At 42.7% G+C, this 288,358-nt stretch overlaps 5 protein-coding genes and 1 non-coding gene across 18 annotated transcripts; 2 read left to right on the forward strand and 4 right to left on the reverse strand.

The window, feature by feature from the left end:
* The first annotated feature begins 2,238 nt into the window (after positions 1-2,238).
* Ank1 (ankyrin 1) lies at positions 2,239-125,422 on the forward strand. 4 transcript variants are annotated; one of them, XM_071610181.1, is made up of 42 exons: positions 2,239-2,414; positions 34,759-34,860; positions 55,243-55,341; positions 59,366-59,464; positions 60,090-60,188; positions 61,621-61,806; positions 62,890-62,988; positions 63,494-63,592; positions 63,887-63,985; positions 65,392-65,589; positions 67,190-67,288; positions 67,705-67,803; positions 68,326-68,424; positions 69,715-69,912; positions 70,681-70,779; positions 71,590-71,688; positions 75,581-75,778; positions 77,902-78,000; positions 79,925-80,023; positions 80,272-80,370; positions 81,442-81,534; positions 81,982-82,054; positions 83,741-83,837; positions 84,905-84,983; positions 87,075-87,172; positions 87,262-87,486; positions 88,690-88,844; positions 89,204-89,415; positions 89,892-90,096; positions 90,489-90,585; positions 90,786-91,014; positions 91,544-91,669; positions 91,794-91,913; positions 93,176-93,254; positions 93,712-93,786; positions 95,536-95,667; positions 96,648-96,794; positions 109,016-109,574; positions 112,835-113,108; positions 117,751-117,834; positions 118,785-118,925; positions 119,153-119,255. In XM_071610181.1, the coding sequence occupies exons 1-42, from the start codon at positions 2,397-2,399 to the stop codon at positions 119,249-119,251; spliced, it is 5,685 nt and encodes a 1,894-aa protein (XP_071466282.1). In that variant the 5' UTR covers positions 2,239-2,396; the 3' UTR covers positions 119,252-119,255. The 4 variants fall into 4 exon arrangements, with proteins under 4 accessions (XP_071466282.1, XP_027795034.1, XP_027795035.1 ...); XM_027939233.1 differs by lacking the exons at positions 2,239-2,414; positions 34,759-34,860; positions 55,243-55,341; ... (35 more) ...; positions 112,835-113,108; positions 119,153-119,255 and adding exons at positions 116,846-117,064; positions 125,039-125,422; XM_027939234.2 differs by lacking the exons at positions 2,239-2,414; positions 34,759-34,860; positions 55,243-55,341; ... (34 more) ...; positions 109,016-109,574; positions 112,835-113,108 and adding an exon at positions 116,846-117,064 and having other exon boundaries at positions 118,785-118,850.
* Positions 119,511-119,581, reverse strand: Trnag-acc (transfer RNA glycine (anticodon ACC)). Its single transcript has one exon. It is a non-coding gene; the product is annotated as a tRNA-Gly (tRNA).
* A 5,400-nt stretch (positions 125,423-130,822) lies between the features above and the next one.
* Positions 130,823-135,140, forward strand: Nkx6-3 (NK6 homeobox 3). Its single transcript, XM_027939227.2, has 3 exons — positions 130,823-131,204; positions 133,252-133,421; positions 134,901-135,140. The coding sequence occupies exons 1-3, from the start codon at positions 130,823-130,825 to the stop codon at positions 135,138-135,140; spliced, it is 792 nt and encodes a 263-aa protein (XP_027795028.1).
* Positions 135,141-151,331: 16,191 nt separating this feature from the next.
* Positions 151,332-189,499, reverse strand: Gpat4 (glycerol-3-phosphate acyltransferase 4). 3 transcript variants are annotated; one of them, XM_027939261.2, is made up of 13 exons: positions 189,395-189,499; positions 173,052-174,059; positions 162,617-162,686; positions 161,472-161,772; positions 160,634-160,708; positions 159,792-159,881; positions 159,503-159,596; positions 158,596-158,711; positions 156,656-156,711; positions 156,014-156,099; positions 154,871-154,999; positions 154,702-154,781; positions 151,332-153,323 (listed from the first exon to the last, which is right to left on the reverse strand). In XM_027939261.2, the coding sequence occupies exons 2-13, from the start codon at positions 173,214-173,216 to the stop codon at positions 153,215-153,217; spliced, it is 1,371 nt and encodes a 456-aa protein (XP_027795062.1). In that variant the 5' UTR covers positions 173,217-174,059; positions 189,395-189,499; the 3' UTR covers positions 151,332-153,214. The 3 variants fall into 3 exon arrangements, with proteins under 3 accessions (XP_027795062.1, XP_027795063.1, XP_071466283.1); XM_027939262.2 differs by having other exon boundaries at positions 189,385-189,454; XM_071610182.1 differs by lacking the exons at positions 173,052-174,059; positions 189,395-189,499 and adding an exon at positions 171,640-171,667.
* Positions 189,500-224,762: 35,263 nt separating this feature from the next.
* Gins4 (GINS complex subunit 4) lies at positions 224,763-239,873 on the reverse strand. Of its 6 annotated transcripts, none has more exons than XM_027939288.2 (8): positions 239,791-239,873; positions 238,850-238,964; positions 233,402-233,488; positions 232,498-232,611; positions 228,509-228,606; positions 228,248-228,336; positions 225,216-225,306; positions 224,763-225,122 (listed from the first exon to the last, which is right to left on the reverse strand). In XM_027939288.2, exons 2-8 carry the CDS (start codon positions 238,943-238,945, stop codon positions 225,026-225,028), a joined length of 672 nt encoding a protein of 223 aa, XP_027795089.1. In that variant the 5' UTR covers positions 238,946-238,964; positions 239,791-239,873; the 3' UTR covers positions 224,763-225,025. The 6 variants fall into 6 exon arrangements, with proteins under 6 accessions (XP_027795089.1, XP_027795087.1, XP_027795086.1 ...); XM_027939286.2 differs by having other exon boundaries at positions 238,850-238,950; positions 239,671-239,851; XM_027939285.2 differs by having other exon boundaries at positions 239,671-239,851.
* A 13,844-nt stretch (positions 239,874-253,717) lies between these two features.
* Golga7 (golgin A7) lies at positions 253,718-270,135 on the reverse strand. Of its 3 annotated transcripts, none has more exons than XM_027939327.2 (6): positions 270,079-270,134; positions 269,622-269,754; positions 264,460-264,612; positions 258,066-258,167; positions 257,040-257,102; positions 253,718-254,363 (listed from the first exon to the last, which is right to left on the reverse strand). In XM_027939327.2, exons 2-5 carry the CDS (start codon positions 269,730-269,732, stop codon positions 257,055-257,057), a joined length of 414 nt encoding a protein of 137 aa, XP_027795128.1. In that variant the 5' UTR covers positions 269,733-269,754; positions 270,079-270,134; the 3' UTR covers positions 253,718-254,363; positions 257,040-257,054. The 3 variants fall into 3 exon arrangements, with proteins under 3 accessions (XP_027795128.1, XP_027795132.1, XP_027795130.1); XM_027939331.2 differs by lacking the exon at positions 270,079-270,134 and adding an exon at positions 269,979-270,024; XM_027939329.2 differs by lacking the exons at positions 257,040-257,102; positions 258,066-258,167 and having other exon boundaries at positions 270,079-270,135.
* Between the last annotated feature and the right edge of the window lie 18,223 nt (positions 270,136-288,358).

Raw genomic sequence — 288,358 nt, forward strand, 5'->3', positions numbered from 1 at the left:
GCCAGGCAAGTGCTCACAACTGAAATCTATCCCAGTCCATTGAGAAGATTTTTTTTTTCTCTCTCTATGCCTCAGCTTCCTTGTCTGTAAACTGGGCCTAATTATACTGAACACCTCCCATAGTAATTATAAGCATTACCTGAGTAAAGTCTCACCCAGTGCTTAGAAGAGTACCTAGCATCTAGCAAGCACTAGATGTACATTTCCATAAATGAAACAAAAAGAAGAGGGTCTTGTAAAGGGAGGATGGGAGGGTGTTGCTTCCAGGGGGTGAATTGGGGCACACCAGGAGTCTGGTTTCTGGGAACCAAGCTGTGTGTGATATCAGCACAGCTCTTTTTTTTTTTTTTTTATCCTGCTTGGCTCTTTTGCCCCTAAGGGCATCTGGTCTTTTTTTTTTTTTTTTTTTGGCCTTGGACACATCCATGGGAGAAGAGTCTTCTCTTTCTTGGTCCAAGTGAGGTGGTATGGGTTCTGGAGTTAAATTCTGAGGTGACCCAGCTCCCGGAGATATTAAACAGCCAGGGTCCCAGGCCTCTGGGACCTGTGAGGGACCGTGCTGCCACCAAAAGCATCTTGCAGGATCAAGCCTGGGATTTGGAATCACTGTGTCTGCTCACAGGACGATATTTCTACATCACAGTGACATTCCCTGTGTGTTGGCTGGGTGTTCTGTCCTCAGTGCTTGGGAACTCCTATGAGAAAATATTGTTCTCTCTCTTCCCTGGATGATGATATGGCTTGTTGCTCTTATCATTCTAATTGATAACAATTATGGATTAACCCTAGATATTTGCCTTGATCACCCAGGAGGTACTAAGTCCACTGCTATTCCAAACCCATTCCTACAACTGAGTGGGGCTCAGGCCAGCACTTTCCCATCATGAGCAAGCTGGCCCCATGCTGTTGCCAAAGACCAAGTGTAGTGGGATAGAGTTATTTGAAATCCTGCCTAATAGGACCTACTTCTTTTGCTTGTTTTAGCTTTCTGGTTCTGAAAAAAAGAAAGAGGAGGAAGCCATTGTTTTGAGTTCAGTGCTTCAAAGTACGCCTGCTTGAGGACATATGCCTTAATGACTGTGGTGGTTATTTTTAGTCCAAATGTGGCCTCCAGCTTGTTGTGCCCTTCCCTTGCCATGTCAGGTGCTAGTCGGCTTGGAGATGACCCTAGTCTCCAGTGGGGTGCTCTCCAGCTGCTGCAGAAAACAGAGGGGTCACAGCGTGGTTCTCAGTGGCATTTTTTCCGGGGCAGCTGTGCCCTCACAGCAGGGCCTGCTTGGTTCTGCAGGGAAGCTCTGAAGCCAGATGGCTGCCTCGTCAGGGGACCTGGACCAGCGTCAGCCTAGCAGGAGGGAGGCAGAGCATGATATGAGGAAATCAGGAGAGACCCTTCTTGGAAGGACTGGACGCAACAGCCCACACCATGTCAATGCACCTCTAGAAAGGAAATTGTGATCCATCTTTCACAAGTGGCAGCCTCTTTAAGAGGAGGTCACCCCCAGGATCTAGGGACACTGCCATTCTCCAGGCCTCATGGTTCAGTTCCTTTGGGTCATTTATTCCCTCTGCCAGACACCCAACTGCTACTGCAGGGCATGATGCTCTCACAGGATAAAGCCACTCTGGGCAGATGCCACTTCATCCCATTGTTGGATTGGATGGATGTTGGGAGGAGAAAAACAAAACAAAACAAAACACCAAAACCACCCTTCCCACGCCAGGCCTGCAGAAGTTTGGCCTTGAATGGACCCAGCTACGCTGGTCAGGCATCCCGCATTCCCTGGCGGCCCCTTCTCCCTCCTGGTCACTGTCTACTGGTGACTCACCTCTGGTTCCCAGGAATGTTGTTATTTTAGCCCCAGTTTTATTAAGACTGTGCCCAGATTCCCTACAAATTGACAATTAAGCAACACAGTGGCCCCCAGAGAAAGCATGAAAAATAAAAAATAGAGGGCCAGAGGCGGATGTTCTGCTATTCTGCAGACCCCGGGCTCCTTCCGCAGCAGAGCTGCCTGGGAGAAGAGACTGGAGCATGGAACCAACTTGGTGCTCCCTTGGAGGCTTGGCCCCAGCCTCCTCCAGGCAGCCTGCCCATGGGGAGGTGCGCCCTTGGCCTCCCGCCCCGAGGGGCCCTAGGGGGCTGGGCTGGCTGGAGCGAGGCTGTGCTGGAGTGGGGGTGCCCCTGATATCTGTAAACCCCAGTCGGGCGCCGCCCTCCGCCCGCGCTCAGAGTCCAAAGCATGTCTCTGGGGCGGGTGATAAGGCCCCTCTGAGCGCGCGGCCCGCAGGGTGCAGCCACCCTGCCCCCGCAGAGGCTGCGGTCTTCCCGCGGCTGGCCGCAGCTGTTCCTCCACGCGACCGACTGACCGTCGGCGGGATCCTGTTTTGGGATCAGCATGATGGGCTTCTGCAAAGTGAGTACTGAGCGGCTGCTCAAAGCGGGCAGGGAGTGATGCTAGGAAAGGTGGGGGCCTGAGAAGCCCTGGGTAGGACGAGGGGGTGTGCAGCTTTGCCGCCTGCAAGGGGAGGGAGAGGGTGCCTGCGTCTACCCACCCAGAAAACCACCTCCTGAGCTCATCTTTGGAATAACTTCAGCTCTCATGCGCTCTGGCTCTGTCTCTGAATGTAGTGGCAGGTGGCCTCTGCCGGACTCAATTAATTCAGTTCATATTTTTTACAGCCAGAGATTTGCTGTCAAATTGAGTTCCACCTACCTGGGTCTCTTGAATTGTTCTCTCTGCATTAAGGGTTGGGCAGGATGAGTTAGGGATCATAATCCAAATCCATGAAATTCTAGAAGCTTTCCTTTGACTCCCCTGAGCAGTGTATTTTGTAGATGTGTCATGGGACCTGTACCCCGGGGGAGTATAAAGAGGCACCTGTGAGAGTGGGCTGTCCTGCCAGGGTGCCCTGTCACCCTTTTGATGGGGGGCTTGCTTGTCTCCCTAAGACTCACAAAGAGCAGTCACATAGTGGTCATATTTTCTTCCTTCTTGAAATGATAAACTTTGGGTTTATGTTGTTAATTAAAGGGAGAGAAGTCTAAGAAGGAAGAAGGGGAGAAATGCCAGTATAGATTTTGGAGATAGGGTGTGATGAACATTTTTAAGGATAACAGAGCATTACAGGGGGTTACCCTTGCCATCCCCAGTTCTCCCTGAGAATATAGGATGTACCCTTGCCCAGCAGCTCTGCTGTGTAGTGTTTTCCAGTGGGCTGTTGATGGACTTGGAGTTCAGAGCTGGATATCAGGCCATATGCTCAGAGCATGAATGAAAGGGATTCTGGTGGCCAAGGAGGAGATCCACTCTTTTATGTGTCTAACCGTTGCCAGGTGCAGGGAAACAATATTAATTTCTTTTCCTAAGTATGGAAGCTTCTGTGGAGAAATCTAGGGACTCCCACTGTGGTCCCACTAGTAGCACATACCAGGTTAAGTTTATCCAGGTCTTTCCCTTTTGCTGCACCATGCTAGAACCTACGTTCTAGAGATCCTCATAGGGCCTGCTCTTAACAGACCACAGGAAGAAGAGAGGTTAAGAAGAGCAAGTCAACTGTCCCCAGGCCCAAATACAAGTCTTGTGTTTTGCAGGAATAAGGAATCTCCCTTGAACAGAATGTGTAAAATGAGTGGTATGCTTTCACTGACCTAATACCCTGAGAGAGCCGCTTTTCTCTGTGTCTCAGTTTCTTTGCCTGGGAATAGGGTATGCTATGAATCTGAAGTGTGGCAGGTTATAAGTGCATTTGGAAAGGAAAGAAAAGACTTCAGAGTTGGTCATTGTAACCAGAGTCAATAAATTCAGCTGGTCCCTGACTTTAGGAATCAGATATAATTAGCTTTTCAGCCCAGGTTGCCACCCCTCAGCTAGTTCAAAATGGTTTGGCCAGAGTCTGAACAACCAGCTGACTTCTTTTGAAATTAATCTAAGTGAGACATATTTAGAAAGGCAGGGTTTTTTGTAATTCTTGCCAAAAAAATATGAGAAAAAGATAAGAGGGCTCTCCAAAGGTAAAGTAACTGAAAGCCTTTGTCCTCAAGGCTTTCATAAATGTTTGTTGAACACCTTTCAACAAACATTTATCAAGTGACATGCGAAGTCCTGTGTGGCATTGTGACAAAAGAGTGAGCCACACAGACTAAGATCCAGCCCTCATGGAGCTTATGTTCCCATAGGTGAAGGAAAAAGTGAAAAATGAAGTAAATGAGTAAATTACACATCTACCAAAAGACTGGGGGTGTAGCTTAGTGGTAGAACACTTGCCTAGCATGAAAGAGAGAATTGGGTTCAGTCCTAGCACCACACACACACACACACACCAGGTAATAAGTACTGTGGGGAGTGAGTAGCAGGCAAGAGGAATAAGAAGGTTGGAGAGGTCTACAAGTTAATAGTGTGTTCAGAAGAAGCTTTAGTGAGGGGCTATTGAGCAAAGACTTAAAGAAGGTAAGGGCTAGAGCTATGCCGCAATCAGGAGGAAGACGCAGAGGAAGCAATACATGCAAAGGTCCTGGGGGAGGCATGTATTGTGGAAATAACCAAGAAACTAGTGTTGCTGGAACAGAATGAGGAAGGAGGAGCTGGAGAAGGTGAGGTCACAGAAGTAGCAGGGAGAAGACACTGGAGCAGAGGCATGGGTACAGAAAATAAAGGATTTTATACATCATTGTGAGGATTTTATTTTTACCTTGAGACAGGAGGCTTTAGGCGGTTTTAGTATGAGACAAATAAAAACCAGTATGATTTGAATTCTACCTGTGCCTGCCACTTCCTGACACCTTTGAAACCAAATCAATCCACACTGCTCTCACTGAATTCTAGTGCAATTGTTCTCAACTTTTTTTTTTCTCCCTCTGGAATAGCAGGGCTGGTTGTTAATGTAGTTATGCATGGTATTTCCATGGTTATAATCTGGTGGTGTATTGATACACCTCTTCTCCTTTACACTCTCAAAATGTAATGAGAAAATAAGTGGGGCCACAGGTGCTCCTTATGTAAAAAAAAAAATCACCATCAATAAAATTAAAAAGGAGACAGAAGTCACCATCAAAACACAATTAGTATGCAGTATGGTAATTTGTAATCACACAGCTGCTAATGATCCCTGGTCTTCTTTGAACCCTGGTGTGGGTGAAGCAGATGAGTGTTGAGGAATGCTAGCTGTCAAGAACGCTCATTGGGCATAAGCACGTGAGAGTGGAGCTGCTAGAGGGGAACCTCAAATTTGCTCTGATGTAAAAAGGAGCAAGGTCTTCCTTCCCTTTGACACTTTTTCTTTTCTTTTCTTTTGTAGAGCTAGGGATTGGACCCAGGGCTGCAACCAAAGCACTATTTGAGAAAGGGCAATCTCACCCTGTCATCCTCTGTTTTAAATCTTCTTCACGGTGTTGTGAGGACAGGGTCCAGTCTCCTTCATCTGGCAGTTTTAGTCCTGGTTCTGTCATCTTTCCAGCCTTGCTTCATACTCAGTCTTTCCAGGATCATAGCTTCAGGCACACTGTTAGCTCCCTTGGCGGGGTGCCTGTAGACATTTTTATATTATATTTGTAGGCTTCACATGGGTGAGATTTGTGCTGTTATCCATTATTACATCCTTGACATTTACTGTAGTGTCCAGCATGTAGTAGGTGCTCATTAAATATTGGTGACACTAACAAATGAACAATAAAATTGCTTGCAAAACACCTCATGACTGATTACTCTTTGCCAGTCTGGTTGCAAACCTGCAATTGAAAGCGATCGCTCTAACAGTTTGTATAGAAGATTTCTTACTTTGCTCTTGGGATTTAAAAAAAAATAATCCTAAGATAATTTTTTCTGAACTCTCATTGCACCTTACGGGAACCTCCCTGAGGGCCCTTCTCATTTTCCATACCTTTACATTTATTTACTTCTATGTCAGCTCTCCTACGGGCTTGGGATGGGAGGAGGGCAGCACCCACACCTGACTCATCTTTGAGTCACTTCCTCTTATTTCCCCCCAGCATCCCCTGAAGTCTTGAATGTGGGATGGAAAAAATATATTTGTTAGATGAATTGATTTAAAACCATGAATGAGTGTGAGCTCTTGTTTTCCTTTCACTTGCCCAAATTGTGAGCATCGACTGCTAGGAATATGTTGGTTGGGCTATTAATTTGGAAAGCAATTCTCTAGGCAGGCCCTGTGCAGAAGCAGGTGGTCACAGCCTAATGGCCCAAGGTCCCAGCTAGCTTGATATTCCAGTTTCTAAGGCACCCCTGATCTGGACTCCAGCCCTGGTGAACCTGCTCTGGGCAAGTGCAAAGCTTGTCATCATTCTCAGGCAGGCACTGACAACCAATTAGAAGTCGAGTGAGAAGTGGAATTGCCTTCGCCCCTCACCTCCCGCTCACCCTTGACCACCATCCTCCCTTTGTGGCTCACTATCAGAGTAGAGGCTGATTTATCTCCTGAATTTAGTGTCCCAGCACAGGAAGGAAAACACATTAAGGGAGGAAGCGGTCCCATTGCTAATGGGCCTGACCAACCAGCTGCTAAAACCTATTAGCGAGCAGTGGTAGGAGGTACAGGAATGGAAACAGCGTGTGTTGCCTGAAGACAAAACTTGTTTATGGACAAAGTAGTAAAAACAGAACAAGCAAGCAGCCCTTGCCCCCAGCTCCTCTGGACCCAGTTGTCTTTGGAAGGTAGTGGGAAAATTCTCTAACCCTCCCGGGGGAGGGGGGGAAGGGGTGATATTAGTCAGAAAACTGTCCTGCTCTCTCCAAAAGTGGGACAAGAGGCAATATTTTGGAAGAAAGAGCACCTGGTTTCAATTTCCTTTGGAAAGCCTATCAAAGCTGGAAATAAGCTGGCTTTGGTCTAGCTGTTCTCCTTAGTTCCCTGGTGGCCGAGCTGTTGATCATGGGTGATGAAGGTTTTCGAACAATGCAACAGATTCCAGCTCCTCAGAAAACCCATTAGCAGCTGAGCAGGCTGCCTCCGGGAGCTGGGATGAGCTGGGGTGGGTCTTGGTGTGTGTTTGTGGTTCCTTTTTGCTCCAGAAGGAGGAAATGACTGGGGACCATTTATCCAACATCTGTGGAACATGTCGATCTGTCCTGAGTCCCAACGTTTCTGTCTCCATGATGTAATTTGAAAGTGCCAGCCGAATGTCCAAGTCCTGAAACACCTTAGCCACCTATCTGCCATGAAGCCCACAGGTCCATCACTGGAGATTCTTCCTTAAAGGGGGCTTATCTCTAAAAATTTTCCATTAATTGCATACATTGACATCTTTCTAAGAGGATCTTGAGTTATACAGATGCAAGGGACTAATTCTTACTGGGATTTTTAGAGGATTAAGTTAACAGTGAGGAGTGGAGTTCAGGGCAGGTTCATGAACAGATAGGGAAGAGGAGGTGCTAGGACCAGGGTCAAGAGCAGGAACAGCTCGCTTCCCTACATGGGACAGCCACACTGGAATTCATATTTCTTCCTAAACATTCATTTATCCTGAGTCATTCGGTCCCTAGTGGTCTGGTCAGCCATGATATAGAACACACAATTTGATGGGGGATGGGTGAACTTAAAATGGAAATAGGGGTCAGTGGCAGGAGTTCTGTGGATGATGAATGCTCTTCACATGTGCATGGCATCCAGGTGACCATGGGGTCAACCCAGGAATCAGCTAGACTTCTTGGCCTGAATTCCCTGGGGCTTTACTCCTTTCCCCCACCACTAGCCTTTCAAATGCTGTGCATGCAATGCTATTGTTTTACAATATAACAAGAACTGCACTTTCTTTACAGCCTTCATCTTAATGTGGTATTGAAACTACCTCGTGAGATCTGTGTTATTATCCTTACTTTCCATTTGAGGAGAGGAAGATGAGCCCAAGTCTGGCAGCTGGGTCCAGCCTGTGTCTGTTTCCTTACACTCTCCAGACTGATACTCACTGGACATATTTTCTTCACTTCTCCTGAGCATGCTGAAACTATTGTTTTATATGCCTGTCTCTTCTGCCCCCCAGCCTCCAGTGTCTGGGGTGTATGGTGGTGTAGGTGGCCTTGCCCAAGCAGGATCTAAAGGCTGGTGTTTGAGTGTGGTAGTCCAGCAGCGCAGCAGATGGTCCAGCCTGTGGGCTCTGCAGCCAGAACACTTAGTCACTTTCTAGAAGTTACCCTGGGGCCAGATGTATACTCCTCCATGCCTCCATCTGTCAGCTGGAGGCTATAGTGATTGCCTTAGTTTTGTTGGTAGGAATACATCAGATCGGTGCCTTCCATTTCAGGAATGTTAGTTATTATAACTTTTTGGGAGGGATCACAAGTTCTTCTCTGGATTAATAGTTTTACATACCTTTGATACAGGTCAACAGAATTTATTGAGTAGGAAACATCAATAAACAACATCAATAAATAACTCCCTGACCCACAGCAGTGGGAAATGCTCTATTAGTGGATTGAAACAAGTAGGGTGGAAGCCTAAAAGGAAGGAAAACTAATTATTCTGACCAAGAAACAGGGGAGTTCACGAGGAAAACTTCTTAGAGGAAGAGAACTCTGATTGGGTCTTGAGAATCAGCAGAATTTCACAAAACAGAGAAAGTACAATGGAAAGGGAAGACGCGTCTGGCATGTTTTGTAAAGGTGCATGATCCAGGTCACTAGGGACAGAGGTGATGGAGAGCTTCAGGAGAAGAGGCTCAAGAGCTAGGCAGGGCTAGATTGTGAGTTTCTGAACATTAGCCTATAAGTTTTCAGGGAGCTGGCAAGGGTTTTTGAGTAGTAAAGTGTCAAGATCCAATTTGTACTTCAGAAGACGCCTTACTCTGGCTGGGACCACTGGAGGGAAAACCAGTTAGGAGAATATTGCCAGTCTACAAGTGAGAATTGATGTGGTCCAGAGTCAAGAGTAACGGGAGATGGTTAACTTTACTGGGAAGCTGCTAATGTCCCAGCCACGATGCTCTGTGATTAATTATCTCAACTCATTTAATATTTAAAACAATCACATATAGAGTCACTACCCACATTACAAATGAGGAAACTGAGTCTTATTGCAATTAGCAAGGTTGATAAGATAAGGTTAGTGTCTGAGGACATTAAGCAGCTGCTCATACTAGTGACCAATGGTCTCGAATCTAGCCCCAGTCACTTGAGTTTTTGAAAATATTTTTCATTGTGACTCCCTCGGTCCTTTGGTCTTCTTTTGTGTTCTTGTTCATCAGTGTTCTCTGGTCAGTGAATTCTGTTCCATTAAGAAAATCTAAATGTCCAATCAGTTAGAGCCAGGGTCCTGGTAAGTGTGCAATCAGAGAAACAGGAGGGGAAATAATCTTGAAGAATATGTCATCAAGACTGGGAAAGGCCTGATGAATCATTCATGCTCATAGCCGGGAGCATCACATTTGTTACAAATTGCTGATTCAACAACATCAGAATAGAAAATGAGTCTCATTGCCTGATGTCAATGCTAGCCTATTTGATAGCAGCTGCTGGGATGTTGTTTTGATAAAGATTCTGAAGCCACTTTTAGGCTTATTGGGCCAGAGCATTGTGGCAACTGAGCCACCTCCACTGGGGGTACCAGATGGGGTGGCATTGGTGTCTTGGCAGACTTGTCATTTCTGGGCCATTATTATTTTTCCTTTTCTTCTTTGAGTTCTCCTTAATCAAATAAGCCATGTTCTGACTGCTGTTTATTTGGGAGATATCCTGCCTTTCCAGGATGTCTGATGCTAACTCACATCATGCTTTCTGTGTTGATTTGGTGGTTTACCACCTAAAAGATAATGTTATATCAAAGAGTCCCATTTCCTCACCTGTCCCAGCTACCACCATCAGGTTGAGGATGAGGATTAACTAGAGCTCAGAGGACCAGGGCCTCTATTCTGTCTGAGGCCTGTGCAGGTACAAAGTCCAGCTCATTCTCTCATACTGAAGCCATCACTTCTTGTTGTCAAATGCGTGGGAATTGCCATTCAGGATCATCAGCTGGCATGGAACTTTCCAATCCAACTTCTTCAGGCTTCTGATAGAATCACCAGCGGACCATACCCCTCCCCTCCAGCCTGGGCCTGACTCTTCCTCCCTGTTTCTCTGCCCCAATTTGAATGCTGCCCCCACTTTGGACCAGAGCAGGCACCACCCCCAGCTTTCCCGGCCTTTCACCTCTCCTCAGCCTCTGGTCCCCTTCAGGGCAGTGGCCTCCATCAGCAGCTGGCTAACCCATCACTGCTTTGAGATGTCTTGTGCAATAAATAAATACATGTAGAGTTTTTAAAAAATGAATGACCAATAAACTGAACTTGACTTTGTGTGAAATGTGTGGAAATGTGTCGGGGTTGTTGCCCTGAATGGTTCATTAAGTAGGACTTGTCCCCCCGCCCCCCACCTTTCTTCTTCCCTTTATGGAATCCCCCATGGAAAGAGCCTTTTATTAGAACAGCAATCTTTCTCAGATTTGGTTTCAAAAAAACATCTGCAGATGGAATGATGAACTAAGTTGGGAGGTTTCAATTTTTAGTCTCCATCTAGACTGTCTTCCAGTGGAATTTTGAAATATCACTTCATTTTCAATGTCCTTGTTTCTCTATGTGAAAAACAGTGATCCTAGTCCCTGACATTGATTCTCACAAAGGGGTCCAGTGTTCAGCACTGAGCAGTGTTCACAGATTGTTCTGGATTTACCTGGTGCAAAGTGGTATCTAGATGATCTAGAACTGGGATAGCTGTATGGAGCCCCTTCTCCCTGCTCCACTCATTTGCATCATGGCCATTGGGCACTTCATCTCTAGCTTTTTTGAATAAATGGGATGTAAATTTAGAGCAAGTGGTGACCAGGGCAGCCTCAACTTGTTGCTTAGGGTCTTGATTTTGTTTGTTGGCAACTAAGTTTGTTTGTTTAGTGGTAAGGGTGCATCCTGCTCAGGGACATTACTGATAACTGTGAAGTAGGTGGGGCCTGTCTTAATGGTCCCCAGTTCAGTGAGTCTCCTCTCCAGACAGTTCTTTCGGGGCTCAGGGACAACATTCAGGGCTGTCTGAGATGCCCCTCTTGTCCTGCCTATCACTCGCTGGGGGAGTCCCTGTTCCTGATGCCCTGTCCTGACTTGTTTCCCTTACTGTTCCTTTAGCGTCTTGCTCTGTGGCATTTTTAGAGCTGATAAGCAATCACTGAAAACCCCAGATGGGTAAGGCTTCGGGAAGACGCAGATAGAAAGTATCCTGGTGGCTCTTAAAGTGCTTAGAACCTGCAAGGGGTGATGAGGCAGGGACCGAAACAACAATAGTCCAGAATGAAGAAGGGATCTGCCACAAGGGACAACATGCTTTAGAGAGTCAGAGGAGGGTGAGACTGTTGCCAGTTGAGGCAATCAAGGGAAGTCCCAGGTAGAGAGCAGCATCAAGTTAGTTCTGAGAGACAGGTCTGGTGCAGACTTGTGAGAGTAGAGGGGAATCCGAGGAGACAACAGCAGGAGAACCCAGAGCAGGCCAGGCATTTCAGAGCAGTTCAAGGCTTGGGAAGAGAAGAGGCTGTGATGGGGCAGGAATTTGGCTGGAAAGTGGAAGTGCAAGGGCCAAGGTGTTTGAAGAACCTGAGAGCAGCGAGGAGCAGTGGAGGGCTCTGGGCCTAAGGATCCTGGCTATGGGTCAGATGTTGAATCTGGCCCAGTATGAGCTGAACGGAGGGGAGCCCAGGGGAAGAGAAGTCAGGCAGGAGGGAGATGCCAAATGGTCCAGGGGAGAGTCATGGATAATTGAGTCTTAGGTATTAGCAGTTAAAACAGAAAGCAGTTGTTCAAGTGAGCAAGAAAAGTGAGGAGACCTGAGCCAGGCCCCGTTCTAAGCTCTACACGGGTGTGAACTTCTGGGATTACAGGCATGCACAACCGCGCTTGGCCAGAGCCAGGCTGGAAGATGCCAGCATTGCTCTTCTGGGGTCATACAGGGCATTTCACCTGGAAGTCCTGGAAGCCTACATGCCAAATGCTGACTCCAAGGGTGAGAGAGTTTGGTCCTGCAGAAGGGTGTGGCATGACAGGGCCTGCTTTGGGGCTTTTCATATCACCTACTCTGCCCATTCCTTCCACGAACCCTTATGGGATCCACAGGGCTGTCCTCTTTATTCCAAAAACCAAAACCAAAACCACCTCAATACCTATGTAAGTTAAAACAAACAGAAAACAGCTATATGATGGTGCACACCTGTAATCCCAGTGACTCAGGAGGCTGAGGCAGGAGGATCAAAAGTTCAAGACCAGACTCAGCAGCTTAGCAAGTCCCTAAGCAACTTAGTGAAACTCTGCATCAAAATGAAAAAAATAAAAAGGGCTGGAGATGCGGCTCAGCACCCCAGGGTTCAATCCCCAGTACTAAAACAGAAAAAAAAAAGCTGCATTACAGCATGTTTATTTACTTTGCAAAAGTTTCACCATGGGGTTTCTTTAAGGAGTTAGCTCCCAAGTGCATGTGAAAAAATATCGTACATAAAAATTTTTGTGGGAGGCACAAAAATGCCTCAACAGAATAGATCCAGATACACTCCATGCTAAAAGGTCTGAAAATGTTTCCAGTTCTCAGCCTGCTTCTCATGTGTGTCAGTGGATTTAATGACAGACATCCATCATCCAAAAAATATCCTTGTGGTAGGTGGCAGTTTTGGATTGCATTACGGGTCCTACTGAAGAGATGCAATTTTATTATGCTTAAGTTCACATGCACAAATTAGAAAAATTAAGGCCTTTATTAATTATATCCCAAAAGGATGCTTTGCTTTAAGAAGGAATCTATAAAATACAAGTTAGCTATTATGTAAGTTCTTTATTTTTATGTTGTTAATTCCTGGGCGCCAGAAAAGCTGGGGGCTGCAGGTGTGGATGGGGGTAGGGTGAAAAAGGGAGGTAGAGGAATATACTGAAGGGTTATAAGACTTCACCAGTTGGAGGACAGTCAGAGTGAAGGTGACCAGCCTCCCCCAAAGCAGGAGGCAAATAAAGATTTATTATTAATTACTTTTGAGAAACATTAGCTTAAATGCTATTAATCAGGGCTGGGCTTGTAGCTCAGCGGTAAAGCACTTGCCCAGCATGCATGAGGCCCTGGGTTCGATCCCCAGCACCACATAAAAAAACTAAATAAACAAAATAAAGGTACTCTGTCCATCTACAACTAAAAATATTTTTAAAAAAATAAAATAAATGCTATTAATCAGATTTCTCCACAATCACTCCGAGCTTTAAAAAGCTTTTTCATTTTGAGACTCTAAAGACAGGGTTCACATTTTCCACATACACTGTCCTGCACATCTTTTGTGCTGGAGTAGGTGACATTGCCCAGGACTAGTATTCCTGGGAACACACTTTGGGAAACATAATGTCAGGTTCTTTTGCAAAGACTATGTTCAGCTTTTGATTTTAGAGAGACTTTGATCATTGGAACATCATGTAGGCAGGGGGTAGTCAGCAAGGGAAAAGGTCTGGAACCATGGCTGGGAGAAATTTGAAGGAACAGAAGAGAAATAAGATTCAAGAGGCTGAAGAAAAGTCCCCAATTGTACCAGGTTGTCACCAGCAAAAGCAGAGACTTACCCTGGTGTGTTCCAAGACAAGGGCCAGAGAAAGGGGTCGGTAGAAGTCACAGGAAAGCAGATTTTGACTGTAGGTAAGAAAGAACTTTCCAGCAAATTGGATTCTTCAATGAGGAGAGTCCTGTCAAGCATTTGAAAAGAGGAACAGGTACATGGACCAGGAATAGGATTCTTCAAAATGATCCCCTTTAATGACTTGATTATCAGATAGAAAAGTTCAAGAGGAAATAGGGTTTGATTAACAAAAACTTCATGTGCTACATTCAATCAGGTACACTTTTGTTTGCTAAGGACTGACTTATCCAAATGTTGTCAATTTTTTTTTTCCTCCTGTGCTTGTGGGGTTTTGATAGTTTGCATGGTTGGTTTAACAGCTCTCAGTGGAAATGAGAAAAATCATTCAATCAGGTGAAATGGATTTGGAATGATCAAAGAAGCTTTTTTCAGTGTGGATATTTTAGAAATGCGTATTTGATTTGGATACAGTAGTTAGAAATCTTGGGACTTTCTGATCAGCTGGTGCCTAATGATCAAGTCAATGAAATGCTTGAAATTTTATAAGCTAAGTCAGATAGAATCTTTCTTCTCATTTGGGATCCAAATTTGTACGTTGTTTGCTTAGATTTGTGTAGGTGATTAGAGCGGTTCTATCTCCAAATGTGTAAGATGAAATAAAAATCAATTTATGCAATTTAGTTGATTTTGATTCAGATAAAATGCTTAGAGCTTGATTCACCAGGAATCTGAGATCACCTGAGATGGTTCTCAACAGGCCATCCCTGTCCCTCCTGAGTTTTAGGGAAATACCTGCCAGCAGGGAGAGCCTTACAGATGCTCAGGGGACAGGCCTGCTGGATGCAGGACCGAGTGACATAATGTTTTCACTGGGAAATAAAATCTCATTTTGCAGAGGTGGAAACTGGGATAAGAAGGGTTCAGAGACTTGCTGGTTAGTGGGGCCTGTGATGGAGTGACCGTGAGGGCCCTGAAAGATACCAGCTTTGCTCTCCCAGTTTGAAATACCTACCCAAGAAATGTCAGCCACATCCTCACCTGATAGAGGTGGGCTTCTCTACACTATGGCCCTGCATTTTGGCCTTGAGTGTTTGCAGGTTTGGTCAAGTAGTTCTCTATGGAAATGCACAGTTCTTTCTTTCATTGGAAAATCCAGTAGTGAGGGTGGACTTTCCCAAAATAAGTTGGGTGCAGGAGAGAGGGGTTAATGTCTGAGCTTAGAGGGCACATGGGGAAGGGCAGGGCTCCTTCCTGAAAGGTTCCTGAGGCCCTGAGGCTGGTGCTGGTGAGTGCTGAGGGCTCGTGGAGTAGTTACTGAGCTCCTAAGTATTTAAAATCCAAAGTATTTAAATCCTTGGGTTTACATAGCTCCATTCCCAATTTGACAGAGTAGTTTCTTACCACTCTGACCCTGGTGCTAACATGGACCTTAGCTCTGTCATCAGCCATGTCCCCACAGCCCCCACCTTATTTGTTCTTACCCCCAGCACTTGTTCTCACCTCCCAGTCCTGGATTCTGGAAAGGACCCTGACACTGACATCTGTTCCTACCCCGTTTGGCCTTCAGGACCCTCTGCCTTCCCTTCTCAGGCCTGAGGGGCTCCAAACTGGAGCAGGATTTGTGTCCTCACCTTGTTCCTTTGGTTCTTAGTCTCTGTGTCCTCAGTTCAGTTTCCACCCATTCAGGTCAGGGACAGGGGCCATCTGTGCAGACTCTAGGAGTGTCATGGACTGTGCTGGACCAGGAGACAGAAGCCTTGGTCTCTGGTGCCACCTTTTCCATGAACTCGACATTTGTTTGAGTGGGCAATGACTGTGTTTTTTCCTCGGCAGAGGCCAGGTGCAGAGGGTGGGGGTGGGCATAGACAGGAAAGTGGGGAGGTAGGGAAAGCTGAGATCTGCACTGCACTTTGGGCTCAGAAGCTGGACAGGGGGTCCTCAAAGTGCTTCCATGTCTGGGATCCTTGGGATGTGGTGCCCAAACAACCAGTGCCTTGCACAACTCTGCTGGGTCAGGGGAATGGCTTCATATGGCACCCTGCCTAAGAGAGTCACTTGGAATTGCCTGACATGGTGGCCTTTCCAATTAGGGAAGGGCTGCTAGGCAGGGAGTCCTGGCAGGTAGGTGCATGGTCCAGAGCTTGCCGACATTCTAGGAAACTGCAGAGGGCAGGGGAAGATTGAGGCTGCTGAAGAGACTTTGGGGGTGCACAGACCTCAGGTGAACTCCCCTCCCATCATTTTGATTGCCTCTCTGCTACCTTCCAAATGGAGTCCCCAATTAAGACAGAAAATGGCAATATTTTTTTCCAGAGAGGGAGGCTTTCCAGAAATGTAGAACAGAGCATGAACATTTCTCTTTTGCACTTCTGGTTAGGGATTTCACCTGCTTTCTAGTGAGATGAGATTAGAAGCTCAATGCCAAAACCACACACTCTTTTTCTTTTCTTTTTTTTTTTTTTCCGGTAGTGTTTCTCTCCCCACTGCCATCTGCCTATATCCCCTTTAAGTAATTTGTCTAGTAAACTATAAATACATTTGCCCATGGAAAGGACAGTGAGTCTAACAGCTGTCTATCCTCCTCACCAACCTTCCCCACCCCCAGCCTCAGCCTCCAGAGCCTAACCCTCTAACCTACTCTTGGTTTCACTGATCACACACACACACACACACACACACACACACGTATGTAGACACACATTCCTTTCAAGTGGGTGGGTCTGGAAAACTACTGGAGCTATTCAGGCCTCAGACTGGGGAAAACCATCACCCTGTGGGTCCAAGAAGCATCAGCCCATTTTGGTGGGGAGGGGCGGGGGACAAATCTACTAAGAGGAGAGTCTGCTCCCCTCCCTTCCCTGGGCGGGATGTAGGAGGATGTCTCATTCCCTGGAGGAGAGGAAAATGAGCTGGATGCTGTAATAATGAGTCACTGGGGTTAACTCAACAAACTCCTACAGGCCTTTGAAAAATGATAATGCTATTTATGAATTCAATGGGAGTCTAAGAGGAAATAATTGAAAGTTATTGGTTAAAAATTCAGAGGAGGTAAACTTGGGTCTCCTATCTGCTAGGATCAGCTGGACACACTCAGGTGAGTCCCCAGGGAGAACGGGACAATGGGGGGCCTGGGAGGGTACAGCTTCAGCTGTTTTGACCTCAGTGTCCCCAGATTGGCCCCAGTGCAGGGTAGGTGCTGGGTGATGCTGAATATCAATCTGAATAAGTGGCCTGGACAGAGTACTGCTGAGCAACCTGGCAGGCTGCTGGCAGAGAACAGAGACTTCCCAAGGCCATCTCTCATCTCCACTGCAGCCAGATGCCGCGTCTCTTACCATTACTTCCTCAGAGTTCCTGAGTTTTCTGTTCTTCTGTGGTCTTGCAGTCCACATCTTTAAGGCACTAGAGCTGAATGCTTACAACTGCAGACTTGGCTCCAATTGCTGAATTCGAATCCTAGCCCAGCCACTTCTGTGCTGTGTGACAGTGAGCAAGATTTTTTAACTTCTCTGTGCCTCTGCTTTCTACTTGTAAAAGAAGGATAGTTAGAGCACCTAATTTATAAAGTCACTGTGTATTAACTGGTTAGCTGAGTTACCACTTTTAAAGTGCATAGAAAAGTGCCTCGCACCCCCAATATGTTACCTATTACTATCTTTTCTTTCTTTGGGTTCCTCCACCAGCATCTCTAGCTTCTTGTCTTAGGGCATCAAAAGTTGCATAGAGTCTACAGGTACAGAAGAGAGCCTCCCAGATTAAGGACCATATCTTGGTGATGGTTGGAGTGAGCACTAGAATGTTCTACAACTATCATTACCTCTCATAAGTTTGCCTGTCCAGGTACAAAATGTCCATTCCCTGCCTGTGTTCAGCCCACCCCACCGCACCCCACCCCCAGGCCTCCCATATCTAATGCTATCTAACACCACGGATGGCTCTCCATCCCTTTTCCTGTTTGATTTCCCTTTTGGCACATACTACTTCCTGATAGAATGTAGGTCTCACTGCTCATCCATCTACCTCCCCTTCCTCATGTTAGAATGTATGTGTCTGAGAGCAGGATTTTGTCTGTTCATTGTTGGATCCTCCACAGTGCCCAGCACCTGGCAGGCACACACATATTTTTAAATGAATGAATGAATCTGAAAATTATTTCATTTTTCTCTTCACGTAAAGTTTTTGTATGGGATGGAAATGCCCTTTAATCTCAGGACAGGAGACATGAAATTTTGAAAGCTATGCTGTTGTTAGGCATGAATTATCCTTTTGCATAATATTCACACTATTCCCAAGGGTAGGTCCATTAATTTTGTTACATAGCATATGAGTTTTAATTTGTAAGTATTTGTTTCTGGATCCACTTGTTCTATCTGGGAGATCAGGAAGCATGCATTCTTTTGGATTCTCTTCTGGAACCAAACACCTAGACCCCACCTAGACTCCAAATAAGCATGGGTGGTGTTGAAATTGATCCACACATTTTCCTGAAACCTGGCAGTCCTTTAAGATTCTGTTCAAATCTCAGTGCTGCATACAAGATCCCTCTAAGTACCAGGACTCCCCCTGATATCAGTCCTTCCTTTGAACTCCCAGGACTCCTTGTTGGAACCTCTCATTTGGTATTTAATTGCAACACTATCAAGGGCATCTCCTGAACTATTGTCTTACTGGGTATTTGACCCTTTTCCTATTTATTTTCCATATAGTTACAGCTTTAACCTTTGCCAGTTTGTGATCTTCCCAAGAGCAGGGACCATAGAAAATCCATATCTCTGTTTGCCACCAGGCTCTCAGATTGCACATGGCAGTTTAATAGCTCACATGTGAATCAAAGAATATATGAACAGGGACAAGCATGTCTATTGAATATCCCCAGGTTCTTGTATTGGTAATTTATCTCTGTTACCCTCATCCTAAAATCACTAAAGACTGTTTCCTTTGAAATCATTAATGGGCATCTTAACATCTTATTTCAGAAATCCTGGAACTATTTCATTGTGGAGCCTAAGAACCAGCCCAGTCATTCCAAAAATGATAATTGTTTGGGAGTTTTGTTTTGTTTTAGTGATACTTGATTCACTGCCCATTTCTCCTATTCTTTCTCTAATATGTGACATTACTTAGAAGTTCAAGGTCAAGGGTGCTGATCAAGGCCATTTTAAAAAGCAGCTTATGGAAGTGAATTTCAAGATTGATTTTGGAGTAGAAATAAGGTTTTCACTTCATAAAGTCATAGAACTTTAGAGATGGAAAGAACATCAATACAGCTTCAACATTTTATTTCTTTTAAAAGATGAGAAGCCAAAGTCTAAAAAACAGACGATGTAGACTCTCTTCATTATTGTGCAGGTTAGAAATGTCCAACTTAACAACATCCCTTAGGATTCGCCCAGTGTAGGAGGGGTTTTCTGCAGATAAGTGTGAATTGGGAGAGAAGTGAAGATGTAGCTGATGATGTATGGCTTATTTGCTCACCTCTTTTATTTAAGTAATTATAAAGGGGGTGATATAAATACTGTATGAAAAGATAGCCAAGAGAGGAGCCAGCCAGAATTCACAAGAGGATTAAATAGAAAGATAATGGTCTCGATTCAATTATTAAGAATAATATGATGCGTCCCATGTGACATATTTACATGTGGCACCTGTTCTTGTTGCCTTGGTAGTAAAGAGAAAATAGGACTAGGATGTAGAAAGCAGATGCCAAGCTCTTTTCTAGGGGTAGCTGTTAAGCACCCTGTTGAAAGGAGATTATGAGATTCTTGGAAGAAAGAACTTGTCTGGCTGGTAAGTTGTGAAAAATGGCAAAATCTAGAGCCAGTCAGTGGGCTGGTTAGTGTTTTAATTTTATTCAATTGCTTCACAATGTTTTGACTCTGGAAGGAGAGACGAAACCTTTGCAGTCAGCATTTGGCCAACAGATCAACCCCTGATCACCAGGGTCTGAAGGAAGGGGAAGAGGTGGGTTCCTTTGCAGAGGGTCCTGTGGTTCCTTCTACTTCATCTGCACTTCTTGGGTTGAAGATCCAAGGCTGCCTGGGAAGACTTAGTATCTGCTTTCTGGAGCTTCTTTCCCCTTGTTCAGAAGGTGTGTGGCTGAGAAGACAGGATTGGTGTTACTGTTCTATTCCAGAGAACTCAGAGTGCACAGATTAAAATCAACCATATTGTCCCAAGAGCCTCTGTTTCCCTATTGCTCTCAGGAAGGACAAACTCTGGTCAATCACCTCTTATCAAGTCCTGGAGGGTCAAGCTTCATGTCAACAGTGGCCTGACATTTCTGAACTCAATATGCATCTGACCAGTAGCTGGGGTCTTTTTGGTATAAAAAGGTCAAACTAATAAAGATGCCTAGATTATTCCCAAATTTCCAAGACTGAGAAATTCCTAATGGAGAATGTTAAAATTCACTTTCTCACTTGCCCCAAGAAAACTTTCTTAGGCCCATAGAAAAGGGCAAAATGTAGAGCAGCTCTCTACTTCAGCACCAGAGCACAGAGCAACATCTTACCTTTGGGTGACTTTGAGAAAAGGACTTAATGTGCCTAAGCTGCTGCTTCTGTAAAATGGGGACAATAATAGTAGCCACCGCACTGGAGGATTGTGATAATTAAAAGTGTTAAGATGTCAAAAGGGATTAGAAGAATACCTGTCTTATAAATTTCAGCTATTATTCTTTGAAAAGCCCTTTCCCCTTCCTGCTCCTCCATCTATCTCATTGTCACTACAGTGAATTTTCATAGGCCAGAAGCCATGGAAGGGATCCCAAAGTATAATGCTCCCAGGCCAATTTCCTAGTGGATGACTCCAGGCTGCCTCCCCAAAATGGAAGAGCTATGCTCCAGAGGCTGGTCAAACTGCACATCTTGGGCTGAAGATCCAGAACTACCTTAGAAGGCTTAGCATCTGCTTTCTGGAGCTTCTTTGGCCTTGTTCAGAAACAGGTCCTAGTGGAATCTTTAGGCAGGTCTTCCTGTGGCTGGCAATGGGTCACCCATTCTGACTCTTTCCCTTCAAGTTGATATAGGGGAGACATGAGTGGATCATCCTGAGTAGATCACTGGGCAGCCTTTCCAGACATGGATGATCGTTCCTATAAGACAGGGCTGCATTTCTAAGGGTAGGACCCTGGCTTGCACCAGGTGAGCATGCCATACAGGATTGTCTGAGCAGACCTGGGGCATCCTTCAGAAACTCTGGAACCATGGGGCTCACTGACAATACTCAAGCCCATTTACAAAAAAAAAAAAAAAAAAGTTTCCATGTAGCACCATCAAAGTGAGTTTAATTTTGCAATTTCTCTAATGTGTACTCTTCCTCTTCCCATACAGCAGGCTGCAGAGGAAGGCTTCCATGATGTTGGAAACTCCAGAGGTACTTTTAGTAAATGAGACCATTATGGCAATGCAGTTCATACATGTTTTCCAGAATGTGTCATTTCCCCTGTAGTCTGGGTTCCCCAATCAGCAATATGTTCTGAAGTGTCAGTTCTAAATGCAACCCGTTCCTCAAACTGTGGAGAGAATGAAGCATAGCTAGGCGGCATGGGCTAGTATACTGGATGATGGCAGTTTCTCTTAGAATTCTGATGGTGCACCCTGATGACATCCCACTTTTTACCCCCTCGCAGGGAGGTAAGAGTGATTGAAGAACTCTGTGCCTCTTTGCTTGAGAGGGAAGAAGCAGAATGGATCTGATGGACTGGGAATGGAGATTATAGGAAAAAAGAACAGAGAGGTGTGGATTGAGGGGCAGGGCCCTTTCTCTGTGGCATGGCCCAGGGCTTGATGGAAAGCCACTGTAACTTCCCCACCTAGGAAAGGACAGTGGTTCCCAGACTGTTTCCACAGGAGCCATAACAGCTTGTGGGAAAATGAACAGATTAGTCAACCAGCCTGGACATCTGATTGTTTTTGTTTTTCATTGATGTGGCTCATTTTAAAATTGAAAGCAATTGGATTCAGTGAGATTCCAATTCAGTTAATATTTATAGTCTCTGGTGTGCGGCCAGTACCGTGCTAAGATTCACGTCTGTTGTTTTGACCAAGCTGATCAGAAACTCTTATTTTGTGGGTTCCTGTTGCTCTTGCACCAACTTGGAATTCCTCAACTCAACCTGTTTAACTCCAGAAATCAGTGTAGAGCAATTCTGTGTCATGGGGACTCCAGATGAATGGATCATCTGAAAAGATACCTTGCCTTTATTCACCTCCCTGGAAGTCCCAGCACCTCTCTGCAGAAGCATTCGCTTGTTTTCAAAGCATTTCATTCTTTAGAAAATCCAGTTCTCTCTCTCATCCTGAGAAATGGATAGTGAAGCTGAGATTTGTTATTGAACATAAAACATTCTGTTCTCTTCATCTGGCTATTTGATGAGACCGTGGTGTTGGATGCCTGTTTATTTCTCACTGTTTTGAAAATAGTCCTGTTTCCTACAGACTTGTCATTTGGGTCCACTCCCCACCCTTCTTTTTAGCACAAGGGACCAGGTTTCAGGGTACGAGCTGGGAGCTCAGACTTGGCTTGGATGCTCCTATTGGCAAACTCCAGGCTGTGAGCTCTGCCTTGCTGAATAGGGTGGTCATTCCAGAATATATGATTTAACAGGTATATAAAATTCATATTGATTTTTCATACTAGGACCAGCAGTGTCAAAAACAACCACACTAAACACACATAACACTCGTCCCCCCCACACGCACACACACAAAAAAACACCCCAGAAAACAAAAAACTTCAATAATGAGAAATAGACCATAGAAAAAAGTTTTTCAACCATTGCTCACTAGGAATCAAATCCCATGTGACAGTTCCCAAAAGTGGGCATGTGACTCAAGTTGATCCCTTTGGAAAGACGGTCAATATCTGATCCCAGGAATGAGGGGAACCCTGTATGTAAGTGAAGAGAAAAATCCTAGATTCAGCTGTACTCTCTCCCCCTCCCTCCGTCCCTCCTGCAGTAATCCAGGTTTAATTTGGTCTTCTCTGGAATCCATGTAGCACCTTTCTCATGGGTCTAAAAATAGACTCAAGGGCTGCCAACCCTCTTAAAAGGAACACTATGGAGAAGAGTGCCAACACAGTGGGACCTGATACCCGGCTCTGGTCACCTCCCTAAATATACCCCCATACTTGCCATCTCTTCGTCCAGAAAGGCAGATGCCCAGGGTTACCTAATTGGCCACTGGAAATGTACTACACAATGTTAAATAGAAAAACAACGAAGGCTCTCTGTTCTCTCCCCACTCTCCTATAAATGTTAAAAAGAAATAACAAAGTTTTAAAGGAGTTGGACTCAATTTCTTATTGGATTTGAATGTTATTTATTTATCTATTTATGGTACTGGGGATTGAATCCAGAACCTCGCACATGATTAAGCAGAGGCTCCCACTGAGCTACACCCCCAAGACCCTCAAAGGAACTTTTCATGGAACATTCCATAAAGATGCTTTCTAATTAATTGGGGAGTAGGGTAGTGAGGGAAACTGCAATGTGTACGTGAGAAATAAATTTCCCAACAGTGATGTTCTTGATGGTTTTCAAACTCCCCAGGGTGGTTCTCAAGTGTTGATAAACTGGCCTTTCTCAGTAAAGGGTGGAGCTCCTGGTACCCACCCTTATCAGTGGTACCCAGAGCCTCTAAGGACTGGGGTGACTCCCTGTGTGGGTGAGGGACAGAATAGATAGAGTAGGCAGGCCACAGTGTGGCAGGAATACTGTGAGAGGAGCTGGCAGAAAGGGATTGGGAGCACAGCTTCAGTTGGATACGCAACTGGAGAATCATTGTCTTCCATGCAGAGAATGTGGAAATTGAAGACAGTGTGTAGGAAGCCCCAGAGATCTAGTTGCTACGGCAACTAGGGGTCCTCTTCTTGGCCATGGGTATTAGACCCTGGTTAAATAATAATAAGGCCCTAATTTTACAGGGTAGAAGCAAGATCAGTAACACTCTATAACTCTGGGGAAGAAGTTTAGCAAAAGCTTTAGTTGAGAAGAAGGAAAGCGGGGGTGGAAAGGTCAGCTGTCATTTATTGAGCACCTACTGTGTGTCAGAAGTAGTGCTAGGTATTTTCACATTAGATTCTCACAATACTTGGAGAGGTAGGTGAAGCTGCTTTCATATTCCTGATGTGGACACTAAAGCTGAGAAAAATAATTTCTCTTATCAAAACATATACACAGCTCAATTGCAGATCGATTAACATCAAGTATTTTTAGAAGCTGAGAAGCAACTTGTGTTGTTGCACTTAGTTCCAGGTTTGAGTTGATCCCATAGGTGGGTTATAACAGGATGGCCATTGCCATAGGGCTGAGGAACCAGGATGCCCTGCTTTGGAACTCTGAGTCTGCCCCAAATCTCAGCTCTGCTGTCCCTTTGGAGAAGAGTTACCTTACATGCCTGGCTGGCTACTGCTTAAATCAGCCTGCTCCTTCCAACCTCCCCCCCACAAAATATCCTGGGGGGCAGAATCATCTGAGAACCCTACTTGCTTAGGATTCTTTGTTCTAGGCTTGGAAACACACACACACACACACACACACACACACACACACACACACAAATAAAGCCCAACGGTTTTTATGGAAAAGCAGAGTGATTCAGCCATATAGGGATTCACTGCACGTACCCATCAACCATCCCAGGTTCCCGCCATCCTGGTGACAACCCGCCTCATCAAACCAGAAGGAAGCCAGAAGTTTTAAGTGTTGCCCAGTGAGTTTCTTCCCTTTTTCTTCCCTACACGGCCCCCTCCTGACAAAGCTTAATGCAGGTTAGAGGACAGAGCGCCACAGCTGAAGCCTCCAGCACATCATTACGCTTGCGTGCTGAGGGAGCTGCAGAGAGGCAGTTGGTACGGTATTTAGCAAGCTTGGAAAAATCCTGCAGAGTCCATGAAGCTGTAGGATAGAACAAGGGGCCTGGTGTGTCTTTGTTGTGAACCTCTAGCTTTTTCTTTAGCTCATCAATTCTGTTCTGTTGTTCTGATGTGATTTTGGTGACTCTCATTGGTAGATCCACTGAGCACACTTAATACCTGCATTGAAAAGTGCAGCCTTAAAGTATGGGGTGGGGGGAGGAGATGGAGAAGAAGTAGGATGATTATTGGTGTCTGAAGGTATGGTAGTGATGGGTTGAGGGGGCAGTCCGTTATGGGGAAAATATAATGGTTTATCTTTCTGAATCCCCAGGGTCCAAACAGAAACTTCAAATTCATTTAATTTATCTAGTGCTCCTATTTGCCATATCAATTGGTGAGTTATCTTCCTCTGCTATTCTGAAGTCTCTCTAGCAAAGAATCACTCCTTTCTGAATAATGATTTCTGTTAAGTCCTATATTCCTTATAGCTGGAAAATTCTTTCCATTCAGTCTAAATCTTTTCTATTTCAATTCAATTCTTAGACATAGTTTCCTTATGACTAGCATAAATGGCTGGTGTGCCATCTTTCAAACATCAGCTAGCAAGTGTTGGGACTGGTGCTGCCCCACACTGTGCTGGTCACTTAGGGGAGTGGTTGGGAAAGGCCAGGAGGAAGGAACTGGAATAAAGAGCCTAATAGCCAAGCTGCTTCTGCTGGTGTGTAGCTGATAAAAGTCCTGGTGCCAGCGACTTTACCTGGGAGAGGGCACCATGTAATTAAGTCTACTCTGAGGGTCCCAGCTCCAGTGCTGGGGAAGTGTTCCTCTTAAGGGCTATATTCTTTAGCCTTCTATTCTTTCATGTTGATCATCTCATTCCTTTAATCTCAGGCCTTCCTGAGCAACAAGTCTACAGTTGTCTCATTTCTTCTCCTCTTGGGCCTTTCTTGACATATCTAAGTTTCAGAGCCTCAGCCTGAATAAGGCTAATGCCATGGCTAATGTCAAGGATTCTTGGCAGTCCTATGTACTAATGTCTTTTGATAATACATCTTTCCCATTACATTCGTAGTGCTATGGGTTGTCTTCAGCTTCTGGTCCATTGTGACTACCTCATCTTTTTCTTTGTGATTGTATATAAGCTATACCATTGTACAATATTTTAAAAATTGGGTTTGGGAGTTAGAATAACTGGGTACCAAAACTGGATAGGGCATTTTTTGCTATTGAAATTTAAAATTTTGCTTTTAGGATTTCAGTTTGTCTGACCTTTAAGACAGATACTCTGTATATAAGGAACTCTCAAAACTCAATAATATGAAAGCAAACAGTCCAATTAAAAAATGGGCCAAAGAATACACAGATACATCACTGAAGAAAATATATGGACGGCAAATGAGCATCTGAAAAGATGTTACTAATGGTTAGGGAAATGTGGATTGGAAGGAACCACAGTGAGATACTACTACGTATCTGTTAGGATGTCTAAATTAAGATTGACCATACCAAGTGTTGACAAGGATATAAACCAGCTAGTAGGAAACAGGGATGCATTACCAAGAGGCATGAAGAAACTGGAGGTGATTGATGTGTTTATATCAATTGTGGTGATGGTTTCATGGAAGTATATGTATATCAAAATAGCAAATTGTGAATCTTAAATATGCAACTCATAAAGTCAGTTATACCTCAAATAGTTGAAAAAATTTCAGTTCATTGTTTAAGTCCATTGCATTTGTATTTTTGAGAGTATTATACGTATTATTCATTTTCCATTTGAGTAGGGCACTTTCTCTCACACTAAATATTAATGTTGGAACAGTGCTTTAGAATCCCTTGAGATATTCTCCCGGGCTGGAATCAGGGCTGTTCCAGTAACCATAATTTATTAATGGAAACTCTCTGTATAGAGAATTTTAGCAAATTTGGGAGGCAGTTTTAAGAGGCATGGGGCGAGTGTTTAGGCAATGTGTTCAAGGGGGGAGAATGAGCTCCAGTGACTGCCCCCTCTAGACCAACATCTGCTGTTTGGTATAAAAAATGGGCATTTTCCATCTCCTTCCAGAGCTTGCCTGTCCTCAAGTTCAATCTCCAACAGTTTCAAGGGCTGAAGACCCAGAGAATTCTGATGTTGCTGTCTTCAAATCATTTTTTTTCACATAGCAAGGAGTTAATTGTATCAGTACACTTCAGATTGATCTTTTTGGCCATATCCTAACTTTTCTTGATCTTTACTTATCTCACTTCTTTGGGACACCCCTCCCCTGCCCCCATTGCAGCATGGCTCTATGAACACCTTATTTTGTAACATAGGCTCAGAGTTTTTTCTAATTTTCAGGGGCACCTGCCGTACCATCTATCTCTTCCTAGCACTGAGTGAACTTTTGTTAGGAAGTGGAAGAATTTGGGATTTGGGCTCAATTAGACTGTGAGCCAGTAGGAGCCACCCTTTACCAGTGGTCCCCTTGGTCCTGACTCTAGGCTGTTTCTTCATCCATGCAACCATAATAGTATTGTCTATCTTTCTGGTGCCTGTGAGGGTTAAATGAGGTAATGTCCAGCAGCTAATAGTGCTAATGCCTTTATTCCTCACAGACACACAGCTATACTGTACCATAAGTCAGGCAGCAGAGTGGGGGAAAGAGTATTGGTATTGCATCTCCACTGTTATTTGAGGCCAGGCCCATGATACAGAACATCTATGTCTTGAACAAGCAATAAATACTGTGAGGGGCCCTCTCACCTGACATGGCTTTTGCTGATCATTTCTCCCTGTTCAGAGTTGAGCCTGCTTTCAACAATCCCTGATATCACCCCTAAGACTTTGCCAGCCCCTGACATGCTTTTCACATCCACCCCTGAAATGACCTCAGAAATGGTGGGATGGTCCCAGAGCAGAAAACTGGGAGCATGCTCCACGGATCACAGCCCTGGGTGGTATTTCGGTAACACCCTCACACCGGAGGAGTGAGGCGGTAGTAACAGATCTGCCTCTTGCTCCTCAGCTTCATTTCGCGTGGCGGCTCTCCCGCAGAATCTGGAATAGGGTGATTAACCGGTATCTCAGGACACGATGTAAGAGCTCAAAACATGCAAATTGGTTGTGGGGCATAAATAGACTTTGCTGAGCTCACCCTGGCCGTCTCTGCAGGCTCCGGGGCCCATTCACTAGGGCAGCCGGGGTAGCAGGAGGCAGGGCGGGAGCGCCATGCAGCTTGGAGCTCCTCACCTCCATTGGACGTGTGTGCCTCCCTTCTGCAGCAGCAGGACGCTCGCTCTGCGCCCGCCGGGGCCGGCCGGCACCTGCAGCTCGAGCCGCACCCCCACCCGCACCCTTCACGCACTCCCTCCGCTGGGCTTGGCAGCAGGTGCCTTCTCTTGGGAGATCGCTTCGCATTAACTTTCCCATCTGACATAATAATAATGGAGAGAAAATGAAGAGATCCCATTAGCGGCTGGCTGGCAGGCGGGCGGCCGGGAAAGCTAGGAGCGAGCGCAGGGTCCCCGCGCCGGAGCGGAGCGGAGGGAGCCTGTATTTTTAGCCAGATGCCGCGTAACTTGCTGGCGCTCCCCGCGCCGCCCAGCAGATAACGGGGGAGGGGGAGCTCGGATTTCAGCGCGGGCGCCGGACGATGGCAGCGAGACAGGGCAGGTCCGGGCCAGACCCTGCGGTGAGTGGACGAGCTGCTGGCGGCCGCTCCGGCCGGGCGCGGGGTGGCGCGGGGCCGCCGTTGTGCGGGGTGCGGGCCTCAGCGCCCCTACTTCGGGCTGCGGCTGCCAGCCGGCGCCCGGCGCCAACTTTCCCGGGCGGGTGCGGGGACGCGCGCTGGGCTGCCCTTCTGCTGCCTCATGCCGGGCGCCGAGGCTTCTAGCAGGATCCAGAGGAAAATTCCTTTGGCCTGGAGGCCGCGGCCGCCAAGGGGCTGGTGCCGGGAGGCGGCGCGACCTGTGGCCGGCGGGGGCGAGGTGCCACGCGCGGGAGCTCAGAATCGCCGCGGGGATTCCCCGAGGGGTGCGTCGAACGCTCGCAGAGACCGTGTCCCCTCACCCTGGGGAGGAGAGTCCAGCCCAGTGGGTACAGCTATGGGGGATGCCACAACCTCGGGTCCTGGCTGGAGCAGCTGCTCCTAGCCGGCGGCCTGACCAGAAACCTTAGAAACGCCAGTTGTCCCGCGGTCCCTAGGAAGCGGGAAAAGAATGGGGGCGAGAGGGAAGCAGACCTGTTGTGCGCCAGAGCCCAGCTGTGGATTATCCTCATTTTAGATCTGGGGAAATTGAGGTTGGCCGACTTGGACGAGGCACACAGCATCAAGGGACGAGCAGGAATTCACAGGCAGGTGCTCCACGCCAGGGCTCACCCTGGCTTTTCACAGACCACCCCAAGTAAGACAGCCGGTAAGGCACCATGCTGATGGCACAGAGAGTGGATAGGGATCTTCGCAAGGCCCCGCATTTGTTTTGGGGATGGAAAGGGAACCCAGGACTCTGGTTTGTACGTCTTGTTGCTTTAGTGACACCTCTCATTTGTTCATTTCATCTTTGCCGATAGTAGTCAGATTAAGGTGCTGGAGACAGTTTGTGAAGCAGGAATAGCCCAACTTTCTGGAAAGAAATCTAATGAAAAGATGCACGGTGACCCAGAGTTCACTTCTGTTTCTGCATAGTCAAAGGCAAGGGCCACGCAGATACTCAGGCTGGAGCTGTCTTTTCTGTGAGGACTTACCTGGACCCGGAAGAACAAACCTAGGGCCCTCACCACCACCACCACCACCACCAGTATCACCACCACCCCCACACACGGAGTGTCACATAGGGAATGCAGCCTGTCTCAGTCACCTGACTGAGCTGCAGTTCCCCCAGGAAACCATCAAGACCGTCTTTCCCCTAGTTTTGACAATGGCTGTGTCCAAGCGCATTCTGCCCAAACAAGATGCTTAGGGAAAGAGAGATTGCCATGTTGCTTTCTGTTTACAGACACTTGTTATTGAATTAGTTTTCCATTCATCATTTTGGAAGGAAACTGTGTCCTCAAAACCTTGAGACAGAGTTGCAATCTGTGCTAGGGAAAACTTGGGCCCCCTCAAGCCCCCAAAGAAGGTATAAAGAGACCTGAGATCCTCTTACTCTGTCTGAAATTAAACTTTGCCTGGCCTCTGGTGGTTTGGAAGGCGGTACTGCTCATGTGTTAGAAACATGCTGACATTCAGCAACATGCTTCCGGCTCCTCCCTCCCAGGATACTGGAGGCCCCTCCGCTACCCATTTATCACTATAATAGTATCACTCTACTCAGGAAGTACAAGTTTAATAATAGTCTGGATGTCTCAGGTAACCAGGGTTCACCCCCTTTCAGAGCAGCCCTGATGAGAGCTTGAGTTCCAGGAGGAATTCCAATCTCTTCCTTTCTCTTCCATTTCCTTCCTCCTGAAGGCAGGCGGAAGGCTTCTTCTAGCCAAAGCTGAACTTGAGAGGAACTTTATGAGCCTTCAAAAGTGACAGCACAGTGGTTAAAAGAAAGACCTTAGAGATACACTACCTAGATCCAAACCTGGCCAATTAACTGTGGGACTGTGAGCAAATTGCTTAATTTTTCTATAACCTCATCTGTGAAAAAGGAGATAATAAAAATACCTGCCTCATGGGATTCTTGGGGGGGGGGGGCAAACAAATGATCTTATTTAGAATGCTTAAAACATAGTAAGAACTTTATAAAAGTAAACTTACTTTGTTTTGAAAGAAAGTTCAGGGTTATCACATGGACTGACCTGCAGGGATATGGCCTAGGGGTGAAACAAAATGTACGTTGTGGAACTCCTCCATTCCTCCAAAACACACATGCGCACACACATGTAATTAAATTAAAATGGAGCTCAAGATAAAGAAGGGACAGAGACACAAGAGAGCAGCCTTGGTGGGGTGCACAGGGATGTGAGCACCTTGAAGGCATCCATCCAGGGCTTATGGGAGCTGTGGGCCTACTGATTGTACACAACAGCAGGCCCTTTTGGGTTCCCTAGTTTCTTTCCACGTAATAGCTTTCTTGAGGCTGCCTAGAAGGGGATGGATAGGACTCAGAGAGGGCCAGCAACTTTTCTCCAACTTACCATAGCCTAGAGAATGTCTGGTTAGTATTTTGTTGTTGTTTTCCTGGTTAGTATTTACTCAGATAAATATTTTTAATGGAACTTATTGGATTCTTCTGAATCTTCCCACCCTGTTAGATGACATAGCATCTTCCTGGGTGCACAGAACACTAAAGCATAGGCAATTAAATTGGAGTAGTTGAACTAAATGGGTAGTAGGGGCTCAGAAGCACAAGATGGTAAACACCAGTCTCATAGACCAACTAGGACCATTTGCTCTGTAGTTTGTAAATTACCTGGCATCTTGAAGGTACTCAGTGAATACTTGTGAAATGAATCCATAGATGCCTGTGAGCATGAATGACCCCTTTATAACTCAGCCGCTTTACTTTTCAAATCATGAAGGTGAGGACTTACATTCTGATTTTTTATTCTCTCTCTTTACCTTAGCAGGATATTGGACTTGAAATAGGGTCTCAATAAATACATTATAGAATTAAACTGAGCGATGCCAGTGGGAGTGACATCATTATTTGAAATTCACCTCTAAGAGACCCTGATGATCTTGCTTATGTCCTGCCTACTCACTGCCCATAGAAACCCACCTCCCCCCCCCCCCAAACAAACAAACAAACAAAAAACCTGACAAAGCCTTAATGAGTGAACTTCATTTCTAGGCAACCTTAGTCACGTCACTTCTCTGGGTCTCGATTTTATCATCAGGAAACAGATTTGTAGAACTAGATGACTCCTTTCTAGAGAACTCTGTTGGCCTTAACACAGTGCTTAGTGACAGAGGTGGGACCTTCTGGACCTGTCCAGAAACTTCACTTTTCCATGGATAAACTCTAGTCCTCGCCTAGCTCCTACACCTGTCAGGGCTGTCTGAATGGACACTCTCAGGCTTCTATGGCTGAGAATGGCCCATGGTGTCATGGACTTTGGTCAGGCACACTTGGGTTGAGTCCTTGAACATTAACTAGCTGCAGAACTTGGGCAAATGATTAGCTTCTGCAAACCTCAATTTCACCAGCTCTAAAATGGGGATAATAATTATACTCACCTCACCAGTTGTGATAAGGATTAAAAGATATACTGTTAGGGGCTGGGGGTGTAACTCAGTGGTGGAACATTTGCCTTGCATGCACAAGGCTCTGGGTTCAATCCACAGCAACATAGAAAAGAAAAAAAAGGTATAACTCACTTAGCCCATTGACTGCTATTATAATTTTATGTTTATATTATAAAAATTACAGACACCATTTAGCCTTCTCATTCTAGTCTAGATTGGCTTCCCTTGGCCTCTATTTATCTCCTTGTCTGTCATTAATATTCTGCTTTGCTTCCTAGAGTCCGTGCTTTGAATAGTCAAATAGAGTTGCTCATTGATATTGCATCTGTTTTTATCCATCTATTCTCAGGTTTTTATCCTGAATCCTATTATTGTGCTGGAAAATATACTCAATTGGTGGGAGAAATGTCTCCATAATACCTTTATTCTTTTTTTAAAAAAACATGATGTCATTTTAAACATCTTTGTTTATTTATTTTTATCTGGTGCTGGGATTGAACCCAGTGCCTCATGCGTACTAGACAAGTACTGTACCACTGAGCCCCAACCCCAACCCAACACCTTTATTCTTGGGGAATAATGTTGTGTTTTTCCTTCTAGTTGAACACAGATAGGCTTTCTCAATCAGCAGGCCTAGTCATTTAGCTGGGAGATATACCTTGAGTCTGATTTCTCTGGGACTCCAGCTCATGCATGGAGAACCAATAGACTGATTCTTGTTTCTGAAATATTTCCTTCATCACAGATGGCTTGCTGAGGAACCTGGGGACGTGGGAACCATGTGCTTCAGGTCAAATGAGGCCTTGACCTTGCAGACATTAATTCTTTGAAGGACTTAAAAGAGATACAAGATTTGGTCCCTGCCTCAGGAAGCAAACAATTTAGCTGGGGAGATAAGATTTACATAAATTAAATAACTAGAGAAAGTTGTATTTAAAATGCTTGATTTAAAATCAAGCTCCTATCCTATGACTTCAACTTTTTGAAGATGGTAAATATTGAGTATTGAAGGGCAGAATCACGCAAGGAGTAGGAGCCCAGGGAGACCTTGAAGGAAGGAGAGATTGGAATGGACAGATGAGAGCTTCAGGGCTCAGGGAGTGGTGAGGGGACAGGCCAGGAGGGGGCAAAAAATGGGAATACCACAGGGAGACAAAAAAGAGAGGAGGGGGTCTTCCTGCTGATGGGGCAGCATGTGCCATGGGAGGACAGCCACAGAGCTTGTATTGGAACCTATATCAAAGGGGCTCAAATGGGACCTGGAGGAGGCAGGAATGGCCCAAAATCAGCCTTTGGGGAGAATCCTGATACTAAGGATGCTTGTTTCATCACAGGGTCACTGTTAAATGGCAAAGTGTGTATCCCTGCTTTGGGGAAGGGGTGATCAGAATTTCATTGTAGAATATTGTTTTGGGATTGTGGGGCTGTACATTTTGTGTCTTCCTTGTTTAGGGATGTTGGCATTAGCATATATATATTAGTTTCCTGTGGCTGCTAAGACGAACTACCACAAACTGGGTGGCTTAAAAACAACAGAAATGTATTCTCTCCCAGTCCGGAGGCCTGAGGTCTGAAATGAAGTAGTGAGCAGGGCCGCACTCCCTCCAAAGGCTCTGGCGAAGGAACTGCTCTTGGTCCCTTCCACCTCTGTGCTTGCCTGCTACCTTGTCTTGGGGCTACCATCACTCCAATGTCTGCCTCCTTCTTTACATAGCTTTCTCCCCTGTGCGTGTGTCTCCTCTTCTGTCTTTTCTGAGGACACACAGCAGTGGATATAGGGCCAACCTAAGGAGTCTAAAATGATCTCATCTCAGGAGCCACAACTTAATTACATCGGCAAGGTCTCTGTTTACAAATGAGGGCACACTGGTAGTCTGCAGAGATCAGAGTGTGGAAGAATCTTTGGGGGCCATCATCCAGCATGTTCTCTGAAGATGCAGCGTAGAGGAAGGAGACAGACCTAGCCCTCAGTGGAGAGGGCACCACCAGGCAGGTGTTCTGGATGAGTGGCATCACACACTTTCACCTGTGACTTGTCCACACAGCCACTCTTACCTGTTAAACTCAGCCTGTATATGCCTGGTGTGCCAACCATTGTGCTCACATAATTATTTTCTCAAAGCACCACAAGGGAGTGAGGAAGAGTTTCTTCTCCACAGCTTTCAGATAGGGTGGCTGAGTATCTACAGTACTCAGCCTGGACTCAGGGGACCTGCTCTGAGCCTCTTCAGTCCTTTTATTCCATTTGTCTGCATTAGCAGACTTTCTTTTGTTGTCCCCAGCATTCACTCTCTGGCCATCATTCATCTTTAATGCAAACCAGTACTCCCAGCAGCACAGTCTTCCTGTGCGTGGGGTAAGCGTCTGAGCAACAGCCCAGGAACAGAAGGTTTTAATGTCATTCAAGAAATCGGACAGGGATTTTGGGGCACCTGAGTGTCTAAGGCCAGATGAAACCAGTAGCAGAGCTAGGAGTGAAGCTCATGAATTTCAGAGCCACCACCTGCCTTAATCCTGGTTGTGCCTCTTACTTCCTGTGGGACTCTGAACAAGTCACTTCAGCTCTCTGTGCCTCAGTGACCTTATCTGTAAAATGGGGACCATGGTGGTATTTCCTTCTTGGATTTTTTAAAATGGAGGTCAGGTGCATATCTCCGTGTGTGTCCATGTGTGGCGATATATATGTAAAATGCCAATAATGATTCTTAGCACCTAGTAAGTAGTACTATGTGCTGTTTGCTTACAAAAACAAAAACAAACAGCCCCACAGAGCATATGGCTCTTCCTTCTATGCCTGTACTCATGAATCACTGGAGCTGGAGACCTATGTGATATTACAGGTTCCTCAGCAAGAATGTGGAGCCCTTGAAAAATCAAAGGAGTGAACCCCAGGCCATGCTAAGCATCCACTGTTGGAATAGGATCCCGCTCAAAGCCTGCTACCCAGCCAAGATATTTGCTTACGAAAATACCCAAAAGGTGGGAGGCATGGTGTCTAAGGCAGCCTTACATTCTGGTTCTAAGAACAGTGCAGCCAGGAGCCCAAAGGTACCTTCACCGCACCTGAGGACCTGACATGAGGGTGAGGTGCTGCCACTGTGACATGGGCTCAGCTGGGATTGTTACAGCAAGACACAGGGCACGCTCCACTCACAGCCTGCTGTTTTCCCTACAGGCTGATGCTGCTACCAGCTTTCTGAGGGCAGCACGATCAGGTAACTTGGACAAAGCTTTGGATCATCTGCGGAATGGGGTGGATATTAACACCTGTAACCAGGTAAGTGAGATGGAGGCAGGCATGTTGCCTCTGAAGGGTCACTCTTCCCTGGTGTTGTTTCTTGAAAGCTTTTGAGATCTTAAAAACCCCCAAGGGCTCTGCATGCTGTAGCCCCTAACCTTGTGGAGACATCTCTGGCTACTGAGGCTGAGCCCCAGTGAGAAGGGCTGCTTCCTGACAGGTGGGAGTGAGACCCACCCTGGACCCCCTGGGGCCTCTTTCCTTAGAAGCTGATTCCTGCTGTTGTCTTAAAATATGTGGCCTTTGAAAGTGGGCAGGAGGAAGGGCCTTTGAAGGAGGTTGTATTAGTGGGAAGGTTAAATCGCTTTCGTTCACCAGCCACCTTTATGGGTTTTCAGCTGGGCGGAGAAGAAAGGTGAGGGAGGACTCTGTTTGTCAGGTGTTGAGGAAGGCAAGTCTGAGGAGGGCTCCAACACCTTGCTCTTCATGGCTCCTGAGCTTGTGACAGGAGCTTGGTCTCAGGAAGGGGCTGGGAAGGAAACAATGTGTTCAGGATGGACTGCAGGGCAAAGGAGTCAGGTGCTGGGCCAAAGATCTAGGAGCTAGCTGAACAGAGAAGAAAGAAGCTTCTGGAAAGAGGACAGGTGAGGGATTTGGGCTCATGGATTGGTGACTTGTTTTGGTTTTGGTTTGTTGGTGCTTGTCAGCCAACTGAGTGACTCAGGTGTGCATGCAAATTCAGTTTTTCATTCAGAACACATTGGCCAACTGTGACTCCTCTTATTTTTACCATAGTCATTCTTTTAAAACTTGCTTTTAATGGTAGTTAAATGTAACATAGAGTTTACCCTCTTAGTACAGTTGGGTCATGTTGAGTGCGTTCACAGTGTTCTGGGCCACCAGTAGCATTCCTTCATAGAACCCTTCGCATCTTGCCAAATTGAAACTGTGTCCCCGTTAAGCAGCTCCCCATTTCTTGACTCCCCAGCCCCTTCTACTCTCAGACCCTATGAATTTGAGAAATCTAGGGACCTTGGAGGAACAGAATACTACAGCATTGTTCTTTTGTGACCTGCTGCTTTACCTTGCACAGTGTCCTCTGGTGCGTCTGTGTTGTAGAGGCTGCTTGACTTCTACAAGACAGCGAGGACAAATTTTCTGCCCAAGGCAGGTTTAGTTTTCCATGGGCTACATTCCTCTGTCCCCTGCCCTCCTCATCCTTACTTCCCTGCCACTCCAAGCTCTGCTGCAAATGCAAAATACTGCTTGCGCTCTCTCCCAGGGCCAAGACCCCATTTGGAGTTGCTTGATGGCACAATTTCATAGCTAAAAGATCAGAGAGGAGCTGGGCATAGTGGCGCATACCTATAATCCCAGTGGCTCAGGAGGCCAAGACAGGAGGATCTCAAATTAAAGATAGCCTCAGCAACTTAAGGAGACCTTAAGCAACTCAGTGAGACCCTGTTTCTAAATAAAATATTAAAAAGGGCTGGGGATGTGGCTCAGTGGTATAGTGCCCCTGGGTTCAATCCCTGGTACCCCTCCCCTCAAAAAAATTAGAGAGAACAGAGTGGGTGAGGTACGTGACAGAAAACCAGGAAACAGGGAAATGCAAACCTGTGGCAGTGAACTTCAGAGGGGAGCAGAAGAGGATGCAAACTGGATGAGGAGAAGGCAGCCCTCCTCCTCTCCTTTCATCCCTCCACCCAGAACACCTATACCTACACATCCCAGACCGACGGATGTTGGTGATTATAACCAAACATCAGACCCTGAGTTGAAGGTTGGCCCTTGGGTGGCAGAAGGGAACTCTGAACTCATTGCTTTGATGGAAAGAGGTGGAAGAAGGAAAGTAACAGGACAAGCTGAGAGTCCTGGAGGAGAGTGGCTCAGGAGGGGGGCTTAGACACCTCTTAACACCACGCTCCCAGAAACAGGTGCACAAGCCCATTCATGTTGTTCCCAGCGCCCCCCATCCCCAGCCCAGGTGAGGGCTGCTCTCCTGTGGCCTGCGTTGCTGGGCCGGGCTGTGTGGGTTCTGAGGTTTTCCATGCTGTGGCTAGAGAGATGCAGCTGGATGTTTCTCTGCAGTGCAGTTCCTGGTGGAAGCGACTCAGTCCTTCGGAGGCCTTCCAAGGGTTAAGATTCCAGCTCTCAAAGGAATCCATTTAGCCGAAATGGGGACAACTGAACGTTCATAAAACTTGAGCCAGGGCTCATTTTCTGTGTGAAATTGGAAGATTTTGATGACATCCGGGGAATGGCTTTGTCCTGATTGGTCTCCTGTTGGGTGTAACTGCCTCATCCCTCTGTCTTCTCTCCTTAGAGGACCTCCTTGGTTCATTTCGGGCTCAGAGAGCAGCAGGCACCTAGGCATTATTTGCACTTTATTGACACAATTTCTGATGGGCTCAGCGCCAGTGACAAGTTGCAATTCTCCCTGCTAGACACTGATAGGGGCGGGGGAGGACTTCAGCCTCGAGACCGCAGTCTTGGCTATGACAAGCCTCTTTCTTTCAAAGAAGATGCTGCTGCAAGAAAGGAAATGGATGGCAGAGAGGAGTCAAAGGAAAACCCACCCCAGGCTAAGCCCCTGGCTGTGGTCTTGCTCCTGAGGCTGTTTCGTCCCCTGCTCCCCACATTTGAGCCCTAGTGGCTTGTGTCTTAGGTCCATGACTGTGCAGTGACAGGCAGCTGCAGATGGGCTGCACCTGGAAAGGAGCTGGTCATGTTGCCTGAGCTCGCCCTGGTTGTGTAGAGGATGATTTGGTTTGTGCTTTAGAAGGGAGAGGACAGGCAGTGGGGGAAGGGCTGTTTCCAAATTTGTGCCCTCATTGGGCACATTAGGGCCCCCATGGGGACCATACCACTTCTTTATAATGTTCACAGGGCTGGCCTCCTAATGGTACTAGAGTTTTCTCCTCTGTAAAACATGCATTCATTGTTTTGAGAAGATAAAAACAGGCTCTTGTCCTGGGGTCACGGCTTGGGAATTTGCTTTCTGCTGGAGTCTTTTGAGCTGATGGGCCGCGGAGCAGGGGCACAACCTGCACTCCTTCTTATGTAAGCAACGCGCTTCCAGATAGTTCGCGGTGGGGGAAGAATGAGTGCTGCTTGCCGTCAGAGGAAGTAATTACTCTAAGGAGGGTAAGAGAGGAGCTCTGGGCTTATATAAGAGGCATTGGAATATTCAGGGCAGCTTCCTCATTGCAGGGATCATATCTGTTAATTTTTACCATTATCATCACTATTCTGTTTATGGAACAGAACAAATTCAGACCTAAGAACACACACACATGTACACACACATACACCAGAGCATTTATGTAGATGCCTGGCTTTTTGTTTGTTTGAATGTATTTAAGCATCATTCAAGCTTCAGGCCCCTGCATCCAATGTCTTCCTGTTCATCTCCAGGTGTACAAGGAGTGCTTGGCTGTAGGTATTTAAGAGCAAAATAAGTCATAGGCCTCAGCCTCTCTGAACTCTAGGCTAGTGGCAGTAAGAGCTGTTCATCAAATAAATAGAAATAGATGTGTGACCCCAAAACTATTGTCATGAAAGAAAACCCTAGAATATTCTGAGAATAGATAAGAGGTCTGGCCTGGAGATCAGGGAAACACTACCATGAGCAAGACACAGTGGAACTGAAGGATGAGCAGGGCTTAATGAGGTGAAGGAAGGGAAGAACATTCCAGTCATGGAGAAGAGCCTGAGCAAAGTCCTGGAGGCAGAAAAAAAGAGTGGAGTGTTTAAGGAAGGCCAGGATAGGGCAAGTGCAGAGAGCAGGAGGTCCCAGGTGAGGTAAAGCTGGGATGGAACTGGAACTTAACAGGCCAGGATTAGAGTGCAACATTCAGCAACTGGGACAGCATGCCCTAGGCCTGAATGATGTGTGCACACACGTATATACGCATTGTGTGGTGTGTGTGTGTGTGTTTACATATTACTCCAGATAAACCCTGGAGTTGCTCATGGAGGGGAAGGGATTTGAAGAAGGGGTCAGAGTGGCCAGAGCAGCAGATGGGAGAGGTACCTAAGAGCTTGAGGCAGTGGCTGCAGGCTAAGCGGAAGGGAGGCATTTCAGCCTTGAACAATCTGTGCAACCCTGTTAGTGTGTCCTGTTTAACTATCTCCCCAGCTTTCAGAAGCCATGTTAAGGATTCTGGTCTTTATCCTGGGAGCAGTGGAAAGTGAATGGTGGATTCCAGCAGGGGAGTGCCAGGCTGAGAAGTGTGCTTTAAAGAATCGCACAGGCTACGGTGTAGAAGACAGATGGAGAGTGCAAGGTGACCGTAGGGAGGCCAGTCATGAGACTATTGCAGTAGCCCAGGAGGAAAATGTCGGTAGCTTGGCTACGAGCTGTGGCTGTAGAGATGGAGCAAAGCCAGCAGGTCTGGGCAATGAACTGGCTGGGGGAGAACAGGGATGGAAATCCCAGAATGATCCTCAGGGTCTGGTTTGTACAGTGGGTGGATAGTGTCACCAGCTACTGAGAAAAGGAATGCTGGATGCAGACAGAAACATGGAAACAGAGTGAAGGGTCAGGAAATGAACAGCGTGGAGATCCTGGTGAGTAGATCTGTGGAATCTCAATGGAGACATATAGTAAGTAATTGGACATTTGAGCCGGGAACTCAGATAAGAGGTCCAGCCCAAAGACAGTATTTGGAAGTCACTCAGCATTCGAGGAAGTCAAATGCTGGCATTGGCTGGTACAAACAGGGATGAGAGGCATGTAAAATATAATCCCACTAGTGTCTTTGTGGGGTAATTTCACATATATTTATTAAACACCTACTGTATGCCAGATTCTATTCTAGACATTGAACAAGCTAGACAGAATAGACAGTCTGTGCTCTTGACATTTGTCTGTGGGTGTAGAAGACAGACAGTCACTAAGAAAATGGACAAATAGGTAATGTCAGCTGATGAGAAATTACCATGGAGGAGAAAGAAGTAAGGAAGAGGACTGTGTGGTTTCTGGGGAACAGCATTCCTGGAAGAGGGGGAAACATATGCAAAGGCCCTGGGGCTGAATAAGCTTGGTTTGTTTGGAGAGCAGCAACAAGAGCCGTGGGATGGAGTGAATGACCCAAGGGAAAAGTGGTAGGCAAGGAGATGGGGGAAACGAGACAGGGCCAGATCAGGAAGGGCTTGCAGGCAGCGGTGAGGACGTGGACTTTGTTCCAAGGGTAATGATGGGGAGGCACTGGAAGGTCATCTCTGTGCCCTAAGAGGTGCTCTATCTGACTTAGGTTTTTAAACAATCACCCTGGCTGCTGTGTGATCTGCAGAGTGGACCTGGGACCCAGGTACAGAGCAGGGAGGCTGGTTAGGAGGCAGGTGCGGTGTACCAGGTAGAACCCCACAGTGGCTTGGAATGAGGAGGAGACCGTGACAGTGAGAAACCTGAAGATTTGCCTCCTGGGCTTGAGGTGTTGCTGCCTCTGCTGTGGTGGTCTCAAGCATACAGGATGCAAGTCCCTTATACAGCAGGACTGTGTCATTCTTATCACCACACAGCAGTGGGCTGGTTGACTTCAATCTCAGCCCAAAAGCCACTGTGAAGACATCCTTGACTGCCCCCAGCATGAAGTAACCTTCACCTTTATATCTATCAGACCCTCTTTTACAGCTCAATGGAGTCCCACCATGTAGCATGGTGACATTAAGCACATCTGTGGCTCCTGGCCGACTCTAAGCCACACAAAGGCAAAGTCCACACAGTCTCCCCACAGCACCCAGCATTGGATATGACACCTAATAGAGGTTCTGATATTTATGTGAATGAATGGTTACTTAATTATGCTTGTGCCAATCTTAGGTTCACGTGTTTAATTTACAGGGTTATTGCTAAATCATTTCTATCAAATTGTAATATTTTTTTATGGAGACTGGAGCAATTAAAAACTACTTCCTAGGATAAGGTAATTGGTTTTATGCTCTTATCAGTTAGCCAGATAAAAAGAGAGCTAGAACCATTTTTCTGTTCACTTCCTAGATTAGTTGGGTCAATACAGCTGCTCCCCAGGAACCATGAGCTCTAACTTTTTGCCCTCCAGAGCAAAAAGCCTTGCTAGTTTAATTTTCTGTTTTATTCTTATAATGCTAACAAATATGGCCTTGCTTGGCCTTCCTGATAGGAAAGAAAGTATTGAAGATCCCAGCAGAACATTTCCCACCAGAAAGAGTGACCTTGTCAACTACAGCTCTGGTGTGAGACAGAAGAGAGGGCTTCTGGGATATCCTGACATTGCTCTCGGCTACCTTTGTCTAATTTTTCTCCATATACTTGTTACTGCCTGGTTTATGCATTTGTATGTCTACTTATTTTTCTTTCTCGACTTTAATAAAATATAGACGCCTCAAGGGGGAAAGAGCTTTGTCTTATTCAGTGCTGTGTATCAGGATCCTGCTTGGTGCTAGTAGGTGCTTATAAAATCATTAGTGGATTGAATGAAAAGCTGCAGGGATGTGCTGCGAAGATTTTGGGGACCACTAATGATCTTAAAGCTTCTCCTCAGTCCACATCAGTACTAGACTAAGCCTACTACTTTGTAAGAGCCTTGTTCAGTGATGAGCTCTTGGGATGATGACTCTGCTGGGTTAACCACGGCTCACATGCTGGCATCGGCCCCACTGGTCGAGTATGTGGCAATATTTGCTGCTGTCTCCAGGAGCTCGACCATCTGAACAATCCCAAAAGCATAACAGATTTCTGCGCTAACACAGCCAATGAAAACATGCAAAACCACACCAGTTCCACTGACACTGCTTAGATATCCATGTGTGCCTTAGGCAGCCCTGTGGTGGCTGGGTACTTGTTGAGCTGGAAGGTGAAGAGTTGTAGGCATTTTAGAAACATGGGGCATACATAACAATAATTTCTGCTACAGAATAGACTTTTCTTCAGCAGCCAAATGCCAAGTCTTTGACCAGGAGTTGTTGGACTCTGGTGATTGTGGTAATTATGACCTTTTCAAGTGGTAGAATCTTAGCCCTTGGAAGAGATCATGGTGTTTATAATGCTGGAAACCTAGGTCTAGAGGTTACCTCTGAATATCTCACAAACTTTGTGACTTTGGATGTGGTGAGATGGATATAGGAAGGTGCGCATGATGTTTCTGAGCTCATTCATTTATTCCACAGACATTTATTGAGCAGTGCCAATGCTGGAGACCAGGATTAACAAAGATAAATAAACACATTCCCTGCTCTCAAAGAACCAAGAGGCAAAGAGAAAACTCTGGTTTATTTAAAGGTAGAAGGTTGCAAATTCAATGTTTTAAGTGACATGCAGAGAAAGCCCAGAGGAAGTTTTCATGCTTGACACACATGTTCATTGAGCTGCTGTAATATGCCAAGTGCTGGTCAGCTGCTGGTGAGTGAGTCCCAGGGCCCGCTGTCCTGTTGTTTCGGATCTGAGGGTGGTGGCTAACATGCCATGAGTCAGAGAAACAGCCCAAAGGAAGACTGGAAGCCTCTGGTCTCTGTTCCAGGACAGAATCAGGAAGTGGGAGTTGCAGTGAGAAGGAGTAAGCTCTAGACATAGGCAGGAGTGGGGAAAGGCAAGGGGTAGTGGGAACTTGGTGAGGTTGGGGTACATGAAATCACAGAGTGGTGATCGACCAAGCTGGGGAGGTTCCATCTAGATCAGTTTAAATATAGAGCCTGTAACTTCTCTCTGTCATTTTTTTTCTTAGGAACTATTGACAGTCATAGAAATGGTATTAAACCACATGGTTCCTAAATTCTACCTGCACCCCACAGGCACACAGAAAAACCTTCTTAATATGATAATGGGGTCACATTAAGCCTTCATAAAACTCACTGCCTTGGTACAGCCCTGGAATAGTGATGAGGTAGAGAGAAAAATAAATCCCTGCAGTCCCCACCTGGGACAGTGATATTTATTCTGTGGTGTGTAGTTAAATAAGACAAGCAGCTTGATGCCCGTGAGCTGGTGCTCTGGATCCTTCTGAAGTTCTGATTTCCACTAGGAAAGGAATTAGCAATAAAGATAGAACTTGGAAACCTCTACCCCTGAATTATTTTAAATAAGGACATTTCTTTTGTATCTGGGCAGGAACTGAGCTATTTGATGTTCCTCTTGCTAATTCTGAGACCAAATGGCAATTGTAAAGTAAATGATTCCTTATCACAAGTCAGAATGACCCACCATGTTTCACCATCCCGGATTGCAATTTTGCCAAGTTTTGCTATCCAAAGCCCTTCCTCAGCCATGACCTTTGAATATTCACTTTACCTTCATGAGGTGGGCAGAGCAGGTGGTGGACAAGGAAGGCTCAGAGAGGTGAAGAATCTTCCTGAAGCAGATCCCTGCACCCACCAGCCCAAGTCCCTGCTCTGTACTGCACTGCACAGATGGATTGGAAACTGAGCAGCAGAGATTGTCATTCCTCTGGGCCATCTGCCCCTGGACTGGGTTCATTTTTATTCTTCCTTTGCAGTGCAGAAAGAGTTAACTGACCAGTTCAGTTACATAAAGATGTCCATTTGTAGCAACAACAGGGACATCTCTGGGATCCTAGGAACTAAGAAAAAGGTGACTAGCATTGTCAGGAACAATCTGGAACATATTGCAAGGAAAGTATGTCCTCCAAACTCCACTTTATGGTTTGATAGCTGTGAATTTACAGTATGAAGACCAGATGTGATCCTCTTACTCATGAGAGACTAAGAAAAAAGAGCTCCATGTATGTGGCAGGTTGCACGAATGTGCGTTCAATTCTGCAGACTCTTGTGGAAAACACTCTATGCTCCAGACTCCACGCTAGGGCCTGATTACAATAGAAAACACAGGATCTCAAAAAATCGAGGCCTTTGGTGCAGATGGACACGAGCAGATAAATGCAATATTATGTGATTAGGACCTTGAGAGATATCAACTGAGTCCCATGGAAACATGCTCAAGAGGGAAATTCAATTTTGGGAGGCTAGAAATAGGGTATAATGTGGCAAAGAGGAGCAGACAGAGTGACCAAGAAAAGTGAGCCTTGATCTGATCCTGAGGGAGTCTAGCCTGTCTGACAGAGGAAATGCTGAATGCCATCTCATTCCTGACAGGAATAGATTGAATGTGAATTGGCTTAAAATGTTGGTTCTATTGACCATAAATTCTTTGTTATAAACTTTTTCTCTTTTTTAAAAAATTTTTACTTATTTATTTCTATGTGGTGCTGAAGATTGAACCCAGTGCCTTACATGTGCTAGGCAAGCACTCTGCCACTGCTAAAGTCCCAGCCCTATTTTATATTTTATTTAGAGACAAGGTCTTACTGAGTTTGCTTAACATCTTACTTTTGCTGAGGATGGCTTTGAACTCGCAATGCTCCTGCCTCAGCCTCCTGAGCCATCATTTTTTAAGTAAACAAAATTAATACATTTTTTGCTTAAAAATCCAAACTATGCAGAAATATATAAAGTCTGATTGTTCTCTGCAACTCTCTCCCACTCCACAAATCATTAACAAAATCACTGTTAATGATTCAGTGAAATCTTGTCATACTTTTTTTTTTCCTACATGCAGAACACAACATATCTTAACTGTTTTCTGAAGTCTGCTGCATTGTTTTCTCTTCTCCCCCCAACCCACCCACCCCTGGGGTGTGGAATTAGAAGGAAACCAAGAGATCAGAGCAGGTTGGTCATTGTGCAGATGTATAGATTGAGACCCTGGGAGGTGGCTGATAGGATGATAGCTTAGAGGCCTCAACTCTCACCCAATATTCTTTCTCTAAACCCCATTGCTCTTCTTCAGAAGGTCTGGTTCTTTTTATTTTTTAAAGGAGTTTCAAGATCTCGGATAGAGAATCTTTCTAGTCCATAGGAGATATTCTTAGCTGCTGAGCTTAATTTCAGAGCCCCATTCTCTCATTAACTTGAACTCACACTTCCTCCTGCTCTACTCCCAAGGGCCCTACAACCTCTGCAGTGGCTTTGCTGCTGAGCCACAGGATTTCAGAGAGCGGGGGCAGCTGCAAGCTTTGTACAGTCAGAGAGTAGAGGGAAGGTGATCTGAGGTTGATTTGTCTCCTGGCGGAGTTCTGAAATCGTGGGTTTCTTCTTTTTCTTTTTAGATAATGAAAAGAATGAGAGTGTTTTTCCTCCTCGTGAGTGTCTAGTAAACTATGAATCTTAAAAGCTATCTGGGTAGAGAACTAAATTTAGATTGTAATAAAGCAAAGGGAAAATGCCGAAAGCTGGTTTGTTCCTTTCTGAGTTTGTGCATTCCTCTCGGATCCTTCTCTTGTGCTATTTTCCCTGTTCCTACAGGAAAGACAGTCTTGAAAAGGAGGCTTCCACCTTAGGGTGTTTTCCCACCAGGGTTAGGACAGTTGCTTTGGCTCTGTTGGGCTTCTGATTCATTAGACTCCAAGATCATATATTTTTAGCAGACCTTTCCCACCAAGCTGGTCTCTGGGGACCTGTCAACTATCAGGAGTAGAAAGAGATGAAGGTGGGCTGGCCTTGCAGCACATGTGGCATGTCCTGTGGAAGAGGTATCCCCTGTCAGAAGTGTCCACAGGATTCTGAGGGCTGCTCTCTTAGGGTGGATGGTTTATATCCTTCCTGGAATAATGTGAGAACTCAGGTCAAGATGGCACCTCACTGGTTCCTTGGAAATGGGATGAATGGATGCGGTCAGATCTCCACCGGCTCAGAGTCCCTGGAACCATAGAAACCCACCCAGCCCACCCATCCTTCCCCATCATTACCAGAGCCCAGAGTCACCCCACAGCTCTGCCTCCTCTTCTTCAACAGCCTCTTTCACTCCTTGCCACTGTTACTCCCTGTCTCCTATTTTCTTTTTTTCAATTTTTTGGTAGTTTCCAACCATGGCAAGAGCATTACAAATTATCCCCCACCACCGTGACCACTTTATGGTGTTTATGTGCACTCTTTCTGTCTATCTATCCACCTGTCTATCCATCCATCCATCTATAACATATAACATGTATGACATAATTCTCTGTCACTCTTAGACATTTCACTGCACACCACCCACAATAAAGGATGGTTTCCCACACAACCACTCTGCATGCCTCCCAATCACCAAATCTGCATCAATACAGCACCATCATCCAGCCCACAGACTTCATGACACTTTTGCCAATAATTTCTTCCTCTCCTTCTCTGTTCCTCCCCCTTTCCCCTCTGTCTTATTCTCTCTCTCTTTCCTTCTCCTTCCCCTTCGGTCTCTTCCTGCCCTGACCTACCCTCTTCACTCTCTCCCTTTCTCTGTTACAGGATTCTCTCCAAGTACATTCTTAGGTGACCTGTGTCATCAGTTTCCTTCAATCTGGAATAGTTCCTCAGTCTTTGCCTGCCTCTCGTGCTTTTGACTATATTCCATTCTGAGATTTGAACCTCAGCTGTGTCTTGCTGATGTTCTCTTGTGGCAGGACTAAGGTATTGTGTTCTTGACAGGAATACTGTGGAAATTGTGCTTCCTACCCACCCCTGGAGATTTTAACCTTGATTACTAGGTAAAGTTGGTGTTTAACCTTGATTACTAGGTAAAGTTTTCTATTGTAAAATCATCAATGTTTCCCTGGTAGTTCATCTGTATTTTCGTGGGGGAGGGAAATATTCTGATATGATAATGTCAGTATCTTTTCCCTATTAGACTTTCAGCCATCAGCCATGGCCATTCCTGAATGACTTTGGCCTGTATCAGCTACCACTCTGATGGTTCCAAAGAGTGACTCTCTGTTTTCATCATCATTTCCTCTTTTATTTATATCTCTTTGGATTCATGGATTCTGATCCCATTCAATGGATTTTAACCTGATCCTCTCATTATTTAATGTTCAACTCTAAATTAGGGCAGTAAGAGCTCTTTTAATACATTGGGAGTTTTGTTCTTTGATATGTCCTCATCATTCTTCAAGTATTTCCTTACTTTCTGGCATGGTTGTCCCAGGCTTATTTTGTATTTTCCCTGTGCCTATTCTGCCTGGATCAACTATTTCTCCAAGGAACTCTGGATCCTGTTGGTGAAGGATGGTAATTAGACACCAAAGTCTGCTCACTTTATTTATTTATTTTTAGTTTTCAGCAGACACAACATCTTTGTATGTGGCGCTGAGGATGGAACCCGGGCCGCACGCATGCCAGGCGAGCGCGCTACCGCTTGAGCCACATCCCCAGCCCCAAAGTCTGCTCACTTGAAGTGCTCATTACTCCTGGTTCTCATGGAGAATCCAGATTGAATAGGAAAACAGGATATTAAATTCAGAAACCTCGGTATAGAGCCCTCTGTGTCATGGGAAAGATCTTCTGACTGCTTCTGACCACTTGGGTAAAAGGGAGTGTCACCCCAAGATCAATTTATCTAGAAGTTTCTCTTCCACCACTCTGATATCCTTAGTCTCTTTGGCTTCTCTTCTATGGCTATGAAGCTGTTCTTCTCAGGGTGCCAGATCTTTCCTTCCCATTGAGAACTTTCTTGACCAGAGTCCCCTTGCCTGTGTGTCTGGCTAAATGGCAAGCAACTAATCTCATGAGCTGGACCAATAACATGATAGTAAATGTTGGTGAATGAGAAGATTATGCTTCCTAGATACTATATTAGCTTGTTGGCCCAAACCCACTGCTTACCTCAAAGAAAAGGAGTGAGGGGGTTGAAAAACTTAGTTTTAGGAGAAGTGAGGTGGGAGGACTGGGTGGACCTTGAGGTTCTTGGTCACAGGACATAGCTTGAGGCTGCCTGCTCCTCAGAGGCAGGGGAAAAAACAACCATGAGAAAAGAAACTGTGGGCTGTGTGTTCTCATGAGAATGCAGGCAGCTGCTTTTGAGATGTTCTTGAATCTTCAGTGAGATGTGGGACCTCAGGACAACAAGGTCCTGAGGTTTGAAACCCTTCCTCTGCCCTTGACAGGACAAGAGTTAAGTTCCTATGACATGACTACTGTATTCATACATTTAGAAATCAGTTAGTGTAATTGGGGCAATCAGAAGAGCTAAACAGAGGAATAATTTACTGAGAACAAATGTCTGGAATTTTATATTTTGCCAATGGAATTTCTCACAGTTGGTGCAAAAAAAAAAAAACAAAAACCTTCGAATTAAATCATTCAGGCTGAATGTGACTTTTTCTTCTTCTTAAAAAATGTTAAAAGAAACACAGCCTGGCTGAGATCTCCTTCCCCTCCCATCAGACAGATTGCTTCTCAGAAGAATCCTCTAAATTGACATTTTACCTGAAAAAGAGCAAAAGCAGATGAAAGACTCAGGGTGTGAGTGCTTGCCTTGAATATTTTTACCCCACCCCCCATAAAAAGGAGCCCAAAAAGGGTTGTCTGCTAATTTAGGACCAGGTGGCACAAGATCATGTGGAGATAAGTGGCTTCAGAGGCTTAACTGTATAGGGAGCACATAGGATGTGGAATATCATTGCTCCCACCTTACAAACTAGAAAAAAAAAGATCTGCATAATATACAGATTATGATTTTTCCTGAGCCCATCTGAGGACTAAGGTAGCAAGGTAACCAAGTAAACTGCATTCCAAAGAATTGGGAATTAATTCCAAAAATTATTTTGACTTTGGCAGAGCACAGGAGCAAGAGAGCACCATAAAAAACCTTGAAAACTCTGAAAGACCACATGTAGACCAATGTGTCTGGAACAGGCTTTTGACCCCAGGCCTTCACTGGCTGCTCATGAGAAGTATCAGAGACCAGAGAGAGACTCAGGCATGCAGGGGGTGATGGGTGGCTGTGGAGGCCAGGTGGAGGGAGGAACAGACACAAAGCTTTGCACACTTTCCAAGACTCATCTGTCCTGTGCAGCAAAAACAGACCCTCCTGCTTTCAGAACAGGCCCCAAAGTCCAATCTCTTAAGGGAGGAATAAAAACTGACTACCCTGGCTTTTGGGGAGAGATAGGAAAATTCCTGCCAAAGGTCCATTGCTGCTACAAGAACCATAGAACAAAGGCCCTGTACTCCTGAGGGAGGGCCAGGAACTATATTATAGGCCCAGGATCCCTCATCAGTAACGAGCAGAGGTTTGTTTCTGCTCAAGGCTGCACAAGAAATTCCCACCTAAGACCAATGTAGACAAGGTAGGTTTTGTTGCTTCAGAGAAGAGAGGAAGGGATGCTCCCCCTTTTTTTGTTTTTGTTTTTTAAGCCATACCTTTGAGGTCCAGTGCATAGAGCCTACCAAGATTGAAGCTGAACTAGGACAAAAGAAAACTAACCTGCAGCCACCAGATTAGGAAAGAGCATACCTCATACTAAGAAGAACTGTTCGGAGAGGGGTAAGGGCATGGGAAAAATCCTATTTGAGGCACAGGCATATGGGAAAGCTAAGAGCTGAAGGAAATCAGATACACAGGAAACCCCTCTGGCAAAGCGCAGGGTGTAACAGCAGCCTATTTCTAAAAGAATGTGAAGGTTGTGATATGCCAAAGGTAATAATGATATTCGCCCTTCCCACCCTGTTCTAACAATGTCACAGATGAAGAAATCTGTCCATCTTCAGCTGTAAATCCTATTTACTTTCATCTCTCATACTCCTCTACATATGCTATCTGGCATTCAGTTAAAAATTATAAAACACAAGTAAGGGGGGGGGGATAAAGAAAACAACAAGCCATTGTCAAGAGACAAAGCAATGAACAGAACTAGACTCAGAGATGACCAAGATGCTAGAACTATCAGATGGACTTTCAAGTAACTATGATTAAGATGTTCCAGAATCTAGTAGGGAAAGAGGATCACATTCATGAGGTGATAGAGAATTGTAGCAGAGAGATGGAAATGCTAAGAAAGTCAAAAGGAATCCTAGAAAGTAAAGAAACAAAACAAAACCTCTTTCTCAGTGATGAAGAATTTCTTCAATAGGTTCATCTGGACTGGACATAGCTGAGGAGAGAAATCAAAGAACTTGAAGTTAAGGCAAGAGAAATTGTTCAGATTGAAACCAAAAAAAAAAAAAAAAAGGAGAAAGAATGAGGAAAGAAAAACAGAAAAGAGCAGCTGAGAGCTACAAGACAAAGTCCAGGGTCTAACACATGTGCAATTGGAGTCCCAGAAGGAGGAGCCTGGGAAGAAGAATCTAGCAAGCTAATGATTTCTCCCAGGGAAGCCTGTGTGGGTGAAAAACAGCCACAGTGGATATTGCCTCCCCCTAGCTTCTAATTTAGCCCAAGCACATACTCTCATATTTCTCCACTTCATTTTTGCTTATCTTCTATGCCCTGTTATTTGAGAAACGTGTGATTTATCCTTCTTGTAATCCCCTTCAACAGCCTGCCTGCCATTTGGCATCAGAAATGGCTATGAGGGTTGGATGGAGTAGCTGAAAAGATGCAAGGCAAGATTCCGCAGTCTGCCTTTTCCTTTTGGCAATCAACTTACACTTGACTTAACTCAAATAAAACATATGGTTCCTGGTTTTGAAGGGGTGGTAAATTACAGTTCATCTCTGTCCATAGTCATAGCTAAGAACAAATGCTTCACATAATTTGCACTCTTCCCTTTCTCATTTCAGCAATTTAAAAAATCTGTTTAAGAAAAAGAAAGCATTAAATGTACTATTTATCAGTGAACATTCTTTTGAATATAGGAAGTGGTCTCTGGGTGGGGTAGTTATGCATTGAATAAGACAGTGATACAGGAAAATCGGTTTTTAGGCATTCAGCAACTCCAGCTTCTGGACGTTGATAACTTATGTCTATTGACCAGTCATCTACCTAAGGAGGCCTGTTGCTGCTGAAAACTTGCCACTATGAGTCTGATATTTGTGCATCTGTTAAATTCAGATGCACTGGATGAGAACCACTGAGAATAGATTATAAAATATTAGCTCATGGGTTTAGATTTTAAAATCAGACATGGCTTCTCATCTTGCTGTTGTTCATAAACTTGCAACCCTACTGTTTCCAGGCCGGCTCCTGGGCCTTGAAACAGCCTTGGTGAAGCTCTGGCCTCCTTGACAGAGGAGCTCCTTACTCCTTTGTGTTACTGCTAATCTTACACATGCCATTTGGGGAGCTTTTTTTTTTTATGATTCTGCATTTATTTTGTATGCATCTGTTTGTCACGCAAAGCCATATTCTTCAAGAGAAAATGATTGTATTTTATTCATCTATAGCACACTGTCAGGCACAATAGGCTCTCGATAAGTGTTTTTTGAACTGGATTGAGTAAATGTCTCAATGTTAGGTGGAGCAGTGGCCATAAATGAGGTTGAGACAAATGATCCTTATGGTCCTATTGCAGAAGTAGTTTTATTATGCATGAAATTCCTGGGCCTTCTTAGATACCCTCGTTAACTGTTCCAGGTAGTCCATTAATGGACTCATGCCCAACCACCTTCCTGGCTCAGATAAGGACGGTGATTCAGATCACCACATGGAAGAGACATGGAAGTAACTTAGGGAGACTATGTGGAACACAAAAAAGTTAAAAATAAAGTAAGAAAGATAAAGAAAGAGTCATAAAGGAGAAAGACATCATTGAACCAGGATCTGGGATGGAGGGTATGTAAAACTAGGAGAGATGCAGACCCAATCAGATGGGTCCTTTTGGGTGGAAGATGGCCGCTGTCTGCCAAGAGAAGGCTTATGACCCAGGGAGGAAAGAAAAGGGGCTTTCCGTGGACCTGGGCAATGAACAAAATCCTAGAGATGGATTGCAGAGATCTCAGTCAGGTCCATGGGGATGATTGCTATGACTGAATGTTTGCTCTAAGCTTCTTGATAGCTCAGAAAGGGAAGGTAAGCTGTCATCATCTGATAGAAGGGAGCACACTAGCTCCTGGGGGAGAAAAAAACAAACCCTTTCTCTCTGGAAAACCCAGACTAGTTCTGTATATGGCTGTGCCTAGAAAGACTATGTGACTTCAGCTAATCATTTGACTGTCCTGTGCCTCAATTTCTTTAGCTGCATGAAAGGGTAGAATTCATGGATCTCTGATATCCCTTGGGATTCTAATAGTCTCTGCTCAGACAGAATCTAGAATCCCTCTGGATTGAGATTTAGACACTGGCTCCAAAGAGTGGGGAAACATGAGGTATTTTCTCCCTGGCTTGCCAACTCTCCAGTTTTAAGGCATTCAGGACCAACAAATGCCCATCACTGTGTCTGTGCTGCCCAAGTAGGCACTGAAACTCCAGCCGTCAGCACCAAGGCTACGCTGGCTGCTTCCCCAGCTAGAGTTGTCTCTTGCAGTATGCAGACTGCAGCAGCTGCTCCAGCATCCACACACCCCACCGCCAATTCCCATGTAATCCCAGGGTGCCTGCTTTCAGTGCTGGAACCTTCTAGGCTTGAGGCTACCGCACAGAGGGAGCTGTGCTCTAATAAGGAGCAACTCCTCTCATGAGCCCTACCCCAGGAAACAGTTGCAAGTGGCAGAGTTGCAGGGAGTGGCTAAATGAGGGGGTTTGGCCTCAGGAGAACCCCTCACTTGACACATTGCTCTTCTGTGAACTGTATCTTGCAAATTGAGTTGAGAGGATGGGTTAGCATCTGTCCAGTGTTCTTTCATTTCCCCCAGCTTCCTGTTCTAACAAACTGCTGCCTGCCTTCCAGCACTCTCTCCCTTTGTTAGGAAAACTAGCTCTGACCTATCTTTGATCTGATAAACTCATTCACACTGGGGTGTGAGGAATTCACACAGCTTTGGACCCTACCTTGAATAGTGTAGAGAATCTGCGGGAGAAGGAAATCTAGTGGCAACTGAAGGGCATTTCTACGAGGCAGTGTGTAATGAAGGGTCCCTCCCATCAGCCCCACACATCTACCTACCTACCTGTGCACATACACACAGAGACACATCCTGGGAAAACCAGTTGTATTGCTGGGCGAAGATGTGGCCATCCTCACTCACTGGTTGCTCGAGGTGCGGTCAGACCTGATCTAAACAGGACATAGGTAAAGTTCCCTTTGCAGCCTCCTCTCTTGTCTGACACTCAAGGCACCTGTTTTGTTGTCATTGCTTTTGGTTTTGTTTGTTTTTGCAGTACTGGGAATTGAACCCAGGGTGCTTTACCACTGAGCTACATACCCCCAGCCATTTTTTAATTTTTATTTTTAAGTCAAGGCAGGGTCTTACTAAGTTGTCCAGCCCAGACTCAAACTTGCAATCCTCCTATATTGGCCTCATGAATAGCTGGGATTACAGGCATGTGCCACCACACCCAGCTAGGCACCTGTTGAATTTGCCCCCAGTCGAAGGCTCTTGCGTGAAGTCAATTTAGTTCTCCTTCCCTTTTCCCATCAGGGCTTTATTCCCAACAGCGTTTCCTAGGCTGATAAACAAAGCAATATGGCTAGTCCATTAATGGACTGAGGCCCAACCACCTCCAAGTAGCAAATTTCTGCTTTAACAGGAATCTCTGGAAATGATGCCCTGTCCCAAGTGGAGTGGGACTTAAGAAATTCAGGTGACACTACAGAAATGTCCAGAGACAGTGAGTCAGAGATCCCTCACATCACACTCTTAGGAACCAAGCCCCCATTGTGTTGGTGGACGTGTTTTTATTAACTGAAAGTTTGCAGTGACTCAGGGGTATCCCCGGGAAAGGAAGGTGCTAGAACAAAATTGATCAAAACGGAAGCCGGGAAGGAGTGGGAGGGGAGAGGAGAATTATTGGCAGGGAAGGAGGAGGCGAGGAGCAAAACAAAATAAAAGCAGGGGATGGAGATTGCTCACTGACTAAAATCATTTTCTGTACCCAGCCATGATCTACTCATCCACTGGAATTGAAATTTTATTCCAATGTGTTGTGGGAATTATCTGTGGCTCTCAGTAGCACTCTTTGATGTCAGCTGTTGCCAGAAAGTTTCAAGACCTTTAAGTGAAAGAAGGATCAGAAGATCAGGAAGCAGGAGAGTGAGGAATACATCCTGAGCCAGGCTGCTTTCCCTGGAGCACAGAGGTAGCTCCACAAGACAGGATAGAACTTTCACTGGTTAGCAAGAGGTCTGCTTTTGTGAGCTGACGATTGGGCATGAAAAATGTATTTTGTTTTGTTTTTCCTACAACTAAACTAGCAAGCAGGCTTTTTTTGGTCATATTTGAAATGGCAGATTGTGAAAAGGGCTATTTTAATACCAATTTTTCTATCAAGGAAGTCGTATAACTAGGTGGGTGGCAATACATGTTTTCATATGAGACCTTATTTCAAAGTTGATCACTTAGTAATGCAAGCATGTCTCTGCAAATGTGGAGGACACACCGTATTATGGTTTGGGTATGAGGTGCCCCCCAAAAAGCTCTGGTGTTGATGGAGGAATATTCAGAGGGAAAATGATTAGATTATGAGAGCTCTAATCAGTCCATCCTACTTGGAATGGACGAACTGGGTGATTAACTGTAGGCATGCGGGACTTGACTGGAGGAGATGGGGTCATGGAGGTGTGCCCTGGCAGGGTTCATCTTCCCTGCTGCTTCATCTCTTTCCCTCACCCCACTCTCTCTGCTCCCCAGCTGTCATGAGCTGAGCAGCTATCCTCCGCCATGGGATTCTACCTCATCTTGGACCCAAGGAATAGAATTACTTGATGATAGACTGAGATCTCTGAATCTGTGAGCCCAAAATATACTTTTCCTCATGTAAGTTGTTCTTGTCAGGTTTTTCAGTTACCGTGATGCAAAGCTGACTGATGCATAGTGGTATTACCTCTTTGTTTTTTCTGGTTGCTGCTATGAAAATTCACCAGGGAACTGACGCTCTATCAACCATTTCCATTAAGCCGGTTGCTTGTGTTTGTCAGCCTTCTGTCGCGGTGCAAAATGCCTGAAAAAAACCAACTTAATAAAAGAAAAGGTTTATTTTAGCTCATGGTTTCAGAGGTTTCAGTCCATGTCACTTGGCCCTATTGCTTTGGGCCTGTGGCAGCACAATACATCATGGTGTGAGCATATGGCAGAGGAGGATTGCTCATCTCTGGGCAGCTGGAAAGTGAAAGAGAAAGAGGAAGAGACCTGTATCCCAATATCCCCTTCAAGGACACGCCTCCAGTGACCTAACCTTTTTCCACTAGCCCCACCTCTTATTAAAGTTTCTACCACCTCCCAATAGCACCACAGGCTGTCAGAGAAGCCTTTGACACATAGGTATTCGGGGAGCACTTCTAAAACATACCAATGCCTAAAGACTGCCAGTAATCTTATTTTGAAGCTTCTGCCATTGATTTGGGGAGAACTTTACAAAACTCAGTTTCTGTCTGGGGAGTGGTGGTCATTCATTCTTTGCTCTCCTGCTCCTGATACTCCTACACAAGAGGTACTAAGGGAGTCTGGGCATTTCTGCTCTGTGTTCCTCCAGTTCTGTCCTGCTACTCCTTCATATACCTCATGACTGGAGTGGGGCCTTTTTCCAGGGTAGAGAATATACATTCCCACTAACCACCTCTCCTACCTCTCTGCTCTTTTCAGAATGGGTTGAATGGCTTGCATCTGGCCTCTAAAGAAGGTCATGTGAAAATGGTGGTTGAACTTCTGCACAAAGAAATCATTCTAGAAACGACAACCAAGGTATGTCTCATGGGGAGTGGGGGCACTTGTCATAAAAAATTCAAGTCTCTTGGTCTCTTAATATAGTCCCAAACTGTCTTAGAAACTAGCCCTTCATGAAACAATCCTAAATGCACTTCTGAATTTGTCTTATCCTGATCACTTTCCAGTTCTCTGAGTTCACCTGAAAACACAGGACCCTGTTTCCAGAAAGATTCAGTGGGCCTTTACTTTTTTTATGATGCTGGGAATCAGATTGAATCTAGATGCATGCTAAGCATGTGCTCTACCACTGAGCTACACCCTCAGCCCCCCAGATAAGTTTTGTTTCTTATATACAGGCATCTTGTTTATTAAGCAGGATATAGACAGTATTTGAAAAACCAAAACTAAACTAAAAAAAAAAAAAAATCTCCTTTTACTGGCTCAAGTACCATCTGCTCAATTCCCCTTTCTCTTCTCTCCCTACTTTCTCATGTTTTATGCTTGAGTTTTCTCCCCAGCTCATTTCCCATTTGTTATTTATTAGATGGGCTCTCATACACAGCCTCAGTTTCTGCTCTGTGCAGCACACATTTTGCTGCCTCTCAAGCAGAGAACACAGAAGAACAATATGTAGAGAACAGATATAATTTATGGGTATGACGTGAACTACCAAAATATTATGAAAGTAGAATCAGATCTCAAGGTAAAATTCTGTAATTTTCATGTCATCTTCCCAATGTGAAAGGATCTCTCTGATAAAATAAACTGAGTTGCTCTTTCTGACTATATATGGGTATTTTTTTGGTAACCTCAGGACAAGTGGCAATTGTCTCCACCCTGCTCTTAAAAGTATGAAGGGATGTAATTATTATTATTTTTATTTATTTGTTTGTTTGTTTGATGCTCTCACATACCTGGCTGCAAGCAGTGTACCATCTGACCAGCTCTGTGTGGGCCGGGGCAGCCGCTCTTCCCTGGCATTTCCCCAAGAGCTGTGAAAACATTATGCTTCAGCACTTTTGCTCTTTCCAAATTCCCCCCTTTGATTGTTATTTTGCAATGAACACTTGGTATGTCTCTTTTATTTATAGAAATTTTATGAGCCAGCATGGTTTTGGAATGCCATGCAGAGGGAGGAGGAAAAAAAATGGTAAAACTCAAACCGTGGGCTAAGGAAGACTCGTAACAGATTGAGGAATTGTAATGGATCTCCCAAGCCTGAGAAAGATTTAAAAAAAAAATAAGCAAGAAGCCAAAACCAATCTAGACTCCTAAGCTATGCTTAGAAATTCAAAAGCATAAAGCAAATGCACTGCTTCCCCACCCTCCCATCTCCACCTCTTAGAGGCCAGAGCTCAGCACCTTAGCTATTAATGAACCGAGAAAGCTTTCATCTCCACGGACAAAAGCCTTCTCCCTCACTGTGTTTCTGTCTCTCCGTCCACTTGAATTCACTCAGCACTGTTTCAACCATCCTCCCCTCTATGAGCTCTATGCGTCCCTGAAAATGGAGAAATTAGATATTTGTGGATCAAAATAGAACTAAATAATTTTTCCTGCGCCTTCACGGTCATATTCTTTCATGCTGAGGGAGAATGTAGAGGATGGCAACCTCCTTCCTCCTGCCTCCCACAGCCCAGGGCCAGAGGCCTTCTTGAGTGTGTGTGTGTGTGTGTGTGTGTGTGTGCGTGTGTGCAGATGGGATGGAAGGGGTCCCATTTCCCAGGAACTTCCCTTTGGTGTTATTCCTTATCAACGCTGCCCTCCGCCCACACGGCATGAACCAAGACCCACAGCCAGGTTCCACAGCTGATTAGCTTCTCTTCCTCGTGGGTAGAAAGAAAGTTCTGCTACCCTCAGATTTCAGGCAGGAAAGAGCAGATGGAAAGAAACATTTGAGGTCTGCCTCTTCAGGACAGAGAACCTGAGTCTCAGTAACCTCTGTGTTTCTACCCTGCCTGGCCCAGAGCCTGACACATGGGTTCTCAGTAATGAAGGGATACAACATACGTCCTTCTTCACGGGAGGCAGGGATGCTCCACTTGGAGCTCTGAGTCCTGGTTTCTAGAAAAGTTCCTGGTGCCAGCAGCCCTGTTTCATTTAGTACAGCAAATGAAAAGGACCCAAGTGCCAAAACCTTTAACATAACCTCCTTGGACTTCTATGAAAAATTATTAATTAGCATCTATACATTCGCTTCTGGCATTTATTCCCTGCTGGATCCTGGAGAAAGAATCCTTCTGCTTATCAAATGGGACTTTGGGAGGCAACAAACAAACAAAAAATCTCCTGCCTGATGCAAACTTTGATCTTAAATAAAGCACAAGAAATGGAGATCTGAACTTCCAGCTCCCAGGTCCCCACAGGGGACCTACCTGGGGACACTTGGACAACAGTGGTTATGTGTCTGTGGAGCTGGGTCCTGAGCTGCTCAAGCCCACCTCAGTGAGGAAGCTTTGCCTGCAGGTGACAGGTGGCTGCAGTGCAAGGACTGGGTTTGAAGTCCTGGTTCTCATCAGTTCTTATTTTCAGAAGTGGATTAGTACATGATTATGGAGTTTAGTTTAAAAACTTTATGCAGTCGTCCCTCAGTATCCAGATTCCAGGACTCCCACAGACACCAAAAAATCTATGGAGGCTCAAGTCTCTGACATGGAATGGTATAGTATTTGCCCATAACCTAAGCACATCCTCGCACAGACTTCACATCTCCTCTGTAATACCTAATACAATGTAAATGCTAGGTAAGGAGTTGTTATACTGTATTGTATAGGGAATAATGACAAGAAAAGTCTGCACATATTCGGTACAAATGCATTTTTTCCCTAATATTTTCAATGTAAGGTTGGTGGAATCTGTGGCTACAGAACCGGGGATACAAAGGGCCAGATGAACTGTAAAAAAATAGGTTGTTTATCATTTCTGCTACTTAAGTATCACAGAGACAGATAGGTCTGGCTGTAGTCCTGCTTTCTCCACTTGACTTGACAGACATGCTGACTGGAGCCTGTCCCCCAGAATGTCCCTGAACAGGGGTGCCAGTGCATGACATGCAGAGGATCCCTTGGGGAGACATTGGTAGCTTTTGGGCCCAAGACTCCTGGGAGTCAGGAGGAACCTGGCAGAAGGGTTGGCCGGCCAGGGAACCTCAGCATGCTAGACACAGATGGACACAGCTGGTCCTGCACTTCCTCTGTGAACCGTGGTTCAGTATCCAGGATAGCCACAGACCAGAAAACCTGAACGTTAAACTCACATCCTGGCAACCTGCCTCGTTTCCTTCTGCTACTGGTTCTTATCTTTTAAGAGGTTTAAGACACTTGTATGCCTTATTTTATCTTAGGGTTTTTTCTTTTTGGCTTTCCCTCCTCTCTTGTTTGGTGAGAACTTTGTCATTAAGTTTTACTTAATAATATCTTAAATATTCTCTTTGCATTTTCCTTTGCCAGATTTTATTCTACGAAGGCACCCCCCCATTTATTTTCATATTTTTCTTTTCTTCCCTACATACACTATAGAGTGCATTTTACCCTTTCCTTTTTTTTTTTTTAATATTTTCTTATGTTCTTATCCTCTCATCACCTTTGTCCCCTTCAGACCAGCTTTTGGTTTGTGGGTGTCCCTTTAACAGCATTGAGGGTATCAAGCCAGGGAATCTGCTGCCTCCCTTTCTCCAGAGCTCCCAGACGTAGTGGAAGCACACCACACAGGCCAGTTTGCTTGCGGATCTCATGGTGTGTGTGCCAAGGGGCACTGTCAGCCAGTGACAAGGCGCTGTGCCTGTGTGCAGCAAGATTAGCTGTTGAGAAGTTACATTGTGTGTGTGTGTGTACTGTCAGCATAATTTTTTATTAAAAAAATGCAAGAAGAATTTTTCTCCTGGTGTCTACAATACTATTTTAAGATATATGTCAGGCCAAGCACACACATGTGCATTTTCTACCTCTTTTGACCCAAGAGAAGGCCACTAGACCTCAGCACTCGTGTTTAGCTACCTATGATAGTCATTTATGCAAGTCCAGTGCAAACCCTACTCTGTCCCTCCCTCCGTGCATTTCAGAAAGGAAACACAGCTCTGCACATCGCTGCCCTCGCAGGTCAGGATGAGGTGGTCCGGGAGCTGGTCAACTATGGCGCCAATGTCAATGCTCAGTCACAGGTAATGGCTTTCTCTAGTCCCAGATCACTCCTCTTTTCTATTACACAGTGGACACATAAGCTATTGCATCAAGAGAATACATACATACACACACACACACACACACACACACACACACATTGTAGCCGAGCCTAGATTTATTAGCAACTTGTATCCAAGCAGGGATGCGTGCATTCTTTATTATTTTTTTCATGATTAGACTACATATTCTAAGCATTGCAGGCCCATCACTATCCAGTAAACCAACTGATTAATAATATTTAGTCATGGTTCATTTAGGGAGAGAAACTGTGTGTGGAGGGGGAAGGGGATGAGGCTTGGGGGTTAACAAGGAAAGGAGTAGAAATGGAAGGGGTACATGTGATCCAGTGGGGCAGACTGACAGTGGTGAGGGGCAAGACCCAAACTTCCTGGAGAGTCATCCCCACCTTGCGGCCTTTGGTAATAACTCATTATGCTGTTTCAAAGAGACAGTGAGTCTTCACAGACGGGGGGTATCTCCCTGGGGGATGTGTGAAAATGAGATGAAGAGAGAGCTGTCCTCTCTTTTCGAGGGTTTTCTGCCTGCGTCTGCCTCTCTCCTCATTGCAGGTGAGTTCTAATGGCCTCTTCTTTTGGCTTGCAGAAAGGCTTTACTCCCCTGTACATGGCAGCACAAGAAAATCATTTGGAAGTGGTAAAGTTTTTACTGGAAAATGGAGCTAATCAGAATGTAGCCACAGAAGTAAGTACTTTGGGAAAACGCCCTCATCACCAGAGTGCCCTGGGCATATGATATGGGATCTTCCTGGGATGGGTCCTGACTGTATCTGAGATCTCAACTGACATAGAGTGTCACTGAGTGTTCCTGACCTTCATGTCACTTCATGTCACACCTGAGTGTCCCGAGGTTCTTCAAGGGAGTAAGAGACAAAGTCATGGGTCTTGAGCAATGCCCAGACGTAGATGAAAGAAATGACATCAGACTTGAAGATGTCATCCTGCTGATATCCAACGCTGAGGGCTAGTGGGTGGGGCTGGTGTGTGAATGTCTGATTGACGAGTCTGCCTACCCGAGAAAGGCTCTTGTCATGAACCCATGGTACACCCTTGAACAAGTCACTTTAGCTCTGATCCTGAGGTTAGTAGTTGGATTAACTGGAGCCGAGGCTGTTCTTGACTCTTGACTCAATGACTTTGCCGTATCCTGCCTCAGCACTTCACGGGATCCTGTTCCCCTCAGTATGCAGCCAAAGGAATCAATATTAGTAATTCACATTAAATGCTCAGGGCCTGCCTTGGTTTCTAGCATATGGTAGGTATTCAGTAATATTCTGCCATGTTCAAGGCATGATTCTGGCACGGATGGATGGGCTGAGAGGGAGGGTAGGTAAAGAATCAAAAGCAGTAAAATGTCTCATAGCACACAGTGAGGCTAGAAACAAATGATAAAGGAAAATTAAGTAAATGCTTAAAAATGATTACCACAGGCCCTGTGAGGCTGCAGAGCAAGGAAGTGGTACAAGAAAATCTTTAGGGAGGAGATAGGTGGCATTTAAAAGCTAAGCTTGGAGGATAAAGAGAGCTTTGAAAAGCAGCACATCAGAGGAAGGTCATTTCAGGCTGGGACCCATCAGGAACAAAAGCCCTGAGGCAAGAGTATGTGTCCCATCTTGAGGACAGCAAGTGTCCAATAGTCAGTGTTTTACTCAGCTTTTTTGTTGCTGTAACTAAAAGACCTGACAAGAACAATTAGAGGAGAAGAAGTTTGTTTGGGGCTCACACTTTCAGAGAGATCTCAGTCCACACATAGCCAGTTCCATTGCTGAGGGCCCAGATGAGGCAGAACACGATGGCAGAAAAGTGTGGAGGAAGAAAGCAGCTCAGGACGTGGCAATCTGGAAGCAGAGAGAGCTGTGTTCACGAGGGACAAAATATAAACCCCAAAGACACACTCCCAGTGACCCACCTCCTCCAGCCACACTCTACCTGCCTATAGTTGCCACCCAGCTAATCCATACCAGTGAATTAAACCATTGATTGTGTTTCACCTCTCATAACCTAATTGTTTCACCTCTGAATGTTTTTGCATCGTCTCACATGTAAGCTTTCGAAGGACATCACGTATCCAAACCATAACAGTCGGAGTAAATCCATCTTTCCTCTCCTCTGGCCAGGATGGCTTCACTCCTCTAGCCGTGGCTCTGCAGCAGGGCCATGAGAATGTGGTGGCACACCTCATCAACTATGGGACGAAAGGGAAAGTGCGCCTCCCGGCCCTGCACATCGCAGCCCGCAACGATGACACACGGACAGCTGCGGTGCTTCTGCAGAATGACCCCAACCCAGATGTCCTTTCCAAGGTGAGGGTGGCCAGGAGGAGCACCCGGGGGACACCAGGCCACAACCATGGAGGCCTATGTGATAGAGTCACCACAAACACCCAACCATTTCCCAAGAATGAGCCAGGCCCTAGACGGACCACCTGTCACACTGGGCACCAGCTCCACAGTGCCATCAGGTTCCCAGTAACAACACAGACAGGAGCCAGTAGACAGCTCCGCTTTAGGTGCCCCCCTACCCCATGAATACAGAGAAAAATGTTCTTAGCAGGGAGCAGGGAACGTTCAGGTGGGGTGGGATGAGTCTCCATCCAGAGTGAAGCGGGGTCCAGGAGTGGCATTCTGGGCTTTTCTTCCCCCCCTTTTTTTTTACCCCAGCTGCCCCCTGCTAGAGGGAGGAGGTGTCCCAGTCTTGGGGGGCTGGAGTGTGGAAAGAGGGGTTTCCCCAGGGGCCTCATTTGTTAATCAGTCATCTACACTGTTGGATCCACTGTCTGAACATTTAGACTCTGTTTTCTTTCAGTGGGAGTGGATTTGGGCTGAATTGTTCACATGGCCCCCTCACCCCACTCCACTCTAACCCATGGCCACTGGGTTTTGTCTCCAAAACAGCTGACAAGGGATAGATGTGTCTGAGGTTATAAGACAGGGTGGCAACAATGGACCCACCAAGGGGCCAGAGGTCTGCCTTTGGTCAAGCAAATGAGTCATCAGACTATTTTAGGAAGCTGAAACTATCCCTAGAATTAAGATCAAGGACCCCCATAACACTTGCCATCCATGAATTAAAATCTCCTCCTAAGTAATCTTTCCGATGAGTGGCCCTACAGAGTTTGAGGCAATCCTAGTCTATGGCTTGTCCATGGGCACAAAGCAGAGACTGGTCACTCAGGTGCCTGTTTTTTTAATACAACAAGCTACAGGATGTCCCTTGACCCATTCTGCGATGCGACCATCCATCAAAATCTGCTTCATGTATTAGGTCCTCTGGATCTACCAACTTTTCCCGGATCCCCAGACTGATTCTTGGTTAGAGATGCCAGGTTTTCTCTCCTCTCTTGGGAAGACACATGACAGGTTTTCTACCCCTCTGTTGTACCCCAGACGGGATTTACCCCCCTCCACATCGCAGCTCACTACGAGAACCTCAATGTGGCCCAGTTACTCCTCAACAGGGGAGCCAGTGTCAACTTCACGCCACAGGTAACCTATCTTCTGCATGGCTGTCTGGGAGTCTGGGGGTTTCTAGAATCTGGGTGTCCCTGCCTCTTGCCCTGACACCATGGAATTCATCCATGCTGCAGAAATGCCTAGGGGTGAAACAGCAGTGTCTATCAAGACCCCTTGCTTGCTGACAGGTTCCTAAACAGCCATCCCTCATTTTCTGCCTGTTTTGTCTTGAGAAACTCTAAACCACATTTGGTCATTCTTAACATGGGAAACATAGAGGCAGGGGCCAGTTTTCAAATAGTCAGCTTGCTTTCTGTCTGTTAGGGTGACTCTGGGGGACATGGCTTGGCCAACAACAGTGTAAATAGGTCCTCTCAGGTTTTAAAACCTTTCTTCAGTGAGAAATGCCCTAACAGTAGGTTTAAAATGGCTACAGTGCTGTAGCAGTTGCAGGGCTGGGGCGCTGGGGAGCGGGGTGCACCCAGCCACATTCAAGAGGATGCCTATTCCTGACTGTACCCTGCTTCTTCCCCTCCAGAACGGTATCACACCACTGCACATCGCCTCCCGCAGGGGGAACGTGATCATGGTGCGACTCCTGCTAGACCGGGGAGCCCAGATAGAAACAAGGACCAAGGTGGGTGCCAGCAACCTTCATGGCCAGGTCAGGGGAGGGGGGTCTGCCCTCGAGAGCCTCACCTGGAGAGGTAAGCTCCTGGTGACCCCGTTAGTGACACACCACTCGCCTCCCAGGGCATCTTGCCATGTCTGCCTGGTGCAGCGGGAGAAGATCATAAGCTGGAGTCAAACTAGCCCCAAAGGAAACATCAGCACTTCTGCAGCTGAGAACAATGCTGCAGGCAGTCTTCTCTCCAAATGGCCTCTGATGGGTGCCTTTTGGGCTTTCTGTTTTTCACTCTGTCTTTTAAAGGATGAATTGACACCTCTCCACTGTGCAGCTCGAAATGGGCACGTGCGAATCTCAGAGATCCTGTTGGACCACGGGGCACCCATCCAAGCCAAAACCAAGGTGTGTACCTCCTTCCTGTTGGGGGAATCTTCCAGGCAGGGATCCAGATCAGACAGACCTGGGATCAAATCCCATTTCTGTAAAAGAGAGATGTCAATACAACTGAATGCAATAGTGTGTGTGACATTTATTGCAACACCTGTCACATAGGAAGTTCTAATTATTCTGGATCAAGGATTGAAAACATTTTATCTAAAGGACCAGGTAGTAAATATTTAGGCTTTACAGGCTTCAGTCTCTGTTGCAATGATTAAACTGCCAATGGAATGAAAAAGTAAACATGGGCAAACTAGTGGCCATGTTCCAACAAAACTTTGTTTACAAAGCTAGGTAAATCTGCAGGCCAGATCTGGCCCACAGACTCTAAATCAATCCCTATCTCTTTGATCCTAGCTCCAGAAGCAATAGAAACTAAGACTTTTAGAAGTCTTCAGAGCCTAGGGCAAATGGGAGTGAAGTTTTAAAAAGAAAATGAAACTGTCCTTCTCAAGCTCCATTAGAGGCCAGAGCAAAGGTCCATCTCTAGTTTCTAATGTGAGGACTTGAGTCTTCCAGGAGGGAAGTTCTGCCTCTACCTCCTCCAGGCCTTCTGCCCTGTTCCTTGGGGTGAATTTAGAAGATGTGTCAAAGTAGAAAACCAGGCCCCTACTCAACCACTGAAGTGCATTTGTCAGGAGCCAGGAACAGAAGGATCCAGATCCAGTTCTACTTTGTCACTTTATTCACTGAAAACCACATTAATTAAGGACCACTAAGTATGATACACACATTTATTTGGCACTGTGAGGCATTTAAGAAACATTAGAGCTGGGTGCCATGGTGCAGCCTGTCGTTGTTTGAGGCAGGAGGACTGCAAGTTTAAGGCCAACCTGAGCAACTTGTTGAGACCCTCTCAAAATAAAATTTAGAATAAGACTGGGATATAGCTCAGTGGTAGAATGCTTGCCTAGCAGGTGCAAGGCCCTGAATTCCAACCCAGTGTATGTAAAGAAAGGAAGGAGGGAGGAAGAGAAAGAAGCATTAGATAGAGCCACTGATCTTAAGATGCTTGTAAGGAGAAGTAATACACACATCTGAAAAGTTAACCATGATTTGACAAATATGAGAATAAGGTCTAAGTGAATGGCACAGATCAGGAAAGCCCACAGGGGTCCAGGGTGGTCAGGGAAGGGTTTGTGGAAAAGGTGGGCCTAACTGGTAATGGCTTGGAGTATTTGGGTGGAAAGGAGAATGTAGCTGGAGGCCAGCAGGAGCAGGGAGGCCTGATTGAACCAAGCTCACTCAGGACTCACTTCAAAGCATCACATAGGCCAGAAAAGGGAAGTGATGTTGGTATCATTGTCCTGAATTTCCGTGTTCCATTCCCAGAAAGCCTTGCAATTGTTTGTGTTGTTTTCTTTACCCAGAATGGCTTGTCCCCAATTCACATGGCGGCTCAGGGAGACCACCTCGACTGTGTCCGACTTCTATTGCAATACAATGCAGAGATAGACGACATCACCCTGGACCACCTGACCCCACTCCATGTCGCAGCCCACTGTGGCCATCACAGGGTGGCCAAGGTCCTTTTGGATAAAGGAGCCAAACCAAACTCCAGAGCCCTGGTGAGTGGGCAGCTATTAAAGAAGGTGCTGGAGGGGACAAGGACAGAGGGAGGTAGAACCAGAGCCTGACCTGGGCAGGACCAGAGCAGGTGCCTTGAGAGGATCCTAAGATTCAGGGCCTGTGCAGTGTGGGTGGCTGCTAAAGCCTGGGAGACAAGTGCACTTGGTGTGTGCTCATCCTTCACTCCTGCACTCAGTTAGCACAGCCCCTGTAGCGGGCTGTGGTCCAGGGTGGGTTTGTGCCCAGGAGTCCTGACTCCAGAAGCAGCATTCATGGTGTACACATGGGTTGAGGAACCACTTCAGCTCCAACCAAGCCCAGGCTGAAGAACAATGAAGTCTCAGAGACTGCCGGGCTTTCCCAGCAATGGCAGCAGTGGCCTGAGCTGAGTAATCTTCTTCTGCAGAGGAGCTTAACATGACACTGCTACAGGCATGAGTTTAGGCCTAAAGCAGATTCCTCCTGTGGCCATGGTTTTTCTCTCTCCTCCCTAGGTCAAGGGTTCCCAGGTTGGTCCAGGAAACTAGTGGGGCTATAACCCATTATCTCCTTCTGCCTCCTGTCCATTCCCAGAGGAGGAGAACTGAGTGGGGCAAGGCATCTTTCAAGGGCAGCAGAGGATGGCTCATTCATTCATTTGAAAATGCTTTCATTAAGCATTGACCTCAGCCATGCACTGGGGTACTGGAGGCTTCTCAATCTTGGACTATTGACATTTGGAGTTGATGTTTGTGGTTCTGAGCATTGTAGGATGATCAGCATCATCCCTGGCCTCAACCCATTAGGTAGCAACAGCTCTCCTCCCCTAGTTATGAAAATCAAAAGTGTCCCCAGAGCCGGGCGTGGTTGGCGCACTGTAATCTCAGTGGCTCAGGAGGCTGAGGCAGGAGGATCGGGAGTTCAAAGCCAGCCTCAGCAAAAGCAAGGCACTAAGCAACTCAGTGAGACCCTGTCTCTAAATAAAATACAAAAATAGGGCTGAGGATGTTGCTCAGTGGTTGAGTGCCCCTGAGTTCAATCCCCAGTACCAAAAAAAAAAAAAAAAAAGTGTCTCTGGACATGGCCACATGTAGAGAAAGAGTGAAAACCCCTCTCCTCTTCCCACCCCTTCCCCTAGTTTGAGAACCACTGCCCTAAGGGGATAAAGCACTAAAAGGACAGGCAGACAAAAATGAAAGTCCCTGCCCTGTGGAACTTGCTTTCCAGTGTATCAATCACACTTAAAAACAAAAATCCATTGCTCTCATACTGATCCATGGTTTCAGGGCAGAAGGAACATGATTTGCTTCCCCCAAAGTACTCTTTATCATCAGTTTACCCTTAAGGGGACGTTACACAAGGCTCTTTTAGTGCATCCAGAAATACAATGGAATTTTTTAAAAGATTTCTAAACAACACGTTTAGGAGCATGTTTGATGTATAAACTGAGGGCCTTGTTATCTCTTTCACGATTCACACTAAGATTAATCAATTCATGTGCTTTTATTCATTGTTCTGTGGGCACCCACTGGTGGGCTGGGGTGGGTGTGCAGTCCTGCATGCACTCCTTGGCTAGTGTGTAAGCTCCTGATGTCTGTCTCCCTTTGTGTGGGGCTGCAGAATGGCTTTACCCCCTTACACATCGCCTGCAAGAAGAACCACATCCGTGTTATGGAGCTGCTGCTCAAGACAGGAGCCTCCATTGATGCGGTCACCGAGGTAGGAGAGACTCTGCAGATGGGCCCTGGTTCTGCCCTGATCTTCCTCCACTAGCCCTCTCTGGGAGTTGATTGTTCTTTGTGGCTGTGGCTGCAGGATTGTGTGTGTGTGTGTGCAAGACCTGTTCAAAGGAATGAACCAGGGGTGACTGAGATGAGCGGGCTTGTGCCAAGTCTCAGGGAGCTTTCCAAGATCTGAAGCAATATTTCAAGCTATAAAAGTGGGCAGAACTTTCCCTCCAGTGATTTTGTTCCTCTGGCCATTGTCCTGAAAGTAAACCCACCTCATTTAACTCCCTCTTCTTGGAAAACCGTTCATGGAGGACCTAGCTGTAAGAACACATTAGATGCCATCTGGTTCTCTCTTCTTTGCGGGGAAGACAACCACTCAGCTCTCTCCACTCTTGTCTGTCCTAGTCTGGCCTGACACCTCTCCACGTGGCTTCCTTCATGGGGCACCTTCCCATAGTGAAGAACCTCCTGCAGCGAGGGGCATCACCCAATGTCTCCAACGTGGTAAGACCTTGGCCACAGCAAGACTTGTTGCTCTGGGTGGAGGGCTCTGAGGGGAACTTTGTGTGCACTACTGAAGTCTCTGCTCTGGGCCTGGAGGTGAAATTCTCAGGGTAGCGAAGGCTTCAGATATGGGAGAACCTTCCTGTCTCTTGATGCTCTCTCAATTAAATTTGCCCCACATCTGTAAATCTACAGGATTTTATTTTGGATAATATTTTGGAACTTCTGTGTAGTCTGGAAATCATTTATATTTTTAAATATTCATTAGCTCTGGGGTTTATTTTTAAGAATACCTAGAGTGCACGTGCACCCACATGCACATGCGCGCGCGCGCATACACACACACACACACACACACACACACACACACATACACCAACAGGCCAAAGAGTCTTTTGCTGGGGCAACTCCTCTTGGATAACACCCCATCAAGCTACACCAGACTGGCACTTGGGAGCTCTGTGTGTGTCCTTTTGCAAACCCAGCATGTATTAACAGTTCTATAATTTTGTTATTTTACAGAAAGTAGAAACTCCATTGCACATGGCAGCCAGAGCAGGGCACACAGAAGTGGCCAAATACCTGCTCCAGAATAAAGCCAAAGTCAATGCTAAGGCCAAGGTGAGTTCCAGAGGCGGGAAGGGAAGGATCCTGGGGTGGAGGCAGCTCAAGCACAATAAGGGGAATCCATCCTCATTAGAGGCCAGGCAGCAGTGTTTTTGGCTCAGTGATCACTTGTCATTCCCATTTAGGTCACACGAAAAGCTCTGATTCTGCTTTGCAGGGCTTTTGAGAAGGCCAGAGATATTTTTTGTGTTAAAGCTGTTACTCTAGAATAATGAAAGTCTGAGGAATGTGGCTGGCCAGCAGTGTTTATTGGGCTAGTGGTTTAAAGAGGAAAGCAGCTTTTTAAACATAGTGCCATCAGTGAAAATCAGCCAAGAATCACTAGATGTAAAAGTGGAGGATTTCCAGAGCACATGGATGCACACCTGTAATCCCAACAGCTCTGGAGGCTGAGGCAGGAGGATCTCAAGTTCAAGGTCAGCCTGGGCAACTTAGTGAGGCCCTGTCTCAAAATAAAAACTAAAAAGGACTGGGGATGTAGCTCAGTGATAGAGCACCCCTGGATTCAATCCCCAGTACCACAAAAATACGTATATCAAATTAACTAATTAAAAACAAAAATGGAGAATTTCCCCTTGTTGTATGCACATTTTTGAAATGTTGGGTGAGTGACCAATAAGGATAGCTGCTGATTCTGCAAGTCGATGGGCAAAGATCCTGCTTTCCTACCCATAGATGGTTGAAGATGCCCCTTAGCGTTAGGACCTGAGATTTGTGTCTGGGCCATAACTTGGGATGAGCCCAGTGACAGAAAGACCTTGTCTGTGGAGCCCTACACCATAGCCATAAACAGGAAGTTGGGCAGGGGTGGGACAAGACTACGTCCTTCCCTTTTAGCAATTTAACTCTCCCATGACCCCTGGTGTAGAGAAACTGAAAGTAAAGTTCAAACAGAAAGATGAGCATATCCGCTTGGAAAGGTCTGGGGAGATGGTAATAACAAGTTTATTGAGTGTTTATTATATACCCAACACTACATGAGGCCCTTTCTGTACATTATCTGTCAATATTATCATTCTCATTTTACAGATGGGAGGGCTGAGCCTTTCGACAATTAAGTGGAAATAACAACTTACTTGAAGAGTTATAAAGTTAAATAAGATAGAACATATCATTTTCTATGACTCAAAGGCTTGACTCAAATTCCAGCTCTTTATCCGCTTCGCTGTGTCCCTGAGAAAATCATTTAACCTTTCGGGGCCTTACCTTTCTTGTTTGTAAAATGAAATGTTGGGTTTGATAATGTTAACATTTCCCAATCTTTGTTTTCCCTTTGGGGTTCAGGATGACCAGACCCCACTTCACTGTGCAGCTCGCATCGGCCACACAAACATGGTGAAGCTCCTCTTAGAAAATAATGCCAACCCCAACCTGGCCACCACTGCCGGGCACACGCCCCTGCACACTGCGGCCCGAGAGGGCCATGTGGATACAGCCCTGGCCCTTCTGGAAAAGGAGGCATCCCAGGCCTGCATGACCAAGGTACAGCCCTTCTTCTCTTGTTCTTAAAAAGTGACAGGCACCTGTAGTCCCAAATCCTAGGAAAGCTAGGGCAGGAGGACCACTTGTGCCCAGTTCACGTTCAAGGCCAGCCTGGGCAAGAACTTGTCACAAAAGGAAAAAAAGAAAAAGAAAAGAAAAGCCATAAATAACAGACTGGGGCTCCAAGGGGATTCCTGCCTGATGGTCTTTGAAGTTTTAATGACAATGTAGGCAGCTGGAAGGGTGGACACCCATAGGACTGGCCACCATCTGTGAGCCTGGTGTGTTGTTGTACTTTCCCAGAAAGGGCAGTGAGCCATTCTCTTTTTCATTCACTATTCATCCATTTATCACAGACCAATTATTTCTCAGGCACCTGCTCTAACCCATGACAGGGAGATTTTGGAGATTCAAGAAGGAATAAGGGGCTTGGGATATAGCTCAGTTGGTAGAGTGCTGGCTTACCTAGCACTCACAAGGCCCTGGGTTCAATACCCAGCACCACCAAAAAAAAAAAAAAAAAAAAGAAGAAGAAGAAGAAGAAGGAATAAGTCCCTTTCTTCTCCCAGGGAGTGAGCATATAATGACAATATCAGGCATGGGAGGAATGCAGAGGTGCCTGGTGGAGGAAGCTTGGGTTCCTGAGGTCTTGGCATCTCAAAGGGATCAAAACTTGGGGTGCTGGGAAGCCTCCATTGCTGTGGGCCCTTTCTCCCAGGAGAATGGCTCTGGCTTCCTGTGGTCCTGACAGCCTGTGTTTCTCCTCAGAAAGGATTTACCCCTCTCCACGTGGCGGCTAAGTACGGGAAGGTGAGGGTGGCAGAGCTGCTGCTGGAAAGAGACGCACACCCCAACGCTGCCGGGAAGGTGAGTTTGTCCGTCTCCTTCTGGGGTCAAAGGAAACAAAACACGACAAACTTCACTACTTGTGGATTCCATCTCTTACCTGTTTTGCCCACGCTTTGGGCAGCCATCTAGGGAGAATGGCCTTTGAAAAGAGTGATCTTTCTGTGAAAGGCCTAGTAATGTTAGAAGGTCAGAAGGCCTTCTCTGAGCAAGGGTGATTTCACTGCTCTGCATCCCCTGCTGCCTCCACAGGGATAGTACTTGGCCCTGGGTCCTGCTGGGTATGTCCCCTAGTGACTCCTAGTCAAGATTGACTGGGAACACGTTTATTTATTTATTTTTAACAGTAACTTTATTTTCTTAATTAATTAATTTTGTGGTGGGGTACTAGGGATAGAACTCAGAGGCACTCACCACTGAGCCACATCCCCAGCCCTATTTTGTATTTTACTTAGAGACAGGGTCTCACTGAGTTGCTTAGCACCTCACCATTGCTGAGGCTGGCTTGGAACTTTCGATCCTCCTGCCTCAGCCTCCTGAGCCACTGGGATTATAGGTGTGTGCCACTGCACCCAGCTATTTTTAAAATTTATTTTGCAGTGCTGGGGATCAAACCCAGGGCCTCATGCATGCTGGACAGATCCTCCACCACCGAGCTACACCCACAGCCCATCCTTCAATAAAATTTTAACCAGATTATTACAGATTTTATAAATTTTTAAGCAGATTTTACCTGTTTAAAATAAGTGCTGTGAATCTCATAAAGGGCTCCCAAGTGGAAAACCCACTGGAGTGAAGCTGTTCTCATTTCTCTGTTTTGTCCCTTTGCAGAATGGCTTGACTCCCCTACATGTGGCCGTTCATCACAATAACCTGGAGATCGTCAAGCTACTGCTGCCCCGGGGTGGCTCCCCACACAGTCCTGCCTGGGTAAGATGCCTCCCTGGGCAGACCAGGAGTGCCCAGCCGTGGGCGCCGAGTCTACAGCCCACAGAGGGTTGTTGTGAACGCCACCCAAGGGGTCTGGTGTTTTGCTTTTATTTTTTACCTCAGACACCTCACCCCACTTTCACATATGTTACCTGCAATATAATTGCCACTATTTGGAGACCAGGAATGAGGTGGGAAGCAGCGACACTCCTCCGCAACAGGCTCCCTGGCAGAGATGGAATTGGCTTTACACACCAAATGTATGCCCCAAGCAGCCGCCTGCCAGCTGAATTTTGTAAACTGGCTATCAAAGATCAGCTTGGATAAGGATCTCTGGGGAGCCATAAGCCTTGTTCTCAGAGATCCCTACTCAGTGGGACTGTGGGATGGCCCAGGAGTCCAATTTCCCACCTGCTCTCCACGTGCTCTGATGCTGGGGCAAGATGCTGACACTTGGAGAAACATCCAAGGCTGCTGGGGGCACTTTCTGGAACCTTGAAGGAAGAAGCCTTTTCTGAGTGAATGATCACCCCAAAATTTATTTCTCTCATGAGTTCAGACATTTAGATTGTGGCATTCTTTTAAGTATAATATATATGATGTGGAATATATATAATGTGGAATATATATAATGTGGACCCTCAGGGAAGCAGAGTCAAAGGAACTTTGTAGGGCCAGCATGGGGGAGGAGGTAACACAAGGACATAGCCACAGCAAGGAAGGAGCATTTTGCGGGGATGCCCCCACCCTGTGGAAAGGTGAGGGCTATGTGGGGTTTGTGTCTATGAGGGCCAGGACTCTGAGGGCTGGTGGCAGGGAAAGGAGAGGGACAGGACTAGGCATACAAGAGACACATGCAGTCTCTGTGCCCAGAAGTTCGTAATCTGACAGGGCAGCCCAAAGCATGAGAAACACCATCAGATGACAATTTATGGCAGAGCTGTCATGTGGAGGGAGTGTCAGAGCTGCCTGGGAGGGAGCCACAGGATGGTCCCTGTGTGATTCCAGCTGACACCTGCAGACTTTGGAGCCTCAGTGGCCCAGGCAGGAGAAAAATCAGTGCAAGGCTTCAGTTGTTTTCCCCTGCTCAGCACGGATGCTTATCTTAACCTTACAGCATCCCTTTCCTGCAGACACAGCATCTCCCAGATGCCCTGTCTCCTCAGGCTTCTGTCCCTGCTATTGTCATAGTGAACCTCACGTTACTGTGCAGAGGGAGCTCGCGGCCCCTGCTGAGATGTCGACTTACTCCTGCTTCTAAAAATAAAAAGCTGGACTCCCCTCCTCCTCCTCCTCCTCACTCTCCTACTTATATAAAAGGAACTGGAGCCAGGTTCATGATATTTAAAGAGAGCTAAATGCAAGTGCAAACGCTGTACAGATGGGTTTTGTTTCCATGGCAAAAAATAGTTTCCAAAGTAGTCTGGCAATTTTGTAGAATTTCACATGCAAATCCCTCTGCACCCAAACCAAACTCTCCCCTTCCTAATTTGATGCTAATGTTGCAACATTCAGGCAGAGCCCTCTCACGCATTCAGTCCTCCAGATGAGCTCATTTCCTTAGGAAAGAAGAGTCTTTGCCTGGCACACATCCCTCCCTAACTGCTCCCCGACTCGCTAGCCTAATTGCCTCTTGTCCTTGTCACCTGTAGAAGGTCATCATTACCTGGTTTGTCATCATTAGTCCTGGTTTTGAGGAAGTTCCATTGGAATAGCCCATGTTCAGAAATCGTCAGTGGCTCTTGTATCATCTCTATGATACAAGGTGACCTAGCAGCCCTAGACATCTCCAGAGCAAGCTCTCCTTTGGCCAGGAGAGGGCGCTGTTGCCAACACGGACACCCACAGTTGCCTAAGTGGTCTGGAACTCCTGGTGATGTGTCCATGAACGTACTTCAAATTCTGTCAGTGACTTTCCTTTGTACTTTAAGAGAAATCCTAATAATCCTTACTTTCTTATAGCAAATGCCTTCTCTGGGCCAGCACTAGCAGAGGGTGCATCTCATCTGATGGTGTCTGCCCTGCTGGGGAGGAAACATTCTACAGTGGTCTCAGAGAAGATGATCTGTAATTGGAGATGGCTCCATGTCTCAGGATTGACCACTGAGCCACATCTCTTTTTTGCTCTCTTTTGATACAGAACAAAAAAAAAAAATCATTCTGCTTAATTAATTTTATTACAATCAAAATGCTGATCTTGTTTTATGAACACAACCCCCAAAGAACAATGTCATGTTTTCTCATAATGGAATCCAATTAAAAAGGAGAAATACTAGAAAGAATTATCTTACATAATTTTGCCAAGAGAATGATTTTTAATTCAATTTAATTTGGGAAGTAAATTACAAATTTTTAATTTCCCCAATGAAAGCCACTTTACAGACCAACCTAGCTATCCTTTTCCATGTCCCCATTACTATATAACTGGGATTTTACTCTGTTGGTCAGCTCCTTCTATTCCCTTCCCTTTTCCTCACCAGTGATCCTGAAAGAGTGAAAAATGTTGGTTGCCACAAGAAAACGGTGGCTGGCAGAGGGGAATGCAGTCCTCAAGAACAGCTAGGGGAGGCCGGCCAAGGTGGGAGGAAGCTCCTTGAAAAAATAGCAGGTACCCACCTGCCCTGGGAAAAGAAGTCCTTGGGCCTGGCATCCCTCTTTGCCATGAGTGCTTGAGGGTCTTGCTACTCAAGTGTGATCCCTGGAAAGGCAACATCGACATCATCTGAGAGCATTATTACCTTCCTACACCTTCTTAATTACAATCTACATTTGAACAAGGTCTCAAGTGATTCGCATGCATATCTGAGTTCAATTCTGTCATTTTATTATTTGGCGTTAGATAAAGCACTCACCCCTCAGGGGATTGGCTTCTTTATCTGCAATATAGGATAGCAATAAAAATACCTGCATTTAGTACCTTGCATGGTGTGGGTGAAGCTCAAAAGAGATAATGGAGGGAAAAGTGGTTTCTAAAAAAACGATGCCCAGGAGCCAATCTATAGGCTGTCAACGATCCGCAGTTGGATAAGAGGTTTGCTCCAGATGTAAACCCATGCACTGCTTCCTTCATGGAGAAAGTTTCATTAAAAAAAAAAAAAATAGCAGAATGAATAGAAGACAATGGCATAATTGACTTACTCACCCAAACTCCTTTGTCTCGCCTTGTACTTACAATGCCTTATGAATCAATGCATCACAAACCCACATTAGTTTTATTTCCTTTTGTATCTTTATTTTGGAAAGATTCTTTCTGTACCTTATCATATTTGATCTACCCAACAACTTTGAGAAATGAAAAAGGTAGTTGCTCTAACACTCTTTTAATGGCTTAAAAGAAATACAAAAGGAAGTCCAGGAGGTAGAATACTTGCCCGGGTCACAAACGAAGACTGGCGCCCGTTGCCTGGTGCGTGTCCACTTCCATCACCTGTCTGATGCCAGCAGGCCCAAAAGGCAGCACTTGCCCCAACTGTACAGGGACAGGAGAAAGGCTGCTGTTTCTTTCTTTTATGAAATGTTGGGGTTTGGGGTTATTCTTGTTTTCTTGCCCACCTAGTCTTCTAGTTGTTCTGTAGCCCACCTAATTGAATCCCAGCTTTGTTCCTTGACAGAGCATTTCCTGCACAGCAGTTTATCTATCTAAGCAGAATAACACAAAATAGATGGTGAAAAAAAAGGGACAGACATTTCCTGGCTATGGGAGCCTGGAGAGCCATCTCCAAATCAAATGGCTTTTGTTTGTTTGTTTACTTAAATTGCTCTCCTGGGTGACACCAGCCCTGCTCAGTAGTTGTTCAGCAGCCCTAGAGCCACGCCCAGCCTTCCCTCAGGCACTCATATTGCCAACTGGGCATTCCTGTCACCAAACTCTGGGTGGCTTCCTCTCTTTCAGAATGGCTACACCCCTTTGCACATTGCTGCCAAGCAGAACCAGATGGAGGTGGCCCGCAGTCTGCTGCAGTATGGGGGGTCTGCGAATGCAGAGTCCGTGCAAGGTGTGACTCCCCTTCACCTGGCTGCCCAAGAAGGTCACGCAGAGATGGTTGCTCTGCTCTTCTCGAAACAAGCCAATGGCAACCTGGGGAACAAGGTAGGTGTGGCCCCCTTGGATTTGCCCTGTAGTCCTGGTAGTATGTGTTGGTGTCAGCTCATCAGATATAAATCTACACGTGGAGCACCTAGCGCGGGCTCAGCTTCTGAGTCAGGTGGTGTGTGTGTGTGTGTGTGAGGTCCCTACAACAAACAGCCCTGTGTAAATTTTGTCTCGGTTTGTGAATGAATCAATAGAGTCAGAAAGATTGCTTGTTCTCAAGGTTACAGGTCACTGAACAAAAGCTTTGCCTTTTCTCCTACCATGCTGTCTTTCTCAACAGATTCACGATGTGCAAGAAGTTCTAAGTGAAAATCCAGAGTATACTTTCCTGAATATAGGCCAGTGTGTAACTTCAGGAGTATTTTCAGTAATTTGGTACTAAATATCCACTTTCTGTGGAGGAAGATTTTTTTTTTTAAATACTGATCTATACGTTAGACTAGCCATTCTTAATTTAGGAGTATAGGTATATGAGCATGATATCTACTAAAATTGTATACAACACTTTGGGTTTATGGGCACATGAGTGCCTTTCTGGCTGAGGTGTTCCTAGATTCCCTCAGCTTCTCAAAGGAATTCATGACCCAAAAGAGACTAAAGAATCGGTTCTTTTTTAAATAACTGATTTATTGAAATATAATTCATATAAAATTTATCCTGTCACCTGTACAATTCAGTGGATTTTAGTACATTTAAAGAATTGGAAAACTATCATTACCTAACGTAGGACATTTTCATCACCCGAAAAGGAAATTCCATCTCTGTTAGCAACCACCTTCTGATTCCCCACAAAACCCCCGTCGCTGACCACCACCTACCTGTCTCTGAATTTTCCTATTCTGGAAATTGCATTTAAATGGAATCAAACAATATGAAGAGCTAGTTCTTTAGATGATAAATTAATATAACAGTTTCAGAAAGGCAAGCATTTTAAGGATGATTTCAGATTTCCTAAACCTCTGATCCGATGGTTCTTTTCATTATAGGTTTGGATAGGTGACCTCCAACAAGGGAACCATTGTAGTCATGGCATTCTGGGTGTCTTCCTTGTCCCATGTAAAGTGAGCTACATAAGAAGACAATAATGGTGGCAGTGTGTTTTTGTTCAGGAAACACTCTCACCCCTGCCACCCTCCCAAGGCAGATTCCTGGTGTTACCCCGAGAACTGAGCCAGTCACCTGCCTGAGGGGCTAGCAGTTGACACAGTGACATTGGCACAGGCACCTGCAGCCAAGGAGGGCCACTGTTCATTGGCTTCTGGTCAGCCTTGGGGAATGCAGAAGGCAGAGGAGGGCAGGTGGAGTCACTAATGGGGCCACTGCCTGTGACTTCAGAGGAATCAGCTGTTGGTCCCACTGTTAGCAGAGTGTATTGAGGTAAGGTGCAAGGAGGAGAAGACTTCTGACATTTTTGTACAACAAGAGCTCTGATTCATTACTACCCTCCGGAAAAAGCTGTGATGAAAAGTCCATGAACGTGGTCTTTTCACTCCCAGCTCTTTACAGATCCTCCCTGCTCTTTACAGTGCTGCACTGGCTGTGATCCCATAATAGTACGCTATATTTAAAGAGTACATTGTGCTTTTCAAAGTGATTTTACATGAACTGTGCTTTCTCAAATGCTCCTTACGTTCCCTCTAGATAGGTCAGTGATAGAATCCCTATTTTCTAAATTAGGAAACCAAGGCTCTGAAAATTTACCATGGAAATAGAAAGTGTTGTCATTGGAAGGTACTCTAAAGTTCATTTATGACCTGTGAGCCAAATCCAGCCCACCACTTGTTGTAAATAAAGCTTTATTGGAACACAGCCATGACCATTCACTTCTAGAGCCGCTTTGTTACCTTAAGGGACAAAGTTGGGTACTTGCAACAAAGACACAGATTTAAAATATTGACAGTCTTACCCTGAACAGAAAAAATTGACACTTCCCGATTTCATTTAACTATCTCATTTTTTTAGGTAGGGATATTGAGGCTCAGAACAGGAAGAGTTTTGCTAAACAGGTGGTCAGATAGCAGGCTGTGGCTGCAAACCAGGCTTCCAGACCTCAGTGCTCTGTCACAGTAGCCTGGAATTGTTTCCTGCCTCAAAGCTGATGAACATCTTTCTTTTTCCAGAGTGGACTCACTCCTCTCCATCTGGTAGCACAAGAAGGCCACGTTCCAGTGGCAGATGTGCTCATCAAACACGGTGTCACAGTGGATGCCACTACCCGGGTAAGGCAGGCAGCCCTGAGCTAGCTTCTGTCCTCATGGCTCCCCCTGCTGAGCCTGTGTTCTCTGACCCAGGCCCAGGGTGCCTCCCTCATGCCTCAGAATCATCTCTTCCCCTGGGGGACAGAATCCTAAGGATCTGGTGGAACTTTCTTCCCTGCCACTTTCTGGCAGGGAAGTAGAATTCAAGGCAGTAGAATTCAAGGACACCATCCTAATGATCTCACATTCCCCTTGGGAATTTTAAAAAGTTTGTTGGAGCTTTGAGCTTCTGCAGCAGAAATTTGGAGGAATGTTGAATTGTGATCTGCCTTGTATGAGTTGCAGAGGAAGGTCAAAGGGGGGGGGGGCTTCCTTGGAGTCACTCAAAAATGCAGCCCCTTCTATTCCAGCTGTTAGTTGAATTCAGCTCAACTCGCTTTGAACCTCTTTTGTGTGTAAGGAGCTCAGTGAGATGGTGTGAGCGAGGCACATGCAGTTTGGAAGCTGGGCTACAGGCATTTGTGGTTTAGTGTGGAGATGATTGCAAGAGACAGGAAGGAACTGGAAATATGATATTGGTGGGAGAGAACACCCGGGAGCCCCGAGAGGGCCAGGGTGCTTCCAGCTGGTGGGAAGGAGGAGGCTTCCTGGAAGAAGTGCATTTTGCTCCTTTCATCACAAGGTAGTTGTATTAAAAGGAAGGGACAGAGTGACGCCACCACCAGCCCCACCCCTTCCAGAGATCTCCTGGAGCACTAGGCAACATGAGGTCATCCTGAGAAAAAACTGGAACCGCCTCTTTGTCCTCACCTGCCTGCATCAACAAGAATCTGTTTTTAAAAAGCCAAGAATGTTCTGGATCTTTGGGGCTTCTCTTGTGTGCCTAGTTTAGTCTTTTAGGTTCCTTCCCTGAGACCCCCTATTCTTTGGGTTAGAACTGCCTCAGGGATCCTAAGCCAGCCCGCTACATGAGGGTCTTGCCCACAGCATCTGTATTAAGATGATCTCTGCAGTCCGGCTCTGGCTCCCTGGGTACGTTTGGGAACAAAGAGTTCAGAGGGCCTTGGCTCAGAGGCGGCACCAAAATATTCGATGGGGGCTGGGGCTGGAGCTCTATGGTAGAGCATGTGCTTGGCAGGCATGAGAACCTAGGTATCAATTCCCAGCACTAAAAACAAACAAAAAAATATTCATCAGGACAGATTCCTTGAAAATAAGCTCCTTCTTAGACCAAACTCCCACTATTTCAAGAAATGAGCATTTCCTATAAATTCCATTACACTAAACTCAGTGACCCCAAGCAGCCTTTGGGGATCTTACAATGGGAGTTCACCTTTCTAATGAAATAAGTCTGCAATCACTGGGGTCAGCCAGGACTCCATGTGTCCATTTGTCCTGCTCTTCACACTCTTCTCAGCAGAGGGCCCCATTGCTGTTCCTGTCTTCTTAAAATGACTCCTCTTAGTCTCTGGAGCACAGCTCTCTCCATTGTCCCTCCAGCCTCCCTTCCGACTTTCCCTCTGAATGTTGGTGCAGTCCTTAGGCCCCTCTCTGTTCTCCCTCCACTTCATCTTCGATACACTCATTTATCTCCAAAGCTATCAGCTCTCCCATAGGCTGAGGATGACTCCTAGCCCAGCCTTCATGGCAGGGTTCAGTGTCCACCCTCCTGTCACCTACTTGACTTCTCTGCCTGGCTCACCTCCAAACATCTCAGACTTCACTTGTCTGACAATGAACCCTGCTCCTTCCCAGGCCAGTGGTATCTGGCTGGCAATAGCAGGACACCACGTAGCAGCTGTTAACCTTCCAAAGGGTTCCCCATCCATTCTCTCTTTAAATTACCTGCTTTTTAAAAGAATTTGATTAAATGCACAGTTCATGGTGGCTTAAGGTCTGCCCAGAAGCCCTGAAGGTCACCTATGCTCAACTTCTTGCATTTCAGATGGGTTACACTCCACTGCACGTGGCCAGTCATTATGGAAATATCAAGCTGGTGAAGTTTCTGCTACAACACCAGGCAGATGTCAATGCCAAGACCAAGGTACAGGGTGCCTTAGACCCCACTCCTAAAAGGGCACTTCTTAAGTGCCCAATTAGAATGGAGCCAGACCTACTCTGAGCACACTTGGGGTTCTGCCAGTTTTGGATTTGGATCCTGAAGGAGGAAATGGGGAAAAATCCTTTTTCTTTTTTTGTCACAAGTAGAAGGTGAATGGATTCCATGATATGTGGGTGGTTCTTTCTCTACCTGCTAGCTGATCCTGCCAAAATGTCTACCTCACTTTATAGCTAGGATACAGCCCCTTGCACCAGGCGGCCCAACAAGGACATACTGACATTGTGACTTTGCTACTGAAAAATGGCGCTTCCCCAAACGAGGTCAGCTCGGTGAGTACCCGCCCCGGCCTGATTTCAGAAAACTGTTCTTCCCTGGGCAGCAGCCCTGGGAGACATCCCAGAGCCATAGAGGTTGGTGTACACATCTGGGACCCAGACAGAGCTGCAGCACTTTGGGTATTCCGGGGGATAGGGTATTGAGATCAGTTTCTCTTCTGGTGACTGAACTTCATCCTTGTAAATAGCAGTTACTTCCCCCTTTTATATTTGATTAAACATTTTTGTGGATGCCTCTTCTGAAGTATGTGAGGCTACATTCGGTGTGGTACAAGTGAATCAAATTAAAGGTCTTGTGGAGTGTCTGATCTTTCGGGGTCTTGGGTTATCCTTAGCAACTTTAGTGATCAGGGCTCAGTATGAACTTATCATCTGACAATGTGAGGTTTCATTAGATTCCCTCCATGGCTTCTCCCAATTCTGAAAGCATGTGGACCTTTGACTACAGATGTGGGTCCTGAAATTGTAACTAGAGATGGGGCCAAATCTGGATGGATCCTGGGCCATGTCCTGAAACTAGAAAACATAGAAGAAAAATAGTCTTCATTGATTTTCACTTAGCTCTTTCTCTTAAAGTCAAAGTAGAAAATATGGTCCCTATCCTATTTCTGGTGACCTGTAATTTCTGATTGGCCTGCCTAGTTCACTGAAGTACAGGGATTGTTTTAATTGTTGCGATGCTGTTATTGACACCCAGAGAACAGACTTTGGAGCAGTGAATGTTACTCTGTACCCTCCTGTTTCAGAATCACACATGGTGACTTCTGACACCCTTCCTGCCAGAGGGTTCCCTCTTGGCAGTCTTGCCTTGCTGTCATTTCAAGCCCCCACACAATGCTACAACATGAGGTGTCAGCGCTCTCCTCTCTCCCTGCCCTAGTCTGAGTGGGCATCTCTGCTCTCCCACTGATGCAGCCATCTTGCTTTGGGCTCCAAGGCAAAATCTGTCCACTCAAGCCCTTCTGAATAGTCAGAGGTGAACTTAGACTCTGTACAGGTGGCAGAGTGTCCTTCCTCTCTTGCTCCCTTGTCTGATCTCACCCTCTTGCTGCCATTTTTTTCTAGAATGGAACCACACCTCTGGCAATAGCCAAGCGTTTGGGCTACATTTCCGTAACAGATGTGCTCAAAGTTGTCACCGACGAAACCAGTGTGGCGGTATGTGTGCTCCTCCGGGCACTGCCCGTCCCCACTCCACCCCACCCCCCACCACAGCCTGACAGGCAGGGCGCCCTGTGGGTGACTCTCCAAAGCCTTGGGTAGGAAGCATCCTGCCAAAAGGGTAGCCGCCAAGTAGGCTCCATCCTCAGTTGAGCAGGGTTATACTGCCACCTAGTGGCCTGAGGAATTAGAGCTGTGGCCAGACCTAAGGGAGTCACTGTGAGGTGAACCGGGCTTGGGAAGGGATGAGGCGGCAAGGTCCCCTGTTATCCTCTCTGGGATGCCACCAGGCCTCAGCTTCCTAGGTCTGGTTTTCTTTTGGGGGGACAAACTTCCTTTATCACCTCCTCTTCTGTCCCCTCATGGTGACCAGATCACTGCTGGGCTGGTGAAAGGGTGGTGGTGCTCTGTTTGGGTTGAATTCTCGCCGCCTTCTCCTTTCAGTTAGTCAGTGACAAGCACCGCATGAGTTACCCTGAGACAGTGGATGAGATCCTGGATGTCTCTGAAGATGAAGGTAAAGTCAGGGAGGGGTTGGTGAGCTCTGACCAATGGGAGCAGAGGGGCGCTGAGCACCCTGAGTGGCTTCCTGCCCCGGCCAGGAGGCAAGGGTCCCCTGCAGCCACCCAGGGTTCTGCAGATGTGCATTGACACTGAGGAGGCCCACTTTTTACAAATGTTGTCTATTATGAAAACAACTGCTTTCCTATAGTCTTAGGTGGAGGAAAATTGACATCTCAGAGATTAACATTTAAAATTTTGTGAAGCTTCACAAGTATGTGTGTGTTTGCGTATATGATGAATGTGTATCAAATCGAGTGTGATTCTACTCAGCTCAACTCTAGGGCTGTGAGGAGCTTTCCTGGTGCTTTGAACAAATAACAAGTGAGTTGTTTAAAATCCATGAGCATGCATTTTAATAAGCTGCTCTTCTCATCACATAGTGGGTCAGGAGGGGTTCAGGTTCTGTTCATTACTGTGGAAGTTACTACATTTCAACTTTATGAACTACCCAGTGCTTTTACTATTATTCCTTCCCCAAATAAGTCTTGTATCCTTGCTTGAGTGTGAGAGAACCCTCATGAAGCAGAATAGTGGGGTTGGACTGGGTTCACTCTGTAGACCCTCCCATCTATAATTCAGTGGTTGTACAAACCTAGTCAATTAGACAGCTGAATCTTTCCCTGTGTGCCCCTTAATAGCATGCCTCTTGCTTTACCTGACTTCAGTGTTGTCCTTCCTTCACCTTGGCTCTTCTTTGCTTTTCAGGAACCGCTCACATATCTATAATGGGTATGAAACACTTTCTGTTCCCTGTGGTCTTTTCTCACCAGAGTGCATTTCACCCTCAGCAACCCAAGTTCCCACTAATCCATTCCTGCTTTCCATCCTCTGATGGCTCACAGTCCGAGCCCAGAGCTTGACTAAAACAGGACATTTACGCCCAGGAGTTCCATCCTCAAGGGGGCAACTCCTGCCTGTCCATCTCTGTGTCTGTGCCCATGCCACCATGTTTGTGGTCATCACTGCATGAGCGGTTGTGATTCCATCCTGTCAGTTTCAGATCACAAGGCCAGGGCACTCACTGCTAATGATAGTCAATGACATGCAAGGACAAGGACCCTGGCTCCAAGTCTACTTAAAGCAAGAGAAGAAAACAAAAAGGCAGTGTGGGGTGTGGGCAGCTAATTCACCAGTAGCTTGAACTTATTTGTAATGAAGCTTTAGAAATAATGAAATTTTAGGGACCATGTTATAAACACACACACACACACACACACACACACACACCAACACCAACCTATAGCCCTTCAAAATAAATGGTCTGGTCTGCAGTGGGAAATGACAAGCTAAGGAAGTTCTTTCTGGCACACACACACACACACACACACACACACACACACACAAACAACCTACAGCCCTTCAAAATAAATGGTCTGATCTGCAGTGGGAAATGAAGTTCTTTCTGGCTGTGTTGTCTTTCCTACAAAGTCTGGCATAGACTGAGTTAGGAACTGACCACTGCACACTATACATCAGGGCTGGAAGGAATAAGACTGAGCAAAATCAGAGCCAATGGTCCCTTTGAAGCATCAGAGACTTCTCTGTGCTTCTCAGGAGCAAGCATTAAGAGGTGGACAAGGAGAAGCACTTTTTCAGGAGGTCTCCACCCTGTCACTCACTTGAGCTTGTGTTCTTTCAGGGGAAGAACTTGTTGGCTCCAAGGCTGAGAAGCCGGATTCCAGGGACTTGGATGAAGAGAAAGAGCTGTTGGATTTTGTGCCAAAGTTCGACCAAGTGTAAGAAAGGGCTCACTGGAAGGGTCACACCATGCATGGTCAAGGTACAGCCCTGCAGCTCAGAGTAGGATTGCAAATCGAGGAGAAGTCACAAGGACAGGCCCTGGGTGTGCTGCCAGTATAGATGGACGGCTGGCGGGCCAGGCTGCGGCACCAGCACCTTGACCACCAAGCGCGTACTCAGAGGCCTCCCTCACAGTGCGCTGTCAGTTGGGTCTCTTCACTTCCAGCATCCCCGCCATGCACCTTTCTTCCCCCCTCCCCCCCCCCATACTCACAGCTTCATGATCACACCCCTTCTCCTTTTCATGCACACTCAGCTTCTCCTCAGAATAATCTTGGAGAAAGGTTCACGTTAGAAATTTGCCAAGCTAATATCAAATACTGACCACATCCCTCCGTTGGTGAGGTACCTTAGAGAAAGCCCACGGAGGTTCTGTATCTACCCGGAACCCATTTCTCAGCCCTCCCTGTCTGCTGTGACTTAGGCCACCACAGATCCATTTTTCCACAGAGATGTTTTGCAAATAAATCTACAATCAACCAGTTTTTAGAAACACTGGGATGTTTCCCATGGCTTATACAAAACCAGACAGCAGGACAGTAGGAAGGGAAAGTGTTAAGAAGTTTAATCTGTTGGTGTTTACTAAATATCTGTTAGAAAAAAAATACAGAACTTGGACCCTTATGTAGATTCATTTGGTGGGATCAAAACCCACACCAAGTGCAATTTAGATTGATGAATGAATGAGGTCAGAGTAAGGGTTCTGTTAGCAGGCAAGAGAGAGCTGCAGAAAGAGCAGATGAGTCGGGGCTGGAGGGTCCTTCTGAGAGATATGAAGGGCAGCTAGGCTCTGCAGAGTCACAAGGGAGGAGACAGCTTCAAGTCTATTCAACCTGTGGAATCATCTTATTGCACATGCAAGGGGGTACTGAGGCTGAGGTGAGGGGATGGGTTGCTAAGTCATTACAAAGGTACTGAGGTCTTTCACTTAAGTCTCTTGGGAGAGATAGGGGGTGACTTCAAAAGTTCCGCCCTTTGATTTCCCAATGTTCCTGGTACACAGGGTGGAATCTCCAGCCATCCCGAGGATTCCTTGTGTCACACCTGAGACAGTGGTGATCAGATCTGAAGAGCCAGAACAGGTAAGAAGCACCATTTCTCTTGTATTCCCATTTGCAGAGTGAGGATATGACCCCAGGACAATGCTTATTTTGAGATGACCTGGAGGGCAAAAAGAGCTAGCATGGAAAAACTTGTTGTGCTTCCAAAGATCTGTGATTTTGTGTGCTCTGTGTAGCCCATGTTCTTGGCATTCTCATTATCCCAGATGTGAACACCGTGGGGCTCAGGGAGCTCTAGGGTGTAGGAAACACCATCAGAATAGTCTAATGATGAGTGAGGGTGAGAACTGACACCAGCAGTTCTGGCTCCCAAGACCATGTTCATGGCCAAACCTCTGTGCACATATTCTCTGCATCTTGGGGCAGCAGGCATAGAAGGGAACCTGTGGCAGGTGGAGTGCAGCCTGCACATCTCACAAAGCTCTGGGAGAGTCGCAGAACTCTGTGCTCCTCTCACATTCGTAAGAGAGGACAGCTTCCATCTCCTCTTCCTCCAAAGAATTCTGGGAGCCAGAGACACCAATACAGACAGAAAAGACATGCCAGAGAGCTGCTTTGGGTGTAGGGTCTTGTTCATTATGGTATCCTGTTTTATGACTTCTGAGATTGCCACCTGAATTTATCCAAAAAAGCAGGGATGGGAGGCAGTTTAATTTTATGCCATTGGCACTTTTTTTTTTTAAGGACAGGGGGACTTCCTGGGGAGAAATGAAAATAGTGCACTGTTTAAGGTTGGATGTCACTGTCCCAAGGCCTGATAGCTAAGTCAGTCATGGCTGTTAGAATCTAGCTAAAGTTGATTTCTTTCTCTGTTCCCTAAGTGGTGTCTGTCTCACAGCAGCAGCCATAGCCCTGGACCAAAAGTGGCGCATAGGGATAAGCCAGCCACGTGGCTGTTGAGCAGCAGGTTATATGTCACAGTGATGCAACATGAGTATAGCTGGGTGGCATTTGAGAGAAATGGTCAAATATGGCCCCCAGAACTGCAGTGGCATATTCCCTGGATGCTGCTAAAGACAGCAGTGAGAACCAACTGAGTAGACCTGGGTTCTGTTGTTTCCTGACCACTTCATTCCCTTAAAATCTCTGGGGGGAGGGAGTACTAAGGTTCAAACCCAGGGCCTACCACTGAGCCACACCCCCAGCATTTCTCTTCAACTCTGCTTGAGTCATAACTCATCAGGGGCAGTTTCCTGGATTCCCACTAAGTGCCCTGTCCAGGGCTCTATATATCCTGTAGAGGAGGACCATGAGCATCTGCCTCCTAGGAGTCGCTGTCCAGCTGGGAAGAGAGGACTTATACACGTGGGAGCAGGTAGCACAGAGTGCAGGAAGGGTAAACAGTGAAGTGCTTAATGGCGTGCTGTGAGTGAGCCCTTCCAGAGTGCAGAGAAGGCAGGCTGGGGTCAACAGGACAGCTCTATAGAGGAGAAAAGGCAGAAAAATAGGTGATTGGAGCAGGGAAGGTCGGGGGTGAGGATGTTCTGGACCAGGGGGAGGATGAATAAAAGCAGAGTTGAGAATCCATCTAGAGGCCACTGAGGCCAGATGCAGACCCTGCTGTTCTCCAGAGTCATTGTGGTATTCAAGGACCTGTTACAAAGCAGCCAAATGGCCCCTTTGGTTGTAAGGAATGTCCCCCTTCTACAGAGGAAAACAATAGGAAGCCCCAAAGACTTGGTGTGTTCACTTCCCATACCTCAGATGCCTACTAGCCAAGTAGGTAGGAGGGGATGGTGCAGGGTCCAGGGCCAACTCTAGAGGAAAAGCCAGTCTGCCTGGACAGAGCTTCTCCACGGGGGCACTGTGGGAGGGAACTGTGGGCAGGTGGGCAATGTATGCAGCTGGCAGGGGACCTAGAACCAGACTGAAGAGCGAGGACTCATTCCATCTGTTCCCGCACTCTGCTCCGGGGTCTGGAGCCAAGCTAAGGCCAACAAGAGGGGAGGAAGCCAATGCTTCCCTTTAGACCCCAGGAATGCCTTGTCCCCAAAGAGTGAGTAGGTGAGCCTGTGAAAGCAGGTTCTCCATGGCACCACTCCAAAGCTGTTGTGGCCTGGAGCAGTGTTCAGGTGGCTCAGGGGAGACAGGGGGCCCTTTTCTCCTCTTTAGGCATTTAAAGAATATGATGAAGACTCACTCATCCCCAGCAGCCCCGCCACAGAGACCTCAGACAACATCAGCCCTGTGGCCAGCCCCGTCCACACAGGGTGAGTGACACAGGACTCTGGGACCCACTCTGGCCGTGGGGTGGGGGTGGGGGCAAAGGTGCCCAACATGGATCTGCCTGTGCCTCCAGGTTTCTGGTGAGCTTCATGGTCGATGCCCGGGGAGGCTCCATGAGAGGAAGTCGCCACAACGGCCTGAGGGTGGTGATCCCTCCGCGGACCTGTGCCGCACCCACACGTATTACCTGTCGCCTGGTCAAGCCCCAGAAGTTGAGCACGCCACCCCCGCTGGGTGAGGAGGAGGGCCTGGCCAGCAGGATCATCGCGCTGGGGCCCACAGGGGCCCAGTTCCTGAGGTGAGACGCTGCTTTGCAGGACATGTGGGCAACACGTGTCCCTAATCCATTCCCGTCCTGCTCACCCCACTGCCACCACCTCAGCAGCAACCACCTAGAACAACCCTGCCACAGGGCAGAGCTGCCGGAACTCATGACAGAAGCAGAAGCGGGAGCCTCGCCCCCTTGCTTTGATTTTTCTCAGGTACTCTAAGGAGTCCATAGCCCTGGTGGAGCTTCCTACTCTCAAATCCTACTGGGACACTAGAGAAGGGAATGGAGATGGGGCTACTTGGGGGACCTCCAGGATTTAATTATGTATGCACTGAAATGGTGGCACTAGAAGGCAGCCCCTGCAGCCTCGTCCCTCAGGACCATAGGATGAATGGACTTCAGGTGCCTATTCCTCACCTTCTCTGAAGCAGACTAGGGTCTGCTTGGAGCTTTCTTGTCCTTCATGCAACAATATCCAGGGTTGTAATGTTGGGACAGGTGTGGCCTTCCCATCTCCATCCACCCTCCTGTCAATCGTCATTTGCAAAGCTTTCTTATTGATTTTCTCTTTAAATATAAGCCTAAAATCCTACCTCTAAAGGAAATATCATTATGGCCATTTAATAGATGAGAATGCAAGGGCTCAGAGACCTATCTAGGGATGTCCCATGTTTTTTGTTTGTTTGTTTTGGGGATTTTGTTTGGTTGGTTTTGTTTTGTTTTATTTTGTTGGTACCAGGGATCAAACTCAGGGGCACTAGACCACTGAGCCACATCCCCAGCCCTTTTTATATTTTATTTAGAGACAAGGTCTCTCTGAGTTGCTTAGGGACTCACTGAGACTGGCTTTGAACTCACAATCTCCTTAGCTGCTGGGATTACTGGTGTGTGCCATAATGCCTGGCGTTCACATGGGTTTTCTTAATCAGGTCTGAGGATGAGATCATTTGGCTGAGCCTCAGCCAAGCACACAGGCCAGGAGAGTTGCTGTCTCTGCATCTGTGCCTGCCCTACCTGTCACTCCAGACTCATGGGGAGCCTCAGGAGCCTGAGGCAGGTCTAGTCCACTCCAGAGAACTTCCAAGAGGGGACCTCCACTGTGGCTGTGGAACCCCTTTCTCCTGGGCAGGAGTGAACTGCCCCTTCCCTCCCCCTCCGCCCCCCCCCCCCCGGGCCACCTGCACATGCAGGGAAACAACTTGCCTACCCTCTGCTCTGTCCCTGTCTCAGCCCTGTGATTGTGGAGATCCCCCACTTTGCCTCCCATGGTCGTGGGGACCGCGAGCTTGTGGTTCTGAGGAGTGAAAATGGCGCTCTGTGGAAGGAACACAAGAGCCGCTTTGGAGAAAGCTACCTGCAACAGATCCTCAATGGGATGGATGAAGGTAACAGAGCCCCAGGGATACCAGATCTCTCACTTTTGGGAGATAGAATTTGAGGCTGCACGTTTGGGGTGGGCTATCAGGGCTGCCTGGAATTTGGGCAGCAACACGAGGCTAGGAATTGGCCCCACGTAGTCAAGCTCTGGGTCCCCAGGTCATGTGAGTGGGTGCCCTGCTTGCAGCCACACCTCTTCTGCTGGGCCTCTGGGCCTGGGCACTTCTCCCTCCAGGACACCTCTCTGCCTGTCACAGGGAGGGTGTGCGCCCTGTGTCCTGGAGATAAGGAAGCTCAGGCCACGGGGTTAGTGGCTGATCTTGAGCTTAGTGTGACAAGATGGTTGCCCCGGGCTGTGTCATTCCAGAGTTGGGGAGCCTAGAAGAGCTGGAGAAGAAGAGGGTCTGCCGCATCATCACCACGGACTTCCCCTTGTACTTTGTGATCATGACTCGGCTCTGCCAGGACTATGACACCATTGGCCCTGAAGGGGGCTCTCTGAAGAGCAAGCTGGTGCCCCTAGTGCAGGCAACGTTCCCAGCAAATGCTGTCACCAAGAAAGTGAAGCTGGCTCTGCAGGTAACACAGGCCCTCCTGGCCAGGTCCTGGAGGGTGGAAAGAGTGCAAGGCCCTGGGAAAACGGGGCATCCCACGCTTTCCACCAATACCATTAGAATTAGGTTTTTGACTTAAAAGCTTAGAAAGTTGGGTGGGAGGGATGAGGCAGACGCAGCCTGACAAGTTGCAGAAAGTCCCACATCACACATTAAACTGCAAGGCCGCCTATGCTCAGCAGGAGAAAGTTCCTGCAAAGATGTGCCATCCCTGGGAAGGAGAGGCAGAAGGAAAAAGGGTTCAGAAAGGAGAGCTAATCAGTGACATCAGAGCTGGGACAGGCCCTGTGCTCAGAAAAATGAAGATGGTGGTCCAGCAGCGGGGGGCAACCTCTCTCACCAGGAGTCTCTGCCCTGTGCATAGAGGGCACCATGCCGTCTCCCGTCATGCCTGCCCCTCTCCTGCCTGGGGCTGAGTATCTTGCCTTTGGCACTTCACAGGCCCAGCCTGTCCCAGATGAGCTAGTCACCAAGCTCCTGGGCAACCAGGCCACGTTCAGCCCCATTGTCACGGTGGAGCCAAGACGCCGCAAGTTCCATCGTCCCATTGGGCTTCGGATCCCACTCCCTCCTTCTTGGACTGACAACCCAAGGGACAGTGGGGAGGGAGACACCACCAGCCTGCGCCTGCTTTGCAGCGTCATTGGTGAGAGGTTCCCCTTTGTCCCTGTCTAGCAGCACTAGCTCCTTCTGTAACACATAGGAGGGCAGAGGGAGATGGGAGAATGCCAAGCCAGCAAACGCGGCAGTGGGTTTTGTTTATTTCCCCTGGGGATGGTGTGCTCTTCCAAGACGTAGGGGGATGAGGAATCTGAATTAAAGTCCATTGCCTGGTGGAAGAGCCCTCTGAGCCCTAGGAGAAGCGGGTACTGCAGGTCACAAGGAAAAGGGGCAGAGTATGAGAAAATAGGTGTGCTCAGTGCTGCAGACCAAGCAAGTGTCACCCAGAAGTCCACCTCTGCCCTCGCACACTAGGACCTTAGCACCATGTTCACATCCAAAAGAGTGTCCCCAGCCCCACTTCTGCTGGTGTTGCAGGCGGAACTGAACAAGCCCAGTGGGAAGACATAACGGGAACAACCAAGCTCGTGTATGCCAACGAGTGTGCCAACTTTACCACCAATGTCTCTGCCAGGTGAGACGAGGCCCAGCCCAGCGTCTCAGGCTTGATCTTGAGGCTCTTTCATTACCCCTCCACACAGAAGCGCCCTCAACCGCCAGACGTGGCAGAGTCACCACTGTGTGGCTTGCAGGTTGTGCCTGACCAGATGGAGATGGAGCTTTGTTTTCCTCCGGAATTGAGGAAGGTAGTCATGACTTGCCCTCTCTTTTAAGGTTTTGGCTGTCGGACTGTCCTCGGACTGCTGAGGCCGTGAACTTTGCCACTCTGTTATACAAAGAGCTTACCGCAGTGCCCTACATGGCCAAGTTTGTTATCTTTGCCAAAATGAATGACCCCCGGGAAGGGCGGCTGCGTTGCTACTGCATGACAGACGACAAAGTGGACAAGACCTTGGAGCAGCATGAGAACTTTGTGGAGGTGGCCCGGAGCAGGGACATAGAGGTATGCCTGGGTCCTTGAAGGCCTCTAAAACACTTCTCATAAGAAGATAAAGCTCTGGAGCCAGGGCAACTCTCAAATGGGTTCAAATGAGAATGGCAGATGAGAGTATTATGTACACAGAAAGGATTATTATCATAGGTGAAATTAAAATATAGCAAGGTTTTACTGGCCCTTCTCATGAGCTCAACACCTTTGGACAGGTAGAAAAACAGACCCAGGATTTTTTCAGAAACTGTATTGTGATGTCCTAGTTCTGGAATGTTCTAGATCAACTGCCTAGGGGCATAAGAAAATTCCTACAGAGTGTAAAATCTTTTGGGGCAAGGAAGCATGACTCATTCATCATAACCTTATAAATAAAGCCTTTTCCAAAACAAACAGTGGTGTTTCTCAGAACACACTCCTGTGTGGCCTGCTGTCCCCCTGTGTATCCACCTGACTTGGGTGGGGTGGGAAAGACCAGAGCGTCAAGGCAGGACATCTGAGCATTTCTACCTGACAAGCTGTATTTGATTTTTCTTTCCTACAGGTTTTGGAAGGAATGCCCCTTTTCGCAGAACTTTCTGGGAACCTGGTACCTGTAAAGAAAGCTGCCCAACAGCGGAGCTTCCACTTCCAGTCATTTCGGGAGAACCGTTTGGCCATACCTGTAAAGGTGCTGGCCTCCTCTTGCTGGCCTCTCCTCTGGATCTAGAAAGCTGGGAGGTGAAAAATCTCTAAACTAGCCACCTGGTGGCCACCAAAGGGCCTGCTGAATCTTCTTTTATGTTTGAACTTAGGTGAGGGACAGCAGTCGAGAACCAGGAGGGTTCTTGTCATTTCTGCGCAAGGCGATGAAATATGAGGACACCCAGCACATCCTCTGCCACTTGAACATCACCATGCCCCCCTGCACCAAGGTGAGCCACTACCTGGGGAGGATCTTTAGCCAAAGATGGGTTACCCTAAGGAAGTTCCCGAACAGACCCCAGGACAAACACCTCCTTAGGGCTTCTTCCTATTGAAACGCAGCCTTTGAATTCCCTGAGGTACACATGGGCTCTTTACTCTCCTCTGGACATTTGTTCTATGACCTGGCAGGGGAAGCATGCCCTGGCTCTCTCTGCAAAGCTCAGTCCAGCTCTGGTCATGTGACATGAGGAACAAATGTGTCAGATGGTGATAGGTTTATTCACTCTGTGAGCCCTGAGCCCTCTGGGATATGAAGGTCAAGTGTCCTCCTCAACTTCCCTTTCTGAGGCTTCTGAGGTTTTGAAATGCATTTTGAATTAGATGTTCAAGGTTACCCAGCCACTGGACAGCTGTTCTCCAGCCTTTTTTTCATTTACTCACTTATCTTCCCCAGGGTGCTAGGCCCTCAAAGAAGGGGATCCTGGTGTCCTCAGCCACTGCAAACACCCAGGGTTTTGAGCTCAACAAAGTAGTCTTCAGCAAGTATGTTCATTTATCCATATCTGTCAGAGCACCACGGTCACCACCTATGCTAGGGACTTCGGAGTGATCATGTCCTCAGAATGTCTTGTTCCTTGTTGGTGTTGTTTGGCTGTTGTTGTTGTTGTTTTAATCATTAGCCTTCCATGCTAAACTAGAAAGAAGCAAGGACCCATTCATATGTCCATGAATCTGTTTCTCTTTTCTTTCTGGGGATGAGGGTTAACCAATACCTCTCTCCAGAGAGAATTCCTACATCTTTGAGCAAACAAGTTCTTATTGTTAAGCCTGAAGCCAGTGTCAGAAGCTGATCTGTTGAACCTAAAGGAATCCAAAAAGAAAAACTGAGTTTTAAGGTCAAACTTCGGTTCCATGGCCCATACACTGGGTGCCTTGGGAAAACTGCTTAACCTCTCTATGCCTCAGTTTTCTCATCGATGAAATGGGGTTAGTAATAATACCTATCTCATAGGTGTTTGTGGTTGGTGTGAGCATTAAATACAGCCTTGTGCATGACAAGGGCTACATAAGTTTGCCATTATTCCTAATAAAGTATTCAAGTTTCATCAACTTCTTTTACTCCCACCTCTTCCGTCTACTCTGTTGAGCCTCTAACGGAATGGAGCTACTTACTCCTGCCAGGACCACAGCCTCAAGGCTCAAGTAACCTCCTCTGAGAAGGGGGTATACCCAAAATCCAAAGCATCCTTTCTTTGACTTTCTTCTGCAGGGGAGCGGAGCAGAAGATAGGCGAAGGACCTTGACACCCCTGTCCCTGAGATACAGCATTCTCAGTGAATCAACACCAGGTATCAACCTCTTTGTGATGATGTATTTTTGCTCCCCCTAACTATTTTTTTTTAGTACTGGCAATTGAGTGGTACTCTACCACTGAGTAACATCCCAGCCCCAAATTTTTTTACTTTTTTAAATTTTGAGACAAGGTCTCATCAAGATCCTCCTGCCTTGGCCTCCCAAGTAGCCAGGATTACAGGCACACACCATTGTGTCTGGTTGCTTGCTCCCTTTGAAAGGTTATAAGTGAGCTTGTGATGCCTCTACCCTCCATGCTGCTTCCTCAGCCTGTTCTGCCAACAGCACGCAGAGCCTTTGACTTGGGTCTCCACCTGACCTCTTATAGATTCAGCACGGGTGTATACGGAGGTTCACAGTGGGACCTGGGCATCCATCAGAGACTGTATAAACATGCCTGTCAGTTCTGTGTCCTTCTCAGGCTGCTAAATAAAATCTAATGCATCTCTTTAGGTTTTCTCAGTGGGACAGACCAAGCAGATATGAAGATGGCTATTATATCAGAACACCTCGGCCTCAGCTGGGCAGGTGAGTTGGGGAATTGGGGGCAGAAGAGGACTTTGTCTCACCCCTACATCCCCTTCTCTTTACTGAGCAATGGATAAAGCATTTTCAACCCTTGTCTCCATTACCCATTGTGCATCTGATTTGCATATCTGGGTAGATCCCTTTGCCAAGCCATACCACTGAGTTCCAGTGAAAAGCAGGGTGTTCTCTTCCTCCTCCCTTTCTGTCTGGTTTTCCTTTGAAAAAAAGAAGCAACTCTTGACTTTACAAAAGATCTCACTATGGGGCTGGGATTATAGCTAAATGGTAGAGCACTTGCCTAGCATGTGTGAGGCACTGGATTGGATCCTCAGCATCACATAAAGATAAATAAATAAAAATAAAGGTATTGTGTCCATCTACAACTAAAAAGAAAAATTTTTTTTAAATCTCACAATGTATCTAGTTCACCTTACTTTATAGATGGGAAAACTGGGATCCAGTTCAATAGAGTTGTGTAATTAGCTAGTGACAGAACCCAGAAAAATCAAATAAACAAAAGAAATGCACAAACAAAACATCTCCCAAAGGCCTGTGCATGGCCTCCTCCACATGATGCATGGCCTTTCCTTTGAGGCCAGCTCAGCTGAGGGAGGTTGGGGGAGGCCAGTCTTAGCAGGTCTCATTGACAATTGGCCATAGCTGCAGCCTGCCAACAGCAGTGACAGATCTGATTTGAAGGGAGGCAGGCAGACAAAAGAAAATCTACCCTCAAACTGTGTTTTATACAGCCATAGGCCTACAATCTGATTCTCCCTCCCACCCCACTTTTTTAAAACTTTTATGTGAATGGATTCCTAGACTCCCTCCCTCACCTTACATGCCTACACAGTGCTTTAGACAAACCCAGAGCCTCAGCAATAACTTGGTGAAAGGCAGTGTCATGGGAACTCAGAAGTTCAGGGACTGCTCATTCTTTAAGTTACCCTCTTGCTGCTTTGAGCATGTGTGTATGTATGTGTGTCCATGTGTTCCCATACATTTGCACATATGTGTGTGTGACATGTGCTTGTGTGCAAGCATACGTATATTGCATTGTGCCCATGTGTGTATAAGTGTGTGCATTAATGAGTGCACCTGTATGCATACGTGTGTGAGTGTGTTGTGTACATGTGTTCTGATTCACATTATTTATTACTCTTCCTCTGGTCTTTCTCATCTTTGAAATCAGACTCTGAGGCACTTCTCCCTCATAAATATCTGTGAGTGATAACAATAAAAATAATCAGAGGGTAGGGGAGCTACAATTCTGCATCACTGCTATGCATTTAGATGAAAACTTCTATTTTCATTTTAAACATAAGTAATACCTTTTCCCAAAGACGTGTAATTCCAGAGTTGCCTTTCTGCCACCATTGGACCCAGGAGGAAAGTAGGCGGCCTCCCAGTTTGGCAGGCAGTACTGCGGTAGGGCCAGCAGCCTCAGCTACCTCTTGGTTCCAGGACTAACTTGTCATATGTGCCCGGAGAAGCTGCTAACCTTGCTAAGAGGCTCATTCTCATCATCTCGTATCTGAAGTCCTGAAAGGCAGGGCATTGTTCATTTACTTGCTTGATCATTCTTTCAACACCTATTTCCGGAACACCCCTCCCCTGCCCTGTTTTTCTGGGCATACAAAGCTGTAGGTTCCTGCGTATCAACCAGGTCCCTGGTGAGGAGGAAACAACGAATCTAAAGGGAAAGTGCTCTGACTTCCTGTGCTCACATCTGCTCTTGGTGTTTGCTTGCAGAGTTGGCCAGAGAGCTACAGTTCAGTGTGGAAGACATCAACAGGATCCGTGTAGAAAACCCTAACTCCTTGTTGGAGCAGAGCACAGCCTTGTTGAACCTCTGGATCGTCCGTGAAGGCGAAAACGCAAAAAGTCAGTATCCCAAGCTGAGGAGGCCTCGTTCCACAGACTTGCTAGGACCTACTTCTTGCCCAAGTAGCTCTTCCTTCCAATTCCACCCCTAATGCTGGTCCTTGTGATCTCTGTCTTTCTGTCTCTCTGTCTCTCTGTCTCTCTGTCTCTCTCTCTCTCTCTCTCTCACACACACACACACACACACACACGTACACACACACTCACGCACCACTCACAGCCAAAAGGACTTCCAGGCAATCCTGCTAGAACACATTGCCAGTGAATCTTGGCCTCAGTCTTTCTCCCACCCCCTGATGACAGCATATATGTCGACTCATCTTCAGTCTTCCTGTTGGACTTCTCATCCAAATGAGTGTTGGCTTAGAGCAGAGTGTGGGTGGGCCAAATCCCAGAAGGAACAGTTCTGTCCCCAGGCACATCTTTGTCCAACATGGAGGAAAGATTTGACTCACCCTCTTTTCAAAGTATCCTCAACCAAATTCCTGTCCTCAACAACACTAAGAGAAATTTGAATGTTTTCATTTGCATCTCAAATCAACAGGCAAGGACTCAGAATTTCAAAAGGACAAAATCCAATCATTCTTACCCTCATTTTCTTGTTGTACTCCTCTTAGATTAAAAAACATCAGTCTTTGGATGCTTTGCTGAGGAGTTGGAGGTGTAGTTCAGTGGCAGAACACCTGCCTAGCATTCATGAGGTTGTCACTAGCCCTGCAAAAAAAAAAAAAAAGTGTGATGGACACTGCTAGTTTTTGGAAAAGATCTGTTGTAGCAAAAAAAAAAAAAAAGAAAAAAGAAATATTTTGGGTCGATTCTGACAAAAGTAGGGTCCCTCACCTTCTGAAAAAAAAAATGATCATCTCCCTTCTCCCATCATCCTCCTGGCCCAGTTTTCAGGCCTGCAAAACAATCCCTGGCTGCTCTAGAATCATGAGAATTTGCTCCTCAGGTGCCTCTTCTCTTCTTTCTTCTGACAGTGGAGAATCTGTACACAGCTTTGCGGAACATTGACCGCAGTGAGATAGTGAACATGTTGGAGGGCTCAGGCAGACAGAGCCGCAATCTGAAGCCAGACCGCCGGCACGCGGACCGGGACTACTCGTTGTCACCCTCCCAGATGAATGGTGAGTTTCCTCTGGTTGGAGGCAGCTGCTGGCCTGGACCTTCCAGGCACCAGCTCTCAAGGCCCCTTCCCAGGACACTTTTCCCTCCAAACCATTTTTCCCCCAGGGAGAACAGAGACAAGCAAGAGAGACAGGTGGCATACACCTGTGCAGGTGGGCACACTCCCCCATGCCACCTGCCTCTGTAACCACATGTGGAGTGTCTCCCAGGCCTCACCACTAGCACAGAGGTCCCAGCAAGGCTGGATGTGGTGGGAAAGAGCTTGAGTCTGGGAAGCACCTGGTTAGACCCTTGCTCCACAGTCCATGAACTTTCTGTGTCACTCATCACAAGGCATAGGCTCTCTCTGGGATATTGGTGTCCCTATTTTAGAACGTTCTGTGGTTGGAAAGCAAAGGTTCTGGTTCGAGGTCCAGTGTGCATTAGCTGGATGTTGTTTAAGAAATCCCACTGTGGCCACGTGGGGAGGCTAAGTGGTTTCCTTTAGTTTGAGTCCTGTCTCTTTCCTTAACTCTTTCTTTTCTGTTTTCCTCATTCCATCTGTCTCCCTTCACTCTCTTTGGTGTGGTTCAACATGGCAGGGAGCCCCAGTGAGATCTAGCCCAAGGAGAGGCAGCCCTGGAGGCCCAGCCTTTGCCCCAGGACCCCACAGCTGCTTCTTTTTGAAGCAGCAGTGAAAATAGCCACCAGCACAGCTGGAAGGCACAGAGCCTGGGGGCTCCCATGCCTTCCTTTCACCTGCCCTCTGTAGCCAGTGGGCAACGAGTAGAAGAGCCACTTCAACCTCAGCCCTCTGTGGTGTTTCAGGAGGCCTGGGTTCTGTCCCATCCTTCCTGCCAACTCCCTGTGTGGCCAAGCTGTCTCCTCGACTTTAAAACCAGCTGCGTTAGATCCCTAAGATTCTTTACAGAACTTGAAAACATTTTTAGCTCTATGAAATATGTTCTTCCAGTATCAGATATGTCACCCTGTGCAGCTGTATGGCAATGTTAATGCTCCCTAAGACCCTAGTTTTAAGGGCAAAAAAAAAAATGATCATGTTGGCAGTGATGGCCAGAGAGTCTGGGCTGAGCCGGACCCAGGGCCTTCTTCTGCCAGGCAGAGCCTGTGCATGCCAAGCCCTTCCCCATTCTCTCTCCATGTTCTGTGTCTGTGAAACATGCCATCTAGGGCCACCAGGTGTAGAGCTCATCTTCTATTGATCATGTCCTGACACCTTTCTCTTCTACCTCTGACCTCATCCTAACCTCTGGTTCACTCATTCTCTCACACTTCCTGTCTCCACTGTCTCCACCTGGGCCAGGTGTATGAGAGCCGTCAACCTCCAGAGATGCATGTCACGAAGGACTCCCAGTGCCCACCCCCACGCGTCTCATGGCTGTCTCTCTGGACATACTGTGTGTGCGTGTGTGCATGGCGTGTTGTCTGTGATGCATCATAGTGGCTGCCAACTGTGTGTGCTCCACTCACTCTTCAGATGCTCCAAGACAATGGTCCACACCTACAGGGATTGCGGCTGGTCCCCACAGCAGTAGACTCAGCCAGAATATTGCAGGGCCTCCCAAGTAGGTCAGCTCTCTTCCACAAAGGGATAAATAGAGAGTAATTGAGAAATCTTGCAAATTTCAGAAAATCCAAGTGACAAGGTACTGGTCCCTGAGTGGGCTTCTTAATATCCCTTGTGCTATTTTACTTTAGTCGAGTCAAATCTGCAAGAGTTTGGTTTTTCTGTGCCCTAGTTAATTACTTAAAGGATTAATGGAACATTAGAATTCCATGAGTCTGAATAAGGAAAGTCTCCATTGGCCACAAGACTCAGGCCTAGAGACCTCAGTGCCCAAGCAGCATTGTGTGGCCTGGGTCTCTGCACGTCCTGTGTCTGGTGGAAGGAGCTCTATTGCAGTTATTCAGCCCATTTGGCTAATATTTTTCAAGCATCAACTACATGCCAGGCCTTGTTCCAGGCAGGGGAGATAAATCAATTCTTGAATAGACAAGTAAAAAAAACCTCTACCTTCATGAAATCCACAGTCTTCCGTCGGGAGAACCAAATGATGTCATAACGTGAGGGAATTATGTCATGTGCTATTAAGTCACCAGAATGATATGGGAGAAAATAGACCAGAATAAGGAATTGGGGGTGAGGGGGGGGTGAGGGTGATTGCATTTGAACAAAGGCATGAAGGAGATGAGGGAGTGAGCCTTGTAAATAATATCAGGAAAAGAGCATTCCAGAAGGGCATCATGCCTGGTATGTTCACAGAATTGAGGGGTCTATGGAACTAGGGACAGAAGTATCAGGAGAGAAAGAGAAAGACAGAGGACAGGCATGAGGCTGAGGGGCAACAGGGGAGCAGCCCTGGAGACTACCATCAGGACACTGGATTTTGTCCAGCGGGTTTGAAGCAAAAGAGTAACATGATCTAACAACATTTTTAAAGGATTGCTTTTCCTGCTTTGTTGATTTTAAATGGTCACAAGTCAAAAGCTTCTGTGCTTCTGGGCTCCCCTGAGTGCCTCACAGCCCCTCTGTCCCCACTGCTCCAGCAGGTGTCCTGACAGGCCTGGGCTCTCTGCCCTGCCTGGGCCCTCCCCTCAGCCCAAGCTCATAAACAGATGCCTGACGTGGTCCATTCCACCTTCTAGGCACAAGAATTGGCTTCTATGTGTTTTTTCCTACCCTTGTCCCAGGAAGGCTCTTCCCACCTGGGTGCCCTTCTGGTCTGGAAAAAATAAAGCAAGAGGGATCAAAGGTACAGGGTACAGAAGCAGCACCCTTCTGCATGGTCTCTGGCTCTCTCCCAGGCAGGACCATGTGACAGCTTGTTCTGGTACCAGCCCAGCTCTGTGTACTAATGGTCACTACCATCATCTTGGCACCTTATTTCTCTACTTGTCTGAGCCTCCTTCTGAAGCCATAGGAACTCAGGGCAGCAATGGGTTGCATGTATTCCTGTGAGTCTGAGAACATCAGGTGATTCAGGAAAGCAGAAAACCCACTGAGGAGAAATCCCCCTGGCCTAGTGACTCTGCCAGCCATACACACCTGCATTGGCTGGAGCAAAGGGGAGGGGTGAAAAGGCCAGTTAATTTCTTCTACAGAGGAGGGAATTACCCCAGGCCCATGGACTAGACATGGGTAAAAATTACCTATTAAAAAAATAAATAACATGCTCCTGAAAATCAGATTTATATGAAAGGGGAAAAATGGGGCAATTCACACCCATGTCAACTCCATTTGATTTGATGAATTGGACAACTATTAATGTCTACTTGAAAATAAAATTCTTTTTATAAATATCATCTCTTAACATGACTAGTGAAGTGTGGCTCCTGTCTGAGGCCAGGTTGCCTGTCCACCCCTTTTGTTTGCTATTAACACTAAATTAACAAGATAATTATTACATCTAAGTTAGAGAGACCAGGGTAATGATCTGAGAGAAGTCACCTGACCATACTCTGCCCCAAGCAATATGTATGGTGGCCTTTTACCTGGGTTCACCAACATTTAACCCCAAATGAGAAGCCTCTAGACTGAGAGATGGACTGGTGACCCAAGTGAGTTAGGGCTACAAGAGAATCCTAGGGAGACAGACATTTCTAAAACTCAGGACACTCAGATGGTAGTCAGATCCACCCTGACCTTTGAGGTGTTCCTCACAGGATGCACGGGGCCATACTGAACATCACTCCAACCTGATAGTCATGCCCACGAGCCTCAAATCTAAGTCTGTGTAGGTGGGTGGGGCCCTGTGGAAACAGAGGGAGAGCCAGGCATATACCTAAAGACTGGTCATGGGTGAGAGAAGATCTGGGGTGCTGGCAAGTAGGAATTCCTGGCAGAGGCTGCATGTGCTCTCCTCACTCACATATTTTCATTTGGTGAAATTCCATTTAAGTGAATGTTATAAAAGTTTCAAGGTGGAAAATTCACAAAAGGTACCCAAGAAGAGCCTCAGGTGTTCTGTGGCCAGCAAAGCTACATTCTCCTCCTTCTTCTTGAGTTTTTCTGACATTCCTGGGAGTGACAACATGGCCATCTGGCAGTATCTGAGGTGCTGTTTACACTTCTTGCCAAGATGGAATAACAGGAACTGGGCATACCCTCCTTCTTAAAGCCACAAAAACAAATGTAGGAAACCATCATTTTCAAGGCATTGGATACCAGGCAGCCAAGGACAGAGACTCATGAGGCATGGGAAGTAAACAAGGTGAGTCCTCCAATTGCCTTGAAAGGTTTCTAGGGAAACCCGGGAGACTCCCTGAGCTGAGACGCCCCTAAGATCAGGGAGACCACGGCAACAAGAACTCCCAAGACAGAGGCCTAGAGTGGTATACTAGCTACACAGGTAGAAAACTCTGGAGATCTGCAGAAAGTCCCCCAAAAGTTTCATTTGAGTATTAACCAGCTGTTCTGTGCAGTCAAACTGATAATTCACAGACATTGGTAGGGAGCAAAGAAACACTGCCTCAGAAATGGGGAATAATTAACCATAGTTGAAAAAATTTCCACCTAATAAATTCTTTGGTGCTAGAGATAGAACCCAGGGCCTCAAGAGTGCTAGGCAAGTGCTCTACCTCTGAGCTGCATCCCTAGCCCCCATCTAATAAATCTTGAAAGAAAACACAAAAGGTTCAAACTGCTTCCAATTAACTGCATAACAGAACAAAACTCAAGAATATTTATATGATTAGAAAAATATCCATCTCCCAAAAAGGTAAAATTCATAATGTCTGGCATCCAATTAAAGATTATCAGAAATATAAAGAGGCAGGAAAACAATCCATAATGAGGAGAAAAGCAATCAATTGAAACTGACCCAGAACAGGCAAGGATGTTAAAATGAGCAGAGAAAGATGGTAAATATTTATTATAATGGGGTTTCACAAAAAGCCCAGAAGAGACACAGAAGATATTTTTAAAAGACACAAACTATCCTTCTGGAGATAAAACTAGAATGTATGAAAGCTATGCTGGATAGGATTAGGCCCTAGACCTTGCAGAAGAAAAGATCAGTGAACTTCACGACATAGTAACAGAAACTCTCCAATGTGAAATACATAAAGAAAAGGAATTTTTTAAAAATGCATCAGGCAATTTCAAGAGACCCAAGATATTAGAGTTCCCAACAGTGAAGAGAAGAGGAAGAGTATTCATGGCTGAAATTTTTCCAAATTTGATGAAAATGATACATAGATTCAAGCAGTATAATGAAACCCATGCACAAGAAACATGCAGGCAACTATACTGAGGCACACTGTAAATAAACTAGTCAAAGCCAACGATTCTCTTAAAAACAGAGAATGAAAGGTGTTTTGGTACAGGAAGCAAAAATAAGGATGACAGCAGATGTCTTACTGGAAACAATACAAACAAAAAGATGGTGGATTCAAAATAGACCACATATTTAAAGAAGAAAAGAGTAGTTCTGGAGGTGGTAGGTAGCAGAGTATTTGCCTAGTATGTACAAAACCCTGGTTTTGATCCCCAGCAACACACACACACACACACACACACACACACACACAAACGGAGAAGGAAATAGCCTTGACTTCTATACCCAGCAAAAGTAACTTTCAAATTGAAGGTAAAGACTTTTCTAGACATAAAAAAAAAAACAACAACGAAATAATTGATCACAAGGAGATCTATGCTATCGACAATGTTTTTTTTTTTAAAAAGTCCTTCAGGCCAAAGGAAAATGATATCAGACAGAAATATTGATCTACATGAAGGAATGAACAGGTCCCAAAAATGTTAACTGCAAAGATAAATACATAAGATTTATTTTCCCATTATTTAAATCTCTAAAAATAACCCACTGAACAAAAAAATAACAAAAGCACAACACTGGGTTTATAACACATGTAAAAGCCAAATGTCAAAAACAGTAACACAAAAGTCAGGACAGAAAAACTGAAGGGTACTATGATAAAGTTCTTATGTTGTATGCCAACTGTTTTAATATCACTCCAGGTAGACTGTGATGTGTTTAAGTAATATTACAAAGAGTTATAGCTAATAAGTACATCAAAATAGATAAAATATATCTCAGTGCATCTAAAAGAATTCAAGTCAAACACAGTGTTTTTGATCACCATGTAATTAAATTAGAAATCAACAATAGAATTCTACTTGGAAAATCACAAACATTTAGAAACTAAATAATATGCTTTATTAAAATTTTTATTAGTGCATTATATATAATATTGAGTTTCATTTTGACATATTCATGTATGCACATGACAATTTGCTCCATTTCATTCCCCGGTACTTCCCGTTTTTCTCTCTTCCTCCCTCCCCATGGTCCCCTTCCTCTATTCTACTATTATCCCTTCTATTTTTGTGAGATCCTCTTTTTTAAACTCCTTATTTCTATGTTCCACATATGAGAGAAAACATTCGACCCTTAACTTCTTGAGTCTGGCTCATTTCATTTATCGTGATGTTCTCCAGTTCTACCCATTTACCAGCAAATGACATAATTTCATTCTTCTTAATGGCTGAGGAGAACTTCATTCTGTATACATACCACATTTTCTTTATCTGTTCATCTGCTGGCGGCTATCTAGGCTAGTTCTGTAACTTGGCTATTGAGAATTGAACTGCTATAAATATTGGAACGGAGGTATCACTATAATAAACTGACTTCAGTTCTTTTAGATAAATATCAAGGAATGTAATTGCTGGGTCATGTGATGGTTCCATTCTTAGTCTTTTGAGGAATTGGTACAATCTTTTGATTGTACTAAGTTGCAGTCCCAACAATAATGTGTAATCGTTCCTTTTTCCCCATGTCCTTGCCAGCATTTAATTTGTATTCTTGATGACTGCCATTCGACTGGGGAGAGATGAAGTTTCAGGGTAGTTTGATTTACATGTTTCTGATTGTTAAGAATACTGAACATTTTTTTGTACATTTTTTGGCCATTTGCATTATTGCTTTTGAGAACTGTTTAGTTCATTTGCCCATTTATTGATCAGGGTATTTGTTGGTTTGTTGGAATTAAGTTTTTTTTATTTTTGTTGTTGTTGTGTGTTTGTTTGTTTTGGTACTGGGGATCGAACCCAGGGGCACTTAAACACTAAGCCACATCCTCAGCCCTTTTTTGTATTTTATTTAGAGACAGGGGTCTTACCAAATTGGTTACAGCCTTGCTAAATTGCTGGGGCTGGCCTTGAAGTTTCCATCCTCCTCCCTCAGCTTCCTGAGCCTCTGAGATTACAGGCGTGCACCTCTGTGCCCAACTTAGTATTAAGTTTTTTGAGTTCTTTATGTATTCTGGATATTAATTCATTGTCAGAAGAGTGGCTGGCAAAGATTTGTACTCATTCTGTGGGCTCTTTTTTTATGCTTTTAATTGTAGAAGCTAAATAATATACATCTAAATAATCGATAAATCAAAGAATAAAGCAAAAGGGAAATTAGAAAATATTTTGAATCAAATGAAAATAAAAACACAAGATATCAAAATATATGGGATGTCACAAAAATAGTGCTTAGGGGGAAATTTATGTAACTAAATGTCCACATTAGGAAAGAGAAAAGTTCTCTAATTAATGACCTCACTTTCCACCTTAAGAAATGAGAAAAGAAGAAGCAAATTAAACCCAAAGTAAGGAGAAGGCAGGGAATAATTAAGATGTGTAAATCAGTGAAATCCAAAGGAAAACTCCAGAGAAAATCTATGACACCAAAACCTGGTGCTCTGAAAAGATCAGTAAAATTGATAAATTTTCAGCCAAATTGATCAGAAAAAAAGAGAAGACAAAATTTTCCAATGCCTAGAATAAGAGAAGTGATGTTATTACAGATTCTACAGGTAGCAAAAGGATTAGTAAAGGGCTTATGACAGTTTTGTGTCATAAATTTGAAAGCCCAGATGAAATTGATAAATTCCTTCAAAGATACAGATTATCAAAACTTCCCTGGGAAGAAATGAATCATCTCAGTAGCCTTATATAAATGAAAGAAATTAAATTTATGGTTTAAAACATTTCAATGAAGAAAATTCCAAGCCCCTGTGGCTTCTCTGGTAAATTTTACCAAACATTTTAGGAAGAAATAACTTAGAAAATTGAAAAGGAGATAGTACTTTGTAGCTAATTCCGTGAGGCAAACATTCCCCTGATGTTGAAAAAGACAAAAGACATTCCAAGAAAACAGAAATTACAGGCCAATAACTTTTATGAACATTTATGCAAAAATTTAAACTAAGATGAATTTAGGTTTATACCTTACAAATTAACTCAAAATGGATCATAGATTAAATGTAAAACTAAAACTATAAAACTTACTAAAGAAAGCATAAGAAAAAAACTAGGAATCATGGGTAAGTGAAAGAATTCTTAAATAAAGACACCAGAAGTATAATCCATAGAAGAAAAAATCGGTAAATTGTATTTCATCAAGATTAAAATGTGGTTCTCTTCAAACTACACTAGTAAAAAAATGAAAAGACAAGGTACAGACTAGGAAAAAATATTGGCAAGTAATTAAATAGCATGTATCCAGAACACATAAAGAATTCTCAAAACTCAATAATAAACCAGGCCTGCTAGGACATACCTGTAATCCCAGCTCCTCAGCAGGCTAAAGCAGGAAGACCTTCAGTTTGAGACCAGCCTTAGCAACTTAGCAAGACCATCAGCAGCTTATCAAGACCCTGTCTTAAAAATAAAAAGGGCTGGAGATGTAGTTCAGTAGTATGCTCCTGTGTTCAATCTCTATGCCCACCCTCCCCCCCAAAAAATCACATTAATAAGAAAACAACTAAAGTTTTAGAATGGACAAAAGATTTGAAGACTTAACCCAGAATGTATACAGATGGCAAAGAAGCACATGAGAAGATGCTAAAATATAATTAATCATTGGGGAAAACAAAACTAGAAGGAGGATCAGGGAGGTAGCTCAGTGGTAGAATGCTTTCCTAGCTGCCCCAGCACTACAAATTCTCCAGCACCACCAAGAAATGTCCCAGCACCCCAAAAAGAAAGAAAGAAGAGGGGGAGGGGAGGAGAGAGGAAGGAAGGAGGAGAATGGAGGGAAGGAGAGAGGGGAGAGATGAAGGAAAGAAGAAAGAAAATTAACTACAATGAAATGCCATTATACGCCTATAAGAATGATTAAAATAAAAAGGCTGACCATGCCAAGTGTTAATGACAACATGGAGAAACCAGAATTTTCTTATACTGCTGTTGGGAATATAAAATGACACAACTACTTTGAAAAACACATTGGTTCTTTCTTTAAAACTTTAAACATATACATACCTTATAATCCAGCCATTCTACTCTGAGGTATTTGTCCAAAAGAAAAGAAAGTCATATATTTATACAGACTATCAGCTTTATTTGTAATATCCTAAACTGGAAGCAACCCAAGTGTCCATTAGCAGGATATACAAATTCTGGTATATCCGTCCAATGGGCGATGGCTCAGCAACAAATATGGATGAATTATTGATACAACTGCATGGATGAAACCCAAATGATTAGACTGAATGAAAGAAATCAGACCAAAAAAAAAGAGTATGAACAGTTCTTATTCCATTTATATAAAATCCTAGGAGAAGCAAACTAACAAATGGTGATGGAAAACAGATTGGCGATTGCCAGGGAATGAATGGGTGGAGCCAGGGAGGGTGAGATTAGAGAGATGCATGGGAAGACTTCTGGGATGGTACATCCTCTTTGTTCACTGTGGTGATGGCTTCATGGACACATTCACGTGTTAGAATGTATCTACTTCAAACATAGGCATTTATTACATTCAACTATAACCTCAGTAAAGCTATGTTGAAAAGAGATTAATGGCAAAATCTACTAGAAGCATTGCACTTACTAGCTGTGTAATCTTAAGCAAGTTGCAAAACCTCTGGTTTCCTCATCTATAAAGCAGAAACACTATTACTTCCCTTGTAGAGTTGTAATAATTAGAAATAATGTTATATATGTTTGTACTAAAGAAATGCACAATAGATGATAGGATTAGAATAATAATTCTAGTGAGAAAGAAAAGAAAAATAGCAATCACACAACTCTAGAATTTTCTGCTCATGTTTGCGAAGTGTCAGAAAGCTGTTGCTCCTGGTTTCCCAATTCCTCAGGTCACAGTTTCACAAATGGTGACCTGGAGTTAATAACAGGGTAAGGTTTGACCTACCTGTTTCACCTACTCTACTGCCAAGTTTTTGTTCCTCCCAGTTTGGCCAGAGCCACCGTGCAACTGACCCCCAGCCACCCCTTGTGGTCTCTCCCCTTTCCCTTAGTTTTGGGACTTGAAGCCACCTAGATTCATAGAAATAAGTCAGGAAGAAAACTCTCCTGGGAATTTTAAGAGCATTAAAGCATGTCAAGCACATGGCCTGGCTCATGTCACACTGGACACACAGGTAAATGTTAGCAGTGGTGGTTCACTCAACAGCAGTGAGGTCTTTCTGTTCTGGCTGCAGGGTTCCCTCACAAATCCAGAGAACTCTGCAATTATCATGGGACCAGTGGCTTCGCAACCCTGTTCTGGGCAAGTGGGAGGAAAGGATAGACATCATCCCTGTCTTCATAGGTTAACAGTTCCTTTGGCCAACTCAGTGAGGGGCCACAGGATAGGTTCAAAGATGGGAGAACCAAGATGAACTATAGATTTTGGGAAAATATGTTAAAGAAAACCTGTCAATGTGTGTGAGTTTGTGTTTGTAATCCTCAAGCCTCTAGCTTAGCACCTCGCATGTAATTGGACATCGGTGAATGGTTGGGTTGAGCAGGCAGATGAATAAAGGTAGTACTGTCAGAGTAGAGGCAAGGGGAGGGCAGGCACTGTGACCCAGAGCAGAGGCAGAACAAACAAGAGGAGCCCGCTTGGTTAGGATAGATAGAACAGAGGTCTAAACTGGAAGATTGTTGGTTGTGGGTTTGGGAGGAGTGGCTGGCAGATTGAAGATTTGGAAGCTTGGCTGGAGTGTCACTTTGAACAACAAGGAAGGTCCCTAGACACTCTGCAAGGCTTATCTCTCCCCACTGCAGGGACCTCCTTCAGTTCTGCTGCATCTTGAGTGGTTCTGGGCACACGCCTGCTCCCTGGCTTTCTGGATGAGCTGAGACAAATGGAGTCTTGTCTCTTCTCCGACTCCCAGATTGACAGGCAGCTGCTCTGAAGGGAAATCAAGGTCCTTTTGACCCCTGGATAGAGGAGCACTCTAGACCCCCCAAAAGAGCACTGACATCCCACACACACACACAAATTCCCTGCACATGTAGATGTGCTGCTTACTGTGTTTTGTAGTCACTTCTGAACATCAGGAGCCATTATCAAAGCCAGCCAGAATGCTGTCAAAGACTCATGTCCAGGCCAGGCCGTGAGAAACAGGTGTGGGAAGTAGCTGTAGTGACTAGAGCCATGCACTTGGGGGCTGAGCTAGCTGGTTCTAGTCCCACCAGGTCACTGCTGACCCAGAACTAGATGCGCAGCTCAGGGCCTGCGGAGGAGGAGCTTAGGGGCAGATGCACCTGGTGCCTCATGGTGCCCTCTGACCTTGCCCCCATTTTTGAACCCTTAGAACCCTCACCTGTGCCACTGTAGATCAGAGTTTCTGGAACCAATATGCATCTTGAGGAAAAGTCACTTCATGCCAAACCAGAAGCCTGTTTCCCATTTCACCACCGCACTGAGGTCTGTGGATGTTCAGTGTACCCTATTAGACCCCTCCAAGGCAGCCTGGTTCCTGGCCCTGGTCCTGGGTGGGCTGTACCCTCCCTTTAAGGTACATTTCTAACAGGACCCTAAGGACTGTGCTAACGTGAAGTTTTGAGCAAAGAACAACATTAAATCCTGCCCAGCCAAGGAGAAGTGGCCTTTTCATCTGATCAGAAACAGATGGGAGCACAAGTCCTTTGGATAAAGCCTTCTTTATCTAGTGCTCTGAATTAGATGTGAAAGAATTCCAATATCTTTTCTTTGCCATCCAGCAAAGGAGCCTGCCACGCCTTCTGTCCTCAATCCCTGGCTGCCCCCTACCCAGCTCAGAGCCTTGTTTCTCTTGCCAGTGTCCCAAGCATCAGCCACAAGGCCTGAGCATTGGACTTGGAGCTTGGAAAGCCCCCCCGCCCCGCGCATGCATCTCCGTGGCCGTGCCTGTGTGTGCGCGTGTGTGTGGATTTGCACGTAAGCGAGTGTGACAAAAATCGCTTCTGGAGCATGTCGCCCTCTGTCTGCCCATCCAGGTTACTCCTCGCTGCAGGACGAGCTGCTGTCCCCTGCCTCCCTGCACTACGCGCTCCCCTCTCCGCTGCGTGCAGACCAGTACTGGAACGAGGTGGCCGTCATAGACGCCATCCCCTTGGCGGCCACGGAGCATGACACCATGTTGGAGATGTCTGACATGCAGGTGTGGTCCGCAGGCCTCACACCCTCCCTGGTCACTGCTGAGGACTCCTCTCTGGAGTGCAGCAAGGCCGAGGACTCTGATGCCACCGGCCACGAGTGGAAGTTGGAGGGGGCGCTCTCAGAGGAACCGCGGGGCCCGGAGCTGGGCTCTCTGGACCTTGTGGAGGACGACACAGTGGATTCAGATGCCACAAATGGCCTTATCGATATTCTTGACCAGGAGGAAGGTCAGAGGTCAGAAGAGAAGCTGCCAGGTTATAAGAGGCAGGAGGACTCGACAGGTGCAGGGCAGGATTCAGAGAATGAAGTGTCTCTTGTTTCAGGCCAGCAGAGGGTGCAAGCCCGAATCACAGACTCGCCCCATGTGAGTCAGGTGCTGGAGAGGAGCCAGGACAGGTAAGGGCTGCTGCGGTGGCGGAGGTCCCTTTCATCTTCCTGGGCTTCTGGGTAAGGTTGTGCATGGCGGTAAGCCCAGAGGGAATGCTTAAATGCTGCTACTATCCTGGACCCTATGTTCAAATGCCCTGGAGCATTTAGCAGGGCACCAGCTTGCTTCCCAAAGCCACTGTCCATGAGAATCGAGCTGTGATCTGCAAAGGCCACTTCCTTGCCAAGACACTCCCTGGGTGTGGCCAGAAGGAGAGACCCTGAAAGGTGTCAGGACAAGGGAGAGTGGGAGGTGGATCCTAAGACTTGGGAAGACCCATGACTGCAGGGCGCTGCTGGAGCTCAGTGCTCTGGATGCCTCTCACCACTGCGGGTTTGCTGTTGAAGGCCATATTTAGACACCTCGAAGCCCTGGGGCCCAGGGAAGTTATTTGTGTGCAGTCACACAGCCTGCATGTGATTCCACTGATAATGGTGGCCTTTTTACTTATCCCCTCTGAAAGAAAGAGACTGATGGGTTTATCTAGACAGGACAGAGCTTTCAACGGCTCTGAAATGGTGGTTCTCCTTGCCAAGCATCCTGTGCTGGGAAGGCAGGACACCGTGCCAGGGGCAAGGAAGCAGCTCCAGTAGGTTCAGGCAAGAGAACTCGTGCCCTCCGGACACTGGGAGCCGGTGTACCTTTGAACTCTCGCTGTTCTAGCAGTGGAACCCCCCCACTTTGCCGAGTACAGAAAAGGGCTCAGAGGTGAGAGAGTTCCTTGCGGTGGCAGAGAGAGAAGAGGCAGGCATGATCTGGGTATCGCTTTGGCCTCCCTGGACTGGAACAGGAAGAGAAGGATGAAGGTCCTTTCCTCCATGTTGCTTTGCTCCATAAGTTTTCCCTAAAGCAAGGAGATGGTTCCTGTGCTTCCAGAAGAAGGCTGTGGCCACCCCGTGAGCTCAGGAATAGCCAGACCACGGGGAAACTGTTCTCACTTCCTTTTCCCACCACCTTGTTCCGTGGCCCCTCAGAGACTCAGGTAGGCTTGACCACATCCCAAGTGGGAGGGAAAAGAAAGCCATTTAAAAGATGAGACAGCAAATAATTCATTTTGTCTCCTAAACTGATCCTTCCATGAGAGTGGAGAATTGGATAGACTGAGCCCGAGTGTTCAGAGTAAAATGCTGGCATTTTGGGTGGCCATTCTTTCCACACACATTTATGGAACGCTTCCTGTGTGCTGGCCACTTCCTGTTGTAACAGCAGGAGTACTGAACAGGGAGTCAGAAGACCTGGATTCTAGGCCTTGTTATATCACTGCCAGGTTCTGTGACCTTGGTCATCCATCCACTTCAACACGTGAATTTCATTCACTCAAACTAACAATGTTTATAGAGCACCTACTGTGTACCAGGCACCTGTAAAAAAGTGGCTAAGTTCTGATGAGATGGCATTGAACAAATCAGACAAAAGTCTGTGCAAGAAGCTTATGTTCTAGTGGGGAAATTGACAAGAAACAAGATAAAAGGAAATAAAATTAGAAGTACCACTGGCCTTCATATTCATGGGTTCCAAGTCCATAGTTTTAATCAATCATGGATCAAATACATTAGGGAAAAATGCATTTGTACTGAACATGTGCAGACTTTTTTCTTATAATCATTCCCTAAACAATATAGCATAGCAACTATTTACATAACATCTACATTGTATTAGGTAGTATACGCATTCTTGAGATGATTTAAAATGTGCAAAGGGATATGTGTAAGTTCTATTTGAATACTATGCCATTTTATCTAACATTGAACATTCATGGATTTCTTGGATATCAAGGTGACTTTAATGAAAATAGAAATGTTGGATACTGAAAGTGCTAAAGGAAAAATAAGAGAAGGGAATTAGGAGATAGGTATCTGTATGGAGAGGCAGAGGGTTGAAATTATAGATAGGGTGGCCAGGAAACCCCTTGGGAGGGACATTTAGTTAAGACTTAGAGGAAATAAGGGAGTGTGTCTTAGGCCCATAAGAAGGCCTAGCTAGTGCTCATGCTGTGACCTGGAGCATGCCTGGTAAGATGCAGGGGACACTGAGAAGGTCATAGAGCCTCGGGGCCGAGTGAACAGGGTGATGAGGCCAAACATGTGGGGCCTTGAGGTCCTAAGAAAAATGGCCTTTCCAGGGTAGGATGGGGAGCCCCTGAAGGGCGTTGAGCAGAAGAAGTAGCATGCCCTGGCTATTGCCTTGAAGAGCTTGATGAGACCAGGGTGAGGGTAGGGAGGAGAGTTAGGAGGCAGGAGTTGATGGTGACGTGGACCAAGAGGCATCAGGGTGTGGTGAGAAATGGTTGAGTTTAGGTTATATTTTGAGAGTTGAACTCCAAAGACTCACTGATTAATATGATGTGGAGTGTGGGAGAAAGGAGACAAGGAGGGCAGATTCCCTCCAACTGGCAACTGCAAGGATGAAGGTGACTTCGTCCTTCATAACCTCAGGACTATAGTGAGGACAACTGGGTGGAACGGGCGTGGAGCTGGATCCTCATTGCGGATCCCATCCTGCTGTCCTTGAGGTCCTGTTGGAGAGCCAGAGTAGAGATGTGGGGAAGGAACGTCTAAATACACATCTGAAGTTCAAGAAAGGGTTCCAAGCTGAGCATGATGAGCATCTGGACAGGGTTTCCCACCATGAGCAGGAGAAGCTCCCTTAAAGAGAGAGCTAGCCGTGAGATCTGCAAATGGAACCCCATGCTCTCCAGTACTCAGAAGTCCTGGAAGTTAGGGGGACCCAGCAAAGGCCAGTAAGAAGGAGTGGCACTAGAGGGAGGGGGAGACCAGGCAAATGTGATATTCTGGAAGCCATAAGATATGTTTGAAGGGGAGAGAGTGATCACCCTTCAGATAAGGACTATCCAGTGACTTAGAGGGTGGGGTGGGAGACAGTCTGGGGATGCAAGATGATGGCTGTGGAGACCCCAGGAACTGAACCATCATCGAGCAAGGTGCCTCAGGAGCCCAGAGAAGAGAGCACTTAACTTAAAAGGAGGGACCACTGTTCTGGTGTCCGTTGCCCTCTGTACCTGATGGCAGGAATAGGCCACATGTGCCTCCTCCCCAGAGTGGTCAGCTCAGTGACTTGCTCATGCTCTCCATAGAGGTAGAAGACAGTATAGGCTGTGCCCTGGATGAGCCTTAGATGGGGATGGGGATCATCTGGGAGAGCACAGACCGAAAGATGACCGTTGTCCTTTCTTTCTCCCTGAACATCAATCATCTGGCCTGGACCCCAGACCACACGACTGGGAAAAAGAAGGCTCCATAGTCACATACCTGCAAGATGCTGCCCAAAGCTCCTGGCAAGAGGAAGTCACGCAAGGCCCACACTCATTCCAGAGAACCATCACCACTGTCGGAGGGCTGGAGCCCAGCGGGTCTCAGGAGTATGAACACATGCGGATGGAACAGCCAGAGGAGGGGAGCTCCCAGGCAGACAGGGAACAGAGCCAACAGGGCCACACGGAGTGGTCGCAGGCGGCCGGGAGCATCTTCTCCCAGGTGATGCAGGTGAGGCCCACAGGGAGCCTTCTCCCCTTGCTCTTTTCCAGCATCAGAAAAGAAGCCCTGAGGCAACCCCGACTTGGCTGTGGCTCTCAACAGCAAGCTGTGTCCTTTCTTTAAAAATTGCAGTGGAGACCTTGCGTTCTCTAAGAGTAAGGACTCAAGGTCGCAGTCCACCTCTCTGCCTCCTTGACCTCTACTGGAGGAAGGGTGGCCTCACAGAGTAGTTGTCATCCATCTCAACAACATGGCAGCCTGGTGCTCATTCCCCTTTGGCCAATGATGATCAGAATGTTTGGGCAGCTTGCCCAAGGCCTCACTTGCCCAGGAGGGCTTGAGCTAAGCCTTTAGTGACCCCAATACCTTGGGTTTTGTTAGTTTTCTTTGTTGGTCATGCTAAGTTGTTTTAATTGGTATATAATGATACATAACAGGGGAATTGGTTGTTATGAACTTGCACGTGCACGTAACAGAATTTGGTCTATTTTTTCCCTCAGTGTCTCCTCTTTCTTTCCCTTCCTCCTTCCCCTTGGCCCCCTTCCTATACTCTACTCTGCTTTTGTTGCCCATTGTGTTTTAGAAAGGGCTTAGAGCCAAACAGGAGAACTGGGCATTAGGCTGACTGGTCTGTATGACCATGCACAAGCCATTCTCTTCTCAGCACCTCCATGTCCTCTTGGGTAAATGAGGACTTGATTGGAATATCACAGAGCTCATCCAGCTCTGGAATCCTGTGTCTTTTTGGGGTGGCTTATGGGTTGGGAGGTGGTCAGGTAGAGATGGTTCACTTCTCTGCTCCTCCTGCTTTCTTGGGTGTCTCCCTCCCTCCTTCCTTCCCTCCTTCCTTCCCTTCCTTTCTTGTGCTTCTCATCCTCTCTTTGGATTTTCCCTGCATTTTTCTCCCTTTCTTTTCTCCAATCCTCCCTCCCTCTTCCCACCTTCCATGGTTACTCACTCATGGCCAGTCTTATTTTACCTGAACCGCAATCCTCTCCCCCCACACATTATTTTGAAGCAAATCTGAGACATCTTACTAATATGTGTCTTTTTTATTTATATATCCTTATAAAACTGCATTGCCATTCTGTATGTATGCATTTTTAATATGGATATAGCTGCTATGTGCTGAGCATCTTGGTCACTTTCTCTTTTCACCCAGCACCACTTCCTAATCCAGGAACTGTTTTCTCAGCCTGTCCTTCCTATTTCTATCTTTCTCTCCCCCTTTTTACTCCCTGAACCTTAGCCTTGGCAGAAAACCTTTGAGGACTCCAGGACTAGGTTGACTCTACAATGATTGTGAGCGGCTGGCTATAAAGAACTGCTAGGAATTAAATAGGGTTTTATTTAGAAAGCTTGTCTGCCAAGTATGTGCACTTGGGCAGGACAGACAGCTGTGTTCATTTTTAACCTCAATCCACCCCAGTGCATTCTTTTCCATCAGGCTGTTCCTTGGCATCTACCCCTGCTCCTCCCAGAGCACAGGTGATCCTGATTGGGTCTGTTCTGGATCCCCAGGAAAAGAGAAAGGTGTCGGGGTGTTCTTTTCCACTGCCCCTCTGCAGTTATCCCTTAGTGAGAGGAAAATTGGGGAGCAGAGGAGAAAGCAGGACAGCCCCAAGGAATCACAGAGAGAATGCTTCTAGGTTGTCCACCCAAGTCCCTGGATTACAGAGAAAGAAATTAAAGACCTTGGAGGCCCAGGGCTTTGTCCAGGGTCACCCAGTGAACCAACATCAGGGACAAGAGACTCCCAATCACTTGGTTCCTAGTTTCACATTCTTATGACCAGAAGGAGTGATCAGGGCCACCATGCCCAACCTGAAAATGGAGAACCCTATCATCTCCCTAGCCTCAGAGTGACTGGATGTGTGGACCAGTCAGTAATCAGGTGTCAATAATCAGCTGACAAGACCCCAAGAGAGGATAATGAGGCCCATTGAAGACAATGATTTTTAAAGCTCCCCCCATTTACTAGTATTACCACTGAATTTCTAGAAACAGAGAGAGAGAGGGAGAGAGAGAGATATGCCATGTCACATAGGGCTTGGGAGTTGGGCCTGCAATGAATATAACCTGGCTGATTCTTCTGGGATCTGAGTGGAAATATCTGAAATTGGACTCTTTTTTGGCATGTGGTGTTAGGGATGGAACCCAGAGTCTCCCACGTCCCAGGCAAGGTCTCTACCACATTCCCCGACCCCCCCCCCAAAAAAAAAACCCAGCTCCTGGATTTGTCTTAGCCTTGTTAAAACTACATGTTGTGCCATGACCAACTCCTTTGCATGTGCTAAGTAAGGGCTTTTGTTTTTTCCCGACATTATCTTGTTGAAATGAGGTGTCATATTGGGGGTGATAGGAGTTTAAAATCTGACTCCGTCATTTACTTACTTTTTCACTTAGGCAAGTTACTTAAATTCTCTTTGCCTGTTTCTTTTATAAAAACGGGGAAATTATAGCACATACCTATAGGCCATTGGTAAGGTTTAACTGAGTTAATGTGTGAAACACACAGAACAATGCCTGCAAAGTAGTGCACAGTGGGGTACATCTATGCCACTATTATCCAGAGTGACAGTCTTCATAAACTCTGTGGTCCTCACAGCAATTTTAAGAAGGAGTAAGAAAAGCACATTAATTTCCAGCTTATGAATAAGGAAAATTAGGCACTGAGAAGATTTCCCAAGACCCCACAGTAAGTGAGTGCAGGGTGTCCCGGGTCTTTATTTTTTCTGCCAACAGGCTGCTACTTAAAAGGGGAACAACCTGACCCAGAAAGTGAAATTCCTTCCAGCCCCAGCTGCTGCGGCTTCATTTGTGAATCAGCTCTGTGCACGCAAGTGTAATACGCGTGGTTCCTGCTCAGTGGGCGTCAGTGTCCTAGCACGGGAAGAGCCTTTAAGGACAGGCCTTAAATAGACACACCAGTTCCATGCTGGAGTTCAGGGTTGTCATGCCCTGTAAAGGAGGGGACTGAGGGCTTGTGGGGCTCATAGGAATTACAGATCGGCTTCCAGGTGGCCCTACCACCTGTACTGGACTTCTGCCCTGCTCATTTGGCTGGGCCTGAGTAAATCACTCCCCCTTGAGGCTATTTTTAAAATAAACTCCTTCCTCACTATCCAGGGTATTAGCTGGTCTCGGCCTCCAGCACAGGCAGACATTCTGATGACTGCAGTAGCAGTCCAGGGAGAAACAGGAGCAACCACATTCTTGGAACATTTTATTTTATAGAATCCTTGAATGAGAAATTTTCCTAGGGCAGAACTCCCTCTGGTTTCCATAGGGACAGGCAGGCTGGAAAGGCTAGTGGGCAGGCCCCCCTTCCAGGTCTTCAGTGACTTTGACATGTGCTTTCTGTGTCCAGGACACAGCACCTGCCGGATTCCTTCTAGCCCAGTTGGACAGCTCCAGCAGCTGGTTTGGGAAGCTAAAATTATAGAAGCCTGACGTCACCGTGGAGTTAGGGCAGATCCCGGGGCTACTCACAGGAGGGGCACTCAGGCCGGCTGGTGTATCGGGAGAAGGCCCATTCTGTCTCCTGCTTGGAGAGATAGAAAGAGACAAAGAGAAAACAAGAGAGAGAGAGAGAGAGAGAGAGAGAGAGAGAGAGAGAGAGAGGATGGAAGGGGTCTCTGGGGGACTCGTGAGTCCAAGAGGAGAATGAGAGACTGGATCCTTGCAGCAGCCGGGCCCCGGTTTCCCTGGTCCCTGGAGGGCCAGGCTGGTGAGAGGAGGTGAGGATGTGGACTTTCATCACCCAACTCCTGGTCACCCTAGTGCTCCTGGGCTTTTTCCTGGTCAGCTGTCAGAATGTGATGCACATTGTCAAGGGCTCCCTGTGCTTTGTGCTGAAGCACATCCACCAGGAGCTGGACAAGGAGCTGGGGGAGAGCGAGGGCCTGAGTGACGACGAGGAGACCATCTCTACCAGGGTGGTCCGGCGGCGGGTCCTCCTGCAGGTAATGGCCAGGCAGGTGGCAGGATGGGAGCTTGAGGGGAGCACCAGAGGCCAGGGCTGAGGGGACACTGTTGTGCTGTGCATGGTGTGGAGCTGGGGGAAAGCACCAGGAAATGTGTTGGAAGAGAAGGACCAGGAAGGCCTCCGGGGATCGGATTCTACACTGGGAGCCAGAGTTGTGTGTGGCTTCTCCCCAGCACCCAGCATGGGGTGACAGCCCAGAAAGCTCTGGGATTCGGGCCTTCTCTCTCTCATCCAGTTCTTGTTGCCAACCAGCTTTGGAATTGCGGGCAAGTCACTCTCAGGGTAGCTAGCGATCTGTGGCAGGGCTTCTGGACTGTGGAGTGCTGGAAAAATTATAAAACAGTGCATTACCCACTTCTTCCCTCAGGGTTTCCTCCATCCAACTTGCGTAATCATCCCTATTTTGGTGGCTTCCTGGGCTGTTGTAAAGATCAAGCACACCAACCTCTTGCAAGCTCTGGGCCCATCCTGTTTTCAGTCCTTGTGGCCCCACGGGGGCGCCCCCCCTGTGCTGGGAGTCCTCGGTTTGGCTGCGGCTACTTGCTGAGCTGGAGTTTCCTGCCAGGGTGGGGATTTATTGGATGTGTTGTTGCTGCCACGGCTCTTTTATGTCCTCAACCTCCATTTATCAATCTTATATATTTTCCCTTTCTCTTATTCCAGGGAAATGAGCTTCAGAATATTCCAGGGGAGCAGGTGACAGAGGAACAATTCACAGATGAGCAGGGCAACATTGTCACCAAGAAGGTGGGTGCAGAGAATACTCTGAGTTGGGGAGAGGCTGGTTGGGGCTAGAAGCTAAATGGCAGAAGAGCATAACTCGGGCCACACCAACAGGGTAGGCATGGCTATGGGCCACCCCAGCGCTCAGGAGGAGCGGTTTAGGTGTGTGTTCTTGGTCTCCAGCAGTTTGGATGTGGCTTTTATCACAGCCTCTGTGTCCAAACCTAGTCCCTGATGTTTAACCTCTAAAATAGAGCAGTGTGCTGTCCCCAGACTACCAGGCATCCCCTCTAATAAGAAGGACCTGGAGATTCACTGAGTAGGTAGCATATATTAACTCACTAGATGTGGTTTTGCCTGTTGGGTGTCAGGCCCCATGCTAGCTAGGGGAAACCGGGGAGAGAAAACAGGGAGGATTTTGCATGTGCGTCTCAGGATCGCTGCTTGCACTATGGTGGAGCAAGACCTCTTGCCCCGTCTTTCCTCCTTCCTTTGGGCGGGGTCCATGTTCTTTTATGTTTTCATCTCCTGCTCTGATCACATAGTAGATGCAGAGTAAATGGTATTTGAATGTTTGGATGGATGAACAAATAGGGACTGGGTGGGTGGAATGGAATTATTGTAGATAAAAAGAAAATGTTCTCCGCCCTTGGGCACTGACAGGAGGATGGGCAGCTTTTGGCTTCTACAGATGCCAAAAGGCAGAATGAAGCACAGTAGGCTTGAGACAGACTTTACATGTGGAAAGACTTTGATCATAAAACAAAACCTGCCAAGAGCCCTCCATAAATTCTAGCTTTTCTGACATTGTCCAGGGTGGGTTTTTCCATAAAGTAATGGCAGCAAGAGGCCGCTCCCTTTTCTTGTCCCCTCTGGGTAGGGCCCCTTATTCCTCAGATCTCTCTCCTGAGTCTTTCCTCACACTTTGTCTTCATGGTTTGACCAGCCCTTTCCCCCTTCCCTCTTTTTTCCAGATCGTTCGCAAAGTTGTCCGGCAGATAGACTCGTCTGGTGCTGATGACACCCAGGAGCACCAGGAGGTGATTGTTGAGGGGCCCCTGGAGGACCCTAGTGAGCTGGAAGCCGATATTGAGTACTTTATAAAACATGCCAAGGTACTGAGGGGGCTTTGGGGGCTCCCTCACTCTTCGGAGGGAATTCCTCTGATGCCTGCCTCTCGGCCACAGCCTAGTCTGCACCGTCTGTTCCTCCAGTCACCTTCTTCCTGATGAATGGTGTTCCACCAGCTCCATACTGTCCCTTTTCCTTCCTTAGCTTTTGTTTTCCTTTCTCATCTGTCTGTGTGATCTGTCTTGCTTTCTGTCTCTGCTGCTGTCTCCAGGTGGAGCTGAGAGGGAGTGGCCTGCACCCGGACCTTATAGAGGGCAGAAAGGGGGCTCAGATAGTGAAGCGGGCCAGCCTGAAAAGGGGCAAACAGTGATCTCCAGTCTCTCCTCGGAGTAGCCTCTTGGGAGGTAACAGAAGCCTTCTCGTCCTTTCTGCATGGCCTGGCCCTCAGTGGAGTTGCTGCTCATTTTTTGCCTGCATCCCTTTCTCCTAGGGTGCTCACTCTACCCAGCCTCTCTTGAGGCCCAACCTAGTGACTATGTCTCTGAGTCTCAGTTTCCTCTTCAAGGAAACAGAGGCACCTATCTCTCAGGAAGTGTACAAATGCGGTTTTTAGAATTTGGTTTTGGTTTTGGTGGTGCTGGAAATCAAACCCAGGCCCTCCTGCATGGTAGGCAAGCGCTCTACCACTGAGCTACACCCCTAACCCCTATACAGTTTCAAAAGGACTCTTTTATGAGTGAAAAGCACTCTGTCCATCTAAGGTAGTCACACTATCTTAGAAACCAAGCAATGGGTTCCAGGGGTTGGTGGCAAGGACAGTGGAGAGTGCAGGAAAAACACTCTGGGCGGTGATATTTCAACACACTTTCCCCAAAAGAGCTCTCTAGAACCTGGAACCTAACTGAAGTTCTGTCAGGACCCAGGCTTCAGTTCTCCTTGATGTTTCGTGAACCAGGCTGCTCCCTTGCTTTCTAGGAAGGGGCTGAAGTTAACAGACCCAAGGGGTGGATGGTGTTCTCCCTGGAAAGTCAGGAGGGTCATGGGGTTGGGAGCTGGGTGCCGGTGCATGGTGAAGGTGAGCATGGGGCAATGGCGCTAAGGAGGGGTGTGTGCTGTGCTGTGCAGGGAGGGTCTCCAGCGGGCCTGTGCAGTGCCGGGGGCTTCAGCGGCCAGCTCTGATGATCTGCCCTCCCTGAGGGATCCTGTACTGAGCTGCCCCGAGGCCCTTCATTGTGCCCAGCTCGGGGCAGCTCAGTACAGGATGCATCGGGGTGGGAGTCGGCCAGGAGCGAGGAAGCATTGAGGCCCCAGCACAGCACTAACTGGGTTGTTGCCATCCAAATCCCCAAGGCCTGGCTCTGGGGCCAAGTAGCAAGCAGGTGCTGGCTTTCTGCATTCTGCAAAAAGCGGGGCCCGCTGTGTCCTGAGCCACCAGAAATGCTGACTTGGGGCTTCCTGACATATCTCAGCACTTGGGCAAAAAAGAGGACTGGCGGATCCAGTGAGAGGATAAAATTAGACCTGACTCCTCAGCAGCTTAAGGAGGTCACAGCATTAACCCCAGCATTGCCGGGGGTCCCACCCACTCCTGGCTTCGAAGGCTGAGGTTAGCTGAGATTCAGACCTGGAACTAATCAAAGGTGCACAAATTTTTTAAAAGGAGAGTGAAGGGGAAAAGTACACTCTTCTGCCTTATTTTTCTTATAGTAGCTGCAGTAATGACTTTAAATTTGAGCTTCCTTTTGGCTCAGATTTTACCAATGTTCCTAAACAGGAGACAAGCAACCCAGAAAGAGGGCTAGGGGGATGGAGGGAATCTAGTATTATTTTTTATTGTTTAATTTGCCACAGATGATCTGCAAAGAGGTTGAACCCACTACCCACCAACACCCAACACCATCACAGGTGATTAAGGATCAGACTACATGAGCATGGGTGTCAGGAACATGGTAGGGCCTGGCTCCAGGACAATGCTGGGACTTCTTCCAATAAAAGGCTAAGGGGATACCTGGGATTAGGGGTGACAGTGGTAAGGGAGGGAGCTTGGAGGCAGGCTCCTGGCTGTGTCCCAAAGGGCCTAAGGGGCAACATAAAATCCTGAACCCTTCTAATGAGAGCAAAGGCTGCAGAGAAGATAGTGAAAGGGCTGCAGGCGCTCTAATTCTTAACATTTACTACCACCCACTCACAAGGATGTACAGGAGATCCTCCTTGTTCATTTTCAAATTCCCCTACTTGCTAAAATTCACTTGTAACCCAAAGCCAGTTCTCACTGTTCTTCTGTGGTCATTCACAGGAAGGCACAGAAGGGAGAAAAGTTTGAAACGCCTGACAATGCATATTCCCAGATGAGGCTGAGCAAGGAGAATTCTGCCTTATTTCAGCTCTCACAGTTCAAACAAGCATCCTTTTATTGGTCTATTTGGTGCCATGTTTGATGCATTTCTGTGGGTTTTTTGGTGACTTTCCTGTTTAAAATATTCTTCCAGGGCAATGCTAAAAGGCTTTCTAGTGTTTGTAAATGCAAAGAGGCTGTGATGTGCCTTCCAGAGATAATACATTTTAGAGAAGCTTCAGGAGCCGGTGCAGTGGCACATACCTATAATCCCAGTGACCTGGGAAGCTGAGGCAGGAAGATCACAAGGTGAAGGCCTGCCTGGGCAACTTAGCAAGACCCTATCTCAAAATAAAAAAATAAAAAGGGATGAGGATATAACTCAGTGGTAGAGCAATCCTGGGTTGAATCTCCTGTACCAGAAGGAGAGTAAGAAACTTCGTGAAGAAACCAGTTATAGTGCTATTGATGGTGAGGTCAGTGTGAATGAATCAGCCATATATATTAAATAAGGTGTCTTTGAACAGATCCCACATAAAATAGGGTTATATGTTTATTGGTCAATGAAAATGTGACCAGAGGCTTGTATTTCCTTTAAGAACGATGGTTCAGCATTCACTAATTCAGTGATTACAAACATGTGGATAGTGAATAGTGAATCAGCTCTGTTTGTTTCAGAGAGTGAAAACTGGAGTTTGGGAGTCTAGATTCAAGGCCTGGCTCCTCCTGTTTACCTTAAACAGGTCATTTAACTACCTGGAGTTTCAGACTCCTCAAAAGAAGATGAAAATAGTCCCTTCTGAAAATGAGTTAGAAGAAGAAGAAGAGGAAATTTCCAAGGATGGACATGCAGTTGAGTGGTAGAATATGCTTATCATGTACAAGGTCCTAGGTTTGATCCCCAGACACACCCTGCAAAAAAAAAAAAAAACAATAAAATGAAACAACAATAACATACAAAGGTTTACAAATAAGGGGGAAAGCTATGTAAAGAGTAAATAAGAACATACTCTGGCACTCAATCAATGGCGGATTTTATTTGTAATATGCCTCAGGGCAAGTCAATTGACCTTCCTAAGCCTCAGGTTCTTTATCTATAAAGAAGCAATAATGCCAATATTTTTCCTCCCAGGATGTCTATGGTGATGGATGAGTTCATGTTTATGAAAGGGCTTTATAAATTGGCAAGTTCTACTATGCTCTTTCTCAAAGTGCCATCCACTTCCCTGTATTACAGTCATCCAAGAATCTTGTTAAAACATATGTTTTGGGGTTGGGGGTGTAGCTCAGTGGTAGAACACTTGCCTCACATGTATGAGGCCCTGGGTACTAAGCCCAGCAGCAGCAAAAAAAAAAAAAAAAAAAAAAAAAAAAAAGATATCTGTGAGTCCTGCCCCACCCAGTATTGGTGAATTATAATTCTAGAACTCAGGATTCTGTCCCTCAAGTTGCTCAAGTGATTTTTTATTTATATTGAATATTAAATTATTATGACTCTTTTTTTAATTCTCTTTGCCAAACTTCCTAGAAGTGAAGTAGACTGTTGTAACTTCGTGTCTAAAATGTGACCTGAGACAAATTATGGTTATAGTTCAATTAAAAATGTGGAACCCCCTCCCTCAAAGGGTAGAACTTAATGGACTAAGCCACTCATTCTGATTCCCCCACATCACTCCCAACCTTGGGAAGGCTTTTGCGTTGGAGGCCTGGCAGGGTGAGGGAGTTTCCTGGCAGTGTGTAGAAGCTGAAAAATTGCTGTTTAGTCAAGGCATGATTGTTTGGGGCAGATAGTAGCAGGTGTTGGGTTTTTCTTTGTATTTAGGTCCAAGTATTAGGGTTTTCAGTGCTGCTGTAGGGACTGTGTGGAGCCAGACAGCTGGAAGGAGTGGAGTAGAAGCAACTCTATAGCCTCTGCATTAACAGGAACGTGAGCAGGGTTCTGGTGGTTCTTGGCACCCCTCTGTACAGGCCTGACTCTCCCTTGTAGAGCTCTCTGCAAAGCTGAAGGAGGAAAGAGACTACTGCCTTTGGATGTTTTTCTTTTTAGGGGATACTTGTACATTCAGACAATGTGGCTGCAAGACTTGCATTAACGCTGACAGTAGAATAGTTTAATAAGTTTAAAATTAGTCAGTAGTCTGGATAGGAGGAGTGGGGGAGGTAAAGTGGAGGTATGCAGGAGGTATGAGTCTACCCTCATAGCCAGCCACTGCAGGGACATTAGAGTTAGGGTATAAGGGAGAGAAAAAAGAGCCACAAGCACTGGGTAGGGGTGGGGACAGGTGCTACAGTGCAGAGAGAAAATAAGAGAAGGAACAAGGCTGGCACAACCACACAGAATGAAGGGAGCTGTTTTCTAAGTTTTGAAAGGGTGATTCCTTCCCAGGGGAACAGCTGCAGAGATGAAGCTCATGTGCTCTCCCACCCTGTGCTGCTGCTTGCTCCAGTTGGCCCTATCTCTGCTCCCCTTGAGTCTCACTTTACCCAAAAATGAAATGGGTAGTTATACCACAGTGATCTCCAAGGCTTTAACTTTCTCCTCTGCCGAGGGCCTGAGCCAGAAATGGGTCTTTCCTGAGCTCCAGATTTCACTTTGTCTCTTGTTCAAAGAATGCTTACTATAGGAAACTCTAGGTAGAGGCTCCTGCCCCTGAAGTGTTTATAATCCAGCCAGGGAAATAACACAGATGTTTAAAAGAAAAGTCAACAGCAGGGCATGGTGGCCTGTAATCCCAATGGCTCAAGAGGCTGAGACAGGAGGATCACAAGTTTGAGGTCAGCCTCAACAACTTAGTGAGGCTCTATGAAATTTAGTGAGAACTAATCTCAAAATAAAAATTAAAAAGGGCTAGGTAAAGCGCTTGCCTAGCATGCGAGAGGCACTGGGTTCAATTCTCAGCACCACATATAAATAAGTAAAATAAAGGTCCAACAACAACTAAAAAAATATTTTAAAAGGTTGGGGGAGGCTGGGGATGTGGCTCAGTGGTTCAGAGCCCCTGGGTTCAATTTCTGGTACCACCCCCCCCCCCAAAAAAAAAAGAAAAACAAAAACAAAGAACAACAATAACAGTAGCATTTCCAGAGAACCCAATAACAAGTTTACATGCATGCAATGCTCAGTCCTAAGGAATTTATTTATTTATTTATTAGTTCTTTTAAACATCACAATGATCTAATAAGGTAGGTCCTATTACTGTCCTCATTTTACAGCTGAAGAAATTGAGTCACAGAGCAGGTAAGTAACTTAACCAAGGTCAGGCACCAAGTAACTGGGCAATCTGGCTGAGGAGTTCCTACTCCTAATCACTATACTTTGTAGACTCTTAAATGAAAAGTAGCTATGAGCAGGGAAGAGCTTCCAGAGCCGGGAGCAGCTGCAGTTCTCAGGAAGGCTTTGTGCAGGACAGGTCTAGGGGAGGGGGGCAGAACTTCAGCAGAGGAGAGTCGATCTACTGAGTGATTTCTCCCCAGGTGGCTGCACAGGTATGGGAGCCTTAAGGCACCCCTTCGGGAGCACGCAGCACAGCACCCTCCCTGCCCCATGCAGATTTCCCAGGAAACTCACCCACTGTGCAAGAAACCAGTGGAAACTTGGGTGGTGCGGAGAGACTGCCTTCCCCGGGGAAGGGTGGACAGTATTCCGGGAAGTTCAAAGTCCCTAAGCACAACAGCTCACTGCTCATTGCCTTGCTTGGGGAGTCTACTTTCCCTGAATCAGACCCTATCTGAGTAGCCGGCAAAAAACTCTGTGTTTGGAGTTGTTGCTGGGAGTTGCACCTTTAAATTCTAAGTGACTCCTTCTTTCTTTGTGTCTCTCAGGATCACACCTCAACACCCAACCCCTGAACTCCACACACTCTGCCATGCACACAGGAGGAGAGCTGGACCGGAGGGCTACAGAAGCGCTGCACATGTTCCTCTAGGCTCACAGCACGATCTCTGTAAGGGACTTCCTTTAGTCTCCTATTCGCATGAACGACTGACTGACTGTAGACGCATGACCTACAGTCTTCAATCCTGCCTCCGTCGACTACGGATCTCTGTTGGGAATCAGGGCAAAAGCAGCAAGAGGGGAGAGGAGAGAGAGAGGGGACAGAAAACAAGTACAAGAGAGAGCATATGGATGCAAACGTGAAAAAGGGCTCTTTTGTGGCTGGGGATGGTTTTTGTTTTTGTTTTTTAAAAAAATTGTTTTGATTTTGACTTCGTACAGGGTATTTTTTCCCCCAACCTCATCTGTGAGAAATCCATGTGGGCTTTTTGGAAAGGAAAAAAAAGAGGGGGGGGGGGAAGAAAAAAGAAAACTAGGCATGAAATCAGTTTAGTATCTTCAGCCCATGGCCTCATCTGCTAACCATCCCCACCTGCACACACCACCTCCATTCCATTCATGACAACCCCTCTACTCCCCAGTGGATTGCTCCTTCCAGAATGCTCTCCATGACATTCAGGGGACACACACACACACACACACACACACACACACACACCTCCTCTTCACTCTGTCTACACACTGATTTTACTGTGACCTCTGAAGCTGTATAGAATCTCCTATGGATAAACTGGATTTTTTTTTTATGTTCTCTCTCTCTCTCTCTCTCTCTCTCTCTCTCTCTCTCTCTCTCTCTGCCAGTTTCAATATTAATCATCTTCCAATGGAAAATCATCACCTTGAGAGTGCATTCAGGGTTCCTTGTGTTAGGGACTTAAGAATTGGAGGCGAGGACCCCAGGCTTAGCTATAGGGCTCAAAGGGAGCCAGTGACCCATCCTAAAGGTCTCAGCTGGGGAAGGGCCAGTGGCTGCCCCAGGGTCGCACCAGCATGTCCAATAGAGAAGAGGTTTTCTATATCTTCAAGCACTTCTATCATAGTCTGTGTTCAAAGTGTAAACTGTACAGTAATCAGCCTTGTGTATATGAAAAACAATAAATACTATGCAAACCAATAGAAACACTTTAGCAGTATGTACCAAGCACTAACAGCTCAGCTCCTGAGGACTTCTCCAGGCTGCGGGAGAAGGAGCTACAGGCTGTCTTTCAGTGAAAGAGGAAGGAAGGAAGTAGGGCTAGTGAATGTATCTGCCAGTTCTAGATGTCAGGACCACCCTAAGGTCTCCCAGAGCCAACTTGGTGCTCGAAGTCCAGGCAGCCCGCAGGCTGGGGGTACAGGCTCTAGGTTCCAGGCTGGCCAGCCCCAATGCCTCCCCTTTGCAAGGCTCCTGACCACGTGCCCAGTGGGAGGAGAGCCGAAGGAGGAGGGAGCTGCTGACCACCAAGAGACCCCGGGCTGGCCAAGAGACCCTTCAAAGCCAGGCTCTGGGTCAGGGCAGGAAGGAAATCGACAGCTGGCTGTTCCTCGCCTCGGTGCCATCAGGGAAGAGCCTTAAAGTTATACTAGAGCCTCCGGCAGAGGGAGGCCCGAATCAGCACAATCCGGCCCCGTCCTTGCCCGGGCGGGCGCCCTCTAGGGCCAGGAGAGAGACTCTGATAGGCTCTTCTCCTCTCAAAGAGCCACTGTGGCGGATGTCCAGTCACCTTCCTCCCCTGCCTCTCTTCGAAAGTGTCCTCTGGACACATTTAAACCTTCCAAGTAGCACAGAAGCGCCCTCAATGTCAGAGACCCCAAGGCTCTGGAGACAGACGGCAAAGGTCTCGGGCGGAACGGGGACAACCGGGCCTCCGCCGTCTGGCCCGGTGGTGCCCTACCCGGGCCAAGTGCGGTCGACTCGAGGGCCGCGTCCCGGACGGGCCGAGGCACTCGGGTCCGTCCGGGGCGGGGTTTGCTTTTGCTCTCCCAGTGGGGCGGGCAGGGGAGAGGAAGTGCCACCTCCCGGCCCCAGTTCTCGCCGAGGGCTGCGTCTGAGCAGCTGCAGGCTCGCAGCCCCCTCTTGCATGGTGCGAGACCCAACGCTGCTCGGACGCGGACACGGGGCGCAGCGGTGGCCGCCAACGCCCCGCCCCGCCGCAGCGCCGCGCCGCGCCGCGCCGCGAAGCAGAGGCGCCCCGGCTCCCGGCCTGCGGCAGGAGAGGCCAGGCAGCGCGGCCAGGGACCGATTCCGTGAAGGCTCAAGGAAGACAGGCGCAGGGCTCGCCTCCTCCGCCTCGATCCTGTCCCTTCCTCTCCCGGGTCGCCGCTGCAGCTGAACCCAGTAGCCCCTCTTAGCGCCCCGCGTGGGCCCCGCGGCTCCAGGCTCTGCTTTGGCACCTTCCGCTCCGTCTGGCATGGCTGCTTGGCCCGCCGGCCCCAGGCCCTCGGTGGCATGGCTGCACGCTCCCGCTGCTAGTAGGAGCTGTTTAGGGGAGGAGTTTGGGGTCTCCACATGATGCCTAGAGAATGCTGCAGTCTGCACATTAGACGCTTTTTAGAAGTTTTGAAATTACCTTGATTTTTTTAATTGTTATGAAAAACAAATCATTTCTTGACTCTCCCATGCTCTGTTACTGGGAGAGTATGCCCCCCCACTCTGATGTATAGACCATTCTCCCTACACCAGCTGAACAGATGTCAAAATTAATAAAGAAATTGACTCATGACACAGGGCTCCATCTCTGCTTCCTGGCTCCTCTTTGGGACTTGTGCTGGGGCAAGAGTAAAGCCTGGGTTGGGGTGTAGAGGGGTCAATAGGTGGGATCAGAAGCCTGAACCCCAAAGAGGGGTCCACCAATTCTTCCTGAAAGCTTGGACAGCTCCTTAATTTAAACTGCCCACCCAGGGAGAAACCCCCAGAGAAAGGATAGCCTAAAGGCTACCATGAAATGGGGAGAAGTTGGAGGTCTGGTAAGGGACTCCACAAACTACCAGGATATGGCCAATCCAGGCCCAGGGCTAGTATACACTGAGTGACATTCTAGCTCTTCCTGTGAAGGCATCTGGTCCTGCGCCCCATGGCATTAAATGTTCCAGAACCAACCCTTGCTATAGAGAGGATATGGCCCTGTTTCTATCTAGTTTCTAATACTTTATGCAAGGTTGGTCACCACTCTGGCCTCAGTTCCTCATGGATCAAATGGAATGAATTCAGCAGTTGCTAAAGTCTCTTCAGTTTGTCATCCTGGAGTTTTGGACCTTTAGTCTTAGCATTAAATAAGAATCAAAATTTGTAGAAGACTTTTTTCTTGGTAAGTTCTCATTATTAGGGAATGAATAATTCACAGTTCCAAGGTCCCTGGAGCATCCCCAGCTCTTGCTCCACCCCAAAAAGAACTCTTGGAATCTGAAAGGCCACCCAGAACAATGAGCCCCTTATTGCTGTGCATTTATATTACCCAGAAGGCTTTTATAAAAGGTTTCAGAATCACAGTTGCATGGGTGGGATCCTGTGGGCATCCCTGGGAATCAGAACTAACTTCCAAAATGATGGTAGAGAGCGGCCTAGTAGAAAAGCCAACTTAGATGAATAAGAACTTATCTTTCTTACTGGACCTGGCTGTGTATACCTGTAATCCCAGAGACTCAGGAGGCAGAGGCAGGAGAATTGCAAGCTTGGGCAACTTAGCAAGACTCTGTCTCAAAAAATAAAAAGGGAGGGGGAGGGAGAGGGCGGGGGAGTTACACCTACATGTAAAAATAAAGAAAGAAAGGGCTGGGGATATAATTCAATGCTAAAGTACACCTTGGTTCAACTCTCAGTATCATCCAAAAAAAAAAGAAAAAAAGAAGAAGGAGGAGAAGAACCATTTTTCTTGTTTATAATTCAAATTTATAGAAAAATCATCTCACACCCTTTATAAGGTCTTCCTTAAATTAACTGAAATATGTGCTACAGAGAGTGGCTCAGAGAGTCTTGCCCTCCCCAGCCCTGGACCCTCTGCCTTCTACTGGAAACTAACAGAAGGCCAGCAAAGGGGTACTTATAGTCCCTCATGAGCACAGACCATAAGTGATAAGAGAGTGAACTCTGCAGAGCCCATGGACTGGTCAGCAAGGGCTTGGGGACTTCCAGGCAGAGGGAGGGCAGAAGTTCATCTGACAGTCACTAGTTTTTCTGTCATTTTGCATTTTCAGACAAGTAGCAGACTGGTTCTTCTTAGAGAATAGCATTCAGGAAAGAATGCTGCCCAGGGGCTGGGGATGTGGCTCAAGTGGTAGCGCCTTGCCTAGCATGCATGAGGCACTGGGTTCGATTCTCAGCACCACATAAAAATAAAATAGATATTGTGTCCACCTAAAAAACTAAAATATAAAAAAAGAATGCTGCCCAAACCAGGAATAAACTTGTTTCCTGGAAAGTGGGCTCTGATTCCTCTGCACCTCAATTTCCTTGTCTGCACCTCAATTTCCTTGTTTGTAAAATGAGAGATTGCCCCAGTAGAGCCTCATACAGTATAAATACTCAAGGAAGAAGGGGGAAAAAAAAGCATATGAGATTTAATCCAGTTCCATGAATCAAATATTTACTGAGCCCCAACTGAATCCCAACCGAGTGTTTGACACATGGCTCCACCACGGAAGCAGGGGACATCTCAGCATCAGAGATTTCAAACCCAGACACCAAGTGAGATGGAATGTGGCTATTGCTCTAGCAGAGACACAAATGAGGAAGAGATCCTGGTGGAGGGGATCAGGGAAGGCTGTCCAGAGACAGAGGTGAGAACACACATGTGTACCACCACCTTTTCAGCTTCAGTGGAAAATGCACAAACCCACTACCCTGAGAGCTACCCACTACCCACCCCCGATCCAATCTGCCCATCAGGCTCTAAAATACTCACAGGCATTTTCTTCCCCGCAAGAAAGCAGACATTTCCCAGCCTCTGCACTTACCCTGTCCCAGCACCAAGGAGGAAAGGGAAGCAGCCGGTTCTCCTGCATAGACTGGACATCAGCAGATAAAGGGGCAGGAGCAGCTCAGGAAAGTGACCTCTGAGCCCAGTCTCCTCACTCTCAGGAGGGCAGCTGCAGGAACTGTGACTTCCAGCTGCCTCAGGAACCTCCAGAGACCTCCCAGATACCCACCTTATCCTAGATGCTGGACTTGGGGGGGTCAGGTGGAATCTCTAATGATGAACAAGAGCGTCTAGAACTAATTCTCACTCTCTCTCTCTCTCTCTCTCTCTCTCTCTCTCTCTCTCACACACACACACACACACACACACACTGGCTGATTTTACAGTCAATCTTTCAAAGTGCAATTTGTCTAGCAAAAGCCAATGTGAGGCCCGTGTTGCCTCCACCAATGGCGGCACAGCTCTCACAGCTCAGCCAGTCTCCAGTCTGTATTCTAATGGGCCATATCTTTATCAGGGAAATGTCCCTTCTCTGAACTTAAAACTTCTCATGGAGGGTCCCCAGACTCGGAGGCTGAGGAGGGGGCTGTGCTGAGCTGTGAGGAGCACCCTTCTCCAACAGGACGGGCCGAGAGGAAAGGTGCGCTGGGGAAGCCCCCACCTGCCCTAGTGGCACCTGACTTCCGAGCAGCTGACGTGGGTGCCAGTCCCTGGTGAAGGGCTGGACCAGATGCTGTAGGTGGGGGGCAGTCAGAGGCTTGGGGCTGCTTCTGACTCTCCAAACCTGCCATGAGATTCTGGGCCAGAATCTGGGGTCTCTGGCTTTAGGGGCCTGGACTTGGGCTTCTCACTCTCCCGCTGCTTGACCCGGAGATCATGGAGTCCAACCTGCAGGGGACATTCCTGTTGAACAACACGCCTTTGGCGCAGTTCTCAGAGATGAAGGCCCCGGTGTGCCAGTACTCCATGCAGAACTCCTTCTACAAGCTCAGCCCTCCAGGGTTGGGCCCCCAGCTGGCCGCCGGGACCCCCCATGGGATCACAGACATCCTGAGCAGGCCTGTGGCCACACCGAACAGCAGCCTCCTCTCCGGCTACCCCCACGTGGCAGGCTTCAGTGGACTGGGCTCCCAGGGGGTCTACTATGGCCCCCAGGTGGGGAATTTTTCCAAGGCTGGGAACGAGTACCCCACCCGGACCCGGAACTGCTGGGCGGACACAGGACAGGACTGGCGAGGCGGGCGGCAGTGCAGCAACAGTGAGTAGAAGGCAAACCTTCACCCCCAGCCCAGCCCAGCCCACCCAGAGCCAGCCAGACTCAGGGGAGGAGGAGGAAGAGGTATGAGACAGGGAACTCACCCTGCCCACCCTTACCCACCTCACCTCAGCCGCCATTAGATAGCCCAGCGCAGTTGCCTGGGTCCATTTTCTCAGCTTGGTGCAGGACTGAACTTACCCTCTCTGGCTCCAACCCCAGCTTTGCTTAGACACAGATGTCTGACTCCCATCCTTACCTATTGCCACCTCAGATGCCGTCCCAGGGAACCTGGGACTTCCAGGCCCAGAAAAGCCCAAACTGCCCACCTCTACCCTCCACAATGTCCAAATGGCAGCTCATCATTATTATTATTATTGTTGTTGTTGTAGTTGGACACAATACTTTACTTACTTATTTTTATGCGGTGCTGAGGATCAAACCCAGTGCCTCCCACATGCTAGGTAAGTGCTCTACCACTGAGCTATCTCCACAGCTGGTGGCAGCTCATCTTGCTTCTGGCCAGAGCCTTGCCACTGCTTCTTCATCCCCAAAGCAGGCAAACAGTACCACCAGTGAAGGAAATCTGCCACTGAGTCACATTCCCAAAGAGCCAGCTCATGCCTGGCATGTTTGGGGACACTGAATGCATTCTGACCCCCTCAAGCCCCTGCCTGTGAGTGAGATGGCTCATTTTCCACCTTCCTTCTCAGGGTTTATAGCAATAGTAGCAGCGACAATCCAGCCATCAGAGCAGTGGCTGAGCCAAATTGAACTTGCCCTGGTTGCTGGAGGGACTCTCCTCAGCTCACCCATGCCTGAGTCTCGGTTTTTAGAGAACTAGTCCAGGGGGCCTGTGATGTATGTCAGGGACTAGTGGAGGTAGCAGGGGCATGTACAGGCAGGTAAGGCTCACCCACCTGGAAGGCAGGCAGAGGGAGCCTCCATTTTTGTCTGCTCTCTAGGCTCCCCCACTGAAATGTGGGTATGAGATCAACCATGGAAACTCCCTAAGCGCAGCCTCCCCTCTGCCACACTGCTTGGAGCCTCACTGCCTGACAGCCTGTGCCTCCCTCAACCTGACACTTAGGGATTTTTATGAGGATAGAGACCTCATCTCTTTTACAGCCCAGCTTTTTGGATACTTTAAGCCTCAAGTCGCCCCTCCCTGACCTCCATCATCCTTCCCCACCCTACTCCACACCCCAACTCTTCTATCCTGAATGCATGTACACAGGAAAATAGCAAAGAAGATCAGTGACCAAATTAAGTCAAAGGGAGCCAGGACTGAAGATGATGGTCTCTCAGGAGGTCTCTTCCTCTTTCTGTGCCTCAGTCTCTCCACCTATAAGAAAAGGAGATGGGACATGGATTGTCAGATTGTCCTGACCAAGGCCCAACACCTGGTGATTCTGTTTCCTCTGAACCCTACTGCCCCTGAGCACGCAGCCCTGGCTGGGGTGGGGATCTCGAGCTTCCATGCCTCCAGTGTCACTGTAGCCGTGTGATCTTCAGGCCTGGTGACATGGGGGAGTAGCACACTGGGATTGGAGGCTTTCCCTCCTTGTTTTTCAAGGGATCTGAGGAATTGCAGCCCAGAAGCAAGAAAATGGAGAGAAATCCACAGGTTCCTGGGGCCTTGTCTTGGTGACCTGAAGGAACATCCTTGTCTTGGTGTCTTGTGACAGAGAGGAAACTCCTATTGTCCTTTGGAAGAAGTCAGCATCATTGAGTAGAGAGAACATTAGACAAAAAGGCAGGAGAACCTGTTCTAAGCCCTGTTGATCCTAAATAGGTATAACCTGGGGCAACTGCCCTCTGGGGCTGCCACCCACCCTGCCATGGTAGAGGTCACAGTCATTGTTATCTGAAATGTTAGTAATGTGGCTGAAGTGATAGGCATCATGATGCTTCAGCAACCTCAATGGCTTCTCCATAGGAGGGAGCTCACCCTATAGGAGAGGTAGGGCAGGGCTGGCATCCTGCAGGCAGTGCATGGTACCCAGGTGCCCCTTCATCCTTCTAATCCCACTTCCCTTCCTCCTACCAGCCCCAGACCCCCTGAGTGACAGCATCCACAAGAAAAAGCACACCCGGCCCACATTCACAGGGCACCAAATCTTTGCCCTGGAGAAAACCTTCGAGCAGACCAAGTACTTGGCTGGTCCTGAGAGAGCAAGGCTGGCATACTCACTGGGCATGACTGAGTCGCAGGTCAAGGTGAGTCTGTGTGGGTGAAAGCAACTGCCTTGCAGTGAGGGCACCTGCCAGGACAGGATGCCCTGCGTGGGAGGGAGGTAGCCACAGTTTCCCAATAAATCCCAGCCCCTCAGAGGGAGGCTGTCCTGGTGTTTGGGAACTACTTGCCCATCTAACCTTAGAGATTACAATAATTAACAACAAAATAAATGGCTGTCATCTACTGAACCCGATGCTGAATGCTTCTTATGTAGTTCATTTAATTATTATTAATTTGACAGATGAAGAAACAATCTCAGTTGAGCCTCTTGCTCAAGGTCTCCTGGTTGGTAAGGGCAGAGCTGGGAATGGGACTCCAACCTCAGGCCTTCCCCTCTTCCACTGTCTGAACCAGGAAACCCAAGCACAAATGGCAGCCACTGGGGCAAATTAAATCTGGATTCCTCTTGATCTCTCAAAGGAGCTGGACTTGGCTTAATTATCTTTCAAGAAAGAAAAAAACCTTTTGCTACTCACCGGTCCAAAAGAAGATGGGATGGGATAGCAGATGTATGAAACTTAGGGAGGGTAGATATGCTCTGGTACTTCCTACCGGAGCGTGAAATAGCCTCCTAAACAGGCCTCCAAAGATCTGCTTCTCCCTCCTCAGACTGCTGGGGGCAACTTTCTCAACTTTGACATTACAGCTCTCCCCAGAGATTTTGGGTGGGGACACCAAAGAAGAAAGCTTTGAGCTGCGCCAGACCTGCCTAGCTTAATGAAGCAGTCAGGTTCTCGCAAGTACCAGAGGCAGACTGGACCCTAGGTCTGGGCTTTGCTGCCAGCCTCTGGGACCACCTGTTCAGACAAATATTTGCCCTGCTGGAGAGTGAAAGCTGATGAATGGAAATGGAAGGAAATAATCTGAGCCCCTCTTAGGTATAGTTCTGCCTCTTTAGGTATCTTCAATCTTTACACCAAACAATGTACATGTTACTGTTCTAATTTGGGAGAAATTATTCATGAAGTTCAGTGAAAGTCTAAGAAGCTTAAAGAAGAGAGGGGGTTTTTTTTGTTTGTTGTTGTTGTTGTTGTTTGTTTGTTTGTTTTGTTTTGTTTTTTTAGGTCCTGGGGCCTGGGGTTGAACCCAGGTGTTTAGGCTCTACACTGAGCCACACTCCCATCCCAAGAACAACTCTTCAACACGTAGTGAAGTGCCCAGACCTGGACTAACCCCTTTCTACCCTGGTATTTCAGCATCTCCCACCAAGCGCATCAGATGGCAAAAGAGAAGGAAACTGCACTTGCAGGGAGGGTTGCACCAGATCTGCAGCGGTGTTCTTTTATTTTATTGCCCTCATTCCCCAGTAACGTGGCTATTACAGTTCACTCCAAAATCGAGCCATTTATTTTCCTACAAAAATAAGGATGACAGCGCTTTCTGCGGAGTGGAGCTGTCCTCTTACAAAGCCGCCCGTGTGCGCGGTGCGTGCGTGGTCCTCAGAGTCTCTCTTACCCCAGGTGTGGTTCCAGAACCGGAGGACCAAGTGGAGGAAGAAGAGTGCACTGGAGCCCTCGTCCTCCACGCCGCGGGCCCCGGCGGGTGCCGGCGCGGGCGGGGACCGCGCGACCTCGGAGAACGAGGACGACGAGTACAACAAGCCGCTGGACCCCGACTCCGACGACGAGAAGATTCGGCTGCTGCTCCGCAAGCACCGCGCCGCCTTCTCGGTGCTCAGCCTGGGCGCGCACAGCGTCTGACGCCCGCCTGCCCCAGCCCCTCCGCCAGCCCGCCCCCCGCCGCGCACGAGGTCCCGGGCAGCCCGTGGGCCACCAGGCCAGGGCCAGCCTCCCCTTCCCCACGTGCCTGGGGAACAGGAGGCAGAGGGGGATGGAAGAGAAGGGAAGGAAGAGGAGGAGGAAGGGAGGAGAAGAAAGAGAAGGGGGGAAGAAGGGAGGAAGAAGAGGAGAAAGGTAGAAGGAGCGGAGGAAGAGGAGTCAGGGGGAATGGCCAGTCCAGCTGAGGGAGGAGGGAGATGCACACCTCTAAACACCTGCAAACCTCTCCGCCGTCTTGCACCTTTTCCAATTCTGCAGATTTTTAATGGCACAGGGATATCAAAATGACCAGGCTCTACAGCCCGGGCACGCCACTGTGATTCAGCTTTGGGGGCTCTTTCCCCAAGGAGGTAGCTGGCTGAGGAGTGAGGAGATCAGAATACTGGGTCCAGGTCAACTGCTGGCTGACCGCAGAAGAAAATATGGAGTTGGCATATCTGGGTACATATTCTAGGTACAACCTCTGCACAGGAAAGACCCACTTGAGAGGCCCAAGCCAATCCTAAGGGAGAGGAAGTGGGTCCTGCAATGAATAAACACACCCCTGACACCCAAACTCAAGGATCCCCTCAGATCCTCTAAGTGGCAGGGATCTTTCTGGCCTCTTGTCTCCACTTTTCTCCCAAGTCAGATCTTGGACACTGACCCTGGCTGGGAAAGAGGAGATTGCAAGCAGAGGCTGAGAAGAGATGAGAAAATCCTAGTGCAAAGCTGCACCTGAGAGCCACCCGGCATTCACACTGCCCAAGGTCAGGACCATCTCAGCAGAAGAGGAAAGGAAGGGCTGGAAAGGACTTCAGAAACCCCTGCTCCTCCAAAAGGGGCACCCAGGCAGGGAGAGGGAGAGCCTCCAAGGCAGGGAAAGGTGCTGGGAGGGGCTGAGCCAACAGCATGCTGGGAATCCCCTGCTTTGCCATTCCTGGGATCACCCTGTAGCCTGGTCCTGGAGCTGCAGCCACCAGAGGGCACTGGCTTACAGGGTGGTGTTTTTTCACCCCAGTGATGTTGAACTACTTACTGGCAGGCAGGAGAGGGTGGGCTGAGGGAGGCTGGTAGGGCTGGCCGTGGAGGAGTGCAGCCCAGAAGGGACCAAGAGTTTGCCCATTCTCACTGGCTTTAAAAAAAAAAAAATGAAAAGAGTATAAATAAAAGTCCCAGAAACTTCCCATGGCTCATGTGTTTCTGTGAAAAGAATGGGCAATTGTATACTGGTGGTGGGGTCCCAGACAGGCAATGAGGGAGGTAGTGGCTTGGATCCCAGGAGGAGTCAGTACTCTGGGTCTGCCACTGAAAGTTTCATGACTGGGGTCAATTTGAAATCTCCATCTCTCTGGTACATGCCAGGGACTGTCCTGGGTGCTGATAAACCCTTGACTAATTAAGTGGGGTTCTCTGACCTCCAGGAATTTCTGTTTCTGGTGGGGGAAATTATCTGTGGGAGAATCAGGTTCCAGAAGGAAAAGACAGTGGGGGAGAGCCTAGAAGCACTAACATTAACTAGACACCTGCTAATTTCTCCCTGGTAGAGTAGACTGTCTGGGTATCTTGCCCTTGACCCCACAAGAAACTTGGAAGGTAAATATATGCAAGGTAAATATGATGTATGCATGAGAAAACTGAGGCTCAGAAAGTTCCTAAACCAGCTCACAGAAGAAGCAAACTCAGAGATGATTCCAAGGCCCTCTGACATCCTTAATGGTTCCAGAAAACAGAGGGAATATGACAAGAAAATATAGATTGTTTTTAGCCTCTAAACTTTATCCCTGACAATACTACCTGCTCAGGAATCAGTGTCTCCCTTCATCAAGTGAGACAGAATGGCACTTATAGGAGAGGAGCCTAGCTCAGTATACTTTTCCTGGCCAGAGTAGGCTGGGCCACCACAGACCCCAATGAGAAGCTCTTTGCTGACACAGTCTTCCTGAGGGAGGTCCTACTGTAGCTGCAATAGGAGGGATGTCAGCCAGAGAGGATGCTAAGACTCATCACAGGTCTTAAAGAAGAGAAAACTCAGTGGGATCCAGGCAATGCACAACCCTGACTGAGGCTGGGGGAGGCTGTTGACATCCAGGTGTGAAATCATGAAGCAGGTATGGAGGAAAATGAAAGTTACAAGAAACAAAAATGTGTTTGTTGCATTTCCGTAAGCATACTATCATCTTAACTACTCTATAATAATCATAATGCGTGCACATCTGATTCAAGTCATTTAGGGTCAGTATTAAAACAAGTCTGGGGAAAGATTTTCCCAGGATATGTTTGCTGAGCTAAACAAAACCTCCTTCAATCTCAAAGTTCTGGGACACTTACCACTGGGACCTTTGGCTAAGAGACTCCATCCTTCCCTGCGGTCTTTTCTGACTCCTTCCCTTTAACTGCCTTTCATAGGCAGCCAGAACATAGGCACCAAGCAGAAAAGAAGCACTGGCTCCATTTCACTAATTATTGTGCTTACACTTATTATGAAAACTAGCTTTGAAGCTTGAAGGAGGAGTAGAGTTCAAGGTGAATGACCCAGAATATTGAGGATATTTGGAATATTTTATCCTCTGTGAGTGTGCACATGTATATGTATTGCCGGAGAAAACACAGGTTCTCTTACTTTGTCTATCATAAAGAGACATAAGAGAGCCCCTGCTTTTATCTCTGATGATAGGCATGGCTTCTTTATGTTCTGAGTCAAACTAACGAACAACAACAACAACAACAAAATAACACCAGAACTTTTTACAAATTCGTTCTCCCTGTAGTTCCTCCTTCCACATCATGAACATTTCAGAGACGAGGGAAAGAAACTGACTCCTGTGCTCTCAACAGCCGTGGAGTCTGCTATGATGGGCATCTCAATAAAGTTCAAAAAATCTGTGAGCACAGATTATTTTGCCATAGCTCTCACTTTTGTATTTTCTGATTAGAAGACTCTAGGACATTTCCTCAGGAGGTCAGCAGTGAGAATAGGCAGATGTCAATATCCTATCAATTTCAGAATGGCCATATCCTGACAGCAACAATCAGAAGAGAGATGAAGTACTGAAATCTCACTTCTGGTAACTCCTCCTCATACTCAGTCCACCCAAGGATTTGACCCCAAAAAACTGCTAACTCTGCAATGTGTCATAGGGCAATGGGGTCTGTTAGAACTGGGCTCAGATCACTGATCCACAATTGTCTGTATCATTGGGTTTTAACCTCTGAGCCTCAGTTTGCTCGTATGTACTATGGAATAAGTACTTTAAGCACCTGAATAAGTACTTTAAGGACCCTGAAAGATTTCTGTAGGATTCCAATGAGTGTGCCTGGCTTATACAGACCGGGAACAGCAATTCTGTATCACTCAAAGAAGATTTTGGAAGCTGCTATGATTTGAATGTTTGTGTTCCCTGCAAAATTCATATGTTAAAACTTAACTTCCAAGGTGATAATATGAAGAGGTGGGGCCTTTGGGAGGTGATTAGGCCATGAGGGCTCCACCCTTATGCATGTGATTAGTCACCACATAAAAGGGCCTCAGGAGGCAGTCAGGTCTTTTGGGCTCTTCTGTTTCTCTGTCATGTGAGGATACAGCATTCAAAGTACGATTTAAGAAGCAGAGACTAGGCCCTCATTGGACACTGAGGCTGCCAACACCTTAATCGTGGACTTCCCAGCCTCCAGAACTATGACAAATAAATTTCTAAACTTCATAAATTACCCAGAACAAGTGGACTAAAGACAGAGGCTGACAGTACTGGGTTTAAGTCTCGACTTCACTAAGTAGTAACTGGGTCATTGTGACCAAGTCAGGTTAACTTCTTTATATCCATTGTCCTCATCCATAAAATCAGGCTGGTAAATCAGTTCTACAACACTGATAAGATCAAATGAAATCATGCACCAAGTATCAGATAGTATGGGCACTTAAAAAGGAGTGCACCCAACTCTCTCCTTCTTCCAACTCTCGTCACTGGTAAGCAGCAGAGCAGTTCTAAACAGGTCTGTTCAAGAATAGGATAAGTGGATTCAAAGTCATAGCTCCCTGTCCCTGTCAGTTCTCCAACTCTGGCATGTCAACCACTATTCAGGAGGTTGTGGAAGGACTCCATGAATGACCGGATTCATTTCCCAGCAAAACCGCTAAGATTTTGAACTCTAGGAAAGAAGTCTAACCAGGTGCCCAGGGCCAAATTCAGAAACTGTAGTGTGCCATTTGGTAGGGTGAGCCTGGCCCAATGAGCTGTTTCTGCCATTTCCCCAGTCCAGTCCCTGTGCTCCCCACAGTTTCATCACCTGCTTGGCCCCTGAAGTCCTCAAGGCCTATACGCCCTGCTCAAGACCTTGTAATGGAAAGAAATCATCCATACACACAGCAGTGGCCTCATGTGAGGACCCATCAGAAACGAAGAATATCTTGAGCCCCATCTTAGAATCAGCCTGTATTTTAGCAAGATCCAGCTGGTTTGTGCTCACACTGCAGTGTGAGGGGATCCAGAGTGAACGACTGTGACTGTATGTGGACAGCACTCCTCTTCTCAGAACATAATTACAAAATTGTTAGACTGGGAATAAGGATGTACTTCAATGGTAGATCACTTGCCTAGCATTTAAGAGACCCTGAGTTTAACCCCTAAAACCAGAAAAAAAATATTGTTAGACTGATATGGATGGATATAGGTAGATATATAGCATCTGTGACCATATAACACACAGTTGGTACCCAACCGTAAGCAGAATAAGAATCTTCTGAGGCCAGGTGTGGTAGAGCACACCTATAATCCCAGCTACTCAGTAGGCTGAGGCAGGAGGATCACAAGTTCAAGGTCAGTCTGGGACAGGAAGATCCTATGTTAAAGAAATTTTAAAAGGGCTGAGGATATAGTCCAGTGGTAGAGTGCTTGCCTAGTATGTGTGAGGCCCTGGTATATACTGATAATGGAGGTTGAGTCTTCTGAGGATAAGGAAATAGCTATCATAGGGCCTGCTCACTACTCTCCCAGGTAAGGCCTGGAGCTGTGTCAGGAGAAGACAAGACTCCAAGAGACCCATGATTAGAGACACTGGACAGTGACCACCAGCAGTAACTGACAAGGAGAAAGGAATTAAAGAACATAGCCTAATCCAGAGAAGGATTTTCATGGGAAAAAGTATCTTGCTTTGAATGTCCCCGTCCCTGATGATGCTCAGATAAACAAAATGGTACCAAATATATAGCAATTCTGCTGTTGGGATCACATCACTTCAACTTGGCTGCAAGGATGGGTGGGGGGTTCATGGAGGAATCTGACACAGGTAGGCAGATGAAAGGACTTCCCAGAAGAGGCAGAGGTCCTGGGGAGGAGGCTAAGGGATTCCTTGTGTCACCTTATCCCCAGGATCCAGAGCTTGAAGGGAGCCATCAAAACAGAGTGCCAAATAGGCATCTGTTCCCTAAAAGGCAGGAGGTCCAGGGCCCAGGGAAGACTCCAGCACATTTTGAGAGAGGGGTTCTTCCCAAATGCTTCGCTCCCCTTTACTGGTTTATCTTCCAACAGTTGTGGGTGATTAGTGTCCCTGTTTTCCAAATGAAGATGCAGAGAAATTGGCTGACTCACTCCAGATCCATGAATAGTCCCAGTGATTCTGCTCGTCTTCCAAGAGCATGCTGTGTGGCTGCACCACACTGCTGTCACTGTCACAGCATCCAAGTCCACTGTCACTCCTGCTGTTACACCCAGTGAAGGTCAATCAGACATTTGTAACAAGCTGTTCAAGGTGTTTTCTGGATCTTCTTTAATAGTCACAAATCCATATGAAGTAGCCACTGTCATTACTCCCACTTTACAACTGTGGACACTGGGGCACAGAGAACTCACCCTAGGTCACCCAGTTTAATTCAGGTGGAACTTGGGCTCTTGCCACCATAAAACCATCATAATGAAAAGAAAAAAATGAAAAAGAATAAATTTCTAAATAGCCAGGCCCGGTGTTGCACTTCTGTAATCCCAGCAATTTGGGAGGCTGAGGCAGGAGGATTACAAATTCAAGGTCAGCCTCAGCAATTTAATGAGGCTGTAAGCAATTTAGAGAGATTTATCTCAAAAATAAAATTAAAATTTTTTAAAAAGGGCTGGGAATGTAGCTCAATGGAACAGTGCTCCTGGATTCAATCCCCAGCACTTAAAAAAAAAAAGATTTAAAAAAATAGAACTGGACTCAGTGGCACATGCCTATAATCCCTGCAATTCAGGAGGATGAGACAGGAAGATCACAAGTTCTAGGTCAGCCTCAGCAACACAGCAAGCCCCCATCTCAAAATAAAAAATAAAAAGGCCTAGGGATGTGGCTCAGGGGTTAAGCACCTTGGGATAAATCCCCAGTACAACACATACACACACAAACAAAAACCAGATTTAAAAAGTAAAAATAAGGACTGGGGGATGGTGTCTTCCTCTGAGAATCATCTATTCAAGCTCCTTGCCCAGTTTTAAATTGGGCTGTTTTCTTCCTATTGAATTGTTTGGGTTCTTTATATATTGTGGATATTAAACCTTTATTAAATGTAAGGACTGAAAATATTTTCTCCCAATCTATAGGTTGTCTCTTTACATTGTTTACTTTGCTGTGCAAAAACTTTTTAGTTTGATGTAGTTCCATTTGTCTGTTTTTGCTTTATTAATTTATTTATTGCTTTTGTGTCTGCACTTTGGGAATGAAATAAAAAAACAAACAAAAAATCATTGCCCAGATCAATGTCATATAGTTTTACCCCTACATTTTCTTCTAGAAATTTGATAATTTCTGATTTTATATTTAAATCTTCAATCCATTTTTTAGTTGATTTTTATACATGGTATGAGATAAGATTTCAACTTCATTCTTATGCATGTGGATATCCAGTTTTCCCAGCACCATTTGTTAAAGAAACTGTCCCTTTCCTATTGTGTGTTCTTGACACCTTTGTTGAAAACTGTCCATATGTGCGTGCATGGGTTCATTTCTAGGCTTTCTATTCTGGTCAATATGTCTATTCTGGTCAGTGTGTCTATTTTTATACCAGTATCATGCTGTTTTAATTACCATAACTTTGTAAAATAGTTTGAAATCAGGTAATATGATACCTTCAGTTTTATCATTTTTACTATAATTGCCTTACCTATTTGGTTTGTGTGTGTGGAGGGGTGTTCCATGTGAATTTCAGAACTGTGTTTTCTATTTCTATGAAAAATCACATTAGAAATTTGATAATAAATACATTCTTGTATATTATTGCATTTGATTATCAGACTAGTCATCAGATTTTTTCCCCCAATTTGCAATTTAAAAAAGCGAGGTCTACAGTACTGAGGAGATCTGTCCAAGGTCAATAACTCTAGCAGATGAGACCAGGGCTGATACCTATGTCTTCCAGCTATAATTCAGGACTCAGTCCACTACCCAAGCATATAGAAGCTCCAAGTCTACAGAAGACACAAAAAGACTAGGTGAAATCCTCTGACCAAAGACACAATGATCAAATGTGTTTTGTACATTTTTATAGCAAATATCCTCTTTCTTAGTGTTGTTTCTGTGCCTTCATAGTCGACTACCAGTATCCCTGGATAGAGCAGGCAGAGATGTCCATTTGGGCAGTTTCCCAGATTTGCCCGATAATAGGACTTATTACATATTCAGACCTACTTGGGTATTCAGATGGAGAGGGGTGGGGATGGAATGTGCCTGATTAACCAGGCCCCAGAGCACCCAGCATGGATAAATTTGGGAAACAGTGATTTTAAAAATCCAACTTAATTTAAATCCACCTTTTGACTCTCCCTTTTCCTTGTAGAATTGCTTGCAACTGAACTAAATTGAATTCTGCAGCTTTACCTTCTCCAAATGATAAAAATACAAATGGCCCCGGAATGCAGCAAGATGGAAGCAAAACAGTGAAGGATCCAGGTACTCTTCCTGAGGAAGGATGGATACATGACAGGGCCCGCAGCCTTCCTGCAGCCAGATACCTCAACTGTGGCTGAGATACCTGTGGTAAGGTCTAATATAATAATAAAACCAATGTTGATACACACACACACATCTCAATTAATCCCTACCAGGGAATTAAATCACTGATTGGGTTAAGACTCTCACAACCCAATCGTTTCTCCTCTGAACCTTCTTGCATTGTCTCACATGTGAGCTTTTGGGGGACACCTCACATCCAAACCATAACACAGAATTAGAGAAACAGAGAAAGGGGAAGGGTTATGGTCCTACTAGTCTCTTCAAGGGCGCACTCCCAGTAACCTAAAATCTACCACTAGGCCCCATCATTAAAAGTTTCTGCCACCTCCCAATAATGCCGTAGGCCCAGAACAAAGTCCTCAACACCTGGACTTTTGAGGGACGTTTACCCAAACCACAGCACCTCCTTTATGATCTGCCATGTACTATTTGGCTGAGAAGGGACAAATTGGGGCAGGCTAGAATGAAAGAAGTAAATAGTAGAAAGAAGAAAAAAAGACTATAATTATAATCTGAAAGCCTTGTGTTAAAGTTCCACATACCTTTCTTCCCCAAGCCAGTTCTCTCTCCCACTGTCTGTCACTCTCCAAGTTGATTCTTCCCTAGATCATTCCCAAATTTCTGAGAAATCTACAAATCTTCACTCACAACCTTAAAGTTACTAAAAATTTACCCACTTATACAAATTTCCATATGCATTGGTAATTATCACACTAACACATGTATTTTTAATAGATTGAGCAAAGGGGGATACAAAACCTATAACATAAGGTATTTCCCAATGCTGTCTATTAAGCAGCTCATGGAAAAGATGTCGGCCTAAGAATTCTGAGAATTGCCAAACCACCATAAATAAACTTGTGATCACCAATGTGATGTCATCTCTACAGATTTATCCCTCTCCAAATTTCCTTTCAAAGTTTAAGACCCCAAAGGCAAGTCTCTCTCTCAAGACAGCCTGCATTTCCCCATGAATGTATACTTGTTGCTTTCCTAAATAAATATACGTGCCTCAATATCTGAAGCATGCTGAAATTCTTTTCCAACATGTATGTCAAGGACCCTACATCCTGAGTTAAGGTCCCCCTCTCCCAGACCTCCTCAAACTATCTCTGGTGACAAAGCTGAAGGCTTATTCTTGCTCTGTTTAAGCTGCATTGAATCTACAGTCACAAAACACTCACTGCTCTGACTCCCATCTTGTTACCTCATCACTTAGGCCCAGGAGTCTCCTGCCCTAGGTCAGGGAGGGGCAGCCTTGCTTCTTCCAATGTTCCTCTGCCAGCTGCCCCACCTCAGAAGTTCTGGCCTGTCCTCTCTAATAATATTTCTCTCTTCTAAGCAATGAATCAAAGGCCAATTCTACATTTGACAATGACCTTGGGCACCAACAGAGCAAGGGCGCTGTGCCATGGGTAGGAAGAAAGTTTCAGGTGACTGGCAGGCTGACCCTCAAACTCAATATGCAGGTCTACTGGGAAGGCATCCTTGTGGGTAGTAACACTACAGGGCATGATACAGGCTCACATTCCTAAACAGGAATTCTTTCTTATTGTTTCTGTGGAGGGAAGACACTAGACTTAAATAGGAAAGGCGATGTTGGAAGTGGTAGACCAAGTCTGGCTTTCCTTGCACATGTCCAGCAGTTTGTCAGCCCCTTTCCCCACTGCCAACCCAGAAGGTGTGTGTTCAAAAGCCCCTCATTAGGCCTCTCTTAGCAGGCAAACAAACATCATTAATCTTAGTAAAGTGAGTGAAAGCACATTCACCTGTCCAAGCCAGAGAATTAATGTTGTGTCAATAGGAAATTAGTGTTTACCTCTGGCCTTTACATCTTCCCTTTACTACAAAAAGCCCAGGATAGACCAGCCTAAATGCCAGACCAGAGTCAAGGAGAAAAAAACAAAATCCTGAAAAGCAGGAGCAGCCAGGTGTGATAGCCAAGCCTGGGCCTCCAAGAAGACTGACTCCGCCTCATGGACAAAGGTGGCCAGCAGGCTCCTTCTTTCTCATCTACATGCTCAGGGTTCTTTTGTGTCAGGCAGGCAATGTGCACAGCTGCACAGTCTGAATGGACAACATTATTGACAAAGGAGCTGCTGTTTAGTGAGAACCTACCAAGCACCAGGCATTTTGTGTGATCACGGATAGATAATCTCTAAGAATCTTACAAAGCAGGTGTTCTACCTTTTTCTCAGATAAGGAAGAGACACTACAGAGTAGAAAAATGCAAATAATTAGCTTCCAGACCATACACAGGAAGGAAGTAGATTTGAACCCAGGTCCAACTCCAAAGCCAGATACCTCCCTCCCTACAAATCATATCTCTCTCTCTCTCTCTCTCTCTCTCTCTCTCTCTCTCTCACACACACACACACACACACACACACACACACACACACACCTTTTACACCAAGAAGTATCAGCCATAGCTTGTGAGGTCAAGTGTATAGAAAGGCCTTCTGGGTCATTTCCTACTCCCCCCATGCCCCAGGAATGCCTCTGGGTGGGAGGGTCAGGGAGAGGCAGGGCCAGGCCAGTGAGCTAGAGGGTGTTAGGGTGTGTGCGTGCCTCTGTGCCCCAGGAAAAGAAACCAAACAGGCCGATAAGATCTCTTGTTTCCAGAGCAAAGTACCAATTAAACACAAGGCAGATGTGAGCAAATAAAGCTGTGGCGTCCAGAGAGAAAATCAATACTAGATTATATGTCCTAGCCCAATCATATACCGATTAATACCGAGTGGGTGGGGCTGGGGGGAAGATAAATCCGGGTAGCTAGAATACAAGGCTCACAGTGCCTGCCCCTGGGTGGGCCTCACACCCTCTCTAGCTTTGGTCCATTGCGGACCCACACCCTGACCTTCCCAGAAAGAGACTGGGGGTGCTCCTCTGTGAACAGAAATGCATGGGGGAGGGGATAAAATCCTCCCCCATTTGCACTGGTTGCTGGGTGTGCAGGAAGAAGGGCAAGTGGGTAGATGATGCTTTGGAAAGGAATCAGCAGCCCAGACCATGCAGACTGGAAGATGAAAATTAATTTGCCCCCCAGAAAAAAGGGGGCTTGTCCTTGGAAAGTGATAGAAAACCAGGTGAAAATGGGGAAAAAAAATTTCTGCTCCCAAGAAGTGATATTGAAGCCTGGAGTTATTCTATCTGTATATTTAATTCAGAAAGTACAGCCAAGCAATTAATAAATCATTTGCAAGAGGGGTGATAAAAGACAAGTGGCAAGTGTTTGCAGAACAGGACAGGATGATAGTGACCATGGGGGTGCAGTTGCCCAGAACATTCTGAAGAAAGCCTTCAGGCCCATCACTGGGGTAACACAATGAGGCAGCAGGACACACAGCTGCTTGCCAACAGATAGAGTTTACCAAATTAAAGGCCCCTGCTCCAGGGGAGGTGACTTTGGCATGGCTGGACAGACAAAGGTGCTGATGTCCCAAGGAGAGGAAATATGACTACAGGGTTTGGCCACAAGGGCAGCTGTAGGCTAGGATGTCCTACCCTCCTAGTGTCAGGATGCATGGAGCAGAGCAAGCTCTCCCTTCCACAACAATTCCCAATGCCCCAGGGGAAAAGAGACCCAGAGATGCTTGAGAAACAGAACAAATGTGGCAGGAAGATGGTAAATTGGTACTGAAAAGGGTACTAGCTTCTTCTGGTGCCTCTACAGGAAGCCAGAGTTCCTTCTCTACCCTGAATACTTCCTAACATAGGAACCCCAGAGGAGGAAGCTCTTTCCGAGTGGGAGTTCCACGGGCCAAGGACTGTTGCATGCCAAAGAAAAACAAAATTTGCTAGCCGAATATTTTTTAGACATTTTGCAAGATGCACGGCCTCCCTGACAATTTTTAATGTACTAACTGCCTGGTCCAGTGAGCTGATTAATTGGTGCTGGAGAGATCAATAAAAAACAGAAAATTAAAACAATTTTAAAGTGATTAAGTAGTTTAACACCTGTCTCCCGTCACGTCAGCGCAGGAAGAAAAATAAAGCAGGTGTCGAAGGGGCCTCCTGAAGCAAGAGAAAACAGCGCCTGCCTCGGAGAAATGACAAATCACAGCTGGTGGATCAATCTGCGTGCAGGCAGCCCTTCCCCAGGCCCACTGCTGCAGCAGCAGGCACAGGGACCCTGTGAGGGCTGGGCACCTCCAGGACCGCTGCTGCACAGGCCAAGCAAGGCTCCAGCCTCCAGTGTCCACTGGCTCTTTATGTAGGGAGTTGTGAGGTGCCTGTCCATGCCTTGGAACCAAGGCAGGCAGCTCCTGGAGCCTAGGAGCAACTTTGCCCAAACTCTAGATGGGATCAGGGAGAAAGGCACTTAGCTACCCTTCCCTGGATCTCAGCTCCAGCCATTCGGAGCCAAGCCAGCAATAAGCGGAGGGATTCAAACACTCCAAATGCATTCCAGGGCCTGCAGGGTCAAGGAAAGGAAACAAACTGTCACAGCTGCCCAAGGATTGCCAGACTTTCCTTTCTGGAAGCTTCAGGTCTCCTTCCTTCCTCCTAACCTCTACTTTCTGACTTCCTGCTGTTTGGTGACATCAACAGGTGGTGCAGGCACCTGCTGGATGATGGCCCAAATGTTCCTGGGAACCCTTTTGTCCAAACTTGCCTTCTACCAGCCACTAGAATGGAAACTGCCAAGCAAGTCATTCCTCTCCCAAAGGCATACATTTGACTTAAATCACTGGAAGTTGATTCATAGAACATAAGAAACTGAGAGGATTCCTTTCCAGCTTCCCACCAAAGTCCTCCTAACAAATGGAATGAACCAGAACAGGGGAAGAACAGTGAGAACGAATCAACAAAGCCTAGAGAATGGCCCAGGTAAAACTCTGCAGAAAAATCTCATTTTACCTTAAAAATAAACTTGAATTTTGCACATGTAAAATGCAAGACACATTTAATGTCACTCATGTTCTATGCCAGCCTGGAAGCCTGGCTCACCACTAGTATGTCCCTGGAGCTGGGGCCTAACTGAGCTGTAGGCACAGGCCTCACAGGTCCCTGGAAGAGAAGCTGGGCTCATTGACCAAACTCCCACACCTGGGGACAAAATGAGCCCTACTCATGAAAAACACAAATACTTACCTGCTCCCCAGCTTCCTATTCACCTTCAGGGTCTCCTGTTGCCAGCACTTTCCACCCTTGTGACGAGGATAGAAAAGGAAATCCAAACAACTACAGAGAAAGCTTGTAGCAGGTTGAAAAATATTAAAACTTTTTTTTTTAAAGAGAGAGAGAGAGAATTTTAATATTTATTTTTTAGTTTTCAGCAGACACAACATCTTTCTTTGTATGTGGTGCTGAGGATTGAACCCCGGCCGCACGCATGCCAGGCAAGCGCGCTACCGCTTGAGCCACATCCCCAGCCCTTAAAACTTATTTACTAGTAATTCCCACTTTTAAAAGCCCTTCTCTTGTTACCATCTGCCACACTTAATGTGAATGGGGACAGGGTCAGGAGAAGGAATTCCAACTATTCATTTTAACAAACAAACTAGACTTTTCCCCTTTCTGTTAACTTTTTTCTGGGCTGAGAATTCTGATTCTGTATTCAGTGTTTGGGTTGCTCTCTAGAAAATAATTTGTTTGCAGCCCCATCTTAATGAAGGGTCAATTTTTTTTTTTTTTTTGCAGTGTTGGGGATCAAACCCAGGACTTCCAGGCTTCTAGGCCAGCGCTCTGCCACTGAGCTACATTCAAACTTTTCGCAGCAAATTTTATGTCAATGAAAATCTCCAATCTTCAGTTTTTGGCTCACTTTAAAAAATAATCCACATAACATACACTGTCTCTTGGCATTTCCTGTCCCAAGATGTGACTTCGGTGGAGACTTGGCCAAGGCAGATAAAAGGACCTGCAGCCCAGCTCTCGGGTTGACTTCAAATGTCTACTTGCATAGGGTGTCTGCTGTGGGGTCCACCTTCCTGCTGAGAGAAGGCTGACCTGTGGGCTCTGTGGGACCTCCGCAGGCCACTGGTTCTATCCCAGAATGCAGTCATGAAGGGGTCCAGAAGCCCAGGAACTTCACCTCTCAGAAGCAAACACAAAGTTCTTGACGCAGTGGTGCCCACGGGCCTGCAGGCCTGTGGGCCTAAGGCTGCTCCCTGCAGAGTAAGCCCCACACTGACGGAGATAAAGTTTCCCTGGGCCCAAGTTCCAAACTCGGCTGTTTTGTTTCTGTTAAAATGCAATTGTTTTTCTCTGGAGTGTATGGTGACTGCTTGGCGTCAGGAAGATGTATGAAAACCTCCACTTCAATTCAGCATCCCTTTTCTCCCAGACAAACACGGTCGGATTTTAATAAATCAAAGAGCCACACTGTTTAATAAAAATTTATTGACTTACAAGTGATTATTTATCAAAAGACCATTAATAGCAGGTACTGAAATGATGTGTTACTGGGTGGTGCTGGGAGACTAATAGGAAATCAATGCAGCTGGCCGGCCGGAATGCATATGAGAAGCCCACCCCTCCAACAGCTAGAGAAATTTCACCAGCAAAATACACCAGACGCTACCCCTGGTGCAATGAAAAGTTCCCCCTTTTTATTTATCGTTTACAAATGAAATGATCAATACTTTTAATCTAGAGCAAAATTTATTAACTTTCCCATCGGAGAGAGACATATTGACTGGGGGGAGAAGGGGTGTGAGTGCAGTGGAAGATGGATGGCTGGATGGTCGTCTCTTAACCTGTCCAAGAGTCAGTGTGCATGCAGCTGCCCTTCCAGCCTGGGTGTCCCAGGCCACACAGGATGAGCACACCTGGAGAAATAGAGTCTGGCCACCCAAGACATGCAGCAGGTAGATGGAGCCTGCAACACTGAAACCTTTCACACATAGGGGAGCAGCAGGAAGCACTGTCCCACTGAGAACTGCATTTTTGGTTAATTTCAGGAAGGAAATGATAGGGTTTATAGACACATATTTCCACAAGGTAGCAGGGTTAGTGCCCACCATTGCTTTTGCCATGAAGATCTACAACATGATGGTGCCCAAAGACCCCTTATAGCTGGCCTGACAACCACACCTCACACCATCAAGCCTTTTTTCACCTGAGAGTGGCAATAGGGAGTAGGGGCTAATGCTAAATAAGCAAGCTCCAAGGTTGGTTTTACCATCATGAGGATGTCATCTCAAATTGCTCTATCAAGCTTAGCTTACCGAGCCTGGCCTGGCCGACAGCCTTCTATTGAGTTCTGTCAGGGGAATTTTACTAGCCTTATTAGAAATTTCTTCCTCTAATGGGCTGGATAAAAGTCTCATGCCTGAGTGAAAAGTCTGTCCCAGATCCACAATCCACCCAGCCTACGAGAAGTGCGGGCCCAGCTTCAACAATTTCCTGTATCACTTGGGGACTCAACTGTACACAAGGGGACACTCTCTAGTGATTTAGTTTCACTAGCCTGAAATTTCTTGAGAGCGAGCAAATGGGTTGAAAATTGACTTTTATTTTAAAACCCAGACTACTTTAGAGCTCAAAGCCGTTTGAAATATGGGTTTAAAATGACAGAAATTCCAGAGATGGAACTGGCCTTAGAGGTCCTAGCCCAAGTCCCTAGTTATCAATCAGGATATAGACTCAATAGAAATAAAAGTAACATAGCAAAGGAGCAGTAATTTTGGAAGGGGTTGAAGCTGGCCAACACTCCCTTCACTAAGGCCACTTAATTTTATTCAAAGCCCATCTTTACCTTGGCTGAGACCCCAAGAGCCAGTATAGTTTATACCTTATGTTGCTTTATATTTCTAGGTGTTGTGAAGTCTTAGCACTTGAGACCAACTCAGCAATCCCAAACCAAGTATTCTGACTTATGGACAACTTGGGGCCAGCAGAAGCCCCAGTAAATAGGATGGAGCAGTAGGAAGGGTCTGAAAGCCTTTAATGAGCACTAAATAAGAATGTCACAGACTTCATTTTTGTAGGAATAATTCACCTCCTTTCTCCTGTGACAGGTGTGCAGAATGTGGAGATAAGTGAAAACAAAAACAAAATATATTTTTGAAAAACCTATGCAAATCATGAAATAAGACAGAACATGAATGAAATTTTAGAGGAACTTCTTTGAAGGGATCTTGACCTTCAAGACCAATTTTTAAAGGTCATTCCAACTTGGCATTGAGACACTACAAACATCACCTCCTATAAAGGCTGAAAGTCACTTTTTATTCTTGAACATTACATAAAACAGTTCATAAGAGGCTCTTCTTAGAGTCATAACAGGGTTTTTATTTGAGAGAGAAAAGTTTTCCACTGACTAGGCAAAAAGGCAGGTAGGAGGAAATAGGAGGCCATGTGGGAGATGACAGGAAGGTGACAAGGATGAGTGACATCACAGGGTCAAAGGGGACTGGGTCCTCAAGCATGAGTGATATGAGTTCATACTTCAGGAGCCTGATCTTACTCCCAGCACATCCCCAAATCCCAGACCAGTGGGCAACCTTGGAAATATGACACCACAGCTGGGGCAGAATCCTGAAAGGTGCCAAGATTGTGCCACAATGGAGGAGAGGATGGTGGAGGGATGGGAAGATGGATAAATGGGCTGAGGCAACGCTCTCTTCAGAGGAATATAAAACTGGTGGACTGCAGAAGAACCAACGAGAATGGTTTGGCTTTGGATGTGCCTTTACAGTAACTGCAAAGTGACCTGGTAGGCCCGGGAGACCTGCAGTTTACCCATCAGCTGTACAGAAGCATGTGATGCACCAATATCCTTGCCTATCCTGCCTCACCTGCCAACCCTTTCCAGGACCTCTGATCCTCCTTTCCCCGCTGTATATATTTCATGCCTCCCAGGGTCCTCACATCCAAACAGTCCCCAACATTGTCCAATCTCCACAAGCTCAACAAATGGGTGCCCTCAAATCCTGTGGTTCCCAACTGCGGAGAAATCTGTGTCTATGCTGGAAATTCTAAATTAACAGAGATGTGCAATGTGAAATGTTTATCTCCTGAACAAAATAATACCTATCCAGAGGCCAAGTGGGTCCTTGAGGTCCCAGGGTCACAAGTCAAGTACGAGAATTGTAACTTTGACAAAAAAACACGTTACTCAGGGCTACATGCAGGGGAGGGTGAGTGAAGGGAAAAGTCCCTCAATTCATTCACCATTCAGTTTTATTACTCACAAAAACAAGTCCAACACCTTGTGCAGCAGCTCTGAGCTCAGACCTTGTCCTGCCACATCCCGTGAACCTGTACTTGTGACACTGCACATTACATGTCCCTCACTCAACACTTGAATCCCCACAACAACCCTGTGAGGTAGGTATCATCACCCTTCCCCTCCTGATCCACATGATGGATGAGGAAATGAGGCACACATTAAACATAGAGCAAGTCATATAGGAAATTCAGGCTCAGCCTGGAGTTTAAACAGAAAATAACTCCTGGCTCTCACCAGACTAGTCAGTGGTCCATTCCTGGTCTCTTTCCATCCCCTCTGGTGATTTCCCATAAGCAGTAGCACAAGAATTTAAAACTTCGTTTTGGTGAATGCAGACAACAATTTTCTTTTCAAGTGTACAGAGTTCCAAGACTGGGGGGTGATATTTAGGCACTGGCAGTGCCTCTCCTCAGGAGCCAGTGGACCTTCCCCAGCACAGTCCCTGACATGTGGGCAACAATTACAGACTAACACCCAACGTCTTAACAGGGAATGTGGCCGATCTCCCCGACTGCTCAGCCCTGCACAACACACAGAGTGGAGAGCTGATTTTAATGGCATTCCTCCAATGGACTTATTGTAAAAGAACAAGAAGGCATCTTGTCCTGGGTAGCAACACCCAGCAGCATTCACTTCAGACAGCAAAGGGCAGGCTGTGCTGCCCCAGAGCCCAGGGATCCCCAAAAGGCTCTGAAGCGGCTAGAGTCCTGAGATCTGGAACAGCCCCAGAGGGCCCCAGGGTCTGGAAGGATGCAGCAGTGGGGGCGGTGGCGGTGGTGCAGCGGTGGCAGCAACAAATCCAGCTGGCTCACACGTCAGGATTCAGGCATGGTGGCTTCAGCCAATGTGAGCCACAGACTCAGGAACGGCTCCTGTCCTCGTGGTTCCCAACAATCATCTTGCTATACAGCTTCTGCTGCTCCTCTTTGAACGTGTCCTTCACCTTCTCCCTCTTCAGTCCACCATCCCTGATGAGAAAAAGACCCATGTAAAGCAGAGAAGGCGCTGTGGCCCACCCACATCATGGCAGACGCACGGTGCTGCTCAAAGTCCAGGAAAAATTGGTCAGAAACAATGATACTCCATAGTTTTTTCATTAGGATGTCGACAGAAACCAGCCTAGACAGCTCTCTCTTGCCCAGAGGTTGACATTCATGATTCTTCTAAAAGCACTGTGTAACTGCTTACACCTATTCAAGCAGTTTTTAACATTGTTTCTACTCTGACCTTCACCTTCAACTTACAGAAGCTAAGGGGTATTCTGGCATTATGGGAGGAGAGCTAAGCTTCAAGAAATACGGAAACTCAATTGTCTGTAAAAACTGTCTATCTCTGGTGCTTATTTTGTGACTTTGGGGAAAAAGGTGACTTGACTTCTTTTTTTTTATATATCCATGTTTTCAAGAGGGTGAAACAAGAACATCACAGCATATCAGAAACACAGTATTTGGTAAACTAAGTGCTCAGTAAACATTCACATTTTTAAAAGGCCATATTCCCAAGGCCATGCTATTACACGAAAATCCACAGTTCAGTTTAAAACTTGATTGTCTATACTTTCTGTTTTCATAAGGCCCATCTAGCCAAATGTCCTCCATGACTGATCCATGCCCTCCATGCCCTTCAGAATGTAGCAATGATGTTCTGTACCAGCATTCATACAGATCAACCTCCTACTGTATGAAGCATAATTACCTCAGACACTAGGATAAAAAGTGATAAAATATGTCCATGGGCCAAATCCAGCCTGACATCTGCTCTTGTAAATAAAGTTTTATTGGGACACAGTCATATTAATTTATTCAAGTTCTAATCCTGGCTGCTTTCACACTATAATGGCAGAAGCAAGCAGCTGTGACAGACATTACAGGCCTAAAATATTTACTGATTTATTATAGAAAAGATGTTAACTCCAGCTCTAGTAGGTAATAAATTAAATGTAATAAATGAAACTTTTGCCTTTCTAAGGATGGTTCAATTCTGTCAAATACACTGAAATCAGAAGAAGTGTTATACTCCTGAGGTTTCAGATCAGCCTCAGGTCATCCCTATCTAAAGATGAGAACTGTCTAGGTACCCTGACATAGTGGTACAGTCCCAGGAAGGTACATGAAATTCACTGCTTCAGTCTAGGCATCCTGAATTCCATGCTCCCAGAGGTCAAGGCACAGGGTACTTCTGAGTCGGGACTAGGGAAAAGAAGTCATAGTGCTCTGTCTCCAGAGATGGTGGGTTTCATTCACTACACCAGGAAGGAAAGGAGCCTTTGTAAAGGAAGCTGATGACTCAGCATCTGCTTCAGAAACACAAGTTCCCCTAGACTCCACGACATCACTCTGCACTTACCACAGCAGGTCCACCAATCCTCCCTGCCTGGCAATGGCAGATTTCACCCTATTGGCAAACTGGACGGCATCTTCATCTTTCTGTAGTAAGAAATGAATAAAGGCCATTCAGCCATGGCTCATGGTCACATGTAGCTAAATGAAGACCTCTGACAGCTGGAGGCACTTACCTCTCTGGTCATGGGAGGCAGGTACCAAACACTGCAGACAATAGCCCAGCTGGTCATCATTCTCAGTAGATATGTCACCATTCCATATTTGCTGCTATTCCAGAAGGCATCACCAAACTGAGGGTCATACTAAAACACAATGGACATTAAGAAGTGAGTAGTTCTAAACATGTGGTATCAACAGCAATGCTCGTGAATGAACCCACTGAGGCAGTATAAGGGTTAGAGTGCTGCTCCTACCCCCGACATGAACACTTATGAAGCAACTCTACACCCAGATAGCTCTGAACTTTAGCCACGCTAATCTCCCCAGACTACTCTCAGCTTCTGCCTCAACAGGGAAGCTTCTTCTAACAGCCATCATCAAACAAATGTCTTCTCTCCTTGGACAGCTTCATGTCTCACCCATAGGCACATACACTCTATTAATAAAGTTTTCAAACATATCCAAAACAGAGACTAAGCTAATATACCCATTACCCAGATTCAAAATTGCCAACATATCATCATGCTTGTTTCATCTATCCTCTCCCCTCATATAAGGCCTATCTCTAACAGCATGTCATTCACTCATAAATATATTTAGTGTGCATCTGTGAAGTAAAGGGATTTTCATCTCTTTTTGTTGGCCTAGACTCAAACAATTTGAAAGCTTATGTTTCTGTATTTATAATTCTATCAAAGCAAATTATCCATTCAGGCAGGAAGCTTAATATTCACTAGCACATCCAAGAGTCTCATGAGGTCTCAACCATGTAGGCACTGTACTTGCCACCAAGAAGTAGGCGTATCATAAACTTTTTTATTTGTCAATGATTCTAATAGAGGTAAATGGCTGTTGAAATGACATTTTGTGGGAAATGGGTCTGTAGCTGTGGTCCTCATTCTAACCAAAAAGTAATTCATTTCCTAAATCGGGAAGTGGGTGGTTATCTCCTCTGAATACTCCCCAGTCCTTTATGATAGGGTGGCAACCCACTGGTATTCTCCTTCTGCTAGCACTGGACCCACGGTAGCCCAGCACTGCTATACTGGAGAAGAACAACTCATTGACTGGTACATCAGCTCCAGCCTCCACCTTCTTGCTGTATCCGGCCTTGGTGGCTGTGATAAAGACAGCATGCATCCTCAGAGGTCTTGTACCTTGATAGCAACAGGGTAAACTGTGGCTCCAATTTCAAAGCTTCCCTTTTTGAACATCATCACTGATGTATTATTGATGCAGGTTCCTAAAATGCAAGAGAGAATATAAAACACTGTTTTTTTTTCCTGGTCCTTTACCTGAAATATTAGGAATTTCTTCCACACTAAATAATAAAATAGGAAAAACCTGTAATAACCTCAACTTATAAAATGAACACCTACAAGAGTCAGGCAAAATGTTGTATTTCCTTTTCCTTTTTTTTTTTTTTTTTTGGTGCTGGGGATTGAACCCAAGGCCTTGTGCATGCGAGGCAAGCACTCTACCAACTGAGCTATATCCCCAGCCCCACTTCCTTCTCTTTACAGGCCACTTTCCCTTATTCCCACACACCAGCCTAGAAGAAGGCCAAAGACATTTGGTAGACTCCACAAGAAGGTGAAAGGGTACTTACTGTCAGCAGTACCACAGAAGATATTAATGCACTGAGGAAATTCACCCCGTGAATCTCTTAGTCCAAATTCTGAATTTCCCTGAGATTTTAGTCCCACAACCAATCTAAAGGTGACCAAAAGGTGACCACGGAGCTGCAATCCTGCATAGCGGTCAACACTGCAGCTCTGTGGGGACCAACTCCTTCTTACCTTCTGGGAAGATGAGGATAGGTAGCTTGCTTTTATCTTGTACATGCTCAGTCAGTCTTTAGAAGAAAAAAATAAGACAAAGAAATAGATAACCTCAGGCCAATCATCATCAAAGTGATTAATATATGTCACACTAGCTTGGGCATGTTAATAAACCCTTGTTTTTTATAAACCCCAAATCTAAAACTCATGAAGAAAATTTATATGGGCAGAGTACTACTATTTAATCCATATAATCATTCAATTCAGTATTAAAGTCTACACACAAAGGATGCTGCTCAGACTTAATACTATCTGCAGGAGGCTCACACATAGCACTCTCAGAAGTCTTGTTGCCTGACTACACAACAGCCATGCTTGGTTGGACCTTGCTATGGTTTATCCCTTCAGAAACTTGTGGTGAGCCAGTTACAATGGCAATTTAGCAAGGCTCTAAGCAACTTGGTGAGACCCTGTCTCAAAATTTAAAAAATAATAACTTAAAAGGCTGGGGATATGGCTCAGAGGTTAAGTTCCCCTGGGCTCAATCCTTGGTACTTGCCCTCCCACACAAAAAAATTTATGGTGAAATCTGATTGCCTTATAACAGTGTTGGGAGGTGGGGCCTTTAAGAAGTAATTAAGTTGTTAAGAGGGATTAATGCAGTTTTCATGGTACTAGATCAGTTACTTTAAGAGTAATGTCTGTTGGCTGGGGATGTGGCTCAAGCGGTAGCACACTCGCCTGGTGTGTGCGGGGCGCTGAGTTTGATCCTCAACACCACATAAAAATAAAATAAAGATATTGTATCCACCCAAAACTAAAAAAATAAATAAATATTAAAAAAAGAGTAATGTCTGTTAAACAACTTATTCCTGTCCTAAAAAAAAAAAAAAAGTAGGGTATTAGAAAGCAAGGCAGCCTCTTGTGTTTTGTCTCATCTGCACCTGCCTGTTGCCACTTCTGCTTTTCTATTATGTTATGGTGAAACATGAAGGTCTTGCCAGATGTGGTCACCCAAATGTGAACTTCCCAGCCATGAAGAGCTGTGAATCAAAATAAGCTTTTCTTCATAAATTACCCAATCTCAGGTACTCTGTTAAAACTGGGGAAAACAGACAGTCCCTTGTCTCAATATTCTGTCCCTAAGCAAAGGTGCAGCAACAAGAATTTAGTGGGAGGTTCACAAAGACCTGTGGAAGATAAACTCAACTGAGTCTTGATGTCATTACTGCAACTCTTTTCATTACATGCACCAGAAGGAGACTGAGCAGCAGTTTGTGTGTGTTTCTTTCTTTTTTCTTTTCCAGAGGAGTTTTTTTTTTTTGTGTGTGTGTATGTGTATGTGTGTGTGTGTATGATAACGAATCTGTTTGGAGATTTCTAATAGCAATCAAAGTTCATACTTTTTTTTTTTTTTTTGAGAGAGAGAATTTTAATATTTATTTATTTTTTTTAGTTTTCAGCGGACACAACATCTTTGTTTGTATGTGGTGCTGAGGATCAAACCCGGGCTGCACGCATGCCAGGCGAGCGCACTACCGCTTGAGCCACATCCCCAGCCAGAAAGTTCATACTTTTAATTAACTTTTTTTTTATGATACTGGGGATTGAACTCAGGGGTGCTGTACCACTGAACTACATCTCCAGACCTTTTTTTTTTTTTTTTTTTTTTTAATTTTTTATTGTCAGACAGAGTCTCACTAAGTTGCTGAGGCTGGCGTCTAACTTGTGAACTTCCTGCCTCAGTCTTCCAAGTTGCTGTGATGACAGGTGTACATACATCACAACCAGCTTATACTTTTCATATTGTTTTAGGAAAAAATTCATTATGAGAAGAGTATAGGCCCTGTGTAAGAACTATACTCTACAGTGAATTATAACTTTACAGTGGATGGATAACTACCCCTAAAACGTTTTCTGTTTATGTTACAACTGGGCAAATAGCATTGTTCATTTACCTCTTAGCCACCAGGTGGCGATCTTTCACTTCAGAACGCTCAAACCAGACGTGGGGGCAGGACTTCACCATGGCTCTCTGAATCACACCCATGAGTCCCCCGTGCACTTGACCCACCTAATCTCAGACAAAAGAATAATTAGGAAGCCACCCTCTCACAATACCCCCAACTCTGGGGAGAAGCCATAGGTCCCAAAAATGAGTACTCCAACCTTCATCCATAGATATCTGATTGCTAACTGCAGGTTTCTCACTATCAAAAAACCACTCTGAATCCTAAATGTCTCCTTTTAACCAGAGATATACAATTAAAGAAATAACTTAAAACCCTAAATAGTAAAGTTGAGTGATCCCTTGTGTCCCTCCCAGGTGTGTGCCAGATGCAGTGGCACACACCTATAATCCCAGTTACTTCAGAGGCAGGATGATTTCAAGGACAAGGACAGCCTGCGCAACTTTAATACCCTGTCTCAAAAATAAAAAAGGAGCTGGGGACATACCTCAGGGGTAGAGCTGCTTATTTAAGTATGTGTGAGGTCCTGGGTTTGATCCCCAGTATTGAAATGCATGAATGAATAAAATGCCCCTCTGGCCATTCTCAAATGCCCTCGAATCCAGTCCTTTCAAGTCCCCATCCTCATCCTGTACCCTTTCTTCCGTGGTTTGCCCAAAAAAAAGCCAAAGTACCAACTTTAGCCACAATCTTATCACTTCAGAATACCTCCTATTTCCAAGTCCCTAGTCCCCAAGGAGTTCCCCAAGGTGACAATCTAGATCAAGGGTCCACGGGTAACAATATGCTTACATATTTATACCCTTAAGAAGGTGCTTTGTGAAAGGTTCAGAGGTCAACCAATTCTGACCCTTTAAGGAGTCCTGCCTCAAAAAAATAGGAGGAAAAAACTTACCATGGCATAGTAGCCGTCACTGGCCAAAATGATCACATCAATAGGAGATGTATGATTGGCCACACAGATGCCTCCATTTCTTGGTCTGTTTTTTCTAGTGTAAAAAATATGCAAAGCAATAAAAATGAGTGTGAAACGATTAACTTAGAGCATATCTCTCACCTCATAAATTTCACCAGCTCTAACTTAAAGCTCAGAAGTCTCTTTGCAATTGGTTGAGTGCAGGTGAGTCCAAGTCACAGTTTGGGCCAGCACCATCTCCCTTTGCATCCAAACAAAGTTGCCTCACCTGTCATGATAGGTAATGATGGCTGTTAGGGCTCGCACACAGATCCGATAACACATCAAGTGAACGTGTTTACTCAAGAACTCCTTAAACCTGCAACAATAGGAAAAAGTTTGAGGTTTTATCTTACCTGTAAGAAGATGGGACAATTTTGACTCCAACCATTTAAATCTGAAAAATGCTTTTATAAATATTACTGAGTATTGTAAACCCTGTAAGGTATTATCCTCTTTATGTCACACAAGATGAAACAAAGAAATGGCAACAAGACTTGCTTTCATTCCCCTACATTATTGGTTCAGTATTCATAGCCTATAACTCCCAACACAGGTGGGCCAGGGTATCTCCTCGAGTCCTTTCCCCTAGTCATTCCCAGAGGCAGGCCAAGCCCAGAGTTCAACCTCCTCACCAGTCCCAGCTGCTAGCCCTACAACTTCCCTGAAAGAACAAAGCTTAAAAAAAAGACAAAATCTACTCGCATTCCTAATTATTTTTTAAAACTTTACCCTCTTCCTTATCCCATCAATTTATCAACTTAGCAGAATGCTCAAAATTGAGTGATATGCTATAAAAACTGTTAACACTTGGGCCTTGGACCCTATGTTTTTGTGGTTGCTGCCTTTTTGTCTTAAAATGCGAAGAGTATGAGGGCTGAAGGACAAAAAAACCCAAAACCAAACAAAATAGTCACAGGTCAAGATCAATCACTAAATGAAAGCCTTTACTGTTACCACAGGGTTACTTTATGGATTGGGTTAGTATCTGAAAGAGTAGCTTGGCCTGCAGTATCAGCCACCATTCCCAGAACTGACCGCCCCACAACTGAGCACTTGTGCTCTACTTACCTCCCATTCGGTAAGTATCCCACCACAGTTGTGCCCACCACCAGGAGGCTAATCCCCGTGAACGCAAGAGCTATCCTGTAACAGGAAGACAAATTGAAACACAGCAAACCAAGTGAATGTGTGAAAATGAAAGTAGGAATCCCCAAAACCACCTGCAAGATCTGAGCACCTAAGACCAGGCAAGAGTTCCACCCAGAAATGCAAGCAGACTATCAGAACCAGGGATCACTATAATTCCAAATGGGAAGCCAACTATGAATCTGTTTCTCAGCTGACTAGCACCTCAGGCATCAGGCAGTTAAGAGTGACAGGAAACCCTAAAGCAAGCTGTTCTGCCCTTGGGCAACTACTGTCCTGCTGTCTTTCCCCTGCCCTCTGGCTTTACACCCTGGCTGAAGCAAAGCCTCTCTGAAGCAATAGGAGGCAGAGCCTAAAGGTACTGGCATGTCTCAAGGCATCCTCGGAACACACAGCACAGAAAAACAGAAATCGCCAGGGCCTCTGTGTTGGAGAGGCGAGCTTCAGGAAGAAAGGCCATGCCCAGGGAGCAGTGGCCAGAAAGCACATGATGTTCCCTGTCCCTGTGTTCAGTCCATCTAGACAAGCAATCTATCTTCATAAAACCCTACTATTTCCGTCTGATATGCAGAGAATCCAAGGGCCTTTAAAGGATAACCATACCAAGGTACTTTTTTTCAAGAGTCAGATGGACTGAAAAATGAAAGAACCACACTATTCTTTCTAAAATGGGAAAACAAAACAGAGAGATAGGCAGATCATGCTTCGGGCTTAGGGAAAGCAGGTCAAGTCTTTTATCTTCACCAGACCTTGCCCTCACCTGAGTGGTAGAAGAAAGCAATACCGAATCAGCACTCCTAACCCCCACAAGACAGTAAGCCGAAGACTGATGTACTGGAAATTATAATTGGTTCTGCTCAGCAGGTTCCAGGATTCCAATTCCTCCGCCGAGAATCTCTTTGTCACCTCATCATCCATAATGGTCTCCATTCCTTTCCGGCAAAAGTAGAAAATGTCAGAGAGCTCAAACTCTGGAGTATTATCCAGAGCCTTACTACTACCACTTCGGCGAATCTCTTTGATCTCTTCTTCTAGTGAAGTAGGATCTTTAGCAATGATTCCTACAAAAGAGAACACCCTGGTCAAGCAGCAAGCTAGGAAGGAGCATGTTAGAAATAGGGTACAAATACTGCATTTTAAATAGTGAAGGGTACCTGTGTGCTATGGTTTAACAACATTTTAAGTGTGTCCCCCTAAAGATTCAAAACATTATTGAGAGCTATGCATTTTTAAGAGGTAAGGTCTCATGGAAGGTGATTAGGTCATGGGGTCATGTCTGATCAGAGGACAAACACTGGTATCTTGGGGAGTCAGATCTGCAGAAGTGGATTAGTTCCTGCAAGATAAGGAACTAATTTCCAAAAAGCAAGATCAGACCCTCCCCATTCTCTTGGGTACTCTCTCATCACGTAACCATCTCCTTACTTCTTCCTTCCCTCACACATGCTCTCTTGCCATGTGATGCCATCTACCACATCGTGAAGCAGCCAGGCTCTCAGCAATGCCATGCTATGCTATCTGGATTTTTCTTTTTTCTTTTGGTACTGGGAATTGAACTCAGGGGCACTTGACCACTGAGCCACATCCCCAGCCCTATTTTGTATTTTATTTAGAGACAGGGTCTCAAATGAGTTGCTTAGTGCCTCGCCTTGCCATTGCTGAGGCGGGTTTTGTACTGAGATTCTCCTGTCTCAGCGCCCCTAAGCCTCTAAGATTACAGGCGTGCGCTACTGCACCCTGTATTTCTCTATGCACCTGAATGAAGAGCCAAATAAACCTTTTTTCTTTATAAACTACCCACTCTCAGGTTATAGGAACAGAAAACAGACTAAGTGTACGATTGAAAGCACTTAGGAACATATTTCAAAGAGCTCTTTTAGGCTAAGAATCAAGACACAATCTTACCGTTGGTATAGGGCTTATAAAGTTGGTGGTTCTTCTCCTTGGCTCCTCTCTCCATTCTCAAGGTAGCCCACTGTTGGGAGAAAAGGGAGGTGATGGCAAAATATGAGAGCATGAATGAGATCCTTTTTCAATCAGTGAGCACCTCCTTTTCCATTCTGTGAAAGGGATTGGACTATAGCCAAGCAGCACACGTTCTGAAAGGGGACCCACACCCCTCTCAGAACAGGACCTTCCTTGATAACCAGGACCCCACTAAGCAGGTTCCAGGATTTCAAGTTACTGAGAGGAAAGAGCTGGAAACCCCAAAAACCTGGGCAAGTCACTCAGGCTTTGTTTCTCACTGCCTGAACCTCTTTTCCCTGTATACTTAAGGAACTTGCCAACTGACAGTACCCAACTAGCAAAATCAAGTATCTTTTCAAATTAATCCAGAAAGCAACAATTTTAATTTTCAAGGATATAAAGGACTTAAATAATGTGTATGTCTGGACTGTAACAAGAGTAACCTTTTTGCAGAAGAAACCCACAACAACACAGAAAGCCCTGGGACTGCTTCACTGAATTAAATGTGGTGGGTATTTGGAAATTTTAAAAATCCAGTTCAGGTTAAGGGTATGGCTCAGTGGTATAGTATTTGCCTAGCATATATGAGGCCCTGGGTTCAATCCCCAGCACTGCAAATTAAATCATTCAGTTTCAACGCCCAAGTTTAGCCCTCACTAGCTGTCTTACTCAAGATCTCCCCATCCCCTCAGAATCTTGGTTTGTTTACCTGCAATAGAAGATCAACACTATAGTGACACCTCTTACTTTGGGGGGTCTTTTAGGATCAAACAACATCATGCATGTGACAGAACATGGAAACACAAAGCACTCTGTCGTCTTATTACTCAAATCTCTGAACTCTAGAAGAGACTGAGAAAGTTGGCTGTCCTGGAGCTCTCTACCTTCATTAAAACATTTTTAACTGAAGTAAAATAGAATCAGAGGCTGAGGTGGAGTCCTTCCACTATCACATAATGAAAGGTAAAAACAAGAGCTAGCTCACTCATTTCCTATTGGAATATGTTATCACTGAACAGAAAGTTATTTCCACATTGAATCAAGAAAATATTAAAAAGATGTCTTCAAAATTCTGTGTCCACAGTTATGCAAGGCGGGAGAGAACCCTATGGTGCCATGCAAATGCAAAACACACCTGGCCCAAAGTATCTGATGTAGATTCTGCTGGTAGAGCCTCAAGTACCAGCTAGATTGCTCTGCATAATCTAGCAAAGCCAAAAGTGGGAAATGAGTATAATCAGTGACTTAATCCCAAATGGAAATTTCTTCAAATGCCACTGTCTTAAAAAAAAAAAAAAAGGTGGTTCTCAAGAGTCATCCACTCAAAAAATGTTGAAGGCCAGAAAACGCAACCCATTTTCTATATTTCAGATATTTGACAGCTGATATCTTTGGCTTTATGCTTATATGGATTATCTCTTCTGGAAAAAAATGTTAAAATAATTCCTAAAATGGAGGAAGGTAAATTCCACCTGTTTTTCTGGAACAAGGAAAGAGGTTTAAAAAAAAAAAAGAAAAGAGGCAAGACAAACCTAGACATAGAGATAACAGGTTACTCAACCAAAATTTAAGGTTTTACATTTGGGCCAAGACTCTGTATTGGTGTAACAATGTTCAGTACAGAAACATTTGATTCTGTTATGACAATACTGATACATTAGACAGCAATAGGTAGGTGAGATATGACATCAGGCTGTGGGTTTTGCTTTAATTGGAAGGGTGTCTCTGAGATTCTCCACCTCTTTAAGTAAGAGCTCAGTGGTCAGTGGGTGGGGTTCAAATTCCCAACAATCTAATCACTGGGTTGTTTGGGTGACTAGTCCCATATCCAGAGAATATTTAGGATCCCCCTTTAAGTCACACCATTAGCATAAACTCGGGTGTGATCAGAGGAGTGAAATGTGAGCCAAGCACAGTGGCACTGGCCTGAGGCAGAAGGATCACAAATTGAAGGCCAACTTGAGCAACTCAGTGAAACCCCATCTCAAAATAAAGAGGGTTAGGGATATAGTTCAGTTTTCAAGCACCTGAATTCAATCCCCAGAACTGAACAAATAAAAGGGTTGGTGAGCGGGAAGTTCACTGCAAATAATAAAAGACACTACTATCACTCAGCAAATTCCTAGGGTTTTAGGAGCTCTGTGACAGGAACTGGGCCCAAAGACCAGCTACATTTTATACTATGATACCACAGGACAATGCACAATACAATAGCAATGTCTGGAAACTATGCAATTGGATTCTCTGAGCTGTCACTTTAAGTAGTTTGTGGGGCAGGGGTAGAGTGCTTGCACAGCCATGGGTTCAATTCCCAGTACTGCTAAATAAATAACCAACCAACCAACCTAGCTTCAGAATTCATTTCACCATAAAAATCTCTTCCTCTGAACTGAGATGCCAGGCTATTCAATATTTAATTACATATTCCCCTTTCAGCCCAAGACAATTTAAGGGTATTAACAATACAGTGATCTTAGGTAACATTAATCTGAATGGAGATCTTGGCAGGTAAAATGTAGATGGTTCTTCATGCAGCATTTTTGCTAGTTATTTATTCTATTAAACACTATAATTTAGGAACTAATAAAATTAGTTAAGAGCTACAGTCCTGGCAAAACTAATCTCAGCAGAAACTTTCCCCTTCTTTTCAGTCAGTCTCCATTGCATTTTCCCATGAATTAGAAACTGAAGAACCTGGCATTTACAAAAGAGATGCTTTGATCATCTATCCCCTTCTATTTCCCATGCAAACACTCCACCTTTAACACATCTCTTCCTTCCTTCCTGCTACTGCCAAGTCTACAACTTTATTCTTAATTTTACAGAAGTGCCAACTTTATGTTTGCAATGAAAAAGTCCAGGCAGCCCTCCCAGTGCAGCAAGCAGATTCAGAGGCAGCACACTTGCTCCTGATTCACAGCAAGCCTCCTCTAGTGTTACTCCCAATCTTGGTGAGTAACACCTCTCCCTTTAACCACTCCAGCTTTCAAGGTCCCTCTATGTTACCAAACCCTAGCAAGTCACTGCTTAAATAGCCCTCTCTCACACATCTACCTCTTGTTTCATGCCACTTCATCATTCACTCCCTTATTCTCTTGTTACACTAATTGCTTTTTTTTCCTCCAGAGTCTCATCTTGTCATTCACTTGCTCAGAAAAGCTCAATGACTAAAGAAATATTCAGGCCAAATAAAATGGCATGTGCCTGTAACCCCAGCTATTCAGAAGGCTGTGGCAGGAGGACCAAAGGTTAGTGGCCTGCATTAGCACTTCAGTGGCAGAGCTCTGACTTCCATCCCTAATATTATACAAAAAACAGAAAGAGAAAAAAATATATTGTAACCTACCCCCTTTCTTCACAAACTGGTTGTTTTTGCTCTAGTGTGTGGTGTGCTGTCTCTAAACAAGACTTTCATCTTTATTCACTGCACTTCTATTATGCTCTGTCTTCTTCATTTTTAAGATACAATTCAAATGCCAAATCTAAGATGAAATGTTACCTACCCAATTCCTGCAATCAGAATTAACCTTTGCTGAATTAGTTATGAGTGCATATTTGTGTTTCCAATGGGACTACAAATACATTGAAAGGAAGGAGCCAACTACTCATATGTGCATTCTGTCAGAGTCTGGGAGTGCCTTGCACTAAGCAGGTAGTCAATGAAGGGTCCATTTCATTAATCAACTCCCAGTATTTCTCTTCACCAACCTCTCCATATGAGAAAAGACCTGAAGTAACAAACCTAAGACTTCCCTGATATGAATCGTTCCATCTCCTTCAGTCTGTCCTTAACCTACCTTCAAGGTTATAATAGAATTGCACTTCTCACAGGGTAGGAAAGACATACATAATTAGCAACACTTCTTTCACTACAGCCATGGGAGACAGGAACTACCACACCCACTCTATAGATGAAGAAATAGAAAATGGAAAAATTCAATGACTGAGGTCAAGTTTTAGAGTTGGCAGGGAAAGCCCAAAGTATTTAAGGTAAAGGTTGCCTGACCCAAAAACAAATGCCCATTTACTGCAATCCCACTATCTTGTATTCAACTTCACCACCACCACCGGTTTCTGTGACTCTCTACCAACATACTCAACTTTGGAGCTGAACACTGATCAGATTTCAAGAGTCTCATCTTCTCTAACTGACCTGATCAATTCCTTTCACCTCAGGCAGAATTCAGGTCATTTATTTTCATCTTTCTCCTTTTTACCCAGGCATTCTTCTCTCCCTTTTCCCACGCCAAAAAATACCATCACCACTTGTGCAGAGGATATCTGAAGCAAAACACCAAGACAACATGCTGCTCTCTGCACAAGATAGTCTTCAGTAACTCAGCACAAGAGAGGGGACAGACAGACACTGATCCCATCACTTATATCCTCTTCATCTCCCCCAGTGGCAGGTATACAAATATCTTCTCTGGGTTTATTTATAGAGAATGAAATATGAAAAAGAGCTGTTAAGCCAGAGCTGCTTAGGTCTGTCAAAACCATAGGTATATATACTGCACGAACTATCATATATTCAGTTTTAATAATCTTTATGAATATTATGTAGTAAAATGTGAAAATGTCTAATAACAAAAGAAAATATCCACAAAATTAAATGTCCACACTATTAACACAGTCAAAATATCAATGTGTATTTTTCATCAAAGATTGAAAAGAAATATAATAAGCAAATAAAGGTGTTATAAACTGTGGGACATGGATGAATGTTTAAAATTATCTATTAATATATTATTTATCTGGTTGTAATAATAACCAGTAAAATATATAGCCTCTAGTGACTGGCTTTGTAACATTACTATTCTCCAAAAAGTGGCATCATTTATTTTGCTCAAGAATCCACAGACTATAGATAGGACTGGCATAAGCTGGGCGGATGGAAGAATGAGGACTGGAATCCTTGGAAGGTTCACCCTACCATGATGTGCATGAGATGCTGGGACTGTGATCTGAGACACCTACAGGTGTCCTACCTTTGCCACATCTGGTGGCTGGGTTCCAAGAAAAAGCCAGATACAAGATATATCTCCTTTTCTAAACCTAATATCACAAGGTGCAACACCTCAAGTTCACCACTACTATTTCTTGGAAACAAATCACTAATTAGGCTCACATTCAAGAGTGGGTAATCCAGATCCACCTTCTGAAGATGAACAACAGAATCACCTGGGGGTGGGGTATTTAGGGAAAAAAGTCTACCTAGAGGAATAGGGATGTAGCTCAGTGGTAAAGCACTTGCCTAGTATATGAAATGCCCCCGATTTGATCCCCAGAACCAATTAAATCACATCTTAATGCCCCCAAATAAGTTATTTTTAAAAAATATTGCTGGATGTGGTGGCACACATCTGTAATCTCATCAGCTCACAAAGATATCAAGTTCAAGGCTAGCCCAGTAATTTAGCAAGGCCCTAAGCAACTCAGTGAGTCTCAAAATAAAACATAAAAGGGCTGGGATATAACTCAGTGGTAAAGCACCCTGGGTTCAATCCCCAATACCAAAACAAAAAACAAAAGGCTTCCCTAAATGATAAAAATGTATATATCAGGAGAGAGACAAGTGAAGAAAGAAAATAAATAAATAAAGATAGAAGACAAAAGGAAAAGGAAACTATAGCTCCATTACTCCCAAATTCCTGGGAAATTTTTATAAGATGTTAAAGTTATTGTAAATTCAATTATTTATGAAAATTACCTGATTTGATTAATGCTTATGTTAGACTATACAATGTATTTTCAAATTAGATAAAACAAAGGGAGATGTATTTTATTTCAAATGAGATAAAACAAAGGGAATGTACCTATAATACAGGTACATTCTAAACATTATTTATTAGATAGAGGAGACAATGTTAGCCTGAAGGTCCTGGAGACCAGATCACTATAAACATTCTGTGATCCATGATCAAAGAATTGAGTTCCCCAGGCTGACACTGTTCCCATATGCCTTCCCATGCCCACCCCTTTTCTTTAAAAGAACAGCCTAAAACCCCAAAAGCGCATCTGACTCTTAAGTAGCTCCAATTCTTCAGAATGCATGTCTCCACCTTTCATTCTCTAATAAAAATTTATTTTTACTAAAACCAGAGATGGGGCTGGGGCTATATCTCAGTGGTATAGCACATGTGAGGCTCTGGGTTTGACGATCAGCACCACATAAAAATAAATAAAGGTATTGTGTCAATCTACAATTTAAAAAAATTAAAAAAAACAAAACAAAACCCTGAGGTCTCCTTAAATTTTTTTCTATAACATGACAAGAGCCTAGAAGGTCCAAATAGGTCTCCTCAGCCTCTCAAGACCTCCCTTACTCCCAAAACTGCATTAAGATAATCTCTGAACTATCTTAAGTTTTAAAATTACGTATATCATCCTAATATAGAAAAAAGTGAAGAGTCTAAAAAAGGTAGAAGGAAAATCTCTGCCATGAGATTAAACCTTTATGTTCCCTCCGCCAAAATCTTAAAACCCAGTCCCCAATGTGATATATTTGGAGGTGAGGTCTTTGGACAGTATTAAGATTATAAAGGTAGAGTCTTCATGAATGGGGTTAGTGCCCTCAGAAAGAAAGCCCAGAGAGCTCCCTCATCCCTTTCTATCACCTGAGGACACAGAAAGACTGATATCTGGGAACAGGCAGCAGGCCCTCACCAATCACTGAATCTGCCATTATGTTGCTCTTGGCTTCAGAACCTCCTGAACTATGAGAAGTAAATTTCACAGGTCACCCAGTATATGGCAGTTTGCTATAGTAATTTACTTTACAGGGGATTGACACTCCTCTATAAAATAAAAACAAAAACAGAAAAAAAATCACCCATAAATATGGGTGTCTTTTAGATATATACATGGAACACAAGATACATCTTTTCCAAGGCTTAACACTGGCTTGGACAAATCAAGTTCCTACCAAATATTATCACTGATAAAAGTAGTATTGAGTTTTCTATTAAAATCAACTCAGAGCAGAAACCAAAGGTGACACACTAATAGACTGGACACTCTCCCAGAACCTCCGTAAGCCCCTGCAGGCATGCACCAGTCCTTTCTAGCTCAACCCTTATTCTAGCGTATAGCCAACTCAGTCTATGAAGCTCCACAGGACAGGTACTATAGGGTACTCTGAACCCTTTATGTGCCCAGTCCTCTAGGAAGTAAAATCTATTTTTAGAAAAAAAAATTTTTTTTTCCCCTTTTTTGCCATGCTGGGGATTGAACCTAGGACCTCATGCTTCCTGGGCAAGTGCTTTAAGACTGAGATACACCCTCAACACCTACCACTTTATTAATTTATTTATTTTATTAATTTAAAAAAATGACAGCAGAATGCATTACAATTCTTATTACACATATATACCACAATTTTTCATATCTCTGTTTGTATATAAAGTATGTTGGCACCCAATTCGTGTCTTCATACATGTACTTTGGATAATGATGTCTATCACATTCCACCATCCAACACCTACTATTTTAAATGTTTAATCTTGAGTTTACAAATACATGTTACTTTCATCACCATTTCTAAACCGCTATGTACAAATCAGTGATTGTCAAGATGTGGTCTATAATGTCTGAAGGCTGAAGATTACATGTTCTACAAATTGGCCTAACACTAAACACCTAATGAATTTTCCATTGTATAATTATAAACTATGTTAAAAATCACAAGAATGTGCATTTAAAAAATAGAAATCACAGCCCTGGCACAGTGATGCACACCTGTAATCCCAGCCACTCAAGAGGCTGAAGCAGGAGGATCACATGTTTGAGGTTGGCCTTGGCAAGTTAGTGAGACCCTATCTCAAAATAAAAAGGGCTGGAGATTTAACTCAGTGGTAAAGCGCCCCTGGAATCAATCCCCAGTTAACCTCCCCACCGCCACACATAAAGATTCAGGAGATGGATTTACTTGGCATATTTGAACTTAAAATTTGGGAGACATTTTCAAAAACGTGGATTTTAGGCCTTTTATTTCATCCACTGCCATCCAAGTTAGACAGAAAAACACTAGGATCATAATTCTTATTTATGCATTTTTAAAATAATAATTTCAGGGTTCAGGTTGCAGCTCAGCAGTAGAGTGCTCATCTAGCACATGCAAGGTCCTGGGTTCAATCCTTAGCACCACATATAAATAATTAAATGGTTTTTTTTTTTTTTGAAAAATAGCAATTTCAGGGGGCTGGAGTTGTAGTTCAGTGTTAAAGTGCATGCATAGCATGTGCAAGGGCCTCGGTTCAATGCTTAGCAACCCCAAAAATAAATAACACAAAAACTAAAAATGACAATTTCCGTAGGCCCAAGAATGAATCACTTGCCTATAAACTTGAATAAAAGTTACTAGATATCACACCTTGTTGTCTCCTAAAAGTTTATCATTCTACTATTTCTGTCCTGGTGTATGTTTTCCACAACTAAAGGGCATGATATTACCTTATGTTTATATTGTCTACAGGGATCCTGTGTTCTTTAAAGATTTACTTGGCCTGAAATGTATGAAAATCCCTTTTCCTGACTGATTAAAATAGATACTATACATTAGTAAAACAGCCAGCTCAAAGACCAACTAGATAACTACTTCTCAGATTTTAACGTATAAAAAAAAAATCTGTATCTTGTTTAAAATGCAGATTCTAGGCTGGGGATGTAGCTCAGTGGTATACTTCCTGCCTAGCATCGCCAAAAAAAAGCACAGATTCTAATTCAGTAGTCTACAGCAGGCATGAGATTTTCATTCATAATCAACTCCTAGGCAGTAAATATGCTGCTGATCTCCAGGTCTGCTGAGCAGCAAGGGTAGCTACGTCCACGTACCCATAACTCCAGACATTATCATAAAAGGTGCTCAAAAAATTTGTCTTGAAAACTGACACTTCAACAAATACAGGTATATACATGTTCAAAGCAGCAGTATCCACAACAGACAGAAGGTGGAAACATACCATCAATGTCCTTCAGTGGATGAGTTGAAGCGAATTATGGTATAGACAAACAATAGAATATTATTTAACCATGCACACAAAAAAGAAACACTGATACATGCTATCATGCAGATGAACCTTGAAAATGTTATGCTAAGTGAAAGAAGCCGGATCCAAAAGAGCACATTTGGTATGATTCCATTTACATGAAATATCCATATTAGGTAAATCCTCAGAGACAGAACACAGGTTGCCAGCAGTTGAGTGAAGGGGAAATAGGGACTGATTGCTGAATGAGTAAGTTTTTTTTTTTTTTGAACTGGTGACAATGTAATAGAACAAGACAGAGGCAGTGGTTGTAAAATACCATGAATATACTTAATATATCACAATGATATACATAAAAATATTTCCACTGTAATATAACATTTCATATATTTCACTTGTCTCTTTCTTCATTGATAAAATGCAGATATTTACCCTATTCACCACAAAATTCTAAGGAACCAAAGGAAAGTAAAACATTTATTCTAAAGACTATAAATTAGGGTTAAAGGTGCAGCTCAGAGGTAGAGCACTTGCCTAGTAATGTGAAAGGCCCTGGGCTAGCACTGCAAAACAAAACAAAACCAAAAGATACCATATGAACAAGTAATGCTGCAATATTATTACCATTAAGGCTGCATTTCTCAAAAGTATACATGGTTTCAGCTGTGGAAAACAATTCTTGAAGATCTGGTAACTACTGACATTGCAATTAATAAATTAACCGGCTGGTTATTTAATAAATTAAAGAGCTGGAGATGTGGCTCAGAGGTTAAGTGTCCCTGGGTTCAAAAAACTAAAGTCTCACTGCATGGATCAACTTCAGGAAATATCACTCTTTTTGTTTTCACTATAAGGTGACTAGTTCTGTTTAGTGGTAGATCCAAGCTCTGACATATGTTCAGAAATTTATTATCCTTCTCTTTCAGGAAACAAAACAATTCAAATGCCTTTTTTTGTCTAAAATACAAGAACCTACTTAAGATAAATAAACCAAGGAGAGAAAAGGTTATCAGTGAGGGGATATGTTGGCTACAGCTGTGTGCTCCACTATCTGTTATACAAGAAGATATAGAGTCTGGCAATGATTTTTAAAATTCTAAGCCCCATTCTCTATGAAATAAACAGGCAAGCTGTGGAGTCATGGAATAAGTCCCTTTGCTCAGCATGAATCAAATACACAAGCAGCTTAGCTCTCTGAGAAAAACTGCCAAAGGCTTTCAAAAGTACACATTTATTCTTTTTTCACCAGATGCCACTTCCTATTCTCCTCACTTTCTCCCTATTCAATGAAGAGAGAGCCATTGGCCAGGTAAGAACTCTTTCGCCTAAAAGCATGTCCCCCTCCTTCCTCTGTGAAATAAACTTACTGTAACAGTTCAACTTACCGCAAAGATTTTTAACAAAGTTTTCATGTAGAGCTTTCGGATACCAAAAGAGACTCCAAAAATGGCGGGGACTATGATGAAAACAAGCAGGAGGGTGAAGAGGACTGTCAGGGAGATGCCCAGAAGGTTGACTATCAGGCTATCAAAAGGCAGCAACAGAAACATGGTGGAGGATCCAGGCCAGGCCAGTGCCCTCCTCCCCAAGCACAAATCACAGCCTTCAGATGGTCCTTTCTAACACCAGCAGCCTATGAAAGGAAGTCAGTCCTCCGAGAGTAAAATACTCCATTCCAAAGTTCACATCATTCAACTGCTTGTATAGAAGGGTTGGGGGCAGAATGACAGTACAAAAGGGCCACAGGAAGCAGCCCAAGAATGCCAGGTTTCCCCAGAATAGAGAGACTTCACAGTGAATGCGGGAGGATAAGTTTTAGTTAAAACATCCAAGTCCAGACTGAGTTTCTGTGCAAGTGAGCACCGAGGGAGGGGTCTCTGCTCTGCTATACTTATACTGCTTCCAGAGGTTTTCTTTCTTTTCCTGCCCCAGAGCATTCAGTAGATAAATCTGTCCTGCAGATCTGTATTGCCAGAAGTACCAAGAAGAGTTCACCTTGGTGCCAGAAAAATCCTGAAAACTCCCGTAGAGGAGGGTGACTGTTAGTACTTCACCCAGAAGGCTTTTTGAACGTGAATATGTGGAAATTAAATAATCGTTTTACTTAAAATTCCTTCATAAGCTGAAAATCAAGTTCATTGTAGAGAGTTCGTATCTGGCCCCATTCTCCCTCTGGAGAGGCTCTTGGTGCTTGCTGCCCCGAGGACCCTCCTACGTGGAGAGTCCCAACCTTCTCCAGTAGGACACAGATGCTGGCACTGAATGTGTCATGCTGCCTGCGGTGAGTGTAATTCCAGACGCGCCTGGCATTGATGTACTCTCGATATTCTTCTCCCTTAAGGCCCCCTTTTCAGCGGTGACCTTGGCAAAAAGTTGTTTACATGCTGCCAGATCTAGGGGTGGAAAGAGAAACACTGTCAGTCACACAAATCAAGAGGAGAAATGTCAATGTGCTTTGTTTACGGGCAGGGAGGGTTGTTTCACCATGAGCTTATCGTCAGAGCCAGCTTCTCAAGCCACTGAAGACAGAGGAACCAGGCAGGGCCACATATGGCAAACACTGATGAGAGGAAAACAAATATTCCATCTAGTTTCAACTCCAATGATAGGAATTGTGGTCACTCAAACTTTCTGAACAGAACATGCACGTCTAAAAGACACATTTCAAAAGACCAAAAGGGTATATTATGAAATGTAAATCTCCCTCCTACCTGTCCTGTTACCCAAAGTTCTCCAAGATTCAACCATAGTACCAGCTTCATAATCTGCCCTTGATAGTCTCTGCTTATACAAGGAAGTCATATTCCTCTGCCCAGGCCTGGCAGCAACAACAATGGCATACAACAAACATTGTTCTTCACCTTGCTTTTTATTTGGTTTTAGCTTAACATATCCTGGAAATAGTTCCATCAGCACATGCAGAGCTGTTGCACTCTTTGCAGGTATATATAGTTTTCAACTGTTAAGAATACACCAGGACCTAGGTTACCAATCTCCTAAAGCTAGAGACTACTAGTAGTTCCATTTTGTTTTTTATAAAAATGTAATGAATAACCATATGCATGTGAGATTTAGTACATAAAATGCACATGGTGAATATATTTCTAGGATAAATTCCTAGAACAGAATTGCAGGAGAAAAGGAAATGCATAGTTTCAACATTGCAAAACAGTGTTTTATTTCCTCCATAGAGATTAAACCCCTGCAGTCTATCTCCCTACCCTGGCTACTCATTTTAAAATTCCACTATTTCGAATATCTCACAAAAACATTCCAATTTTACAGTATTCATTCCATATCACAAGTTATCAAGTCCTGAACCTGGGAGTATCCTATCAAGTCTTTTAGGCAAAATATCTCCTGTACCTCATGGTGTAGAGACTGAACTCAGGGCCTCACATGTGCTAGGCACTTGCTACAACTCGAGTCCCTGGCAAAAAGATTTTGGCTTCTCACAAATCATCATCTAGCTCTGTCCTAAAATATTTAGAAATTCAAGAATTGAACAGGTACTGACTTCATTTTAAATTCTGTCCAATGCTTTATAAACTCAAACATGTTACCTCATTTGGTTACCTTGAATTTGTCAAAATGTATTATTCCATTTTCTAAATGAGGAAATGAAGAGAGGTAGACACAGATCCATTTCTATACAGCTCCAACACTTTTTCACACAGTGATCAAATACTCAACAAGGACACGACAGTTCAGTGACAATGAGTCACAAATAAAAGTTCCCATTTTTTTTTCTTTTGGTGCTGGGGATTGAACCCAGGGCCTTGTGCAAGCAAGGCAAACACTCTACCAACTGAGCTATATCCCCAGCAAAAGTTCCCATTTTTGATCCCCAGGTTCCCTCATTTTCTTCTACTTTTACCTCATTATTATTGCTAACATTTACTGAATGCTTACAAGATGATTGGCACTGAGTAATAAGCACTTTACATATATTGTTTTCACTTAGTTCTCACAACTCTGGAAGAATTATTATTATCAAGGCCATTTACAGGCAAGGATACTGAGACTTAGGAGATTATTCACAGTGGTAGAATAGGATAAGGACAAGTGCCTTTGTCTCTGACCTCTTCCTATCTCACAAACTATCCTGAAATAATTCTTTCATGCCAGGCCTGCTCTACAGAACTTCTTGTGATTAGAGAAAAACCACAAAGCAGATCTGGATTCACTTATCAAGATTTGGTGTTCTTCTCAGAATCCAAAGTACAGACATGCTCTTTCATTTTTATAAACTGGCCAAACTATATGTGCATGCCAGATTTCTAACTATATTCCAAAGCAGCTGAGGAATCTGCGTCACTGTGTTCCTTTTACCTGTCAGATCGCTGCCTAATTCTACAGCTGTACCTCCACTCCAGTCTTTCATCTCAACCCTCCCATGAGAAAGATGCAGCAAGAAACCTCTGTCCCACTGGCCAAGGTTACTCTTAGTTTCAGGGACCCAGGGTGACTGTCATTAGGGCGACTTTGACGCCACATGCCAAAGTTTTGATGGCTCTTCTTTGAATCACAATCAATTGAGAATTCCCAATGTTATTCTGGGTTAATGTCCCCCAAACAATAAACACATGTAGCAACAAACTAATTTCTTCACCTAGTTCAGGGGTTGGCAAATCACAATGTGTGGGCCAACTCTAGCTATGGCCAGTTTTATATGGATCTTGAGACAGATCCATATCTTACCTTGAGATAGGTATGGTTTTCACGTCTTTAAAGAGATGAGAGAATTTTAAAAAGATTATAACAAAGACCACAGCCTACAAAGCCTAAAATATTTACTATCTGCCCCTTTACAGAAAGTTTGCAACCCATGACACAGTTGATCCTTCCTTCCCCAGAGGTAGTGACCTCTCCCCACGTTGTCCCGCCGCACCCTGAGTTCACATTTGTGAGTGCCAGCCTCTCAGAGAACAGGAAACTAGCCAAACAAGTTATCCAGCCAACATTAATCTTCACATAAATTCTCAGAAGTAGAGGAAACAGCAAGCAAACTGGGACTGGTTATCAAATAAGCTTCCAAACAACTTGGGAATTAGTATAAAAATAATTAAAGCCAGAGGTATCTGGTGTCTCATGGACCCCTTAATACAGACTTTGATGTCTGGAAATATCAAAACTCTACTCACATCTGAAAAGAATTCAATCAAAGTACAATTTCTGGATAACTGCTGATTTAGGAGAGGATATTACTTTAACTCAGGTAAATATAACCATGACTATTTAAAAGTGTGAAGTAGGGGAAAACATTAATTCCTAGAAATAACTTAAGTTCCACATCTGGATTCCAGCTAAACTCACGAAGAATCATTTGGACCAAAGTTGCCTCAACAGCTCAAATGTTCCAGAGAGAAACATAAGAGCCAACTAACTCTGAACCTTTTAGGAAGGCAACAGAGCCCATCTCCAGGCCAACTAAACTATTCAACCTGCTGAATGGCAAATCTAAGCCTGGAGGCCTCCAGATGGCCTCAGTTCTTGGAGTGACTAGTTCTTCAATTCAACAAATATTCACTGAGCACACACCATGTGCCAGATATTTATTCCAGGGTTAGATATTATTGTTGAACAAATATTCCTAGAGAAAACAATCAAGCAAGTAAACATATATAAAGTCACAATTTCAAATTTTCATGATTTTTGTTTCTGTGTATTTTTGCACTACTGGGGATTGAACTCAGAGTTTCACACATTCTCGTGAAGTGTTCTATTACTGAGTGATATCTATCCCCTGCCCAATTTTCAAGATTTTGGAAAAAAACAGAGCCCAAGAGGAAAAATTAGAGGAAACTTAACGTAAATCAGGACCTCAAAGCTGAGCTTGGGGGTGTACCCTCTAATCCCAGTGACTCAGGAGGCTGAGGCAGGACAAGTTTGAGGCCTTGTTATCGGAAAAAAAAAAAAAAAGGCTGAGAATGTAGCTCAGTGGTAGTGAGCTCCTGGGTTCAATTCCCAGTGACATTCATAAATAAATAATTAGGGCCTCTACACCCCTTCATCAAGTATGTGGTAGAAACTGTTATCTTTCCTAATTGCAGGATCAAATACTTCCCAGCTAACTCTTTGAGACATTTTCTAATTCAGGAAACCATGACTGTCAGAATATGTCCAGAGATGCCAAGTACCAATCTGAAAGGTTAAAAAGAAATGCCATTTCATTAAAAATAAATGCTTAAGACTACATAGGAATATATACTGTTATGGACTGGATATAAAGTAACGCCCCCACAAAGATCCTATGTTCATGTAGGAATATTCAGACATGAAATGATTGGATTATGAGAGGTCTTACCTAATCCTAACTTAAATGGACTAACTAGGTGGTAACTGTAGGCAGGTAGGGGTGTGGCTAAGGAGGCAGGTCACTAAGTGTTCCCTGCAGCCCCCTTTCCTCACCCCTGCTTCCTGGTAGCCATGAGTGGAACAGCACTCTTCTACCATGCCCTTCTGCCATGATGTTCTGCCTCACCTTGGGCCCAGAGAAATGGAGTTGGCCCACCATAGACTAAACCTCTGAAACTATAAGTCAAAAGAAGCTTTTCCTCCTCTAAATTGTTCTTGTCAGGTATTTTGGTCACAGGAACAAAAGGATAACACACGTGCATTTTTAAAGCACACCAAGTATAATGTCTGCCACATATTAGATACAAATAAACAGTACATATTATTTCATTAGGATCAGAAGAAACCCAGTGGGCTATCTTCAGTTCTAGATACCAAACTTTCAGAAAGCTTTAAAGATTATTTCAAAGTAGAACACAAAATCCATAATCCAAAAAATACTACACGCATAGAAAGTAGCAAGTGCTCATTTTAAAAAGTTAGCTATACCACCATTTGACCCAGCTATTCCCCTTCTCGGTCTATTCCCTAAAGACCTAAAAAGAGCATGCTACAGGGACACTGCTACATCGATGTTCATAGCAGCACAATTCACGATAGCAAGACTGTGGAACCAACCTAGATGCCCTTCAATAGACGAATGGATAAAAAAAAATGTGGCATTTATACACAATGGAGTATTACTCTGCATTAAAAAATGACAAAATCATAGGATTTGCAGGGAAATGGATGGCATTAGAGCAGATTATGCTAAGTGAAGCTAGCCAATCCCTAAAAAACAAATGCCAAATGTGTTCTTTGATATAAGGAGAGTAACTAAGAACAGAGTAGGGACGAAGAGCAGGAGAAGAAGATTAACATTAAATAGGGATGAGAGGTGGGAGGGAAAGGGAGAGAGAAGGGAAATTGCATGGAAACGGAAGGAGACCCTCAGGGTTATACAAAAGTACATACAAGAGGAAGTGAGGGGAAAGGGAAAAATAATACAAGGGGGAGAAATGAATGACAGTAGAGGGGGTAGAGAGAGGAGAGGAGAGGGGAGGGGAGGGGAGGGGGAATAGTAGAGGATAGGAAAGGCAGCAGAACACAACAGACACTAGTATGGCAATATGTAAATCAATGGATGTGTAACTGATGTGATTCTGCAATCTGTATATGGGGTAAAAATGGGAGTTCATAACCCACTTGAATCAAAGTGTGAAATATGATATATCAAGAAATTTGTAATGTTTTGAACAACCAACAATAAAAAAATTAAAAAAGAAAAAAGAAAAAAAAAAGAAATAAAAAAATAAATTTAATTCCTTTTAAAAAAAAAGTTAGCTATAACAGAAATATGGCAAAAAAAATTTTTTTTTTAATCAGAGCATTAGTTATATGTAGTAGCTGGGTTCATTTTGACCAAATCATACATTCGTTGGATTTGATCTACTCCATTTCAGTCCCAGTTTTCCACCCCCCCACCCCCAATCCTTAATCCTCTACTTATCTTCCTTTTTGCTCTTTTATTCATTTTTGATTGCTGCTTTCACAAAGGGGAAATGCCCTGCGGTATATACCTATTTACACATGACATGATTTTGTTATTATTCATTCCACATTTCCTCTCCTTACCTGTTCCCTCCAGACCACCTCCACCTACTCCTTGTATTTTTTTTTTTTTTTTGATGTTCAATCCCCCACTACCTCTTTTCCTTATTTTGCTCTAGCTGCCACATGAGAAAAAACATTTGACCCCTGATTTTTTGAGTCTGCCTTATTTCACTTAGCATGACGTTTTTCATTTCCTCCCTTTACTAGCAAATGCCATAATTTCATTATTTATGGCTGAATATAACTCTATTGTATATATACACCACATTTTCTTAATCCATTCGTCTATTGACAGGCATATGTGCTGATTCCATAATTTGGCTACTGTGAACTGTGCTACTACAAATATTGAAATGGCTGTATTGCTATAGTATGCTGATTTAGTTCTCTTGTATAAATACGAAGGAGCAGGATTAGCTAGGTCATATGGTGATTCCATTCCTAGTTTTTTTTTTTTTTTAAAGAAATTTCCACACTGCTTTCCAAAGTGAATTGTACTAATTTGCAGTCCCACCAACAATGTGAGCGTACCTCTTTTCTCACACCTTCACCAACATTTATTATTATTTGTATTCTTGATAATTGCCATTCTGACTGAAGTGAGATGGAATCTTAATGTAGCTTTTATTTGCATTTCTCCAACAGATAGAGATGTTGAAAATTTTTTCATATATTTGTTGGCCATGGATAAACCACTATACTGGTGAGAATGAGAAAATATCCTTGAATACAGCTGGTTGAAGCATAAAATGGTACAGCCTCTTAATAAAGAAAAGTTTAGCAATTGCCATAAAAATTCTAAATTCACCTAACCTTAGATCCAGTTATTTCATTTGTTAAAAAAAAAAAACTATCCTAAGAATAAATTAAAACAATGTTCTCAATCAGGTGTTATTTTTGACCCTGATGAGAAAAGCTGGCAATGTTTGCGTTGCCACTAATTATCTGGTTATAACAACTAGAAATGGGATGTTACCAGCTTCTAGAGTATAGAGGGCTGAGAAGATACCAAACATCCTGAAATGCACAGGACAGGGCCCCACAACAAAGACTTGGCCACAGACGCCAAGGGCTGAAATTGAAAAACCCCTTTTTCATTTGCAAAAGAAAAGTAGGTGCTAGGTTACTGACTACAGCATTACTTATACCATCTAAAGAAACACAGATATCCAGGAGTATAAGATACAATGGAATATTATTCATCTGTTAAAAAAGACAGAAAGAGACAACGAGGATTGGGAGTACAATTCAGTGCAGGGGTATAGTTCAGTGGCAGAGCACTTGTTTATTCAGCTTCACGTGAGGCCCTGGGATTCAATCCCCAGCACCATAAAAAACACTGTTGGTGGTTACGTAATCAATACTGCCAGTATAGAGAACAGTATGGAGAGTCTTCAAAAAACTAAACTCAGGACTACCATATAATCCAGTAATTCCACCATTGGGTATAAATCTAAACGTATTATAAAACCATTATGCCAAAGTTACTTGTACTCTCATGTTTACTGCAGCACTATTCACAATAGCTAAAACATGGCATCAACCTGCATGACCTTGGTGGATGAATGGATAAAGAAAATGTGGTATATATTCACAACACAATATTAGCCATAAAAATGAATGAAATCCTGTCACCTGGAGCAACATAAATACAACTGGAGGTTATCAAGTGAAATAATTCAGATTATTTGGAAAGACAATTACTACATATTCTTATTCATTTGTGGAAGCTAATATGCAATATTGTAAAAGAACAGATTGGAATAGCAGTCACTAGAGACTAAGTTAAGGGCAGTGGAGAAGGGGGTCAGAAAGAAATTCAATAAAGGGGAATCAAAACATAATTAGAATAGAAGAATTATTTTTGGTTCTTCTTTTAAAACAATCTATGATATATTTCAAAACAACTAGAAGAGTACAAAAGTCCCAAAACAAAAAAATGATTAATGTACTGGGCACAGTGGCTCCTGCCCATAATCCCAGCAACTCTGGAGGCTGAAGCAGGAGACTCACCAAGTTTGAGGTCAGCCTCAGCAACTTAGTGAGGACCTAAACAACCTGTCTCAAAATAAATAATTAAAAAAGGGCTGGGTATAGCACAGTAGTAAAGTATCCCTGGGCTCAATCCCCAGTACTGGTAAAAATAATAATAATAATTATGTTTGAAGAGATGGAAATGCTTATTACCCTGATTTGACTATTACACCTTGTAACATGTACTGAATTACCATAATGCAACCCATATAAAGATATACAAAAATATTATCCCAATAGTAAAATCCCCCTCCAAAAAAAGATTATGAGACAATAAACATAAGGTTCTTTTCCAGTACTCTTTTCATAGTAGAAAATGCTTAAAATGCGTAAACTATTATTTTTATTTCTATTCTAAACCTGTCACTACGAATGAGGAGGGGCATTTGAAAGTGTTTCCCAAAAAGTAATGACATGCCATTAATGCACAATCTATTTTCTGCTATTATTCTTGCCTAAAAATGTTCTGAATCCCCTAAAGTGGCTGGAGCATGAGGTTCCCAACCAGAAATTTCATGAGGTCTGACAGGGAGGAAAAACAAAGCTACACCTGTGTCTGCAGAACACACTTGGGGGAAGAAAAGACTGCTGTAGAAATCAGGAAAAAAAAAAAAAATTGATGCTTAAAGATGGCACACTGTGTGAATGCATAAACAAAGACTAAGATTCTGCCACAGCAATTCTGAAATCAAGAAAGTAGATACCCAGCCTGCTGCAGTGGTGTAGGCCTGTAATCACAGCAACTCAGAAGCCTGAGGCAGGAGGATTGCAAATTTAAGGCTGGCCTTCACAACTTATTAAGACCCTGTCCCAAAATAAAAACTAAAAACGGACAGGGATGTATCTTAGTGGTAAAAGCACCCCAGGGTTCAATTTCCAATAACCCCCCCACAACAACACACACACACACACACACAAAATAAATACTCATGTACAAAAATAGCAGGGATGTGAGCAGTGTAGGTCCTGAAAAACCTAGCCAGAACCATTCTTTGTTTGACCACAATTGGATGCACTGATTCTCCACTCAGGATACACATTTCAATCACCTGGTCATCAGTCTAGATGACATAAATCAGGGTGAATACTAAACATACTAGGCTTCGATAATTAATTTTCCAGGGTCACACAACTAGTAAGTGGTAGAACAGAATTAGGACAAGTGCCTTGGTCTCCAAGACGATGCATGCTCTTTAACTACTATACCTTCCCATCTCTTAAAGTAGCCTAAAATAAATTTCCCTCGTGCCAAGCCTGCTCTATAGAACTTCTAATGATACAAAAAAAAAAAAAAAAAAAAATCACAAGGCAGAATGGATTCATATATAAGAAACAAATCTGGTTTTGTTTTTAGGAGACTTGATCTTAACATGTAGGTGGAGTTAAGAATTAGCAGTTAATTTAGCAAAGAACAAGTGAAAACTAAGGAAGACTGCCACTATCTTTGATCACAAATACCCGTAAGTAAATAAAATGCATCAAGTTTCCTAACTAAAAAAAAAAAAGTGAGGGAGAGGACATAGGTTAGGTTTAAGCACATTCATAAGACAGCTGATGATAGGATCTAAAACATTATAGGAGGGCTGGGGATGTAGTTTAATGTTAGAGCGCTTGCCTTGCATGTGTGAGGTACTGGATTCGATTTTCAGCACCAAATAATAATAATAATAAGAAGAAGAAGAAGAAGAAGAAGAAGAAGTCCATTAACAACTAAAAAAATAAAATAAAACATCACAGGACCATGAATACTGGTAGAAGTCATTTGCCATTACAGAATACACAAACGATCCAATCAAGCCGGCTGTCATCTAGAAAAAGCAGCTTTGCTCTGAGTACCCTGAGGCAAAAGAATTGGTGTTATGACTGGCAGTTATAGAGTGCAAATTTTGGTTGATATTAAGAATCCCAACCCTCAGGATTGGAGGTGTAGCTCAGTGGTAGAGTTCAGCACGTGCAAGGCCCTAGATTCCATGCCCAGCACTTTAAAAAGCAAAAAAAAAAAGTCCAAACTGCAGGTGGGAATGTTAGATGGTGCAGCTATCTTTGGAAAATGGTTAAACACAGAGTTACTACATGAGCTAGTAATTCCATTCTTAGGTGGAATAAACTAAAAACTATCTACACACACACACACAAAAAGTTGTGCATGAATGCTTACAGCAGCCTTATTCAAATAGTCCAAAGATGCAAACAATCAAAATGCCCATCAAATGATGAATGGATAAACAGTGTAGTATATCCATACAATGGAATGTTATTTGGCCATAAAATGGAATGAAGTTCTGATGCACACTGCAACATGGATTAACCTTCTAAACATTATACTACATGAAAGAAATCACATATTATATGACTCCATTTATATGCAATTGGCAAACCTAATGAAGTATCATTGTGAAGACTAAATAGAAGATAATGCTGATCAAGTGATCAGTACAATGCTCAGCACAAGTGCTCAATAACAGAAGGTACAGCTATTAATCATCATAAAGCTGAGGCAATAATAAAATGATGATAAACTGCATCATTATTAGTTGATCACTGAGAGCTCTTGTCTAATCTCTTCGTTTTATGGCTCAAATAACTGAGCCCTGGAAGGATTAAATTTAGACTGAGATAAGTTATAGAACTGGCTAGGGACAGACAGGCAGAAGTATAACTTAGAGGAGTACTAATGATCCTTAGTTTAGTGGTCCTGCTCCTCAGGCTAACCTCTGCTTTGGAGTGGGTTTACAAAGAAAGCCACCCATTTTCTGAGGTCTCTCTGTTGCCAACACATACTCACCAAATGACCCAATCCAATGAGATACAAACATGATGTAAACAAATGATATAAACATTCAAGCCCAGACACAAAGGAAATGTGTGCTGGTTGTATTTAAAGTCAAGTGTATCAGAAGTAGTGAAATATAACAAATTTGTTTGAATAGAATGCTGCTGCTCAGCAGGAAAAGTGCACCTTTCCAAAAAGACAGCTCAGAATTATTTCCAAAAACTCAAGAGTTACTAGGTTCAAGTGAACTGAAGTGCTGAAGAGTCATGAATACATAAACAGTTGACACTGATCCTGGATAAAATAAATTATCCAAGACAGAGCCAGGATACAAAAGGCCAAAGGATTACTCCACTCACTAGGAAGAAGTCAGAATGCAGTCAGTTTCAGGGTCTTGGTCTTATCTAAGGTTATTCTGACCTCATTGGATAATAAGTAACATGGTACACCAAGTGTTCACTCCAAACAATTTTGATATTCAGCACCATTCTTTTAGAAAAGGACAATTTGATTTGTTGGGGCTTTAAGACCCAAGATGTTTCATTCATTATCCAACCTTACTATTGCATTGATTGCTCCATTTCAAAATTTGTGTTTTTACATTTGGGTACTATATATGTAACTGGAAGCAACTTTCTGGCCGCCTTCTTTCATTTTTTAATCAAGATTTTTTTTGTTGGGTTTATTTTTTTCAGTTTAATGATTCTGAGAATAATCCATGCTGTTGCCAATGTGTCAGCAGTTCATTCCTTTTTATTGCTGAGTAGTATTCGCTGGTATGAACATCCCACAATTAATCTACTTACCTACTGAACGACATTGAGGATGTTCTATTATAGAGATCTGACCAAAAAAAAGAAACTATAATTCACAAGTTTTTGTATGAATATATACTTTCATTTCTCTTGGGTAAATCCCTAGTAGTTGGAATTACTAATTCTAAGGGAGGTGTATGTTTAGTTTTTTATGAAACTGTTCTAAACTGACAGCACCATCTTGTATTCCCAGCATCAATGGCTTTACATCCTCCCAACACTTGATATGTCCCAGTCTTTTTAATTTTAGACATACTAATGGATATGAAATGAAATCTAATAATTCTAACTTACATTTCCTAATGAATCATGATATGGATCATCTTTTTATGTGCTTATTTTCCATCCATGTATCTTCTTTGGTAAAGTGTCAAAAATTTTTGCCTATTATTTTATTCGCCCATTTACTATGTTATTATTGAAGTTGTTACTGATCATTTTTTAAGTTTTTGCCTAATGACTAAGTATTTTTATTTAAAGTAAGAAAGCATTACTACTAAACTGTACACTTAAAAATAGTTAAAATAAGCCAGGCATGGTGGCACATACCTGTAATCCAAGTGACTTGAGAAGATGAAGCCAGCCTCAGCAACTTAGTAAGGCCCTAAGCAACTCAGTGAGACTACCTCAAAATAAAAAATCAAAAATGGCTGGGGATGTGATTCAGCACCCCTAGGTTCCATCCCCAGTACTAAAAAAAGAAAGAAAAAAGTGGACAGTTAAAGAAAAAAATGAAATGATCATCCCTTAAAAAAAAAAAAAAAAGAAAGAAAGCATTTCATCACACAGGCACAAAATTTGTGGCATCAAACTTCTTTGTTTAACTCCATAAATTCAAAATAATCCTAGCTATGGTGTTCTTCCTCCATTTTCATGTTGACAACTTACTGGTTCTAAGCACAGCTGTTACTCTCTATCTATATGACTTCAAAAAAGTAATGTGGCTTCATGAATTGAAGTTTCCTTACCTTTTTAAAATTTTAATTCAAAAAGTCAGTAAAGGCTAGAGGTGTAGATCAATGGTGCAGCAAATACTAATCATGCTCAAGGCTCTAGGTTCCATCCCCAGCACTCTCACCAAATAAATAAACAAAAATGAAAAATATATTATGTTCCTGCTTGTGACAAAGCATTTTTCTAGTACTGCAGATCTTGAGCTTATGGTTTAGCAGAAAATGCAATCTAAATATACTACACAGGGTAAAATAAGGAGTACCCTAAGAAAGGTAACAAGCCAGTGACTATGGCATGCTCAATGGTAAAATGCTTTTAAAGGAGAAAAAGTGCCTTAAAGGAGTTAGGAAAAACTCCAAGCACTTAGAACACTCCTTTTAGCTTTCCAATTCCATTCTTTTAAGAAGTATTAGTTATGCTACAGAAAACACTAACATGTAGCTTAGTGCTGTATGGAATGGATCAATTGAGACTTCCCCATAAGCTAAATAACACAGTGAGAAGTAAATGAGTACACCTATAATATACCGACATAAAAATGTGAAGGGGGGTGAAGCAAATAACATGACAAAATGAGGTTCTATTTTACAGAAGCAACTCAGCAATATAAACCACACTTAACCAGGCCCAAATAATCTCCAGAATGCAAGAGATTTTCTTTATAAAAGGTAACCTTTTATGATAAGCAACAGATGAAAATAGTGATTTATTTTAGCAGTAAACACTTATATTAGACTAGAATCCTGACAGACCGGCCAAAGCACTCTTCCCCATGCTACAAACCCACAAAATAAACACAAAACTGACAATCTCCTCCACTCTCACCTTCAGGGTTAATGATGTGTCATGACAACTACACAGTTATTTCAATGGTATTTCCATAAGTTGGATGTACATGACAATTACTATGGTCACAAAATCACAAGAAAAGTTCTTCCTGAAAGTAAATTTACAACTATGTCAGAACAATATAAATAATCTGAACTTACAAAGTCAAAGAACTCTACATACAAGGACTTGCTTGTTCATAGTATTTCTCAGGGGGAGAATATCACCATATGAATAAGGAAATTGAGGCACAAGTAAAAGTATGGTCATGCATTGCATAAGGTCAATGAGCATAATAAAGTTAACAATAGACCACTTATACTAACAGTGGTCCCATGAAGATTATACCACCTAGTGATACACCTCAACCATCTTAGTTTGCACAAGTGTACCCTTTTCATGTTCCAACAACAAAATCTACCCAATAATGCATTCTGTCCTTCCGTGACTCCTAACGGTTCTGAATTTACCTGTTCTTGTTATAAAAAATAGCATAAAGATTGCAAGGAAATACATACCATGTTTTTATAACCAATGGTCCATTCTTACCAATTAATGGCAAGAACAGATTATGGTAAAATGACACTGTTCTCTCAGCTATTAAGAATAAAACAAGGGTGTATTCCCATTTTAGTTTCCTTTCCTTCCTTAGTTAATAGCTTAGTTATAGCTGTGAATGTTATCCAAATCCTTCATAGCTTGTTTTTAGTATCTATGGTATTCCATTTCTAAGTCAGGACTCTCCCATGTCTCCCAAAAACTATGATTAGAAATTCTCATTTGTCTTAAATTTATTTTTAAAATAATTTAAGGCATATTCCCCAGTTTTATCATTCCAGAATTTGGTGAAAAACTTCCTTCTTTTTACTCATTTGTACCAAACTTATTTTAAGAAATAATTTAAGGCATATTCTGAGGTTTTACTATTCTGGAATTTGGTGGGAAAGTTCACGTTTACCAATGCAAGGCCTTCATGAATATGAGTTTTCAATCAGAGCCCTTGCATTCATTTTTTTTTTTCCCTAAAAAAAAAACAAGGTAAAGACAAGCATTATAAAAGAGTTGAAAGAAGACCAAATGCAGAATTAGAAGCTGTTTCCAGCCTCAGTACAACCTCTGGATCTGGACAAGGTGATCTCGAAGTTCTCATCCAGATCAGAAATACTTTGTTCTGTTCACTAGTAGATTGATCATTTCAGAACCCCTTTTCTGATCTATCCCCAACACTTACATATTCCTTAGTTGTATAATAGACTATTACAATAAAAGTACCTTATGACTTTATATGAGAAGATTTTTATTGTGAATCTGAAGATACATTTGACAATCATGGCTCATCTGCCATCAAGAATTTTTCTCTTTGACACGTGGGAAGGGAAAGGGATGAGGATGTGGTTGGGACAGGGTTAACCATAGGTAAATTGTTAAGGTCAGATGATGGATATATGCTGGATATATGGATATATGGATATATGTCTTAAATTCTCCAAAACACAATTCTGGAAAAAAAATCACTTTCAACAGAAAGAATATCTAACTGGTAGTTTTACAGGATTTTATCCATATAGTCTTTGGTTTAAACATAATTGCTTTTTTTTCACTTGGGTTGAGACCGAATCTCTAAGGCCCGAAACTAAGCAGAGGTTCTCAGAGTTCTGCCAACATTAAGGAAAACGTAACAGAAACGAAATTCTTCAAATGATTTCAAGGCTATCAATCAGAATGAGGACGTGAGTGGTGAGAGACACTGATACTTATTTCCATAGTTACATCATGTTTCATATAGTATATTTTCCATAACTTCTGAACTGCAAAAGTTAAAGCCCTATGAAAGATGGAAAATGAAATAATAAGCAAGACCCTCAGGTAGGGGGATGCCCTGGAGGGCGTGGACTCAACATGGAAAGGGGCAAGGGGTTTCGGGGAATAAGAGAGCCTAAAAAAAGAAAAATGGGGAACACTATTTGAGGAAAGAGAAAAAACATCCCTGGAAAGTCGGAGAACACAGGCAAAGAGATTAGAGGCGAAGGCGGCGTCCACGTGATCTAATGCCCCTTGCAGCACTGACCACCCACTTTCCACCTCCCCGAAAAAGTTGCGCCACACCGGGGGCTGAGGAAGAGCACCAGCAACTAGGCGCCCGCGTGGCCAGCGCGGCAGGGAGGGCGCGCGGACCGTTCCACTGCGGGCCAGGGGGCGGCACGCTCCACCCGGCCGGGAATCCCTGGCAGCGGCCACGGTGCCTCCTGACGCGGAGTGGAATCAGCAGGGCGTTTGGCCCACAGGCCCTCGCTAGGAGCCCGACCCCAAGCCCCACGCTCTGCCCCCCGGAAGCCAGTGACCTTCAACGAGGGGCCGGCTTACCCCTACTCACCGACCGCGAGGCTCCAGGGCTCCCAAATCCTCCGCAGACAGCGACTCCCGCCCTTGCCTGCCGCCGCTGGCAAAGGCGTGCGTAAGGACGTGCGCGCGCCCGCCTTTGTCTACGCCGCCTGACGTGAGCCCGCGCCCCGGCGCTGCCCTCCCACCGTCTGCCCCACGCCCCGCTCTCGCGCTTTGCGCGGGCGGGCCGGGAGAGGGAGTAGGGGGGCCCCTCCAGTGCTGCCCCGCCGGTGGAGGGCGGGCTCTCGACGCGCTGAGCAGCGACCCCGCGAATGGGCTGGGGCTGAGGGGAGTGGTACCTGGCGTCCTGGGCCCTGGCGCGCCTCCCGGATTCCTGATCTGATTTAGAGAGCTCTTCCGGAAGAGGGGCCCCACGTTTCTGAGCTGCCGAAGAGGATGAAGTCAGCCCTATTATGGAGAAGGGGCTTGAGTCACTCACTAAGTCACTTTATCATCTCGGGGCTATTTGAATACAACGAGATAACTCCATTTCGAATGTAGCTTAGTGCCCAGCACACTCAAGAAATGTTAGCTGCCGCTGCCACCACCACCACCATCATCCCTGAGTCTCATAATAGTAAAGCCAAGGAATTAAAAATGTCAGTGTAGACGACCTTCACGTTCCTTCACAGTGTCGATTTGGGACTGATGTCTTATTAAAGTCAGCTGGTTCTGATGAATGTTGCGGTTGTATTTCTCACAATCTTTTCAGACTTCAAACTCCTAATCCAGCCTTATCGTCTCCCCTAAAGTTAGCACTGGGTAGGAATCCAGGGCTTCCCTTTATAGGCAGGCGCTCTACCACTAAGCTACACTGCCGCCCCTTTTCTTTAAATCTTTTATTTTTTTCTGCCTTCAGTACCAGGCCCTATCCCTGCCCCTAGTTTATTCTGCATATTGCTGCCAGATCATCAGTCCATGCTAAATAATCTGATTAAAATCTTGAGGGCAAAACTCACATTCTTTGACATCAAAATCTTTTTATAAGAATGCTGTTTCTGCTCCAAAACACTGAACCACTAGTCCCCAATACATGTTATCACACTCCTTTGGGGCTTAATACATATTCATTATGTCATCCACTCAATTAACAAGCCTTTATGGAGTTCTCATTATGTGCCCAGGTTTGGGGATGGGGGCATGCCAATGATACGTAGTTGAATAATGCCTGGCCATATTTAATCTCTAGCTTTATTAAATTCTATAAGATACTGGACATTGTGCATCCTCCACAGTGTTAGAGATAGGGTTTTTAAGTAACCATCCCCATCTTCATTGATTCTTGGTTTCTTATATCTGGTCCCCTTTTCTCCCCACAGAACCAGTCAGAACTTAAAAGTAGCCCAACCGCTATGGTTTGAAAGTGGCTCATCTACCCAAACTCATGAAGTTTAATCCCCAAAGTCATATGTTAAACATAATAAGAGTGTAGAAACTTGATCTGACTATGGTATTTGGAGGTGGGACTTTTGAGAAATGATAGGGTTTAGATTTAAATGAAGTCATTTGGGCAGAGCACCAACCTCCATGATTACATTCTGATGGCTTATAAGAGGAGGATCAGAAGCTGGGTGCAGTGGTGCACACCGGTAATCACAGTGACTCAAGAGGCTGAGACAAGAGCATCTCAAGTTCAAGGCCAGCCTCAGCAATTTAGTGAGACTGTCTCAAAATTAAAAGGACTGATGATGTAGCACAGTGGTAAAGTGCCCCCTAGGTTAAATCCCCAATTCTAAAAAAAAAAAAAAAAAAGGAAAAGAGGCTAGACCCATAGACACAGACAGACACATGTGATCCCTGTCTTTTGCCATGTGAAGCCTTGGGACTCTGCCAGCAAAAAGGCTATCACCAACTCCATGACCTTGGACCTTCAAAATTTCTGGTTAAATAAATATTTTTTACAATAATGAAAAGATGACATATATTATAGTTATTTGTATATAATAGTTTTGAAATGGAAAAATATTTCACACATATGAGAAGTTCACCAAGAATCATATTGATTCTCAACCATTCTCAATCATATTGATGGCTCAACCATTCAGCCACAATCCCCAACCTTATTTTGTATTTTATTTAGAGACAGGGTCTCACTGAGTTGCTTAGTGCCTCGCTTTTTATTGAGGCTAGCTTTGAACTCGAAATCCTCCTGCCTCAGCCTCCGGAGCTGCTAGGATTACAGGCATGAGCCACGATGCCCGGCCTTGAATGATTCTTTATTCAACCAAATAGTACACTCAGTTGTTGAATATTAACACATATTTGTGAGAGTACGCATATTCACTTGGAAATTCTCTAAATTTCTTTAGTGCAAGAGGGCAATCAAATTTCCTCCCAAGAGAAACTGGGTTAATATGGTTCCCTTAGGTTCCGGAGATATGTTTGCAAAGGCCAATAATCTGGGCAGATCTTTGTCACATTCATTGCTAGATGCAAGAAATACAAACAGGACAGAAGTTGAAAAGCTAGACACAAAGAAGATTTACTTGTGGCAAAGTCTTCTGCCCACAGATAAGGCTTATAACCACACTATATTTCTTATCTGTGTAAATTTGGACTGTCTTTAGATTATTATTGAAGTTATATTCACATTCTAGAATAATAATCTGAGGAATGTTAAAAGCTGGATGAAAGATGGTCAATTAGAAGAAAGGGATCACAGTGTTTAAGGGCCCAGTGAGAGATTTAATAATCTCAACTGTATCCTAACTTTGAACTCATTTCCAAACTGTACTACTAGTACTACTAGAATCAACATATTCTCTGTTGTATGTGCACAGTGCTATGAACTTGGAAAGATATTCCCTATACCATCCATATGCTGTATAACCCCTCTCCCTTCCATAGTTATCTTCACAAGTACAAAGCCTTTGAGATTTGTTAAAAGGTAAATCCACAATTGTTACCATACTACCAGTAATATTAACACTCCTTTCCAAGTGCCAAGAGAAAAAGCCAAATAAAAGCACAAGGAATGTTCCTCTTTAAAAAAATCTTAATTGTGGTAAACTAAATATAACAAGATTTACCATCTTCACCATTTCTTTTTATTGGGGGGTGGGGTGGTACTGGGGAATGAACTCAGGGCCTCATGCATAATAAGCAAGCACTCTATCACTGAATTACACCCTCAGCCCCTGCCTTAACCATTTCTAAGTGTGATATATATTTATATTCATATATCTTCTATCCCCAATTGGCATACAGTGTTAAATATATTTACACTGTTGTGAATCTTCAAAACCTATTCATCTCAAAAATACTGAAACTCTGTATTCATTAAATAGAAACTCTCCATCTCCCTCCTCCTGTTCCCTAGTAGCTACCAGTCTGCTTCATGTTACTGTGAGTTTGACATACAAGTTAAATCAGTAGTTGTGTTGTGTTTTGTTTTGTTTTGTTACCAGGGATTGAACCCAGGGGTGCTTAACCACTGAGCCACATTCCCAGCCCAGTAGTTGTCTTTTTATGACATATTTCTGCTAGCATAGTGTCCTCAAGGTTCATCCATGCTGTAACAAGTGTCAGAATTTCCTTTTTTAAAAAGGCAGAATAACATTCCACTGTATGTATATACCACACCTCTTTATTCATTTGAGATTCTGATTTCAATTATTTTAGACAAATACAACCTAAAGTAGAATTGTAAAATCACATATAATTATATTTTCTTTCCTTTTCATTTTATTTATGTTTGATGCTGAAGATAGAAACCAGGTCCTGTGTATGTTAGGCAAGTACTCTATCATTAAGCCACACCCTCAATTTTTGTAAAAAGAAAAAAAGGCATGCATGGTCCAAAGGACTCTGGAAATGTGATATACTTTTTTTTCCCCCCTCCAGTGCTGGGATTGAACCCTGGGTTTCATACATGGAGGGAAAACTCTCTACTAATGAGCTACACCCTCACCTCTGATACACCATAAAGTTCAACTTGCCAAGAAGTTATCTGAGCTGGGTGTGGTGGCACACACCTGTAATCCCAGCAACTTGGGAGGCTGAGGCAAAGGGATCACAAGTTTGAGGCTAACCTGGGCAATTTAGCGAGATCCTGTCCCCCAAATAAAAAAGGACTGGGGATGTAACTCAGTGTTAAAATGTTCCTGGGTTCAATCCCCAATACTGCCAAACAACAAGCATCAACAACAATAAAACAGTTGGCTGAACAGAACATCCTCTTGGGTGAATATGGTAAACTACTCCTCTTTGTTTAGCTTACTATTTTCTAAAATTCCTTTCCAACTACCATCATCACTTCCATTAAAACCACTGTTGCCTTCTGGAATTCTCAAGGCAAGAAAAGTGGAGCTTCTAAATTATTTAATAATTCAAGAAGTCTAGTAGAAATCACACATAAACCTGAAACAATAAGCCACCCAAGTTGACTGAAATGTAATTTCATATCTTGTGGACTAACTTCTCAACCATAACATGAAGTTGCATCTTCTCTAACAATCTCTAAGTACCTCTAGCATTGTTTAATTGGCTATCTATCTGTATGTTTGGCTCCCCTTTTCATTGGACGGAAATGGAAATGTGCATTAAGTACTAGTTAAGTTCATTATTTTATTAATCAAATATATGCTTAATTTGTCTAGTGTGTGATAATAATTATGCAGTTTTCATTTATTCAACAAACATCTATTGAGCAAATACTGTATGCCAATTGGGGATAGAAGATATATGAATAAAATGGAAATGGTTCCCTTAGGTTCCAGAGATATATTTGCAAAGGCCAATAATTTTATTCATATATCTTCTATCCCCAACTGGCATATAGTATTTGCTCAATAGATGTTTGCCGAATAAATGAAAACTGCATAATGATTGCCAGACACTAGACAAATTAAGCATATATTCGATTAATAAAATAATGAACTTAACTAGTACTTAATGCACAAAGTTTAGTAGACAATACTTGGGGTGTGTGGGAAAAAGAATAAAAGGGGCCCTTATGAGCAAAAACATGAGAGTTCATTGAATCATAACATCACCTAAATAGGAAAGTTTGTAATAAACTAGTGTGTTTGTTTTCCATCACTATGACAAGTGTCTGAGATGATCAATATATAAGGAGGAAAGATTTATTTCATCTCAGCTTCAGAGGTTTCAGTTCATGGTCTGCTTGCTTTGGACCTGTGGCTAACACAGAATATTATGGCAGCAAGAGCCCATGGCAGAGGAAGACTGTTCACTTAATGGCAGTGAGTTAGCAAAAACAAAGACCTGGTGGGGCCAGTGTCCCAATATTCCCTTTAAATAAGGCAGATCCCCAGTGACCTAACTTCCTTCTACCAGGTCACATCTCTAAAAGCATCATCAGCTGAGGAACAAGGCTTTAACACATGAGCTTTGGGGGAACAATTAAGATCCAAACCATAGAAACCTGTTTATCTTAGTCTGGACCTGTCAGAGGTCAAGAAAGACCTAGACCACTTGTTTTTGTTTGTTGAGATTATTACTACATTTTTTAAAAGGCATGGCAGGATTATAACTGGCATATGGTATACATGTATATTTACAAAATTGACAATTTTAATGGAAAAATGTCAATAAACTTCTGCTATTTGCAAGATAAGGCTTTACGAAAATGTCAAATATTATTTCAAAGTGCACTTCAGGCACTGTGCATACCAGTAGTACTACCAGCTTTACACACCAATAATACCAGCAACTCAGGAGGCTGAGGCAGCAGAATCACAAATTTGAGACCAGCCTTAGTAACTTAGTGAGACCTTGTCTCAAAAAAAAGAAAAGAAAGAAAGAAAGAAAGAAAGAAAAAGGCTGGGAATATGGCTCTGTGGTAGAGAGTCCCTGGGTTCAATCCCCAGTATTGCAAAAGTAAAGCCAAGTTAAAGTAAGAAGAAAGAAGAAAAGAAATAATAACAAAGTGCACTCCAGGCAATGTGGTTTAACAATATGAAATTCAAAGCTGAACAGTGTTGGCTAGGGGGTGTAGCTCAGTGGTAGAGTAGGAGGGCCTGAGTTCACAATCACCCATACCACCACCAACAAAACTAAAGCTGAATATGGAGCAGCATCTTTTTTTCATTCCTGTTAGTTTTCTGTGGCTGTATGTATAACTTTATTTGGAGATAATATAAAAAGTCTAAATCCTGACTCTCTAATGGGACACCTGATCCAACTGGACTTCTAGTATCTCCCCTTCCCAGTGCTCGGTCCTCAACTGATTGTGTTTTTTCTGATGCTTATGGAGATGCAGATTTCACAAACTCTAGATTGGTATACACACACACACACACACACATATACACACATACACATGACCACACCTTGCAGGAGTAAGTCATAGCTGGCAACTTGTTTTTTCTTGGATTCTTACTAGCACTTTTGGGGGTTACTTTGTTATTTTTGGTGCTAGGATGGAACCCAGGTCCTCTCACATACTAAACATAGAATCTGCCACTGAGCTACATTCCACCTCTTGCTAGCTTTACTTTGAGAATGATACCCAATTCTGACAGCATGTGTTATGGATCCTCCTGCCCTGTTTATGATCATTCCTTAATGAAGTCAGGGCTACTAGAAGGTGTGCAGGGGATGGAGAAAGGGAGGAAACACACGTGATTCCAACAGCAACCCTTATCAGACAAGGGAGCTGCAACTGTGTTCATACTGTCCCTGAAAGCCCATGGGTTTGGCTGCTTCTATCTTTACCCTGTTAACCACCTGGCAGGACATTCTGGTTGTTTTATACAGGGAGACTCAGCCAGAGTAGGTCCTTCAGGGAAAATAATAAACAAATAAACAAAGCAAATGTTGCTTACTCAACCACTATGACTGTGCTTATATAGCCTGCTATTAGCACAAAAAAATATAGCCTAAGAAGTTAAAGATCAGATATTAAGATTTTTTTTAAAAAAAAAACTTTTATTTAAAATGTGTCATCTATGAATAATAACCTGAGAATGAACAATCTCTGAATAAAGGTCAAAAACTTTCCATGACTAAAGCTCTCAGAACATTGTACACTTAAGTTAGAGGCATACTTGGCACAAATACTCATGTATTATCTAACATTTGTCCTGAGCTCCAAGGGGTTGACCAGCCAGGGGACCAATAGAGTACAAGGTAGTCCTATCCTAGCTTTCCCATGTCCTAAGGGAGGCAAATAGTTCAATAAACACTTTCACTACAGGGCAATAAGTACACAACAGGGAAAGTTTGGGGGCCTTAGGAGCCAAGTTCTAGGTAAATTGCCCTCAAAAAAACACAAAACAACAACAACAAAAAACCCTGTTCTAGACGACTGAAGTGTGTGTGTGTGTGTGTGTGTGTGTGTGTGTTAAAGTCATCTGTTTTAAGATAGGCAGAGACAGTTACCCAACTCTTAAGTGAGGAAGGAGGGGAAGGAGGGTTTACTGCATGAAGCCCAGCAGATGTTTTAATGAACATTTCTTTTAGCAAAAGCTGACAAAGCAAGACTCTTTCAGGTTACCAGAAAACTAGTTGGTGCCATATGGAGAGGTAAATGTAAGTGCACAATTCTGTGTGGCATTTCTCCTACTTTCAGTGTAAGTGACCCCTTCCCAACCTCTGGAACACAGGCTTGCCCAAGCCCACATGGGTCATCTTGGTCTCTATAGACATTGTCTGCTAGGTCTTTCAAAAAATTACATATAAAGTCTTTATTTACATTTCTTCTGTTTCCTGCTTGCTCCAAAGCTTCCCAACAATGGGAAAAGTTGTCCAACTGGGAATCTTCCTACAGGAAAACAGCTCTCTTGGGTCAGGAAGTGAGCCTGCCCACGTGAGAGAAGAATGCAAGGCATTCCAGGCCTTCTGCAGGGGCTATGAGTTGGGTCAATTGTATCTCCCACAATGAATTCAGGTCAAGAAGAGTCTGAAAACAGTTCCAGGAGAGATAGAAAACACGCACATCTGGGCAAAAAAATTCAGGCTTCACTTAGACAGTAAAAGCAATCACAGAGGGATCAGCTTGACTCTGATGAGCAGAACTGTGAGACTGGCACCAAGCAGTCAGTAGTTTTGCCCTTGATTATTGTCCCCCAAATGCTGAGCACACTGTAAAGAGAAGCAAAACTGGAACCATACTCGACGGTTGGGGGACTTCTTGGAAACATCTCACCTACATCAAAGATGGGGCCCATAAACATAGGTCACTTCTTAGAAAGAGCCCCCAGCATTGAAGGCCATGCGCATCCGCATCCACACCACCTCCTGCAAGCCCTGCGGTTGCACCCATTCGGTGCCCGGCAGGAAGGCCTCTGCTCAGAGCACTGCTCCAAGCACACTCCCTGAGTCTGCACTCGCCTCTGGGATCCCCTAGTGTCCTTCCATTGGGTGCAGAAGTCCAGGGAGCAGGTTGGTGACTCTGGTGACACCGGTGATGGTGGTTCAGGGAAACTGGGCACTGGACACCAGCCCTCCTCAGGGGCTCTGCCCGCAACATCTTCAAATGTGTGTATGGATATCAAGGAGAGCCCTCTCGTGTCTGCAAACACCACTTGCTTCTTGGGTCTCTGGCGTTCAGGAGGTCCTGCCAGGCATGAGCGGAAGGACAACTGGGGTTGCAGCTCCACTCCGCCAGGCCGCAGCTGCCACCGGAAAAATGGACTGTGGGTGAAGCGGAGATGCATGGGGGTATACAGAGAGCAGCAAGGGGACCTTTGAGAAAGGGGGAAGGAAGTTCAGATGTGAGGGCGGACGGCATTCTCAACTGTCTCTGCCTCCCTCCAGCATCACAGTATTCCCTCCCGCCCCCCACCCCCACCCCGTTGGCTCCCTCACCCCCAAGAGTCTGATGAAACTGGATAAAAAAAAAAAAAAACAAGATAAAAAAGATGCTGTGGGTTGAGAGCCAAGTGACAGCCATCAGTTTCCACAGACCGGAGGACTTACCCACTTCACTCCAGGCAGCAGTGCGTGGCAGGGGCGTGGGCTCCTCTAATCTGAGACCACTTTCCCCAGCAGGAACTATTTATTTAGCCCTTACTCCCGAAGGACCAGCAGAACTGAAATAGTGGACCCTTGGAGGCAGCCAATCAGAAGAGCCTTTCACGTCTTAAAACAGTTGGCTGGGGAAAGAAAAAGGATGTGACAAAAAGTGTGACTCAGACACTCTGCCCAGGGCTACCAGCACTCCACTCCTGCGGGGGCAGCCTTGGTCCCTCTTCCTCTTCTGTGGTGGGGATCTATGATCAGGAGGGAAGGAACAGTGATGGACAGCTCTCAGCTGTAGACAGATTTTGAGAAAAGAGAAGTTTCCCAACATACTGCATGTAGAATTTCCAAGGGATCTCAAGGCACTTCTCTTTCCTCTGCCTCTTGTTTTTCTGGACTATTACAAACTACCCACTGCGGGGCGGGGGGGGGGGGGGGGGGGGGCTTTTCTCAAACTCCTGGTTTCTCTTCCTTCACATTTTTGCTCACTGCCTCCTACGGAGTGTGTTTCTAGTTGGTGCTCTCCATATCCCTAAGGTGCATCCAGAGACAGGAGGATCACTGAGTGGCACCGACAGAGAGAACTCCTCCAGTGGTCCTTAGGCACTGGGTATCTGCTTCAGTTTTTTTTCGTGGCCAGTGACAAGGCTGTAAAATGCCAAAGTTCATGGTAAGGAATCCCACCTGGTATGCCTAGGCGGCACTGGTGGGCTGCAGCCTGTGGTGGAGATGATCTGATTGTCTCCAGTGATGGCCAAAACTTTCCTGGTGTTTTTTTTTTTTTTTTCTTTTTCTTTTTGTACCTGGAATTGAACCCAGGAGTGCTTAACCACTGAGCCACATCCCCATCCCTTTTTTAGAGATAGGGTCTCACTGAATTGCTAAGGGTCTTGCTAAGTTGCTGAGGCTGGCCTTGAACTTGTGATGCTCCTGCCTCACCGTCCCAAATTGCTGGGATTACACGTGTGTGCCGCTGCTGCACCCAGCTGCTGGTGTTTTTTAATCTGTATCCTTCTGTTTAGTTTGCAGACCCAGTTTATTCTCTCTATCCTGAAATTTTCATGTGCCTGGAGTGCTCGGGGCTTTACATTTTTTTTTCTTCACTTTGTACCTCTTCATTGGAGGTCTTTACCCAATTTTAACAATTATTTATTGTCTTATGTGAATAGCTCCCAAGTCTGTCTTTATCCCAGTCCTTTCTCCTGAGTGTCACACTCCTGTGTAATGTTTGATTTCATTGATCTGATTGGTGATAACACCGGTGTGTTTTCAGAATAATTTTCCATATGTATGTTATATTTCAATTAAAAAAATCAGGTGGTACATGTCTGTAATCTCAGCAACTCAGGAGGCTGAGGCAGGAGGATCAAAAGTTCAAGGCCAGCCTCAACAACTTAGAGCATATCTCAAAGTAAAAAATAGAATTGGGGCTGGGGTTGTAGCCTAGCACATGTGAGGCACTGGGTTTTATCCTTAGCACCACATAAAAATAAATAAAGGTATAAAAAATACAATAACATTATAAAAGGGGGAGTTGGGGATGTAGTTCTGTGGTGGAGCATTCCCAGGTTCAATCCCCAGTACAGAAGAAGAAGAAGAGGAAGGAGGAGGAGGAGGAGGAGGAGGAGGAGGAGGAGGAGGAGGAGGAGGAGGAGGAGGAGGAGAGGAAAAACCAATTAAACACAGGGAGGAGGTAAAAACTGGAAGGTGGTTCATTATACAGCGGTTTGAAAATGTTATGCATACAAAAAAGGTAACAACAAATAGTTAGGCAATGTGCACTTTCCACTTAAGATAGAGTGGACATATTTTCTTGTTAGTGTATTATAGATTAGTTCAATTTTTTCCCTGGTACATAGTCTTTCATTGTATGGGTTCACCATACTCTACTATAGACATTTAGGTTGTAAATTTTTTTGCTTATAAAATGGTGCAGCAAACACTCTTGTGTATGAATATTTGTGTACACATGTGAAAACTTCTCCATGACCCATATTTAGAATGAAGCTGTTCAAAAGGTATGCACTGGGAGTGTAGCTCAGTGGTAAGGTACCTGCCTTACACATAAGGCTCTGGGTTGGATCCCCAGCACTACAAAAAAAAATTAGAATTTCACCAATAGCTTTCAAGAGTTTCCCTTTTCCCATGTCTTCACCATAACCCCAAATTATCAAACTTTAAAATGCTTACCAATATGATAGGTGAAAAAAAAGTACCTCATTATTTTTTGGTATACAATGTACACGTGAACTTTGGAAATCAGTGGTTAGTTCTCATCCACATCCACTGCCTACACTTTTGAAAGGGGTAATAGGGACATAATTTGCATAGAGATTGTTTGTGTCATCTTTATCTTCATAATGTTTTCAGGACAACCCCACACAGGTTCTGCATGGGGCATTCCTTATTCCTTCAATTCAGAAAACTTAATTGATCCTGGTATCAATGCACACATCTGGAGTCCCCATCTCCTTCATGGCAAATTTCTGGATTTCTCTGAGTAACTGAAGGGCACACTTCTTAAAGCCCACTTCATGGATGTGCTTATGAATGTTGGTGGTGTAATCTAAGGTCACCCTCTAATATGCTTTATTTTATTTCTAATATTCTTCATTTTCGTTTCCTACTTTTTCATGATCAGATTTGAGGATTATTTATTTATTTGTTATTCAATGTGTTAGGTATTTTGATTTCCTTGTTGTCTAGTTAGTATGTTGTTCTCATTTGATAATTTTCCCATTTTATTTTTCTATTTTCTTTAGTTTTAATCTTTTGTGCTGCCCCCCTAAAATGCATGTAAAGATTGTGCATTTTCCACAAAAAAATCTATGTGTTTATACACAGTGCTTTTTTTTTGTTTTGTTTTTCTTGAGATGGGTCCTGCTCTGTTGCCCAGGCTGGTTTTGAACTCCTGAACTCCTGGACTCTAGTGATATTCCCGTCTTACCCTTCCCTGCTGAAATTATAGGCATGTGCAACCATATTCAACTGCTTTTCTTCTCTCTCTCTTTTCCTCCCTCCCTTCCTTTCTTCCTCTCTCTCTCCCTTCCTTCTTTTCTTCCTTTCTTCTCTGGAGGTGGAACTCAGGGCCAAGGACATACTATGTATAACTGAGCTATACCCTTAACGTCCCACTTGAACTGGGGATGTGGTTCAGTGGTTAAGCATTCCTGGTTTTCCTGGTTTCAATCCCCAGTACCAAAACAAAACAAAAAAACCCCACAAAAAACAAAAACAAAAAAACAAGAAAGAAAGAAAAAGAAAAAGAACCTCCCTTTAAAAAAAAAAAATCAACAACAAAAAATTGAGTGTTATTAATATTTCTAAGGGATTACTTTGGGGGAAGATATATTCTTCCTGTTTGTGAATTGTGCTGTAGGTCTTCATTCTTTACTTGTTTACTTATATAACAAATACTTAGAAATCCCTACTATGCACAAAACAACATATTAGGTGCTGAGGTACAAAGATGAAAAAAACTGTCAAGGCTGCTGACCACATGGGACTTACTTCAGAGAATGTGATCTTTATGACCTTTATGACCTGTATTTTGAGGACTTTACTGAGATTTCTTTGGCGGTTAGTATGTAATCAAATTTTATGAAAAAAGAAAGTTTTTTTTTTTGTTGTTTTGTTTTTTTGCTGGGCGCTTATGCCAATAATTCCAGCAACTGGGAGGCTGAGGCAGAAAAATCACAAGTTCAAGACCAGCTTGGGCAATTTAGGGAGACTCTCAGCAACTTTGCAAAACTCTGTCTTGAAATTAAAAAATAGAAAGGACTGGGGATGTAGTTCAGCAGTAAAGTATCCCCTGGTCCAATCCTCAGTACAAAAAAAAAAAAAAAAAAAAAAGAAGAAGAAAGAAAATGAAAAGAATAAAGAAAGAATTTTTTTCAGTTTGATAAAATGAGGTTCTCCCACTGCTCAAATTCTGAAAAAAGAATGTCCAGTTCTTCTGTGATGATTATGTTTTTCTCTAATCCTTGTATATCTTAACAGTTTAGGCTTTGTAATGCTATCTTGTGTGGTGGTGAAGGTTTAGTACTATTGTATCTTCTTGGTAATTTTGTCTTATATTAAAGATTAATAAACCTCTTCCTTCTACCTAAGGTGTTTGCCTTTAAATTTTTGTTAACTTTTCTATTGACATCGTTTTTGCCTTGGTAATATCAGTGTGTCATAGCTCTGTTTATTTCTCTATTGTCCACTTTCCTTTTCAAGGTGTGGTTTTTTTGTGGGAACAAAAAGTACTGAACTGTGTTTTTTCTAGATTTCTCTTCTTTTTCTCTTTGTTTTTGATACTTTCAAGAACTCTAGGTTTTCAATTGGCTACCATTGCATAAGAAGTTTTTTTTTTTTTTGGTTTATGTTGGCTAATGCCAAGCATCTAGTTCAACATGATTCTGCCATTATTACCAAATCAAATGCTAATATAGACTAAAAGAGCATTTTCTCAATTATATAGACTTCTATTTTTCAGGATTATGTTCATAATCCTAAACCTTAGGCATGCATATGGAGAACATTTAGATTTGAAGTCTTCCCCAGAGGCTCATGTATTGAAGACTTGGGCCTCAGCCTGTGGAGCTTCCTAAAAGTGGAACTTTTAGAAGAGGGGTCTAATGGAAGGAAGTTGGGTTATTAGGGCTGTCCAAAGGGGATATTGGGATCACTAACCTCTTCCTCTCTCTATTTCCCATTCACCATAAAGTGAACAGCTTAGCTGTACCACATACCCCACTCCCCCGCCATGATATTCTGCCTCATGACAGGTGTACACCAAGGGGACCAAGTGACCATGGACTGAAATCTCTAAAACTGTGAGCCAAAATAAATCCTTTCTCCTCATAAGTGAATTATCTCAGGTATTTCACCATAGCAACAGAAAGCTAGCAAATACATCTTCCAAATCTAGTTAAACACACAAACATACAAGCACAAAAACATGTAAAAATTTCAAAGATTCTAAAAACCTTTTACCCACAAAGAGACCTTGAATCAGAAGAACACTTTCAACCAAAGTTAGGATTGGAAAAGATCTAAGTTAAGCAAGCGTGTTACTTAACACAATTGGAAACCGGACAGTTAGGCAGGCACGGCCTTTGTAGGTGCCTTCTGAAGAGCTCAATGCCAGGACATATTTTTGCCTACAAACAGCCTGGGGTCAGGGAAAGGTAACTGATTTTCTGAGTCATAAGTGCTAGTTTGCAATCTTGGTCACACTATTTATGGGTGATCATGAAAAATCTGAAGATTTTACATCTGCCAATGGAATAGCAATAGCTGTCCAGTAAGTAGATGAAGATAATAACGTACTTAGAATTTATAGATGTATGGCATTTTAGCGTTCTCAAAAATCTTTGTATTAACTTATCTCACTTTTCCTTGCACCAACACTTGTTATGTTGGTATTGTTATTATCCCTGTCATAGATAAGGAAGAAATAATTCAAGGCTCCTGAGTTAATAAAAAAATGCAGATTCCATATTTGAATCTAGTTTTTTTGACTCCAAATACCAAGACACTGGGATGCTTATGGAAAAAGTTTCAATTCCTGCATTACACCATATCCCCCAATTAATTTTAGTTGGATTAAATACCAAAATATGAAATGCAAAACCTTAAAGTTTTAGAATAAAATATTGAAAAATACATATATACCCTTGGTATAAGAAAAGACTCCTCATGTAGCACATAAGAATCACAGAACAAAGAACACTGGCTGAATTCATTTGACTATTTATGCATAACAAATGACAGAATTTTAGTTTTAGAAAAAGATATATCTGCAGTGCACATGATCAACAAAGGATTAGTATGCACAATATGTAAGATATGTGTGTGTGTGTGTGTGTGTGTGTGTATAATCCTGTAGATATCTTTGTGTCAATGAAATGACACATATACAAGAGTGTTCAATGTAGCAGTGATTGCAGTAGCAGAACTTTAGAAACAATAAAGTGATCATCTTCAGGTAACTGGTCAAGTAAACTATGATATATCCAGGCAATGAGATTCTTAAAAAAAAGAGAGAGAGAGAGAGAGAGAGAGAGAGAGAGAGAGAGAGAGAGATCCAGGACACTTTCTTTCTTTCTTTTTTCCCTTTCTTTCTCTCCCCACCTCCCAATACTAGGGATTGAATCTAGGGCCTCTCACATGTTAGGCAAGAGCTCTACTACTGAACTACACCATCAGCTCTTTTAAATTTTTTAAAATTTTGAAACAGGGGCTTGCTAAATTGCCCAGGCTGGCCTTGAACTTGAAATCCTCTTGCCTCAGCCTCCCAATTAGCTGGAATTACAGGAGTGTGTCACCACACCTAACTCAGGACAGTATCAACCTTTGTATCCAACTGGGAAGATCTTGAAGATATACTATTAGGAGAGCGGGGAAAGCTATCTGTTATATTTTCTGTGTCTGAAATATTTTATAATTTTTATAATAAAAACTAAAGATGACTCGGTCTATACCCAAAGGACTTAAAAACAGCATTCTACAGGGACACAGCCACATCAAAGTTTATAGCAGCACAATTCACAATAGCTAAATTATGGAACCAACCTAGATGCCCTCCAATAGATGAATGGATAAAAAATGTGGCATATATACACAATGGAATATTACTCAGCAATAGAGAATAAAATCATGGCATTTGCAGGTAAATGGATGCAGTTAGAGAAGATAATGCTAAGTGAAGTTAGCCAATCCCCAAAAAACAAATGCTGAATGTTTTCTTTGATATAAGGAGGCTGATTCATAGTGGAATAAAGAGAGGGAGCATGGAAGGAATAAACAAACTCTAGATTGCTACAGAGCAGTGGGAAAGGAAGGGAGGGGGCATGGGGTAATTAATGATGGTTGAATGTGATGATCATTATTATCCAAAGTACAGGTATGAAGATGTGAGTTGGTATGAATATATTATGTATACAACCAGAGATAGGAAAAATTGTGCTGTATATATATAATAAGAATTGTAATGCATTCCACTGTCATATATAAATAAAAAATAAAATAAAATAAAGATGAAGTTAGATTGATAGGAATTATTAATTTTCTTTGCTTCACAAGTAAGGGAGTCACTTAGTGAAGCCCAGTGAGAACGATATGGCCCAGCATTGGTGATCAAATGGCCCAAGGAGTGGACAATGGCAATAAAGCTTACAAGTTGTTCAATGATAGCAGACTGCTTAGGAATTCTAGTTACTTATTCCCATAAATGGTGGGAGTGAGTGGGAAATCTAGTTGCTTGAATTCTTGGGTCACTAGAGAAAACAGGTGATAATAACAAATTTATTTTAAAAAATACAAGTGATTTGATTCCATTGCATCAAATTTATAAAAAAAGAAATACAAGTGACACTCATGAGGGCTATAATGGCTATTGTTTCTATCTGACTGGTCCTTCTCCATTTGCATTTCTGTGACATATCTGATCTCCCAGGCTGGTTGGGCCAGTTTTAGTGATTGATTCAAGGGGTGGGCACATGTTCTAACCAGAGCAGTCAATTGGAACTTAAATCAGAAAGATGGGTCCGAGGTGCTGTCTTTCCACACAGAGCTGGAGTGGATCAACTGTAAAGCCTTCTGGAGCTTCCTAAGGCTGCACCTGTAGGGACTTTAGAGACATGGGACTTAGAGAATAAATCAAGAACAGGAAACCCACACACCTCTCTCAAAGGTGTTGGAATCTGTGGATCTATTTGATTCTTGGAGGCCAGCTGCTATTTGCAGATATTGCAACAAATAAGTGTTCTTTTCTTTTGCAATGCTGAGGAAGGAACCCGGAGCCTCTCACATGCTAGGCAAATGTTCTACAATTAAGCCACATTTCCCCAGCTCTCTCCCTTTTTCCTAAAGCTATTTCAGGTTGAGTTTCATCACCTGCAACCAAAAGCCCTGGAACTCTACATTCTGTATTTGTCCTTTGGTTATGTTATACCCACAACTGGATCATCTTCTGAGTTCTAGACATTTGGACTCTTGCAGGAATCTTCACTTTCTTGTCCCACAAATACAAAAAACTCAGCGTATCCTTGACAGAACACATCATTTTGTACATTCCATCTCCACCTTACAAATTGTTTTTCCTAACCTGAGTACAGCCATGCATGCCTTTAGTCCCAGCAACTCGAGAGGTTGAAGCAGGAGGATTCAAAGTTTGAGGCCAGCCTCAGCAACTTAGCAAAACCCTGTCTCAAAAGTAACAATAGGACTGGGGATGTGGCTCAAGTGGTAGTGCGCTCTCCTTGCATGCGCGGGGCTCTGGGTTCGATCCTCAGCACCATGTAAAAATAAAATAAAGATGTGTCCACCAAAAACTAAAAAGTAAATATTAAAAAATTCTCTCTCTCTCTCTCTTAAAAACAACAACAAAAAAAAAAATTAAAAAAATAAAAAGGACTGGGGATGTAGCTCAGTGGTAAAGTTGTCCTGGATGCAATCCCCAGTACCAAAACAACAACAACAAAAAACCCATTCTTTTTCTATATAACCCTGTATTCATTAATATTGTTTTTAGTTACACAGATCAGATATCATCCTAGAGTCTTCTCTCCCTTACTCTAATTACCCACCTACCTTCAGTCGAGATCTCCCTCTCAAACATGCCAATTGCTAATGTTCTTTTTCAAATTAGCAATGTTACTTTTGTGTTTGTTGAAGGGGATTGCATTGTTACTTTTCTTTTTCTTTTTTTCTTGTGGTGTTGGGGTTGGAACCCAGGACCTTGTGCATTCTAGGAAAAGGCTCTTCCACTGAGCTACACCCCCAGTCCAAAGTTACTTTTTATTGCTTCTACTTCCTTGCTGAAAATTTTGAGTTCATCGTTTATCTCCAGGAACATGCTTGTTTTATAAGCCTGTTGCTAGCAATTCCACTATCTGGAGTACCTCTTTCTCTTATCTGTTGCTTCTGTTGGTTCTCCTTCATATTATCTCTTCTCCTTATGTGCCTAGTTATCATGCTAGATGTTGGAGCGGAAAAAATATTCACAGAAGTCTTTGGAGGCCTAGGATGTTATCTTTCCTTAGACATGATTTTAGTTGACTTCTGCCAAATGACTGGAGTCAATAGCAATCTGGATAGTTTTAATCCAGTTTACAAGTTTAAGGTTTCCATGGCCTTCCACATGATTCAAAATTGGGCCAACGGCAGCTAATATAAACTTTTAAGTAATTGAATGATGTTTTTTTCTTTGTTACTCTCCAACTTTAACAAATCATTTACTTTTTATGAATAAATAATAATTCTAAATAAGAAAAATAATAATTCTAAGTAAGAAAAAATCTGAGCTGGATACTTGGCTCATGCCTGTAATCTCAGCTACTCCAGAGGTTGAGACAGGAAGATTGCAGGTCCCAGGTGAGCCTCAGCAAATTATGGAGACCCTATCTCAAAATAAAATAAAAGGGGTAGCTCAATGGCAGAGTACTTGCCTAGCATGTAGGAAGATTTGAGTTCACTCTTCACTATCACAAAAAGAAAAAACAAAAACATGTAGCTAAATTGTCTTAACAGTATTTAAAGCCAACATGTTTAGGTAAGGTGTTATGAATAACAATGATACCTAAATATACTGAATTTCTTACACTGAAAGAACTGAACTGGGCTGGTTTACTTTTTTTTTTTTTTGGTGGTGGTACTGGGAATCAGTCGTTTACTTCTAATTTACTTTTATTCCTAGTTTCCTAATCCTAAATTCAAAGTGGTTTACCAGAATTCTTGCCCTTTTTAGGCCCTGAACTCCAACCACTCTCCCTCACTCCCTCTAGGCTAGAAGTGCTTAACCTTTCTTATTCCATAGACCCTTTGGGCAGTCTGTTGAAGCTGTGAACTCCTTTTCAATGCTCTAAATGATTTAAAATAAAACATATAGCAATAGAAAGAAAAACTATTATATTGAAATACAGTTATCAAAACATTGAAAAATTTTGTGATGATTGTAATATATGCGCTTCTTTCTCAATGCATCAGATAACAAGTTCTAGCAGCAGTCTAACAACTGACTATAATTTAGAAACAGTGCTGAATATAAATGACATTTTGAGATATCTGTGACAACCATAAATGTGGTAGGAAAATATCTGATTTCTGTTGGTGACAGAGTCACATGTACTGATAATATTACTGTGGCTTATTGCCTAGATTCATAACAAAACAGAAGTCTAAGCTGAATTTAGAGATTAGTGCAAAGAAAGATGTAATTGTTTAGTTGCTTCCTTTTTTTTTTTTCCTTCAGGACTGGGGATTGAGCCCAGGTATGCTATTCCTGAGCTACATCTCCAGCTCTTTATCTTTTAAGATCATTTATTTACTTATTTTAGTATTTAAATATTTTTGTTCTTTTTAGATATACATGACAGTAGAATGTATTTTGACATATTATACGTACAAGGTCTTCTTTGTTTTTTTGAGACAGGGTCTTGTTCAATTGCTGAGGTTGGCCTCAAACTTGCAATCCTGCCTTAACTTCCCTCTCTCTTTCTTTCTTTTCTTTGTTGTTCTTTTTATTTTTTCTTTTTTTTGAGTTGTAAAGAAAGGAGATATATTTTGACTCACAGATTTGCAAGTGCAAGATTGAGGGTCCATATCTGGTCATGGCCTTCTTGCTGGCAGAGTCTCAAGATGGTACAGGATATAACCTCGGAACATGTGTGTCCCAGCCTAATTGTTTTCTTTTTTATTAGTATTTTTTATTTGTTCTGATTATTTATACATGACAGTAGAATGCATTTTGACACATCATACATAAATGGAGTATAACTCATTCTTCTGGTTGTACATGATATAGAATTATATCAGTCATGTAATCATATATGTTCAGAGGGTCAAAATGTCTGATTCATTCTATTATTTTTCCTATCCCCTTACCCCCTCCCCTCCCTTCTTGCCACTCTGTATAACCCAAAGTACCTCTATTCTTCCCTAGTCCCCTTTCATTATTGTGAATTAACTTCCAAATATCAGAGAAAACATTCAGCCTTTTGTCCTTTGGGGTTGGCTTATTTTGCTTAGCATGATATTCTCTAGTTACATCCACTTACCGGCAAATGCCATAATTTCATTCTTCTTTAAGGCTGAGTAATATTTTCCTTATCCATGCATCTGTTGAAGGGCACATTAGGTTGGTTCTATAGTTTAACTATCGTGAATTGAGCTGCTATAAACACTGATATGGCTGTATCACTACAATATGCTGATTTTAAGTCCTTTGGGTATAAACTGAGGAGTGGGTTAACTGAGTCATATGGTGGTTCCATTCCAAGTTTTCTGGGGAATCTCCATGCTGCTTTCCAGAGTGGTTACATCAATTTGCAGTCCCACTAGCAATGTATGAGTGTACATTTTTATCCATTCTCACCAACATTTTTTGTTGCTTGTATCCTTGATAATTGCCATTCTGACTAGAGTGGGATAGAATCTCAGTGTAGTTTTGATTTGCATTTCACTAATTGCTAGAGGTGTTGAACATTTTTTCACATATTTGTTGATTGATTGTACTTCTTCTTCTATGAAGTGTCTGTTCTGTTCCTTAGCCCATTTATTGATTAGGTTATTTTTTCTTTAGTGTTAAGTTTTTTGAGTTCTTTATATATCTTGGAAATTAGTGGTCTGTCTGAGGTACATGTCCATGTGGTAAAAATTTTCTCCTATTCTGTAGGGAGAAAATCTTTTTTCATGTTATTGATTCCTTTGCTGTAAAGCTTTTGGTTTGACTCTATCTCATTTATTGATTCTTAATTTTACTTCTTGAACTTTAGGAGTCTTGTTAAGGGAGTTAGTTCCTAAGTTGATGTGGTGAAGATTTGGGCCTACTTTTTCTTCCATTAGGCACAGGGTCTCTTTCTTAGTGTCTAAGATCCACTTTGAGTTGAGTTGTGTGCAGGGTGAGAGTTAGGGGTTTAATTTCATTTTGCTACATATGGATTTCCAGTTTTCTCAGCACTATTTGTTAAAGAAGCTATCTTTTCTCTAACACGTTTTTGGTGCCTTTGTCTAGTATGAGATTACTGTATTAATGTGGGTTTATCTCTATGTCTTCTATTCTGTATTATTCGTTGGTCTACATGTCTGTTTTGGTACCAATATTATGCCCTCTGTTATTATGGCTCTATAGTATAGTTTAAGGTCTAGTATTCACTTTTCTTGCTAAGGATTGCTTTGACTATTCTAGGTCTCTTATTTTTACAAATGAATTTCATGATTGCTTTTTATAGTTCTATGAAGAATGTCATTGGGATTTTAATAGGAATTAAATCTGTATAATGCTTTTGTTAGCCTATCCAAGAGCATGGGAGATCTTTCCATCTCCTAAAGTCTTTTTCAATTTCTTTCTTTAGTGTTCTGTAGTTTTCATTAAGGGGGGGGGGTCTTTCACCTCTTTTGTTAGATTCATTCTCAAGTAGTTTATTTAATTTTTTTGAGGCTATTGTGAATGGGGTAGTTTTCCTAATTTATCTTTCAATGGAGTTATCACTGATGTAAAGGAACTCATTTGATTTATGGAGGTTAATTTTATATCCTGCTACCTTGCTGACTTCATTTATTAGTTCTAGAATTTACTGGTGAAATTTTGGAGTCTTCTAAATATAGAATCATGTTGTAGGCAAATAGTGATAGTTTGAGTTCTTCTTTTCCTATTCATATCCCTTTAATTTCTTTCTTCTGTCCAATTGCTGTGGTTAGAGTCTCAAAAATGATGTTGAATAGAAGTGGTGAAAGAGGGCATCTTGTCTTTTTCCAATTCTTAGAGGGTATGCTTTCAATTTTTCTCCATTTAGAATGATATTGGCCTTGGGTTTATCATAGATAACTTTTTCAAAGTTGAAGTATGTTCCTACTATCTCTAGTTTTTTGAATATGAAGGAGTGCTATATTTTGTCAAATGCTTTTTCTGCATCTATTGAGATAATAATATGATTTTTGTCTTTAAGTCTATTGATGTGATGAATAACATTTATTAATTTCTATGCAATAAACCAAACTTACATCCCTGGGATGAACCCCACTTTATCCTGGTGCACTAACTTTTTAATATGTTTTTGTATGCTATTTGCCAGAATTTTGTTGGGGATTTTTGCATCTGTATTCATGAGGAATATTTGTCTGAAGTTTTCTTTCCTTGATGTATCTTTGTCTGCTTTGGTGTCAGAGTGATACTAGCTTCCATAGAATGAGTTTAAGGGTTCCCTCCTTTTCTATTTCATGGAATAATTTAAGGAGTATTGGTGTTTGTTCTTCTCTGAAGGTCTTGTAGAACTTGGATGAGAATCCGTCTGGTCCTGGGCTTTTCTTAATTGGTAGGCTTTTATGGTGTCTTCTATTTCATTGCTTGAAATTAATCTGTTTAAATTGCGTAAATCCTCCTGATTAAATTTGGGTAAATCATATGACTCTAGAAATTTGTTGATGTCCTCAAGATTTTCTATTTTATTGGAGTATACATTTTCAAAATAGTTTCTGATTATCCTCTGTATTTTAGTAGGGTCCATTGTGATATTTCCTTTTTTTAATCACAAATTTTAGTATTTTGAGTTTTCTCTCTCTTTGTTAGTATAGCTAAGGGTTTATCAATTTTATTTTTTTTCAAAGAACCAACTTTTTGTCAATTTTTAAATTGTTTCTCTTATTTCAATTTCATCTCTGATTTTAATTATTTCCTGCCTTCTACTGCTTTAGGTATTGATTTGTTCTTCTTTTTCTAGGGCTTTGAGATATAATGTTAGGTCATTTATTTGTTGACTTTCTATTCTTTTAATGAATGAGTTCAATGCATTGAAATTTCCTTTTAGCACTGCCTTCACACTGTCCCAGAGATTTTGATATGTTGTATTACTATTCTTGTTGACATCTAAGTATTTTTTAAATTTCATTCCTGATTTTTTCTGCTATCCATTTGTCATTCAATAGCATATTATTTAGTCTCCAGGTATTAGAGTAGCTTCTATTTTTATTTTATCATTGATTTCTAATTTCATTCTACTATGATCTTATAGAATGCAGGGTATTATCTTTTTTGTGTGCATATTTTCTAAGAGATGCTTTATGGCATAAGATATGATCTATTTTAGAGAATATCCATGTGCTGCTGAAAAGAAAGTATATTCAGTCACTTATGGATGAAATATCCTATGTATGTTTATTAAGTATAAAATATCAATTGTATTTTTTAGTTCTATATCTTCTTTATTTAGTTTTGTTTGGAGGATCTATCCGGTGAGAGAGGTGTGATCCAGTATTATTGTGTTGTGGTTATTTGATTCTTGGAATTGAGAAGGGTTTGTTTGACATATGCAGATGCTCCACTGTTTGAGGCATAAAGATTTACTATTGTTAAGTTTTGTTGATGTGTAATTCCTTTAAGCAATATGAAATGTCCTTCTTTCTCCCTTCTGATTAACTTTGGCTTGAAGTCCACTTTATCTGATGTGAGGATAGAAACCCCTGCTAGTTTACATGTTCCATGTGAGTGACATGTTTTTCCCAACCTTTTACCTTCAGTCTGTGGATGTCTTTGCCTATGAGGTGAGTCTCTTGGAGACAGTGTATTGTTGGCTCTTGCTTTTTAATCCAATCTGCCAGTCTATGTCTTTTGACTGATGAGTTTAGGCCACTAACATTCAAGATTATAATTGAGATATGATTTGTGTTCCTGGCCATTTTGGTTTATTTCTGGTTTTTAATTTGAGTTAGTTTCTCCTTTGATTGATTACTCCTTTAATGTAGTTCCTCCCTTTGCTGGTTTTCACTTTTTTTATTTAATTTCATCTTTTTTTTTTTTTTTTTTTTTTGGTACTGGGGATTGAACAACTGAGGGGCACTTGACCACTGAGCCATATCCCCAACCCTATTTTGTATATTATTTAGAGTCAGGATCTCACTGAGTTGCTTAGTACCTTTCTTTTGCTGAGGCTGACTTTGAACTCCAGATCCTCCTGATTACAGGTGTGTGCCACTGCACCCAACTTCATTTCATCTTCATGGAATATTTTGTTGAGAATGTTCTGTAATGCAGGCTTTCTAATTGTGAATTCTTATAACTTTTGGTTATCATGAAAAGTTTTTATTTCATCCTCAAATCTGAAGTTTAATTTTGCTATATATAGAATTCTTGGTTGGCATCCATTTTCTTTCAGAGTTTGGTATGTATTATTCCAGGACCTCCTAGCTTTGAGGGTCTGGATTGAGAAATCAGCTGAAATTCAAATTGTCTTTCCCCTGTATGTAATCTGATATTTTTCTTTCACATATTTTAAAATTCTATCCTTATTCTTTATGTTAGGCATTTTCATTATAATGTGACTTTGTGTGGGTCTGTTGTATATTTGTTGTATATAAGCCTCTTGTATTTGATTTTCCGTTTCATTCTTTAAGTCTGGGAATTTTTCTGATATCATTTTTTTAAAGATTGGCCACTCCTTTGGTTTGTACTTCCATGCCTTCATCTATCCTGATTAATCTTAAATTTGGTTTTTTTTTTCCATGTTATTCCATAATTCTTGGAAATTCTGTTCATGGTTTCTTAACATCTTCTCTCCATGGTCAACCCTATTTTCAAGATTATATATTCTTTCTTCACTGCCTGAGGTTCTGTCTTCCAAGTGGTCTAGTCTATTGGTGGTGCTTTCCGTTGAATTTTTAATTTGATTTGTCTTCCTTCATTTTGAAGATTTCTGCTTGATTTCTTTTCAGAATCTCTTTTTATTGAAATTATCTTTCACCTCCTGAATTTTATCTCTGATTTCACTCCTTACATTATCCTTTATGTCACAGATCAATTTAACTATGTACATTCTAAACTCCTTCTCTGACCTTCTTCTACTGTGTTTTCAATGGGTTCTATTGTTGGAGCATCTTGGTTTGTTTTAGGCGATTTGTTCCCTTGTGTCTACCCATCTAGCACTGTGGACCTGAGATAGTACAATTTCTACCCCATAGACTTATAGTGTCCCCTGAAGGTTTCCAGTACCTTGCCTTTAAGGGGGAGACAACAGCAACCAATGTAAACAATATATAGTCTTAAGCCAAATAGCTTCTATTAAGATGTCTACAGTTTTGTCGCAAGAAACAGAAATGATGTGTTCAATTATTGTTTACAATCTAAACAGTAAATTTCCAGAAGAGTTCACTATTTCAAATAGTGGACAGAGAGTACAAAATTGGTGTAGGATGTGATGTTTATGAGGAAGGAAGAGAGAAGATAGAAGTAAAAGATTATAGGAAGAGTGAAAAAAGAATTAATAAAGTCTGACTGTTAGCAGGAGGAAAAAAGAGAAAGAATCCAGGGAAACAGATAAGTGAGAGGAAAAATATACATAAAGTAAAAATGTTTAAAAACCCGAAAGAAAAGAAAAAAATAAAAATAGAAAAAAGTAAAAATAAAACAATATGCAACAAAACTGAAATATACTATCCAGGCATCCCAGTCCTCAATAAACTGATGCATGAAAAATACTTGGTTTCAAAAATGGTAGAAATGTGAGAGAGAAAAAGAAAAAGGATTTTGATGAAAAATTGAACAATTGTTTCCTTTGGACTTCAAAAGTTTCTCCGCTTCCCTTCTCAGCAGTTAGGTAGATTTGTCTGGATTTAGATGCTAGCTCCACCCTCAGGATGGGGGCGGTTGAGAAGGTTAGTCCTATAGGCGGAATCCTGGAGGCAGATAGTAGGTTTAGATATGCTCCAGTCTCTTCACTGGTCTGGAGATTTTAAGTCAGCTCACCTTCAAGCCCTGCAATTGACAGTCCACGCTGGAAGACTCCACCCCAGGAATCTCCTTTGGGTTCCACTTGTAATGGTGTAGGAGCCTGTTCTTAGCCTACTACTTCATCTGCAGACCCCATGATTCCTTGTCTCTGATTCAGTCTCCAAACTTGATCTCTCTTGCCCCTGCCCTTTCTAATTCCTGGTCAGGCACTTCTCTTCTAGCCAGTCCTGCAAACATCCAGATTGGGGGAAGCGGGTGGTTTCTGTGACCAGTATTCCCCTGTGTAAACCTCTCTCCATGCTTGATTTTCTCCTGGTTACTTAGGCATACTCTCTGTCATGCAATGTGTTTGCCCAGTTTGTTTTTCTGGCCAGACTTAGTTCTGCCTGTAATCAGCACCCCTAGCTGTTGGCCCTGGTGCCACAGCTGCAAAATAGTTCCTTCCATGCACATCACCAAGAGAGATGGTGGCTTCCCCAACTACTCCCCAGACGTGGATACTGTGCAGTACAGCTTATTATTTCTAAGCAGTGTTTATGATCTCTAAGCTCTCTATACTCCAACATGCCTCAGTCTTCCTGAGATTAGGGGTTCCTTTAATTCCTTTATTGTTTTACTGTGTTCATGTAGGCATGATTCTGGTTTGTGCCTCTAGCCTCTATCGTGGCTGTGGGGCTGTGGATCTTTTCCTCTTATTTTATTGTCCAAAATCTCCTGAGTCTCTGATCTGTTTTGAGTGTCAAGTATTACATTCCAGTAAAGTCTCCCCCCAAATTCTTGATCATTCACCCACCTAGTTGAAAAGCTGCCTGTCTGCTTTTATTGGTTCATGCCAAGGAGCCACTAGGGAACCAACTATCCTGTCATCTTACTGCCTCTCTCAGCCTAATTGTTTTCTTAACCAAGTTCATGGATCCCCTAAATCATGCAATCCCTGAAGCCAAGTGGAAAATTTCTGTTGGAAGCACAGCTGAGTCCCTCAGCTACCACTTTGCTTGGACAAATGCTATACCTTAACCTCTTGATTTTTGTCTTTTCCTAGTTCTTGGTGCAAAGCTTCCTTACCAGCTCATTAGTTCTTTGATGTTTAAAAAATCTTTTCATCAAATTATAAAAAAAAAATTTAAGCAAATATCGCAAAACAACAACAACAACAACAAAAAACAACCCTCTCTTCGGTATGCCAGTTGATCCCAATTACCTGGTTGGTTCACCAGTAGAAGAAGCAGAAGTCCCTGCTTGTTACCATGTTCTCTCCACCTTTGTGTACTACAAGGCTCTAATTGCTTCTCATGGGATTACCAGCCCAGCCCCTGGCTGCTAAGCGTCTGGTCTGGCCTCCATTCTCCAAAGTTGCCAGCAGCATTTTTCTAAATATAAATTAGATTTCTAAAAATGTAAATCTGATATTATTATCAGATCTTAACTTAAAGTGTTTCAGAGTCTCCCAAATGTTTTAGTGAGAATTCCAAACTCTAGCATGGTACATGAGACTCCTGTAAGACTCAGGTCTCCTAACCTAGGTCTCCCATGACACACACAATAACAGGGGAAACCACCTCTCCTCCCATACCCCAGTCTCCTCTATGCTCTTGCCAGGCTCAACAACTTAAGGTGTTCCCAGACTGCTGTCTCTGCCCTGTGACTTCTGTGCCTTTAAACATGGCAGCTTTTGTCCCACGTAACCATCCCCTTTTCCCTTCTAGTCCTGACTTACTCTGACTCCAGTGTTTCAAATCTCAGCTCATACAAAGCCTCTTTGGGAAGCTTCCATGTTTCTTCCAGTCATTATAGTTCTTCTTGTGTTTTTTCATAACTCCCTGTGTCTATGTTGATAATTGTGTGTGTGTGTGTGTGTGTGTGTGTGTTTATGTGTTTTGTTTTGGTATTGGGGACTGAACTCAGGGAATTTTACCACTGAGCTACATTCCCAGTCCTTTTTATTTTTTGAGACAGGGTCTCACTAAGATGCTCAGGACTTCACTAAATTGCTGAGGCTGACCTAAAACGTGATTCTCCTGCCTCAGCCTCCCAAGTCCCTGGGATTATCAGTGGTCTATTCTGACCTTTGTAAAAGCATATTATACTGTGGTTTGTGTTCTTGTATATCTCCTTTAGTAGACACTTCCACTGCTTTTAAGTTAGGGACTTTCTTCTCTGACCTTACATGTTGCAGTTCATAAAATGATACCCCCAAAATATGGTGCCTTGGATGCTGATCACTTTGAAATAAAGGAGATTGGTAGTCCTCAGAAGCAAGGTTTCTCTGACCTACTTCTGCCCTCCTATCTCTTGTTCTTTTTTCTCCTCTGAAGCCAAAGAGTGAAATTAGAATTCCTCTTTCCAAGGTGGGGCATGGAAACTAGAAACTGTCTTTTCCAAGACAAGCCATAAAATCTAGAAAGCTCACTTTCTCCTTTCTCCCTTAAAGACCTGCATTCTAGAGGGTTTTTGCCTCACACCTGGTAGGAAGAATGTCACCCAAGAGGCCAAGAAGAATCTGAACTGACAGACCTTGCTGGGTTTCCCCCCTCAGTCCATTGGTTGTATCACATTTCTACATGGATGTCTGTTCATCAAACTTAAGCGTAAAAAGTTTTCCCAGGGTGTTTGCCTCTTCATTTCTGGAGGCTCCCATTTCATGTAAAATTGATTAAATAAATTGGTGATGCTTTTTTTTGTCTCTCTCTCTTGCAGTACTGGGATCAAATCCAGGGTCTCATCATGTGAGGCAAGTGCTCTACCAACTGAGTATACCTCAACCCACTTTTCTTTTATTATTCTGTCTTTTACTATAGGAGTGTGGGTTGTGATCCTGGGGAGGGTGAGGAAACCTGTCCTACCTTTTCTACTCCTATACATAACACATATTACAATGTCTGACCATATATGTTGGTTTACTAAATTGAATGGAGTTATACTTACTATATTGCTTTTTTTTTTTTTGGAACTGGGGATTGAACCCAGGGGTGCATTATCACTGAGCTACAACTGCAGACTTTTTTATTTTTATTTGGGGAGAGGGTTTTGCTAAGTTTTTCAGGCTTGCCTCAAACTTTTTGATCCTCCTGCCGCAGCCTCCTGAGTTGCGCGGTTATAGGAGTGTACCACCATGCCTGGCATAATTTTTTTTTATATATTGTCTATTTTTTCCTTTTTTTTGACCAGGGATTGAGTCCAGGGATGCTTAACCACTTAGCCACATCATTAGCCCTTTTTATCTTTTATTTTTTGAGACAGGGTCTCACTAAGTTGTTTAGACCTTTGCAAAGTTGTTGAGGTTGGCATTGAACTCACGATCTTTCTGCCCTAGCCTCCCTGGCCACAGAGATTGATATTTTACCTGTCATTTATCTGACCTATTCATTCTATGAAAAAAAAAAGTGCTAGAGTGATAGTATACTACAACTCTTACCTTTACTGCCACTTTTGCTTAGGTGACTCACATCAGAATTTGTATTCCGTGAAATGGTTTATGAGTTATTCATTCCCATATGTTTTAAGAAGTGAGTACTTCAAATTATTAATGTATATCCAAGTTAACAATATGTACTTACTAGTCCCTTATTTAACTCTTCTCTAAATTAGGGGTAGTTTTTAAAAATAAGGCAACATAGAACAATAAAGTTGTAGGTATAAAAAGAAGAGGGCTGGAGGTGAAACTTGGTGGTGGTAGAGTGCTTGCCTAGCATGCATGAAACTTGGGCTAGAGCCCCAGCACCACAAAACAATAATGAAAAAAAAAAAAAAACATGAAAAAGGAGATCAGAAACTATGGAAAGCCACAGGGGCCCTGTTAGGAGGAAGCCGGGTAAGGCAGTAAGCACGCTAAGTGGCTCTGTGATCTGTGGTGGGGAAGCCAGAAAGAAGAACCCACAGGACTAATCTGCCTGATTGTATACATCACAAAGTTTGAACAGACGAACTTCCTCTCGCCCTGTAGTGGGGATTGAACTCAGGAGTTCTCTACCACTGAGCTATAACCCCAACCCTTTTTATTTTTTGTTTTGAGACAGGGTCTCACTAAGTTGCCAAGGTTGGCTTCAAATCTGCACTTCTCCTGCCTCAGCCTCCCAAGTAGCTGGGATTACAGGTGTGTGCCATTACACCTACCTGAACAGACAAACTTTTACTGTACTAAGTTCTGAGAAAAACTTATTACATGAAACCTTACATAGAAAATAGTGGATAAGGTAGTTGATAATGTCTTTGGCTGTAATCTTAAAAAGACATAGAGGTGTAATTCATATGGCTGTTTCTTTCCTAAAAGCAAGGAACTAAAATTAATCCAGGATACTAATTTCTGGGTTCAAGTTTGAAACAGAAATAAAACTCAGGGGTCTAAGAGATATGGACTGACAAAACAGTCTTTAGGCTATTTCTTGTTTCATTTGTTCAACGTTGACAAAACTGTGGTTATCAGTCTATCACCTCTGAAGTCACTAAAGAGTTCCGAGCTCACTGAAGAGTAAGTGTTCTGTTGTTGATTGGAGATCGGAAAGCGATAAATGTCATAAAATTGGCAAAAGTGATGACTGAAGGGCAAACCACTTGTCTGATTAAAGAGAGGCTTGCCCATAAAGAGAGCCCTGAGTGGCTGGAACACATGCTGTGCTTGTTAACAAATGACGTTAGATGTGGCACATGCCACTTTTCGTTTCCTTAGTTTTTGACCTGTTCTGGAAGTTAGACTGCAGGCACACCATTAGGCTTAGTATGTCTAAATCATCTAGTTCTCTCCAGTATTACTAATATGCAATTCTGAGTATATTAATTCTCCAAAGAATTTTGGTGTGATTTTAATAAAAATAGTAAAACTGTAGGTACAAAAAGGACATTAGAAACTATTGAGGGAAGAGGACAAACAATTAGACTGGGAAGCTGGGGTACAATTGTGAGATAAAGCTGACTTCATGGGAGTGTTATGAGGATTAAGAAGAGTAACTTGTGGGAAACAATTTCCCATTGTCCACTCACAAATGCTCAATGAATATTAATCTCCTTTGTTCCTTCTTTTTCTGTAGGGTAATCATTGAAGCATGTATGTATGTATTTAGTTATTTATGATACCGGAAATTGAACCCAGGGGCACCCTACCACTGAACTGCATCCTCTGATAGGGGCTCATTAAGATTCTGAGGTTCGCCTTGAAGTTGCTGACTTGGCCTCCCAAATCTCAGGGACTGCAGGTATTCACCATCCGGCCTGGTTAGTGTGTGTGTTTGTTTCTGTGTGTGTGTGTGTGTCCCACCCAGGGCCTCGGGCATGGAAGGTTAGTACTGTATCACTGAACTACATCCCCAATCCTGTCACTTACTTTTATTTTCATTCCTGTAGAACTTTGTACAACTAGACAGGAGGCAAGACTTATGTAATTGTGTATTAAATTTATTTTGAACGGTTTTCCTTGTCCTAACAAGTTAGGAAAAAATTGTAATAATGTGGTTTGTAGAATATGACCTGCTTAAAGGTGAAAATACTTCCATGTTACGAAAAAAGCCACATCCTCTAAAGTAATGCGAGTAGTAGTATTATTCCCTCAACTAAGTCTTTTTGGAAAACTAGAACTTACTCCATTGAAGCTGTCATAACTCAAAACTTTTGGGATCTTCTTTCCTTTTTTGTGGAAAGAAACAGTGCTGGCAAGATGACTAAAAGGACAGACTTTGGAACTCTGGGCTTATTGGTATTTGATCCAACTTCTATTGCTTAGCAGTTTTGTGGCCTTCAGTAAATGAGTTTGTTTTCTCACCTATAAAGTAGGAATATCAATAGTATCTATCTTATAAGAACATAACATATAAGAAATTTAAAATATTTTTAGCATCTAGGGTGGAAATTGTTAATACTCAGAGACACAAAATGAACACATGCCAAAGATTTTATTTAATGAGAGAATCAGCAAAGTGTTAAAACTTTTTCACATGGAGATTTGACCTTATTTTCAAGAGGACAAAACTTGGGGCTGGGATTATGACTTAGTGGTAGAGCGTGTGTGAGGCCTTGGTTCAATCCTCAGCACCACATAAAATAAATAAATAAATAAAATAAAGATATAAAAAAATCAAGAAGAAATTAAAAAAAAAAAGAGGACAAAACTCATTTGTACTGCCATCAATAGGAATCATTGCATAGTGAGCCAGGAAATATGCACATTATTTTAAGTTTTCTATGCCAATTTTTAAATTTTATTTTGAGACATGATCTTGATAAGCTGGCTACACACACACACACACACACACATTTTTAAGTTTGTTGGCCTCAAACTTGTGATTCTTCTGCTTCAGCTTCCCATATAGCTGGGATTATTGGCATGCACCACCACACCCAGCTCCTATAAGTCAATTTTTACCTTTTCAGGGTTGTAAAATGACCTATTGGAAGACATGTGTGCATACTCCACAGGGAACAAGCATTCTATTAAAAGGAAATCTGGTGATCTCTTCTGCCCATTCCAAAACCTCAAATTCTCCCATGCAGAGGGTTGTCGAGATTTACAAGTTTATCTACTTAATGCATAAAGTCTGATTCATAGCAAACACTTAATCAACACTAATTATTACTAGTCCTTTCAGAATCTTCAGTATAGTATGTTCCTTTAAATTCTCTCAGCAGTTTTTTGGCCTTGTAAGGAATATCCATTTTTTTTTTTAAATAGCTGAGTTATCTGAAACCAAATCTATTAAATAAGTACAGAATATTGATTTTGCTTTTATAAGAATGATGTTTTTGATTTGGGGTACAGTGGTAGAGTGCTTGCTTAGTGTCTGGGAGGACCTGGGTTTGATTCTCAGAATCTCCAAAAAAACCCAAACCCAATTAAAGAATAAAGCTTTTTTAAAAAAATATTATGTGAGTACTTTCACAGCTGGTTGATCAGATATATTTAAATGCCAATTCTTTAATTCCAAATGTTCAAATAGCTAAGACAAGCTATTTGAAGAACATATTTAGAGTTGATATCTGTGTTTGCTTTGAAATTTACTCTGAAAGCTTTATGGTCAACTTTTAAGTATTGTAAAAGGAAGGTGCATTCAAGGGAGGTGCTAGAGCTGGGTTGACTGCAGAGGCTGCAGCATCAACCCAGTTGATATACTCTGCTGGAACAAACCTGTATAGACCTGCAAGAGTTCTAGAAGAGCTATCTTACAAAGGGACAAGCTTATAATAAGGGATATTGTTGTCTGGATACAAGGTGTCCCTGTTAATGCAGGAATGTTTGGCAGTGAAATGATTGAATTGTGAAGAGCTGTAACCCAACCAGTTCAACCTACTTTGAATGGACTGACTGGGTGATAACTGTAAGCAGGTGGGGTGTGGCTGGAGGAGGTTGGTCACTGTGGGTGAGGCCTGGAAGACTTCATCTTCCCTGCAGTTCCTCTCTCCCTTCCTTTTCTGCTTCCTGGCAGTCATGAGTGGAGTAGTGCTCTTCCACTAAGCCCTTCTGCCATGATGTTCTGCTTCATGGTGGACACGCCACAATGGTGTTGGCCCACCATAGACTGAACCTTGGAAACCATGAACTGAAATAAATCTTTCCTTCTCTAGATTGTTGTCAGGTATTTCGGTCAGTGATAAAAACCTAACATCAAGGAAGATGTAATTATTTGATGAAAATGTTCTGAAATGCTTTCAGTAGTGAGTTTTTAACAATAAAACAAAATAATAACCATTAAAGTTAAAGTCAACGTCAATTAAACCATATCATTTCCCTTCCTACTTGGTTTTGAAATTCAACTTCCCCTTTATTTACAGATAAACATATCAAGTGAGTTTTCCTTTGAAGAAACAACTTAGGAAATGGAACAGTTCACCTTGTGGTTTTAGGAGATAACATCATCTCCCCTGTGCAGCTTGGCATGTGCATGTCAAGAGCTGCCCAAGAAGGTGCGAAGTCCTGCCACTCAATGTAGTCCCTGGACCTGAAACAACTACACAACTTGGGAGCTCCCTAGAAATGTGGAATCTTGGAATCCATTCCAGATCTTCCAAATCAGAATACATTTTTTTTTTTTTTAAATGCTAGCGATTGAACCTAGGGCCTCTATCACTGGTCCACATCCCTCTCACCACCACCTGAATCTGCATCTTAACATGATCTCCTAGTGATTGATATACACATTAAGACTTTATTGGGCTGGGGTTGTGGCTTGGTGGTAGAGCACTTGCCTAGCACATGTGAGGCACTGGATTCAATCCTCAGTACCAGATTAAAAAATAAATAAAATAAAGGTATTGTGTCCATCTACAAGTATCTATCTATCTATTTATCTATCTATTGATCAAGAGACTGACTTTATTTGTTGAGTACTGGGGGATTAAACTAAAGGGGACTTTTACCACGGAGCTGCATTCCTAGTGCCACTTATTTTTGAGACTGTGTTTTACAAAGTTGCTGAGGCTGACCTAAAACTTGTGATTCTCCTGTCTTAGCCACCATTTTGCTGGGATTACAGACATTCACCACCAGCTGGGTACATTAAGCCTTTATAACTGTTCTAGATTATAGCCCAGGTTCCTCTCCTGCCTGCTTAATGCTACCATGGGGAGCTTGAGGAGGAGGAAAGACTTGGGTTGATCTCAGTCTTAACACTAAATATCTGCTTTGTTTCCCACCACTTAATACCAGCCCTGCTTACTTACTGCTGTGTGGACCAAATAGGATCCAACAAAGTCCTACATGACCTGGGTCCAGCCTGTATGAGCCTACATGCTGTTTCTTCATTGGGATTCTCCTACATCACCAATCTGGTCACCTTCTGGTGAGTTACTCTATTTTAATTTTCTGCAAGGCATTTATGACATGATTTGAGCAGGGACAAAGTCAGACATATTCAGGATTGTAACCCTAGTGCCTTGATCTGTGTCTGACACACTGCATGCTCAATGTATTTAATGAATAGTTGGAGAATAAAAACACTCTGGAAAACATAAAGCACTAGAAGAATATCAAATGCTTTTATCCACATAAAAGCTTCCTTGCTATTACCTATTGATTTCTCTTGGAAATAAGAGCAATATTCTACTGATTATTCCTCAGCCTATATTATGTAAGTGAAAACCTGCTGACTTCATTAAGCAAGAAAGACTGGAATGTAGATTGCTTTTTATTATGTTTCAAGGTCGTAATTCATTTGTTGTCTGTATCTCCTGCCTTTAGGTATCACTGTGAGACTCTTCATTCACATTAGGTCCATTTTATTCATTTCCATGGAGAAAGGGAAGAACGTAAAGGAGAAAAAAGATACTGCTAAAGTCACATTATGGGACAGCTGATGCTGCTCTGCTCAGACACTTTGCCAAGAATGGCCAGATGGCTGAAGGCTGGCCTGGCAGAGCTGCCTGAGGCTCAGGAAGGGCTGCAGGTCAACAGCCAGACCACACTGCATGAAACCACTAGCTGAGAACTGGTCCGAGGTTCCTTCTGCCATGAACCTCAAATGTAATAATGGCTTATTGGTTTAGTTGTGATTTTCAGTTAAGCATGACAGAAATTGGTTTTAAGTTCAATACTGGAGGTTCCAAAGGTTAGTTCACATAATCCAATGACATATTATAGTAGACCACAGCTGTTTTCTTTAATCTATTTAGTTCTCTTACCAGAAAGGTTTAACAAACTCTCCTACTATCATCAGATTAGGGCTAAATACATCCCTCTGATCATAGGTAGTGATACCTTTTTATGAATACGCTATGAACAACAACTGCAAAAAAGCCACAAAGAAAAAAGTGCACAAAGCGACAGCATATTTATTTGCCTAGTTTGCAGAATAAACAGAGCAATGGCCCCATCTGCTGATACTGTCTAAAATGGCAGGAAATGAGGATGACGTTAGAGCAATATTAAGACTCCTGCCTTGACTTCATTTCAATGCCAAAGTGATTCACAGCATTGCTGAGAAAAGTCTATTTGGAGAACTATTTTGATATTGTTCTTAGGCACAAAGTGATGAGAGGTTTCTAATATTTCCTATGATTCCATGCTTATTTTTAAATGAGTTGTACTGCTCCAGAAGCAACGAGAGGTGCAATGGTTTTATATCGGATCAAGTGTTGTGAGCCCTCTTCCAAGTCAATCACATAGTCTCTGAAAAAGGAGGGAAAAAATTTTAGCTGCAGAGATTAAGCTGGTTCTCCATTGCGAGGAGTATTTCCACTGAGAAAGACACATATCACTCACCTCTGCTCATCTGTTTCTGGTTCTACCAGTATGTTTTCTTGTCGTTCTTTCACTCTCAGAAACACATATGAATCTAGATCTGGTTTTGGAACTGCCGGAAAAACAATAATGCAATCAGAAAATGTGTAGCTAACAAGGTTGATTTGGGAAAAGTCACTGGGGTTAATGGTACTGAACACCCAGGGATCCCTGATGAAAAGCACTGTCGGAGGGTGACACAAGGAGAGATCTGGCTCCTTATAGCCAACACTCATTCAGTAACTAAGTATCTACAATGTGTAGGGAATTATTCTAGGTAGTGGCTCCCCTAATCCAAAAAGGATGTATTCCAAGGCCCTCAATGGGTGCCTGCAACTGTGAACAGTACCAAATTATATATTTCTTACTATACATATCTATAATATGTATAGAAATAAAGTATAATAAAGTTTAATTTATAAATTGGACACAGTAAGAGATTAACAATAATACAAGAACAATTATATTGTAATGAAAGTTATGTGAATGTGGTCTCTCTCCTTTAAAATATATATATTTTTTCTCTTTGGGGGGGTACTAGGGATTAAACCCTGGTTTTATCACTGAGCTATATCCCCTGCCCATTTAGTTTATTTTGAGACAGGGTCTTGCTAAGTTGCCTACATTGGCCTCAAACTCACAATCCTTCTGCCTCAGTCTCACAAGTGACTAGGATTACAGGGAAGTCTCACCATACCCAGCTTCAAAATTTTATTCTACTGTATCTACCTTTATTGTTGTAAGGTTGTGAGATGATATAATGCCTAGGTGATAACATAAAGTGAGGGGAATGACTTAGGCATTGTGAGGCAGTGTTAGGTTGCTAGGTAAGGATTATTTGAACACAAGAGGTGTGTGACAGTTGATTTGATAAGTGAGATTTCATCATGCTAGTCAAAAAGGCACACAATTTAAAACTTAGGACTTATTTATTTCTAGATTTTTCCATTATTATTAATGGATTGTGGGATGTAACAAAAGCTAAGGAAGGAATATACATGAAGTTTTAGGAGGGAGTGTTTAAAGGAGAGATTAAAAAGCTTGGGTCATATGGTGACAGTCTTGAATGTTAGACTAAGGAAGTTAGGTCTTGTAAGTGGTCTTTCATTGATCAGTTACAGGTTAAGAAACTGCTGCTCTCCTGCTATCACTAGCCAACATTTCCAATAAGTGTCCTAGCTGGGCTGATCCACTTTAGTTACTCATCTCCTAGAGGTCCATTTGTACCTAGAAGACTCAATCAACTGCAGGGTCCAGAGAAGCTAAGGATACTTTCCCACTCTAAGAGTCCTGCTTAGGTTTTGTACTACCCTTGGCTCCCTTATCTACAGGAAAACTAGCTCCAAAGTTCTAAGGAGGGTCCCTTGGGCTGCTTAAGAACTCTGGGCCTATTAAAGAAACTCCAACTTCATCAGAGTAAATTTGGCTCCACTGGGGAGTTTCTGATTTTAGAAACACAGCTTGGGTTTCAAAAAGTCTACCCTTACCCTGTACTTGGGGCCCAGATGTTCCAGAGGCTTTAGGAAGACTAATTAAGGAAGACCCTGATTTTATCAGGGGAGGCTAGTTCTGCCATGCAGCTTCGATTCCAAGAGTCTGGTTTTTGTCCTTGAAAGTGATCCAACATAAGCAATGTGTATCTTAGGAAGCATTCACCAGTGTGAAGTAGAAGTGCTGGGGACAATGGCTAGATTCAGTTCCAGGAATTCATATGCATGCCCATCAGCAGTTTCTCAGCTGATGTGATCAACTGGATAAGACAGCACCAGGAAATGATTGGGGATATTGCCTTGGTCCACTCCTGTTCCTGCAAGGTGTAGATAACCGTGACTGACCAAGGAGGGAACTGGAAATGCATGGGGCTTTTTGTTTCCCTTGGGCAGGCTTGCAAAATGACCAATCCAGAATTCAACAAATCTGGTATGGATTTGGCTTGTTCCTGGTGTTATGGACTAAATTGTGTTCTCCCATATTTGTACTTCAGAATAAGATATGTCTGGAAATAAGGCTTTTAAGGAAGTAATTAAATTTAAACAAGGCCATTAGGGTAGGTCCTAATCCAGTCTAAGTAGCATCTTTACATAAAGAGATTAGGACACAGAAAATGATATTAGTGACCCTAATTTTTTCAGTGCTGAGGACTGAATTCAGGGCCTTCACTCCACTGAGCTACACCCCAGACCCATATTAACAACTTTACAAATGAGGCCTGAGGGAGGACTGGACTGGTAGTGTAGCTCAGAGTATAGACCTTGCCTAGCATGTGTGAGTGCTTTTTTATTTAAAAAAAAAAAAAAAAAAGGAGATTATTTTATTTGCCCCTTCCCTTCTAACGTGTGAGGAAACATAGAAAGCACCACCATGAGGGATAGGTTCTCACCAGACACTGATTCTGCTGGTGCTTTGATTTTGGACTTCCCAGCCTCCAGAACTATGTGGCTCGGACTAAGATCCTATTCTACTGCCACAGAGATTCCTGTGCAGGATCCAGGCCAGGTCAGGGAAGAGATGGATTTCCAAGGCCTAGCCACACTTGTGGCCATAGTACACCAAGCTTAGCTTGTGAACAAGGTGGATTCCAATCTCCGGGAGAACTTTTTTATTGGATCTGGAAATTTTGCTTGACAAGATCCTGCTCAGATACAGCAGATTAGGAAAGACTAAGGAATTTAGATTTCACCTGTAAGCCAGAGGTGCCTAACTGCTTCATCCAAGGTTAAGTGTGCCTAACTCTCCTTCCTCAGCTCAGCAGACTTCAGGGGGCAGTGTGAGGGCTTGGGCCAGAGATTTGGCCAAGCCACCTTTTCCCTGGCTGTTTTCCTTTTCCTGTTTTTTTTTTTTTTTTGGTTTTGTTTTTTAAACCAGAACCCTTCTTTTCTTTACTGCTTATCTACATACTTATTTTTTCAAATTTGTGAGAGTGAAGTTGAAGATTCTACTCTCAGGCACCTGGAGGTTATTTAGGATGTATACTATGGCACCTTGACCTTGGTGAAAGACAGGGTTTTGCTTACCTGCCCTTAAGAGGTCCACCTTCTGTAGGTTGGGAGGCATGTGCTTTAAGGCAACATTTTTAAGATAGGCCTCTGTGTGAGCCATGTACCTGAAATACACAAATTCAAATTGCTGTGGCACACATGACTGGTAGGAGTCACCCTGGTTGTCAGACAGATAGCAATGGATGAGGCTCTGGCTCTGGCTCTGTGGGGATAACCACCAAAACTTGTGCCTACAAGCTGAAGACAAAGGCAGTTTCATGCTTCCTGCTCACTCACTCTTTGGCAAAGGCAAACTCCTCTGGAGAAAGGCTGGAAGACTCTCCCTCAGGTCGCATTTTCTCCTTCTCAAGGATGTGAGGAAAAAACTTCTCTATCTGTGAGGATAAACAAAAACCATGAAAACATCTGTTAGGATTCAAATGTCAAATATATCTGCTTGCTGAAAGAAGTTGGAGATAGAATCTGATAAGGGGCTGAGGATGTAGCTCAGTGGTAGAGAGCTTGCCTGGCATGTACCAGGTCCTAGTTCAAACCCCAACACTCATAAACAAAAGGAAAAACTTTACAAAATGGCAAGTTTTCATGGTTAAAACTCCTTTTTGTTGTTGTGTTTGTTTTATTATTCATTCTAGTCAGTGTACATCATTGTGGTTTTAATTTACATTCTTTAATGGCTAATGATGCTGAGCACCTTTTCACATAATCATTTGCCACTTAAATGTTTTGCTTGATGAAATATATGCTCAAATAATTTGCCATTTTTTCACTGCATGGTTGCTTCCTTGATATTTTAGAGTTCTTTGTATGTTCTGGATACATTGTCACTTCTATGATTTGCAAATATTTTCTTCCAGTCTATAGCTTATTTTTTCTTTATCTTATTGGTTTCTTTTGCAGAATAAATGTTTTAAATTTGGATGAAATCTAAATTATCTTTTTTTTTTTTTGAGATGTTTCTTTGGTGTCATATCTAAAAATTCTTTGCCAACCCCAAGGTAATATAGATTTTCCACTATGCTTTCTTCTTAAAGATTTCTACTTTTAGCAGGGCATGGTGGCACAAGCCTGTAATCCCAGCGGCTCAGGAGGCTAAGGCAGTAAGTTCACAAGTTCAAAGCCAGCCTCAGCAATGGTGAGGTGCTAGCAACTCAGTGAGACCCTGTCTCTAAATAAAATACAAAACAGGGCTAGGGATGTGGCTCAGTGGTTTCGTGCTCTTGAGTTCAATTCCCAGTAACCCCCCCCAAAATTTATACTTTTACATATATATATATATATTTTTTTAATTTCAAGACAACTTTTACATAAGGTATGAAAGCTGACTTTTTGCATGTGGACATCCAATTATTCCAACACCATTTGTTTAGAAATGTAAATTACTGAATTTCTTTTACATCTTTATCAAAAAATCAATTGATTATTCATATACTTATTGGCTCTACTCCATCCACTGATCTGTTATTCCATAGGTTCACCAATACAGACTGTCACAATTACTGTGGCTTTATCATACATCTTAAAACCAAGTACTACGCTTCCTTTATTTTTTCATGGTTTTGGCTATTGGTTTGGGGATAACTGATATATTTTCTAATAAGACTTATGCTCTGGACTTTAAGAAGGGAGGTTTCCAAAAATTTGAGGAAAGATAAAGGCTCTAAAAAAGAAGACAGTTAAAGAGAAATGGGAGGCTTTCATAAAAGAAAACCTGAAAATACAATTGTAAATGATGTCAAAGAAGAAAAGGTATGACTTAACATTTTAATATAACTGCACAGAGTGTTCTATGAGCTGAAATACAAACACTGTAAAGATGTATACAGAATACACAAGTAGACATAACAACATTTAATTATAAGACTAAAACCAGAAATGAAGTAAGGCTTGAAAAAAAAATGCTAAGAAAAACAAACAAACATCTTACAACCAAACAAACCAAAAAGCTAAAAGCTACAAAATGGTGTATATCCAAGAACTGGAAAAGGACTGGCCTGTGGTTTGTGCTGTTATTTTTGTCAAAGGAAATGTTCTTTGGAAGTAGGAAATTGACAGTGGTAAGCAGGAAATAAAGGCCAAGAGAAAGTAGCACTTAACTGTTTTTAAAGGACAGTAAAAGTCTTTTGGCTTAGACCAATTATGTTCTGGGATAAATTAACAAATTAACATATGTATGGAGTTTATGCTTATAAAACCTTTTCTGTCATATGTAAATTTCTACCACATCACTTAATGTACTAAAATATGTGTAGTTTCATGATCTTAGAAGAATCACTAAAATCAAAAGGTGCTGTGAAAGATTGGAGATAGGAAAATTTCCTGATTTTTCAAAAATGGAAAGGTGCTGCATCTTCACATATGAACTAGTGGCCTTCTCATTGATAAATGGCACTATATTAAGATGGATAATTTTAGAGAGACTTATTTGTCTTTGTCACAGTGGAGATTGAACCTAGGGCCTCACACATGCTTACCACTGAGGTACATTACTAGCCTGAGAATGGATGATTTTAAAAGGCTTATGAAATCAAAAAGATGTAGTTAACATGAAGATGATTTACCTGACCAAAATAGGGAGAAAAAGGGGTAAGTGGACTAGTTGGGAGTGGGAGGCACATCTGCCTCCCTGTCCATCTACCTCCCTATCTATGCATTCCTGCCTATCTATCTATCTATATAGTACTAGGGATTGAACCCAGGAGATTTCTATCACTAAGCTAACATCCCCATTCCTTTCTATTTTTTGAGACAGGATCTACATTATTGAGATTGGCCTCAAATTTGATCCTCTTGCCTCAGCTCTCAAGATGCTGGGATTACAGGTGTGAGCCACCATGCCTGGTAACATATATACTTTTAAAATTATCTACTAATGTCTTTGTGATACCCTTATACACAAATTACGAACCTGGGGTTGGAGTGATAGTATAAATTGGGAGGTTCACAAATGGTTGAATACAGAATATTGATTCCAGGCTGGGAATATAGCTCAGTTAGTAGAGTGCTTGCCTCACATGCACAAGGCCCCGGCGGGGTTCAATCCCCAGTACCACACACGCACACAAAAAAGAAAAAAAAAATTGGTTCAATGGATAGATGTCAATATATGTATGGAGTTTACAAAACAGAGAGTTTTGTAAAATCTCTGGTGAAATACTCTTACATTGGCTCAGTCTTATTAATGAATGATATTTTTTATGAATATACATAAAAATTGCTGATGACATAAAGTGTTAAGAGATGGCTAATATATTAGGTGATAAGGTCAGAATCCAGAGACTAGGGAAACTGCCTGTATGATTAAGGTAAATTTTAAGAAGAATAAGTATCAAAATCTTACATTTGAGAGTCAAAACCCAAGCCATATAAAGACAGGATGGTGACTAAGGGGTGATTATAACTTAAACATTTTTGAAGGGGTTAAATAAGTGTGGAATGAGCTTTGCATGATGTCTCTGTCAAATGTGCTAATGTGACAATGGGTGGTGGTACTACAATAAGTTCAATGTCCAGAGTAACAGAAGTGATCATCCTATTTAACAAAAGTGGCCAAATTTCAACTGGGATATTTTATTTAGTTCCATGTAGTATAATTTGAGAAATATGAACCTTTTTAGAGAAGAGACCAGGAGAGTAAATGGATTCAAATGGTTGAACTGGTTAACCAAGATAAGACTTGGATGAGATTTGTGGGCTGTCTTCAGATATCTGAAACACTCACATGTATTGTGAGTATGTAGAAAAGAGAATGTATTGATTTCTAATAACTAGACAAATGGAAACAAGAAGAAATCTCAAGAAAGTAAGAATTTCCAAGGGCTAAAAAATACATCATACAAAATAATATTCATAATTTCATTTTTATAAGTTAGATGACTATAGAGCTATAGTAGAATGCCAAGCTTTCATGGTCCATTTGACAGATGTAAAAAAATTTTAAAACTAGTTTTCTCTAGGCAGTATTTCCTATTCAAACAATGAGAACCACTCTATCATTATTACTCCCTCATTGTAACTCCATGGGGCATCATCCACATATCAATAAACAGACTAGAAAATATATAAGGTGTCCCTGGGTTGTACATCCAATATTTCAGCTATATTTCCCAGAACAATCTCTTGCCTTCCTTATTCTTTGGCTACTTTGATGTTGGGCTCTTAATAGCATCTTCAGGCTCTGGACACTCTCAGGCCCTGTCCTAATTCTCCCTGGGGCCTTTATTATAAACTTTATTGCCTTAATGCCTACAGGTATCTCTATGTCAAACCTTCATGAGTCGACACCGCAAGTAGCTGCTGAGGACATAGCGGATCCTCTCCATCTCCATTCGATGGATACTGACCTTCAGATCCCCCTTTTTGGCTCTCTTGAGATTTTCTTCCTGTTAAAGGAAGAACTAAAGTTTATTTAAAACATAATGTTCAAAGACTAAGAACCATCAACACCGGCAAAGTTGAGGACCCAAAGACAAAGGAAAACAAAAAACTCTTATACATGAGTTCTTATTTTCAAGTTTTTTGAGGGGTGTTAGAAATTGAACTCAAGGCCTCATGCATAATCTTTTAATTATACAAATAATATATGACTACAGTCTTGATATATATAGTTTAATCAATACTTAATTACTTTTAGAAAGTAACCATTTGAATAGAATCTGAATATGGCCAGCCACAAAGGCTCTGAACTCCAATATAATCACAAAGGAAATTTTACAGCACATAGAAGGAATGCCTAAAAGCTTTATAAAGCAGTATAAATACCAGTTGAGAAACTGTAGAATAATCACATTTTAAAACTACTCTGAAGTTGATAATACTTAAACCCAGATCACCTAAGCCAAGCAGCATAAACTCAAAATGGTTGTAGAGGTCAGGCAGGTAAGGGAAATGAGCAAGGAGGGTAGTCAGGGATTGTGGAAAATAGAAGAGCCTGATGGAAGTGGGTAACAGCCCGCTCTGGTCAACTCTTCTCATGTGGGATCAGCAATGACAGGTCTTTAGACCTTTCATAGGATGCTGACAGGAACTTTCATGTTTTGTAAATATAAGTAACCAACTCTAATATAGCCAACAGAACAGGTTTTTTTTTTTTTTTTTTTAAAATCAGACTACAATCTCTCACTACGTTTTAATTTTCTCATCCTTTGTAACCCAGAGACAAGCAATTCTTACCATGTGATCTAGTTGTTCTATGACACATTCTACAATTTCAGACTTGCTTTCTAGCAGTTCAGGGGCAAACTTTTCATTCATCCAAGCCTAAAAAACAATGTAGAGAAATGTGAGGGTCATTTATAATGGAGAAAAATAATCCAGTGGGTCAGATCATAGATCATGAAAATCACAGATGTCACAAACAAAGAAAGCTATTTGCATATTAGTTGGAAATATTAGAAATGCTCTGAAGACAAAGTATGTTAAAGGATGGCTCTTTTATGTTTTCTTTTAGTGGGAAGGCTGTGCTTACAACCTTTTATTAAAATAACAAAAAAATCAGTTCACTTCAGTTGTCAGTATAAGTTTTGATGAGAGTAACGCCACCTGGTGTTCCAGCAGTACTGTCATCAAGTAACATTAACACATTTCTACTTCTTTACCAGCTACTTCTCCCACCAGGGGGCACTGACTGTCACCTATTTTAAGAGACAAGTAACCTTATGTGAATCTACACCTCTTCATTCCTAAAGCTCTGTGCACTTTACAAATACTTTTCACTCATCATTATAATATCTGAGAGGAAGTGGATATAATACTAATAGCTCCAAAGTAGAAAGGATCACAATAGAAATGGATAACTCATTTATTAAGGTTTTAAAGCATGAGGATAAGTGTTTAATTTATGACTCAGAACCAGCTGCTTGGTACATTTTGCAGATTACCAAGGCTTGGAGAACTGAAATATACATAAGTGACCAAGGAAAGCTATACTTATCTTTCAATTACAGGAAATTGAGTTTTAGCATAGCTCAGAATTACATGTCAACCAGACTCAACCTATTTTTTCTGATGTCCTTGAGTCTCTGCTTCCCCAATTACCATCATTACAACACATTATTAAATGCTGGGTATTGCTACAGTAATAAATTTTTTTCAAGTGCTTGAGCTTCTGTAAGTTTTGTAGCTATATAATTTTGTGTGTGTGTGTGTACACGCACATGCGCTGAGGATTGAACACAGGACCTTGTGCATGTGAAGCAAATATATTAACACTGCACTACTGGTACCCCCTCAGAAAAGAAATATTTAACACAAAGAAAAATGATATCAACATTTGTGTGTATATAACTTTATTAAAGAATAGTGTCATTATTTTAAAAGTCATTGTGTGTGATGATTATTTCCTTAAAGATAATCATTAGCTGACATTTAGCACTTAATTTTTTTTATAGTTTCACTACATTTGTTTGCATCAATACATGTTCTTCCCAGCCTTTTAATAAAAGCACATTGGAAGAAAGTGATAATCCTTGTATAGCACTCTGGGGTAAAATAAAGTGAATTTGGGGAGATCTTTCAGTTATATTGTGAAATTATGATAATATCATCATTAGAGAAATTTTTCTATTAGTATAAAATTTTTAAATAAAATCTTTCCAAAGTTTATAGTGAAAAACTTGTGTTTGAATTCATGGTCTTTTAAAAAATAATCAGGTTCTATGTTTACAGTGGCTATATCTGGTTCCTACTCTGCCCCTGCTGCCAATTTTTTTTTTTTTTTTTCTGGTGATGAGAATCAAAACCCAGGGCCTCGTACATGCTAGGCAAGTGCTCTACTATTGAGGTACACACACACAACCCTGAGCAGAATTTTTAACAGCCTGTTTATCATCATTATGGTTGAACTGTGTCCCCCTCCAAAAATCATATGTTGTCTGGAGTATAGCTCTATGGTAGAGGTCTGGCCTAGCATGCATGACACCCTGGGTTGGATCCCCAGAACTGCAAATCAAACAAAATCATCAGAAATGAAAATCCATATGTTGAATTTCTAACTCCTAATACCTTAGAATATGACTGTGTTTGGAGACAGGGTCTTTTAAAAAAGTAATTAAATTAAAATGATGTCCTTAGGATGGGCTCTAATCCAGTTAGACTGGTATCCTTGTAAGAATAGAAAATTTGTGATATAAGAAAAACTTTTGTAAAGCAACAAGGTAGACCACTTTAAAAAAAGTTTACCAGTGAATTTAAGTTCAAATATTTTTTGGTATTTATGTATGTTATGAATTTAGCAAATAGCAACAACAAGCCTGTTTCAATTTTTGTGCTTTTTAAATTTAAATAATTTTAATGGATAAAATAAAAAAACATAAATATTTATGCAACAAACTTTTATGTATATATTGCATGATGTTTATAATGGAATAAACATATAGCTCTTCAAAAAAACAAAAGAACAGACAATTTTATCACAGACACACACAAAAGGGAGACATGAGAGTAACCTACAAGACTATGTGAAGACATGAGAGTCATCTTCAAGCCTAGCAGAAAGGCCTCAGAAGAAACCAACCATCCTGGTATCTTAATCTTAGCATTCAGAGTTGAGAAGATAGAGTTCTGTTGGTTAAGCCATCCAACCTCTGTTATGTAGTCCTAGCAAACTCATACAATCATTAAAAGGAGAAACACTGCACTGTAGGCAACACCTTTTAAACCACTGTTTACAGGCATTCATCAGTATGCCATATATGTTCCTAGAGCTATGTTCATCAGTAGCCCCATCAGATTGTTCTTTTAGACTGTGCTACACAGCACAAGTGCTTCTATTTGCTACAGTAGGAGCAGCAGTTCAGGTTGTGGATCACCTCCTTGGCAGCACTTGGGGCACTGCAAGAGAACATCAAGCAAAAAGATACAACTCATATGCACTGCCAAGTTGTAGCTGTGCTGTCAGATCCTGCTATCCTCAGGCTGCTTTCCAAGGAGTCCCTAAGGACACCAAAAAGAGCATGCAGCCTAGGGCTCTGGCTGTCCAAGGGTGGAAGGATCAATACTGTGAGGTACTTGTAGCATATTACTGTACAAATGGCATTACCCAAGATAACAAGCTTTGCCTTAAACAATAGTTTTGTGAGCATGTGAACTCTAAACAAATGGTTTCTTCTGCAACTGGTATTTTCCTCCTCCCTCCCTTTTTTTCCCAGTGCTGGAGGTTCATGCACACCAGACAAGTGCTCTACAACTAGGGTATACTCCAGCCCATGCAACTTGTATTTTATTGTTATAAGTTATTTTCCTGAGAATTATCCATACTATTGCAGAAGCTCTTTTTTTTTTTAAGGTTTCCCAGATGATGAACTATTTATTTACTTATTTATTTATTGTGATCCTGGGGACTGAACTCAAGGCCTCACACATGCCAGGAAGTGCTAAACCACTGAGCTATACCCCCAGTCCTGCAGAAGGTCTTTTACTCTTTTTCATTATTGTTTACTTTTTTCCCAATGTGCAATTTTTTACCAGTTGTTTTGTTGATGAATATCTGGGCTATTTTCATTTTTAACCATTGTAAACAATACTATGAACATACTGTGCACATCTCCTAGTGTACATGTGGAAGCTTTTTCTAGGTACATACCTGGAAGAGTTATTGGGCCACAAGGAATCTGCATCTTCAACTTTACTAGACAATAACAAATTATTTTCCAAAGAGATTGTACCAGTTTGCACCTCCACTGAAGTACATAGGTTGCAAATTATTCTAAATTCTTGCCAGAGTTTACCAAAAAGAGCATGCAGCCTAGGGCTCTGGCTGTCCAAGGGTGGAAGGATCAACACTGTGAGGTACTTGTAGCATATTACTGTACAAATGGCATTACCAAAGATAACAAGCTTTGCCTTAAACAATAGTTTTGTGAGCATGTGAACTCTAACAAATGGTTGTACCTTTTTTCATTTCTGCCAATCTGACTGGTATGAAATGATCTGATTGTGATTTTAATTTTCATTTTTTAAAATATTTTTTTTAGTTGAGATGGACACAATATCTTTATTTTTATTTGTTTATTTTTATGTGGTGCTGACGATTGAACCCAAGGCCTCATGCGTACAAGGCAAGTGCTCTACCACTGAGCTACAAACCCAGCCCCATAATTTCCATTTTTCTGATTACTAAAAAGCTTGAACAATTTTTTTCATATGCTTATTGGCCATTCTGATTTCTTATTCTGAATGAAAACCCCTGAAACAATGTGCAAAATTCTGCATAGGCACATATCTATGTGCATATATATATTTTTATATTTTATAAATATACATATTATTTTTACTGGCCTCTCAAAATGTTCTGTGACATAAAAACAGACTAAGGGGCTAGGAATATAGTTCAGTTATTAGAATGCTTGCCTTGCATGCACAAGGACCTGGGTTTAATCCCCAGCACCGCAAAACAAAACAAACAAAACAAAACAAAAAACAGAAAACCCAGATTTTTAAGAATCCCTGCAAATGGCCAAGGATGTAGGTTAGTGGTAGAGCCCTGGCCTAACATGTGTAAAGTCCTGGATTTAATCCCCAGAGTCATACATACAGCTTGTCACTCATGATACGGCAGGAAAGAATGAAGAATACTAAATTTTTAAACATGAGAGTTCTGGAAAGACAGTTAAAGAGAGAGGGCAAGAGTAAGGCAGAAAGTGCAGTGAATACACAGCACAGGTTGGGACCACTGGTGTAGCTCACTGGTTGAGTATGTGCTTAGCATGTATAAGGCCCAGAATTCAATCCCTACCATGTTTTCGAGTCAGAGAGATCTGAGTTCTTGTCTTAGCTGTGGTCTTACTGTGTGACCTTGCTTAAAGTACTTCACATCTCTAAGCTTTAGTTTCCACATCTGTAAAATGGAGATAATAATACTTGCCACAAAGGGTAAGGAATACAGTTACTAAGAGCTACAATTCAGTGAGGGTTTTTCATGTATCAGACAATATGTAAACAGTTAATCATTACAATGACTCTATGAAGTAGTTACTATTATCATCTCTATGAGACAAGCTATATAACTTGCTTAAGGGCACATAATAGACTAACAGCATGAAGGGATTTAACTCCTAACTACCAGAACTCCTAAACTACCAGAGGCTCATGAGAAGATCTTTGTAAAGAACTTAATACAGTTACTAGCACACAGAAAATACTCAATAAATCATTAACATTTAATTAGAAAGAAATAACTCAAATTATTTTAAAGAGTTGAACTACAGAGTATGACTCAAGAAAATATATGGGAGGAAAAGAAAGAATATGACCATTTTTTTCCTTAAAGAAGGTATTTCAGCATTTTCTGGCTAACTCAGTCATTCTTCAGGGAAAGGAGAGGTATTTCAAGTGACTTAGGTGCAGAATTTAAAAGTCTAAAGTACACTTCTGCAGTCCCTGTAAATACTAAGTAGATCTTTGTTGTGTGAAATGTTCTATGAAACATACCCAAAGATGTCCCCTAATAACCTCCCTTGAATATCCCTTGATATTATGAGATTTCTAACAGAGGATGTCCTCTACTTTCTATTTTTGTGTAAGAATTCCATTTCCTCATATTTCTAATCAGTGACACTTGGACAGTTGATCTAATTTTAAAACCTAAAATTGGAACAAAGAGATTCTGTTTGAAATGCTTACCTGCTCCAGCCTTTCAATGAGCTCTGCAGGAGTTAGGACCACCTCTTCACTACCCCCATCAGAGTCTTGTTCTGTTAGATCCAGTTCCTCTGCCATCTTCTCTGAAACAAGAAATCTAGTAACACCAAAAAAATAATACATTAAAATAACACTAAAACAATAACACTAAAAGAACCAATGGAAAGGTGTTTTCCATTTGCAAGAATAGGCTACTAGGTATCTGAAGATGAGAAAAATTTATGGGATTTGTAGGAGCCCACTGGAGGTGGCTAGGGATCTCACACTGACTTTTTAATATCTTGCCTCTTTCTTCAAATCTTAGGTATCAGTTTCTCAAAGAGGTCTCCCTTAAAACTGCTTCCACTATGTATACCTTGAATTAAACACCTTTCACACTAAATGATAATTATTCTTTGGTCTTCCCTTTAGTGGTCCTTTGCCTCCGTGGTTGTATTCATTTTAGTTCAAGTAGGAATCCGCATCTGTCCAGTGCCTGGCACTTCCAAGCACTGGGTATACAATCACCTGTACAGCCTGTGCAATCAGCACAGTGCTTGACTCGCAGCCCGCACTTAAACATGTTGGAGAATCAATGCCTAAGCTTTAGTTTCCACATCTGTAAAATTTCCCAGAGGCACAAGGTGCAGCGACATGAGACTAGTCGGTGACCCCTTAAGAGAGAGAGGATGGTGAAGCGGAGATAACTCCCCGGCGCCCCCAAGGAAACTGAGAACATATTCCTTCCTCACTTTTCTCGGTGTCACCAGTACAGGCCATCCCCTCCCCCAACACATACACAGAGGTCCCACTCGCATACCCACTCGGGGACTCAGGAAGCAGAGACACTCCAGAGAAGCAGGAGGTCGGAACGCGAAGATCGTGGGGAAGCAGCTGGGGGTCTCCCAAGTAGCACCCGGAAACCTAAAGGCAGTAGAACGAACCGTTTGAGGCCTTCGCGGGACGTACCCAAGAAGCTTCTCAGCTCCCGCGCCACCTTCAGAAACTTTCCGCCCAGACAAAACGTCAGCACGCACGGGCGGCGCTAACCAATCATGGCGCGGAGAAAAGAGACAGGCATTCCATGTCCCCGCCCACAGGAGGGCGGGGCGAGGATTCGCTCAAACTCTAAGAGCCCTGACGGAGGCTGACTCTCTGGTCCGCAGTCCTGGAGGACAAACCCAAGGGTCGCCCAGAGGCGACGCAGTGCTTTGGGCTCCTTAGTCTTTGCCAGGGCTTTAGCTGTGATGAGTACTTGTTTTTCTAAAACTTTACCCTAATGGTTCTTGAACCCAGATTTTTAGGCTAGTGACGCAAGACGGCCAGCAACAGCTGGGAACCTTTGAGAAACGCAGGTTCTCAGGCTCCACAAACTTACTGAATCAGAAACTATGGGGCGTTTTTCCAGATCCTCCAGGTGATTCAGATCCAGGTGAGGTTTGAGAAGCATTGCTTTAGATAATGCTTTCATCTCAGCTGCGTGACTGATTTTGTTGACATGTAGGGGAAAAGAAGGATAGTACTGTATATTTTTTTTCCTTCGTGTGATGTCAGTGTTTTTTGTCAGAATTGATGCTTTTCTCTCTGCTTTTATTTCCTGTGCATAGCTTCTGGCTTCCCTAGATGGCTCTCTTTCCCATCAATCTGAAGACTCTTTGGGAATTTTCCTATGTCATATTGATTAGCTAGAAAAAAAGGTTGACTGATTGACAAATTGATAGTGTCTGCCTGATTACAATCATATTATAAACATCACAATAGAATATGGCAGGTGAGAGGAGTAGGCATATATACATGGTGCTGTGGAAGAAGGATTTCCAAGAGAAGGGGACTGTTTGCACTGTGTCTTACAGAATGTGTTTTGTGAATGACAGGTAGATGGCTTTTTAAAGGTTCGTTTGTTTCAGTGATTTTACAACACAGCAGTTTTCAGTTGTGGCAAATTGAATTTTCCAAAGATAGCTTCTCTGATATAGATCTCTCCCACAAGCCCTTCTTACAGTGTGACATTGATACGTCTCCATCAAGAGGTAGGGAGTCTATGTTCTTGTCTTTTTTTCTTTTTCTTGTGGTGCTGGGGATTGAACGCAGGCCCTCACATCTACTAGGCAAGTACTCCACTACTGAGCTATACCCCCAGCCCTGTTTTTGCCTTTTAACTATGGGAAAACCTTTGCAATTGCTTTGACCAGGATCCTTTGGCAGAAGTGATGTTGCGTGGTTTCTATGACTAAGTCATAAGAGGCCATGCAATTTCAACCCAGCTTTTTTTTCTTGAGTCACTGGGGAGCAAGTCTGGCTACTCTAGAGCTGCTTTGCTGGAGAGCCCCTGTGGAGAAGTGAGAGAGAGAGAGAGAGAGAGAGAGAGAGAGAGAGAGAGAGAGAGAGAAAGAGAAAGAGAATCTATAGCCCAGATGCCCAGCAACCCCAGCAATTCCATTCTCCAGATGTTTGAGTTGACTGAGCCTTCAGATGATTCTACCTTTCAGACTTGAAAATATTCCAGCTAACATGGAGGGGTGCAGAGACAAGCTATCTCTGCCAAACTCTGCCCAGATTGCAAATTTGCAAGCAAAATAAATGTAGTTCCAAGGTCCTATATTTTTGAGTGGTTTGTTACAGAGCATTAGATGACTAGAACACTGGTCTTTGATCATAATTCCATTCTTCCATAAATATCATTAACACAAACATTTTCAATTCTTTTTATTAACATTCCTTAAGTGTTACAAATTTGAATTTAAGCACAGGTAACTTCTCTATACAAGTGCCAATTTCTCAGACTTCACTTCTCTGGAATCGGCTGCATTCTCCAATCTCCCACTGATTCTCGGGAGTCCATCTTCTGCTTCTTTATTTAACAGAAGTATGACTTAAACAAATCACTCCTCTGGGCTTCTGTTGCATCGTCTATCAAGTGAGAAAATATGTGTATGCCTAAAGGCAGAGGAAGACCAAAACATTGGGAGGACCCCTTTCACATCTAAGATCCTTGACTTCAGCTTAAATTCACCAGATAAAATAAGTTTGCAGAGAAGTCTGGCTACTCTATCTATTATGTAAATAAGCCTTTAAAGAAATGGAAAGAAAGAAAGAGAACATAGACAGCTACAGGGAAACTGCATAGACTTTGGTGAAACTCTTGGTCAAGTGGCACTATGAAGTTTAGGAGGGTGTGGGAAAAGACATATCTTTATGTTACATTATATATTAGGAGAAAAACCAGGAATATCTGGTTGATGGGTACTCAGTGTCAATTTTTTAGACATAAGCGCATAACCATAAAATAGATCTCCATAACATACCTCAACATTGTAAAAGCTATAGATGCTAAACTGAAGGCCAACATCATTCTAAATGGAGAAAATTTAAAGCTTTTACTCTAAGAACTGGAACAAAGATTCCCTCTTTCACCACTTCTATTCAACATTATCCTTGAAATTCTAGCCAGAGCACTTGGACAGAAGAAAGAAATTAAAGGGATATTAATTGGAAAAGAAGAACTCAAACTATCAATATTTGCCTACAACATGATTGATTCTATATTTAGAAGAGCCCAAAATTCCACCAGAAAACTTTGAGAACTAATCAATGAATTCAGCAAAGTAGCAGAATATAAAATTAACACCCATAAATCAAATGCATTCCTATATATCAGTGATGAATCCACTGAATGAGAAATTAGGAAAACTACCCCATTCACAATAGCCTCAAAAAAATTAAATAAACTACTTGGGAATCAATCTAAGAAAAGAGGTGAAAGATCCCTACAATGAAAACTATAGAACACTAAAGAAAAAAATTGAAGAAGACTTTAGAAGATGGAAAGATCTCCCATGCTCTTGGATAGGCAGAATTAATATTGTCAAACGGCTATACTAACAAAAGCATTATACAGATTTAATTCCTATTAAAATCCCAATGACATTCTTCATAGAACTAGAAAAAGCAATCATGAAATTCATTTGTAAGAATAAGAGACCTAGAATAACCAAAGCAATCCTTAGCAAGAAGAATGAAACAGGAAGCATCACAATACCAGAACTTAAATTATACTACAGAGTTTTAATAACAAAAACAGCATGGTAGTGGCATCAAAACAGACATGTAGACCAGTGGTACAGAATAGAGGACACAGAGACAAACCCACATAAATACAGTTATCTCATACTAGACAAAAGCACCAAAAACATACATTGGAGAAAAGATAGTCTCTTCAACAAATGGTGCTAAGAAAACTGGAAATTCACATGTAGCAAAATGAAATTAAACCCCTCTCACCCTGCACAAAAATCAACTCAAAGTGGATCAAAGACTTAGGTAGTAGAACTTAGGTACTAGAACAGAGAACTAATAAGAGAAAAAGTAGGCCCAAATCTCCACTTTCTCATCTTAGAAACTGACTTCCTTAACAAGACTTCTAAAGTCCAAGAAGTAAAGTCAAGAATCAATAAATGGGATGGATTTAAACTAAAAAGCTTCTTCATAGAAAAAGAAACAATCAATAATGTGAAGAGAGAGCCTATAGAATGGGAGAAAATCTTTGCCACCTGTACCTCAGATAAAGCATTAATCTTTAGAATATATAAAGCACTCAAAAAAACTTAACATAAAAAACCAAATAACTCAATAAATAAATGGGCTAAAGATCTGAACAGACACTTCACAGAGGAAAGAATACAATCTATCAACAAATATATGAAAAGATGTTCAACATCTCTAGCCATTTCAGAAATGCAAATGAAAACTACACTGAGATTCCATCCCATTCCAGTCAGAATGGCAATTATCAAGGATACAAGCAACTATAAATATTGGTGAGGATGTGGGTAAAAGGTACACTCATACATTGCTACGGGACTGCAAATTGGTGTAACCACTATGGAAAGCAGTATGGAGATTCCTCAGAAAAATTGGAATGGAACCATTTGACACAGTTACCCCACTCCTCAGTTATACCCAAGGACTTAAAATCAGCATATTGCAGTGATGCAACCATATCAATGTTTATAGCAGCTGAATTCACAATATCTAAACTATGGAACAAACCTAGGTACCCTTTGACAGATGCATGGATAAGGAAAATGTGGTATACATACACAATGGAATATTACTCAGCCTTAAAGAAGAATTAAATTACAGTATTTGCTGGTTAGTGGATGGAACTGGAGAATATCATGCTAAGTGAAACAAGCCAATCCCAAAGAAGCAAAGGCCAAATGTTTTCTCTGATATGTAGATACTAATTTGCAATGGGGGAGCACTATGGAAGAAGAGAGGTACTTTGGATTAGATGGAGGGGAGTGAAGGGAGAGGAGGTGGTATGGGGGTAGGAATGATAGTGGAATGAATCAGACATTATTAACCTATGTGCAAATATGATTACACAGCCAGTGTAATTCTACATTATGTATGAAGAAGAGAGAACCAGAAGAATGAGAAGATATACTGCATGTATGTATCGTGTGTCAAAATGCATTCTACTGTCATGTATAACTAATTAGAATAAATTTTTAAAAAGAATAAAAAAATGTATTGCCATTTATTAAAATGAACATGTATAAGAGAGAATGACATAGGTTATGAAAGCAGGAGGAGGAGGTCTGATGGCGATAAATGTAGCTGCAGGGCAGAATTTGTAGGCAAGCTCTGATGATTGAAAGAGGAAGATGAACACCCTAAGATGAAATCAGATGAGTATAATATGAAGTTGCAAACGTGGCAGAAGAAGGAAAAAGCCTCTGTCTAAAGTTGATGTGGAAAAGGAGGATCTTATAAAGTTGAAGAAAGTAACAGGTCAATACAATTTCCAGATCCTTCTCAATGAAGACAGTAACAGAGTTAAAAGGGGGGAAAAGAAAGAGCGAGAGAAAGAGGGGTATGAACACAGATGCTAGGCAAGAACTTTTAAGGGACAAGTTCCTATGCTTGGGAGGGGGGCATGTTGCTACCCTAAAAAAGGGACTGCTAACATTCCTTTATTTTATTTTATTCTTTCAGGTACTAGCGATTGAACCCAGGGGCATTCTACCACTGAACTATAAATCCTACCACTGAACTATAAATCCTACCCCCAACTCTTATATATATATATTTTTTTAGTTTTTGAGACAAGGTCTCTTAAATTGTGCAGGCTGGTCTGGGAACTTGCAATTTCTCTACCTTAGCCTCCCGAGTAGCTGGGGTTATATGTGTGCTCAAATTTTTGTTTCAGGGAAGTCCCTCCAGAGAAAAACACATGACCAGTCCAAAAAAAAAAAAAAAAAAAAAAAATCCTCTGAGTGATTCTGAGTCATTCTTCTAGGTGACTAGAGTAAAAAATTGCTAATTATAATCTCATTATAACTCATGGAACATGCATTAGTTTCCCTGATAAAATTCCATTGCCCATGTATTTGGGGAGATACTTCTTTGGTGATTATCCCTAGTATCCTCCTTACTTGTATAAGTAATAAACTCCTCTTCACTCTTATTACTGGTTGTTCTTGTTGGCTTTATATTCACCAAGGGGCAAAACATTGTGTTCAGTTATTTGGTATATTTATTTCGAAAGCAAAGAATTGCGATTTGGGTATACTGAATCAGGACATTTTTGAATAGCGCCCTGTAAGGGACGTGCAGAAGTTTTTAATAAGGGTTTTCCACAAAAATCTGGTTTTGGAGGCAGTTCATTTACTGGGCAGAAATTCTAAATTGAAAACCTCTTGTGATGGGTTATTTAACTAGGTTCAATTGTTTATCCAAGCCTATTGGAACAGTCTGTGGCTTAACCTTTAGCAGGTATGCATGCAATCCTCTCAGTCACCTGATTCCACTCTAGAAATTCTTAGACTTAATTACTTCATCTTCTTTCACAATGTCCATTATTGACATAGCAAATAGAACAGCCAAGATATTTGTGGGTAGCTATGGAAATATTAATTAATAGGAATGAAACTAACTTTTAAATCAAGTTTATAAGGCAATATGTATATCTTGTACAATAATGTGAGGTTTTCTAGAGAAAGATGAGTTTCAAATACAAGGTCAGACCTTTGTTATTGTTTTCCCATCTTCACTGGCATTATCTAGTGGGTTAACAGCTGTTTCTTATTGTTGAATTCCATCACATTGTTGGTCTCACTACTGGAGCACTAACTTTTGGGAGTGTGTTAGTTGAAGTTTAATCTGCCAGTTTTTCTGAATGAATGAAGATTTGAACTAAAGATAGGAATGTAAGAGGGCAGAATACGTATTTAAGGATGACCCAAAAGTCCTCTTAGAATATTTCCTTTTAGCCTTATAAGGAAAACTTTTGTTTGGTAAATTTTTAAGTATTTTTCTGGTCAATGAGAAAACCCAATACCCATTTGTGTGGCCAAGATGCTGGAAAACTCAGGATGCCAAGGTCAAGTTTGGATCTCCCTTATAAATCTGAAAGAATTTCTTTCTTCTTAAAATTTAGCCTCTCAGCAACAAAAACTGTGCTGCCATTTGCTTGTTGTAAGAATATACAATGACTATGAATTTTCCTTTTTTGAAAACTTTAAGCTGAGCAGGGTGGTGCAAACCTGTGGTCTCAGTTACTTGGGAGGCTGAGCCGGAGGATCAGGGGCTCATGAGTTGGAGCCAGCTTGATCAACATGAGAACCATCTCAAAAAAAAAAAAGGTCTATCTTTTGAAACACTGTGGCCAACATAGCATTTAACAGACTGAGTAAAATGATTTTCCTAATGATTTTCTGGATAAGACTCAAGCAAAGAGATTATTATAATGCACCAATAAATAAAAAGTGAATATGAAAAAAAAAGTTAAGCAAAAAGAAAAATGAACTTTCTATAAAGAATTTATTTCATGGGCATCTTTGATAAAAAGCTCATATTATTAAGTTCTAGGCAGGTCTTCATGTTTATTAGTCAATATAACTTACTCCAGAGAATTGTCCATAGGTCCAAATAAAAACAGGGCAAGCTCAGAATTTCTAAATGCTTGATGCTTAATGCATACACTGTCCTCACTGTGTGTGAGTGTGTGTGTGTTGAATTGCATCATATTGTTGGTCTATATACACACATTCATAAGAAAAGGTTTGAATATAGACAAAGGAAATGCTTATTAATGTTTGGATCTAGAATGTCCTTCAGAAGCTCATATGTTGAAGGTTTTGTCCTCAATGCAGCAATATTCTGAGGTGGGGCTCTTGGTAAATGATTGAATCATTAGGGTTCTAATTCAACAGATTAATCCACTGATGGATTCTTAGCTAAATATACTATCAGGAGGTGCTGGAAACTGCAGGAGATGGAATTTAGTTAAAGGGAGTGGATCCTCAGGAGCATGACCTTGGGATTATATCACGTCTGTAGCTGCTCCCTGGCCTCGCCTTCTACTGAGGCCATAAATTGAGCATCTCTGCTCCATCACCTTCTCTCTGCTATATTCTATCTCACCAAAGCCTCAAATGGATGGAGGCAAGTGAACGTTGGCTGAAACCTCTGAAACCATGAGCCAAAAATAAACCTTTCTTCCTTTTAGTTGATTTTATCAGGTATTTTGTCACAGTCATGAAAACCTAACACAATGCTAAAGAGCAGCCTTGCTCAAGAATTTCCCTCTGTAAAAATTCCATTATTTTTAATTATATCTTTCCTTTTTTCATGTGAATGTATCATAGATATGGGCACCATTGTGAGAACTTTGCCTAAGTATAGAAATGAGCCATTTCACTTTAGATTAAAGGTGGCTGAAAGAAATTTTTTCCTGTGGGTCAATACTTAGAACACAATTCAGATTCATCTGTGTATAGGTAATGGTTTTCTTGAACTGACAAAATACAGTAAGATTGATTTAAAAATGTTTGTTAAGTCCCAAACTTCCTAATTAGAGTTACAGAGATGAATTTGTATTATAATTGTTATGATTATTTAATTTTTACATGTTATACCTATAAATTATACATCTCTTGAGGTGACAATACTTGAAATCACAAGTAATAAGAGGCAGGGGTTAATGGAAGAAAATTGTGAAATTTTAAATTTATAATGTCTTGAAAACCAGTAGCACCATTCCTAAGTTTCTTCATTAAAACATGTTGTGGTGCACACCTGTAATCCCAGCAACTTGGAGGCTGAGGCAGGAGGATTGCAAGTTCAAAATCAGCTTTAGCAACTTAGCCCTAAGCAATGTAATGAGACCTTGTCTTAAATAAAAAATATAAAACTCTGGAAGTGTAACTCAATGGTTAAGCACCCCTGGGTTCAATCCCCAATGGGGGAAAAAAAAAAGCACTTTGTACAGGTGAGGGCTGTAGCTCAGTAGTAATGTACACACTGAGCATGAGTAAGGGTCTTGGTTCAATCTCAGGCATCAACAAACAAACAAAATCACTTTGTACAGGTTTCTCACTGGTGAAATTAAATGTTTTAATTAGCATTCATCCCCTATTTATTAAAAGCTAAGAGACATGATGATTATGTTTCATTATCTGGGTATTTGCTATTAAATTAGCTCAGAGCAGAAAAGGCTATATATAATATTACCAGAAGAATATCCCAAAGTGATAAAAACTATTAGATTTTTTTTCAGTTATTTTTACTTTAGTCATGAAAATACTTTCAACTGAAAATACTGAAATTGGTCATGAAGTTGTGTTGTTAGTATTTTTTTGAAATAAGAACAGCTGTCATTCAAGGAGTTGTTAATTCAGAATCTTTAAGATTTGGATGTGACCCATGGAGCTCTGTGAAGGCTGAAATTACTCTGGACTTTTCTCTGTGGAGAAGTGAGATCCTAAGTTTCTCAGCCACCCTCTTTTTGTCTTCGACATGTTTACTTTAAGTGAGAAATTTCAGCCTGAATTCAGCTTGAATTTGACCTTTACCCTCAGTAATATGCAAGTTTATTTGTTTTAGAGGTCTACTCACACACTTGTTAGCAGGAAAAAGCATTTTTTTTTTTGGTATGTTAGAACTAGCTGAGCTCAGAGGATAGTGCCTGTTGACTGAGACTTAGACTAACTGGCCTTAGCCTCAGAGGAGACTAAGCTGGAGGTGTGAGTGACATCCCAGGGAGTGGTGGCTATTGTGTCCAAGTGATCAAAGCACATCAAGATACTGCAGATGTTAACTGGTGTGCATGGATATTTACATTGACAAATACAATTGTTGTTTCTGTTATAAAGTATGGAAAATAAAAAGCCAGGTATTATAAGTTTGGGGGTTAGGGGGCATAGCTTAGTGGTAGAGTGCTTATATGTACAGGGCTCTGGGTTCAGTCCCCAGCACTGCAAAAAAAGACATTATAAATTCCATATAAGTTCTTTGGCGACTCTGTTTCTTACCCCATTCCTCTTTCTAGAGGTAACTTCTCTCCTAAACTTGGTATTTATTGTTGTCAGGCATATTTTTATATTTTAACACAAAGGTATGTGTCTCCAAAAAGTAATATAATAATGAGAGTGGTGTGTATATGTATATACTCACTACATCAATTAGCATAACTCATGGCATATATAATCATAAAACAACTTATTTATTTATTTGGGTTGGGGGCCAAATCCAGGGCCTCAAGCATATTAGGCAACTGCTCTATACTGAGCTATAACCCTAGCCCCCTTATTTTTGTCCTTTTGCATTTATTTTTTGAGGATAGTTCTTCTCCTGCTTCTGGATAAAAACTGATTACTCTTGTCATTCCTTGGTTCAAAAGAAAAGTTCATAATCTAGGTACCAGAACATGGTATAAACTGATTCAGTAATTAAAATGTCCAACTTTATGTTATCATCAAAACCTCTCCTGGGAAATGGTGCCATTTGGGGCCTTGGCACTGGCCTCCATTGGCAGATTGGACACTCAGCAGTGGCAGTAGCCAGATCAGCCACAATGATGAAATCCATGTTGCTGAGCCAGACATAACCATCCATTCTTGCGGCCATGATCATTCTACGTGGTTCCACCAAGCCAGCATCAGGGAGTCTAGGAAGAAGTCAACTCACATCCAAAGGACTTTCCATTTCCTCAGTGAAAGCCTCTCTGCAGTGGGCATTTGCATGGTATATGAGTTTCTTCACACTCTGTGCCCATTCCTAGAGGTCCACATACATAGGGTTCTTCTCCTTCTCTTCCTCCTCTTTACCAGCCTCCATTTTTCTTTTTCTAGGTCCCTAAGCAACTGTCCAACTAGTAGCAACTTTCATGCATCAGTTTCCATGTTCAGGTTTCTTGCTGAGGCCTCACTGAGGCTAATCCCTATTGAAGCTATAGGAGAAGGTAGTCAGGTTGATACAGTCTACAGGATTAGTCTTTTAGAATAAAAGAACAGAGGAGAAAGGACCTAGAAACAGAAGATGATCATACTACCACACAAGCTTGGTCTGCATTGAGGTCTCTATTTTGTTCCATTTTCTTTGAGTTTATCCTTATACCAATGCTATGCCATCTCAATCACTACTTCATAACATGTCTTGCTAGTTGTAGGGAATGTCTCACCATTTCTAGACTCATAATGTCAGATAGATACCATAAAAATCCCTATTGGGATTTTTACTGCCAGCCAAATAAGATTTGCCCCACCTTCCTTGTGCTAGGGATACAACCCAGGACTTGAAGCATGCTAAGTAAGCATTCTACCACTAAGCTACACCCCCCAGCTCAATTTTTAAGTTCTTGATGAAGCTTGTCTGTTAAATGAACTGATCAGACTAAATTCTATCTTGTGAGATTAAATGTCTTCCTTATATCTCAGAGATTCTTTTATTTTCTGTTGCAATGAGTTAATATGCAGCTGCATATTTTTCTAACACATTTCCTGTATAGAAAACTTGGGCTCACTTCCAAATTTACATTGTACTTGGGAATAAAAAAGCAAGTTTCCTCAGAATTCTTTAGTCTCGATAAAGGGTCTGATTATTTTAAAGTTACAGGTCTCATTTGCAAGGGGTTAGTAAAGTTTCTACTGTAAATATATATGGCTACTCTTAGGGTTTCTGGTTACTTAAAAAATGTTTCCTATCGTAAAGCAGCCTATCCACATAATCAGATAATTGGTGAAGATCTTTCCTGCAAATATTAAGAATGCCCCAACATGTAAGCTGGCCTTTCCTTTCTTATTAACTGAAGCACTCATTTTAAAATTTAGATACTGTCCTAGTCTGTTTATCCTTAGAACATTTTAAGACTGGGAAATGAGAGTGTGAAAGTGCTCCAGCCAGCAAAAACACATCCTTTTATAAGCACAACGGTATTAATCCATTCAGAGTGCAGAGCCCCTCGTCACCTCTCATCAGGCCCCACCTCCCACCACTGTTGCATGAGGGTTTAAGTCTCCAACACATGCTTTTGCAGGGACACATTCAAACCATGGCACTAATATTTACATTAATGTTGCTTTTCAAGCACATAATTAAGCTTCTACAAAAGTAGGAAATGTACTAAATAAAAACACTGGTACATAGATGTGGAAAAGTTATGCACATCAATCCTTTAATTGGAAAGAGTTTACACCTATGTTTTCGATCTTTGTATCCCACAGAACCTGAGCTTCTAAGGTTATATTCCTTGCCATTTGATTGCTTCCAAGAGTAAACGCCAAAACATTTTGAATACAAATTATGCTCATTTTCTGGTAATAAACTGGTCTGTGAAAATATGAGGTAGGAGTACATATGAACAAGAACAAGGAAAAACATACCTAGCAATAGAGGATTAAGTCCCTGTGCTCTCTTTAAAAAAAAAAAAGTGAATTTGTCAATTTATGAATTTGAACATTAAAAATTTCACTATCAAGAAAAAAGGGACAGTACACAATTATCACTATCTTTTAAAGTTTAAGCAGTTAAATTATCACTATCATTAGTTCAGATACTATTAATAAAACAAAGTCTGTGGCAAACATCAGTAGTTCCAACTACTTGGCAGGCTGAGGCAGGGGGATTACTTGAGCCAGGTCAGGGTCAGCCTGGAGAAGATAGCAAAATCCTGTTTCTAAAAATAAAAAACAAAACCCCAGAAAATTCCATTAGCATAAATAAACTTGTTTTAACTTGATAATCGTGCTTAACTAAAATCTTTGGTAGTGCCTGATTTACAAAATTAATTCTGCAAGATGGAGGCTTAAAAACTTGATAGGCATTCAATTCCTATAGGACTTCATGGTTTTAGGCAGAATTTCACAGAATGTCACATCTGCATATGGATGGGCTACTTCAGGATAGGAAAACATTTTAAGTAACCATAAACCCTAGGGGTAGCCATATTGACAATAGAAAATTCATTAACCCCTGCCAATGAGAGGTATAAATTTAAAATAATCAGATCCTTTGCGGAGACTCTTGAGTTACCCCAAAAAGGGTTATGAATCTCCTAATGTAATTGTATCCACTCATTTTGGAGCAGCCTGCACCTAGATTGCACTCCTAAAGTATCCTAAGAATCCTAGAAGTTACATAGTCCAGAACCTGCATTTTGGCATTCCTAACAAAGATGTCAATTAGGTGTTTGCTATGCTCTACACATTTCCAAGTTTACACTACTGGACATTAATTGACTACTTGTGTTACTATTTGTTTCACTGGATAGGAAAGAAGTTGAACATTTTATGTAGGAAAATAAGGTCACAAATGAATAGACTAGCTTATAAACTGTTATTCTCTACAAATCTACATCATTAAAAAAAAAAAACTGGCATCATCAGATGATCTAAGACAGTAACAATAATTGTGACCATTTTCCTAATGAACCATTCCAGTCTCTTCGTATACTTTTTAAAACTCTTGAGAACTATTCCTTGACTTTTATCAACACTACTGTATCTGCTCTAAAAACATGTAAACAAGTGAAAGGTGTGACCTACTGATATTCATTTATGGTACGTGCAGGGACACTTGTAATTCCAGTGACAGGGGAGCCAAGGCAGGAGGATTGCAAGTTTGAGGCCAGGCTAGGCAACTTAGTGGGACCCTGCCTCAAAATAAAAATAGTGTAGCTCAGTGGAACAGTGACTCCAGGTTCAATCCCCCTAATCAAAAAACAAAACAAAAAACTAATCTACATTGTAACCAGTGATTTAGTCTTTCTGCCAAATTTAATGCCATGTCATTTACCACTTTATCAAATCACACCAAATATGACACAGAGACAATTTGTTTAAGAAAAGTTTTACTAATGTGTTAATATTTCAGCAAAGTTATTGCAATGGGTTTAAAAGGCAGACACACTATAAGAGGCTATAAAGTAACAAAGTTTTATACAATTAAAATATTACACAGACCTATGGGATTTATTGAATAATACCACATCCAGAAAAGAAATTACATCTGAAAGGTTAAATCCAGTATTAGCACCTACAATATCTCTGAAAGTAAATCTTTTAACTGCTTCGTTCTCTCCTAATATATTTCTTAACTTTCTCCCAAAAACAGTGCTCTCAAACCCAGAAAAGAATGAGGAGCATAAGAAACCCAAACACTAGGAACATACAGACAAAAGAAGAGCTAGAAGTACTGATTCAGACTTAAGAGTTTAACTTGGAAGTCACTTAACTTATTTGAAACCAATTATAAGATTTCTGTGCACTGAATACTGTAAGAGGCTGTATGAGGAATCTATAAATCATAAAGTTGCCAGTAGGGTAAAAATTAGCAATATACAGTATTATGCCTATCAAATTTTTTTCTCATAAGTTATATTTATAACAAAACTATAATTAAAATATTTACTATACTTGCTTATTACACATTCAGGGACACAGCAGGGACATATGTGTTTGATGGTTTAGCATCCACTTTATTGTGCTTACTTATTTGTGTAATGAACAAGCAACACATACCACATCTTTCCAACATTCAAGGTAATGCAATAATAACATAAAAGGCTCCAAATAAAATAACTGGAAATTGCATTCAATACTGCTTTAATTAGATATAACTGCTATAGTAAAACAAATAACATTATACAGTATTTTTTCAATGAGTTTCGGTTTGAAAACTGAACAACAGAAATCAATCTCAAGATTTGAATCATGGCAAAACTGGCAGTTCTTTGAAATCTGGGAAATGCATCAGCATAACCACAGACACAGTCTATCCCTCACCTGGAAAAAAGCCATTTATTAATTTGGGGGAATAAGACTGAACATTCACTAATATAAACTCCTTGAAGTCTAAAGCCACCTGGAAAATTGGCCCAAGGAATGAATAGATTTCATGGTACTGGTGGCAAGTAAGAAATAAATAAAACTTTGCATTGGGCTGACCAATTGCATATTTTATAATCACTTTGAATAAAAAAATGTGAAATGCTTCATTGTGTTTTCTCAGAAACAAATCAAAAGATTACAGAATCCTACACAATTTAAAGACACAAAGTGGATGCTGAGCGACTAGAGGTCACTCCAGGTGTGGAATTTTAGAAAGTTAGTCCTTGGAGTAAATGGCACCGTGGCTCTGGCAGCAGATACAAAGGAATGATGCTCTGGAGAGGAGGTAGGGACACTCTGTGATCAGCCAGTGGGTAGATGAGGGTCCCAGCTGGATGTGGGATCTATAATCAGAGGAGAAAAATAAAAGTTTTAGAAAGGGGTACTAAAAATCACCTCTAACCATCTCTCTAACATCAACTGATATGAACTTATTCTATATGGGCTATATTCCACCAAGCAAGGGTTCCAACTGATAGAATACTGACATCTGTATGACTTGTCTAAATCAGAATGCAGCTTAACAGTCTAGAAATTAAACCTATATAATCAGATCTCTGGCCAATCATGCCATGATCAGCACAGGGTCAGCTGCTGATCACTGAGACAGGGTACTTGATTGCTATCTACTAGCTGTTTAATCTTTAAGCAACTTCAGTTCTCCGTGCCTCAGTTTCCTCACTTGAAAAACAGGGAAAACAATATCCACCTTGGAGAGTTGTGATGATTAATCATTTACAATGGCTGTTTAATTGTAAATTAATTACAATTGATTGATTAATCATGGCTGGCACACAGTGCCAACAAATGTTAGCTATTTTTATTATCACTAATTTGTGATATAATAATCATTAATTTTTTTAAATAAAGACAACACTCTTAATCCAGAGAGAAAACACTTATCAGTGTATCTACTAATAGAGATACATGATATTAAAAAAAATCAAAGAGCAACATGATTTTGTTTAAAGCTCTTCTATAAAATGAAGACCATGGTTGATGTATTCTTTTGTTAAATTTAATTCCCATGTAATACTTCAATATGCAGACAACTTGCACACTTAAGAAAAACTGTAGAACTAAATAAATTATTCTTCTAATTTTCTCTCTAAGATCTCAGCCCACACCAGATCCTGGACTAAGAACAGCTCTGTACACTAAATTGTATTGAACAAAAATATTTGCATTCATGAAACTATCCAGAAGTTTCTAATGTAAATCTTCCCCATTTCAAAATTTCACAGTTGTTTGAATATTGATAGATTAGCCTCTGGTGTGTAATTGCTTAAAACCCCGTACCACCTCAGAAAAACATCCTATTAAGCAATAATAGCTGCAAAATGAGTCATGTCAAATGGGTTGTGCCAAGTCAATGCAGCTGCAATTGATAAAACAAACTTATTCAAATAGCACATAACACAAACCACACAGAAAGTTCCTACTCGATTGTTTGAGAAATAACATTTTGAAAAATAACAGTTTAAAAATTGTACACAAGAAAGTCTATGGACAAGTAACATTATGTGTTCCAAAACAAAGCCTTTTTAAAGGAATAAAACATATGGCAGAGGATGTCATCATTTAAATCTCTGGTTTTTCAAGGGTTCAGGTGACACATTAGTGCTCAAAGAAGGCAGCTCTGGAATGTTGGATGATTTGTAGAATTCAATAAACGGAACAGGAGCAGGAAAAAATGAACTTTTAAAAAGGCTGTTGAAAAAGGAAAGAGAAGAAAGGGACACACATCTAGAATACTCTGATAAACTCTTTCCTTTCTGTATTTTCCTACTGCTGCAAATACTGCAAAAGAAGCGTGGTGTACAAAACTGGCCTTTTATGGCTAGTCATACTCGGATTCATATTCTAAATACTCGTTCACTATGGGATCTTGATAATTTAATACACTTGGTACCTCAGTTTGCTCATCTGTAAAATGGGGGAAACATTTTATAGGGTTTTGGGGTAATTTAGAAGGACCATTGGTACAATGCCTGGTACACAGTGGGTGTGATGTAAGTGGGAACTATTATTGTTGCCTTAGAAAAGAATATGTAGCTGGGCGTGGTGGTGTATGCCTGTCATACCAGTAGCTTGGGAGGCTGAGGCAGAAGGATCAAAGCCAGCCTTAGCAATGGTGAGGCACTAACCAACTCAGTGAGACCCTGTCTCTAAATAAAATACAAAATAGGGCTAGGGAATGTGGCTCAGTGGTCAAGTGCCCCTGAGTTCAATCCCTGGTATGTCCCCGCTCTCCAGCTCTCCAATGCATTTATTCTGAGTCTGTGCTGCCTGTGAATGAGCAATAAATATCTGCAAGTCAATTAGAAAAGTGTAGCAGCAGAATACTTCTGTAGAGAGTGCACATAACTGAAATTGACAATGGTTAACTATTATCTACTGTCCCTTAGAAGGCCAACCAAATGTAGTTATGGGCTCAACATGATTCTGCCTATAAATTCTAATTAGTATTAACTAATTTGTTTCTTACTTATTATAAAGGGCATTATCTGGATATAAAAGAACATTAACATTTTAAACAGGAATCAATTTTACCTACTAGGTCAAGTTTTTTAGGCAGGGCTCTGAAGCCACTTAAATATAATAAAAGAAATATTCAGAATCTTACCACTTCTCTCTGAAATAAATATTTCTTTCCTTATTAAAACCGTTTGTCACATATGCAGGCAAATCTCTGAACTGATTCATATACAAAAAAATCCAACACTTAAGTGTTTAGGATAGTTCAAAATGTTAAAACAAAACAAGACAAAGAATCCTTACTCTAAAAACAAAAAAACAAAACGAACCTAGAGACAATATGGGGAAAAAATTAAATTCTATTACTAAATTTATCTTGAATTATTTTAAAAATCAAGTTGCTTGGGTGATCAGCTTAAGCTAATACAATAAATATAACATTATTTAACTGCACAATTCAATGACTTATTTACTATGCAGGTAGGAAAAGTCATGTATAAATTTTCAAAAGCTGTATATAAACCATATTATTTCATATTTACCTTTAATTTTATGGTTTATCTTCCACTGCTCATGCCTCTGTCTTCATAAATGGTAATTTCAATCTAAACAGCATGGCTGTTAAGAAAACACACTATAGAATGCAACATACAAAAGGGGACTGACTATGGCAACATGTATATGGTTTGCAGAGATTTGCTACTTTGTTAAACCTGCTTTCTCCACTTTGCTGAAAATTCTAACACTAATGATTTATTTACAAAAAAAAAAAAATATGAAAAGAGTGCTTTATTTGTAGAATTAGGAAATTCTTAACTGAGAATTCATGGAGGTAATGAATTCAGTGGTTCAAAATTGCCTTGAAATTATATGAAAACCTTTTCTTGAGAGAGGGTTCATGACCCCTAAAAGTTTAAAAATCACTGCTGCAGAGTATAAATAAAACTGCTGAAATTATTATCAGCTGGAAGGCCTAGGATTTTGTGACCTAGGTTTTTTAGGAAATTATTTACTCATTACTTCAGTTATCAAGCTAAATTAGTTTTTGTAATTTTATTTACCAAATTCACTTAGCGATTTTCAAAGCTTACTGCTTCTAAAAATATGCACAGTGTGTCAAAGGTAATGAAATTATACATCTGGCATCTGTAATTGATTTCAACTAGTCAGATGACCCCATGGAACTGCAATTCATTTGGATGACAAGTCTCACCACACATTATGAGTTTATACATTTCAAAGGGGCTTTAGGTTCAGAGTTTCTGCAGCTGAAATGCATTACTCATACAACTCCCATTATTACTACAAGATGCCCTCAGAACCACCAAGAAAGATGGTAACCAGAATACTAAACAATCCAGAGACCTGTACAATGCAAAAGACATGCTTTTAGAAAAAATGCTGGAGACAGCATGCTTACAGCAGATATGCAATTCACATATAAACTTCCTAAGGCAAATACAAAAGATAGGAATTAAACTGTCTCTGGCCAACACACAATGGTACCATCAATTTTTTTTTTTTTTTTAAATATTTAGACCTTATGATGTGGACTAAAAAAAAGATACAACTCGAAGTCCTCTCTCAATAGGGTCTGTCAGGAGGAGACCTTGGGGAGCATATATCTTCTCATTCTGTTCTTGAATATACTTGGAGACTTTCTTCAGAACCTGGCAGAAAGAGACACCGCAGCTTTTTACAAATTTCAGCAGATTTCCCTTGTAGCATAAGCTAGATCTCAAAATATTCAGACAATGGAATTAGTTTTCAAGGGAAGTCAAATGGATATTGTAAGGCAGAATACAGAGCTCTGATTAATCGGCTCACATCAGTTGCATTCAATTTATAGCACAGGGTGATAAGACTGTTCAAGTCAAAAGTATCTTCCATGCAGTGTAAATGCAAATGTATACAAAAGCACGATGAGAACCAATTTCCTTCCTTCTTACCTCCCTGTCACCTCAATCATGGATATACAGAAATAAGCTGACAATTACATACGCAATGGCTTGTTATGCTTCTCTCATTACTCAGTAAGTGTCAGGTAATGTGACCTTTTCTAAAATCAAGGACAGTTCCTGGCCTTCTCTTTCAACATTTCCAAATGTTTTCCTCTCTTTGTGCATTTTCGTAATGATACAAAGTTGGCTTATAACTAAACGGAACCCAGTCATTTTAGAAAAGGAAAGTTTATTTCCTTTTAGAGCATGCAGACATTAGCTGTCATGGAGTTTCTGATTGTGACAGTCATGCATTTCCATGTTTGCATGTAGTGTTATTCTGCAGTTTACTCTTGTTTCCCAGGCAGGAACCTCAATTTATAAGTTTAGTATTAAGCTTGTAAAAGTCAAGGCAAATACAGACAAAAACCAGATAGAATAAAAAGGAACTTCTGGAATAGCCACATCTCTAGCTTTAGTAATGGCAATTCTGAGACAGATAAGCTAGAAGAAAATAAATCTTAATAGCTTTATCCAAAATCAAAGAATTACATGTTTTATTTCAGGCTCAAAGTTATTCATAACCCTTTTCTGGCTCTAATGTTCAAAGGGACTTTGATTCAGCTCTTTAAATTACTATATATTTTCTTAAATTCACACTATCAGTAAATGATAAAGTCAGAAACGTGACTGCAGCACAAAGGGAAAAAGAACTATATAAAAATAGTTTAAAGTTAAGCAATATTTTAAGGATGGGGGTATGTGTATCAGGCCAAACTAACAAATTCAGATGTTATAATTTAGATGCTGTGGTATAAATTTATTTAGAATTTAAAATTATACGGTTGTACAAAGAATTTCCTTACTGAAGAAAGATGTAGTTTTTTCAAGTTATATCTTTGTGGACAGTACAGTCTCAAGTTTTCTCTTTTAAAAAAGTATAGAATTATTGACAGAGCAGTCTGCATTATTCTTTAATTAAAAATACTATTTCTAAAGAAAGATTTTTTTCACTTAATTACCTGAAGCAATGCATATATCACTCCCATTTTCAGCTTTCAAAGAATCTGAGCTGTGCTTGGTCATTATGAGCCCCCCCCCCCCCCCCCAAAGAAGGCAAGCTTCAGGTACTATCTGTGTATCAGAGTTGTCAATCATCCTAAAATAATGAACAGAAGGAAGTATCCCATAAAGGTGTCCAACTCAGGACTCTTAATCTTCTCTTCAATTTCCTTCTGAGCTCAAATGCCAGAATCAGAAACTAGAGACTCAGTCTCTCTTTGCCTCTGTCCATTAATACTGGAGGGGACACTCAGAAAAAGGTTTGCATGGCTGGTTTTGAAGAAAGGATTCCTTCAGAACAGCTTTCCTTTTCTTTTAGGGTTACAGGTTACTAGTAAGGAAATAGCATTCCTTTATTTAATTCAAGCATAACTTTGTTGGGCAAGATTTTTATTTAAACTCTAGTAACATAGTAACATTCATGTGCATATAGGTTCAGTTCAGAAAGAAAACAATTAGTCTTCTTTTTGTATAAACTCCAAATCCTTTTATGCTACTTTGGTGAAGGCAATTCTGTCCTAAACAAGATGCTTTTAAACTTTTAAGGCCCCTTAGAAACAGAAAATTAATAATATTGGCAGCACAAAGCACAATTCTCACCCCAAGAAACCTTACATTGACATGTTATTATTTTGGTAAATCAATGTCAAAATAAACCATAATATTTAAAAAAATTATCTATTATTCTCAGACCTTTGACACGATTTGTATATTTACAAAATGAAACATGGTCAAACCTCTGGAAGGTTTCCCTAGAAATATTAAACTGAAGATGGTCTAATAGACCTTCAAGAAAAAACAGCCTGAGTGAGGCTTGGTGTGAGCATATACAGAAAATACCCAAGTGTCTGTCTTTCTAACTAATCTTTTTAGATTTCAGTACACAGTAAAAAGAGATGCTTTCTAGTTGATAAACAAGGCGGACAGTTACTGAGAGGAGAACCTTCCACAAGCTCATTTGTTCCCTAATTATCATGGATAGCAACAATAGAGAAACAACACTGAAGTCTTTATCTTCATTTTAAATCAATAAATGGCATAGTATGGGAAACAAAATGCATGAATTGTTCTAGCAAGTTTTAAAAAGCCTATTTACAAATTCAAAAAATTTAACCCACATGACATGACAAAAGTGTAAGCATCATTATATTTGCCTAACTTTAGACTAGAAACTTGAGTATTTAAAACAAAAGACACTGATGACTCAACCCTGTCTTTCATAAATAAAAGCACAGAAATTCCTAGGGGACAGTGTGGGAAGGGAGAGGATGATTATTCTTACTTTTTCTCTCTTTTTAAAGATTATTAAAGACAAAAAGACATATTTTAAAAGTTTTCTTTTAAAAGTATAGGTATGCAGCTGGCAGTGGTAGCATATGTTTGTTACCCCAACAATTTAGGAGACTGAGGTAGGAGGACCACAAGTTCCAGTCCAGATTTGGCAATTTAGAACCTGTCTCAAAATAAAAATGGGGCTGAGGATGAACTCCAGTAGTAAAGCACCCCTATGTTCAATCTCCAGTATTGCCTCCCACCTGCCCAAACAAACAAACAGACCCAAAAAACCAGAAAAGAAAAACAAAGTATAGGTACATGCTGGGGGTGTAGCTTAGTGGTAAAGCACTAGCCTAGTGAGGCCCTGAGTTCCATCATCAGCTCCCCTCATCAAAAGATAAAAGTACAGGTACACTATATTATAATCATTAGTTACTAACTTTGCAAGATCTGGTTATTTGTATCTAATTCCTAGGAAAAAATATCATTTATTTGAAAAGTTTGATCATGCCTTAAGTCTTGGTTTCTTGATTAATTTTATTTGGTTTTGACTTGCTTTATAAAAAGAAATCTTGATTAGGGCTGGGGTTGTGGCTCGATGGGAGAGTGCTTGCCTAGCATGTGTAAGGCACTGGGTTTGATCCTCAGCACCACATAAAATAAATAAATAAAGCAAAAGTATCGGGTCCATCTATAACTAAAAAAAAAAGGTCTTGATTAGATCTTTAAACTAGTACTTCATATATTGTCTATAAATCTAAGTTAAAACATACTGGGATCAATTTCCATTTATATTTGATATTGAGAAGAATCATCTTTTAACGTTATCAAATGGATTTTAATTGAGAGCTAAGTATTTTAGCATCCAAACTAGCAGATAGCTAAACAGTATTATTTATGCTTAGAGTAAAAACACATTTGTGAGTTCACAAATATCCCATCAAACTTATACAGACATGAACTTCATTTTAAAACTGATCTCAAGAAAACACCGCTTACTAAGTATTTCCTGAATGTGAGGCAACATATAATTCCAACATACAATTTACAGTTGAGAGAACTCGGAAAGATGAATGTGTTCAGGATCCCTTTAACTAGTATGACTTGGCTGGCACCCAATTATTAATTTCTTTCCACAACTGATGTCAGCAGGAAGTATCTAATATCTATTTCAGCAAATATACATGAACAAATTAATTAAAATTTTATAAACAAATTAATTAAATTTGTTAATTAAAATTTTATAAACAAATTTAAATGGTGTAGAGAAATAGTCTTAATATGCCACTAAACACAAAACACCCAAGAGGATGTATTTCTATCTTAATTGGCAATATCATGTACTTCTCTTTAAATGACCATTCTAGAATGACAAAATTTTTTTCCCCTTATGCACTGAGGATTGAACCCAGGACTGCTCTACTACTGAGCTATATCCTGAGTCCTTTTTATTTTGAGACAGGGTCTCACTAAGTTGCCCAGGCTGACCTTGAACTTGCGATCCTCCTGCCTCCCATCTCCAAAACTGCTGGGATTACAAGCATTCATCACCATGCTAGCTGGATGACCATATTTTTTATCCATTTGTGTTTAGCACACCTTCCTCTCTTATATGGAGCTCTTCTCTGAGGGTCTTGGTTCTACTATTAACATATCCCTTGAGGTGATCACTCCCTTTCATCTACACTATTGTGTGTAGTACTTCTGTGTGGACTTTTGTGGAGCTTCCTAAACTTTTTCCCAGAGCGAAAAGATCTCTTTGAAATGAAAATCTGACCATATTACTCTCTTGTTTAAAACTTCCAAGTAACTTCTGGCTGCACCACAAATAAAAGCTATACTTCTTTACAAGAACAACATACTCTTGTGTGATGCCACTCCTGTGTACCTTTCCAAATCCATCTGAGGCATTCTCTGAACCCTCTTCTTGTGCCATACTATCTTCTTTCAGTTCCTGGAACATATTAAGCTCCCTGGGCCTTTGCATATACTCATCTCTCTGCCAGAATGGTATCAGGATTTTTATCCTCCAGAGAGCAGCTTAAATGTCATCACCTTGAGGTCTTTTCTGACCATAAATTAGGTTCCTATTATATCATAGGTCAGTTTATTTCCTTCAAGGCACTTATTCATTTTATAATTTTGTTAGTTTTACTTCTTTACTTGTTAGTATCAGTTTGTTACCATGAAATTATCAACTCCACAAGGTCAGCAATCATGTTTGTCTTGTTCAATTATTTCCCTGGTATCTTGCTTAGCACGTTACTTAACACACAGTAGACTTTCAACAGATATTTATTGAATGAATGAATCCCCTGACCTTTCATTCACCAAATTAAATTATTAAAGAAGAGATACAAAACAAAACAAAACAGATTGCAAGCTGATACTAATCCTGGGTAACTTTAAAAACAGGAATAAATGTTAGCTGCTTCTGAATGTGATATGCAGGATACAAGCTGCTAACTTAGGTATTTAAATATACCTTTTATATAAGATAGGATTGTAGTTAAGACTAAGAGAGTACAGTGTTAGGCATTAAGAGGGATATTTATTGGTGAAGGTATTATTTGACCTCAACAATAATACATAGTTGAAGGGCAGATAAGATGTGAACATAAATCATTATATTCCAAGTAAAGCACACGTCACCTAGAATAGAAATCAAATGGTGTAGGAATACAGAGGAAAAGAAAAAAATTCAGATTAGAAGAGTAAGGAGAAGTTTGATGAAGTGGGAAATAAGGAATGAGTGGTATCTGAATATGGGAAGAATGTCATTCTAGATGGATGAAAACTATGGAAAGTTTTCATCCATCAAAAAAAGGTCACTTTTGTGACTGATGAGCATCAAGTTTAGATGATGAAGAAAGTGAAAGGGGTAGAAGACACAGGTGGCGTGGTAAGCTGGAGGTCAGCTCAAGGGGTGCTTGAACCTGACCCAGTAGCAGTAACTGGGAAGTTAGAAAAGATCTCTTACTTAGCAGCAGTGGTAGGAAGTAAGGCTGTTTTATAAAGACAGTAGCAGATAGGCTGGAAAAGTAAAAGAAGGGAAGAAATCAGATGGGTCAGGAGACTAATTCAATACAAGAGAGATAATAGGGGCACAAATTAGTATAAAGACAGATGAAGTGAATTAATAAACAGGAAAATGAAAGACATTTTGGTCTTTGACAACTAATTATTTTTCTCTTTTTCATCTCTTATACCTAAAAATGGTAGTGAAAAGACAGTGGTACTATTGAACAAAATAAAGAGATCGGAGTTTTGACTTTTGGACACCTAAAGTTGAGAAGCCAGCAACTCTGGATTCAGCAGTTATTTGGTAAGAAAAGACAAGAACTCAGGTGGCAGGATAAAACTGAAGACAGAAATCTGGGGAAATAAAGCAAAATGATCCTCAAAAAGATGGGACAGAATGAGAATATATAGATTCTCCACATTCATCTTAAAAGAATCAACTGTCATGTTGATTCCCAGTGGACACACCAATTCTGCTCTGTTTCTGAAACACTCAGGACTCATTCCTATATGCTCTGGATAAAGGAGCAACATTATAACTTGAATTATCACCTAGATGCCCCTATTAACTTTATGGCAATTTTCACTATGGAAACACAAATGTATAATAAATGTACTTTCTTTACGATTTCAAGAGCTTTAGAGACAACAAATGTGGCTTTACCTTCTCATAATGAGTTTCCATACATAAGAAAATGGTATATGCTGTTAAACAAGCCAAACAGCCTTCAAGATACGATTGGCCCCCAAGCTTCTCTGCTTCTGCATAAAGGTTATTTAGAGTTCGAACTGTCTCTTCAAACTGCTGCCTATCAATCTGTAGGGAAGAAAGAATTTAAAAGTAAGTTTTGGAAAAAAACCCAGCAACTCATTAATGCTTTCTATGACTAATTTATATTGATATTTTGCAATTTTAAAGTCAGCAAATACTCATCATTATACAAAATACATGTATGAAGATGTGAATTTGGTGTCAACATACCTTATATATAATCAGAGATATGATAAATTATTGTATAATGATGTATTAAGAATTGTAATGCAAAAAAAATAAATAAAGTCAGCAAATAATTTTTTTGGTGATTCGATCTGGATTGTTACTGAAACCGATTGGGGACTGTTTAATTTTATCCTTCTTATGAACACTGGATGTCTTCAGGCTGGTAGTTCTTTATTCTTTATAACAAATTTCAAATAACTAAATTACATAATCTATTCTTTTCTTCATTCACTTGTATTCACATTGATTGAGCACCTCCTTTCAGATCCTATGACCAGCCTTAGAGAAAGATGAATAAGACACTGTTTCATTTCTCAAGAGTTTAGTTCTGTAAAACATAAAAACTCCATAAACTAGACATCATAGTAAAGGCATACACAAGGCACAGTGGGGTCATAAAAGGAAGAAGTTCCCTTTATTTGGGAAGTAATCTTAAATTGAGTATCTAAACATTAGAAATTACTAGGAAAATGAAAGGTTATTTTAAGTAGGGTGATTAAAAGCTACAAAGTTCTATATTCTGCTTTCCCTGTCTGCCATCTTTTAAAGTAACTATTTTGTTACTAAAAGCTCACAATGGAACAAAATAACAACTTTTCACACCAAGTCACTCCTATTACCTCTTTCTATTCAATGACATTGTTGCTATAAGTTTACACTAATAGTCATGCCCTGTGATGTTTCACTCAATGAGACCACATATGTGACAGTGGCCACATAGATTATATCAGCCAGCAATGTGGCAGCCCTTAGTGTGTGTGACTACACTCCATGATGATCAAAAGGGAGGACATCACCTAATGATGCATTTACGTGTTCTTGTTCATGTTGTTATTGTTAAATAGCACACAACTGTACCACTCTAACATCTACTTTTTCACTCTATCTGCTTTTACTTTATTCTTCCAATATCACTTTACTTTCTTCTTCTAATAGTGCTTTATAGAATTTGAATCTCAATACTTGACCCTAGGACTTTTAAGACCCATTGTAAGAGTATTTTATCTAATACTGTCATTCTTGGTAACAAATTACAATTTACCTGTCTTCACTTTAGGCCTTCTCTCACATAATGCCTCCATAATTCATAAAACTTATAATTACTTACTTATGAATTCCCTTTTATGAAGTTTTCCTTTCAATTGAAACAGATTCAGAAAGATATCAAAGAACCTCAAAGTATGTACGAGACAAAATAATCCCAGTAACAATTTTTGATCTGCTTACAATGTTATGATTTGGTAAATTCCTTTGAATTATTTCTCCATATACATTATAATTCAAAATCATGGGATCTAGCCTTATTTCTTTCAGGTTTGCATTCTTGAGATTTCATGCTTTACATGTTGGGGGCAAAATCATAGGCCAGGTAGGAAAAACAAATAAGCAAAAAAAACCAAAGTGAAAACTGTTTTAGAAAAAGATTAACAGAAGAAGAAAAAAGAGTTTTTGATGGGTTTATGGTGTGGTTCTGTGGTAGAGCACATGCTCAGCATTTGCGAGGCCCTGGTTTCAATCTCTAATACACAAAAAAAACTTTTGAAAGTTTATTTTTAAAAAGCACAAAAGGCAACCGTAAAGGCATACAACATAACGGTAGTTTACTACATCATGTTTAGGTTGACAGGCTGCATATGACAGTGGTCCCATGTTGTTATAATTGAGCTGAAAATTTACTATCACCTAGTGACACACACAAAGTAGTAGGGGAATACATCCTTCACGTCTGTGGTAGTACTGGTGTCAACAACCAACCATGTTGCCAGTCATAGAGAAAGTAGTTATGTATTCAATTATGAATAGTACATAAAACTCCCCATGATGATAATAAGTGAATATGTTACTGGTTTATGTATATTCTGTGCTATTCTTTATTCCTACTTATAAGTTTACTATAAAACAATATGTCAGCAGCAGCCTCATACATTTCAGATTTGTGTAAGTTTATTCTATGATGTTTGTACAACAAAAAAGTTGCCTAATGATGTATTTGTCAGAATGTATCCTTATTGTTAAGTGACACAACTGTCCTTAAAATGCAAGAGCTCAAAATAACAAATTAAGGCATTTTTTCCCTACTACCTTTAGGCCCTAAGAAGACAGCTCTCTGTACTCCTGTCACTCTCTGAACACTGATACAGGAATTAAAATTTGGAGATTATATATAAAGTTGAAGCAAAATACAAATTTGGACCATTAGACACTGAAACCCAGAATGGAAATGGAAATCAGACTCTTTTCCAGAATTTTTTTGTTCTTGTTGAATTGCATGGTGCTAAAGCTTAGAGTGATCACAAATCCAAGGTGGCAAATCAAAGGTAATCTCTACAGACCAAACGTAGACATATTTTAAAAGGTATGCAGGGGAATTACAGCCACAATTATAGTCCACTCATTTTTCTTCTACCCAGACTAAGGGTGACTAAGATATCTCTGCATTTTGGCTGAAATGAGACTAAAGCTTCCTTTAAAGAACTATCTGGCATAAAGTTGTTATTTTGTTGAAATATTGTACCTATACTTAATCCAAATTTGAGTAGACTATGCTTTAGTATATTTATATTTGCAAATTTACAGGAAAAAACAAAACAAAACTGTCTAGCAACAAAGCACTTAAGCGTCAAAAGCATTCTAACAAGTGGTGGAGAGGTAGTCTTGTTAATGGAACTTATCTAAACTCTCAAATTAAAGTACACAAATGTGTGCTTTTTAAAAAATGCATAGAAGTAACACAAAACATTTGTATGTTAGTTTCTTCTTCTATTAAATTGCCTAGTGGGATATTCTCACATAAGGAAAATCAGACCCAGTGGCAGAGCAATCAGTGACATTTCTAGGGTAGTAGAGAAACCTTTCAGTTTCCCATCAAAGTGAGGAAGATTTAAACCTGTAATTTAAATTTAATCTTGGCATAGGAAAAAAAAAACTAAAGCTTTCCTAAGTGGTTTAAAATATAAGGTAGTATTTTAACCCAAACATTTAAAAAGACAAAAAAAAAAAAAAAAAAAAAAAAAAAAATTAAAAAGGACAACTGAATAGCAACATATAATATTCCAAACAGTATTTAGTACCACAAGCCTGTTCTGGGCTATATGAAGTCAAAGAAGTAAAATAACTCCAGAATTTAGCAACATCAATTTCCTGTAATAATCAGTTGAAGTATTATGATTACATTTTGCTTCTGTACTCCACTATAAAAAAAGGCTCTACCATACTCAGTGGAAGGCTTCTGCATAAATGTATTTGTCTCAACTATGAGCTGGAAGTTTGACTTTTAAACATACAAAGGAATCTTGCAATATGCAAATGTGTACAGAAAAAAGTTTACATTGCTTTGAATGTATTTAAATTATGTAAGTCATAGTTTCTAAAAGAAGCTTAAAAATATTTGATCCATTTTATGTCAGTATTCACATGTAGAACATGTTAACTGTAAAGAACTTTAAAAATCTAGTTCTAAACTTGCTCAACTTCTACCTCTTCAAACTACTGTTGAAATGTCCACTTACTGTCATGCCAAGTTAACTCAACACCGACAACAAAATGTAGCATTTGAATAGCATTTCACAAACAAGCGAAACTACAAACCATCTTTTTAAGGCATGCTTGATATATTTAATTTACTGTTAAAGAAGCATCTTTGGGTCCCTAACCTACTGGTAGTTATAAATCAAGCTGAAGGAAACTATAAATGATCATTGTTATAAATGATCATGTCAATCAGGTAGAGCAACACACCTTGGTCAAAAAATCTGATTATTTTTGATGTTTGGGATTTGAACCCAGGGCCTCAGGAGTGCTGAGAATATGCTCTAGCACTAAGCTACAATCCTAGCCTGCAAGTTGGCTTTAAATGGCTGCTGTAGGTCTCTCTCTAGTAAGCACTTACCTCACCCTCTTAGCCTATGACCAGCATTTCCAATCCTCACACCCACATCATACCTAATTACCTCTCAGTCCCTCTCCCTGGATACCATAGAGGAAAGAACCACAAAACTTGCTCCCAGCTAACCAGAAACTGACCTGAATAGGAAACAGAGCTGGAGACTAAAAGAACTGTCCTTTGGTTGGGTGAACACATGGGAGTACAAGAAAACACACACCTTCACCCACTCCATTTAACTTTTTCAGAAAGATAAAATTGAGGGGATGGGTAAATCTGAAGGAAGATGAAACAAATCTCATTCTTTCATTTTTGTCTTATATGCTGATGAAAATTTTGATATGCAAGCCAAACAGGTAGCTACCAGTGATCATAACTGGGAGTGACGAGCTTAAGGCCCTGTTCTGAAATATTTTCCTGTCCAAGCCCATGTCATGCTCTACGTTTTTCAGGTTCCAAGAAGGCCTGTCTGCCTTGCCTGGCACAACACTTAACAAACCTTTTTAGTTGAGCAGTTTGACCAGCACAGTGACCACAAATGCCAGTCATGAGGAAGATGATGCTTTCTTTGCGAGGAAAGGTAGGAGGATATAGCTCACAACCAGCTGAGTGAGATGACTGATCATCACTCTTGTCAATAACCAGGAGGTGGGGATGACTGACAGAAGGGTACAACGACTGGTGGATACAGACTTCCCACACTGGGCATCATAAAGTTCTATAAGATCATCACACCTAGGGGCTTGGTCTTATTTTTCCTTCTCCAAACATCAGATCTTGCTGCCTTCAAATATCTTTAGCCACGGCCCCCTTCTGGGTCTGCCTCTCCCCCAGAACCAAGAGACAGACCGGATATCTAGCCCATTCTCCCTCTCTGCTCCGAATCTCGTGCCGTGATACCCTCCCTCGCCCCAGAGCAGGTGCAGGGAGATACGATGCGTACCCGGTTCTCCAGCTCCGCGGGGAACTTGGTCTGGAACTGGCAGCGTGTACCACTGCTGTAGTCTCGTTGAATGAATACCTTCCCGGACACCGGCGCCTGCTGCGGCCTCATGGCGAGGACAGGACCGGCCGCGCTGCGAGTTCGGGGAGTGGGGGAGGGGGCACCATGGGTCAGATCCCCGGCCTGGACCCGGGACTCTGGCCCGCCTGCCCTTCGGACCCACCCACCACCCAAAGAAGCCCAAGGCCTCCCCCTCTCCGCTCCCCTTCACCCATGCTGTCGCAGCGGGCTTTCAGCTACCGCCCCTGCCCAAGCCCCGCGCCCCCCACATCCCGGTTCGGCCCGGGAATCACCAACCCGCCTCTCCTGCCCTCCAGCTGCTGTCGCGCCGCCTTCGCCGTCACTTACGTTCTGACGCAAAAACCTCCTTTCCCCGCCCCTCAGTTCGGCCTCCTACCTTAAGTCTTTGACTCCTCCGGTCGTAAAGCGACCCTGCCGAGGCTGCGCGCGGCGGTGCCGGGTGGAAGAAGGCGCGCCGGGGGCGGGACCATGCCGACCCCGCCTCCTGCTAAGGAGGGCGGAGTCCTTCCGGAAGGAAAGGGCTACAGAACTGGGCGAAGCGGGCGGGGCAGCTGTGGAGACTGAAGCCCACAGCCGAGGCTGGGGTTTGAGACTCGGAATTTCCCATTGTGTCATTTCCCCGTTGGTTGTGGCGAGGTGATTTCTGATCACTGATTGTAAGTGCGTTATTTTCATTCTTGATTGGACATCGCAGCTTCCGCGTGGGTTACGTCACCCAGTTTAAACACAAAAACCAAACAAAACATCCTCCCTCAAACGCAAAACAAACTGCTCACACATATTAGAAACAGAAATCAGACTACTGGGAGTGCATTTGACTCCCCGATAAATTCCTGAAACAAGAGTTCGAGGGAGGACAAAGAATCTGCCTGAGCTACATTCTCAAACATCCATCTTCCAGCTCTTCCCTGGGGTGTTGTCTTTCTTAACCCCAAAGATTTGCATCCAGTACCACAGCCTACACCCCTCACGTGACCTCAGCAGACAAGCAGTTCTGGGCCCATGGCCCTGCCCTCACTTATCGTCTCTTTGCAAGGCCTCCAGAGAAACCCCACTTACCCTTGTCTGGTGCTTCTTGGCTAGTAATGTTGTTAACTCCACTATCTGATCCTCTCTTTTACATATTAAACATTTTTTCTTATTGTATTTTAAAAAGAGCTTAATGAAGGCATAAAGGGCATACAATAAACCACGCATATATAAAGTGGGAAAGTTGAAAATTTTTGACATTTTTATGCCCATATGTCATCATCACCATCAAACTATTAAATCTTTGTCACCCCCAGAAGTTTGCTCGTGCTTCTTTGCAATCCTGTTTTTCTGTCCTCCCAAAGCCCTCCTTGCCCAGATACTGATCTATTTTCTCTCACTATGCATTAGTTTGCATTTCCTTGAATTTTACATAAATTAAATCAAAGTGTGTACTCTTCTTTTGTCTGGCTTATTTTACATAAATTATTTTGAGGGTCATCTCTACTTTTTTTTATGTTGGGTAGTTATTCCAATGTGTGGATATTCTACAGTTTGTTTTTCCATTCCCTCGTTGATGCAAATTTGGGTAGTTCGAGTTTTGGGGTATTACAAATAAAGCTGTTATGGACGTTCATCTACAGATCTTTGTATAGATACCTGTTTTAATTTTTCTTGGGTAAATACCTAATGGTTGGGTCATGGTGTATTTTACTTTTGGGAAACTGCTAAACGCTTTTCAAAAGAGCTGTGTATGAAAGTTCCAGATTCTCCATATCTTTGCCAACAAAAATGTAGTGATATCTCCTTGTCGTTATAATTTTAATTTTTCCATGCCTAATGATTTTGAGCATATTTACAAGCACTTATTTGCCATCATATATCTTCTCTGGTGAAGTGACTTCATCTTTTGGTTTGTGTTTGTGTATTAGTCATCTTTCTATCACTATGCTGATATATACCCAACACAATTTATGAAAAAGATTTATTTTGGCTCATGATTCTGGAAGTTCAAATCCCAAATTGGCTGGCCTAATTGGTTTAGGCCTCTGGCAAGGCAGCATATCATGGCAGGACAGCATGTCCAAGTGAGTGTCACATCTTGAGCTAGGAAGCAGCAAGAGACAAAGGATGGATGGACTCACATAGTTCCCTTTGAGGGCACACCCCAGTGACTTAAGAACCTCTGGTAAGACTTCACCTCTTAAAGGCCCACACACTTTCCAATACTGCTACCTTGGGGATGGAGCCTTTACATAAGGACCTCTGGGGGACACTACCCATTTTAAAACCATACCAATTTTTTTCCTGTTATTGAGTTTTGAGGTATTCTGGAGAAAAGTCTTTTCTCAGATACGAGATTTGCAAACATTTTTCCTAGTTTGTGGTTTATCATTTAATTTTCTAAATATTGTGAGCATCTTGGGGAGGACATTATTCTGCCCACCACAGATATAGGTTGAATCCCCCCACAATATAATTACCCAATTGTTCCAACACCATTTATTGAAAAAACTCTTCGTTCTCCTCTAAATTGCCTTTGTATCTTTGTAAAAAATCAGTTTGTATATGGACTTTGCATTCTGTTCCTTCATCTGATCCTATTTTGTATTAAAAGTTTACTTGTATTTGTCTCTGAAATAGGTGCTTCCTTGCCAACTTGGTATGATCTCCTGGGAGCTGTTTTTCTACATACCAATATTTGCAGTTTAGAACACCCTGAAAAAGGTAAAATAGTTTCTACCTTAAAACTCTTGGTCTAATGGAGTATACAAAAAAAAAAAAAAAAAAAAAAAAAAAAAAGAAAAGAAAAAAAAAAAACCAACCCAGACAATTTTCTTACATTGTGTATTTGGGGCCTTCCCTATAGTCTTTGGCCACTAAGTATAGGTGATGAAGCAAATTATTGTTTCCCCAAGAAATGGGTGGGTAAATGAAACTCAAAGAAAACTCTCTTAGAATTTGGGGAGAGGATCCGGGGTGAAAGAGGAATCAAAGGATAATAACCCATTTTATGCCATTGTTTACCTCATCCATAAACACACTCCCCATGTTTATATTCTTTTGGAAAAAAACTTGGTAGGGGAGGCACTGATGGGCAGTAAAGATGTCCAGAATATCAGGGCAGGGTAGCTTGTTCAATGTTTCTCAAGGTTTAGATCTTAAGTTCCTTTTGGGGAATCAGAGCAACACCGTGCTATTCAGCTCTCTAATGAGAGATGGCCAAGACTGGGCCTGAGATGGTATCTCCATATGTCCTGTTCTGTGGTCCACCTGTGCCTGGGGAAACCAGACAGACCTATATGGAAATGCCAAGAAACCCAGTAAATTAGAAGAAGCCTGGGATAGGAATAAAGAGGCTGCTGAATAAGAAAACCTTTGGTTAGGTATGCTGACTCTATATTGTTGTCAGTATGATGTTACAAGAACTAGGTGGAACCTGTCACCTGTAATTGAATAAAAACACAAAATTCCCAGAGACTAGGTAGACCCGTCTCTGGAGAATTCCACAATAAGATCTCAGCTTTCCTTCTTACAAATCAGAATGATATGTAAACTCCTTTAGGATTTGAAATCCCCTAGGGGAAGAGGGAACTCTCGGTTGACTCAGCTTAAAACCTAACCTCTTAAAAAAAAAGTTGAAAGAGAAACTTTCTTGAATGGACACATTTAGAGTCTTTCTCCCCCCTTGTTACCAAGAAAGAATAAAGAGAATAAAGAAAAAATAACTTCTATTTCTTTAGCCTACTTGTCACAGCCTATGCATATCACCTCACATAAACCACACCTGGAAAGTTATCCCAAAGGTGGAAATGTGATCTTCATATGAGTAAGAGTTAATTGGTTGAGTGGACTCTCTCCTCAACTATTGTTTAAGTTGGGGTTGAAGTTCCACCTAATCACTGATAGAGATGTACATGTGATTATGGAATCGTTTTTATTTTTATTTTAAGCAAAATGGTTAAGACTGGATCAGTGATATTCCTTTACCCAGTGACTCCTAACTTGTTTTTATGCACCTGATGGATCACAGTTACATTTATGACATACTTCCATGGATGTTCCCAGTTCAAAGATTATGTAATAGATAAAACATTTCAATTTCTATCAATCTTCCCGTATATAGGGTAGACCCAAGATGGCTATAGTTAGATTCCCTTACCAAGGCTTCCAGTGGGATATGTTTTTAGTATGCAGCAAGGTCATGAACACCCTGATTCAGTGTATGCACTCAAGGTCATGAACACTTTCTTGTGAGCATGTGCTCACTTATATAACCTGTTGGCAATTAGGCCTATGGAAAGAATCAGAGGGCTGGAGAGTGGGGCCAATGCCATCTCTGAATAAAGCCTGTCTGCTATCCAGCTGTGCCTTGTATCTTCCTAAATTTACCTGCTGGGATCCTGAATCTGTTTCCCAGGGTCTGAGCCTCATCCTGACACACCCTTCTCTATTTTTCATCCTCCTTCTTCCTTTCTTCCTTCCATCCTTTTAGTCCTCCTTTATCAGTTGATTTCACTATTGGTGGTATTGATGGTTTGGAATGACCCCATCCTACTCATTTGGGCACTACTAATACATATCCAGTCTTAATTATCAAAGAAACCTATAGCTATGGCATGAAATGCCCTTGAAATTTTTTTCTAAACAATTCTCTCATAGCAGAAATTTCAATCATACATCGGACTCTCAGAAGGATTTCTATAGTCTCTTGGTGTTGACAGGTATAGTTCAGTGGTAGAGTGCTTGCCTAGCATGCACAAGGCCCTGGGTTCAGTCTACAGTACTAGAAAAATGGGGGGTGAAGTATTGGGGAATGAGATTGATCATAACATAACTTCATGAATGAATATGTTGTAGTGAATCTTGCTATTATGTATAATTATGATGTACCTACCAATAAAAACCATATAAAAGCTTTCTGAAGACTCTTGGAAGAATTTTTCAAACTATTCACATAATAACCTTTGATATGTATAATCTAATTTCCTCACTCTAAACTACTTCCTTGATTCATATTTAGCTGGGACTGCCAATTGTCTTTTTATTTCTAAAGATGAATCCTTTTACAATTCTAATATTCTAGCATTTGTCTCCTGCTTAGGAGACTAAAACATTTCCTATCATCTATTGTATTTAAACAACTTCTTTGATGTAATTCAAGTGCATGACTCTTTTTGCTTATAAAGCTCCTCCATTAGTCAGGCTCTTGTGTTTACTGACCTTTCTGTAGCTCTCCCCACCACCAGTTCCTCTACCACATCTTCATTTATCCATTTTATCTCTTAGAGTGACCATTCACATTTTCTTGCATTTAAATCAAGTCATATTCTTTTCATACTTACTTCAACCCCTCATTAGTTTATTCATTCATTCATTCATTCATTCATTCAGTTCACTTACTCAACAGATCTTCATTGACACCTACAGCAGAGAAACCCTCCCTAACTAAACTCTTTACCCTATCAATAATTCTCCTCAGCACTTATGAACACCATTTGTACCATATTATATTGCACTCCTTCAATCCCTTGGGGATTATTTCCTTTTAAAATGCATACATTTCTAAGTGTAGGATGGACACAATTATAGAAATAATAGAATTCTAAAGAAGATGGTTGATGTTACCTGTTCACTTCCCATTCTCAACAGAAATTCCCTATACAATCAATTGGGAATTAACTACCAATTTTAGAGACCAGTAGATTACAACTTTATGACATGGATCCAGAAGGATAAACTTTTACTGGTTGGAAATCTACATTCCTGTATCATCTGTAACAGAATGTTAGGATGGAACTCTTCCTCAGAATTCTGCAAAAGCCCTAAATGCTGAGAACAGTCATTGAGTGCCAGGTACCACATATCTTGAAGCTTAAAGCTTGGCTACCTCTATAGACACATTAAAGAGATTGTAAAATCTATCCTGTCATTATCAACCCATCACCATCTACCAGTCCTTTGAACCTTCTTTCTTTGAAGGGATTATTGGAAGGCTGTGGCTTTCCCCCTCATAGTAAGTCAGAAGAGCTTCCAGTGTATCCCCTGGAGTTTGAAGAGCTCATACCTGAAATGTTTAAGGCTGAAGGCAATGCCTGCCATTGCCTGTTACTGGTGAGGAAGATGCATTAGAAGGGAATTGAGTGTTGGGGTTGTAGCTCAGTGGTAGAGTGCTTGCTTAGCATGTGTGAAGCATTGGGTTGGATCCTCAGCACCACATAAAAACAAATAAAGGTATTGCCATCTACAACTAGAAAGAAAGAAAGAAAGATGACTTGAACATTCCCTGATGGTGCAGGATTTTTCTAGGATCAAGTATCAGTCTGTAGAAGGCAATTGGTCTCAGTTTTCTCAGAAGGGACAAGAACTCCTAGAAAGGAAAAAGAACTTGAACAGACAGGTGAATGGCCAGGGGAAAACTGTAAGTTGCCTATGGGAGGAGAGGCATTGCTTCAGCTGAGGAAGCCCAGGTTGGCTCCTGGAGGAAGCCCCCATGTGCTTACGAAAAAAGAGGTCCTTCTGTTCTGTAATGGGTAATTTGAATTGCCAACTTGATTGGATTAAGATACCAAGATGAAGAGGCTTAGGGGTGTGTCAATGAGATTGTGTCTAGGTATGATTGGCATGTGGGATAGCCAGTTGAAATGGAGACCCTCCCTAAGCTTGGGCAGCACCGGACCATAGGATGATGGCTTGGATGAAAAAAAGTTGGAAGAACAAGGAAGCAGCATCAGATGCTCACTCCATTGTTTTTGAATGGATTCTCGATTGCTGCTGTATTAGTCTGAGGATATTAGACTCTTGCTTCTTCACTCCTACAAAGCAGACTCTGCCAGTGATTTTCCAGGGAGTTGCCCCAAACCCTCAGTCTCAGACTAGGGTAGAACCATTGATCCCTCTTGTTCTGACGCTTCTTGAACTGTGTAGTTACTGGTTCTTTCAGCTCTCCAGTCTACAGACAGCCATTGTGGACTATCCAGTTTCTGGTTGGGTAAACCAACCTAATCTCCTTTTTATAATTATACTTCTTGTTGATTCTGTTCCTCTAGAGAATCCTAATACATATCCCCAAGAGGGCATGGCCACCAGATTACAACCATATCTACTACTTTGCCCCTTTTCTCTAATCTCCTCTTCCCTTTGGTCTGACCCCAAAGTATCAGAAATGGTGGCTGTTCACACAGGGAAAACAATGGAGCGAGAAAGAGAAACTAACTCACCCATGCTCCTTCCCCAAACTGTCCCTCTGTTGTCTCTGTTAGATGAGGAAAGAAGTCTTAGCTGGGTATGGTGGGCACATGCCTGTAATCCCAGTGGCTCAGGAGCCTGAGGCAGGAGGATTGTGAGTTCAAACCCAGCCTCAGCAATTTAGCAAGGCCCTAAGCAACTCAGCAAGACCCTGTCTCTAAATAAAATATAAAACAGGGCTGGGGAGGGGCTAGGGTTGTGGCTCAGTGGTAGAGCGCTTTCCTACATGCTTGAGGCACTGGGATTGATCCCAGGCACCACACAAAAGTGAACTAATAAAATAAAGTCATGGTGTCCATCTAAAATGAAAAATATATTTAAAAAAAGGGGGCCTGAGGATGTGGTTAGGCACCTTTGGGTTCAATCCCTGGTACAAAAAAAATAATAATAAAAAGAAGACATAAAGTTAAATGTGTTTGGAGTGTTGATGTTACATCAGAGGAAAATTTTAATTACTGAAATGTATGTGTTCAGGTGATTGAGAAGAACCAGAACAGTTATGGTATTTGTTGGAGACTTTCATCAAGGAATTGAAAAGAACTAGTCCAGAGAGCAGGCTAGAAGGGACATTGGGAGAAAGTATAAAAACTTCCAATCCTCAATCCCCATTATCTCCCCAGACTACTAAGAATCAATCTATAATTTATATAGAATCAATCCTCTTCAGCATTTTAACCTGTCTTTAGGTATTTTAAAGAAGTTCACAGACTCATACCCATCCCAACTCCAATCAGATTAAGTCTCCTTAGTTTCTAATGTAACATAAGTTTCAGGCAACACTGTTATACTCCACTTTATCAGTGTCCCTCTGAACATACCACATGTAGCAATAGTATGGCCTTCTGGAACCTGGACACCAGGCTTATTAATGTAGGGCATTCCATGGGTGATTCTTACTTAGACTTTGTTTCTTTAAAATCTTTGTAATTTTTCATGAGCTGCTTTTAAATCAAGCATTCCCTACTTTTTGTTTATGTATTTTTATTATTTATTTACTTGGTTCAGGGGATCAAATCCAGGGTCACTGAGCAACAGTTCCTGTTTGTTAGATTTTTTTTTAGCATTTATTTTTTAGTTGTAGGTGGACACCCAATATCTTTATTTCATTTTTTATATGGTGCCGAGGATCGAACCCAGTGCCTCACACGTGCTAGGCGAACACTCTACTACTGAGCCACAATCCCAGTCCTGTTTGTTAGAAATTCTTAAAACTCAGATGTAGGAATTTGTATTTTAAAATGTCATAGTATTTGATGTTTGTTACTTATTATATATTTATATCATAAACGATAAAGTTTTGTCTTATAGTAGAGTTTGAGAATATTCTGAATCTTGATTCTGTCATTCTATGATATTAGTCACCTATTAGTCACTCTTCCTGTCTTGGAGTCATTACAAGTGATTCTTTTGTGACTTCATGGGAATGATTGAGAAGCAGGATGCTATGGTGATCAAGAGAATGGACTCTGGAACCAGATTCAATGTATTTAAAATCCTGGAGCTGTACCTGTGTTAGTCAGCTTTTATCACTGTGACCAAAATACCTGATCAGAACAATTTAAAGGAAGAACAGCTTATTTTAGCTCACAGTTTTAGAAGTTTAGTTGATGGTTGGCCAACTCTATTGCTCTGGGCCAAAGGTGAGACAGAACATAATGGTGGAAGTTCACCACAGAGGAGTGCTGCTCTGGTTATGATGGATAGGAAGCAGAGAGAGAAGGGAAGGAGATGTAGGGAAGATGAAACTTTCCAGGGAACACTCCACTGACCTGCTTCCTCTAGCTATACCCAATCTGCCTATGGTTACCACCCAGTTCATTCAAATTAGGATGGATTTAGTAGGTGACAGTTATTATAATCCAATCATTTTACCTCTGATTATTCCTGCATTAACACAGCTTTTGGGGGGCACCTCATATCTAAACCATAGTAGCCCCCTTTTAGCTGTATAACCCTGGTGTATTAATAAACCCATTTCTGCATCAGTTTCTTCATATGTGAAACAGAATACTACTAATAATGAACTATTCTTAAGGTAAGTACCTGTGGGAGACCAACCTTGCACGTGCCTGAGTCACACTCCCCGGCTGGGTGCTGAGACGCTCAGTCACAGAAATGTGGCAGAGCTTTCCCTACCCTTCTTGAGTTCAAGGGTCAGTGTCTCGTGCATGGGTGTGTCTTGCTACAGCCCCATGGGTAAAGCTATGCTCACCTGTTCCTTTGTAATATAATCCCTTGCCCTGTTTAGGATAGAATCTTCCATGGAAGTGCCCTGTGTGTGTGTCCCCTTCTCTTATTGTGCCCTTGGTTGTGGCCTACCCAGGTGTCAGTCAACCTGCTGACAGTGGACATCATGAAGATAGACTCAGCCCCCTGAAACCTGACCCTTTGCCTCATTTGAATAGCTTCTCCTCAATAAAAGGGGTCAGCACATGCTCTCACTCTCTCTCTTTCTGCGGACCCTTAAGGTCAGAGGAGCCATCACAGCGACCCCAAACAAAAAGGTATTTGTGTCTCTTGTGTGGTTATTTTGTGCAGCCCAGTTAGCCCAGTTTATCTGGAATAACCTCTGAGCCTTTTAGTCGCTAACCGAAACCCGGCAGGTACCTGTGTCCATTAGCTCTTTCTGCTGAATAAGCTACCTCAAAACTTAATAACTTAAAGCAATAATCATTTATTTAGCTTATAATTGTTCAGGTTGGTAAGAGGGTTGGTAACTGGGCTCTCCCAGTTAGGTCTTTTGGTCTGAAGCTGGTCGCCTCATTTATCTGTGGTCATCTGCAGGTTGATGGGCAGTTTGCTGCTGGGGGCAGGCTAATCACCTACTGAAATGCCTCAGCTCTTCTCCAGCAGGCTGACCCTGGCTTGTTGCATGGTGTGGAGCGGGAAAGCATGCAGGATCTCTTAAGGCTGGGGCTTGCATCTGCAACATTATCTACTCTCACCACTTTATTGACTAAAGCTAGTCAAGGGCCAGCTCAGATTAGGGACTGGGGAAAGATGCTGTATTACTTTTTCATGGAAGGAGCTGCAAACCACAATGTAGGGGTCTAGGTGATATCGCCGGTTATCAGTGCTGAGTTTGGCTCCCTCACATGTTGAAGTATAACATTAGAGAAGCACATCAAGGCAAGCATATAAAGCAGGGTTTATTTAAAAAGGGGTAACATAGACTTCTCCCTGGAGAGAGAAGGGCGCCATAGCTGGTATCCTGATATCCCAAGAAGTGGGGGTGTTTTGCCTTTTTATATGTCCTAGGCTTCCTTTGTTTTCCTGCTCCCTTCCCCTTATCTCTTTGGAGATGAGAAGCAGATGGACTGGGTGTGTGTGTGTGTGGCAGATGTAGCAGCCCAGGACACATTAATTAAAAACTTTATAACTCCCTGTACATGGGGCAATTCCTGGGACAGGTTACCTTAGCAACAGGTTGGAGCAGGGTCAAGTTAGGATAGGATGGAGGAAGGGCTTTGAAGGAATTTACATTTCAATTCCTCCATTCTCTGGAACTGACCCTTGCCTATTTACCAGTCTAATTCTGGCTTCTTGGATAGGGAAAAATTAAGAGTTCACACATTTTTTTTTTTATAATTGTCCTTCCTATTGACTCATATAGGGGCTGAGAAATAAATGTGTTAATATGCATAAGTTGCTTACCTGGTGTTTGGCTATATAAATATTAGTAATTGAGCAGAGTCTGCGACAGTCAGCTTCCTCACTTCTACAAAAATGAATGAATAAGTGCATATCAGAGGACTCTTCAGGTTGATACAATCTATTGATTAGCATTCAGAAGATAAGTCAGCTATAAATCTGTGTATTGGTTTAGATGTTAACTGCATTGAGTCAGAAATACTTTGGCATTGGAGTTTGGATTCTACCCCTTCCTAGCTTGGCCCTTATTGTAACTGAATATGATAATATCTACTGTATTATTTATCTAGGACTACCATAAAAATTACTGAAAATTGGGTGACTTAAAACAACAAAAATTTATTCTCTTCCATTGTGAAGGCTAAAAATCATGCTGTCAGCAGGGCCACAGTCTCTCTGATGGCCCTAGGGAAGAAGCCTGGTTTGTCTCTTTCAGCTTCTCATGATTGCCAGTCATCCTTGGAGTTACTTTTTTTTGTGACAGCTTAACTTCAATCTTTCCCTGTCTTCCCAGGCTTTTTTTTTTTTTTCCTCCTGCATCTCCTCTATGTCTTTCAATTTCTCTCACCTTATAAGAAATACCAGTTATTGGATTTAGGAAATCTTTCATGTCCATCTTAACCTGATTGTATCTTCAAAGATACTATTTCCAAATAAGGGTCTGAAGTTTCTGACTGACATGGATTTTGGGGGATACTATTCTTCCCAGTACACCTGCCTTGTGGGGTTTTGGCAGCAAATAATACATACTTGAGAAAATTGACTCATAAAGAGAAAAGATACATTGTGACTCATGGTTTTAGAGGTTTCAGTCTGTGAGCAGGTAGACCCCTGGCTTTTAGGCCTCTGGTGGGGATACTGGATGTTAATGGTGGAGAACATATGGTAGAACAAAATCACCTATCTCATGGTCAGGAAAAAATAAGGGGAAGAGGATGGAACCAGGCTCCACTATCCCCTTTGTGGACATGCCCTCAATGGTCTAAAGACTGCCACTATACCTCTCCTGTTAAAGGTCCCACCACATCCCACCAGCACTACCCTGGGGACTAAGATTTTAACACATGGGCCTTTTGGGGACATTCAAGACTCAAACTATAGCAGTACTTAATAAACATAAATAATTGTTATTGTTATTATTATTATTGGAGATGTGGTCAAATGCTTTGCTAAAATCAGCATAGTATATATAATAACTACTAATCATTAAGCTGTTAGTATCAGGAACTAGGCTGAGTTCTTCAGATAACACTATATCATATAATCCCTACTACATATACTAATCCAGTAATGCTGGCCAAAGATGATATGGTAATATGTTTTATAACCTGTAAACCTATGCAACTTCAAACTGTCATCTTATTCTTTTATGTTTTAAAAATCCTGAAGGATTTTTAAGGGTGGAGTTGTAGCTGGGGATGTCCCAACATTTTACATTTTGGGGCTGTGTTTGTAGCTCAGTGGTAGAGCACTTTCTTAGCATGTGTGAGGCGCTGGGTTCGATCCTTAGCACCACATAAAAAGAAAATAAAGGTATTGTGTCCATCTACAACTAAAAAAAATTTTTTTAAAAATCCTTTAAGAAGCTGGATGTGGTGGCGCATGCCTGTAATCCCAGTGATGTGGGAGGCTGAGTTTGAGGCAACTTAGTGAGACTCTGTCTCAAAATAAAAAATAAAAATAGAAAGGGCTGGGAATTTGGCTCAGTGCCTCTGAGTTCAATCCCTGGTACCCTCCTCCAAATTCTTTAATATTTAAATATTTTTAAAGCATCCATCAGACCTGGTGATGAAAGAATGGGCCAAAAATAGAGCATGTATATCTTATGAAAGCTCACATCTTATAGGGTGTCAGAAAGGTGGGAGGAGAGACATTATAGCAGATAGATGATAAGCTTTGGAGGAAGGAGGAAGTTTAACTGAGGGAGAATTGAACATTCCAATTCCTAGGGTAGGGGACCATGAGGGTTCCTGAAGGGAGTGGAGCCTGGTGTCTGTTTGGTTGAGTGGGGTGAAGGGGTAGGGATGAGAGATCTTAGATAGTGATGAAAGGTGGTTATAAAGATCTTACTTCCTTTCTTCCTTATGTCCCATCTATTGTCTCTTCCTCAAGCTAAATGAATAACAGTTTCTTTCATCTCTTATGTGTGATCTCTATTCTGAAGTTGCTTTTTGTTTGACTCTCAGAAGCTTCTGGTGTTTCAAACTAGTTACTCTAATAAGAGCATTAACCTGTGCAGAATATTGTCAGAGAATTCCTTTAGTCCCTTCATTTTAAATTCTATTTTTCCCATGTCAGAACAAAGCTAGCATTTTGATAGGGGATCTCATTCTGTATTGCTGACTCATGTTCAATTTTCCACCCTGCTTTATAAACAACTTCCCATTCTGCAGCTTGTTTCTTTTCTTCAGCTACACTCTCTCTCTCTTGTTCTTTGTTCTGTTCATGTCCAACCACTTCCTCCCAAGCCTTTCACTAAAATTTGAATTGAATTGAAAGATGTACTAAAGAAACTTAAACTGTCTTCCTTGTCCACACTCATGTTGCTGTCTAAAGCTTCTTTCTGTTTCTTCTCACATTGCCTTTGTTTCCTTCTAAAGCATTGTAGCAGAACTGAGTGAGTAGATCAGATCCATTTCTGAGTTTTCGTTTTTGGTTTCTAGGGTTTACTTGTATAAGAGGCAGAAACCCAAAGTTCATCGATTGTTCTCATATGTTTGTTGGTAATTTCAAGTGAGCTTGTGTTTCAGAAGCTTGCACATCTTTCCTGCATTTTAAGACAACATTATTAGCATACCTGAGTCGACAGCATCTGTTCCTTCCCATTTAAATCCCACCATCCAAAACAACATGCATCCCAGTTTCTGGAAATAGGCCGAACAGATGTCTAATAGTTGTACTGAACACTTTCCCATGAAGAAGCTGCTATTGCTTGCATTTTTCTTTTTATTTTTCTTGTGGTATTGGGAATCAAATCCACGGCTTTGTGTGTGCTAGGTAAGTGCTGTACCACTGAGATATATCCTTAGCTCTCTTGATTGGGTTTTTGTGTTTCTTGCATTGTGAGGGAGAAAAGCAGATTGAAAAATGTCATTAGTAAAGGAACATTGCCTTTTTTACATAGGTTCAGATGGAAGACCTCTCAAATCTGCAGTGGCTAGTAGTTAAAGGGAGAAGAGGGCTTAGAGATGTCAGACTCTCTTCATCAATACAGTGCAGAATCACAGAGCCAGAAGCAAGGCTACATCATGCATGTGTGCTACAGATTGGATTCTGAATGTCCCCCAAAGGCCCCTGTGTTGAAAGCTTGGTCCTGAGCCAGTGGTGCTATTGGGAGGTGGGTGGAGACTTAAGGACGTGTGGTCTAATGGAAGAAAGTTAGGTCACTGAGGATATGCCCTTGAAGGGAGGACGCTAGCCCTACCTCTTTCTCCTTCTTTGCTTCCCAGCGGCCATGAAGTGAACAGTCCACCTCTGCTTAGTGTTACTGCCATAATGTACTTTGCTGCCACAAGTCCAAGGCAACAGGGCCAACTGACCATGATATAAAACCTCTGAAACCAAGAGCCAAAATAAACATTTTTCCTTTTAATTTTTATTATCTCAGGTATTTTGTTATAGTTAGTGACAACTGGCTAATATAGTGTGCAACCTGTGCAGTTGCACAGGGTTCTTCATTTAGAAGGATTCTCTGCTTGGTTAAGTTTCTTTTGTCATCATCTTGAGATTCTTAATGATTTTTGAGCATGGGGTCTACATTTTAATTTTACACTGGGCCTCAAAAATTGTGTACCTCATCATGGATAGAACTTCAAATGATGAGAACACACCATTATTATCTGGGATAGATAGTTAAACTTCCTTCTTTCTTGTGGAATCTGATTCAATGTGAGTTTTAACAAAACTTAAAAAGAAAAAGAAAAAGAGTCTTCCTTAGAATTTTATTTATTCTATTTTATTTATTTTAATTATTAATTTTATTTATCCTATGGGCTGGAAGGACCTTGCTGAACATGTCCAGGCATCCTTTTTTTTTCTAATTTTTTTGAGTTGTAGTTAGACACAATACCTTTATTTATTTTTATGTGGTGGTGAGAATCGAACCCAGTGCCTCACATGTGCAAGGCGCATGCTCTGTCACTGAGCCACAACCCCAGCCCCAGGCATTCTTTTTAAAGTAGGGCACAATTTAAAGTGTTGTAGGAATGAATGCTTTGCAATCCCCCAGTGAGTACTTCCATGTTCACTGCAAAGCTATGCCTAGTTTTCTCATGAGACCATATAACCATCAAACACAAAGGATTGATTCCTACAGCAGCTTTATAGCCATGTGCATTTTAGGGCATTGGGGAAAAAAAAGAAACAAGGCTGTCTATAAATTTAAGATGGTTATCCTTCTGAGAACTACCATTGTTGAAGAAAGGATGCTTTTTTGCTGGGTAAAATTCCTATCCTCTTGACATTTGTTCTGGATACTTTTTTTTTTTAATAGAGGATAATGGATTGAACAACTCAGAACTAGAAAAGAATCAAGATGGGGAGTTATGGAAGTGAAATGTTCCCCCAAAAAAGGATAAAAGAGAAGATAGTCTTATGTAAGATGTTCCTTTGGGAAGGGTACTATTATGGTTTGGTTGTGAGGTGGCCCCAAAAGCTCACATGTGAGACAATTCAGGAGGGTTCAGAGGAGAAATGATTGGGTTGTGAGAGTCTTAACCCAGTCAGTGATTTAGTCCCTTGATAGGGATTAACTGAGTGGTAACTGAAGTGGTGGGTTGTGTGTCGCAAGCCAGCCATGGGCTGTGTGTGTGAGCTATGTGATTTTGAACATATGAGGGAACTGGACTGAGGTTGCTGCTCTGACTGCACTGTGTGACGTATGTGTCCTTTTCCCTTGCTCTGCCTATGATCCCCACACAGGACCTGAGATGGGTGTGACTTTCCAAGATGTCAGTCAAACTGCTGACCAAGACATCACCAAGCAAGACTTCACCCGCTGAAACCGGTATCCTTGTTTTCTTGTAATATTACTCCTCTGCCTTATTTGGATAGAATGTTCTACTGAATAGCTCTCCCCAATCAAAACCAGGGTTGGGGCATGCTTGCTCTCTCACCTGCCTCTCTGATCTTTCTCTTGCCTCCCTCATGGGAGCTGAGGGAGAGGAGCCATCATTATACCCCAAAAAAGTTATTTTCTGTGTTTGTGATTTTTTAGTCCCCAGCCCAATTCACCTGGAGTGACCCTGATCTAGTCACGTGTTGCAGCAGGTATGCCTGAAGGAGGTAGGAATTGGGGCATGGCTTTGTGTATATATTTGTATCTGGCGAGTGAAGTCTCTCTCTCTGCTTCCCGAACGCTGTGATGGGAGCTGCTTCCTTCTGACACACTCTTCCACCATGATGTTCAGCCTCACCTCGAGCCCTGAGAAATGGTGCCTGCTTTCTATGGGCTAAGACCTCTGAAACTGTGAGCCCTCAAATAAACTTTTCCTCTTCTACAGTTGTTTTGGTTAGATCTTTTAGTCACAGTAGTGAAAAAGCTGGCCAAAACAGGTACATTTGTGGCCATAAACTCAGAACACTGTTGAGCTTGTTTTGGAAGCCTCTTTGCTTTTCAAACATCCATTTACAAACAGTTTCAAATCCCGCTTTATATAATCACTGCTTGCTCATCTTCCCTCTGTAGTCCTCACACATTTCCTAGCTGAGTGATGTTAAATGGAGTGATCTCCATATCATTCATGGTGCATTTTTAGTTTTATAACTTAAGAGTTGCATAATGTGCCTATGATACTCCATATTGCCCTTAAAAATCAGTCTAATTTGTGCCTAGCTTAATTTCATAAATCCCCTGCATTTAACCACAGGATCTCTACTCCATCATTTAAGTCACTGATATGAAGGTATGTGATTGGCAGAGTCATTGCATATTAGAGATTTAAAAAATCTCTAATCATAACTGAAGGATGGCCTAAGGCCCCTTTTACCCCAAAATGCATCTCCATAATCACATGCGCTGTTTGATCTCAAATGTTTTTTTATCAGGAAGCCACAATTGATGAAATGTGCATTTCTTACCTGAGACCTGTTAACATTCATGAATTATCCTACACTGATTTCTCTATTTCCAGAAGTCTGGATGACCTGTTAGGGTACAAAGGAGCTGAATGTGTCTTGTTGCTGTGGAGAAACATGGAAGGGTAATGCAGCACCACGGTGTTTCCTGGGAGTTTCCCATGGGTGCAGAGGTGGCCAAAAGGCACAAAGTGTCTGGGAGAGGTCATGGACATCATGGTAGTGGATGTTTCTCTGGACCATTCACTATTTTGCTATGAGATAACTCAAGAGGAGAAGTTAGCACTATATTTTGTCAGATCCATGGTGGAGTTACATTTCTCCATTGTCTGTCAATAGTCACCAGGTAGTACCACAAAGAACAGAAAAAAGATCAAGCGAGACTGGACTAGCCAGATAAAGAAGGAGGAGGTCTGAAGCTGGAGGATTTTGTATGATGCTATCTAACAGGTAAGTGGGAGGTGGACTGGTAGTGGGGAACAGAGGTGGGAGGCCTTAAGACAAACTCTTTCCCTTTGGCAGTTTTACTGGCATGGTTCTACTACAACTGACAAGATCCCTTTAAACAGTGATCGGACTGTCAAAACCAGCTGGATTTAATGGAACTGAGGAGGGGTGGCTGGATATGCAGGTGTTGGGAACAGGTGTTTGGTATGTTGTATGCCCTGCTGGGTGAGTTATGTCTATGGGGAAAAAGGTGCCCTCCATTGAATGCTTTAAGGGACGAGGAGAATCCTTTCCAATGATCTATATCTCTAACCCTAACTATTCTTTAATATATTTCTTTCACATATAAACATATTCATATATATATATATATATTTATATATATATATAAATTAACATATATATGTTAATACTTAAAATGGCTTTAATTTCCTTGTATGAAATATAAGATCATTAATTGCTGGTCTCATGGGTTGTAATGAAGATAAAATGAGAATCCAGGCAAAATTCTTAACTCACCTTCTGGTAATGTTTGTTACCAAGTGGATGATACTTTGTTTTCCCTTCTAGTATTTCTTTTCTCCCCTGACCCAGGCTGGGAACCCAGGGCCTCACACATATCAAACAAGCATTCTACCACTGAGCCACATTCCTAGCCTGGGCTCCTTCTAACATTTCTTAATTATTTATTGCCTCTTTTAAAAGTATTGAGTGACATGTATCAGTTACTATTTCTGAATTTCTCTAAATAATTATTGTCTTGAAAAAAAGATCTAAAGTACTAGGTTGCTTGAAGAGTAGTTGATATTATGGATCAATATTAATTATGTAATCAATTATTAATTAATAGTACAATTGGTAATCATACAAATAATTAAGTGTATTATTGATAATTATACTGTGGTTCTGTAAGATGGTAACATTTGAATAAGCTTATATGAAAGATTTTTCACAATGAAAAGTTAAAAATTAAAAAAAGTATTCAGGCCTCTTTGCTGAGTAGCAATCTATGTGTATTTACATCTTTGTCAATAGAGGATGCTGAATAAGGACATTGTTAATTATCCTACATTTCTTTTGCTGGCTGGAGATTCAGGGAGACAGATAGTGGGGTGGAGGACCTCAAACTCTGCAAGTCCCAAATTGAACCAATTTTCTTCTTCATTTTCTTGTCTCCTTGGATTCCTTAAATTAGTAACTGGCCCTCCCTCTTTAATCAGTCACCATCAATTAGTCCTTATACCTTGCCTGTCTGCCTCCAAAAA

This window comes from Marmota flaviventris, chromosome 3, assembly GCF_047511675.1.
Source record: "Marmota flaviventris isolate mMarFla1 chromosome 3, mMarFla1.hap1, whole genome shotgun sequence".
NCBI lineage: Eukaryota > Metazoa > Chordata > Mammalia > Rodentia > Sciuridae > Marmota > Marmota flaviventris.

Coding starts and splice junctions, on each gene's coding strand:
- Ank1 (XM_071610181.1), top strand. Junction 69,913..70,680: donor CCCAGGCCTGCATGACCAAG/GTACAGCCCTTC, acceptor GTTTCTCCTCAG/AAAGGATTTACCCCTCTCCA. Junction 90,586..90,785: donor ACCACCAATGTCTCTGCCAG/GTGAGACGAGGC, acceptor CTCTCTTTTAAG/GTTTTGGCTGTCGGACTGTC.
- Nkx6-3 (XM_027939227.2), top strand. CDS start 130,823: ATGGAGTCCAACCTGCAGGGGACATTCCTGTTGAACAACACGCCTTTG. Junction 131,205..133,251: donor CGGGCGGCAGTGCAGCAACA/GTGAGTAGAAGG, acceptor TCCTCCTACCAG/CCCCAGACCCCCTGAGTGAC. Junction 133,422..134,900: donor TGACTGAGTCGCAGGTCAAG/GTGAGTCTGTGT, acceptor CTCTTACCCCAG/GTGTGGTTCCAGAACCGGAG.
- Gpat4 (XM_027939261.2), bottom strand. CDS start 173,216: ATGTTTCTGTTGCTGCCTTTTGATAGCCTGATAGTCAACCTTCTGGGC. Junction 161,773..162,616: donor TTATAAGCCCTATACCAACG/GTAAGATTGTGT, acceptor TCTCTTTTGTAG/GAATCATTGCTAAAGATCCT. Junction 158,712..159,502: donor GTGACGGCTACTATGCCATG/GTAAGTTTTTTC, acceptor GTCTGAGATTAG/GTGGGTCAAGTGCACGGGGG.
- Gins4 (XM_027939288.2), bottom strand. CDS start 238,945: ATGGCAGAGGAACTGGATCTAACAGAACAAGACTCTGATGGGGGTAGT. Junction 232,612..233,401: donor TAGAACAACTAGATCACATG/GTAAGAATTGCT, acceptor TTCCTTTAACAG/GAAGAAAATCTCAAGAGAGC. Junction 228,607..232,497: donor TGCGGTGTCGACTCATGAAG/GTTTGACATAGA, acceptor TTATCCTCACAG/ATAGAGAAGTTTTTTCCTCA.
- Golga7 (XM_027939327.2), bottom strand. CDS start 269,732: ATGAGGCCGCAGCAGGCGCCGGTGTCCGGGAAGGTATTCATTCAACGA. Junction 264,613..269,621: donor CCGCGGAGCTGGAGAACCGG/GTACGCATCGTA, acceptor TCTTCCCTACAG/ATTGATAGGCAGCAGTTTGA. Junction 258,168..264,459: donor TGGAAACTCATTATGAGAAG/GTAAAGCCACAT, acceptor TCTTTCTGCCAG/GTTCTGAAGAAAGTCTCCAA.